This window comes from Neoarius graeffei, chromosome 13, assembly GCF_027579695.1.
Source record: "Neoarius graeffei isolate fNeoGra1 chromosome 13, fNeoGra1.pri, whole genome shotgun sequence".
NCBI classification, from domain to species: Eukaryota; Metazoa; Chordata; class Actinopteri; order Siluriformes; family Ariidae; genus Neoarius; species Neoarius graeffei.
In genome coordinates this window covers 22,857,540-23,145,897 of record NC_083581.1, presented here as the reverse complement: position 1 = coordinate 23,145,897, position 288,358 = coordinate 22,857,540, and the positions used below count along the sequence as shown (strand labels likewise).

General features: G+C 43.6%; 4 protein-coding genes and 1 long non-coding RNA gene across 6 annotated transcripts in view; 3 read left to right on the top strand and 2 right to left on the bottom strand.

The window, feature by feature from the left end:
- rapgef3 (Rap guanine nucleotide exchange factor (GEF) 3) overlaps positions 1 to 4,548 on the bottom strand; it is an 88,743-nt gene extending 84,195 nt beyond the window's left edge. The window contains exon 1 of the mRNA XM_060937356.1: positions 4,259 to 4,548. Within this exon, the coding sequence (XP_060793339.1) occupies positions 4,259 to 4,387 (129 nt within the window). The 5' untranslated portion in view covers positions 4,388 to 4,548. The remainder of the gene's footprint in view (positions 1 to 4,258) is intronic.
- A 91,882-nt stretch (positions 4,549 to 96,430) lies between these two features.
- On the top strand, positions 96,431 to 100,420 carry slc48a1a (solute carrier family 48 member 1a). Its single transcript, XM_060936746.1, has 3 exons — positions 96,431 to 96,673; positions 98,469 to 98,636; positions 98,820 to 100,420. Exons 1-3 carry the CDS (start codon positions 96,544 to 96,546, stop codon positions 98,954 to 98,956), a joined length of 435 nt encoding a protein of 144 aa, XP_060792729.1. The 5' UTR covers positions 96,431 to 96,543; the 3' UTR covers positions 98,957 to 100,420.
- A 2,496-nt stretch (positions 100,421 to 102,916) lies between these two features.
- On the top strand, positions 102,917 to 205,952 carry LOC132896493 (solute carrier family 26 member 9-like). Its single transcript, XM_060937355.1, has 20 exons — positions 102,917 to 103,041; positions 103,155 to 103,294; positions 104,303 to 104,413; positions 104,933 to 105,108; positions 115,366 to 115,530; positions 116,671 to 116,823; positions 116,968 to 117,050; positions 118,331 to 118,478; positions 118,758 to 118,871; positions 121,762 to 121,839; positions 121,962 to 122,057; positions 122,277 to 122,383; positions 122,493 to 122,562; positions 122,664 to 122,756; positions 122,949 to 123,104; positions 123,339 to 123,584; positions 124,237 to 124,291; positions 205,302 to 205,438; positions 205,657 to 205,719; positions 205,876 to 205,952. Exons 1-20 carry the CDS (start codon positions 102,917 to 102,919, stop codon positions 205,885 to 205,887), a joined length of 2,328 nt encoding a protein of 775 aa, XP_060793338.1. The 3' UTR covers positions 205,888 to 205,952.
- On the bottom strand, positions 121,270 to 142,359 carry LOC132896494 (uncharacterized). Of its 2 annotated transcripts, none has more exons than XR_009656065.1 (4): positions 142,287 to 142,359; positions 124,318 to 124,461; positions 122,892 to 122,993; positions 121,270 to 121,834 (listed from the first exon to the last, which is right to left on the bottom strand). It is a non-coding gene; the product is annotated as an uncharacterized LOC132896494 (long non-coding RNA). The 2 variants fall into 2 exon arrangements; XR_009656064.1 differs by lacking the exon at positions 142,287 to 142,359 and adding an exon at positions 124,698 to 124,928.
- Positions 205,953 to 235,003: 29,051 nt separating the features above from the next.
- Positions 235,004 to 249,487, top strand: hrct1 (histidine rich carboxyl terminus 1). Its single transcript, XM_060937354.1, has 10 exons — positions 235,004 to 235,086; positions 235,495 to 235,521; positions 238,620 to 238,815; positions 238,908 to 238,955; positions 239,041 to 239,203; positions 244,290 to 244,399; positions 244,646 to 244,703; positions 244,841 to 245,020; positions 245,129 to 245,209; positions 248,842 to 249,487. Exons 1-10 carry the CDS (start codon positions 235,071 to 235,073, stop codon positions 249,199 to 249,201), a joined length of 1,239 nt encoding a protein of 412 aa, XP_060793337.1. The 5' UTR covers positions 235,004 to 235,070; the 3' UTR covers positions 249,202 to 249,487.
- Positions 249,488 to 288,358: the final 38,871 nt, after the last annotated feature.

Genomic DNA, 288,358 nt, shown 5'->3' with positions numbered 1-288,358 from the left:
CATTGAATGGTCAAAATATTATGAATGTTTATGAAAAAAAAAAAAAAACACATTTGGTGGCCTGTTCATGACCATACATCACCAATAACAGCAGAATAGGGTATTATTGATATACCATGTAAGGTAGTATGTGCTAGAAATGGGTAAACCACTATCTGTGAGTCTTCCAGCGACCGGCGCGGCGCATTGGGGGCGGCGTCCCACATTGTCCCTCAAAAACATACCCCTTGTCCCCCCTTGGGCTTATGAGCAGGTGGTCACCCTATGTGGTGATCTTTGTTTACATGAAAGTAGTATCGTGCTAGCTTGTAGGGGGTAGAGCTTTCCTTAATGTCATGCAAATGAGCACCATTATGTGCCCGCCCTACACCCAGAGTAGCTGAGATGGAAAACTTTGAGGGCGATTTTCTCCCTTTTCTGTTTTAAGAGGTATGCACTTTCAAAAGGCCACACATTCTTCAAATATTGTCAGATCTCCACATGGAAGGCATCATTGGAAAGCTTAGAAACTGTACTTTCTGAATCTGACAATAACTCAAAATGCCCCTGGGCAGACATGTGTCCCTGGATTCTGTTTTCTGACACATATTGTCTTTGATAGCACTTGTGCTAGAAATAAGTCAGTTAGTTATACAGTGTCTTGCAAAAGTATACATCCCCCTTGGTGTTTGTCCTGTTTTGTTGCATTACAAGTTGGAATTAAAATGGATTTTTGGAGGGTTAGCACCATTTGATTTGCACAACATGCCTACCACAAAGGTGCAAGTTGTTTTTTTTTTAAATTGTGACGCAAACAATAACTAAGATGAAAAAACAGAAATCTGGTGTGCGCGTAGGTATTCACCCTCTTTCGTATGAAACCCCGAAATAAGAGCTGGTCCAAACAATTAACTTCATAAGTCACTTAATTAGTTGATTAAGATCCACCTGTGTGCAATTAAAGTGTCACATGATCTGTCACATGATGTCTGTATAAATCAACCTGTTCTGGAAGGACCCTGACTCTGCAACACCACTAAGCAAGCAACATGAAAACCAAGGAGCACTCCAAACAGGTCAGAGACAAAGTTTTTTCAAAGCTGTGGAGAAGTATAGATCAGGATTGGGTTATAAAAAAAAAAAAACCTTGAATATCCCACAGAGCACCATTAAATCCATCCATCCATCGCCGCTTATCCTGTCCTACAGGGTCACAGGCAAGCTGGAGCCTATCCCAGCTAATTATGGGTGAGAGGCAGGGTACACCCTGGACAAGTCGCGAGGTCATCGCAAGGCTGACACATAGACAACCATTCACACTCACATTCACACCTACGGTCAATTTAGAGCCACCAATTAGCCTAACCTGCATGCCTTTGGACTGTGGGGGAAACCGGAGCACCCGGAGGAAACCCACGCGGACATGGGGAGAGCATGCAAACTCCACACAGAAAGGCCCTTGTCGGCCGCTGGGCTCAAACCCACTACACCACCATGCCACCCACCATTAAATCCATTATAGCAAAATGGAAAGAATATGTCACCACTACAAATCTGAAAAGAGAAGGCTACCTACCAAAACTCACAGACCGGGCAAGGAGGGCATTAATCAGAGATGCAACAAAGACATCAAAGATAACACTGAAGGAGCTGCAAAGATCCACAGCGGAGATGGGAGTATCTGTCCATAGGACCACTTTAAGCTGTACACCCCACAGAGCAGGGCTTTAAGGAAGAGTGGCCAGAAAAAAGCCATTGTTTCAAGGAAAAAAAAAGAAAAAAGAAAGAAAACATGTTTGGAGTTTGAGCAACAGCATGTGGAAGACTCCCCAAACACATGAAAGAAGATTCTCTGGTCAGACGAAACTAAAATTGAACTTTGCCATCATGGGAAACGCCATGCGTGATGCAAACCCAACACTTCCCATCACCCTGAGAACACCATTCCTACAGTGATGCGTGGTGGTGCGGCAGCATCATGCTGTGGGGATGGTGTTCATTGACAGGGACAGGAACGCTGGTCAGGATTGAGAGAAAACTGGATGGCACTAAACACAGGGCAATTCTGGAGGAAAACCTGTTTAAGTCAGCCAGAGGTTTGAGACTGAGATGAAGGTTCCCAATTCAGCAGGGCAATGACCCTAAACATACTGCTAAAACTACACTGGTTGAAAGGGAAACATTTAAATCTCTTGGAATGGCCTAGTCAAAGCTCAGACCTCAATCCAATTGAGAATCTGTGGCATAACTTGAAGACTGCTGTACATCAACGCAACCCAACTAACTTGAAGGAGTTGGAGCAGTTTTGCCTTGAGGAATGAGCAAAAATCCCAGTGGCTACATGTGCTAAGCTAATAGAAACATACCCCAAGAGACTTACAGTTGTAATTGCAGCAAAAGGTGGCTCTACAAAAGTATTAACTTTTTTTTGGGGGGGGGTGAATACCTATGCACACTCCAGATTTCTGTTTTTTCATCTTATTGTTTGTATCACAGTAAAAAAAAAAAAAATGCACCTTTAAAGTGGTAGACATTGTGTAAATCAAATGGTGCTAACCCCCCCAACAATCCATTTTAATTCCATCTTGTAATGTGAAAAAAAAAAAACAGGAGAAACACCAAGGGGGATGAATACTTTTGTAAGACACTGTATAACGAGTGGAACTGTTGTCATTATCAACTCTATGTGATAACAATTGTCTTATGTAACTTTGGAGATGAGCTCATGTAGCAATACTGAATATTTAGGAGCTACATCCCTGCCTCTCTTTTCTCAATAATGTTCCAAAAGAGAGAGAGAGAGAGAGAGAGAGAGAGAGAGAGAGAGAGAAAAAAAGATAGAACAGAGAATGGCCCTGGGGTGGGCATGGAGACAACATGTGGGCTAAGCCCCTGATCTCAGTATACTCTATACATGCCCCTACTGTGGATGTCCCAACAGCAAAAACAAACAAACAATAATAAAGCCTTGCTCCAAGCTGGCAGGCAGAAATGTCCTCGCACCTTATCTAAGCTGTGTACATTCCCTAAAACTCCTGTAAACTGCACTTCCACTTTTGCTGGCAGGACCGGTTTATAACCCTTCTTTTACAACACTCAGTCAGGTGTTGCATGATATCAATTTTCTGACTTATGCAATGTTATAGTGACAAAGGAGGACTAAACTGGTCTGTTTATGTAGCAACCTTGTGTGCTACTGTAATTTTCTGGGTCTTGAGAAAACTTGGCCCCAAGCTCGATAAATAGATAACCCACCAATGTTCCTGAACCTCAGGTGTGCTTTTTAAATTGATGTCTGTGGTCCATTGGGTTGTATGGAGCACACTTTGTGCTGGAATTCTATCTCCAAATCTTTAAGAGCTGATGTGTGTACACTGTGACACTGGCGTCCTTTGAACCACTATTCTCTGAATGCCCTTGAGGTTTTCCAGCAACCAAATAAGCAAAAGATTTACCATCATTTAATGTGGAAATGCTGATAATATAATCTTAGCTATTTGATCAACCGTGATTCAGTGTATCCATTTTCAGTCCCTGAGCCCTAATGAATCATTTCCATTTAGGTACATAGCATTTTTTTTAGATAAGAAAATATTGTCCTACATTTAGAATGAGTTCTTTATTTAGTCACAATATAAAGTGGTGTTCAAGCACACCAACAATGCTCTAGCCACTCCGAATGGGTTGCAAAGTCAGGCAAGTCATATTCTCAGTCTGTAAATTCCTCAGAGCTAATATTGGTGTCATGTATGAACAGACAGAGCTATAGGGAGTTCAACTAAGTCATAAACAAATCTTGCTGAATTGAAATTCCTAAAATGCTAAACATCAAAAGTGTCAAAGAGCTGCAAATGTGCAGTGAACACACGAAGGTAATGAGAACTGACAGTGTTTCAGGTTAAAGTTAGTGGCATTCTGGGTGTTTGTGTGCAAAAGGTCTTGACTTTGACAATAAACAATAAGCTATAAATAGTTGGTTCTTAATACTTTTGGCCAGGCCACACACACACACACACCCTTGCAAAGACAATGGAGAACACCATGTTTCGAATCCTGTGCTGTCTGTTTGTTTTTGGGTCATATCTTGAGGATATCTGGAAGATGTGCTGTAAACTATTGGTAGAAGTCTTACAGCAAGTGCTTTAACATCAACAAACAAATAAAATAGGTCTCAAAACTAGGTCTAATTTTTTTTTCTATTTTACATTTAAGTTTAAAGTTTAAATAATTCTTTGAATGAACTAACTGCTACAGTACATGAGACACACTGAACGCTTACCCAGCTGATGCCCCTGATGGCTACTTTCTCCACTGAACAGCGATCAGGGAACACTTGGTAACTGGAGCTCCGAAACAGATGCATTTTTGTACACGAATTCGACATCAAACACTTTTTGTCAGAGAACATCTGCAGCTGGATTACATGATAAAGTGAACTATACACAGCCCGATACACTCTCAGTGTCGCTGCTCTCCAGTGGAGCTTCACACCGCGCCGATACAGGCATCCCGCTTCACAGGTCCTGCACACCGCCAACACCTGACGCTCCACGCGTGTGTGTTCCTGCATGCGCGAGTAAACCTGCGCTCTATGCAAATACCGACAGGAACAGACCACCCACTCCTCCCACCACTGGAGGAACAGACACTCCCACATAGTCGCTTGTAACATCAACAGCAACATCTGGGTGCGACGCAGGAATCCTGGATATGACAATTATAATGAAACCTGTTACAGAACAGTCAAAAATTTGATTATTGCTAATTTAAAGGGGTCTATAAGACCCTTGTGCGTGACGTCACGCATTACGTGATATTTTCTCCTGGGAGACAACCAGACTGCGTCTTTCCTGCTTAATCTGTCTTAAATATGGTTCATTTTTGTGCTGTTTTTGGTTGTTCCAATCGTTCAAATGGAGAAAAACATAAAAGGTATTACCATCTCCCTGGAACCTTGTCTTGAACTTCTGATAGTGGCTTAAGAACTTGACTTGGGCATTTCTTTAGAAATAAAATCTCTCTGATCCGGGAGTAGGAAGATTTTTTTTCTTCTTCGCAGTAGTAGGAAGAATCCAGTACGCCTTTTTTTATCTGTAACTGTCAGTGAATCCCTTTGTTTCACTCCAGCTTTGAGCTCACAACAACGATGCTATGTGAGAACAGTTCTCTCCAAGGCCTGCCATACAGTCGCAGTGTGTGGCCACGATCTTGCCATTTTCTTCACTGACAATCCATGAAGTTAAAAGTTTTTTTGGTCATTCTTTGCGAGTGGTTAACCTGGAATAGAATATAGGTTGTATTCAGGTACGTGACTTTTGCTTGTGAGTTTACTTCCGGTGAATGAAGTGGTGGTCAGGCAAAGTGATTTGGCCGCTGTTATGCAAAGAGCTAGTGAAACCATCTCTGACTATTTTCGCAATTTAGAGACACGGTCAATATCCCTTCAGAAAGCTGCTCTTTGCAATGGGATAGATCCTTATGTGCTAGTAAGAAGGATTTTTCCTTCTTCTTTCAGCTGCTCCTGTTAGGGGTCGCCACGGATCTGATCTGCATATTTGATTTGGCATTGGTTTTTACACTGGTTGCTCTTCCTGACCCAACGCTCCCCAATCTATCCGGACTTGGAACCGGCACCAAGTATGCACTGTCTTGTGGAACCCCAGTGGCTGGGTATTTTACCTAATCTGCATGTCTTTGAACTGTAGGGGAAACCGGAGCACCCAGAGGAAACCCACTCAGACACAGGGAGAGCATGCAAACTCCACACAGAAAGGCCCCCGTCAGCCGTGAGATTCAAACCCGGAACCTTCTTGCTGTGAGGCGACAGTGCGAACCACTCCACCATTGTGCCACCCCAAAGAAGGATTTTTCCTACGACTTGGAAAATGATCCATCTGTTGAGTTCTCCGACATCTCAAACTATCTGGTGCTGCAGACATCATTCTACATGGACAAACAGATAAAAACCTGGAAGAACATGGTGGCGTGCAACTTTTTATATGGGGCTGGGTTAAAGATCTGGGGATCAGGACACTACAAGATAAATCTTGTATAGTTTTTGCCCAGGTAAGTAGGCATTATTGAGCTTATGTGTGCTCTCATGTTATGCCTAGTTCTTGTTTCCCTAGTCTGTCTTCTTTGTGTTTGTTTTTGTGTCACGCTGATTAAACTGTGTCTACAATTGCATCCGTCTCTGACTTCCTTTCCTGACACCTGCATTATATTATGTAGATAAAGGATCCCCTGCACAAGCTCTATTGGGGGGGATGACATCCCCACCAAATGTCATTGTATAATTTACACTTTGGTGTGACATTGTGATCTTTGTGATAAGTCTGCATTTGTCATAGGTTAGTATGGGTTAGATAATCTTTTACAGCACTTAGTTTGAAATATAGCCATGTTGTAAACACATTGTTAGCTAGAATTTGATAAAATGCAGGATATATACAATGTATATTGTAGAAAATATTTTGGTAGCCTGTTATGTGAGTATATTTGGTTCTGCCCTTTTACTTTTTTCCATCCGATATTATGTCATGTTGTTCAGAATGTCCTGTTTTGTTTGGACTAATAATTATGTGTTATTCTTTCAAAGGTGATTGAATTAGAAGTCCAGTTTCTACCTCTGCTCTTTAATTGCATATTTCATGCCTCATTCTTATTGATTTATGCCCATTATCACTGCTCAAAGTTATATTTTTTATTTGCACTTCATCAGATTCTTGTGTGTTAATGATAAACACTGCACTACACATAAAGGAGGAAGAAAGAGGGAGGACTTATGACTAGAAATTGTTTTGGATCATGATAAGTACATGTACATAAACACAATATTTAAAAAATGGTTCTACATATGCACTGTGTTTTTTTGTTTTACTTTCAGTGCTGTAAGCCTGCATGAACCAATTCCATGGTTACTGAGTTGAATGTAAAAATAAATAGTAAAGACTCCCTGTGTGCAGAAATTGCAAATGTAGTAATCTTTTGTGCAATGTAGAGTCACATGCCTTGTTTTGCCTCTTTGAGCCTTTCCCCCCTCCTCTTTTTTTCATGTTCTCTTATCTGTACCTTGCAGCTGCCTGAACAAACCTCAGATAGGTTGGAAGAATGGGGTGTGGGCATGTACCGTAAGAGGTTTGTCTGGATCTTTGTTGTCTCACCGAAATGTTTAAGTGTGAAGGTACTTAATGGAATAAAAATGAAGTCCTTTCCATAGTAAAGACCACTGCCTACTTCTCACATCCTCACTAATCTTTTTTTCTCCATGTGAGGAATTTACCACTCAGACAAGAGACGTGCCAGTGAGAATGTCCAGCATGTAAATTGTCAACAAAAAATGTGTGTGTAATTAGCATGGTCGGTTTCATTCCTATGAGTCTGTATTGTAGGTTATGTATAATGAGCTTACCTCGTCTGCTGTTGTCCTGAATTGAAGCAGTGCATCCTCAGAAGACATAACTGCAAAGGATGCTGGAAGGAAGAGTAAAGAAAGAGTGAAGAGAAAATAGGCCAATAAGTTCCCACTAACGGTGGCTGATGTACCACATGTCAGTTTCACCTTACATGGCATTTTTAATGTATGCTTTTTCAGTAATCATTGAGGGTGATTATCACATGGTCATAGTCCAGTGATGATCAAACTGAACTTTGCTGAAATAAGGAAGGTGTTCTGATTTTGGAAGAAGTCCCATGATTGGGACTTTTTTCTTTCTTTTTCTTTTCTTTTTGTATTTTTCCCTGTTTTTCTCCCTAATTTAGTCATGGCAAATTCCCATCCATCAAACATCTCACCCCATCACATAATACCTACCAACCAGGGAGAGTGAAGGCTATCACATGCTTCCTCCGAGGCACATGAAGCCAGCCAACTACATCTTTTTGAACTGCTGCTTATGCAACATCAGTGGTAGAGGCAAAGATTACCACAGGCATAAATTTAAATCACTTTTGTTTATATATAGTGCTTTTAACATTATAACATAGCACTTTTTTAAAGACATTATCAGAAAGCAGCTTTACAGGTATCTGGATATGTTGATTTAATTCCTTAATGAGCAGACCAGAGGTGACAGTGCCCAGGAAAATGTCCCCGAGGAAGAAACCTTGAGAGGAACCAGACTCAAATGGAAACCCATCCTCGACTGGGTGACACTTAAAAGTGGGATTATAAATCATTACTTTTCTGCAACTGAATACTGTTAAGTCAAACAGTATTAAATGTTAGAGATTACTTTATTCTGACTGAAGGGAAGCTGTTTCAATAAAAGGTACAAACAACAAACACCTTTGCAGGCAACTGAGAGTATTTCTTTAACTGTGGATGGTGAAAGTCATAGTCATTGCCAGATTAAAAACTGTTTTGGGTGCAGGAATTCCTTGTTGTGACCTCCACAGGGGAAGCGTCATCACTGTGATTCAGTTTTGACAAGAACCACCACAAGGCTGTATTAGATCAGATAACACGCTTTTGTCTTTAGGGTGAACTGCTGTGCAACAGGACACATACTATGTGAGCTGTCCACTAGTAGTTTTAACACATCTCTAAGATTACCCACAAACAAATCCAGGAAGTTATCAGGAAAGGAAGTTATAAAGTAAGATGTTCTAGATGATAGTTAAACTGAAGCACTGATGGTACTGATAAAATAATGATAAAATTATACCATTAAAAATTTAAATTAAGCTAAAGGACATGGGATGGAGATTTATTCCAACTACAGTGATACCTATAGCTCATTTTTGCAAAAGAATAAGAAGCTCTTGCTGAGATTGTAACACTAAAAATAAGGGCTTCTTGTTCATCTTATTGAAGCAGTAGGTGGCAGTTGCTACTGCCATCTATTGCATAAAAGCAGATACTGCAGCAGACAAACTAACTATCAGTTCCACTTAGAACAGTGTTCATGCAAAGTATTTGAGCATGGAGAACGTAACATCAATATTTAATTCAATATTTAAAAACAATTAGCATGGCACAACACAAGAAGATAAAAAACATTACAGTGTCTTGCATACATATTCATTTTTCCACATTTTGTAGAATTAAAACCTGGAATTGAAATGATTTGAATTGGTCATAAACCTGCACAAAATAACAAATCCTAGCAATCCTAGGAGAGAAGTATGTTCTTGGATCTAAACTATTACAGTGTACCTTTATCCTGTTTGAAGGTTTACCTTGACCCCAGCCTCAAGTCTCTTGCAGAACTATAATATATTTGGTCCAATCCAAAAGTACTGGAACACGAAGGCCAATTCATTTGTCTTTGCTGTTAGTAATTGTTGGACACTTTAATATTCATTTTGATAATCCACAAGGGTGGATTATCAAGGCGCGGTGGTGTAGTGGTTAGCGTTGTCGCCTCACAGCAAGAAGGTCCAGGTTCAAGCCCCGTGGCCGGCGAGGGCCTTTCTGTGTGGAGTTTGCATGTTCTCCACGTGGGTGTGCTCCGGTTTCCCCCACAGTCTAAAGACATGCAGGTTAGGTTAACTGGTGACTCTAAATTGACCGAAGGTGTGAATGGTTGTCTGTGTCTATGTGTCAGCCCTGTGATGACCTGGCGACTTGTCCAGGGTGTACCCTGCCTTTTGCCTGTAGTCAGCTGGGATAGGCTCCAGCTTGCCTGTGACCCTGTAGAACAGGATAAAGCGGCTAGAGATAATGAGATGAGATAATCCACAAGACCCTCTGAGAACACAGTATGTGTCCATTTCAGAACGTAAGAGGGCCCATGCACAGGTATTCACACTTTTGTTTTAATACTAACATTCAGATTCAATATAAAAAATATAGTCACACTTCTGCAGTCTGAAGTTCAGATCATTACCTCAACCCATTTAATCATTTAGTCATAATAAGACACATTTTGTGAAGCAGGGAGGGTATCACTCTGCCTCATTGCTTGGCTGAGGATGTCCATCTACCCCTCTGTCCCATAGAGGATGCAATATGGCTCACAACCTCACCATAGGTGTCACTCTGTCTCCCTGCTCCACTTTGGATGGCATGACACCACACAGCTCCATATTGTACGTCACTTTGCCTCCTTGTTCTGCTTCAGATGTTGTTCCACCTCCTTGCTTGGCAAAGGACATACCTCTGCCTCCAAGCTCCACTGAGGACATCACTGCACCTACTTGCCACACTGATGACCCTTGCTTTGCAGTGTATGTCTCTCCCCCCATCTTGTTTTGCAAAGTATGTCACTCCTCACTCTGGTCTCGCATTGGAAATGCTCACCCCTCTGGCATTGCGGTGGACAATATGGTTGATGTTGCTCCCCTTTTGGCTCTGCTTTGCACTGTGCTCCTTCCTCTGACTCCACAGTGGCCCCCAATCAATTTTGCTCTCATGGATGTCATGGATCACCTTGGCTGTCGTACCACCCCTTAACTATGTGGAAGAGAATGCTCCACCTCACTGCTCAGTTGAAGACTTCATGACTCCAGCCAGCTTCACCAAGGATACCACTACTTGGTGACCCAAGGGCCTTCAGAAACAGATAAACTTCAAGCTTGGTTGCCCCTCTTGAAGACATATCGTGCTTTGGCAGCCATGCGTTAAGGGGGGGGTCGGTTCTGCTATGATTGTGCTGAATACAGCACAGGACTACGACTCCTTAGAAAATGTGGTTGGAGCTAAAGGAACTGCACTCTCCTGCCTCATGTCTTCTTTAACTTCTTTAACTTGGGGTGCAAGAAGTGTTGAAGCGCAAATTCTGGACACTCTCTGCTAGTCTTGGAAGGCAGTGTGTAAGTCCCACTAAGCCTAAATGCTTATCACACTCAAGCCAGCTCCACCTCCGTCACTAGGACAGGTGCACCCCGGGGAACCTGGTCTTGCAGCTGGGTGAGCCAACGGAGCTCTGGCACCAGGTTGTGAAGTAGCCTCTTCCAGACTGGGAAAACTTATAAAAGGTAAATAGGCTGTTTTTTGACAGTTTGATAGTTTTTTCATAGTTTGATAGTGTTTAATTGATTGCTTGAAAGTATTGTATCTTGTCTTTTTTCTGTGTGGTATAAGGAGAATAGATAATGTCAGGGGCTCAAAATCAAAGTGGAGACGTGTTTCATCTTGGAACAATTAATGTCTTAACCTGCAAATGTGAAAGCAAGTTGGCAGATTGTGTGGCACAATGTAAGAGCTAAGTACAGGATATAACATGTATGCAGGAGGTTTGTATGAGAGGCGAGGGTGAGATTTGTTTCAACAATTGTGTTCTGAAGGGGTGGCAGGTAGTGTATAATGGCATGAGTGTGGCGCGGGTGGGAGTTGCTGTTGTTTTGGCATTGCATGTCCAACTTCTAGATGTGGAACATATAATGGAAGGCAGAATGACTATGGTGAGGGTTAAGGTGAATGGAGTAAAGTTAGTAATATACTGCTGCTACTGTCCAACTGGGGAATATAGTACCTCCTCCAAAGAGAGTTTCTACCAAACTTTAAATGGGGTTATGCAGAAAATGAAGAAAGACCACCCTTCCTATAAGATCATTGCAGCAGGTGACTTTAATGCAACCACTGGACAGGATTGTAACAATGGTAGTTGGAAAGGACTGGGACAGTACAATGATGAAGACCCAACAAGCATTAATGGTGCTCATTGAAATCGCAGAATGCAACAACCTCTACATTCTAAACACTATGTATGCAACAAGATCAGATGAACACAGGTGGTCGTTCCACTCTAACCTTGGTTATAAGCATAGACTGGACTATATCATGGCTGATTGGTATGTGAGATGTGCCACCTTAAATTGTCGAGTTTATCCAATGCAGAGCCAAATATTCGAATCTGATCATTGAATAGTTGTTATGCACACTGCATTTCCAACAAGAAAACAAGTACAAAAGATATTTCAACAAAAGAAAATGCCCTCTACCGTACATACCCGGATATCAGGAAATTGGGAGAGGACACTGACATTCAAGCCAGATATAGTGCAAACTTGACTCCCTGCTGGGAGTCAAACATGAGATGAACCAAACATGAGACAGCTTGACGATGTGGAAGAATGGATGATAGAGGCCATTCAGGAGGCATCTAAGGAAACGATATCATCGAAGATCAAGAAGGAGATTGATAAACCGTGGACAAACCATGCCTACCAGGAGCTCACACAGAGATTCCGGGTGGAGAAGGACCCAATAAAGAAAAAATCATTGCACGATGAGACGAGAAAGATGTGTATGGAGCTGAAGAATGCCTACTTTAAAGCTAAGGCAGACCAACTGAATTTTACAAGCAAACAGAGGGACACCGAGGAGGAATTTTCACACAAGTCCTAAAAGTAGATAAAGAGAACCCAGTTAAACAAATGAGACAAAAGTATTATACTTGGTCATTTATATATTGAGGAAAATGATCCAATATTACATATCTGTGAGTGGCAAAAGTATGTGAACCTTTGCTTTCAGTATCTGGTGTGACCCCCTTGTGCAGCAATAACTGCAAATAAACATTTCCGGTAATTGTTGATCAGTCCTGCACACTGGCTTGGAGGAATTTTAGCCCATTCTTCCGTACAGAACAGCTTCAACACTGGGATGTTGGTGGGTTTCCTCACATGAACTGCTTGCTTCAGGTCGTTCCACAACATTTCGATTGGATTAAGGTCAGGATTTTTGACTTGGCCATTCCAAAAACATTAACTCTATTCTTCTTTAACCATTCTTTGGTAGAACAACTTGTGTGTTTAGGGTCGTTGTCTTGCTGCATGACCCACCTTCTCTTGAGATTCAGTTCATGGACAGATGTCCTGACATTTTCCTTTAGAATTCGCTGGTATAATTCAGAATTCATTGTTACATCAATGATGGCAAGCCATCCTGGCCCAGATGCAGCAAAAAAGGCCCAAACCATGATATTACCACCACCATGTTTCACATATGGGAAAAGGTTCTTATGCTGGAATGCAGTGTTTTCCTTTCTCCAAACATAATGCTTCTCATTTAAACCAAAATGTTCTATTTTGGTCTCATCCGTCCACAAAACATTTTTCCAATAGCCTTCTGGCTTGTCCACATGATCTTTAGCAAACTGCAGACAAGCAGCAATGTTCTTTTTGGAGAGCAGTGGCTTTCTCCTTGCAACCCTGCCATGCACACCATTGTTGTTCAGTGTTCTCCTGATGGTGGACTCATGAACATTAACATTAGCCAATGTGAGAGAGGCCTTCGGCTGCTTAGAAGTTACCTTGGGGTCCTTTGTGACTTCGCCAACTATTACACACCTTGCTCTTGGAGTAATCTTTGTTGGTTGACCACTCCTGGGGAGGGTAACAATGGTCTTGAATTTCCTTCATTTGTACACCATCTGTCTGACTGTGGATTGATGGAGTCCAAACTCTTTAGAGACAGTTTTGTAACCTTTTCCAGCCTGATGAGCATTAACAACGCTTTTTCTGAGGTCCTCAGAAATCTCCTTTGTTTGTGCCATGATACACTTCCACAAACATGTGTTGTGAAGATCAGACTTTGATAGATCCCTGTTCTTTATATAAAACAGAGTGCCCACGCACACCTGATTGTCATCCCATTGATTGAAAACACCTGACTCTAATTACCTCCGCCAAGGAGGTTATGTTTTCGGTAGTGTTGGTTTGGTTGTTGGTTTGTCTGTTAGCAACATTTTGGAAAAAGTTATGAACGGATTGCTCTGAAATTTTTTCCAGAGGTGTGACTGGGCACAAGTAACAATCCATTAAATTTTGGCAGTGATCCGGATCACCTTCTGGTGCCCAGATTTTTTTTAGAGGATTCTTGGTGGAGTTCTGCGCTCTCCGAGTGCTTTTGTAGTTTCATCTTCAAATTAACTGCTAATCCTAGAGCTTCACATACTTTTGCCACTCACAGATATGTAATATTGGCTCATTTTCCTCAGTAAAGAAATGGCCAAGTTATTTTTGTCTCATTTGTTTAACTGGGTTCTTTTTATCTACTTTTAGGACTTGTGTGAAAATCTGATGATGTTTTAGGTCATATTTATGCAGAAATATAGAAAATTCTAAAGGGTTCACAAACTTTTGAGCACCACTGTATCTGGGATCATCGTTAAGAGGATCAGGGAAGCCTATGAATACATCCTTCTACAATCCCAGTTTGGCTTCCGAGCAAATAGATCAACATCTGATGCGATATATATTCTACGCCAGTTGCTCGAAAACACATGAAAATCAAGATTCTCAGTTTTTATAGCCTTTGTGGATCTTAAGGCTGCCTATGATTGGATCCCAAGGGATGCTTTGTTCAAATGTCTGGAAATTCGACTCTAGTCTTCATATGTGGTATCTGTATTACATGCATTATACACTAGCATGAAGGCATTCATTTAAGGAAGTACATGTCTCTTTGAGGGTGGGGTGCTGCCAGGGAGCACTAGAATCCCATCTCCTTTTCAACGTCTATATGGATTTCGTATTGCGAGTTGCACATTATGAAGTACGAAAGGAGCACCCAGGGGCAGTCCTGAAAGTAGAGTACTGTATCCCTCATGAAGTATCACCGCCGGAGTACCGTAAGAAACCTCCAACTCGTGGTATTACCCAGGTCACCAAACTCCTGTACACAGATGATGAGGCAATCTTTGCTAACTCAGTCAAAGAACTGAAAGCTATCCTTGAAATCTATGACCGAACCTTTACACACTTTGGTTTAAAAATGTCATATAGTAAAACTGAGACATTGGCGTTTAATATGGACGATGAAATAAAAAATCAGGAGAGCCTGATCACTGTTGGCAATAATAAAATCAAGAATGTGCGATCTTTTAAATACCTTGGGTGCACCATTGCAAACGACGAAGTGAATATCTTTCGTTTCCTGTATGCAAGGATCAAGGCCGCTTTGCAGAAATGGAATGAGCTAAAACGTGTTAACAGATCATCAAATAAAGTTAACAACAAGAGTGAAATTCTTAACTATGCGTGTGCGCTCTCACCTTCAATACAGTATTCAAGCATGGTCTCTGACAGAAAGGGAACTGGATAAACTTGAGATTGTATGGCATGGTTTCCTGAGAAAATGGTGAAATGGTGAATAGTAAACGACCTACTGTGGGCGTCTGATCAGGGCTGTGTCTCGCTGCTTGTGTTGCTTGACCTTAGTGCAGCATTTGATACCATTGATCATTCCATTCTTCTGGATAGACTAGAAAATGTTGTGGGAGTTAAGGGAACGGCCCTCTCCTGGCTCAGGTCTTATTTAACTGATCACTATCAGTATGTTGATGTAAATGGTGATTTTTCTAGACATAATGAGGTAAAGTTTGGTGTTCCACGAGGTTCTGTCTTGGGTCCACTGGTTTTTTCTCTGTATACGCTACCTCTGGGTGATATTATTCATAAACATGTAATTAGCTTCCACTCTTATGCTGATGACACACAGTTGTATGTTTCAGCAAAACCAGATGAGAGACACCAGCTTGATAAAATTGAGGAATGTGTAAAGTACATTAGACACTGGATGCTTATTAACTTCCTCCTACTTAATTCTGACAAGACAGAAGTACAACCCATATTCCAAAAAAGTTGGGACAAAGTACAAATTGTAAATAAAAACGGAATGCAATAATTTACAGATCTCAAAAAGTGATATTGTATTCACAATAGAACATAGACAACATATCAAATGTCGAAAGTGAGACATTTTGAAATTTCATGCCAAATAGTGGCTCATTTAAAATTTCATGACAACAACACATGCCAAAAAAGTTGGGACAGGGGCAATAAGAGGCTGGAAAAGTTAAAGGTACAAAAAAGGAACAGCTGGAGGACCAAATTGCAACTCATTAAGTCAATTGGCAATAGGTCATTAACATGACTGGGTATAAAAAGAGCAGTGAGTGGCAGTGGCTCTCAGAAGTAAAAATGGGAAGAGGATCACCAATCCCCCTAATTCTGCGCCGACAAACAGTAGAGCAATATCAGAAAGGAGTTTGACAGTGTAAAATTGCAAAGAGTTTGAACATATCATCATCTACAGTGCATAATATCATCAAAAGATTCAGAGAATCTGGAAGAATCTCTGTGCGTAAGGGTCAAGGCCGGAAAACCATACTGGGTGCCCGTGATCTTCGGGCCCTTAGACGGCACTGCATCACATACAGGCATGCTTCTGTATTGGAAATCACAAAATGGGCTCAGGAATATTTCCAGAGAACATTATCTGTGAACACAATTTACCGTGCCATCCGCCGTTGCCAGCTAAAACTCTATAGTTCAAAGAAGAAGCCATATCTAAACATGATCCAGAAGCGCAGACGTCTTCTCTGGGCCAAGGCTCATTTAAAATGGACTGTGGCAAAGTGGAAAACTGTTCTGTGGTCAGACAAATCAAAATTTGAAGTTCTTTATGGAAATCAGGGACGCTGTGTCATTCGGACTAAAGAGGAGAAGGACGACCCAAGTTGTTATCAGCACTCAGTTCAGAAGCCTGCATCTCTGATGGTATGGGGTTGCATTAGTGCGTGTGGCATGGGCAGCTTACACATCTGGAAAGACACCATCAATGCTGAAAGGTATATCCAGGTTCTAGAGCAACATATGCTCCCATCCAGACGACGTCTCTTTCAGGGAAGACCTTGCATTTTCCAACATGACAATGCCAAACCACATACTGCATCAATTACAGCATCATGGCTGCATAGAAGAAGGGTCCGGGTACTGAACTAGCCAGCCTGCAGTCCAGATCTTTCACCCATAGAAAACATTTGGCGCATCATAAAACGCAAGATACGACAAAAAAGACCTAAGACAGTTGAGCAACTAGAATCCTACATTAGACAAGAATGGGTTAACATTCCTATCCCTAAACTTGCGCAACTTGTCTCCTCAGTCCCCAGACGTTTACAGACTGTTGTAAAGAGAAAAGGGGATGTCTCACAGTGGTAAACATGGCCTTGTCCCAACTTTTTTGAGATGTGTTGTTGTCATGAAATTTAAAATCACCTAATTTTTCTCTTTAAATGATACATTTTCTCAGTTTAAACATTTGATATTTCATCTGTGTTCTATTCTGAATAAAATATGGAATTTTGAAACTTCCACATCATTGCATTCCGTTTTTATTTACAATTTGTACTTTGTCCCAACTTTTTTGGAATTGGAGTTGTACTTGTACTAGTACCCATGCAGCTAGAAGTAAAATTTCTGAATCCATAGTAATTCTAGATAGCCTTTCTGTTTCTTTAGGTGCAGCAGTAAAAGACCTCAGGGTGATCATTTACTTTTATTTACAGTTTGTACTTTGTCCCAACTTTTTTGGAATCGGGGTTGTATACTATTGCAATGCAAACAAAAAAGGCATCATGCTATTTCTAATTTTGTGTTGTGCAGTTTTTAGCACTGACAATCGTGGTGGTATTGAAGCATTTATAACCACGGGTGTTCATTTAATGTAGGCTATTTGCTTTCACATTTGGGCTCACCTTTCTTGGGAAAGAAGTTTGTGAGCAGTTGCTTTCCCTCATTTCTTTTCTTGTCTCTTTCCTGCCTCTCTTTTCGTTTCTGAAAAGCGGATTTTGTTTTCTTGTGCATCATCTTCCATAGCACAGGTAGCCTACAATGTACAGTGCTGCTTCAGCAGAATGAACACTACGTTAAATGCGCCTAGTTAAAAAGCCCGGTGAAAGTGGACTAAACCATTTCGTGACGAGTGGGGGGGCCTGTCCCCAGACACTATATGTAGGCTAGGACACACAAATCAATCCATTAATCAAATGATTTATTTACCCAAAACATTACATTTACATTAGTTAGCAACATATATTGTGATCTTTAAATGGTATTGATATTTAAAGGAAAATAAAATTACAGACTCCTCAAGGGCCCTCCCCCCACTTGGGGCCCTGGTAACTCAGTCCCCCTTCCCCCCCACTACGATGCCCCTGGGCGTGGACCTTGTTATCATTGGCCCTCTGGGAGAGAATGGCTCCAACCCTGGACTTGGAAGCGTCAACCTCCACGATGAACTGATCGTCAGATCGGGTATGGTGAGAATGGGTGCTGTGGTGAACTTGTGCTTGAGCATGCAGAAGGCTTTCTCTGCTTCCTCCCCCCACTTGAATGAGGTCTTAATCGAGGTCAAGGCAGTGAGAGGTCCAGCCACCGTGCTGAAGTCGTGGATGAAGCGCCTGTAGAAATTGGCAAATCCCAGGAAACACTGGAGCTCTCATCGCGAGGATGGGGTGGGCCAGTCAGCGACTGCCTCCAGCTTGAGGGGGTCCATCTGGATCTTAGCCAGGGAGATGATGAACCCCAGAAACAAGACAGAGCTCTGTTGGAATTCTCTCTTTTCCACCTTGACAAAGAGCTTATTTTCTAGCAGGCGCTGGAGGACCTGCTGGATGTGGCCCCGATGTTCCTCCAGGGAGCGAGAGAAGATCAGGATGTCATCCAGGTACACAAAAATGAAGATGTTAAGAAAGTCCCTTAGGACGTCATTGACGAGTGCCTGGAAGACTGCGGGCGCGCTGGTCAGGCCGAAAGGGACCACAAGGTACGCGTAGTGGCCAGTGGTGGTGTTAAAGGCCGTCTTCCACTTGTCCCCCTCCCTGATCCTGACAAGATGGTAGGCATTGCGTAAATCCAACTTGGTAAATATCTTGGCTCCCTGGAGTAGTTCAAAGGCCGTGGTCATGAGTGGTAGTGGGTAGCGGTTCTTGACCATGATGGCCTTGAGACCTCGATAGTCAATGCAGGGGCGGAGTGACTTGTCCTTCTTCTCCATGAAGAAGAATCCCACCCCTGCTGGGGAGGAGGAAGGGCGGATGATCCCAGCTGCCAGATACTCGGAGATGTACTTCTCCATAGCTTGCCTTTCGATGGGAGATAGAGAGTAGAGTCGCCCTTTGGGCGGCGCCATCCCAGGCAGGTCGTCAATTCCACAGTCATAGGGTCTGTGAGGAGGAAGGGACACTGCTTGGGTCTTGCTGAAGACGAGTCTTAAGTCCAAGTATTCTGGAGGCACGTGAGAGAGGTCGGGAAACTCGCTGGCTGAAGGCTGCGGTGGTTTGGCGGGAGGCAGAGCGGAGTTCAGGCAGGAAGCTAGGCAGGAATAGCTCCAGCCTTGGATGGTGTTATTGGCCCAGTTTAGGTGGGGGTTGTGCTGCGTTAACCAGGGTAATCCTAGGATGATGGGTACGTGGGGGTTGTTCATGAGGTGGAGTTGGATGGTTTCAGAGTGGTTGCCGGAAATCCTCAGGGTGAGCGGGGCAGTAAGGTGGGTGATGGTGGTCAAGCCGGTGCCATTGAGTGTCAGGACTGTGAGAGGGACATCGAGGGTGAGTAGCGGGATTCCCAGATGCTTGGCGGTAGCGGAGCAGATCAGGTTCCTGTCCACCCCTGAGTCAACGAGGACCTGGAGATGGTGATGCTGGTTGTTGTGGATGACGATGACAGGAAGTAACGGTCAATCAGCGGGGGGCTGGTTCTGAGTGTTGCCCACCAGGGCCCCTTGATTCACTGGTGGTCTCGTTCCCTTTAGCGGGCAGGCTCGGCAGATGTGTCCTCGCTGACTGCAATAGAAACAGGCCCCTGTACTCCGCTGGCACTGTTGTTCCTCCGCTGACACCCGTACCCAGTCTACCTGCATGGGTTTGATGGGCAAGGTGGGAGGTGGAGAGGAGGTGAAGCTGGGGCGGGTCTTCTCTCTCCTCTGTTGCTGGAACCAGGTGTCGATATGGTTGGCGAGGTCCATGAGACTGGAAAGGTCCAACGGCAGTTCCCGCAATACCAGTTCATCCTTAATGGTGTCAGACAAGCCTTGCAGGAATGGGTCAACCTGGGCGCTCTCGTTCCAACCGCACGCCGCTGCCAACGTCTGGAACTCGATGGCGTAGTCCGAGGTAGACCGGGACCCCTGCCGCAGCTCCATGAGTTCCCTAGCAGCCTCCCGGTCGGACAGAGAGCAGTCGAAAGTTTGCCCCATCTCCTTGGAGAAATCATTGAAACTGGAGGAACAGGGAGCATTGGCGTCACAGACCGCTGTTCCCCACTCCCTGGCCTTGCCGGTGAGGAGCATGATGATATATGCCACCCGGGAGCGTTCTGTGGGGAAGGTCAGAGGTTGCAGCTCCATGATCAATGAGCATTGAGATAGGAACGATCTGCAAGTACCTGGCTCTCCATCGTAGGGCTGAGGCGCTGGGAGTCTCAGTTTGCGGAGAAAGGCAATGGCAGGAGCTGAAGTTGGAGACGGCTGGGCAGGGGTAGCCATGGCTTGATAGCGCTGCATCTGTGTGGTGAGGAGGTCAAGTGAGTTGGACAGGGTGGCGAGGTTCTGGGTGATCTGCTGGAGGTCTTGTTGATGGGTCCTGAGAAGGGTCCCTTGCTGCTGGATGGCCGTTCTCAGATGGGTGAGTTCCGCTGGATCCATGTTGGCTAGAACATACTGTTAGGGGTGGTGAAGGTCTGGTGAGATAGGATCCAAAAGCAGAACACAGACAGTTATCCAATAAATAAGGTGATTTAATCCAGGGGAAAAGGGCGTGGCAAAAAGGTAAACAAACAGGACAAAAAACAAATGGCAAAAATAGTTCAGGAAAAAAGAGACAAAAAAACTTGACAAAAACATGAGACAGGCAAGAGCAAAATTGCTAGTGCAAAAAAATGAAAAAGAAAAAAAACCTTAGTGCAAAAAACATGAACCAGAAAAATAGCTAGAGCAAAAATCCATGAGATGCAAAAAGGCACAGAAACGGCTAGAGTAGCAAATGAGACGTTCTGGCAAAGTCAGAATCTGAGAACGGCCTTTAAATATGCAGCGGTGAAAACCAGGAAGTGAGTTCAGGTGAGGTGGAATTCCCGTCCCGGATCCGGATCGGCGCTGGCATGAGAGATCCATAATCTCCGGAGTGGATGTCCGGGGCGGAGCATGACACATACTGTACGGCTTGGACTTCAACAACTCAAGCACATACCCCTTAAATTATGTCCCCTTTCAAAAATGGATATTTCAGATTCTTCTGTTTCTTATTCTATGTACAGTGGTGCTTGAAAGTTTGTGAACCCTTTAGAATTTTCTATATTTCTGCATAAATATGACCTAAAACATCGTCAGATTTTCACACAAGTCCTAAAAGTAGATAAAGAGAACCCAGTTAAACAAATGAGACAAAAATATTATACTTGGTCATTTATTTATTGAGGAAAATGATCTAATATTATATATCTGTGAGTGGCAAAAGTATGTGAACCTCTAAGATTAGCAGTTAATTTGAAGGTGAAATTAGAGTCAGGTGTTTTCAATCAATGGGATGACAATCAGGTGTGAGTGGGCACCCTGTGTTATTTAAAGAACAGGGATCTATCAAAGTCTGATCTTCACAACACATGTTTGTGGAAGTGTATCATGGCACGAACAAAGGAGATTTCTGAGGAACTCAGAAAAAGTGTTGTTGACACTCATCAGGCTGGAAAGATTACAAAACCGTCTCTAAAGAGTTTGGACTCCACCAATCCACAGTCAGACAGATTGTGTACAAATGGAGGAAATTCAAGACCATTGTTACCCTCCCCAGGAGTGGTCGACCAACAAAGATCACTCCAAGAGCAAGGCATGTAATAGTCGGGGAGGTCACAAAGGACCCCAAGGTAACTTCTAAGCAACTAAAGGCCTCTCTCACATTGGCTAATGCTAATGTTCATGAGTCCATGATCAGGAAAACAGTGAACAACAATGGTGTGCATGGCAGAGTTGCAAGGAGAAAGCCACTGCTCTCCAAAAAGAACATTGCTTTTTGTCTGCAGTTTGCTAGAGATCATGTGGACAAGCCAGAAGGCTATTGGAAAAACATTTTGTGGGCGGATGAGACCAAAACAGAACTTTTTGGTTTAAATGAGAAGCATTATGTTTGGAGAAAGGAAAACACTGCATTCCAGCATAAGAACCTTATCCCATCTGTGAAACATGGTGGTGGTAGTATCATGGTTTGGGCCTGTTTTGCTGCATCTGGGCCAGGATGGCTTGCCATCATTAATGGAACAATGAATTCTGAATTATACCAGCGAATTCTAAAGGAAAATGTCAGGACATCTATCCATGAACTGAATCTCAAGAGAAGGTAGGTCATGCAGCAAGATAGCGACCCTAAGCACACAAGTCATTCGACCAAAGAATGGCTAAAGAAGAATAAAGTTAATGTTTTGGAATGGCCAAGTCAAAGTCCTGACCTTAATCCAATCTAAGTGTTGCGAAGGACCTGAAGCAAGCAGTTCAGGTGAGGAAACCCACCAACATCCCAGAGTTGAAGCTGTTCTGTATGGAGGAATGGGCTAAAATTCCTCCAAACTGGTGTGCAGGACTGACCAACAGTTACTGGAAACGTTTAGCTGTAGTTATCGCTGCACAAGGGGGTCACACCAGATACTGAAAGCAAAGGTTCACATGCTTTTGCCACTCACAGATATGTAATATTGGATCATTTTCCTCAATAAATAAATGACCAAGTATAATACTTTTGTCTCATTTGTTTAACTGGGTTCTCTTTATCTACTTTTAGGACTTGTGGGAAAATCTGATTTCATATTTATGCAGAAATATAGAAAATTCTAAAGGGTTCACAAACTTTCAAGCACCACTGTAGCTACTTTTTGTCTTTGCTAAATTCTTCAATTTTAACTGTTCAAGCACCAATTACCAAAGTAAATTCCTTGTATGTGAGAACGTACTTACCAATGAACTTGATTCTGATTCTGAAAAGCTGCTTTGTGACAATGTCCATTGTTAAATGTGCTTTATAAATAAGTTTAATTGAATTGAATTTGCAAACACGTGTGCACACAGTTCCTATGGGAGTGGGAGTGAGATTTCCTGTACGGCAGCACCAACAAGCTGGCATGTACTTTCTTTCCTCATTGCCTCAGTACTGTCTCAGTGCTTCTGTTTGTGGCATTTAGATGGCACAAATACACATGCCACATGCGCACAGTGCACAGATGCATTCATAGATAACTACATTCGAGTTCAGGAGACCACAGACACATAAATAAGGACATATCTCTTGAGCAGCTGTACATTAAACAGCATAAAATACAAATAATCATAAATCTGTTGTTTCTCTAGTGCCACCCTTCCTTTTCACATTTCCTTCCTATTCAAAACTTGTTGGGAGCTAAGGAAAGGTGTGTTTAAATCAGCTCAGTTATAGAAGTGATACAGATAGAGAAGGAGGTTGAGGGCAATTCTGGAGAGTTCTTTACTGCTCTTTATGCAGCTTTTGATCTTTCAGAGACACACACATTCACTTCTTGTATATCAATTCTACCATCTTCAATCAATGGCTGTTTTACCAATAAAGTGCAATAGAACATTACAAAACTAATCTTTCTGTTCTAATGAAGTGTACAAATATCTTATTCTTTACAAAGATATGTCAGATTAAAAATCACTGAGGAACAAAAACACAAAACAAAACAACAATCCCCCCCCCCCACACACACACCAATAATACAATAATGTACCCAGACACAGAAACGATAACTTCTGATGAACTTTTTGAGTGTACTTACTTGCAGCTCAGTTAGGAACCTGTGTATATGTACTTCTCCCCCCTCCACTCAGTTAAACAGGATTCATATTTATCTTCTTTTTAAATTTCTGCTCTTTGTCTTTTTTTTCTAGTTGCCCTCTACTTGTAGTTCAATAGCCTGTCAGAGAATGCATCTGCTTTTTGATTTCTTGCCAGTGAGAGTAAAACACTTGCCAACTTCCTGCCACTCTCTGATTGGCCATGTGAAGAGCCTCCTGGGGTTCTGTGTATGAATATGCATATTCATCTTTGTACTCACACACTTTGTTTCCATTTCAGTTTCTCTTGCTAGTATTATACATCTTGAGCAGATTTCTCTTCGTAATCAAAGGAAGTAGGGCAAAGGCACAACCCTGAGATTTTATGCTTATTACAAGGGTCACAAATACCAGAAATGCTAAAAGCTAATTGATTATTGAGTGTAATATGGATAACTGTGTGGTCAGTAATATTTCATATAGATAGGATTCATAATAATGTTATTGACCAATACTTGTTAAATGAAAGCAGTGTTATGACTTTAGACCCAACATACAGTACATCAAGCCAATATAGTTTATACTGCACCTTCAGATGACAGATTTTCTTCATATTCTGCTTAACAAAAATTAATTTGTTTCACTGACTTCTAACTTTTTACATCATGCAAACAGGTGGGTTTAAATGAAATAACACAGACACTAGATACAGTATGTATGAATGTGGTTTCTATAGAAATAGAGTCATCAAAGCATGAAACCAACCACAAAGGAAATAAATCTTTTGCATGTCTGCATCCTGTGTATCTGTCCTACATAGAACATGTTTTCCCATGAATAATTTCAAATGCAGTTCACAATAGTATGTATAAATGCAGTAGTATGAAACTAAAATTTAAAATTCAAATAACAAACTTAAAAAAAAAGTTAAAATATTTAATTAAAAAGCAGGTTATATCCTGAATAATAAAAAAGAGATGCATTTTTAGTATAAAACTGATAACAGTATGCTTAATGAATATTAAAAAACCCACCATGTTCACTAAAATTGATCAGAAAGACAACACCTGATTATCTGAAAACTATACTGCCAAAAGTATGTGGACATCTTACTAATCACACCTGAACAGAAGTATAGGTGAGGTAAAGTATTGATGTGGAGGAGGCCTTGTCAGCATTTCAATTCATCCCAAAGGTGTTCAGTAAGGTTGAGGTCAGGGCTCTGTGCAGGACACACTCAAGTTCTTCCACTCCAGCTTTGACAAACCATGTCTTTATTAGATTAGATTAGATTAGATTAGATTAAACTTTATTGTCATTGTGCAGAGTACAAGTATAGAGCCAATAAAATGCAGTTAGCATTTCACCAGAAGTGCAAAATATATTATTTTTTACAGATGAGTGCCAGAAATAAGTACTGCAGCATCGTGATGCTATACAGTATGTTACAGTATACACAGTGATGGACAGTGGAGAGTTACAATATGTTACATAGACACAAGTGTTTTACTGGGAAATATGCCACACATATTTTTCATATGAGCTACAGCCGGGACACTGAGAATGGCAACCGTGACATAAATCTCTATATGTCACTCGTGAGGAAATCGATGAATTGTTTTGATAAATTTTGGTACTTTTTCTTTGTGAATGTGTCTATATAATAAAAAGAAAATCACACATTGGCTTGAAGATATGAAGTTTATCTTCTCATGTTGAAAAACTAACATTTTTCATACAAAATACATCGCAGGTCTGAGTGACATATTTCCCGATATCTTCACTCTGATGATGTCACTCCCAGTGTTTTCCTGCTGGCTGGATGCGCGTTGTCAAAATGGAGAACTGGTTCAACACTAAAATTGTTTTGATTAACTTGCTTTTTTGTGTGTGGATGTGTCCATATAATATAATGAACATTACATGGTGGTGCGAAGATATGAAGTTTATCTTCTTGTGTTGAAAAATATTTCACTTGTTCACGTCGCTCACTCATGATACAGTTGTGGTCAGAAGTTTACATACAGTGACATGAATGTCATCTTGGATATGAATGTCATGGCAATATTTGGGCTTTCAGTAATTTCTTTGAACTGTTCTTGTTTTGTAGCAGAATGATTGTACAGCATACATCTTTAATTAAAAAAAACACTAGAATTTGGTGCACAAGTTGTAATTTTCTTTGTGTTTTCTGAAATCAACATAGGGTCAAAATTATACATCTCATCTCATCTCATCTCATCTCATCTCATCTCATCTCATCTCATCTCATCTCATCTCATTATCTCTAGCCGCTTTATCCTTCTACAGGGTCGCAGGCAAGCTGGAGCCTATCCCAGCTGACTACGGGCGAAAGGCGGGGTACACCCTGGACAAGTCGCCAGGTCATCACAGGGCTGACACATAGACACAGATAACCATTCACACTCACACATGGTCAATTTAGAGTCACCAGTTAACCTAACCTGCATGTCTTTGGACTGTGGGTGAAACCGGAGCACCCGGAGGAAACCCACGCGGACACGGGGAGAACATGCAAACTCCGCACAGAAAGGCCCTCGTTGGCCACAGCGCTTGAATCCGGACCTTCTTGCTGTGAGACAACAGCGCTAACCACTACACCACCGTGCCGCCCCAAAATTATACAACCCCAATTCAAAAAAAGTTGGGACAAAGTACAAATTGCAAATAAAAATGGAATGCAATAATTTACAAATCTCAAAAACTGATATTGTATTCACAATAGAACATAGACAACATACCAAATGTCGAAAGTGAGACATTTTGAAATTTCATGCCAAATATTGGCTCATTTGAAATTTCATGACAGCAACACATCTCAAAAAAGTTGGGACAGGGGCAATAAGAGGCTGGAAAAGTTAAAGGTACAAAAAAGGAACAGCTGGAGGACCAAATTGTAACTCATTAGGTCAATTGGCAATAGGTCATTAACATGACTGGGTATAAAAAGAGCATCTTGGAGTGGCAGCGGCTCTCAGAAGTTAAGATGGGAAGAGGATCACCAATCCCCCTAATTCTGCACCAACAAATAGTGGAGCAATATCAGAAAGGAGTTCGACAGTGTAAAATTGCAAAGAGTTTGAACATATCATCTACAGTGCATAATATCATCAAAAGATTCAGAGAATCTGGAAGAATCTCTGTGCGTAAGGGTCAAGGCCGGAAAACCATACTGGGTGCCCGTGATCTTCGGGCCCTTAGACGGCACTGCATCACATACAGGCATGCTTCTGTATTGGAAATCACAAAATGGGCTCAGGAATATTTCCAGAGAACATTATCTGTGAACACAATTCACCGTGCCATCTGCCGTTGCCAGCTAAAACTCTATAGTTCAAAGAAGAAGCCGTATCTAAACATGATCCAGAAGCACAGACGTCTTCTGTGGGCCAAGGCTCATTTAAAATGGACTGTGGCAAAGTGGCAAACCGTTCTGTGGTCAGACGAATCAAAATTTGAAGTTGTTGACAGACAACAGACTGTCAACAGACAGTAGAAGGCGTGACCGACCTGTCAAACCAGACAGGAAGGTCACGCCTTCGGAAACATCAGCTGATAAGATGTGTCACCAACAACATCCGGTGACACTCTGAGGAAGACGACAGTTACGTACGTCGAAACATGTCAGGTAAACAAACCTAAAACTAGATGTCTGATAAAAAAAGAAAAAAACTAACCATATCTAATATGAGACATAATGACCGTAATCGAGAAATTAAGAATAAGTTACGGAGATAAAAGCATCAAGGAGTTTCGCTGCCTAGAAAGATTGACATGAAAACGGGCACGCTACAGGAACCACCTGAGGTTCAATCTGCGCTGCCGGGATGAAGAAGTCATACCGGCCAGCCTGAATATCAAGAACCCGATTCCAACCAGAAACACGGAGAAGATGATCAGGAAAGTGCGGATGATTCTGGTAAAAGAACAAATACGGTGCACAACTGACAAACTCAAAAATATCAACAGTGAACTACACAGGGAGACGGAAACTTTCAAACGCTGGTTTCCCCAGAACAAGGACATGGATATAGCAATACACGGGCATTTGGCAGACATACACGAGCAGGAATTCATCAAGACAAAAACCCGACAAATCCGCAAACTGGACAAACTCATTGCACAGAAAAAGAAGGCGGAACCGGAGCACGCACACATCAACGACAAATGGATCCACAACATATCAAGGTATAAACTCTCACAAGCAGAACACGGTATACTAGGAAAAGGACTCAACTACGCTGTCACACCAAACAATATACCTCATGATGAATTCATTCTGGCAACTGAATTAGCATGTGAAAAAATACAGGATCAGGGACAAAAAGCAGCACTAAGAAATGCAATAGCTGGCATATTGAAAACGGCCAAACCACCACCCAGCAACATCACCAAACAGGAAGCTAAAGCCATGAGAACATTTAGCAAAAAATAAAGACATCACAATCCTCCCAGCAGACAAAGGTAGAACAACAGTTATCATGGACACCGATGAATATGAAAAAAAGATGATGGAATTACTCAGTGACAACGCCTTTGAGAAATTAAGAAAAGACCCAACCGAAGACAAGAAAAAGAAACTCAAGGTACTACTCAAACCGCTACTCGATGAAAATAAAATAGATAAACAGGCATACAATCACCTAGTACCCACAGCCAACGTCATCCCCAGGATTTACGGCACACCAAAAATACACAAACCAGGAACACCATTACGCCCCATAGTAGACAGCATTGGCTCAGTGACATACAACCTATCAAAAGCACTTGCCAAAATAATCAAACCATTACTAGGACTCACAGACCAACACTGCAAAAACTCAAAACAACTGGCAGAAGAACTAAAAAACATCAAAATGCAACAAGATGAAGTGTTCATATCACACGACGTCATATCTCTTTTCACCAGAACACCCACGGAAGCCACCATACAGGTAGTACAAGACAGGTTAAAAACAGACAGAACGCTCAAGAAACGTACAAACCTCACAGTACAAGACATCACTCAACTCCTTCATTTCATCGCCACATCCACATACTTTCAATTCAGGAATACAATATACAGACAAAAGGAAGGTTTTGCCATGGGAGACCCACTATCAGCCATAATGTGCGGCTTTTTCATGGAAGACCTGGAGCAGAAAGCACTCACTACAATACTGGCAGAATACAGACCAACACTCTGGAAATGTTATGTGGATGATATATTGGAAAAAGTGAAGACGGGACACACTCAACAACTCACCGACCATCTCAACACCATAGACAATACCGGCAACATAAAATTCACATATGAAGAGGAAATGGAGCAGTCAATAGCATTTTTGGACCTTAAAATACAACACACAGAAGATGGGGACATCAAAATAAAAGTACACAGAAAACCCCCACACACCGACCAATTAAACTGGCCTTCCGAACACCCCATAATGCACAAAATATCAGTAGTTAGAACATTACATGAACGTGCAGCAATAATTACAGAGCCACAGGACAAACAACAGGAGGAACAATATATACAACACGCTCTGAAGGCATGTCAATATCCACAGTGGACAATATCCAAAGGGGCAGAACAGGTCAAAAACAACAAAACACAGAAGAAAGAGAAAAAACAAAGCAACAAACAAGAACACAGGGGAGTAGTAACATTACCATATATCAGAGGAATAACGGAACACATCCAAAGAGCTATGAGGAAACACAACATTAACACACCTGTCAAACCATACACAACACTCTGTCAGATCCTGGTTCATCCCAAAGACAGAATACATCCGGATAACAAATGCAACACCATATATGAGATTTCATGTCAATCATGCAATAAAACTTACATCGGGGAGACAGGGAGGAGCTTCACCACAAGGAAAAATGAACATAAGAAAGAGTGCGAAAAGTAGACAGCTACAAGACAAACCCGAACAATAAAAGAAAAGGCACAACAGGAAAATTACAAGTCAGCCATAACAGATCATTGTAAAAGAGAAAATCATATCATGGACTGGGGGAATGCCAGAGTCATCCGCACAGAAGATAATAAACATCAGCGCTGGATCAGGGAGGCCATGGAGATCCGAAAGCGAAGCCCGAGGACCATCAACCAGGATGAGGGAGCATATATGCTCTCCAGTAGCGGCTGGCTTTTGTAAAAGTGAGGGAGGAAGGAATGCTTGGTTGAAGGTCACGGGCCCCAGTGCGACCGCACCTGCTGGACCGGCTATAGTTACACGCACGGGTTGAGTTGATAATAGTTGAAAAACCTATCATTTTAACGGGGTGTGTACACTTTTTATAGCTGCTGTACACATTACTTTCAGGTGTTCAACACATCTTTCTCTTTCAAAATTCTCTCAAAATCTTCCGTATTTAACGAAGCAAACCTGGCGGCCATGTTTGTAGCTCAGCCCATGGAAGGGTTTTGCAAGCAAAACATTCACCACGTCCTCTGTTTCCATTACTTTATTCGTAGAATATCTATAACATAGTCAATCCACTTCCACCTCGCCGTTCTCACTCTGACTGCCGAAGTGCCCGAGTCACCGGATCTAGAAGTTAAGTTTGATAAGATAACCCCTCCCCCCAGGCAGCTAAGGCCTCTACTTATTGGTTCATTGCGCAACTAGGGCTGCAGCCTATTGGTTGATATTTTGTAGCACTTGTCAGATCTCTTAGCTAGTCCCACCCTCTTAGAGGAGGATTTTCCTCCTCTCTCTCATTGAAGTCTATGTTAACCACGAGCCGCCAGTGCCGGAGACTGTTTGAATCGGAGTGAATGGGAGCCGAAGGGAGGAAGATCCTCCGTGCAGTAATTTCTAATAGCGAGCGATAGGGGGTGCTAATGTAATTTCACCCAGAGAAACGAATATAATGTACATGTCGTATTTGGCAGTAAAATAGTAATATTCAAGGACAGCAATTCATTAAATTGGTCAAGACAATTTCAACTTTTTATTCTTAGAATTTTTAAGGAGGATCTTCCTCCCTCTCCTCACTGGAGAAGCCACCTGTGATGCTCTCCCATGCCTGGAGTGCCATTTTGCAGGGGACGAACAGACAGTAGAAGGCGTGACCGACCTGTCAAACCAGACAGGACGGTCACGCCTTCGGAAACATCAGCTGATAAGATGCGTCACCAACAACATCCGGTGACACTCTGAGGAAGACAACAGTTACGTACGTTGAAACATGTCAGGTAAACAAACCTAAAACTAGATGTCTGATAAAAAAAGAAAAAAACTAACCATATCTAATATAAGACATAATGAACGTAATCGAGAAAAAAAGAAAAAAAAATTTGTCCTTTGTGACCTCGCCGACTATTACACGCGTACACAATCTGTCTGACTGTGGATTGGTGGAGTCCAAGCTCTTTAGAGATGGTTTTGTAACCTTTTCCAGCTTGATGAGCATCAACAATGCTTTTTCTGAGGTCCTCAGAAATCTCCTTTGTTCGTGCAGTGATACACTTCCACAAACATGTGTTGTGAAGATCAGACTTTGATAGATCCCTGTTCTTTAAATAAAACAGGGTGCCCACTCACACCTGATTGTCATCCCATTGATTGAAAACACCTGACTCTAATTTCACCTTCAAATTAACTGCTAATCCTAGAGGTTCACATACTTTTGCCACTCACAGATATCTAATATTGGCTCATTTTCCTCAATAAATAAATGACCAAGTATAATATTTTTGTCTCATTTGTTTAATTGGGTTCTCTTTATCTGCTTTTAGGACTTGTGTGAAAATCTGATGATGTTTTATGCCATATTTATGCAGAAATATAGAATATTCTAATGGGTTCACAAACTTTCAAGCACCACTGTATGTACAGATGTTTATACACTGATCAGCCATAACATTATGACCACTGATAAGTGGAGTGAATAACATTGATTATGTCATTACAGTGAACCCTCATTTATCGCGGGGGTTACGTTCCAGAAAGGACCCGCGATAGGCGAAATCCGTGAAATAGTCAACTTTATTTTTTTACAACTATTATACAATACAAATGTAAAGCATTTGTTTAAGAAATTAAAAAAACATTCTTGCAAATAACTGACAGTTTTTAATACTTTTAAAATAATAATACTGTAATAATACTGTAAAATAATATTTTTAATAATGAATACGAGGTTAGACACATTGCGACTCACGCGTATTTCACAGTCCCTCTGACTGTGCCTCTTTGTCCTGACTCCACTCCGCTCCGCTGTAGCGTCATTTTCTGCTGAAGGCTGTGGTGCAGGTGTCTTTTTCCGAGAGAAGAACATAGTTATGGGTAGTTGTTGGCACTCTTTTTTCTTCTGGGCAAGAAGATTCTTGTAAACAGACATGCCACCTTCGATTATATTTGAAAACTGTAATGAGCGACACATCAACGGGTCCCATTCTTGTGCCACTCGCTGAAGTTCAGTGTTCTGAACACAATGCACTGTAAAAAAAAAAAAAAAATCCGCGAAACAGCGAAGCCGCGAAAGATGAACCGCGTTACAGCGAGGGTTCACTGTATAGTGGCACCTGTCAAGAGGTGGGATATATTAAGCAGCAAGAGAACAGTCAGTTCTTGAAGTTGATGTGCTGGAAACAGGAAAAATGGGCAAGCGTAAGGATCTGAGTGACTATGACAAGGGCTAAATTGTGATGGCTAGATGACTAGATCTGAGCATCATCAAAATGGCACATCTTGTGGGGTGTTCCCAGTATACAGTGGTTAGTACCTACAAAAAGTGATCCAAGGAAGGACAACTGGTGAACCGGCGACAGGGTCATGGGTGTCGAAGGCTCAGTGATTCGCATGAGGCACAAAGGCTAGCCCATATGGTCCAATCCCACAGAAGAGCTACTGGAGTACAAATGAGGGTGATCAGACATCCCCGTTTCCCAGGGACAGTCCCCGTTTTTGGTGGCCTGTTCCTGGCTGGAGCTGTCCCTAGAAATGTCCCCGTTTTTAACCATGACTGACAGACCCAGAAAAAAAAACAGACAAAAAAAACCCCAGACCGAAACATCTACAACCCTAATTCCAAAAAAGTTGGGACAAAGTACAAATTGTGAATAAAAATGGAATGCAATCATTTACAAATCTCAAAAACTGATATTGTATTCACAATAGAACATAGACAACATACCAAATGTCGAAAGTGAGACATTTTGAAATTTCATGCCAAATATTGGCTCATTTGAAATTTCATGACAGCAACACATCTCAAAAAAGTTGGGACAGGGGCAATAAGAGGCTGGAAAAATTAAAGATACAAAAAAGGAACAGCTAGAGGACCAAATTGCAACTCATTAGGTCAATTGGCAATAGGTCATTAACATGACTGGGTATAAAAAGAGCATCTTGGAGTGGCAGCGGCTCTCAGAAGTAAAGATGGGAAGAGGATCACCAATCCTCCTAATTCTGCGCCGACAAATAGTGGAGCAATATCAGAAAGGAGTTCAACAGTGTAAAATTGCAAAGAGTTTGAACATAACATCATCTATAGTGCATAATATTATCAAAAGATTCAGAGAATCTGGAAGAATCTCTGTGCGTAAGGGTCAAGGCCGGAAAACCATACTGGGTGCCCATGATCTTCGGGCCCTTAGACGGCACTGCATCACATACAGGCATGCTTCTCTATTGGAAATCACAAAATGGGCTCAGGAATATTTCCAGAGAACATTATCTGTGAACACAATTCAAGTCAAGTCAAGTCAAGTTTATTTGTATAGCGCTTTTAACAATAAACATTGTCGCAAAGCAGCTTTACAGAATTTGAACGACTTAAAACATGAGCTAATTTTATCCCTAATCTATCCCCAATGAGCAAGCCTGTGGCGACAGTGGCAAGGAAAAACTCCCTCAGATGACATGAGGAAGAAACCTCGAGAGGAACCAGACTCAAAAGGGAACCCATCCTCATTTGGGCAACAACAGACAGCCTGACTATAATATTAACAGTTTTAACATGAGGACAGTTTCGTTGATGTTATAACTCTTCATTGATGGAAACTTGAGTGCAAAACTGTTCATGATAACTGCAGTCCTAAAGTTAGCAAGACAACTGTAGTCCTCAGCCATAAAAGCATTACTGTAAGAGTCCAGAGCATCCTCCAGGTATAACCCTCAACTGTCCTCATGGGGCCATCCTTCACAGGAGCGGTGCGATAAAACTCCGACCAGACACAGGGCACCAGGATGGATCAAGCAGGTCCGAGGGGCAGAAGAGGCCAGCATCTCAATCCCAGGACCAACATGTAACTCAGAGGGACAGATTGGGGGGGGAAGAGAGAGAAAGAAAACACATGTTGTTAGGTATGCCCTAAAAATGACAATTCATCGTGCCATCCACCGTTGCCAGCTAAAACTCTATAGTTCAAAGAAGAAGCCGTATCTAAACATGATCCAGAAGCGTAGACGTCTTCTCTGGGCCAAGGCTCATTTAAAATGGCCTGTGGGAAAGTGGAAAACTGTTCTGTGGTCAGACGAATCAAAATTTGAAGTTCTTTATGGAAATCAGGGACGCCGTGTCATTCGGACTAAAGAGGAGAAGGATGACCCAAGTTGTTATCAGCGCTCAGTTCAGAAGCCTGCATCTCTGATGGTATGGGGTTGCATTAGTGTGTGTGGCATGGGCAACTTACACATCTGGAAAGACACCATCAATGCTGAAAGGTATATCCAGGTTCTAGAGCAACATATGCTCCCATCCAGACGACGTCTCTTTCAGGGAAGACCTTGCATTTTCCAATATGACAATGCCAAACCACATACTGCATCAATTACAGCATTATTGCTGCGTAGAAGAAGGGTCCGGATACTGAACTGGCCAGCCTGCAGTCCAGATCTTTCACCCATAGAAAACATTTGGCGCATCATAAAATGGAAGATCTCATCTCGTCTCCTTCCGCTTTATCCGGGACCAGGTTGCGGAGGCAGCAGTCTAAGCATGGAAGCCCAAACTTCCCTTTCCCCAGACACCTTGACCAGCTCCTCGGGAAGAACACCGAGGCATTCCCAGGCCAGCCAAGAGACATAGTCCCTCCAGTGTGTCCTGGGTGTTCCCCGGGGCCTCCTCCCGGGGGGACATGCCTGGAAGACCTCCCCAGGGAGGCGTCCAGGAGGCATCCGAAAAAGATGCCTGAGCCACCTCAGCTGATTCCTCTCGATGTGGAGGAGCAGTGGCTCTACTCCGAGCTCCTCCTGAGTGACTGTGCTTCTCACCCTATCTCTAAGGGAGAGCCCAGCCACCCTGCGAAGGAAACTCATTTCGGACGCTTGTATCCGCGATCTTGTTCTTTCGGTCATTACCCAAAGCTCATGACCATAGGTGAGAGTTGGAACGTAGATCGACCGGTAAATTGAGAGCTTCGTCTTTTGGCTCAGCTCCTTCTTCACCACGACGGACCGGTAAAGTGACCGCATCACTGCAGAGGCTGCACCGATCTGCCTGTCGATCTCACGCTCCATCCTTCCCTCACTCATGAACAAGATCCTGAGATACTTAAACTCCTCCACTTGAGGCAGGACTTCTCCACCAACTTGGAGAGGGCAAGCCACCCTTTTCCGGTCGAGAACCATGGCCTCGGACTTGGAGGTGCTGATTCTCATCCCAGCCACTTCACACTCGACTGCAAACCGTCTCAGTGCATGCTGAAGGTCCTGGTTTGAAGAAGCCAACAGGACAACATCATCCACAAAAAGCAGAGATGAAATCCTGTGGTTCCCAAACAGGATTCCTTCCGGCCCCTGGCTGCGCCTAGAAATTCTCATCTCATCTCATTATCTCTAGCTGCTTTATCCTTCTACAGGGTCGCAGGCAAGCTGGAGCATATCCCAGCTGACTACGGGCAAAAGGCAGGATACACCCTGGACAAGTCGCCTGGTCATCACAGGGCTGACACATAGACACAGACAACCATTCACACTCGCATTCACACCTACGGTCAATTTAGAGTCACCAGTTAACCTAACCTGCATGTCTTTGGACTGTGGGGGAAAACGGAGCACCCAGAGGAAACCCACGCGGACACGGGGAGAACATGCAAACTCCGTACAGAAAGGCCCTCGCCGGCCACGGGGCTTGAACCCGGACCTTCTTGCTGTGAGGCGACAGTGCTAACCACTACACCACCGTGCCGCCCCCTAGAAATTCTGTCCATAAAAATTATGAACAGAACTGGTGACAAAGGGCAGCCCTGCCGGAGTCCAACATGCACTGGGAACAGGTCTGACTTACTGCCGGCAATGCGAACCAGACTCCTGCTCCATTCGTACAGGGACCGGACAGCCCTTAGCAAAGAGCCCCGAACCCCATACTCCCGAAGCACCCCCCACAGAATACCATGGGGGACACGGTCGAATGCCTTCTCCAGATCCACAAAGCACATGTGGACTGGTTGGGCAAACTCCCATGAACCCTCGAGCACCCTATGAAGGGTATAGAGCTGGTCCAGTCTTCCGCGACCAGGATGAAAACCGCATTGTTCCTCCTGAATCCGAGGTTCGACTATTGGTCGAATTCTCCTCTCCAGTACCCTGGAGTAAACCTTCCCCGGGAGGCTGAGAAGTGTGATTCCCCTGTAATTGGAGCACACTCTCCGGTCCCCTTTCTTAAAAAGAGGGACCACCACCCCAGTCTGCCACTCCAGAGGCACTGTCCCCGACCGCCATGCGATGTTGCAGAGGCGTGTCAACCAAGACACCCCCACAACATCCAGAGACTTGAGATACTCAGGGCGGATCTCATCCACCCCTGGTGCCTTGCCACCGAGGAGCTTGCAAACCACCTCAGTGACTTCAGCTTGGGTAATGGATGAGTCCACCTCTGAGTCATCAGCCTCAGTCTCCGCAATGGAAGACATGATGGTGGGATTGAGGAGATCCTCAAAGTATTCCTTCCACGGCCCGACAATGTCCCCAGTCGAGGTCAACAGCTCCTCACCCACACTGTAAACTGTGTTGGCAGAGTACTGCTTCCCCCTCCTGAGGCGCCAGATGGTTTGCCAGAATTTCTTCGAGGCGAACTGATAGTCCTTCTCCATGGCCTCCCCAAACTCCTCCCAGTTCCGAGTTTTTGCCTCCGCAACTGCCCGAGCTGCAGCACGCTTGGCCTGCCGATACCCGTCAGCTGCCTCAGGAGTCCCGGAGGTCAACATGGCCTGATAGGACTCCTTCTTCAGCTTGATGGCATCCCTTACTTCTGGTGTCCACCACCTGGTTCGGGGATTGCCGCCACGACAGGCACCGGAGACCTTGCGGCCACAGCTCCGAACAGCTGCGTCCACAATGGAGGTAGAGAACATGGTCCACTCAGACTCAATGTCCCCCGCCTCCCTCAGAAGCTGGGGAAAGCTCTCCCGGAGGTGGGAGTTAAAGACCTCCCCAACAGAGTGCTCGGCCAGACGTTCCCAGCAGACCCTCACCATACGTTTGGGCCTGCAAGGTCTGTCCAGCTTCCTCCTCCGCCAGCGGATCCAACTCACCACCAGGTGGTGATCAGTTGACAGCTCAGCCCCTCTCTTCACCCGAGTGTCCAAGACATAGGGCTGGACATCAAATGAAATGACAACAAAGTCTATCATCGACCTCCGACCTAAGGTGTCCTGGTGCCACGTGCACTTATGGACACCCCTATGCTCGAACATGGTGTTTGTTATGGACAAACTGTGACTAGCACAGAAGTCCAATAACAAAACACCACTCGGGTTCAGATCGGGGAGGCCGTTCCTCCCAACCACGCCCCTCCAGGTGTCACTGTCATTGCCCACGTGAGCATTGAAGTCCCCCAGTAGCACAATGGAGTCCCCAGTCTGAGCACCCCTCAGTACCTCTCCCAGGGACTCCAAGAAGGCCGGATACTCTATACTGCTATTCGGCCTGTAGGCACAAACAACAGCAAGAGCCCTCTCCCCAATCCAAAGGCGCAGAGAGGCAACCCTCTCATTCACTGGGGTAAACTCCAACACATGGCAGCTGAGCTGGGGAGCTATAAGCAAGCCCACACCAGCCCACTGCCGCTCACCATGGGCAACTCCAGAGAAGTGGAGAGTCCAGCCCCTCTCGAGGAGCTGGGTTCCAGAGCCCAAGCTGTGCGTGGAGGTGAGCCCGACTATCTCTAGCCGGTACCTCTCAACCTCCCGCACAAGCTCAGGCTCTTTCCCCCCCAGCGAAGTGACATTCCATGTCCCAACAGCTAGCTGCTGTGTCCAGGGATCAGGTCGTCGAGGCCCCTGCCTTCGACTGCCACCCAATCCACACTGCACCAGTCCCCTACTGCTACCTCTGTGGGTGGTGAACCCACAGGAGGTTGGGCCCACGTCACCTCTTCGGGCTAAGCCCGGCTGGGCCCCATGGGCAAAGGCCCGGCCTCCAAGCGCTCGCATACGAGCCCCAACCCCAGGCCTGGCTCCAGGGTGGGGCCCTGGCTGCGCCATATCGGGCGACGTCACGGTCCTCAATGGTTTCTCCATAAGGGTTTTGGTGAACTGCTCTTGGTCTGGCCTGTCACCTAGGACCTGTCTGCCTTGGGAAACCCTGACAGGGGCATAATGCCCCCGACAACATAGCTCCTAGGATCATTCAAGCACACAAACCCCTCCACCACAATAAGGTGGCAGTTCTAGGAGGGAAAACAGAAAATACGACAAAAAAAGACCTAAGACAGTTGAGCAACTAGAATCCTGCATTAGACAAGAATGGGTTAACATTCCTATCCCTAAACTTGAGCAACTTGTCTCCTCAGTCCCCAGACATTTACAGACTGTTGTAAAGAGAAAAGGGGATGTCTCACAGTGGTAAACATGGCCTTGTCCCAACTTTTTTGAGATGTGTTGTTGTCATGAAATTTAAAATCACCTAATTTTTCTCTTTAAATGATACATTTTCTCAGTTAAAACATTTGATATGTCATCTATGTTCTATTCTGAATAAAATATGGAATTTTGAAACTTCCACATCATTGCATTCCGTTTTTATTTACAATTTGTACTTTGTCCCAACTTTTTTGGAATCGGGGTTGTACCAGATTTCAGCAGATGCCTCGCATACTGTTTTATGGATCACTTTAAGATGGGCTCAGGCCAATAGCAGAGACGATCTAGAACACCTCTGGTGATAGCCTTTCCAGTGTTTTGATTGGTAGAGCCGAGGAACAACTTTTTTGCAGAGAGCTAGAATCTTTGCCCAAACTAAAGTCATTCATTCAGCTTTGATAGTTTGCTTCATCCGCTCCTGGACAAGTCAACCATAGTCTTTTCCTGTAGGCCTAAGTGACATTGTTTGTCATCTACTGTATGTTATTTAGCCTTTAAATGTGTAAACTACATTTTGTGATGTTGTATATGACATAACATTGCTTGTCACACTGTATTGAGATGTAGCGGTTAACCTAAAAAATCGTAACCTACTGAAACAATGCTAGCAGGAGAAAGCTCAATACAGCACCAATCAGTCAGCTGAAGTTGTTGCTAGATGTAGCATTGCTGTAACAGAAATCCAGCTGAGGTAATATTGTAACAGTTCAAAGGTATAAGCTTACTTACATGCAAATTGGTGTGTTATCCTACAGCAGGGGTCACCAAACTTTTTTCTCTGGGGGCCACATTGTCGTTCCTGACTGTGATGGGGGGCCGGGGTCGGGTCAGCTATATCACATAGAATTGTATGACCCAGACAAATATGACCACCAGCAGGCCTCATTGTGTAGTAGAGATTACTAGCCTGGCACGGCCATCCCCACTACTATATCCCCACTACTATATCCCACACTACTATATCCCCACTACTATATCCCCACTACTATACCCACACTACTATATCCCCCACTACTATATCCCCCACTACTATATCCCCCACTACTATATCCACACTACTATATCCCCACTACTATACCTACACTACTATATCAACACTACTGTATCAACACTACTATATCCCCACTACTATATCCCCACTACTATATCAACACTACTATACCCACACTACTATATCCACACTACTGTATCCCCACTACTGTATCCCCACTACTATATCCCCACTACTATATCAACACTACTATATCCCCCACTACTATATCAACACTTGATTCCTGGCACATATTTGTTTATCTTTACTAGTGGTTTGCAAAAGTAGTAATTGAGTCTTCACACTTTGTTTTAATTTGAAATACCACAGATATTCCATTTATTTGTTTTCTAATAAAAATAACATCAAAGCTGTCAAGGTAAGAAACATCTGCCTATTTGAGGTGATTGACACTGGCAAAGGTGAGTGGAAAATTATAAATTGTAGGTAGGCCTGTTGATATTATTAATAATATAAATAATAATTGTATGCAGCACTTAATAAAGGTCAAATAAATAGGCCTATAAAATAAATACATTTAAAAAAACAGTGAAATTATAATAATATGAGCAATAGATCACAGCAGTTGTGCTGTGTCCTGCACGTCATTGCTCTCATCCATGGCCAAAGCAAAAAACTCGAATTCTGACGCTCTCTCATTCAGCTGGTCATACACGTTGTCCCCCAAATCTTCGGTTCGCCTGGTCATAGTAGGTGCGGAGAGACTCACCGCATTGAGCGCATCCTTCTTGTCGGGACACACCTCCTCGGCCACAGCAAGCATGCATACTTTAACAAAGTCCCCATCAGTAAACGGCTTTCCATGAGTAGCTAGTAGGTGAGCTACCTTATAGCTAGCTCGGACAGCAGCCTGGTTGATCTGGGTTTGGCGAAGGAATACATTCTGTTGTGCAGCCAGTCCGCATTTCATCCTCCGAATCCTGTCTTCTCTTGTTTGCCCTCGCAAACTAACATACTCTTTGTGGCGGGTTTCATAGTGACGACGCAGATTATATTCTTTGAAAACCGACACACTTTCTTTACATACAAGACAAACTGCACGGTCCTTACACTCATAGTTCGAATTACGTGGGAGCCAATGGGAGCTGAGCTCCCATTCCCTCAGGCTCCCATGAAAGAAGCAAACTTAATTTTCTGTGGAAGTCTCTCAAATACGTCATATATCACCATAATAAGCTTGAATAGCCTATATGACCATATAAATATAAATAAAACTCATTTCATTTCCGATCACCATGCAGCCATAACTTTGTATTGAACGTGTTATTAAACCGCAACATGTACGGCTGTACTTCACCACCACACCACTATGCGCGCAAACTGAAATTTGCAGCCTGCGAAATCGAATGTGAATTTAAGTCCGAAGAAGACTTGTCCTCTATCTCACAACGATCTTCCTTTGTTTCACAATATATATAATTATATATATATACAATATATATATATATATATATATATATATATATATATATATATATATATAATTTGTTTAACTACATATATATATATATATATATATATATATATATGCAACACCGTGTGTGTGTGGGTGCGTGCATGCGCGCGCCTGTGTGTGAAAGCTGTGCACTGCAGTGCGCAAAAGTGCGCTGGTCCAGGAGAGCGAGTATGCATTGCTTTTTTTTTTTTTTTAAATAGAGACCCCCATAGGGTCAAATTTATAATTCGAACCCTGCTTACACTGAACGATAAATCATCTTACATTGAAAAATAATCGTTGGTCCACTGTTCTTTAAAAACTCTGCACTCTCTGTCAGCTTTTCGCTTACCGCTCGCCATTTTGCTGTCCTGAACACTGACAGTTCTCTGCGCGTGCGCTGCCAGTCACTGCTTGATTGCGAGCATATGACGAAAATTCGGAAAATATGAATAGTTCATTTTATAACTAAATATCAATTTAATTGATAAAATCAACAAAATACAAGATGCAGACATGTTATTATTTGCCGAAAAGCAATTTAAAAAAATAGGCCATGACCACTTTTGGGGATTGCCTCATAGGGCCGGTTCAAGTGATGGGGGGCAGAGGGGCTGGGGGGCCGGTCAAAGGGGGGTGGCGGGCCGGATCTGGCCCGTGGGCCGTAGTTTGGTGACCCCTGTCCTACAGAGTAGCTGGCTATGTAAAGCTGTAGGTTTATGGTAATGTTCCCAAAGTATCAGTAATTTTGTGGCAGCAAGGGCGTGGTCTAGTGCCGGTCTGTGACAGGAGGGCGGAGTCAGGGAAGGTAAGTGGCAGAATCACTACACCTGAGAGCAATTAACCTGTGTTTGTGTGTCTTCTCAGTGACCGCGCCCTATATAAGGAGGGAGAGCAGAGAAGATCCCTGAACAAGACACCCGTCGTGTGTGTGTCTGTTTGAGTTATGGTTAGACTGAAAAGTGTACCAATAAACGCTCATTTGAACCTGATCTCTGTCCTGCCGTCCTCTGTGCTCCACCCACCAGTACTGAACCATTACAGTGGCGCCGAAACCCAGGAACCAGAGTGGAGAACCAACTGATCAGCCCCACGGAGTCCTCCCCGTTCGCCGACCTGGTCCACGCCCTCACCACGGCCCAGCAAAGCCAGCACCAGGCGCTCGTCACATTCCGGAAGGAACAAGAGCGGCGCTTCGAAGCCCTGGTGCTGGCCCAGCAGGAAGACCACGAAGCGTTCCGGCACCTACTCGCATCGGCGGGGTCCACCAGCGCTCCGGCCGCGGGCCCGTCTCCCCTCACCGTCACCAAGATGGGCCCGCAGGACGACCCCGAGGCGTTCATCACGCTATTTGAACAGGTCGCAGAAGCCTCGGGGTGGCCGATGGAGCAGCGTGTGGCGCGCCTCCTCCCCCTGCTAACGGGAGAGGCACAGCTGGCCGCGCTACAGCTCCCCGCCGACTGCCGGCTGGCCTACGCGGACCTCCGCTGGACTGTCCTCCAGCGCGTGGGGCGCACGCGAGAGCAGCAGCGCCAGCGCTTCCGCGCTCTGTGCTTGGAGCGGGTCGGCCGGCCATTCGCGTTCGGCCAGCAGCTCCGGGACGCCTGCTGGCGGTGGCTGAGGGCCGACGATCGCAACACCGAGGGGATCATCGACCAGGTGGTGCTGGAACAGTTCATCGCTCGCTTACCAGCAGGAACCGCAGAGTGGGTCCAGTGCCACTGCCCGGCGTCGCTGGATCAGGCAGTCGAGCTGGCGGAGGATCATCTGGTGGCTGTTCCAGTGGCAGGACAGCAGACGGCGGCTACTCTTCTCTCCTCTTCTCTCTCTTTCCCTCTCTCCCCCTCCTTCTGTGTCCCGTCCTTGCCCCATTCCCCCACCGCAGATACGGGGGCCGGCACCACCCCAGCCGGCCCGCTGCACTCGCGGTGCCCTCCCGTTTCTCCCTTCTGTGTCTGTCTCTCCTCCCCCTCAGGTGAGTGAGCCCCAGAACACCGGTGCAGAGGGAAAGCCCGGGCCGGTTTGCTGGCGCTGCGGGGAGCCGGGCCACCTTCAACAACAGTGCACGGCAATGGAAGTGGGCATGGTGGTTCGGATCCCCGACACGCCAGAGGCCGCCCTCGATCGGGCCGGAGCGTATCACATACCGGTGAGTATCCAAGGGGATACATATCAGGTGTTGGTGGATTTGGGTTGTAATCAGACCTCAATTCGCCAAAGCCTGGTGCAAAATGAGGCATTGGGGGGAGCACAGGGGGTGAAGGTGTTGTGTGTGCACGGGGATGTTCACAGCTACCCTTTGGTGTCGGTCCACATTTTTTTCAGAGGGGAAAAATCTATAGTGAAGGCGGCGGTTAATCCTCGCCTTACCCACTCTTTAATTTTGGGGACTGATTGGCCGGGATTTAGGGGGTTAATGACACGCTTAGTAAAGAGTGGGTCCTGCCATTTGATGGGGGAGGTCCCGGTGTCGCTTTGGCGGGAGCAGCTGTCACAGAGCCGTCAACATCATCTCCGCGTCAGAGTGAGGAGCCGCCGGCTCCTCCTCTCTCTATTGGGGAATCCCTCGCGGATTTCCCATTAGAACAATCGCGAGACAAGACTCTGCGACATGCGTTTGGCCAAGTGAGAGTAATCGATGGTCAAACGCTCCAGCCGAACGCCACCCCGTCCTTCCCCTACTTCGCAATTATGAAGGATAGGTTATACCGAGTGACGCAGGACACTCAAACTAAAGAGCGAGTCATGCAACTTTTAATTCCAAAGAGCCGCTGGGAATTGGTATTCCAGGCGGCTCACTTTAATCCCATGGCTGGACACTTAGGGCAGGATAAAACACTAGCCCGAATAATGGCCCGATTCTATTGGCCGGGGATTCACGGCGATATTCGTAGGTGGTGTACGGCATGCCGCGAATGCCAATTAGTAAATCCAGCGGCCATTCCAAAAGCTCCTTTGTGCCCTCTTCCATTGATCGAGACCCCGTTTGAGAGAATTGGGATGGATCTCGTCGGGCCATTAGCTCGGTCAGCACGAGGGTACCGCTTTATATTAGTTCTGGTGGACTATGCACTGCGATACCCGGAAGCAATGCCTCTGTGCAATATCTCAGCACGCAGTATTGCAGAGGCACTCTTCCGCGTTATCTCCCAAGTCGGAATCCCGAAAGAGATTCTGACTGATCAAGGCACTACATTTATGTCACGGACACTGCGCGAACTGTATGGGTTATTGGGGATTAAGCCGATCCGCACCAGTGTGTATCACCCACAAATGGGCGGTTTAGTAGAACGGTTCAATCGCACCCTCAAAAATATTAAAAAATTCGTAAGTGAGGACGCACGTAATTGGGATAAGTGGCTTGAGCCCTTGTTGTTCTCAGTGCGAGAGGTCCCCCAGGCCTCCATGGGGTTCTCCCCATTTGAATTATTATATGGGCGTAAGCCGCGCGGCATCCTAGACGTGCTGCGGGAAAATTGGGAGGAGGGACCTTTACAAAGCAAGAACGAAATTCAATACGTTATGGACTTGCGCGCAAAACTCCACACACTCACCCACCTAACCCAGGAGAATTTGCGGCAGGCCCAGGAATGGCAAGCCCGCCTGTACAACAAGGGTACGCGCCTCAGAGAGTTCACCCAGGGAGATAAAGTACTTGTACTGTTGCCCACTTCGAGCTCTAAATTGATCGCCAAGTGGCAAGGGCCCTTTGAGGTCACACGGCGAGTCGGGGACGTCGACTATGAGGTGAGGCGAATGGACAGGGGCGGGGCACTACAAATTTACCACCTCAACCTGCTCAAACTCTGGAATGAGGAGGTACCCGTGGTGTTGGTGTCGGTGGTTCCGGAGAAGGCGGAGCTGGGACCGGAGGTTCAAAAGAGGGCACTGGCATCACGCACCTCTCGGGTCCCCTGTGGAGACCACCTCTCCCCGACCCAACTCATGGAGGTCGCCCAGTTGCAGACCGAGTTTTCGGATGTGTTCTCGCCCCTGCCCGGTCGCACCAACCTTATAGAGCACCACATAGAGACGCCCCCAGGGGTAGTAGTGCGTAGCCGCCCTTACAGGTTACCCGAACACAAAAAAAAGGTGGTTCGGGAAGAACTCGAGACCATGCTCGAAATGGGCATCGTCGAGGAGTCCCACAGTGACTGGAGCAGCCCGGTGGTCTTGGTACCCAAGGCCGATGGGTCGGTCCGGTTCTGTGTGGACTACAGAAAAGTCAATGCGGTGTCTAAATTCGATGCGTACCCGATGCCTCGTATTGATGACTTGCTTGATCGACTCGGCACTGCTCGCTTTTATTCAACGCTGGATTTGACGAAGGGATATTGGCAGATCCCCTTGACTCCACTATCCCGAGAGAAAACGGCCTTTTCCACACCGTTTCGTTTACACCAATTCGTCACCATTCCGTTTGGGCTGTTTGGGGCACCCGCTACGTTTCAGCGGCTGATGGACAGAGTCCTCCGCCCTCACGCCACGTATGCGGCTGCCTATCTGGATGATATTATCATCTATAGTAATGACTGGCAGAGACACCTCGAACATCTGAGGGCCGTCCTTAGGTCGCTGAGACGGGCGGGGCTCACAGCCAACCCAAAGAAGTGTGCGATTGGGCGGGTGGAAGTACGGTATCTGGGCTTCCACTTGGGCAACGGGCAGGTGCGTCCCCAAATTAATAAGACGGCAGCGCTTGCGGCCTGCCCGAGGCCCAAGACCAAAAAGGGGGTGAGGCAGTTCCTGGGGCTGGCTGGCTATTATCGTAGGTTTATACCTAATTATTCGGACGTCACCAGCCCGCTGACTGATCTCACTAAAAAGGGGGCACCAGATCCGGTCCAGTGGACGGAGCAATGCCAGCGGGCTTTTTCGGAGGTAAAGGCTGCACTGTGTGTGGGGCCACTTCTACACTCCCCTGACTTTTCTCTCCCCTTTATGTTGCAGACCGATGTGTCGGACAGAGGGCTGGGGGCGGTTTTGTCCCAGGAGGTGGAGGGGGAGGACCGCCCTGTCCTGTATATCAGCAGGAAGCTGTCGGTGCGTGAGGGGCACTACAGCACCATCGAGAAAGAGTGTCTGGCCATCAAGTGGGTGGTCCTCGCCCTCCGGTACTACCTGCTGGGGCGCCCTTTCACCCTCTGTTTGGACCACGCGCCCCTCCAGTGGCTCCACCACATGAAAGATGCCAACGCGCGGATCACCCGTTGGTATCTGGCACTCCAACCCTTTAATTTCAAGGTGGTCCACAGGCCGGGGGCACAGATGGTCATGGCGGACTTCCTCTCCCGTCAAGGGGGGGGGGGGGGAGTCGGCTGCAGGCCGTACGGCCGCCCGGCCTGAGTCAGGCAGTGGGGGTATGTGGCAGCGGGGGTGTGGTCTAGTGCCGGTCTGTGACAGGAGGGCGGAGTCAGGGAAGGTAAGTGGCAGAATCACTACACCTGAGAGCAATTAACCTGTGTTTGTGTGTCTTCCCAGTGACCGCGCCCTATATAAGGAGGGAGAGCAGAGAAGATCCCTGAACGAGACACCCGTCGTGTGTGTGTCTGTTTGAGTTATGGTTAGACTGAAAAGTGTACCAATAAACGCTCAATTGAACCTGATCTCTGTCCTGCCGCCCTCTCTGCTCCACCCACCAGTACTGAACCGCTACAAATTTGTATAATTTGTTGTGATGTGTAGAGGACTACACATTTTGATTAAGGCTACTCATTTAGGCTTGGTTGTCAATTCAGCGATGGCTACAATTTAGGCTATGGGAAGTCAGGAATCATTTGCATCCTCAATGGATTTAAAAAGGATACCAGGGAGGTTATAAGGATCAAATAATTGTAATCTTACGTTTTTTAGAATATAGATCAATTCTGTCAGTGGGAAGTACAACCCCAATTCCAAAAAAGTTGGGATGCTGTGTAAACTGTCAATAAAAACAGAATGCGATAATTTGCAAATCATGGTAACTCTATATTTCATTGAATATAATACAAAGACAACATATCAAATGTTAAAACTGAGAAATTTTATTGCTTTTTGAAAAATATATGTTCATTTTGAATTTGATGTCAGCAACACATTTCAAAAAAAAGCTTGGACAGGGGTATGTTTATCACTGGGTTGCATCATCTTTACTTTTAACAACACTCTGTAAATGTTTGGGAACTGAGGAGACCAATTGCTGTAGTTTTGAAAGAGAAATGTCCCATTTGTGCCTGATATACAATTTCAGTTGCTCAACAGTTCGGGGTCTCCTTTGTCATATTTTGCGCTTCATAATGTGCCAAATGTTTTAAATAGGAGACAGGTCTGGACTGCAGGCAGGCCAGTTTAGCACCCAGACTCTTTTACTATGGAGTAGGGTGACCACCTGCTCATAAGCCCAAGGGGGGACAAGGGGTATGTTTTTGAGGGACAATGTGGGACGCCGCCCCCAATGCGCCGTGCCGGCCACTGGAAGACTCACAGATAGTGGTTTACCCATTTCTAGCACATACTACCATATGGCCCTGTCACACTACGACGTTCTCACCAGCGTTCGAGTAACGTGTTGCGAAACGCAGAGGAACGTCGAGAACGTTAGAAAAAAGTTACAAGAAAGTTAGACGAGCGTCGGCAAACGTTGGGGAACGTCGAGGGACGTCGGCGAACGTTGAGGGTGAAAAATAGTTTTGGGTGTGCACAAAAATTCAGGACGTTCTATCAAAACGCTACTTACACGTTAGAGGAACGTTACACGAAAGTTTGCGGGCGTTACTCGAACGTTACTCGAAAGTCAGGACGTTCCCTGGACGCTAGGCGGACGCCGGCCCATCAGGGTCGAGTGTCCAGCGCGTGCCTAGCGCTTGGGTAACGCTTGCCTAACGCCTGTGTAACGTCCATCGAACGTCTGTCCAGCGTGTCGCCAACGTTTTTCAGCGTTCGTCAGCGTTCGCCGAGCGTTCTTAACGCTCATGTAACGCTCTTTCAACATCTTTCTAACGTCTGTCAGCGTTCTGAATTTTTCCAGCGTCTGTGTAACGTCCATGTAGCATCCTTGTAACGCGCCTGTAACCTACTGGTAGCGTTCAGGAGCATTTGGCAGGCACTTGCCAGAAATATATTTAAAGGGGCTTGCAGAGGCCACCGACAGTCCTGTTGGAACTTTCACAGAGTGAAGACTTCAGAACAATGACAGACCAAGAGAAACACCAGTATGCTGTTGCTGCTCTCATGCATCACAACAACCTCCTGCAGTTGGCATTGCACCAGGTTAAGATGTCCAAGGCAGAGTCAAAGAAGAAAAGGAAGAGGAGAGGGAGAAAGAGCTGGGTGAGACCCTGGATAGGAAGGCGACCACAGTTTGGTGTTTATGACAAGCTGATGGCTGAACTCCGAGCTGAAGACCAAGCCTCCTTCCACAACTTCCTGCGCATGCCAGCAGTGATGTTTGATGAGCTGAGACAGAGAGTTGGTCCCAGGATCACCAAGAAGGACACTCGCTTTAGACCGGCCCTCGACCCTGGTATGAAGCTGGCCCTGACTTTGCGACACCTTGCCTCTGGTGACAGCTATGCTTCTCAGAAGTTTGCCTGGAGAGTACCTCACAACACACAGTCACTGGTGGTCAGAGAGGTTTGCCATGCCATACTGGACGAGTACCTGGATGAGATGCTGACCTGCCCCAGTACGCCAGAAGAGTGGAAGGAAGTTGCTGACAGATTCTATCAGAGGTGGAACTTTCCCCATGTCCTGGGAGCACTAGATGGCAAGCATGTGGCCATTAGGTGTCCTGCAGAGAGTGGCTCCTTGTATTACAACTACAAGGGGTTCTATTCCATCGTGTTGCTGGCCCTTGTGGATTCTGACTACAAGTTCCTGTGGGCAGATCTTGGAGGCCTGGGATCAGCATCCGATGCCCAGATCTACAACTCCAGTGAGCTGAAACATGGAGCTGAAGAAGACCTGCTTGGGTTTCCACAGCCTATACCTCTCCCACAAGACACTACAGATGTTCCATACTTCTTCATTGGAGATGACGCCTTTGCCCTGAGAGCCTACATGATGAAGCCCTACAGTCTCCGTGGTCTATCACAGGAGGAGCGCATTTTCAACTACAGACTGTCGAGAGCCAGGAGGGTCGTGGAGAACGCCTTTGGGATCCTTGCCAACAGGTTCCAGGTGATTCTTGGCACTATGCAGCACAAGCCAGAGACTGTGAAGCTGATAGTGAAGACCTGCTTGGTCCTTCACAACTTGATGAGGGTCAGATATCCAACGCTGCAGAACCAACAGCTGGACCAGCCAGAAGGTCCAGAAGAAGACTTTGTGCCTGGTGCCTGGAGAGATGGCTTCAATATGGAAGACACACAGGTTGTTGCAGGCCCCAACACTGCGACCAAGGAAGCCAAGAAGCAGAGGAACCTCATCAAGCACTGGGTCAACTCCTCAGCTGGGGCACTGGATTGGCAGGACAGGATGGTGTAGACCTGGACCCTAGTGTTGCAATGCAGAATGGACTTAATATAGACTATACTTTTTGGTAGACACAACTTTTAGAAACTGAAATATTGTATGTGTAACTTACAATGACTTATTTGTCGATAACAGTAATAATAAAAGTAATTGTGTGTGTCATTTCGAAGTAATTATTTTTACTGATCGCCCTACTTTTTTAGCCAATCTGTTCTAGGCATGATCTCTTTTTCAATTATTTATTTTACTGAGTTCCCGGTTGACCCCTTTTCACGTAACCAAACGTATAAAACAGTATTAATAAATGTCATAGTTTTATTTTGTATTGTTTTATTCTTTTTCATTTTTTTAACTTTATTTATTTTTTTGGGATTTTGTATCTTTTTATTATATTTTTTATTTTATTTTAGATTGTACTTTTTATTTTTTTTATTTAAAAATAAAAAGTAAAATAAAAAATAAAATAAAATAAAAAATATAATAAAATAAATTCAAACATATAAAAGAAAAATATAAAATAAAATAAAACATATCAAATAAAAGAAAAATATAAAATAAAAAATATATTTTACTTTTTATTTTATTTTTTATTTTATCTTTTATTTTATATTTTATTGTATATTTTTAATTTTACTTTTTATTTTTTATTTTATCTTTTATTTTATTTTATATTTTATCTTTTATTTTATTTTATATTTTATCTTTTATTTTATTTTATATTTTTTATTTTACTTATTTTATTTTTTATTTTGTATTTTTTATTTTACTTATTTTATTTTTATTTTTTTATTTTACTTATTTTATTTTTTATTTTGTATTTTTTTTCCATTACTTTTTGGGGGGGTACAATATTAAAAACAAGAAATTGAAAGTTTCACGCAAGAACCAGGCAAAGTTCAAACTATGTACAACATTTATTTACAGATTCCTAAACAAAAAGTTCTAAGAGTCAGTCTCTGGGTCCACTGGTGGCTGTGGAGTGTTGAGCGTGTCAGTCAGAGAGGTAGCCGTGGACGGGGTGGCAACTGGACCTGGACTGTCCAGGGTGCTGAACAAGTCGCTGACACTGGCTGCTGTAGACACTCCGGTGGGGAACACGGTAACGTCCGTGGCGGCACAAGTGACAACCAGGGCTGGAGAGCTGCTGCCTTGGTTGCTCTGGTCCATGGTGTGTCTTGCAGAGCTGATGGCCGTAGAGACGGAGGCATGGGTGGTGGCTGGTGCTGTCAGCGTGTGGAAGATGGGAGAGTTCCTACTCTGTGGCTGGAAGAACCTTTGTGGCTGGTAGTAGGAGTGAGGCTGCTGGAAGGACGAGTGAGGCTGCTGGAAGGACGAGTGAGGCTGCTGGAAGGACGAGTGAGGCTGCTGGAAGGACGAGTGAGGCTGCTGGAAGGACGAGTGAGGCTGCTGGAAGGATGAGTGAGGCTGCTGCTGGTGGTATCTGGCCATCCACTCCCTGGTCTGTGACTGCCAAGGAGTGCCAGTGGGCGGGTTGTCATGCCACTGGCTAGGGTCCGGCTGAAACATGTCGCTCTGGGCTTGCCTGGTGGTTGTGATGCCAGGAGGGGGGCCGACCGACATGTAGCTGAGAAGGTAGGCAGGTCCTCCTCTTCCTCTTCAGTGTCTTCATCCATCAGCCGCGTGAGGATCATGTTGATGCTGGCCCTGGCCTTCTTGAACTTCCGGCTCGACATTGTGAGAAGGCTGTCCCTCACGTAGTTCGCAAAGGTCGACTCAGGGGTCACTGCTGGAGGCTGGAACAAACCCTTGAGTATAGCCTCTGACTCCTTGACCTTCTCCTGCAGGGTAGCCAACACGTCATCCTCGGTGGTGGTATCCTCATCCTGTCCAGATCGTCTGGGCCTCTTGGAACTGCTGCTGCTGGAGGCTGCTGTGGCAGGTGTGGAAGATCTGGAAGGTATGGCAGTACACTCCGTGATAGAAGGTCCAGATACCGGTAAATCCTCCTGGACAGTTGCTGCAGCTGAGGCTCTGCTGGGTAGGATGGGCTTGGCTGGCTCCGGTCTGTGTCGCACTACCTCCTGCAGGAACCTGAAGTTGCTGAGCACCCACTCGTCCCTCTCTGTTCTTCTTGGGGCACTGTCACCGCTCTTGTGTTTCATGAGTCTGGTGTTCTTATCCCGCAGTGACCGGAACCAGCCCTTCAAGTGCTTCACTGTCTTCTGCATCTTCTCTGCCTGGGCCTCCCACAACTTCTCCTTGTTTGTGATCTTGTGGTAAGCCTGGAGCTTAGAGTCCCACAATGTCCGGTTCTCTTGTAACCACTCGACCATGATGGCCTCATCAGATTCAGAGAGGCTGTAATTTATCCTGTCGCTCTTCTTCCTCTTGCCTCTGTCCTGTGAGGAGGCTGCTGACAAGCTTCTGGAGGAGGAGGAGGAGGAGCAGCTAGACCCTGGAGACCCTGGAGAGGCTGGAGATGGCGACTGGGACCTGGAGGGGGTGATTGTTGCCCTCTTGTTCTTCGGCTGCTTCTGCTGCTGGCTGCCTGCTGGCTGGCTGTCAGCCTCGCTTTCAACAGGAGGGGGATGGACCTCTGCAGTGATGGAAACAACCTCCTGGCTGGGAGAGGATGCTGCTCGTTGGCCCCTGCTGCTGCCCCGACCTCTGCTGCTGGCCCTCTTGCTCTTGGGAGGCATACTTCTTTTCGGTTCATTCCGTTTGCGATGTTGACTGCGCGGTGGTTGAACTGGAAGTGATGCACTCTGGCCAAAAGCCCCCCCTTTTATACTGCGCGTCCAGCCGCAGGTTGGCGAAACGTAACAGGAACGTCACACAAACGCTCCACGCGTTACTCGAATGCTACAGGAATGCTAGGCAGACGCTGTGGAAACGTCGAGAACGTCAGCTAGACGCTGGACAAACGTCGAGAACGTTACCTGGACGCAAGGCAGACGCTACCCAAACGCTATGATAACGCTATCAAAGCGCTGTGGACGCTATGAGAATGCTAGGTTTTGCTGCTATTTTCGACCACAAACGTCGCCTGACACTGAGGGAACGTTGGCTGAGCGTTACCCAAGCGTTACAAGAACGTTACAACATCGTTGACCTAGAAACTTAATTTGAAGAACATCGACGTTCCCCGGCGTTTCTCAAATTTTTAAAAACGCAACCAAACGTCGAACAAAACGCTATAGTGTGACAGGGCCATTACATGGTATATCAATAATACCCTATTCTGCTGTTATTGGTGATGTATGGTCATGAACAGGCCACCAAATGTGTTTTTTTTCATAAACATTCATAATATTTTGACCATTCAGTGACTTGACAGACACACTTCCACTTGTGATTTACTGAAGCTACTCAATTTTATTTATTTTCCATTACAATTTATTCACTTTAAATCAATCATAATATAATATTGAGTCTGAGGCTTTGCAGTGCATCAGTACAGCAGGAATAGTGAAGTCTCCATGCATTTAGTTTTCAGTGGATTAACAGGAATTGTAGTGGCTCAGCACCACAGAAACAGTAGAAAAAGTCTCTTAACTCACAACCGCAGTCACTTTGTCAGCTAGAGAGTCGTTTTTAGGTCAGAGGAAAGCATCCATAGATTTAGACGTTTCTTTCTGTTGCACACGTTTCTTGTGAGTCTCCGCGAGCCTGTGTCGTTTCACATCGTATTCCCCGCCATGGAACTAAGATCCATGCATGCATGTCCGATTTTGAAAGATGTTTTGCAAAGGTCAAAGAAAGCCCTCTCGGTATCCCCCTCAACCCCTTTCAGCCACAAATATTCATTTTCCCACTCTTTCCTGTACATACACCTTATCTTTTTTACTGGAGGTGGCGGTGCCTCACCTGCCATCTCCCCGGTACCTTTCTCCATTTTTTAATATGAAAGCAATGCATGCGTTGCACCTGCGTCCCTCGTCACTGTCTGTGCACGTGAGTGCGGTGTCATGGCAACAACAAAAAGTTGACAACAACCAGTCAGTTGTGAGGGGTGTGTGTGTGGTTTTGTTCTACAGTCTATAGTGGCGACGGCGGTGTGCTGAAATGTCAAGTAATATTCGTTTGGCTGCCTGGGTGGCCCAGGGAGAGCGACATCCCCCTCAGCAAGCATCGATTATGCGGGACACGTTCTGAATTTGCGGGACGCATAAATTCGGCTTCAAATGCTGTACGCGCACGCGCTATGCAGGACAGGTGGTCACCCTACTATGGAGCCATGTAGTTTTAATATGTGCAGAAAGCGGTTTGGCATTGTCTTGTTGAAAGAAGGAAGGCCTTCCCTGAAAAAGATTTTGTCTGGATAGCAGCATATTGCTCTGAAACGTGTCTATATCATTCAGCATTAATGATGCCTTCCCAGATGTACACTGATAAAAATAAAGTGACAGATCTACTTAAAAAAATTGAGGCAACTTTTTGCATAATTTATGTAGATCACACCAGATTATTTTGTATTAACTACTCATTTGTTTTTGTACATGAAAAAAATAATCCAAGTAATATGAACTTAATTTTTTTGTTTAGATTCAACAAAGTTAGTCTTTGTATGAATTACGTGTGTGTGTGTGTGTGTGTGTGTTATAAATGAAATTTGCAAGTAAAACCAACTTGGTTTTATTCTGTAGATCAAACAAAACTATACTTTGTTTAAATAACTATGTTAAAAAAATTGAAGTTTATGACATTTACATGTAAGATCAACTTTATTTTATTATGTACAAACCATATTAAAAATATGAATTATTTTTATATTTAAAATAAAATTTGCAAGTTAAATGGTTTTTATTGTAGACAAAGCTTAATTAGTTATATCAAGAACTTTCCTTGCACACAAGTGGGATATAGTTATTATTCAAATATGCTAAAGTTATTTTTAACTTACTATTTACATGTGCATTCCCATGCCAATAGCAATACCAGTGGGCAAGCACAAAGCCATTACTTAGTGTTCCTGGGGCTGTGGATACTACAGAATAATAGTAAAAGTGGAAAACAAATTGTCAAAGAGTCTCACTTTATGATGCACCACATCTTGCTTTATTATTTAGAAAAAAACAAAAACAAACAAAACAACCAGAAACTGGCTTGGACACAAAATATGAGCGACCACTTAAGTTAAATTTAACTGAAAGCAAGTATACATAAATAATTTATATATATACAGTGGTGCTTGAAAGTTTGTGAACCCTTGAGAATTTTCTATATTTCTGCATAAATATGGCCTAAAACTTCATCAGATTTTCACACAAGTCCTAAAAGTAGATAAAGAGAACCCAGTTAAACAAATGAGACAAAAATATTACACTTGGTCATTTATTTATTGAGGAAAATGATCCAATATTACATATCTTTGAGTGGCAAAAGTATGTGAACCTTTGCTTTCAGTATCTGGTGTGACCCCCTTGTGCAGCAATAACTGCAACTAAACGTTTCCGGTAACTGTTGATCAGTCCTGCACACCGGCTTGGAGGAATTTTAGCCCATTTCTCTCTACAGAACAGCTTCAACTCTGGGATGTTGGTGGGTTTCTTCACATGAACTTCTCGCTTCAGGTCCTTCCACAACATTTTGATTGGATTAAGGTCAGGACATTGACTTGGCCATTCCAAAACATTAAGTTTATTCTTCTTTAACCATTCTTTGGTCGAACGACTTGTGTGCTTAGGGTCGTTGTCTTGCTGCATGACCCACCTTCTCTTGAGATTCAGTTCATGGACAGATGTCCTGACATTTTCCTTTAGAATTCGCTGGTATAATTCAGAATTCATTGTCCCATCAATGATGGCAAGCCGTCCTGGCCCAGATGCAGCAAAACAGGCCCAAACCATGATACTACCACCACCATGTTTCACAGATGAGATAAGGTTCTTATGCTTGAATGCAGTGTTTTTCTTTCTCCAAACATAACGCTTCTCATTTAAACCAAAAAGTTCTATTTTGGTCTCATCCATACACAAAACATTTTTCCAATAGCCTGGCTTGTCCACGTGATCTTTAGCAAACTGCAGATGAGCAGCAATGTTCTTTTTGGAGAGCAGTGGCTTTCTCCTTGCAACCCTGCCATGCACACCATTGTTGTTCAGTGTTCTCCTGATGGTGGACTCCAGAACATTAACATTAGCCAATGTGAGAGAAGCCTTCAGTTGCTTAGAAGTTACCCTGGGGTCCTTTGTGACCTCGCCGACTATTACACACCTTGCTCTTGGAGTGATCTTTGTTGGTTGACCACTCCTAGGGAGGGTAACAATGGTCTTGAATTTCCTCCATTTGTACACAATCTGTCTGACTGTGGATTGGTGGAGTCCAAACTCTTTAGAGATGGTTTTGTAACCTTTTCCAGCCTGATGAGAATCAACAATGCTTTTTCTGAGGTCCTCAGAAATCTCCTTTGTTCGTGCCATGATACACTTCCACAAACATGTGTTGTGAAGATCAGACTTTGATAGATCCCTGTTCTTTAAATAAAACAGGGTGCCCACTCACACCTGATTGTCATCCCATTGATTGAAAACACCTGACTCTAATTTCACCTTCAAATTAACTGCTAATCCTAGAGGTTCACATACTTTTGCCACTCACAGATATCTAATATCAGATCATTTTTCTCAATAAATAAATGACCAAGTATAATATTTTTGTCTCATTTGTTTAACTGGGTTCTCTTCATCTACTTTTAGGACTTGTGTGAAAATCTGATGATGTTCTCATCTCATCTCATCTCATTATCTCTAGCCGCTTTATCCTTCTACAGGGTTGCAGGCAAGCTGGAGCCTATCCCAGCTGACTACGGGCGAAAGGCGGGGTACACCCTGGACAAGTCGCCAGGTCATCACAGGGCTGACACGTAGACACAGACAACCATTCACACTCACATTCACACCTACGGTCAATTTAGAGTCACCAGTTAACCTAACCTGCATGTCTTTGGACTGTGGGGGAAACCGGAGCACCCGGAGGAAACCCACGCGGACACGGGGAGAACATGCAAACTCCACACAGAAAGGCCCTCGCCGGCCCCGGGGCTCGAACCCAGGACCTTCTTGCTGTGAGGCGACAGTGCTAACCACTACACCACCGTGCCGCCCTGATGTGATGTTTTAGATCATATTTATGCAGAAATGTAGAAAATTCTAAAGGTTCACAAACTTTCAAGCACCACTGTATACACACACACACACACACACACACACCTTCACGGCATAGCCCGGCCAAAAATCAAACTTTATCAGTTGTTTCCTTTCTCTGATGGATCTGATGGAACCGAATTGACAGGACCTTTTCTGAACACTTCACTTGTGCAAAGTCCAATGCCTAAATGCACTTGGAGCCTGAAACAAAAACAGGCTCACTAACAAGAACCACATAAAAATCTGTAGGTGAAAACATTTGTTTGAGCTGACCAATATAAACAGTGCAAAACACTGGTGGGAATTCACACAATACTGGTGGAGTTGACAGATAATAAAATTAATTAAAATAAAAGATAAGAAAATAAAAGTTACATTATAAAGTCTAACCTGAGAAAGTGCAGTATAAAACCAGAAACTGCCAGGCTTTACAAGGAGCTCCCTCAAAACCTCTCCCTTCAATGATGTCTGTGTGTCTTTTAGGCATGAAGACTGACCTTTAGATCATGTGCCTTTGGGGACACTTTTTTGTGCCCATCTTCCTGCTCCAGAAAGATCTTCTGAAAGACCTCAAAAGGTGTATTTCAGTTTCTTAGGGTAGCACAGGTCCAGGGCATAGATGAGACCCATGACATACGCACAAGCATGTGCCACATCAGGGATACCAGAAAGTACCTCTGCTCCCTCCATGGCTATAGAGATCTTGCAGTCACGTGACCGGAAAGTACACAGCCGCCATCTTGTTGGTAAAAAACACCGCTGAATACTGCTGCACTCGTGTACAAAATGGATCAATTTCAACCGACGGACTACACGGCTCATTTTTCTAATGAACAGATAACTAGATATATGTCTAAAATAAATGACCTACAGATTAGTGACCCTTATCGATTACCGGACATAGTTTTCATGACCGTGTCAGTGGATATTGAACTGCCAGAGGTGGAATACCCAGACGTGTATAATTACCTCATTAACTTTCCCTCGCTGTTCAGTAGTGAAGCACTGTGTGCTTATACTAAATCTCTGGACAGTTATCTTTACAGAAATTCAGGATTTGTCAGCCGCCCTCAGATGTGGCATCTTGTAAACAAGAAAATAATAATCCTCATTGGACGGGTAAGTCACTTAAGTATTACTAGTACTGATACTAGATATATCAGTAGTATCTAGTATAGCACTGACCAGCCGATTATAGAATAGAATAGAATAGAATAAGGTAATTCCAGCTGTAATTCCAAATCGTCCGTCTTGTTTACCATGGATCTGGCATTGGAGAGATAGAGGCTTGGCAGTGGAGATTTGAGTGGCTGTTTTCTGAGCTTAGTCAACAGGCCGGCTCTGCAGCCTCGCTTTTGCTTCCTCTCCCGACGCTGCCTCCTTCGCCTGCCAGACCCGATAACAATCCACGGAGACCCCGCTGGTCTCGCTATCTCGTCCGGAATGTTGTGCATGCGATGGAAATCGCTACAAACCGTCATTTTCTGCTGGAAACCAATGTCCAGTAAGTCCATACGGTTGTAGTGGATATTGAAGTCCGGTACAGACGAACAACACGCAAAAATACACACAAAAAACATAAAAAACGTGCACAGGTAGGGAGAGCTTGTAGCCACAGCCGTTGTAGTAGAATTGTATATAGTAGGGTTTTCCAGAAGAAAAGGTAGAAGTAGAAGGCGGAAATATGGCGTTTGACCGACAAGTTGGCATCTGTTACAATCTGGATCGGCTGTGACGTCACATGCAAGATCTCTATTCCAGCTTGCTTCTGGTTTTTATTCCAAGCTTTGCTGACCACAAAGATGTTCAGGACTCATGTAGTAAGGGCCTCCTGGACAGCTGCAGCATCATCATCGTCTTGAATCTGAAATACACCACAGAGAATCAAACCTACATCTTTCATACAAAATTTTTACTTGTCTAAACAGCCAGGAGATGATCATCATATTGGCACAAAAAAAGAAAGAAAAAAAAATCCTACTTAATCTACAACTTGTATTTTCCCAACAGTTATGCATGCGTAGTTGTGTTTTGTTGTTTTCTGTGCTAGCCATACAATACTGCATTGAGAAATATCTCCAACATTACCAAGCCAAGGGACAACAATTTTCTGTGATGCAAATTTAAAAGAAAACTGCAATTTTTAGGGAATTTAACCTATTCATCCACAGTCCCTTTGTAAACAAGAAAACAGATGTCTTTTCCTGAAGAATCTAAACAAAGTTTGTCCTTGACTTATTTCCAGCAGTTTTATACAAGACCCTATTGTATTGTTTATTTATGAATTTTCATAATGTGTAATTGCTTATGTGTAGTTTAGAACCTTAAGGCAGGATAGGTGACGGTAGTCACCTATCATAGAAGGCAATAATAGCAGAGATATATCCTATTTACCTTGTAGTCACTGATTAGATCCTCTATCTTTTCTCCAAGATAGAGAATTAGGCCTTTAATCACAGCTTTTCTTCTCAATTCAATGCCATTGTCCTGCAAAAATGACATAATGCTATGTATAGATATAAAAAACAAAACAAAACCCAAAAGCTACAACATAAACTGACATCTAAATAAATGTACGTGCCTCGTGTAACACGTTGAGGGTTGCATCAAGTTTCTTCCCTACAGCTCCTCCTTTCTTCCTGTACAGGGTTAGCAGTTTAGGCGAGTAGTGGTCCAAATTTCCCAGGAATGTGGACTGTAATGGCTTGAGTGTGATCCTCTGAAATTCCTCCTCGATCTAAGAAGAGAGAGACCAAGAAGGAGATAGGGGAGGAAAAAAAATTAAAAAAAGATCACCAGATACAGAAAGCATTCCAGAAAAAAAAAACAGGGCAAAACAAGTGGAAAAAGCAACTATAAAAATAGTGATGGCAACATTTAAATGGTCCAGTGATTCTAATGGGATGCTGCACCTGATGGAACATTTCATTAAGTCAAGTTCATGTTTTGCACTTAGTTTCACTTAATTTCAGCATATGCTGTGCTGAAAAGCAAGCTTCTGTTGTCAGAGGGGACACTTCCTATTTCACATCAGGTCAAGTATATTTTTTCCCCTTGCTTTATTTTCAGGGTTCCCACACATTTTCACAGACAATATTTCAAAAATTATCCATTTCATTTCAAGAAACCATAAGAACATTTCCATGACCATTCTAAACCTCTAAGTAGACAACAGAACTGTGTTACACAGGTCTGTTTGTGTATACAGAATGGTACTTTAGCTCAAATATTAGTTACTGGAAGAAAATTACATTAAAACATTTCTAATACATAATTGGGTCTTTGTTTTCCTCTTCACTTCAAATACTTCAAACTACAGAAAGTCAGTACACTGTCCTATCATCCATGCTTTGTGACACAGACATGCAAAGGAACATGAAACAACTAGGGATGTGAAAAAAAAAAACATCCAAGGGGAGACACAAAACATCTACAAAAAGACAAAAGTAGAAATGGACAAGAAAAATCTCCATAAAGAGACAAAGGTAGGTAGGTTACTGTAAGAATGTCAAAACGCATCAAATTCCATGACTTCAAAACAGACCGAGTTTTCTCATGACCGTGGAAACACTGATTTTTTTGTCCCATGGGTAATCAGGTAAGTAAGTTTAGTTTTACCTCTTTTCCACAGCATCATCAGATAAGACTATGCTCATTTGTTTTCACAGGTAATGGAGTCAGATTAGTTTTCCTAGCTGTTTAGTTTAGTTTCAGCATGTAAGATATTTGCATATATGCATCCAAGCATATATGCAAATACTATGCAGTTGCCTCCAACTAAGCCACTTGCCTACTAATGGTTTACAAAAAAAAGAAATTATTAAAATATTCATACAGTACCTGAGAGGGCTCAAAGAGGGCAGGCCATCTGGCTTTAAAGCCAATCACAGGAGGTTTATGCAGGATGACATCACTTTGATGCAGTGAGAATGTTTTTGACATCTCGCTGATGACTCTCTCATTGTCTCTCTTCTTGTACAACCCCGATTCCAAAAAAGTTGGGACAAAGTACAAATTGTAAATAAAAACGGAATGCAATAATTTACAAAATCTCAAAAACTGATATTGTATTCACAATAGAACATAGACAACATATAAAATGTCGAAAGTGAGACATTTTGAAATTTCATGCCAAATAGTGGCTCATTTGAAATTTCATGACAGCAACACATGCCAAAAAAGTTGGGACAGGGGCAATAAGAGGCTGGAAAAGTTAAAGGTACAAAAAAGGAACAGCTGGAGGACCAAATTGCAATTCATTAGGTCAATTGGCAATAGGTCATTAACATGACTGGGTATAAAAAGAGCATCTTGGAGTGGAAGCGGCTCTCAGAAGTAAAGATGGGAAGAGGATCACCAATCCCCCTAATTCTGCACCGACAAATAGGGGAGCAATATCAGAAAGGAGTTCAACAGTGTAAAATTGCAAAGAGTTTGAACATATCATCATCTACAGTGCATAATATCATCAAAAAATTCAGAGAATCTGGAAGAATCTCTGTGCATAAGGGTCAATGCCGGAAAACCATACTGAGTGCCCGTGATCTTCGGGCCCTTAGACGGCACTGCATCATATACAGGCATGCTTCTGTATTGGAGATCACAAAATGGGCTCAGGAATATTTCCAGAGAACATTATCTGTGAACACAATTCATCGTGCCATCCGCCGTTGCCAGCTAAAACTCTATAGTTCAAAGAAGAAGCCGTATCTAAACATGATCCAGAAGCGCAAACGTCTTCTCTGGGCCAAGGCTCATTTAAAATGGACTGTGGCAAAGTGGAAAACTGTTCTGTGGTCAGATCAATCAAAATTTGAAGTTCTTTATGGAAATCAGGGACGCCGTGTCATTCGGACTAAAGAGGAGAAGGACGACCCAAGTTGTTATCAGCGCTCAGTTCAGAAGCCTGCATCTCTGATGGTATGGGGTTGCATTAGTGCGTGTAGCATGGGCAGCTTACCCATCTGGAAAGACACCATCAATGCTGAAAGGTATATCCAGGTTCTAGAGCGACATATGCTCCCATCCAGACAACGTCTCTTTCAGGGAAGACCTTGCATTTTTCAACATGACAATGCCAAACCACATACTGCATCAATTACAGCATCATGGCTGCATAGAAGAAGGGTCCGGGTACTGAACTGGCCAGCCTGCAGTCCAGATCTTTCACCCATAGAAAACATTTGGTGCATCATAAAACGGAAGATATGACAAAAAAGACCTAAGACAGTTGAATGACTAGAATCCTACATTAGACAAGAATGGGTTAACATTCCTATCGCTAAACTTGAGCAACTTGTCTCCTCAGTCCCCAGAAGTTTACAGACTGTTGTAAAGAGAAAAGGGGATGTCTCACACTGGTAAAAATGGCCTTGTCCCAACTTTTTTGAGATGTGTTGTTGTCATGAAATTTAAAATCACCTAATTTTTCTCTTTAAATGATACATTTTCTCAGTTTAAACATTTGATATGCCATCTATGTTCTATTCTGAATAAAATATGGAATTTTGAAACTTCTACATCATTGCATTCCGTTTTTATTTACAATTTGTACTTTGTCCCAACTTTTTTGGAATCGGGGTTGTACTCATAGAGAAGTTCCACTCTCTTTTTCAAGGGTCTCATCAGTTTCCCCTTGAGGGTGAAGTAGGAAGTAGTTTACCTCTGATTTCTTTATGTTTTTTTGCTGGGGTTTTATCTTCACCCAATTTTCTCTTCAGACAGTTTACATTTAACTCAGGTAGCCCTATATTTTTCACCTTTGCTCTGTAATTGCCAATCTTGTACTTTAAGCTGTTGTGCCGAGCATATAAACCATTCAAGGACACCAGGTCTCTCAAACATGGGTGCTTTTTAACCAGCGCTTCTGCAACCTGCTCCCTTTGTGCTTGAGAAGGATAGGCAGTGTAGACAAAGATGGTCTCTGCTAGTTTGTCCAGAATATTGGATTGTACAGCAGGATTGCTGAGTAGGGTTCTATCCTTCTTATAAACTTCGTTGGCAGCTTGTAGAATGAGCTCAGTGTCAAGGGAGAACGTAGGTATCTCAAATTGAGCAGGCCAAGACTCAGAATGAAGGGAAGATGCGTTTCTTGAAGAACTCAGAATTGTGACATCACTGGATGCGGTGGAACAGGCACTAGGATCTTCTGATGAATCCACACAACTGCTTCCAAAGCTCTCTTGGAGTCTTGCAGCATTCACAGAATCTTCAAATGCTAAGATGATCTCTTTTTACAAAAGAACCACTTTGATAGTGTCTTTGTCCTTTATTTCGTTAGTTTCAAGGAGAGTGGAAAAACTGTCCATCAAGATCTTGGTCCTGGAACTGCAAACTAAAATCTTGGTCAATTTCAAATGTCTCTTTCACAATTTTCTTCAATTCTTCCACAGTCTGGGGAATTCCAGAAGGCAGGTTAAGTTTGCATATTTCTTCCTGCAGTATGACCCAAAGTCTGGCAGACATATTGAGTCTGTAGAAAGGAAAAAACATAAATGAGTAAATCTAATTACTGGCACATCTTATTAGCTCGAAAAAAATTAGCAATTTCAAGTTTGCAGAAAAATATAACCACTGACAACTAATCAGTCATTGCAACTTTACTCAGTGTTTCCCATCACTTTCCCGCAACCTTTACAACTGATTATTAAAAAGAGACGAACTTTCATTCAACTTTCATACAGTTTCATTAGCCAAAAAAAATCGTTAAAATAGTGTGCCCCCCCCCCGCACAACCTGAGCAGTGTTGCCAACTCCTCAGTAAGGAAAGTCGCTATTGGCTGCCCTTAAAGTCGCTAGAAGTCGCTAAATGACGTCATCGCCTAATTTGCATAATCAACAATTTGCAAGTAATTGTAATGGAGGTTGTAGGAGAGAGGAATAACATCGTGGGAGAGACAAAAAGTGAGTAACGAACACCCTAAATATGTTTAGAACTGCAAATGAACTTTCTTCTTTTTTTTTAAATTTTGCCATTGAAATAGGCCATCACTTCTCAAAATAACTTAATGACTTTAGTTAATTTTTTTTATATAGCGCCAAGTCATAATACAATTATCTCAAGGCACTTTCCATGTTACATAAATCAATTTTGTCCTGTATTGTTAAATGTTAGAATATCAAATAGAATCAAAAGACTGTTATGGGCGGCACGGTGGTGTAGTCACGCTGTCGCCTCACAGCAAGAAGGTCTGGGTTCGAGCCCCGTGGCCAGCTAGGGCCTTTCTGTGCAGAGTTTGCATGTTCTCCCCGTGTCCGCGTGGGTTTCCTCCGGGTGCTCCGGTTTCCCCCACAGTCCAAAGACATGCAGGTTAGGTTAACTGGTGACTCTAAATTGACCGTAGGTGTGAATGTGAGTGTGAATGGTTGTCTGTGTCTATGTGTCAGCCCTGTGATGACCTGGCGACTTGTCCAGGGTGTACCCTGCCTTTCGCCCGTAGTCAGCTGGGATAGGCTCCAGCTTGCCTGCGACCCTGTAGAATAGGATAAAGCGGCTAGAGATAATGAGATGAGATGAGACTGTTATGTGGGGTGGAATTGTTAGCTCTACACCCAACCCTCCTCCTTTATCCGGGCTTGGGACCGGCAAAGTGACCCAAAAGAGACACTCTGGCACAGTTACTTAGGTTTTTTAGTTGTGTTTTTTTTTTTTTTTTTGGGGGGGGGCAGGTGTCTTAAGTTTATGCTCCACTTAGGAGCCTACAACAAGTCATAACATAACATTTTAACTTTTTTTTTTCTATTTTAACATGACAACATTAACAATCTTAATGGACCAAAAAGAGACAATAGAAAAAAACTGTCAATGGCAATGTAAGTAAATGATGCTAACTAGTCTGGCCCTAATTCACATTCATTGTTCCTTTTTTTCAGACCCTCTCTCCACACACACAAGCTGTGCTGGCTCCCAGAAAGAGTAGGTCATCCTCATTATGGTCAAGGCTTCCTATGGCAGGTTCAGCAACTGAAGAAGCTGACTTAAATGAGTAAGCAGCTGATGTGCCAAAGAGCTGCAAAACATCATCAGGCAGCTTGTGCTCATAACAAGCCTCATCAGACAGGTTCAGACCAAATTGGACATACAGGATGGAGTTAAGGGTCTGCAAGGACATCCGATTTCTAAGTTTGCTTTTTACCACACTCATCTGGTTGAATAATCTCTCGACTTCAGCATTTGAGTGTGGCAAAGACAACACAGACACAGCAGCCATGGCAAGTTCCTGAAACGGGTTGATATCAGCTGCATCCCTGAACTTCCGAATCTCACTCCAGAAGCCCACTGTGTTTTTTGTTTCATTCCACTTACTAAGATGGATGACACACCATTGCTGGACAATCTTGTCTATCTGTGCAGGAGAGTAACCAAGGAGCTTGGCTATTTTTTCTATTTCTCCCAGGCTCTTATTGTGCTTCAGAGTTTCCTCTACATTGAAAACTGACATGTACTGCAATGCTTCGATGTTGTCCGGCAGTCTCACCCTCAACTCATTAGTGAGGGAGATGGTGAAGGCTACACACCGCTTTCGGACATCGTCCTCCTCCTCTGGTGCAAGATGGAGCTCAGCTGCCTTTGACTCAAAAAGGTAACCAAGGTACGGTTTGAGACTGATATATCCATCAGTTGGTACATCAATATTTGCCAGTGGATTCAGCACCCTGTTACTCACAGACTTTATCAGGCTAACCAAGCTGTCAAGAAGTTTAAGAGGATCTACCTGCTCTCCCTCAAAAGCCTTGATGGCCAACTGTACCTCATCCAGCACTGACTTAAAAAAAGTCAGATACAAGATTGTAGGTACAATCACAGTTACTATTAATATTAAGTGATCAATCTCATTAAATCAGTCTCATTAAATTTGAAGGTTAATAATTAAAATGAATCAATCCCATTGAATCGTTTAATTTGACTCATTTGAGTTGAATCATACCACAGAATCAGTCTCATTGAATCGTTTGAACTGAATCATTCAGGTGAATCATTCAAATGAATCATTCAGTGAATCATTTAGTGAATCGTTTCATTAATCCTGGATAAATTACCAAACAGCTAAATTATGGTATATTTCCAAATTATTATTGATCACTTACCATATTACATAAATCATCTGCACCTTTTTGAATTCTTTGAGAGATTGGGGACTTCGAAAGTATTGGAACACCAACAAGATGAATACACACAGCTTTTGATAATAAATGAATTTATTATAACAAAGATAAAAAAATAAAATGAATAATGTCAGCAGATATATTCAAATATGATTGTCATACATGTGTGTAAGAGCGTGTGTGTGTGTTTATGTGTATGTGTGTGTGTGTGTGAGAGAGAGAGAGAGAGACAGAGACCTTGGGTGTTGCTCTTGAGAGGGTTGGCTCTTGTGGCTAACTCCACATGTTTCTGGGGGAGGAGTTAAGGCCCAAGGACCACCTCGTGGAGTTAAACAAAGAAAGGTGTGTTAGGTCTAGCTTGTTGCTATGTGAGACACAGGAATTTTGTTATCTGATGTGTTGGTATGTGTGAGTGTGTGTGGTAGGCCCTAGACTAGGCCCGTGTGGCTAAGCTAAGACAAAGGAATTAGCCGTGTGGCTAACTAGGGTATGTTTGTGAGTGGCCACGTGGCCTGAACAAAGAGGATTTCTAGCTGAGGTGTGGTTTATCAGGCCTGATGGGCTTGTGAGGCTAATGAAACAAAGGAATTAGCTTTGGACGCTAATGAGCCAAAGAAATTAACCATAGGCTAATTTCACCAACTTATACAGTACTGAATCCACTGAAATCTTGATGAGATCAAGATGTATAATAAGAGAACTAAATATGTTAGTAGTAAAGAAAAGCATGCACAGCCTATCTATTAACACAATTGAGATTAAACAAAATAAATCAACACGCTGTGTGTTTTAACAGTGTAACAGATAAACCTGGGTTTAAATTCACACTATTTCAATAAAAGCTAAATTCCTAAGACTATCTTAATTTATGCCCAAATGTATTTTACTCAATATCTTGCCTCTAGCAAAGTTCTGAGAAGATGTTCGCCATTGCAGAGCTTCGCTGTTCATGAAGCACATGAGTCGATTCCGTGAGTCGATTCCGTGGACAGAGAACTTCTCTTGATCCGACGCGTCGTGGCTCGTGATGAGGAGGAAAGTCTCTGATCAGAATAATATGCACAGCGCTTTTGAGTTAAAAAGGATTCAATCGCTTCTTAACTTTTAACTGCCTGGGCTGCAGTCGTGACGCCACTTCTAATACAAATAAACCGGCTGTAACTCAGGTTGAGTTTAAAAATCGCGCGACTCTAGAGTTTACCTTGGCCAAGGGTAAAAAATTGCGCTGAATGATGGATCTTGCAAGAAAGAGGTGTTTTCGGGTTTGAGAGCATCTCTTTTGTGCGTCTAGATTCCTTGGAATCCGGACACGAGAGACAAAGAGCTGGGAGCTTCAGCCTGGACTTATGCGCTCATGGCGGACTGACGTAGATGATCCCACCCAGGCGTGACGTAGGTCACGCGGAAGTTGGCTGGGAGTTGTAGTTCTTAGACACAAAATGACGGACCGTACCTACGAGATGTTTTGAGAATCATTGTACATGGAGTATAAATCCTCAGCCATGTAGCAGTGTTCACTGGACTTGGTGACTGCGAAATGCAGTTTAAGCGCCTCCCACTAGTCCAAAATGTGTGAAACTGCTGGTTCAATGTAGCACACACCTTGGTTATTTGTAAGGGTTTCTCCCTACAGTTGATGGTCTCATATAGTGTTTTGTAGGCCTCCCTGCGCTTTGGAGACACTGAAAACCAGTTATAAGTCTCCCATACCAAGTACTCCACACTACGGGGGATGGTATCATTGGAAGCATGGCTCACAGCAAGCTGCAGAGAGTGACATACACAGCGAATAAGAACCAGATCTTTAAGGCCATACTTTCTCCTTCAGCACTTTATGAACCCCATTGTTAATCCCTGTCATAACAGAGGCATTGTCAGGCCTTACCCCTAGGAGTTTCTCTTTTTTAAGACAACACTTCTCCAGGAAAGCCACACCAGCTCGGGCTATAGATCTGGCATCTCCTCCTTCCAACTCAACTAGCCCCAGAAGTGTTGAGACAATTGTGTGTTTGGTGTCACTGAAGTACCTTATCACAACCCCCAAGTACTTAGAAACACTTACATCCGTGGACTCATCGAGGAGGAGGCTGAAACGCTGGTCACCCACATCTGCAACCAACTTTTTTAGAAAGTATGGTGCTAGAACACCTTTAATCATTTCCATGCACTTTGTCCTGTGCATTTTGAAGTGAGTAGCAGCAGTGGAGTCTGAGAAAACAGCTTTACATGCTTCCCCAATGTAATCACATGCCAGCAGGGAACAGTGTTCAGCAATAGCTAATGCCATTGTGGCTTCAGCCTTTTTTGCAGAGTCAATTTTTTTTACACATTAATGGCAGCTTGCTTTGGGTGGAACTGTTATAAGGCTTTGCCTTTTGAGTATGTTTTTGAGTTGCCATGTGTTTTTTTTTTGTCACAAAGTTTGGTGTAGAAATCAGCCTTACAATACAGGCAGTATGCCCATGTATCATCCCCAATAAACTGTTTCAACCAGCCTTTGAATTCAGGGTTTGAGTCCCACTCCTTTCTGTATTTCTGAGTGTACTGCACTGAAAAAAGTAACCTATAGAATTTACCCAATAAATCTGAGGTAACAATTTGCATTGACTTGTTTGGGGTAGATTTCATTCCATATACTGAGTATAAAATAACTGAAATAAAAAGCTATGAAATACTTAAATAAATTGGGTAAAATTTACCTCACATTTATGTATCTATTCAACAGCTACTTTCTCATTGAAATTGGGTAAAATTATCTCTTGTTTGCTAGTAGGTAATACCTGATAATTACTAATCAAAGGTAATTAATATGACTTAGTCAAAAGTCAAAGAGTCCCATATACGTTTTCGTACGTATGTTGGGGAGTACCTGTTAGAGAGCACACTCTGTCTAGGCCATCGCCATGGTGAGATAGGGTGGCCAATTCCTTTCCTCGCCGCCTTTAAGTTCCCCAGTGTTTCCACCAGGTCCCCATTCACTGCTGGGTGGACAGGAGGCGAGCCCCAGATCACCGTCCAAGGCGAGGCTCAAACCGGGACCGTTCGCTTAGTGGTCAAGCGCTCTAACCACTTGGCCACCTCGCCCTATATGACTTAGTAACCATTACTTATTCGGAGAAGGTAAGATGTACCCCCCAAAAAAAGACTTTCAGATGGTTCATCATCTCAATGTTTTTAATCCATAAAATCATCAAAAAAAAAAAACCAAACCACAGAATAAAGTGCAGTACAACAGCTTCACACAACATTTCAAGTAATGAACCTGTTTTATAACTCACTAACTAACAGCTTCAAATGTTGTTTCTGGACTGACCAAATCTGCAGTCCAGGTGCATCTATACAACAAATAACTGAACCGGCTTGTTTATATGCAGCAATGATGCACCAAATGATCAAAAAACACAAAATAAAGTGCATTACAACAGCTTCACACAACATTTCAAGTAATGAACCTGTTTTATAACTCACTAAACTAACAGCCGGAGAGAGGAAGATGGCAGTCCGAGAGTTCCCTGTCCCGCTCACTCAAACGCGCGGTCTGACGCATGCGCAATTTGGAGCACAGGACTCATGGCTTTGGGGTAGATTTTACCGTATTTTTCCATGTAACGGTTGTTACTGTTAACGAATAGGTAGCATATGTATAATTTACCCATTACTTTATAATTCCTTGGCTGACTGCAATAATCGAGTAAATTTTATCTGGTTTACATAGATTATATTTACCACGCTCCAAAATCACTTCTTACAGTGTGTACAGTTTAGACTGAGACATAATGAGCTAGCTAGCTAGATGTTTAGCTTATGTCAGAGGCACACACACAGTGGACGAGGTGAGTAAGTGACTGAGGCCCACTTTACACGGGGACGGTCTGAAACAAAAACGCAAAAGTCTGTTTTCGTTCTCACTTTTTTCCGCGTCTACACGACCGTTTTCAAGGAAGAAATCTGCATCTATACGGTGACACATAAATGTGTGGAATTCAATTGGATGTGCATGCCAGGCGGCTAGGTGGTGCTGTGAAAGACCTCCGCTATGTCTGCACGCATGCGCAACGTCTTCCGTCTTGTCTGATCTGCACATCTGCGCCGCGAAAACTTTGACTACTCTGGCTATGGTAAGAAAGAAAGTAAGTAAAAAAGTAAGAGCATACTATACCCGCCTCTGTTCATTAACGGTATATGTGCAGATTCGGTATAGATGTTCGAAGGACTCCTGGACGTTTACTAAAGCTGCCAGAGCAGCTTGAAGGTCCGTTGGATCGATGTAATCAGACATGCTCTTACTTTTTTACTTACTTTCTTACTTCCCGGGCTGGCATGTACAGTATATGACATATGTATGACGTAAACGCGTACCTGACGTGAGCAGATCCGAGCAGAGTTTCGCGTATTGGGTAGTTTAGACAGATATGCAACGGGGGCTGTTTTTAACTTATCCACTCTGGAATGCGTTTTCAATTTTTTCCGTTTTTCAGCCTCGGAAACGCCGTCCCCGTGTAGACGAAAGGCACTTCCGATAAAATATTTAGTCGTTTTTACCCGACAGCGTCCTCGTGTAAACGGGCCCTAAGGCTGTGTCAGTAAAATGCAGTGATTTATTTTAGTGTGACAGTGAAGAAACATTTACGTTTACATCCCACTCTCTAAGCCAGGGTGGGAATAGCGGCGGCTTTGCACATGATGCACGATTCATTAGAAGTCTGGAGCAGAGAGGAGAGGAGAGCCCCGCCCCCCCCACTCCTCTCCGCTCTGACTGCAGCTGGGACTGCTGCGCGAGGCCCCTGTGACACTAACTGCCTGTGAGTGCTGTGGGACGGCGGAGGGGCTCACGGCAGCACCCGCTGCTCATTGAGGACAGTACCTGCAGAAATATACGTGCTTTCACGTCAGAGTCTCCAAAACACCAGAAAAGTCTCCAATAACACCAGTAAAAGTCACTAGATTTGTCGCTAGTCGCTTTTGACAAAAAAAAGTCGCCAAGAGGATTTGTAAAGTCGCCAGATTTAGCGAGAAAGTCACCAAGTTGGCAACACTGAACCTGACGCTGGAAATGTTGGCAAAGGATACTACTAGCTCTTTTGCTGCTTTCCTACCCCCTTATCACATCCCTCTTAAAGGTGCAGTGTGTAAGATTTAGTGGCAACTATAGGTGATTGCAGTTTGTAACATTAATTGAATGCCATGTTGTAGCTGCCTAATTTGAGCCACTGCCCACCCTGAGGCACTGATGCACACCTTTTTTTTTTTTGTTGTATTTTTATGTGTATCATGCTACTGTATAAACATGGCAACATTTCAGGCAACATTGATTTTTATGCATCATTATTTTGTGCTGTCATATACTCGTGTTTTACGGGATATATACAAATACTTTTTTTTGCACTTAACCATATAAATGTGATTACACAAAAATAATAATGTATAAAAATCAAGGTTGCTGCAAATTATTTATATATCCTAAGGTGTAATTATAAAAATAATTATCTGCTTTGCATGTAATATATTGCAAATAATTCATTTTTTGTTTTCTTCACTTAAAAGCATAGTGACATGACAAATATCTGGCATTTAAAGGGTTAATATTCTGAAAATCAATGAGAATTTGATATTTATGATTAGGACTGATGTTGGTTAAAAGGAATAGTCATTGAAAGTAGAAAATCATTAATTTATTATATTTTTTAATAGCCTAATTTTGAAAGGTACAATTTTGGCCCTTAACCCCCCTTAATCCAACTTGTGTCTACGCCATCTTGCCAAAATGTATGCCATAATAATGGACACAGTCAAAATTAGCAAAAAATAAGTGAAGCCCCTAACTGTATCAGAGGGTTAAGCATGGACTAAACTATGTGGCTAAGAACTCAAACTTCAATTCACTTTAAAAATACAAATCACAAATGGGTCCTTTTCCAGTGAGGCAACAAGTGACATTTGGGAGCAGTCTTTTGTATTTTTTTTCTTCAAATTCAGGGAAATTTTAAAATCATCTGAAATGCAAGAAAAAGGAACACTGAAAACATCAATATTTACAGGATTTAACTACCTTATTCCTCTATGGGAATGTGACGCTTCAAAGTGACATATCACTTTCCCTCAACAACATATGCTGCAAGAGGGTAGGAGTCTATTAATTCTTGTTGCTGAAGAACTCTCACTTGTCTGTTAGAGTTAGCTTCATGATATCACCACAAGCCTGTTCACCTGTAAGGTTAATGGTAACTTTGGTTCATCAACTTTGCTGTGTCCCTCATTGATATTATTCAATTTAGAGTTTCATTAGCCAATTCCAATTTTTGTGGATTTTGATTTTCTTTCATTGGAGCTGTAATTAACAGCAAACACAAAATGTGATTTTAATTTTTTTCATCCTAAGACACTGTTAAAGAACTACTTATCTAAAAAAAAATTAATTGCACAATGTTACATGACTAATCTCTCATTCTCACTCAGAAAAATCTCCTGAAAATCTTGACTTTCAAACCCTTTATTTCCTCTGTTCTCCTGAATTCTATATAAATAATGTTGGGAATGTCTTGTAAAAAATAGGCTGTTCCTTCATCTATGAAAATAAAATAGCTGAATTTACTGCATTATGTTCACATTGTTGAAAGATTTAAACTGCATTATTTACACTTTATCTCTGGATGTTGTAATTCAGAAACATAGAAGTTTACATTGTCACACTCAATTACACAACAATAACTAGCCTACAGTTAGAGACTGTTTCATCATTTTTCTGTTGCTGGTGTCCCTTACCTTTCCTTTTCTGCTTTGAACAGTGGGTCTATTTGCAGCTGCAATGCGTTTTTAATCTTGTTCTTTATCCAATTATTATCATATGATTATGCATTTCCTGAAGAGTGACACGTCTCATGCCAGATCGAACTTTTTATTCATATATTCATATGCTTAAGTTTTATTTTAGTGTCTCACCATAGTCAAGGTTTACTTCAGAAACATCAGTTGAATAATACTATACTGTGCTGTGTTCCCCCAACCTCTGGGAGCCAAGGATGGAGAGCTGGGAGAGAGAGGTTGCGCCCAAATATGTACAGCGAAATAAAAATGGGACATTTGATTTTAATCTTGCTGTGATTCTTCATAACTCTGTGCTGTCGGTTAAGTAAAAGATCTATGTGGATGGCATTAAACTTGCGGCATGTGTGTGTTTTACATTTGCACAGAATCCGCTATAATTGTGAGGACCAGCCCAGCCGTTCACCAGTAACGGTCGAGCAGGCCACTTAAAGGATCGACTTTATTTATACCTATCGTTCAAATAACATTAAGCATTAAGGCCTTGGCAAGGTGACCGTCTCTACTTAAAATGGGGCAGGATACATTGTGAAAAAATTACCAGCAATAACGCTTACAGAGCGACACTAGCCACAGGCTGACCGAAGGTTTGGTCGGGTCTATAGCTAACGTCACAGATTTGGCGCCAGTAAGTTGTTAGTTTATAAATCGTGTAACTTAATTCCTTTACAAGGCTCTTAACACACTACGGTAACTTCAGTTAACATGAAAAGCATCCGGTTAATTCTGGTTTTCGACAACAATAAGCAAAAAAGAAAGAAAAACATTATTCTTACTTTACTGATATCTAATGGTAAATGTCGAAGGCGCTCAGCTCAGATTTGGTTCAAACTGGTTTGGACCGGACTTGTTCCTGTAAAATGTCCCCACAATGCACTTGGGGCGCATAAACCTCATAGTGTTTGGTATTGAATGGAAAAGAGTAAAGATAACAAGGTTTGTTTTGTTGAGGTTGTGAACATAAGAACATTGGCTTGCATTACTTAATTATTCTTGTTGAGGGAAAAAAATACAATTTCTTTTGTATCTCATCTCATTATCTCTAGCCGCTTTATCCTGTTCTACAGGGTCGCAGGCAAGCTGGAGCCTATCCCAGCTGACTACGGGCGAAAGGCAGGGTACACCCTGGACAAGTCACCAGGTCATCACAGGGCTGACACATAGACACAGACAACCATTCACACTCACACCTACGGTCAATTTAGAGTCACCAGTTAACCTAACCTGCATGTCTTTGGACTGTGGGGGAAACCGGAGCACCCGGAGGAAACCCATGCGGACACGGGGAGAACATGCAAACTCCGCACAGAAAGGCCCTCGCCGGCCATGGGGCTCGAACCTGGACCTTCTTGCTGTGAGGCGACAGTGCTAACCACTACACCACCGTGCCGCCCTCAAAACTAGATATATTTGTGTAAACATACAAACTTGAATTTTTATTGTTAATATCACAAATTCAAATTATGTTAAATTTACTTCTCAGATTTTTTTTTCAGTGTATAAGCTACCCATGCCATGTGCAATAATGCACCCTCATACCATCACAGATGCTGGCTTTTGAACTGTGCACTGATAAGCCGGATGGTCCCTCTCCTCTTTAGACTGGAGGATGTGGTCTCCATGATTTCTAAAAAGAATTTCTACTTTTGATTCGTCAGATCTCAGGACAATTTTCCACTTTGCCTCAGTCCATCATAAAAGAGCTCGGGCCCAGAGAAGGTGGCAGTGTTTCTGGATATTGTTTATATATGGTTTTAACTTGCATTTGTGGATGCAGTAATGAAGTGTTTTCACAGACAATAGTTTTCTGAAGTGTTCCTGAGCCCATACAGTGATTTCCACTACAGAAATGTGTCTGCTTTAAATGCAGTGTCAGCTGAGGGCCTGAAGATCACAGGCATCCAATGTTGGTTTTCAGCCTTGTCTCTTGCATACAGAGATTTCTCCAGATTCTCTGAATCTTTTAATGACATTATGTACCATCGATATGTGAGCCCCAAATTCTTTGCAGTTTTACATTGAGGAACGTTATTCTTAAACTGTTGCACTGTTTGCCCATGCAGTCTTTCACAGAGCGGTGAACCCCTCCCCATCTTTACTTCTGAGAAACTCAGCCTCTCTGGGATGCTCTTTTTATACCCAGTCATGTTACTGACCTGTTGCCAATTAACCAAATTAGGGTTTTGTTTTTTTTAGCATTACACAACTTTTTCAGTCTTTTGTTGCCCTTCCCAACTTTTCTGAAATGTATTGCTGACATTAAATTCAAAATGAACATTTTTTCCAAAAAAACAAATTTCTCAGTTTCAACATTTGATATGTTGTTTTTGTACTATTTTCAATGAAATATAGGATTTCCATGATTTGCAAATTTTCACATTCTGTTTTTATTTATGTTTTACACAGTGTCCCAACTTTTTTGGAACTGGGGTTGTATATTCAGATGGCATAGGCCAGGGGTTCTCAACCTTTTCTACTTTAAGGCCCACCTATTCATACTTGTAACAAGTCGGGGCTCATTAAAAAAAAAGATTCCCCAATTATTTTGTCCCATCTATTCTATTAGAATCTAATAATCTATTGTCAAGTGTATTAATGGGATGCAATATCACTCCCTGTCACAGATAGGAGCCCAGGAATTAAATAAATGCCATAAAAACAAACTGTTTTTAATTGTAGGTATTGTATTTAAAACTGTATGGATGTGCCAGAAGCCAACATAAAGGGCATGCAGGGCATTCTCAGTCACAAAGGATTAATGATCTAAAAGTGGAGTCTGGTCGATTAACATAAGAACTTATTGCCATGTTTGTGTACAGCAAACAAGCAAGTTATTAAAATCAAGAAGTACACTCAAAAGAAGTGGATATAGAAACCACTCAATGGTATCGATCCTTACACATTAACAAAGAAGGATTTTTTCTATGAGTTGGAAAATTATTCATCCGTTGAGTTCTCCGACATCTTAAACTACCTGGTGCTGCAGACATCATTCTACACGGACAAACAGATGAAAACCTGGAAGAGCATGGAGATGTACAACTTTTTATATGGGGCTGGGTTAAAGATCTGGGGATCAAGACACCACAAGATAAATGGCGGTAAATGGATCTAAGTGCAGGAAGAATGTTTATTAGCAGGTGTGATATTTACAAAAACTAAAGCAAAGCATTATCATAAAGCAGAGCATTTAAACAGCGTTACAAACATGGCTAGAAACAAACGTGACAGTGATAATGATGATACTTTGCAAAGCCTCTGTGAAAACAGCATCTGTATCTGTGCATGCTAATCGCGCTCAAATCAGTAACAGCTGTTTCCCATAACGACTGGGTCCCAAGAGCGTGCACAACGCACTCTGAGTGCATGTGGCTGTTCAAGCTGCACTAGACTCAAGTGCGCAAAAGCGTGACAGTCAAGTGTTCACCTGCTGTGTGACCACAACTTTTAGCTCACATGTATATTGGCATGCATCGCCACAAAAATCTCATTTTCTTCGATAACCCATCGCAAAGCATCATGAGCTGTAGTGTGACCGTAGCTTAATAAGGTGGATGTGACGTCGAATGCAACCCAGCAATTGTACCCTACTATGAGTAAAAATGAGCTTCAACTTGGAAAGAAAAATTTACGCCCCACTAATGGGCTGTGGCCCACTGGTTGAGAAACACTGGTATAGGCTATATTTGGCATTGTCCATGGTACCATTTTGGCAGTAGTTTTTCCTGCCAGTGGATTAAAATTCTATTTTTTGTGACTGTAGAAAGACCCTGATGTGGGTGGAGCACAGATGCACGGCAGGCGGTTGTTTGTGTCTTAATTATTATCTTTATTGTTGCTTTTCAGCACACAACACAAACTCTCTCTCACACTCACAGGCTACTATCAAGCCCTTGGCGCCGATCTCCCCTTCTCACTCTCCTTTTATAGGGCACAGTCACTGGAGGAGACACACAAACACACGTTAATTGACAACAGGTGTAGCGATGTGACCACTCGCCTTCCCTGACTCTGCCGTCCATTCACAGACTGACGCTCGGCCACGCCCCTGCTGCCACATACCCCCACCGCCCGACTCAGGCCGGGGAGCCGTCTGGCCTGCAGCGGACTCCCCCCCCCCCGACGGGACAGGAAGTCCGCCACCACCATCTGCGCCCCCGGCCTGTGTACCATCTTGAATTTAAATGGCTGGAGGGCAAGATACCAACGGGTAAACTTTGTAAACTTTTATTAAGGGTGACACTGAATATCTTTATAGATAATTTACACGTGGCCCTCTAAATAACTAAAATGACTAACTAAATAAATTTAAAAAAAAAAAATTAAAAACCATCAAGAAGAAAAACTTGCAATATACAATTTGAAATACATAAAAACTTTTAGCTAGGAAAGAATTATTACTATTTACAACTTAGATTTCTTAAGGGCCGCACCAAAAGAGGCTAGCGATTTACACTCTAACTCCTCTTGGTAAAGCATTCCAGAGCTTTGCACCACTGAAACTGAATGTTCTTTCACCAAAAGAGTGTTGTATTTTTGGCAACTGCAGGTTGCTTTGTGAAGATCTTGTATTTTTATTGTGAATTGCCCCAAAGTTTTTAAATTTTGCTTTTAGATAATCCTGTGCAAATCCATTTAAAGATTTAAACATGAGATGACATTTCAAGCGTCTGACTCGTACAATAAAAGGTTCTATGTTTAGGGCTTGAAACAGTTCGCTGGAGGAATGGTCCCATCTTACATCACATATAATGCGAGCTGCACGTTTTTGTCGCATTAACATTGCGTTGTCATGTTTTTGGAAGTTATCTCCCCAAACTGTCCCACAATAGTCCATGATTGGTTGAATTAGAGAGTCATAAAACATTTTCCTCGCCTTGAATGTTAAAAAATGTTTTGTTCTCCGGAGTAGTCCAATTCATTTTCGTATCTTTTTAGAGATATATTCCACGTGATTATTCCATGATAGAGTGTTGTCAATTTGAATTCCAAGTAGCTTGGAAGAGGAAACGGTTTCCAGCGTCTGTCCACCAAAATTAACTTCAAGAGAGGCGTCAGAGTTGTGAATGTCGTGCAGCTTTGGGGCACTGCAGACCACCATCACCTTAGTCTTCTCGCTGTTTAGGGCCATCTTGTTTTCTTTTGCCCATATGTCTATAGACACGAGTTCATTTTGGAGCATGGTTCCAACTTCAGCAAGTGTTTTCCCGCAGGCTAACTGAGTTGTATCGTCCGCATACATCATGGTGGAGCTGCTTTGTGTTTGCAGGGGCAGGTTATTCATGAAGATGATAAAAAGTAGTGGCCCAAGGATAGACCCTTGGGGAACACCAGACGTAACGGGGAGAGAGTCAGAGAAGTGACCTCCGATGGACACTTGTTGATTGCGTCCCTTCAGATAAGATTCAAAACAGTTAGCTGCAGAACTTGATAGACCATTGTAGCAGGTACAATGTGTGGGTGGAGCACAGAAGACGGCAGGACAGAGATCAGGATGCCAATAATCGGCTTTTATTGCCAAACTTTTCAGCTTAACATATAATTCAATAGCTCAGAGAGTGACTCTCGCGCGCACACACACAGACTGTCGTCTCCTCTGGATAATCACTCACTCCCCTCCGCTCTCACTCTCCCTCTTTAAGTAGGGCGCGGTTTACTGGGGAGAACACACACAAAACATAGGTTAATCACACTCAGGTGAAGCGATTCTGCCACTTACCTTCCCCAACTCCGCCCTCCTGTCACAGACCGGCGCTTGACCACGCCCCCGCTGCCACATACCCCCACTGCCCAACTCAGGCCGGGCGCCCGTCCGGCCTGCAGCCGACTCCCCCCCCCTTGACGGGAGAGGAAGTCCGCCACGACCATCTGCACCCCCGGCCTGTAGACCACCTTGAAGTTGAAAGGTTGGAGCGCTAGATACCAACGGGTGATCCGCGTGTTGGCATCCTTCATGCGGTGGAGCCACTGGAGGGGCGCGTGGTCCGAACAGAGGGTGAAAGAGCGCCCCAGCAGGTAGTAACGGAGGGCGAGGACCGCCCACTTGATCGCCAGGCACTCCTTCTCGATGGTGCTGTAGCGCCCCTCACGCACTGACAGCTTTCGGCTGATGTATAATACTGGGCGATCCTCTCCCCCCACCTGCTGGGACAAAACGGCCCCCAGCCCTCTGTCCGACGCATCCGTCTGTAACAAAAAGGGGAGAGAGAAGTCAGGGGAGTGCAAAAGTGGCCCCCCACACAGTGCAGCCTTTACCTCAGAGAAAGCCCGCTGGCACTGCTCCGTCCACTGGACCGGATCTGGCGCCCCCTTTTTAGTGAGGTCAGTCAGCGGGCTGGTGACGTCCGAATAATTAGGTATAAACCTACGATAATAGCCAGCCAGCCCCAGGAACTGTCTCACCCCCTTTTTGGTCTTGGGCCTCGGGCAGGCCGCAATCGCTGCTGTCTTATTAATTTGGGGACGCACCTGCCCGTTACCCAAGTGGAAGCCCAGATACCGTACTTCCACCCGCCCAATCGCACACTTCTTCGGGTTGGCAGTGAGCCCCGCCCGCCTCATCGACCTAAGGACGGCCCTCAGGTGTTGCAGGTGCCGCTGCCAGTCATTACTATAAATGATGATGTCGTCTAAGTAAGCGGCCGCATAGGTGGCGTGGGGCCGGAGGACCCGGTCCATCAGCCGCTGAAACATAGCGGGCGCCCCAAACAGCCCAAACGGAAGTGTGACAAACTGGTGTAAGCCGAACGGTGTGGAAAAGGCCATATTTTCCCGGGATAATGGAGTCAAGGGGATCTGCCAATATCCCTTCGTCAAATCCAGTGTCGAGTAAAAGCGAGCCGTGCCTAGTCGATCAAGCAGCTCATCAATATGAGGCATTGGGTACGCGTCAAATTTAGACACCGCGTTGACTTTTCTATAGTCCACACAGAACCGGACCGAGCCGTCGGCCTTGGGAACCAAGACCACCAGGCTGCTCCAGTCACTGTGGGACTCCTCAACGATGCCCATTTCGAGCATGGCCTGAAGTTCTTCCCGAACCACCTTTTTTTTGTGTTCGGGTAATCTATAAGGACGGCTACGCACTACCACCCCCGGGGGCGTCTCTATGTGGTGTTCTATGAGGTTGGTGCGACCGGGCAGGGGCGAGAACACATCCGAAAACTCGGCCTGCAACTGGGCGACCTCCGTGAGTTGGGTCGGGGAGAGGTGGTCTCCACAGGGGACCGGAGAGGTGCGAGATGCCAATGACCCTTTTTGGACCTCCGGCCCCAGCTCCGCCTTCTCCGGAACTACTGACACCAACGCCACGGGGACCTCCTCGTTCCAGAGCTTCAGCAGATTGAGGTGGTAGATCTGTAGCGCCCCCTCCCTGTCCGTTCGCCTAACCTCATAGTCAACGTCCCCAACTCGCCGTGTGACCTCAAAGGGCCCTTGCCACTTGGCGATTAATTTGGAGCTCGACGTGGGCAACAGGACGAGTACCTTATCTCCCGGAGTGAACTCTCTAAGGCACGTGCCCTTGTTGTACAGGCGGGTTTGCCGTTCCTGGGCCTGCCGCAAATTCTCCTGAGTTAAGTGGGTGAGCGTGTGGAGTTTTGCGCGCAGATCCATAACGTATTGAATTTCATTTTTGCTCTGTGAAGGTCCCTCCTCCCAATTTTCCCGCAGTACATCTAAGATGCCGTGCGGCTTACGCCTATACAATAATTCAAACGGGGAGAACCCCGTGGAGGCTTGGGGGACCTCTCGCACTGCAAACAACAAGGGTTCGAGCCACTTATCCCAGTTACGTGCGTCCTCACTTACGAATTTTTTGATAATATTCTTGAGGGTGCGATTGAACCGTTCGACTAAACCGTCCGTCTGTGGGTGATACACGCTGGTGCGGATCGGCTTAATACCCAGTAGCCCATACAGTTCGGCCAGTGTTCGTGACATAAACGAGGTGCCTTGGTCAGTCAGAATCTCTTTCGGGATTCCGACCCGGGAGATGACGTGGAAGAGGGCCTCTGCAATACTACGTGTGGAGATATTGCGAAGAGGCACTGCTTCCGGGTATCGCGTTGCATAGTCCACCAGAACCAATATAAAGCGGTACCCTCGTGTTGACCGATCTAATGGCCCGACGAGATCCATCCCAATTCTTTCAAATGGGGTCTCGATTAATGGTAGGGGGCGCAATGGCGCTTTTGGAATGGCCACTGGATTTACTAACTGGCATTCGCGGCACGCCGTACACCACTTACGGACGTCGCCGTGAATCCCCGGCCAATAGAATCGGGCCATTATCCGGGCGAGTGTTTTATCCTGCCCAAGGTGTCCCGCCATGGGATTAAAGTGAGCCGCCTGGAATACCAATTCCCGGCGGCTCTTTGGAATTAACAACTGGGTGACACGCTCCTTCGTCTGAGTGTCCTGCGTCACTCAGTATAACCTATCCTTTAAAATGGAAAAATTGGGGAAGGTCGGGGTGGCGTTCGGCTGGAGCGTTTGACCATCGATTACTCTCACATGGTCAAACGCGTGTCACAGAGTTTCGTCTCGCGATTGTTCCAGTGGGAAATCCGCGAGGGATTCCCCAATAGAAAGAGGAGGGGCTGGGGGCTCCTCACTCTGTCACGGAGATGACGTAGACGGCTCTGCGACCGCAGCTCCTGCCAAAATGACACCGGGACCCTCCCCTGCTAACCGGCAGGACCCACTCTTTACTAGGTGTGCCATCAACCCCCGAAATCCCGGCCAATCAGTCCCCAAGATCAAAGAGTGGGTAAGGTGAGGATTAACCACCGCCTTTACTATGGATTTGTCCCCTCTGAAATGTATGTGGACCGACACCAACGGGTAGCAGTGAACATCCCCGTGCACACACAACACCTTCACCCCTTGTGCTCCCCCCAATGCCTTGTCTTGCACCAGGCTTTGGCGGATTGAGGTCTGGTTGCAACCCGAATCCACCAACACCTGATATGTCGCCCCTTGTACACTTACCGGTATGCGATACGCTCCGGCCTGATCGAGGGCAGCCTCTGGCATGTCGGGGATCCGCACCACCGCCCCCACCTCCATCGCGGCACACTGTTGCTGCAGGTGGCCCGGTTCCCCGCAGCGCCAGCAAACCGGCCCGGGTCTCCCCTCTGCAGCTGTGGTTTGAGGGTCACTCACCTGAGGGGGGGGAGAGACAGACACAGAAGGGAGAAACGGGAGGGCACCATGGGTGCGGCGGGCCGGCTGAGGTGGAGCCGGCCCCCGCCTCCGTGGTGGGGGAATGGGGCGAGGACGGGACACGGGAGGAGGGGGAAGAGAGAGAGAGAGAGAGAGAGGAGGAGAGAGAAGATGATGTCATCCGTTGTCCTGCCGCCGGGTCAGCCGCCAGATGATCCTCCGCCAGTCCTACGGCCTGATCCAGCGACGCCGGGCGGTGGCACTGGACCCACTCCGCGGTTCCGGCGGGTAGGCGGGCGATGAACTGTTCCAGCGCCACCTGGTCGATGATCCCCTCGGCGTCGCGATCTTCGGCCCTCAGCCACCGCCAGCAGGCGTCCCGGAGCTGCTGGCCGAACGCGAATGGGCTGCCGACTTCCTCCATTCGCAGCGCGCGGAAGCGCTGGCGCTGCTGCTCCGGCGTGCGCCCCACGCGCTGGAGGACAGCCCGGTGAAGGTCGGCGTAGGCCAGCCGGCGGTCGGCGGGGAGCTGTAGTGCGGCTAACTGCGCCTCTCCCATCAGGAGGGGGAGGAGGCGCGCCACGCGCTGCTCCATCGGCCACCCCGAGGCTTCGGCAACCTGCTCGAACAACGCGATGAACGCCTCGGGGTCGTCCTGTGGGCCCATCTTAGTCAAGGTGATGGGAGATGGGCCCGCGGCCGGGGCGCTGGTGGACCCCGCCGACGCGAGGAGGCGCCGGAACGCCTCTCGGTCTTCCTGCTGAGCCAGCACCAGGGCTTCGAAGCGGCGCTCCTGCTCCTTCCGGAGCGTGACGAGTGCCTGGTGCTGGCTTTGCTGAGCCATGGCGAGGGCGTGGACCAAGTCCGCAAACGGGGAGGATTCCATGGGGCTGCAGGACAGGTGCTCCACCTTCCCGGGTTTCGGCACCACTGTAGCGGGTACAATGTGTGGGTGGAGCACAGAAGACGGCAGGACAGAGATCAGGATGCCAACAATCGGCTTTTATTGCCAAACTTTTCAGCTTAACATATAATTCAATAGCTCAGAGAGTGACTCGCGCGCGCACACACACAGACTGTCGTCTCCTCTGGATAATCACTCACTCCCCTCCGCTCTCACTCTCCCTCTTTAAGTAGGGCGTGGTTTACTGGGGAGAACACACACAAAACATAGGTTAATCACACTCAGGTGAAGCGATTCTGCCACTTACCTTCCCCAACTCCGCCCTCCTGTCACAGACCGGCGCTTGACCACGCCCCCGCTGCCACAACCATACATGCACAGTTTCTTAAGCAGTATATCGTGGTCTACCAAATCAAATGCCTTACGATAATCAATTAAAGTTAACCCATTGATTAGTCCATTATCCATGTTCATTAGAAGAGTATCAATCAATTCTATCATCACTGTCTCGCATGAGTGATATGGCTGAAAACCAGACTGTCAATGAGTGATGAGGTGGTTGTTGTTAAGAAAAGCATACAATGTCACGTGAACATGGCGCTCCAGGATCTTTGAAAGTACTGGCAATATACTTATTGGTCGGTAGTTGTTGACGTCCAAGTGATCCCCTGCCTTAAAAACTGGAGTAACTCATGCTTGTTTCCACAGAGTAGGAAAGATGGACTGCAAGATACTGAGATTGATTATTTTAGAAAGCGGTACAGCGATAGTTGGTCCTGCATATTTGAGAAGCCTGGCACTGATTCCGTCAAGTCCCGCTGCTTTAGTTGTCTGGATGCAAGCAAGATAACGACTCACTAAATCAGGTGTAACTTTGGGGATGGTGAAGCTCTTCTCCGGCTTGAGTCTTTGACTGACGAATTCTTTTAAACGCTCAAAGCAGGTGGATGTTTCAGGCACAGGCGATGTGGTCTTGTATTTAGATGCAACACTGCAGGAAAACTTGTTAAATGCATCCGCCACTATAGTTGGGTTTTGTGAGATAGTCTCTCCTATTTTTATCTTTGATATCAAGCTGACCTTCTGGGAACCAAAAGCATTTTTCAAAATTTTCCAATACTCTTTTGCGTTTTCACTTTTCTCTAGAGCTTCTTTAAAGAAATTTCCCTCTGCTTTTTGTATTGTTTGAAATGCTATGTTTTGTTGTTGTTTATACGCACTCCAGTCTGCTTGATCATCTGATGCATGAGGTTTTTTCAGTAGAGCATCTCGGTGGTTTATGGAAGCGTAGACCATCGGCGACATCCAGGGGGGCTGTTGCGATCTTCTTACCCGTTTGGTCAATACTGGAGCAAAAGTGTCGGCAACATCAAGAAACGTCTTATTGAAAAACTCAGCGGCATCATTGGGATTATCGTACATGCCCAGTACATTCCACGGGCATTGTTCTAGTTGATCTTGAAACGCTTCAACATCAAAGTTCTTAAACCGACGATAAGAGATGGTTTCGTGGGTACTATGCCTTTGGCGTTTACTGTACTTTCTTACAATGCCAACAGGAAGGTGATCGGAAAGTCCTATGCTGGGAACTTTGATTTGGCTGATGTGACGAGGGTGACTGGAGTAAACATAATCGATGCAGGAATTACTCTCTGGTCGAGTAACTTGTTGAACAAACTGATGCAGACCTAGTTGTGTAATATACTTGATAAAGCGATGGTCTTTGAAATTTGAGTCTAGTGCATTCATGTTAAAATCACCAAGCACCAGTATGTCTTTGTTTGTCACATAAAGCCGTTCCAAGACTGCACCTAGCTGTTTGTCTCCATCAGACAATGTGTCAGGCGGGCGGTAGATTCCCACAACAAAAACTGGGCAATTGGATTTGAAAGGGGTTATACGGATACATAATAATTCCGTGTTATCTCTTTCCATGTCATTCATTTGTTTATAAGTCAGATGTTGGAGATATACATTAAGACGCCACCGGCATTGCCATCCAGTCAGTCTTTCCTTTCAATCCTGAAACCAGGAACGTGTCTTTCCCCGCCACTATGCATAGAATTAAGCCAGGTCTCTGTGATGATAAGCACATCAATATCAGACTTGGGATTTACTAATAGACATTGTATCTGCTCGAATTTGCCATCGTTGAGGCTTCTGACATTCCAATGCCATATTCTAAGACCAGTGGGTGAGAAAGCCAAGCAAGGAGGTTCCTCAGAGTTGTTTGCAGCATAGACACTTGATTCAGGACTGATTCAGGACTTGATTCAGGACCTGGATTAAGCTGTACATTGTTTGAAAGGTGTACCAACATCAAGGATATTAAAGCATGATGAGACAGGACCAGACTTGCTCTTATGTAGCGAGATGGCGAAATGTCCTTACTTGAAATGTCCTTTCTTGCTTCGAGCCCTTCCCTGAAAATTGGGGAAAATCTCTCGCTCTGATAAATGGTAACTCACTGTCAGGTTATGAAGAGGCTCCACCTGTGAATTGATGTTACAATGCAATAGTATTCCACTCCAAACAAAACTAAACAGGATCAGCACAATCGCGCGCTTCTGGATTTGCTCGAGCAGAGAAGACATAGCATGCGCTCCCAGTTCTTTTACCGTTTTTTTTTTCACAGCGTGCGTAGAGAGATGACGATTCAATCTGTATGGTATCAAGAAACAAGCTCTGACACAGCAACAGGCAACAGCAACCGTCTTTAGGTGTGCGAGCTTGGATAACGATCTTGAGCCGCCGTTTGATCGCGCAATCCAGTTAATGTCATGGCCACGCAAAACTCCTCAGAAGTTACTGACTTTTGACCAGTGAATAGTGAAAATACTTCTGATTCTTGCTAAATTTCTGAATTGACTTTTGTTGAAACCATTAAAAAACCTTCTCCAGCCGCGACAAGTGGACACGACCATCCAGTTTGCTATCAGACCTGCGCACTGGCATCCTTCATGTAGTGGAGCCACTGGAGGGGCGTGTGGTCCGAACAAAGGGTGAAAGGGCATCCCAGTAGGTAGTACCGGAGGGCGAGGACCGCCCACTTGATGGCTAGGCACTCTTTCTCTATCGTGCTGTACCTGCCTTCCTGCATTGACAGCTTCTGGCTAAGGTATAGCACAGGACGCTCCTTCCCCTCCACCTTCTGGGACAGAACGGCCCCCAGCCCTCTGTCTGATGTGTCTGTTTGTAAAATAAAGGGGAGAGAAAAGTCATGGGAGTGTAACAGTGGCCCCCCCACACAGTGCAGCCTTTACCCTAGAGAAAGTCTGTTGACATTGCTCCGTCCACTGGACCGGATCTGGTGCTCCCTTTTTAGTGAGATCAGTCAGTGGTCTGGTGACATCTGAATAATTAGGTATGAACCTACGATAGTAGCCAGCCAGCCCCAGGAATTGTGTCAGCCCCTTTTTGGTCTTGGGCCTCGGGCAGGCCGCAATCACTGCTATCTTATTAATTTGGGGACGCACCTGCCCATGGCCTAAGTGGAAACCCAAATACCGTACTTCCACCCGCCCAATTGCACACTTCTCTGGGTTAGCTGTGAGACCCGCCCGCCTCAGCGACTTTAGGACGACCCTAAGGTGTTCGAGGTGCTGTGGCCAGTCATTGCTGTAGATGATAATATCATTGAGATACGTGGCTCCGTAGGTGGTGTGGGGGCGAAGGACCCTGTCCATAAGCCGCTGGAATGTAGTGGGTGCCCCAAACAACCCAAAAGGAAGTGTGACGAATTGGTGTAAGCCAAACGGTGTGGAAAAGGCCGTTTTCTCTCGGGACAGAGGAGTCAAGGGGATCTGCTAATATCCCTTCATTAAATCCAGTGTCGAATAAAAACGAGCAGTGCCTAATTGATTGAGCAACTCGTCAATGCGAGGCATTGGGTATGCGTCAAATTTAGACACCGCATTGACTTTCCTATAGTCCACACAGAACCGGACTGACCCATCAGTCTTGGGGACCAGGATCGCTGGGCTGTTCCAGTCACTGTGGGACTCTTCGATTATGCCCATTTTGAGCATGGCCTCGAGTTCATCCCAGACCACATTTTTTTTGTGTTCAGGCAGACGGTAAGGGCGGCTGCGCACTACCACCCCTGGGGGAGTCTCAATGTGGTGTTCTATGAGGTGGGTGCGGCCGGGCAGGGGCAAAAACACATCGGAAAATTCTTTCTGCAACTGGGCTACCTCCGTGAGTTGGGCCAGGGAGAGGTGGTCTCCACAGGGGACTGGAGTGGTGGGCGATGTCAATTTTCTTTTTTGAACCTCCGGCCCCAGCTCCGCCTTCTCCGGGATTATTGACACCAATGCCATGGGGACCTCCTCATTCCAACGTTTTAATAGATTGAGGTGGTAAATTTGCAATGCCCTACCCATCTGTTCGCCTCACCTCATAGTCGATGTCCCCGACTCGCCATGTGACCTCGAAGGGCCCTTGCCACTTGGCGATCAATTTGGAGCTCTACGTGGGCAGTAATACGAGTACTTTGTCTCCCAGTGTGAACTCCCTAAGGCACACGGCCCCTGTCGTACAGTCGGACTTGATGTTCTTGCGCCTGCCGCAAAATCTCCTGGGTTAAGTGCCTGAGTGTGTGGAGTTTGGCGCGTAGGTCGAGAACGTATTGAATTTCATTCTTACTAAGTGAAGGTCCCTCCTCCCAATTTTCACATAGCACGTCCAAAATGCCATGTGGCTTACGCCCATATAATAATTCAAATGGTGAAAAACCTGTGGAGGCTTGCGGGACCTCTCGTACTGCAAATAGCGGGGGCTCGAGCCACTTATCCCAATTACGTGCATCTTCATTTATGAACTTCCGAATTATATTTTTGAGAGTTCGATTAAAACGTTCCACTAAGCCATCAGTTTGTGGGTGATAGACGCTGGTGCGGATAGGCTTAATTCCCAGTAACCCATACAGCTTGCGCAGTGTGCATGACATGAATGTAGTGTCTTAGTCTGTCAAGATTTCTTTCGGAATCCCGACCCGGGAGATAAAGTGAAAGAGTGTTTCTGCTATACTGCATGCTGAGATATTGCGGAGAGACACTGCTTCTGGGTATCGTGTTGCATAGTCCACCAGAACTAAAATAAAGCAATATCCCCGTGCTGACCGATCTAATGGCCTGATGAGATCCATCCCAATTCTTTCAAAAGGGGTCTCGATTAAGGGGAGAGGGCGCAAAGGTGAAGGCGCAAAGGGCCATGGGATTTACTAATTGGCATTAGCGGCACGCTGCACACCACCGATGGACATCCCTGCGAATCCCTGGCCAATAGAACCGGGACATTATTTGGGCTAGTGTTTTATCCTGCCCTAAGTGTCTGGCTATGGGATTAAAGTGAGCCGCCTGGAATATGAGTTCCCGGCGGCTCTTTGGAATTAATAGCTGTGTTTATCTTTTCACCAGTTTGAGTGTCCTGCGTCACTCCGTATAACCTATCCTTAATAATAGCAAAGTAGGGGAAGGCCGGCGTCGCATTTGGCTGGAGAATTTGACCATCGATTACTCTCACTTGGTCAAATGCATGCCGCAGAGTCCCGTCTCATGACTGCTCTAACGGGAAATCCCCAAGGGAATCCCCGAGAGAGGGAGGAGGGGCAGGGCACTCCTCACTTCGCATATTGCCCTGACGTGGTGCTGACGTAGACGGCTCTGTGACAGCTTCTCCCGCCAATGCTACTCCGGGGCTTTCCCCAGATGGATTATTGCAGGACCCACTCCTTACTATGTGCGTCATTAACTCCTTAAAACTCGTCCAATCAGTCCCCAAAATCAGTGAGTGGGTGAGACGAGGGTTAACCGCTGCCTTAACACTACGCTTTTCCCCTCGAAATAGAATATGGATGGACACTAAAGGGTAGTTGTGAACATCCCTGTGCACACACAACACCTTCACCACTCGTGCTCTCTCCAATGCCTCACCTTGCACCAGGCTTTGGTGGATTGAGGTCTGGTTACAGCTGGAATCCACCAAAGCCTGGTACGTATCCCCTTGGACATTTACCGGTATACGATACGCTCCGGCCCGATCGAGGGCGGTTTCTGGTGCATTGGGGACCCAGACCACCGTGCCCACCTCCATCGCGGAGCACTGATGTTGAAGATGTCCCAGCTCCCCGCAGCACCAGCACACCGGCTCAGGCTCTCCCTCTGCACCGGTGTTATGGACATCACTCACCTAGGGGGGAGGAGACACAGACAAGGAAGGGGAAAATGGGAGGACACCACGAGTGTGCCGGGCCGGGTGGGGGGGAGCCAGCCCCTGCCTCCATGGTGGGGGAATGGGGCGAGGATGGGAAGCAGAGGAAGAGGAAGAGAGAGAAAAGAGAGGAGAAGAGAAGACATGCCTTCCTGCCATCGGAACTGCCGCCATGTGGTCCTCTGCCAGCTCGATAGCTTGGTCCAGTGACGCCGGGTGATGACACTGGACCCACTCTGCTGTTCCTTCCGGAAGTTGCACGACGAATTGCTCCAGTGTCACCAGGTCGATCACTCCCTTGGCGTTGCGGTCGTCTGCCCTCAGCCACCGCTGGCAGGGCGTCCCGGAGTTGTTACCTGAACGTGAATGGTCGGCCAACCTCCTCCAAGCGCAGCAAGCGGAAGCGCTGCTGTTGTTGCTCTGGGGAGCGGCCAACACACTGGAGGATGGCTCGTCGGAGGTCCACGTACACAAGCCGGCTGTTGGCAGGGAGCTGCAGCACGGCCAGCTGTGCCTCGCCTGTCAGCAGGGGGAGGAGGTGCGCTGTGCGCTGGTCAACCGGCCAACCCCACGCCTCCGTGGCTTGCTCAAAGAGCGTGAGGAAGGCTTCCGGATCATTGTGCGAGCCCATCTTTGTTAGGGTGAGGTGGGGAGGGTCCGCTCCAGTGGCGGTCGTGGACCCCGCTGATGTGAGCAGGTGCCGGAACGCCTGGCAGTCTTCCTGTTGGACCAGCACCAAGGCTTCTAACCGTTGTTCTTGCTCCTTTCGGAGGGCAACCAGCGCTTGGTGCTGGTTCTGCTGGGCTGTGGCGAGGGCATGGATCAGGTCCTTGAACGGAGAGGACGCCATGGGGCTGTTCCCTTCTGCACTCTTCCAGGTTTCGGCACCACTGTAGAGAGACGCTGATGTGAGTGGAGCACAGAAGCACGGCAGGCGGTTGTTTGCGTCTTAATTATTATCTTTATTGCTGCTTTTCAGCACACAACTCAAACTCTTTCTCTCTCTCTCTCTCTCTTGCACACAGGCTACTATCAAGCCCTCAGCGCTGACCACCTCTTCTCACTCTCCTTTTATAGGGCGCGGTCACTGGAGGAGACACACAAACACACATTAATTGACAACAGGTGTAACGATACGACCACTCACCTTCCCTGACTCCACCCTCCATTCACAGACTGATGCTCGGCCACGCCCCCGCTGCCACAGTGATGTAACCACTACAATTCCATCCATCCATTATCTGTAGCCACTTATCCTGTACAGGGTCACAGGCAAGCTGGAGCCCATCTCAGCTGACTATGGGCGAGAGGTGGGGTACACCCTGGACAAGTCACCAGGTCATCACAGGGCTAACACATAGAGACAAACAACCATTCACACTCACATTCACACATGTGGTCAATTTAGAGCCACCAATTAGCCTAACCTGCATGTCTTTGGACTGTGGGGGAAACCAGAGAACCCAGAGCAGACCCACGCTGACATGGGGAGAACATGCAAACTCCACACAGAAAGGCCCTCATCGGCTGCTGGGCTCAAACCCAATTAGCCATTGTGAGGCGACAGTGCTAAACTACACCACTGTGCTTCTGCCACTACAACTCAATTCACCATAATGTGAGAAATGTTTGTCAGTGATGGCTATGATCACTGGCATTACCTCCTCAAATGTTCATTAAGTTCTTACCTGAAAGCCATGTAATTAATTAAATGTATCCCTTGTCTATTAAAAAAAAATCACTATGCCTGAAAAGTTAACATTCTAATCAATGTTTTGAGATAAATTTGAATAAACAAAATTCAGGCAAGCAATAGGAATAAGTATTCTATCTCATAGTGTACTATTTATTGTTAAAGATTGGACAGGGAGGAGAAGAGAGTGAGAAATTAAGGGACTAAAAAGAGTGAAGGGACAAAAGAGAAAGAAGACAAGTGACTATATATATGTTATTTACCAGCTGGGAGGTCTGCATCGTGAAATACCGTGACCGAGGTCTTGAAAGTACTGATTGAGGCCCTCTGGGCCAAGGTAAGTAGTTAAGGCCGAGGTCATGGTATTTCACCATACGGACTGATCTTAAGCTGGTAAATAATATATTTACTTTTTTCTTTACCAAATTCTAACAGAAAACAAGAGATCCCGAAAGGGAAAACCGAGCCGAGCTGAGCCGCCATTTTGAATCCTCATTCACGGCTGTAATGCAAATTGCTTCCTCCTCGGTATACAAGTGCACTTCCATGGCAGGAAAAAAAAATATATGTTTTGCCGCTTATGTAGTCCCCTATTTATAGTGCAGCGGTTAATTGCATATTTCATAAGAATCCTTCAAATGGTGACACAAGCATGAAATTCTCCACAAATATGCTTTAATGTCCTCTCTTTTAGAAAAGGGTCCTGGCCACGCCAAAAATTCAAGATGGCCGCCATTTTCCAAGATGGCTGCCCGAATGTGACAATTTTTTGTTATTTTCCCTCTTTTCTTAATTTAATTTTCCAAGTGAACCATGTTTATGCTCTTATATGGTAATTTTACAGATTTTGTTGTCTCTGATATAAATTTAAGAAGGTTAGCCTTCAATGTGGTGCCCAAAATGGCTGCTACTCCTTGAAAATTATGATTTATCCATTGTAAATTGAGCATATTTAACACACACAATCGTTTCTGGATGTGGATCTTGGTTGGTGTGGTGCAGATCCCATTCAACCGTTTTTTATAAACTACAGTTGTGACTGTGATTGCAATAAAAAAAAAAAAGGGTGATTGTCAGCACACAACCAGGGCACACTGGTGTCAATCACTGCTGTGTAACTCGGCATGGGGTTCAGTGTCAACTGATCTAGCTTTACTAACACTGCAGTATTAGACTAGTTGTAGTAGTATATGCATAGTTTAGTGTCCCAAATGCTTTCTAACAGCCCCATATCATGTAGCGACTAAACTGTAGTTTTTTAGTTATTAGATACTAGTTAGAGAGTCGCACCTGAATTGACAGGATGTGCCAGCGCGGGAGAGTTAAGTTAGTCATAAGTGTTTAGAGTTAGAGTTAAGTGTTAGAGTTAAGTGTTAGAGTTAAGTGTTGTTAAGTGTTAGAGTTAAGTGTGTTTTAGAGTTAAGTGTTAGAGTTAAGTGTTCGAGTTAAGTTAGTCATAAGTGTTTTATAGTTATAAGATATGTATAAGATTGTGTAACAGTATTACTAATGTAGATATTAAGATAACACTAGAGGGCAGTAACAGATACGAGATAAGATAACACAGAAGTTATAGATGTCACTGTAAGTAAAACAAATCGAATCCTGTTGCTTTCTTTTCAATGCAGTTCAATGCAATAAAATTTTTTTTGTTGGATATCTTCGCTGATTGCGCATAATAGAACAACATTTTCTTCTCTTCTTTATTTTCTCTGGGGCTGGAGCCAGGTTCGCCTGGTTTGGTGGCCCCATGATAACTGGGCTGTGCCCAGTGCCACTGCTGGTCTGTGGCTGGATACGGAGCAGGCAGAGCTGGGCTCTCCTAGCTCCGATAGTTTAGGTTGGACTTGGAGGTCTTCTTTGTTTAAATCTTGAATGACATGGTAGATTGTGGGAAACAGTTCATGATCACAATCCCATGATTTAAAGTTCATTTAAATGGAAAAAGCATGCATATTTCAACAGATATATGGTCTCGGTGTGAGATTGCCAGATACTGATGGCAGCCATCTTGAAAAAAGGTCACCATCTTGAATTTTCATGTGGCCAGGATCCTAATCTGAAAGAGTATATCCAGGAGGGTATCTGTGCAAAATTTCATGCTTGTGTCACCATTTGAAGGATTTTTTTAGTTATCTGCTCCACTATTATACAAAATTGAGTCATTCAGGATTCAGCCATGTTTTTGCTCGGTGTTAGCAACAATTTGAGGTTTTTAGCTTTCTCCTGAAATGTTATTATTATTTTTTTTCATCCTCAGGGTAGTAAAACTCGCTTTCGCTGTAAAGACTGTCGTTATCGCTATCCATGATGTAAAATTAATTCTATTCTCCGGGGAAATGCGAAAATAAATGTTGACAAAAATTGCTACTCGCCAGCCAATCAGAGCGCGGGATTTGATGGAAACCGTACTGCAAAAAAAAAATTAAATGAATTACCTTTTTTTCGCGGCCCGGTTTCCATCAAATCCTGCACTCTGATTGACTGGCGAACGGGTCCGTATCCTACGATACAGACCCCAGTTATGGACCTCTGGCGACTCGCTCGTTCACAACAACAAACATAGTAGCATTTTTTGTCAACATTTATCTTTTTTTTTATAAGATTATCAAAAATCTTATAATTTTTTGCCAGCATTTCTCAGGAGAATAGTATTAATTTTACAGCATGGATAGTGATAATGACAGTGTTCACAGCGAAAGCGAGTTTTACTACCCTGAGGAAGAAGAAATAAAACATTTCAGGAGAAAGCTAAAAACCTCTAACTGTTGCTAACGCCGAGCAAAAACATGGCTGAATCCTGAATGACTCAATTTTGTATAAATAGGGGACTACATAGCGGCAAAACGTAGTTTTTTTTTCCTGCCCTGGAAGTGCACTTGCATAGCTGCCAACATTCCAAAATTGTAAATAGTAATACAAGGTTGGGTACTGAGTCTTGGAGGGGGGCTTCGCCCCCCCGCCGCCAAAGCTTTCTAGCAAAACTACCCTGAAAAATCACACCAAAACAAAATAGTTTGACAAAATTTATTCTACAAACTAAACTATCATCTTACATTAATTTGCAAAGTTCTTTTCAACAATGGAAACAAATTTACCTGGAACTAGAATACATGTATCATCAAAGCAATTTGGCACAGATCAAACATAAAAGGAACCTCTTGTAATCAACACCAAACATAAAAATGTCTCAAAACATGCTTGGCACAAAGTGAAACAGCTCAAAAAAGTGTCAATTTCAACTTGCTTCTTCACATGACTACAAATCAAACAGAACAGAATCAACAACACACCCCGGGCATCAAATCGTACCCGCCAATCACAACGCAAGGTTTTTGTTTGGATTCTTTGGACGGGCTTTTGCAGGAGTGACGACAAGGCTGCGCGACGCTGGAGAAAGCGCTATTGAACAGCGCTCGTTTGACTCCGCTTTGGAATCAGTTTTAGAAGAATTAGGAGTTTTCGTTGAAACATGAGCAGGAAGAGGCTCTCCGCTCATTCCATGATCGCTGAATCTTCACCAAAACACTCGACGCTCCAATGGTGTCCCTCTCCACATGCTGTTTGTTTACCCCATAGACATATAAACATAGACGCCGCATTGAGCTGGTGGCCCGTTGCTGGGATACGTCAGAGTGTCCGCCATATTGGATGTGGCAAATCTTCCCCGTAAACCAATGCAAGTAAATGGACTGAACTTCATAAAGCCCCTTTCTACAATAATATTTAACTTGATGCCTTTTATTCACCCATTAAGACACACGTACTGTATATATTTGGGAAACAAACAGGCATCAAAACAACACATAACTTTTAATGTGATGGTTATAAATAGTGTGCGAAATACCCTGAACACTGCAAACTAGCGACAGATACGCGATAGATAGCTCAGGTAAGCTAATCAGTCAGCATACCGTAGCAAGCTACCAAAACCTGAGGCCACAATAACCAACCTACAAGACTGAATATGATAAATGATGGAAATAGTGGAAAAGCTGGAACTAGTGAATGAAAATAAAAATTTACTGTTTTATTTATTGAGTCACCACACAGACCTACTCTCGTTGAATAAAGTGAGCTGAATGACTGCCAAACTGAGTTCGGCCAGGTTCTAACATCATACCAAAACAAAATACATCACTGATTCCTTCACATTCAGAAAGGTTAAAAACATTCATCATACGTTCAAAAACGTTCATCATAGTGTGGCACTGTATTATCTAATTCTCACTGCTTATAACTATACACCTACCCGGTGGAGATGAGCTGGGAAACGGAAGACTGAAGGAACAGTATTGAAAAGTATTTTTCCAGTCTCACCTGTGAAAGGTAATCCCATGTGATCTCGCTTGGATGGTAAACCTGTTGGTACAGTTAAACGCAGCACATGAATGAGGCATCTTTATTCTCGGCTACTGTCTAGATGCTATACCAGAGACGGTTGAAAAATCTCCACTTTGCCACATCCAATATGGCGGCGAGGATGACGTATGATTCTACGCAGAATGCGGCGTCTATGTTTATATGTCTATGGTTTACCCTCCCCCACTGCTTTCTGTCGCTCTGACTACGTCACAGTCACTGTTGCGCTGATTGGTCAGAGCGTTGGCCTATACGCACAGAGACAGTTTGAAAGACAACGGGTTCAAATACGAATCCCACCGGTGATAGACTTTGAAAATGACCCATGAAAATTGGCAAAATTGTATTTTATTGTAGTAAATTCGTATTTTCGTAATCAAAACGACAAATTGTAATAAATACGATTTATTCGTAGTAGTTGGCAGCTATGCATTCATATACTGAGGAGGAATCCTCATTCATGGCTGTAATGCAAATTGCTTCCTGTTGGGGTTCACCCAGAAAGAGACCCCGATTCCTTCGTGAGCCCCCTTTTTGACACAGCTTGTGTAGTTTAACAGTGCTATGTGTAGCAAAATCATTTTCATATACTTGCTTCACATAGCACTGTTAAACTACACAAGCTGTGTCAAAAAGGGGGCTCACGAAGGAATCGGGGTCTCTTTCTGGGTGAACCCCAACAGGAAGCAATTTGCATTACAGCCATGAATGAGGATTCAAAATGGCGGCTCGGCTCGGTTTTCCCTTTCAGGCGAGCGCCCGAAAGGGAAAACCGAGCCGAGCCGCCATTTTGAATCCTCATTCATTCAATTGTTTTCTGTTAGAATTTGGTAAAGAAAAAAATAAGTTGTAGTGGTTAGCGCTGTCGCCTCACAGCATGAAGGTCCGGGTTCGAGCCCCGTGGCCTTTCTGTGCAGAGTTTGCATGTTCTCCCCGTGTCCACGTGGGTTTCCTCCGGGTGCTCCGGTTTCCCCCACAGTCCAAAGACATGCAGGTTAGGTTAACTGGTGACTCTAAATTGATCGTAGGTGTGAATGTGAGTGTGAATGGTTGTCTGTGTCTATGTGTCAGCCCTGTGATGACCTGGCGACTTGTCCAGGGTGTACCCTGCCTTTCACCCGTAGTCAGCTGGGACAGGCTCCAGCTTGCCTGCGACCCTGTAGAATAGGATAAAGCGGCTAGAGATAACGAGATGAGATGAGGTCAGTCCGTATGGTGAAATACCGTGACCTTGGCCTTAAATACTGACCTCGGCCCAGAGGGCCTCGCTCAGTACTTTCAAGACCTCGGTCACGGTATTTCACTATACGGACCTCCCAACTGGTAAACAACACACACATTATATGGGTCTAAAACATCTATTTCAGTTAGCCTACAATTTAAGTCTATAAATCTAAACAATGTACTCATACCAGAGATTTTAACATTGTCTTTAATTAACGTTAACCTAAAGCAGTTGCAGAATAGGCTTACGGTGCACTCTGAGGAAAATCCCACTTTTAATGCAATGCATAGTCAAAATACATGAAAACCAGAAATGTCCCCCCTTTTTATTACAAAGATGAAAACATTTGATGTTTTAATGATATTTTCACCGCTGAACCGAAAATGTCCCGTTTTCTTCTCAGAAATCTGGCCACCTTAGCACAAACTGCTGAAAAGGTTAATGCTGGCTAAAACTGAAAGGTGTCAATAACATTATTATTATTATTATTGGTGGTGTGCTGGTGTTACTCGGTACATGGCCCTCGACCCATTCACTCGTCAAAAAGCTCGAGGATTAGTCGAGTTGTGTTTATCAAACGGCGCAGCGATATGACGTCATCACAGCGCTGGAATTTGCTGGCTTGTGTTTGTTCAAGTCGCTGGTTAAATGTTTAGATATAGATCTATACTTTTTAATTAAACCATAACATTTATGGCACCGAACAGGACGTACTTTAGAATAGCCTACGCTGGAGCCGGCCTGCTGTTCGGAGTGTCGGCTTTTATAGTGTGGACTGTAGTTTACACCCAGCCGTGGACTGCGGCTATGGGCGGCTTATCAGGTAAACACACGGAGCCGCGAACTAATACTCACACATCAGCCTGTAAAAGTGGTGCTGACTGGGCTCTGTGATAGCCATCATTTTAAATCATAATCTGATTAATGCGAAAGTAAACAGACTATGTGCACTAACATTTAGATAAAACCGGCTACAGCTCTGACTTCTACAGTAATAATACACATAGGAACTCCTCTCTATGGTAATGCCTTTCCTCGATTTATCTTATTCATCAGTAGGGGAGACTGGGGACAGGTTTTCAGCTTTTGTAGATTGTGTGAAATTCTTTGTAGGTTGCGTCACATTCATATTGCATTAGAGAGTATTTACTGTACCCTCTTACCACAACATTAGTTTCTCAGCTTGTCACATATTCTGGCCTTCAGTCTTCACTGTTTCTGTCATTATTTTTTTTGGGACATGGTGGGGAGACATTAAACAAAAATAAAATACCTAGCTTAATCCTACATATTTAATTATTATTTATGATCAAAACTTTTCCCATATGAGCACACAGTGCTGTTACAGCAATAGAAAAATGTCTGTTTACCCAAAACCTGACTTGACTAAATAGATCCATTCTCAAGAAAAATTGAAATAAGCTTAATCCTCATGCAGGGGCATGCCTACATTTTTAACAAACATTTTGAAACTATTTTATATTTGTAAAACCACAAGAAAAAACTTGGAACATGATGAATGTCCCAACTCTCCTCATCTGGCCATTTTGAAAAGAAAAAATACTTAAATGTTTTCCCTCCTAGAATTTAAATTTATATTTATGGTAACTTGAGGCTACAGACTAATTCCTGACAAATCGCCAGCAGCATACATTACACCACAGAGTGGAGGTGAAATAGAAAATACAAGTTTTGGTTGATAAAATATTAAACTGCACAAACCTTACTGCAGTGTCCAGCTTTATGGCTCCAAAGGAAGTCGTTTACTCTAAGGGGCAAAATGTAACTTCTGATGGAATCTAAAACCTGATTGGCTGAAATTAATTTATGGGAATACAAACTGTCCCAAGTCTCCCTGCTCTCCCCTATCCTTAGCATATACAGTATTAAGGTAATTGTGGGGTTTCAGAGCAAAACCTGTACTTTTTTTTCTTTTCCCAAATGAAGTCTTTTTCTGTTAAAAGTTGTGAAAGTACAAAATGTGCAAATGTTCAAGGGTGTGAATATTTATACAAGGCATTGTAGTCCTATATACATATCTATTGGCAAACATGAGTCAGTTTAGTGTCTGCTGTAGATGAGAAGATTTATTCTACCCACATTCACTGGATCAGTCGTGCACTCTGATTGGCTACTCTACTACTAGGCTATCAGTTCATATACTGTGAGTAGAGAAAAACAAAATGGCAGAGCGTGCTGCTGAACCAGCTGAGGACGAAATAAAAACTCTACTCGAAAACAAAACCCCCCAAAATACAAAAAAAGCAACAAAATATGGAATGAAAGTATTTGATGGTAAGAACGTATCTTTCTTTATTTTTCTGTTATTATTATAACATTTTCCATAAATTGTTACTGTCATGTCGCTGGTTTGTTTACATTCTAAGTTGAATAGATTTTGTAGGACATTTTGTATACAGTTTTTATTTATTGAATTTGTAAAAAAATAAAAATGCTCTGTTTCTCAAAATCCAGTGAATGTGGATATAATAAAACAGTTATTCCACTCAATCTCATTGTACGTATCTTATGGCATCCTTGGTGCTACGTGCCTTGTCTTCTGTCAGCTCATGTGCAACTCGATTTCATGGAATAACTGTGTGTATGTGTTGTTTCAGGAGTGCTAGCCCTTTGGGTGCTGGTCACACACATCATGTACCTTCAGGATTACTGGCGCACATGGCTGAAGGGACTCAAGCTCTTCATGATTATCAGTTCACTTTTCTCCATGTTAGCTGTTGCTGCTTTTGCGACCTTTATGACTCTGGCTGTTACACGTCATCAGGGTGAGGTTATTACATGTTTGTGCATGAGGTCACATTGGTATATTATAGTTGAAGCATCCGTGGTAGCTATTTATTTAAAAGTTAGTTTGGTCAGTGGACATGTAACCACTGGAGCATCTGATTATGATCTGAAACTGAACTGCTTTGTTTAAAGGCACTAATCTGACCTGTTCTTATCCTCAGCATTGTCAGACACTAAGAGTTTTTATCTGGCCTGCGTTTGGAGCTTCTTGACACTGAAATGGTCCTTCCTTCTTGGCTTGTATTCTTACCGCTACCACCAGGAGTTTGTTGACATCAGCATCCTCAGTGACTTTTGAACACCTACCTTTCTGGAACCACAGCCCGTTTGTTGTTGTCTGTTGATAGCTTTACCTGTTAGTCCAGATGTGGGTTTAGAAGCAAGACTTGCCAAACAGGAATAAGTGGAGCATTTTTTCATTAATAATTTACACACACACACACACACACACACACACACACACACACACACACACACACACACACACACAGTTTTTCATAAATTCTAATATTTGTGGATGCTTTTGTCTTTTTCATTAAACATTAACACTATTAATACTTAGGCTGTCCCTCAGACTCCAAAATTTAGCTTCAGAAACCAAGAAGCCAAGAGGCTTCCTGCATCTATGCATTCCATTCCTTTTACTTTTTCCTGCATATAAACATTGCCTGGTTTATATTATTCTGTTCAGGCCTCAGATAACTTGTTCTGCATAAAGATTGATCTGCCCTCATATATTTTCCTAATAGCCAAGCTAGTTACATAAATTCTAATATTTGTGGATGCTGTTGTCTTTTTATTTAATGTTTTATGTGCAAAGATGCAATTACTGTATGATAATTATCTGCACTTAATATTCATTGCTCATTAGCACAGATTGAGCAATAGCCATCTTTCGTGTAATTATGTTTTTGACACATGGCAACAAAATGCACTGCTCCCCAAATCCTGACTCCTCCTTAAATGTCATGTGATTGGTGTTTCCATTTTAGTATGTCATATAATTCTACATCAGACTATCAGTATAATAATATTTGTTACACTTAAACATTTATTGAAGACTAATCTCGGTCAGATTTTTTTTGTGTGTGTGAGAGAGAGAATTGAATTTTCATTAGTAATTCATGAAAATAAAGACATTCCTGGTACAGTAACAGATTAGCGCTTGTCTAAATACAGGAACACAGCCACCTCCAAAAGTATTGGAACAGCAAGGCCAGTTCCTTTGTTTTGGTTATATACTGAAGACATTTGGGTTGAACTGTGATTTGGTGCCATGTTCCAAGCTGTTTGGGCGGGGGAGACATATATATTTATATATCTGAAAATGAAAACTGAATTTCTGATCTATTGTCTCACATTGATCTTTTAATCTCAAACCCAAATGTCTTTAATGTATAACAAAAAAATGAAAGAATTATCCTCGCTGTTCCAGTACTTTAAGAGCAGATTGCATTTATTAAGGTTCTCCAAATATGCGTACTTTTCCAGACATTTACACTTTTGTCTTTTTGTCATCGAAAGTTCCTCATTCTCAGTGTGTTGTCTTCACTTGAGTGGCATTTTATCTTTGTTACTACAATATTATATGCATGTATCAGGTGAAAAGATGTCTGTACAGTATTTAGTTCTACAAATGTCACAATGTTTTTTTTTTTATTATTGTGTAATGGTACACTTTTAAATATGAATTTTTGGTTAACTATTTATCTCCACAATGACTTTATCTATTTCTCGTGAATTAAAAAAAAAAAATAATTTACTTTTTGCAAATCAAAAAGGTGTTAAAAATGTGAAATGTTACAGCACTTTTAACAATGGATATTGTAACAAAGCAACTTCACAGAATTATATAAATATATTTAAATAAATTATTCTTTTGATCTTAACAATTTAATTATTTATGACCAATAAATAAACTTCCTTTTATTTAGTTTATTAAAGAGTAAAGACAAGGCTTCATTTGGTGACTTTGCCAACAAAGATAACATGCAAGACCATTTTAAGCTCCACCCTTCCACTCTAGCAATAAGATAACAGAATCAGAGCTATAATGATCTCCAAACCATTCTCGGCTTACAGCACTTAAAGCATATTGTTAGAACCGGAACGTCAGTGAAACAGGTACTGACTTTATTTCTGTTTTTTTCTTCTGTGACTTGGTGTCTTTGGTTTGACTTGTTACATGCTTTGTTGACATGTTAACTGTTAATGTAAAAAAAAAATAAGTTTTACCTCTTTAGTAATTTGCTTCATTTATATTCAATTCAGACATTTCATACACAGTTGCCTGATTTTTAACATTAACCATAAACACATTTCATGATATTACATATATAATATTTTGTTATATGTATTTGGGCCTTCTGTTAAACGAATGTTGCTGGTTTGCTTAATCTTTAACCCACATTTTTCTCATGGAAAAGAATATGTACATTAACAATATTTAAATAGGTCCAGCTGTATACAGTGGATATAAAAAGTCTACATACATCTTTTTAAAATGGGAGCTTTTTCTGAAGTAAAATAACTAAGATAAATCATGCCTGAACTTTTCCCACCTTTCATGTGAAATTATTAAAGGTATCCAAGTATTAAAGTATACAAACAAGGTTAAAAAAAAGATGAACAACTTTTTATGGAAAAAAGAAAAAAAACTTAGAATAATCTAGTTGCATAAGTATGCACACCCCTAATCTAATACTTAATTGAAGCACCTTTTGATTTTATTAAACCACTCAGGCTTTTGGAGTGAGCGTCTATCAACATGGCAATATTTTTGCACTCTTTCTTCCAAAACATTCAAGAGCCATCAGATTATGAGGGCATCTCCTGTGCACAGCCTGCTTCAGGTCACCCCACAGATTTTTAATTGGATTCAAGTCTAAGGTCATTCAAAATCCACTCAAAAGTCTTCTTTTGGTGAAATCATTCCTTTGTTGATTTGGAGGTATGCTTTGAGTCATTGTCATGCTGAAAGGCGAAGTTCCTTTTCTTCTTCAGTTTACTAGCAGATGCCTGATGTTTTGCAATAAAATCAGTTTGTATTTGAAGAACAGCAGCTTTAAAGTATGATGCTGCCACCACCATGCTTCACCGTGGGTATGGTGTTCTTTTGGTGATGCCCTTTATTTTTGCCAAAGAAACCTTTTGGAAATATGTAATTTTTATACCTTTTGGAATTATTCTCATTAGACACTAATATATTTGACCATATGCTTTGGGCTAATTTAGTTGGGCTCAGATGTTTTTTGTGGGAGAGTACTTCTGTCTAGCCGCCCTACTCCATAGCCCAGATGTGAAGAATGTAGGAGCTTGTTGTCAGAGTAATCACTACTCCTCAAATGTTCCTGCAGCTCTTTTACTGGTGCTGTTGGTCTTTTGGCAGCCTCCCTGGCAAACTTTTGTCTTTTTTAATATTTTGGAGGGACATCCTGTTCTTGGTGATGCCACTGCCATGCTCCGTTTTCTCCACTTGTTGATGGCCTTCGCAGTGTTTCATGGCACAGGTAACGTTTTGGAAATTCTTTAGTACCCCTGTCCTAATCAAAAGCTTTCAACAAGTGAGGTACTATGTATGCTGTATAAGATCTTTGAGGATCATGGCTTCAGCAGTCAGATGAAACCAAGATGATGTGAAGAAAATAATACAGAAACAGCTGAACTGTATTTGGGGTTAATAAGAATAATTTAATTGATGACAGCTGTATGATGATGTGTATCGTTCTGAACACGGCCCCATTCCCAGTTAGAAAAGGGTGTGCATACTTATGCAACTAGGTTTTCGTAACTTTCCCCAAAATATTTTTGATTGTTTTTCATTATTTTGTATTTAACATTGAGGGTGTGAAAAGTTCTGGCATTATTTATCTTAGTTTTTTTTTTTAACGTCACAAAAAAAATGTAAGAGTGTGTGTAAACTTTTTGTATCCCCTGTACATGAAACCATGTGTTTCCAATCACACAGTTCTTATGTACTGGTCAAATAAATGCTCTCAAGGTCAGATAAGGACCTCAAAAAGCTGTACAAAAGAAAGTTTATCAGCAAGTGCATGTACACACAACTGTATTTACATCTAGATAATGATTCTTAAGACATCTAATGTCTTGCCATCTAAAAACTGAATATTTCTACGTCTTGTATGTACTGTGTCTGAATCAGCAAGCAAGTTCATTTGATGTGCTCAATGTCACTACATTAATATTATTATATCTCATATGTATGAATGCTTCTTGGATTTAAAGTCTAGCTAGCACAATGCATCAAGTCGGTCCTCGTTATGCAATAGACCGACCAGCCTACTCTCAACCAGATTTTGATGAAGAGTTTAACAGGAAGAGACGGAACTATCCTTTGGGGGACAAAGTGAGGAACGTGTTCAGGTATGTGACCACAGCAGAGTGATTTGTGGAGGTTAAATTTGGCTCTGTTAATATCAGTGGTTGTAATAAGCTTTGCAATTTTATATATTTTAATGTGTTCCTAAATGATGCAGATGTTCCAGTGGGCGACTGAAGGGTCTTCTCTTTAGACATCTGCCAGTGCTCAGCTGGCTTCCCAAATACAATTTCAGGCAGAATCTTCTGTGTGATGTCATCAGCGGAATCAGTGCAGGCACAATTCAGGTTCCACAGGGTGTGTGTTATTTATGTCTTAAGGACATTATTATTATTATTATTATTACTATTATTATTCCCATATAGAGCCCGTCCATTAAAATATTTACTCAAGATGAGAGTAGAAAACTGCGAAACAATATCAATTTTTTTTAAATCCCATATTATTTATACACTATGTGGCCAAAACTATGTAGACACCTGACCATCAGACCCATACGTGCTTTTTTTGAACATTCCATTACAGATTAATTCCCCCTTTGCTGTTATAATAAGCTACACTCTTCAGGGAAGTCTTTCCATTAGATTTTGGGGATGTGTTTTCATTCAGCCAGATCAGGCACTGATGATGTGTGAGGAGGCTCCAGTTCATCCCAAAGATGTTCATTGGGACTGAGTTCAGTCAGGGTTCTGTACAGGATACTCAAGTTCACACTCTCTGATCTTGGCAAATCATGTCTTCATGGAGCTTGCTTTGTGCACAGGGGCATCGTCATGCTGGAAAAGGTTTGGGCCTCTGAGTGCCAGTGAAGGGAAATTGGAATGCTACAGTGTACCAAGACATTCTGTACAATTTTCTGTTTCCAATTTTGTGGCAAAAGTTTGGGGAAGAACCACATATGGAGTTTGATGGGCATGCATCCAGAAACTTTTGGCCAAACTCCACACATTTTCTGTGTGGAGTTTGCATGTTCTCCCCGTGTCTGCGTGGGTTTCCTCCGGGTGCTCTGGTTTCCCCCACAGTCCAAAGACATGCGGTTAGGTTAATATGGGATGGCCTTGGGCTGAAGTGCCCTTGAGCGAGGCGCCTAACTCCCAACTGCTCCCTGGGCACTGTTAGTATGGCTGCCCACTGCTCTGGGTATGTGTGTGTGCTCGTTGCTCACGTGTGTGTACATGTGTGTGTTCACTGCTGCAGATGGGTTAAATGCAGAGAGGAAATTTCACAAGTGTGTGATGAATAAGGTTGTGCTTTCTTTCTTTCTATATAGTGTATAATTAAGTTTATTCTGTACCCTTTATTTAGGCATGGCTTTTGCTCTTTTGGCCAACTTACCCCCAGTCAATGGACTTTATTCTTCTTTCTTTCCACTTATTCCATACTTCTTCATGGGTACGGCCCACCAGATGGTGCCAGGTAGGTATTAGAAATTTCTGACATTTTGGTCAAAATAGTTAGACATTAGAACTGGAAAATACATTTTCATTTGATGCTATTCTTTTTGTTATATAAACTGTTTGGTATAATATCTAGAAAAACAAGACACAACTTCTGTTTTATTGGAGAGTTTCTGTATATTACAGCAAACTAATTATAACCTTGCTGGGGCTTGAGTATTGGGGAGCTTCTGCTTTATGCAAGATGTTCTCACTGAAAGTTAGACATAAGCATCACTGAAGAGTAGGGAGGAGATAGGGTCATGGTGGACAGAGATACCTGAAGGGGTTTTACATTAGACGTGCTGCAATTCTAAGCAGCATACATGTGATGTGTATTATAGCATCACACCCGAAGTATGTTGATTACAATGCATGTCAATCACAAACACCAATGCTGCAGCACCCTCAGTACCCTTACTTCCTGTGTACTTAGTATCATAGTTTATTGTGTGGCAATGACTGCAAATAAACATCTTGTTATTCCTTTTTCACACAGGTACTTTTGCTGTGCTGAGTATCATGGTGGGTATAGTGTGTCTGCAGCTGGCACCTGACTCAGAATACAGCCATTTTAACATCACTCTCAATGCTACTGTAATAAATGAGCAGGAAATGAATGAGGCCCGATTGGTCATATCAGGCACTTTGGCTTGTCTGACTGCTATCATACAGGTAATTGAGCAGAACTGTAGCTAGTGTTCATCACTATATTGAACCCTGAATTATTTAATTTACATACAGTCATGTGAAAAAACAAGTACATCCCATGGAAATTGGGAACTTTTCTCAACATATTTAAACAAGCAAAAATTTCATCCTTTTGATACAGTGCCTACAGATAAACGTGAACAAAACAACAAGGAGAAGTAGCTATTTAAATCATTTATTCAACAAAAATATCAATAGATGTAATATTCTTCTCTGGAGAAAGTAAGTACACCCTTGGCTTCAGAAGCTAGTATTGCCCCCTTTAACAGAAATAACTTCTTGTAGATGTTTTATATAATTGTCTACCAATCTCTGACATCAGCTTCCTGAACATTTTGACCACTCTTCCATGCAAAACTCCTTTAGTTGCAAAATGTTTGAGGGTTTTCTTGCCCTTCATGTACTGTGCTTTACAAATCTCCCAACAACATTTCAGTGGGGTTCAAACATGGGCTTTGATGAGGCCATTCCATAACCCTCCATTTCTTCTTTTTGAACTGTTCCTTGGTGGATTTGCTCGTGTGCTTAGGATCATTATCTTGTTGGAAGGTTCACCTCCGGTTCAATTTCAACTTTTGGACAGATGGCCTCATGTTATCTTCAAACACTCTTTGATATCATTCAGAATTCACAGTTGTATCAATTCATGCAAGCTTCCCAGTCCCTGAGGCAGCAAAGCAACCCTAAACCATAACATTTCCATCACCAAGCTTCACAAGTGGTATGAGGTTCTTCTCCTGAAAAACTGTCTTTGGTCTCTGCCACATGTGTACTCGTACTGTGGCCAAACTACTCTACCTTTGATTTGTCTGTGCAGAGCACATTATTCCAAAAGGCCTGGGGCCTCATTTATAAACGATGCGCACGCACAAAAGAATGCGTACGCCACATTCTACGCAAGCTTCGGTATTTATAAAAAGTGAACTTGACAGTAAAATGTGCGCACCTCCAACCAAGCTCTGACCCATGCGTACGCACACAAAAAAAGGGAAACGCAGAAAATGCGACCTCAGGAGGAAACGGGGAGAACGACCCAAAATTAGTTCAATAATCGAAGTTTAACACAAACATAACATCGCGCATCAAAGACGTGACTGACTTAACATTTATAATCCTTAATTTTGTGCACTTGTCTGGGTGCGGGTGATTAATGCGTAAATCCTGAAAGTATTTGTAACCATTCTTAGACCATTTCTAAATATTCAACCCTTTACTCATTTAGTTATGTTGTAGGTGACAGTGGGTATCCGCTGAAACGGTGGCTGCTCACGCCATTTATGAACCCCCAAACGCCTGAGGAGACCATTTACAACCTGCGCCACAGCCAGGCGCGCGCTGTTGTGGAGCGCACCATCGGGCTCCTGAAGGGCAGATGGCGTTGTCTGGATGCCACGGGGGGAGCACTATGTTACAGACCCGAAAAGGTCTGTAGGATTGTTAGGGCCTGTGCTGTGCTGCACAATGTGGCACAGCTACAAAACGTGCCTTTGCAAGCTGAAGAGGTCAACCTTGATCTCGACCCCGATCCCCAGACATTCCACCCAAACGCAGGAGCCGTGCGCCAGCGCGAGGAGGTGATGCGCCGCTTGTAAATAATTAGGTATGGAAACAAATGATTACTTTTTAAGAAATTCTTTAATGCTGGCATTTAATGCAGACAACTCATTTTTTATTTCTTTTAACTCCCGGGCGACCTCGCGGACGGCATCCACATGTTCCCGCTGCACCTGCAGCACTGCATCTGTTAGGACACGGGCGCTGGTGGCTGGTTTCGGCATGGATGCACATGCATCGGAGGCCGTGGACGTCCTTGGGACCTCCGCTGCCGCAGCCGACACACTGCTGGCCTCACTGGCACACCCAGCAACTGCGAGGGAATTTTTTTGTTAATAAAATACCTTTTCTGGATGAAGACTCATTTCAATTAATTTCACACCCATTTCAAACAAGGGGGCACACGTGCAATGTGAGGTGGTTCCTTGATACACAACCAAAAAAAAAAAATTACATACCCGAGTCCTCGGCTGGTTCATATGGCCCAGCATCGGTATCACCCTCCTCCTCACGCACAACTCCACTCAGGAGGGTTTCCCCTATAATGCCAGCCAGTTTTTGATCCAGTGGGGTGAGCTCCGGCTCCCCTCCCCCGCGCCCGTTGCACGGACGCTTTGGAGGTGTGCCGCGATCCTCTTCTTGGCGTCTACCTTTATGTCAGACCTTTTTTTTTTTTTTTTTACCTCTGCCATAGTACGGCCTTGTGAAGCTACAGAATTGACCGCATCGGCCACATGCTGCCATTCACACGGGGTTTTTTTTTTTTTCGCATTTGTAACTCCCGTATTATGGCCTCCAAACAAAACAGCTCGACGCTGCTCCACTTCATCTACTAGCACTTCAACTTCACAGTCGGTGAAGTTGCGCTTCTTTGTCTTTCCTTCTGTTTTGGGCATGTTGTCCACAGATATCAATATTCATTAAGGGCGTTTCGCTGAATATTTATAGGCAATTGTGGGTGTGTCTTGAGGTACGCACAGGTGCCGCAAATTTAGAGTGGATTGTGATTTATAAAGGGAAATTGGCGTGGAATGTGCGTGCGCACGGTTTTATAAATCAGATTATTTCTGTGCGCACGCACATTCTGAGTTTCGTGCGCAGGCCATCTTCTGGCGTAAATCCTGCGCAAAGTTTTATAAATGAGGCCCCTGGTCTTTGCCTATATGTTCATTGGCAAACTGTAGTCTTGTTCCTTCTGAACAGCAAAGGCTTTTTCCTATCATGCCTCCCATGCAGGTCAAATTTATCTATTCTCTTTCTGATTGTAGATGTATGCAATTTCACACCAACCTGCAAGAGTTACTTGCAGATCCAGTGATGAAATTTTGGGGTTCTTGGAAACTTCTTTTAGGTCTGCTCTTGGGCTGAATTTACTGGGGTGGTCAGTCCTGGACAAATTGGCAGTTGCTTGAAATCTATAGCACTTGCTGATGATTTTCCTTACAATGGAATGATTTATTTCTAATAATTTAGAGATCTTTTTAAATCCCTTGCCAGATTCATAGGCATCCACAACCTTTTACTGAGAACCTTAGAGAGCTCTTCAATAGCAACACACTTCAATAGCAACATGATCACCAGACCCGGAATGTTGGGTTTAAAGGGCATATCACGGGTAAATTCAGGAGCAAGATCAATGTAATTCTCTTATATTAAACTTTGGTCAAATATCTGTCACATTTTGCATTTTGTTAAATTTTTTTACCTTGCGCAATACCAGAAAAATTCAGTTGAAATCAAGCCATTTGAGGCGAATTCGTCCGCTTCTGAAAAAACTTGGCATTTGGATTTCCCGGGAAACATTGATTTTCGTGACATCATCTGTGGGACGCCGCCCTCTGAATCCTACGTCAGCGCTGGTTTGTTTATGAGAAAACGACCTGGTGATTTTCTGCAAATTTCTTCAACGTTATCACGCAATTATTAAAATGGTTAACAGATGTATCGTAGGAGGGTGTAGCAACACCAATCATGATGGGATTAGTACTCATCATTTTCCAAAAGACCGGACATTGAGAGAGAAATGGGAGCACTTGGTCTACACAGGCTGTGCACTGAAACCGTGCAAAGCTCACGCAGCCTGCTGGCGCTTCCGCAGATAACGTCACGATTCTGGCTCCAGACTCCCTTGGGATTTTTCTAGACGCATTTTGTTATTTTGTTTTTTTTCTGCTGTAGACAGATGGCCTTGTGCAAAATTACCCTTCTGGATGAGTGTGTAAAGGGACATACTTTCATATAAAAAAAGAATAAAATTGGTCCAGAATATTAGCCTGGCAAACCAGACTAAATGTGAATATTTAGTCTGGCCTCACTCGTAGACATTTCCGAAGGGTGGGGGTGGAACAACCCGCTGTCTTTCAAACTGTCTCTGTGTGTATAGGCCAACGCTCTGACCAATCAGCGCAACAGTGACTGTGATGTAGTCAGAGCGACAGAAAGCAGTGGGGGAGGCCTTGAAATAAATAATTTTTCAAAATGCGTATTAATTAATGAACAGGTTCTAGATATTAAGAAGTTTGGAGATAATGACCACAAGTTTGGAGTCTGTACCACATACTTAACATACACTTATTTTTTTCAAGTGTTTTTCAAGGGTTTGCTTAAACTGTTTTTGAGAGTTTTTATTTTTATTTAGTGGTGTTTGGTGAAATAATTTCCCTTAAAGTAGTTCTAGAATTTTAGAACCCACTATTGATGAAAATGTAGTATAAGGGTATATATTCAATGTATGCAAATTAAAAATAAAAAATTTCCCCATCAAAAGGGTGTATTTGAGCGACAAAACCGAGCTTCTGGGAAGCATTTCCTGAAAATCCCAGTCGGGAGTCACGTGACCGATGACGTAGTAAATTGACCAGGATGGCAGCATCCAGTATAAACACAAGCGAAATGAGTGAATCAGACAGCGATTATTCAGACGAAATTGCGTCTGAAGACGAAAGTGAATTGTGTTCCAGTCGAGGTGAGTCGATGCACAACATTTTTTCTACTAAATCAGAGGTCTGGGCCGAAATGTGCGTCGTGATTGGCAGTATATTTGGGGCGAACCGATGGCGTTCAAGCGGCCTTTCCAACAACACGGAAATGACTGCAGCTGTCAAAGTCTGTTTTGTGTGCGTTCGGAGCTTGGGGAGAAGAAAAATGCGGGCCTGAATGGGGACAGTCACGGCTGTATCGTAGAAGTGCAAAGCAGGAACTCGTCCAGGGATCGTCTAGTTCTTGTTTAGTTAAAGAACCCTTTAATTGTCCTAAAGGTTCGGGAAGCTCGTTCAAAGCGCGCCTCAAGATTCTCCCATGGACTATAAAAAACACTTTTCCCTTTACACTCACCAGCATAAATATGTGCACTAGCCTTCAACTAGCACCAGTCTGCCCTCGTCCGCTTTACTTGCCGGTTCCACTCACCGAGATCGTATCCATTATTCTGATCAGGATCAGGGAACTGATGCAGAGATACTCCGTCTTTGTTGGTTTTAGAACAGCTGTACGCGACACACTTTTTTACCATTCTTTAAATTCGTTTCTTAAGACAAGGATTTTTTTAAGATGTTACCTTGACACACACACGGACTGGCCAGCGGGAGTTTTCCCGGTGGGCCGGTGGTTCAGTGTGGGTCGGCGGAGAAAAAAAAAAAGCAGTTGCGCGCTGGCCTTTAATATGATAAGCAATGTTAACAGTTTCTTTAAGAAACTGTTCTTTAAGAAACTGTTAACATTGCTTATCATATTAAAGGCCAGCGCGCAACTGTGTTTGGTTTTTTTTTTTTCTCCGCCGGCCCACACTGAACCACCAGCCCACCGGGAAAACTCACGCTACTCCTGATGGCCAGTCCGTGTGTGCCTTGACAGTTTCGGCGATAAACTTCCGCCTTCTTCAAAACAGTCACCAGATGTCGAGTGGTGACGTGTCTTATCAGCTGATGTTACTCTAAGGAGGCGTGAACGTCCCGCCCAATTTGACAGGTAGTTCACGCCTCCTGCTGTCAGGTACAGCAGGAGGCGTGAACTACCTGTCAAATTGGGCGGGACGTTCACGCCTCCTTAGAGTAACATCAGCTGATAAGGCACGTCACCACTCGACATCTGGTGACTGTTTTGAAGAAGACGGAAGTTTATCGCCGAAACTGTCAAGGTAACATCTTAAAAAAATCCTTGTCTTAAGAAACGAATTTAAAGAATAGTTTCAATAGGTAGACATAATGAACTTTCACTACACACTTTTTTACCATCGTATACAGTGGAAATAATCCGTAGATCCGCGAATTGTCACTCACAGTCACAGTATGTACAGGCAGTGAGCTGTCTAGCTTGTCAATTTACTACGTCATCGGTCACGTGATCGCGGTGCGATGTTTTGCTCGTGGGCTATCGCAGAAAATCCTCTATAAAATCATAACGGATAAACATTTTTGAGTAATTTTTTTTGTAATATACTACAAATATTAGTATTCATCGTTACATGCAAAGGCGATTTTCAAATTCTAGAACTACTTTAAATTTAAAATAATGGGAAAATAAGAAACAATCAAAAAGTAATGTTTCAAAGCTGTTTATTAATTCTTCGTACTGCACAAACTAACCCCATCCTTTTGGCTACGAGCGGAGCCAGCTGGTAGATCAGACTTTTGTCATAGCCGGTCGGCAAAACAGCAAAAATGTCCTTCTTGAAAAGGAATGAGCGGAGAGCCTCTTCCTGCTCATGTTTCAACGAAAACTCCAAGTCTAATTCTTCTAAAACTGATTCCAAAGCAGAGTCAAACGTGTGCTGTTCACTAGCCGTAGCCATCTTTCCTGTTGTGCTTTCTCCAGCGTCGTGCAGCTTTGTTGTCACTCCTGCAAAAGCCCACCCAAAGAATCCAAACAAAAACTTTGCGTTGTGATTGGCGGGCACGATTTGATGCCCGGGGTGTTTTGTTGATATGGTGCGAGGCTAGACCCACTTGCAGGCAAAAAATATTTTTGGCCGCTAGGCGGGTGGGTCTAGTTTACTAGGCTACCAGAATATGCCCTTTAAATAAGATGGCTTCCACCTGCAGCTCCACCTGCAGGAGATTCTAATCAATGGCACCTAATCTGGAACACCTGAGTCTAATTTTATTGACTTGAAAGTGTGATAAATGTAAGGGTATATTTATTTTTTTGACTGATTTTATTTTTTAATTTAAATTATGAAAATGTCTACAAAATGTTAATTTTATGTCATTTGTTGGAGTATATCACCTTTATCTTTAGGCACTGTATCAAAGAGAGTGAAATGTTTGCTTGTTTAAATATGTTGAGAAAAATCACAATTTCCATGGGATGTACTTATTTTTTCACATGAATGTAAGTTACATAAGGAACAAAACCTGACAGGGTGTACTGTTATTGGAAATGAAGTAACAGTGGGGTGATTTAATGGTGTTGCCATCACAAAGTTGACAACTTTCCTATAACATGTCCCAAGGTGTTCTATTCCTATTATTTATATCACAGCAATTTTATTTATTAAAGAACATGACACTGTCAGCCCTGCGATAACCTGGCGACTTGTCCAGGGTATACCTTGCCTCTCACCCATAGTCAGCTGGGATAGGCTCCAGCTTGCCTGTGACCCTGTAGAACAGGATAAGTGGCATAATGGATGGACGGAAAGAACATGACACTTTTTTAAAGTCAATGTTGTGGAACGTCCATGAAACAAGTTAGCTCCTGTTATATAACGTACATGATAGCAGCTATAAACAGCCAATCATAACTTGTTGCCAGCCTCTGAAAAAAAGGAAAGCACTCCCATGGCTGAAAAAAATACTGACTGTTACAAAGAGTTGTAAACAAAAGATGCTCAAATCTTTGCCTCTACATTTTGATGCTCAAATTTACATCAATACTAAGCCCTCTCATACCGTACCACCCTCCATCCTGGTCGATTGTCTCGGTGCCGTCAAAAGCTGGATGACCCATAACTTTCTCAAGCTTAATCAAGATAAGACAGAAGCCATTCTCATATGCACCCCGATATCCTACATAAACTGGCACATTTATAATGATCCATCCCTAGTTATTTCACAACTACCTCTGTGGAAGTTTAAAAAAAACCCCAAAACAACTACTACTAGGAGTCATAGTTGATTCCACACACTCCTTTGACTCTCATATCAAAAATATTACCAAAACAGCTTTCTTCCACCTTAAAAACATCTCCAAACTTTGTTCCTCTCTCACCTTATTGGCTGCCGAGACACTCGTCCATACATTTATTACAGTGTATTGCAAAAATATTCATCCCCCTTCATGTTTGTCCTGTTTTGTTGCATTACAAGCTGGAATTAAAATGGATTTGGGGGGTTAGCACCATTTGATTTAGACAACATGCCTACCACTTTAAAGGTGCAAATTGTTGTTTTATTGTGACACAAACAATAATTAAGATGGAAACCCCCCCCCAGAAATCTGGAGTCTGCCTAGGTATTCACCCCCAAAGTCAATACTTTGTACACCAACAAAAGTTGGCTCTACAGCAATCTTCAAGTTATGCCACAGATTCTCAATTGGTTGGAGGTCTGGGCTTTGATTAGACCATTCCCAGGCATTTAAATGTTTCCCTTTAAATCACTCCAGTGTAGCATTAGCAGTATGTTTATGGTCATTGTACTGCTGGAACATGAACCTTCATCCCACTCTCAAACCTCTGGCCAACTCAAACAGGTTTTCCTCCAGAATTGCCCTGTATTTAGTGCCATTCATCTTTCCTTCATTCCTGACCAGCTTTCCTGTCCCTGCATATGAAAAACATTCCCACAGCATGATGCTGCCACCACCACCACACATCACTGTAGGAATGGTGTTCTCAGGGTGATGGGAAGTGTTGGGTTTATGCCATACTTGGCATTTCCCATGATGGCCAAAAAGTTCAATTTTAGTCTCATCTGACCAGAGAATCTTCTTCCGTGTGTTTGGGGAGTCTGCCACATGCTGTTGGGCAAACTCCAAACGTGTTTTCTTATTGTTTTCTTTCAGCAATGACTTTTTTTCTGGCCACTCTTCCATAAAGCCCTGCTCTGTGGAGTGTACGGCTTAAAGTGGTCCTATCAACAGATACTCCCATCTCCGCTGTGGATCTTTGCAGCTGCTTCAGTGTTATCTTTGGTGTCTTTCTTGTATCTCTGATTAATCCCCTCCTTGCCTGGTCTGTGAGTTTTGGTGGGTGGCCTTCTCTTGTCTGGGCCATATTCTTTCCATTTTGCTATAATGGATTTAATGGTGCTCTGTGGGATATTCAAAGTTGGGTGTATTTTGATAATAGCCTAATCCTTCTCCACAACTTTGTCTCTGACCTGTTTGGAGTGCTCCTTGGTTTTCATGTTGCTTGCTAAGTAGTATTGCAGAGTCAGGGTCCTTCCAGAACATGTTGATTTATACAGACATCGTGTGACAGATAATGTGAGACAGATTGCACACAGGTGGGGGGGGGGGGGAATAATTTTGCAAGATACTGTACTTCCAGTTTAGACTACTGTAATGCCCTACTCTTTGGAGTCTCAGCAAAGAGAATTAATCAGCTACAGTATGTCCAACACGCTACTGCAAGGGTGCTCACCCGTACCAGATCATGGGATCACATCACTCCCATCTTCCAGCAATTACACTGGCTCCCAGTACCACATCCAATATGAAATCATTTTCCTTGTTTACAAAGCACTCCATAACCTGCCCCCTTCCTATCTATCAAATCTCCTAACTCTGTACAGACCATCTTGCACCCTGCACTCCACTGATGCCCATCTACTAGCTATCTCCCCTCTAGGCTTTGCTCCATGGGTGATAAGGCATCCAGCGTGGCTGGCCGTAAACTTTGGAGTGCCCTTCCTCTAGCACCGTGCCAATGCACAACACTATCCACTCTGAAACTCTGCTGAAAACACGCTTCTTCAGAATCACTTTCCCCACTGCCTCTTAACTGCTCCCACTGCTTCAGAAAATTGCCTTTTCCGTATTCCATAGTTTACTCCCTTTTATCTTCAGACTGTCCACCCTTGTTGTGTTGCCTTTCCTTTGTGGTGCTCTTTGGTACCTTAAATGTTTTTGTTATTTATTTCTGCCTGTGTATCTGTGTTCATTGAGTATACAGTATTCTTAATTGTTGTGTACTGTGTCCAGGTGTTCTGACATTTTAATTGTACAGTGTCCTTGGGTATCTTGAAAGGCGCCTCTAAATAAAATTTATTATTATTATTATTGGGTGGCACGGTGGTGTAGTGGTTAGCGCTGTCGCCTCACAGCAAGAAGGTCCTGGGTTCGAGTCCCGGGGCCGGCGAGGGCCTTTCTGTGTGGAGTTTGCATGTTCTCCCCATGTCCGCGTGGGTTTCCTCCGGGTGCTCCGGTTTCCCCCACAGTCCAAAGACATGCAGGTTAGGTTAACTGGTGACTCTAAATTGACCGTAGGTGTGAATGGTTGTCTGTGTCTATGTGTCAGCCCTGTGATGACCTGGCGACTTGTCCAGGGTGTACCCTGCCTTTCGCCCGTAGTCAGCTGGGATAGGCTCCAGCTTGCCTGCGACCCTGTAGAAGGATAAAGCGGCTAGAGATAATGAGATGAGAATGAGATTATTATTATTATTAAAGACAATAATGTATTAAAACAAGTGCATTAATTTAAATTTGTGATTTGCCATGCATTAACAGATTGGTCTAGGCATGATGCAGTTTGGATTTGTGGCCATATACCTCTCGGAGTCATTTGTTCGTGGGTTTATGACAGCTGCAGGGCTGCAGATCCTCATATCTGTGCTGAAGTACATTTTTGGGATCACAGTACCACCATACAGTGGTCCTCTTGCTATAATTTATGTAAGTATCATTCAAGATTGTAATGAGAAATATTAACCCCTAATCAACTCATCAACTGTAATGTAATCTTCTATGTCTTTTTTTCAAGCTCATAAACATGAACTGCCATAACATTATGACTGCTGACTGGTGAAGTGAATAACATTGATTATCTCATTACAATGGCACCTGTCAAGGGGTGGGATATATTAGGCAGCAAGAGAACAGTCAGTTCTTGAAGTTGATGTGTTGGAAGCAGGAAAAGTGGGCAAGCATAAGGATCCGAGCAACTTTGACAAGAGCCAAATTGTGATGGCTAGATGACTGGGTCTGAGCATCTCCAAAATGGCACATCTTATGGGGTGTTCCTGGTATGCAGTGGGTAGTACCTACCAAAAGTGGTCCAAGGAAGGACAACTGGTGAACCGGTGACAGGGTTATGGGTGTCGAAGGCTCAGTGATTTGCATGGGGCACGAAGGCTAGCCTATATGGTCCAATCCCACAGAAGAGCTACTGTAGCACAAACTGCTGAAAAGGTTAGTGCTGACACAAGCCACAGCATTAGCAAGCCACAGGTGATGGATCCCCTTGTGAAATCTGTTATTGTATCTGCTGCTGTCATATAGGACTCATGGTGCACCAAAGGATTCACCAGAGAAGAGAAAGGGGACGCAGAATTCGGGCTAACAACGGGCTGTCCTAAGCAAGTAAGTAAGTAAACTCTTCTGTGGGATTGGACCATATGGACTAGCCTTTGTGCCCCATGTGAATCAATGTGCCTTCGACACCCATGACCCTGTCGCCTGTTCACTGATTGTCCTTCCTTGGACCACGTTTGGTAGGTACTAACCACTGCATACCAGGAACACCCCACGAGATGTGCCATTTCGGAGATGCTCAGATCCAGTCATCTAACCATCACAATTTGGCCCTCATCAAAGTCACTCAGATCCTTATGCTTGCCCATTTTTCCTGCTTCCAACACATCAACTTCAAGAACTGACTGTTCTCTTGCTGCCTAATATATCCCACCCCTTGACAGGTACCTTTGTAATGAGATAATGTTATTCACTTCACCTGTCAGTGGTCATAATGTTATGGCTGTATGTACTTTTCTGATTTCTTCTTTTGGTATGATGTTTTTTCTTTCTGTTTTTCAGACCCTCATAGACATATGCAAAGGCCTGCCCAAAACCAACATAGCTTCCCTGGTGTTTGCCCTTGCCAGCTCTGTGGTGCTGATCATTGTAAAAGAACTGAGCACTCACTACCGTCATAAAATCCCCTACCCTATTCCCATAGAGATAATTGTTGTAAGTAAATAGTGAAATGGCTATAGGACCATGTTGTTGTAATTATATATTTAGAGGAGAAAACAGTGGACCAATTAATATTGAATTATATTGAGTTTTTCTTTAATTAGCAATACTGATAATATATGTTTTGCTATTTCTCAGGTGGTGGTAGCCACTGCCATCTCTGGGCCATTGCACCTGCCTGAGAAGTACCACATGGACATAGTAGGAGAAATACCTTTAGGGTGAGAGATATACCATACAGTGTCTTACAAAAGTATTCATCCCCCTTGGTGTTTGTCCTGTTTTGTTGCATTACAAGCTGGAATTAAAATGGATTTGGGGGGGTTAGCACCATTTGATTTACACAACATGCTTACCACTTTACAGGTGCAAATTTATTTATTTATTTAAAACTGTGATACAAGCAATAATTAAGATTAAAAAACAACAACCCCGAAATCTAGAGTGTGCATGGGGATTCACCCCCAAAGTCAATACTTTGTAGAGCCACCTTTTGCTGCAATTACAGCTGCAAGTCTCTTGGGGTATGTCTTTATTAGCTTAGCACATCTAGCCACTGGGATTTTTTCCCATTCCTCAAGGCAAAACTGCTCCAACTCCTTCAAGTTAGATGGGTTGTGTTGGTGTACAGCAATCTTCAAGATATGCCACAGATTCTCAGTTGGTTGGAGGTCTGGGCTTTGACTAGACCATTCCAAGACATTTAAATGTTTCCCTTTAAACCGCTCCAGTGTAGCGTTAGCAGTATGTTTATGGTCATTGCCCTGCTGGAATGTGAACCTTCATCCCAGTCTCAAACCTCTGGCCAACTCAAACAGGTTTTCCTCCAGAATTGCCTTGTATTTAGTGCGATCCATCTTTCTTTCAGTCCTAACCAGCTTTCCTGTCGCTGCAGATGAAAAATATCCCCACAGCATGATGCTGCCACCACCATGCTTCACTGTAGGAATGGTGTTCTCAGGGTGTTAGGTTTGCGCCACACATGGCGTTTCCCATAATGGCCAAAAAATTCAATTTTTTTAGTCTCATTTGACCGGAGGATCTTCTTCCATATGTTAGGGGCCTCTGCCACATGCTGTTGTGCAAACTCCAAACATGTTTTCTTAAGCAAATACTTTTTTCTGGCCACTCTTCCATGAAGCCCTGCTCTGTGGAGTATACAGCTTAAAGTGGTCCTATGGACAGATACTTCCATCTCCACTGTGGATCTTTGCAGCTCCTTCAGTGTTATCTTTGGTGTCTTTGTTACATCTCTGATTAATGCCCTCCTTGCCTGCTCTGAGTTTTGGTGGGCGGCCTTCTCTTGTTAGGTTTGTAGTGGTGCCATATTCTTTCTATCCCCCCCATTTTAGTTCCAGCTTGTAATGAAATAAAAACAGGACAAACACCAAGGGGGATGGATACTTTTGGAAGACACAGTATATCAACTGGATTGCAGCTTTACTTTTCCTGTTGTAAAACCTTGCTTATGTGTGTGCTAAGTCACAGTGTCTTCTCTTAGGTTTCCTGCCCCAATTCTGCCTATAGTATTGGATTGGGAGAAAATGTTAAGTACAGCTTTTTCACTGGCCATTGTTGGATATGTCATCAATTTGGCCATGGGCCGGACACTAGCCACCAAACATGGTTATGATGTGGATCCCAATCAGGTAAACTTGTGGATAAAATTTTGGCCAATATGTGACAGCAAAGTGTTAAGGTTTCCATATATGACTGCTTTCAGTGTGTAATAGCAATGAGTCAAAACAACCAATCTCATAGAATAATCTTGAATAAATTTCACTGTTGAAGCCAAGAGGTCCAGTTACCTTCACTTACTATTACTAGATCAAATCAAATCAAAATTGTATTCATCAATGATGAATATGACATCATTTGACTTCTGTTAAATCAGTTTATGTGAGTTTGTTTTATTTCCTGCTTCGTAGGAAATGCTAGCTTTGGGCTTCAGTAATTTCCTGGGAAGTTTCTTTAAGATTCATGTGATCTGCTGTGCTCTGTCTGTCACACTAGCTGTGGACAGTGCAGGAGGTTCCTCACAGGTAAGTGACATTTAGGTGGCTCTTAGTTGACAAATCTTGAAACCAGACTGACTTCTTCTTCTTCTAAAATGCAATATGCAGCCTAAATCGTAAGTCATAAAAACACAATACTTAATCACATGGTGCAGAATTCCCACTATTATTCCGGGAAAGGACCATCATTGGCTTGATGGTGGTGCTATAGCACAAAAGCTTGTGTTGTCTTACATCTCAAGGACTTACAATCAAAATTCTTATTTCCTCTTCTTCCTTTGCTCCTGCTGAATTCTAATTTCCATCATAGTGGATTATTTGCTAATTTGCATCATCTGCAAAACCTACTTTTGTGAACTAGTCTGAGTATTTTTGACTGATCTCAACAAATCTGTTGTCAAACTATTCAGGAGTTATTCAGAGTTATTTGGGAGGTTATTCAGGAATGATCAAAAACATGATGACATTTGTAAACAATGTGCCCGCTGCATATCAATTGAGGCAGAGCTTAATTTACTCAAACAGCTGTAATTCATGAATAAATTTGTGCATTCATATGAAACTTGAATGGCATATAGAGACGATTCTGAGCTGATCTGTAAAGTTTGGGGCATGGATATGGCTAAGGGGTAGGGCAAGGTTAGAGGGCCTGTTTCTCATGAACTGTAAGGCTGATTGAGCTGAAATTTGGTATGGTGCGTTTTCGTGCTAATCTGTACATACAGTATGTGGCTTTTTGAGAATAACCTGATCACTTTAAAAAAAAAAAAGACATGGTCATCATTAGCCAGTCAGATTTCAGCAGGTATTTGATGAAGCTATAATTGAGCTATCGTCACAAAACTTGAATGGTAGGATTAAGTATGGCTCCACTACTATTTGATGTAATCTCCCTGAAATTGGCCACTGGGGCGTGTGTGTGTGTATGCATGTTTTCTTGTTTTTCCTTACAAAAGCAAGCATATCTCTTGGAAAATAAGAGCCACAGTGAGATTTCTTGTTATTGCTGATTCCTTTGCTCAACCCATATAAATTTGCTATTTGAATTATTTGTAGGCCCCCTATTCCAATTTACAATAATTTTCACAATATGCAACCCCTACCTTTGAGCACTAGTCCTAGGATTTTTGCAGGTTGTCACAAATTCAGTATCAAAATACTAATTTTCTTTTTTGATGAAATAGGATTCATCTTAAGGTGATTTTAAAAAAAGGACAGTGTGAAACTTAATAGCAATCAATTTTGTAAACAATATGGCTGCCAAATGCCAGTCATCCCAAGTGGTACTTCATAAATGCCTACATGGAATTACATAAAACTTGAAATGCATGTATGACATAGGATTCATCATGAGGTGATTAAAAAACAACAACAAAAACAAACCCACAAAGCTTGGAGCTTAACCACTGAAAAGGGGCAGAGTTGTGTTGAAATACTGATTTCTCAGAAGCCAAAAGTCTGACTGTGTTGAAATTTGGTGTGCTGCAACAATGTGCTACTCTGTAACTGGATTTTTGATCACCACTGAATTACTTCAGAAACATGGCCACCTTCAGCCAACCAGCTTTCAGCAGGAATTTCACACAACTATCATTGAGCTATTGTCAGAAAACTTCACATAAGTGTATAGATTCTTTATTGTTCTATGTACATTGTCACGGACTGGCCACTGGAGTGATGTTTGCTAAGACTGTTTGGATGCTGCAGATCGCTGCTTGTGGCTATTTTTAAAAATGTTTTTATTACACACTCATGTTAAATTAAGTGGAAAATTATCTCATCTCATTATCTCTAGCCACTTTATCCTGTTCTACAGGGTCGCAGGCAAGCTGGAGCCTATCCCAGCTGACTACGGGGCACACCCTGGACAAGTCGCCAGGTCATCACAGGGCTAACACACAAACACAGACAACCATTCACACTCACACCTACGGTCAATTTTAGAGTCACCAGTTAACCTAACCTGCATGTCTTTGGACTGTAGGGGAAACCGGAGCACCCGGAAGAAACCCACGCAGACACGGGGAGAACATGCAAACTCCACACAGAAAGGCCCTCGCCGGCCACGGGGCTCGAACCCGGACCTTCTTGCTGTGAGGCGACAGTGCTAACCACTACACCACCGTGCCGCCCTGGAAAATTATTCTTCTTAATAATAATAATAATAATAATAATAAAGCCATATTCCAGCATTTGATGTTAACTGCTGGAGTTTGATTTTGTTGGATATAAAGTCATTTCCCATGACTTTAGGTATCCAGCACCTTTCTTATGATCCTTGCTGATCCCAAAAGACAAGCTTTCTGCATAGTGCTAAAGTTCGTGCTCAACTCAGTTTTCTTCAGCCAACCTGAGAAGTTCATACTCACTCTGCCAAGTACCCCTATAATTATGGGAATAATGAGAACATTTTTGCAATCCCAAATTCTCTTTATTTCATGCTTCAGTTCATTATATTTTTTGAGTTTTTCTTTGTCTTTTATCTGTGTATCGAAAAGGCAGGTGATGTCTGTGGTAGCACAGATGTTGTTTTCTTTTTCCACCACTACAATATCTGGTCATGAGTGTTCTAAAACCTTGTCTGTCTGAATTTTGGTATCCCAAAGTAATGTCACGTTTTCATTTTCCAGGACTTGATGTTCATATCACTTGATGTTCCAGCTTGATGTTCATATCACTTTTTGTTGAATGGGAGGCATTCTACTAATATGTGTGCCACAGTCTCTTCTTTTTCCACACACATTCTGCATGTTCCATCAATAGGTTCCTTGGCAATAACTTTTCTTATATGTCTTGTTCTAACTGCTTGTTCTTGCGCTGCCATCAATATGCCTTCTGTCTCTTTCTTCATGCCACTCTTACTAAACCATTCCCAAGTTTTCTTATATATAACTACTGTCATGTTGTTGCTTCTCAGTTTGCTAGTTTGTGTGTTATGCTGGTTGTCATGATCACCATGCTGGTTCTGGGAGCTTTTCTCAAACCACTCCCTAAGGTAAGAAAGATCAAACATTAATATGTTAACATCTACTTTTCCATATATAAAAGATAATATAATTTATCCATTTATTTTTCTTCTTATATTAGCTCTAAGCAATAATTGTGTTTTTGTTTTAGTCTGTGTTAGGAGCTCTCATAGCTGTTAACCTGAAGAATACACTCCTACAGATCACAGATCCATACTATCTCTGGAAGAAGAACAAACTAGACTGTGTGGGTTATGCTATATTTAACATAGAACAAATTCAATAGGGACTGAGCATGCGACCCTGAGTAACACCAGAACACACAGTGTATGATTTTAATTATAGATTTATACAATCTTTCAGCTATTATTGTAGAGGTTTTAATATGATTGCAGTCAGAGTATAATTTTATTTTTGAGCTGCATCCAGCTGTGGGCAGTCACACACATTTTAATTTTCACTACAGTGTGTATGGGTTGTCTCTTTCCTGGCAACCTTTTTCCTGAGTCTGCCTTATGGTGTTGCTATTGGGGTGAGCTTCTCCATTCTGGTTGTCATTTTCCAGACTCAGTTGTAAGTGAACCCTGAATGGAATTACTTTACTACACTCACATGGTACGGTTTTCTTATATTTGATGTTGTCATGAATGATGATGTTTTTTGGTGACTGTGTTACTGCTAGTCGTAATGGCTCAGAAGTGGCTCAGGTCTTGGATACAGACTTGTACGAGAACCCTAAAGTCTACAATAAGGTAAAGCCTCAGAGCTTGCTATTCAGTATTTACTGGTTCTTACACTCTTTTTAGTGTTAGTGAAATAATAGTAGAAATGTATGTCTTGTATTTTTATTCAGGTGAAAGCCATTGAAGGTGTGAAAATAGTGAGTTACTGCTCACCTATTTACTTTGCCAATGCAGAGATATTTCGCCGCAAGGTTATCAAAAAAGTATGTTGATCACAGTGAATTAATCACAGTGAATTTGTGGATTGTATATGAACAAATCTTAATGATCACATCATTGGTGAAATGATGTATGTTTCAATTACTAAATGTCCATATACTATATCACCTTAGTTTTACCTAGCATGCAAAGTTGTCAAGATCTTTTCTATGTCTGCATTTCTTGGTGGTTGTCAGACAGGGCTTGACCCAGGCAAGGTGCTTCTGGCCAGGAAGAAGTTTCTGAAAAAACAGCAGGAGAAAGAAAAACAAGAACTAAAATCCAAGCAGAGTCAGGAGAAAGCAACTGCCAGGAAGAGGAAATTGAGCTCACTAGTTACCATGAAGACACAGGTGCAGAATCTTTTTTTTTTTTGCATTCACTAACACAGATGCAGGAAAATTTCACAGAGAACATTTTTAAATGTAGTTGTTCAAAATGATATATGCAAACATCAAGTTCTAGTGTAGTTTTAAATTGCTTAATGTTGCATATACTTAAACTGTTAAATTGTAAAAATCTTATTGTAATATCTTGTTTGAAATTTCAGGTAAATTGTCATTATGTACTCCTCATTCCACTTTCAGAATACTTCACAAATTGATCTGCAGAGTGATTTTTACACCATTGGCTTGGGCAGCGATAATACACCCACGAGTTACATCAATCCATACTGTGATATCATGAACCAAACTGACCAGCTTCCAGAGCCCGAGCCTGCCAGCACCCCTCCTGTTATGATAGAGATGCAGCCTGTCCCTTTTCATACACTTATCTTGGACCTGGGAGGAGTCTGTTTCATCGACCTAATGGGCATTAAAGTTCTTACCAAGGTCAATACTGTAAATAACAAATAAAACATGACAGGATGTGCTGTTGTAGGAAAATAGTTAATAGTGGATTTGACAAAGTTATTTTCCAATAATAGCACATCTTGAAGTGTTTAATTCTTCTTATAGCACATCAATTTGCCAAAGCCAGCAGTTTTAAAATTTTATTAAAGAACAGCACATATTATCAGTTTAGAAAGCAATGTTTTATAAGTTTATAATTATGTTCTGCTTTGTGGATTGCCAACAAATTAGTTATTTTTATAACATACATTGTAGAAGCTACACACAGTCATTCCTTCACCAACCTCTCTATTTCCCTCTCTCGAAGTTAATAAGACAAAAACACAGTTCCTCATGGCACAAAGAAGCCACAAAGTCTTTTGTCCTGAGGACTTTCTAATGTGAAATTAATCAGCACCTTCTGACTAATCACAATCAAAAACTCCACATTGCTGTGGTCTAACTAACATTAAGTCATGCTGCTAAGGTGATAAAATGGCATCACTATAGTGGCACATTTTATAGATGTAGTATTATATAGATAGTATTATATAAAGTCTTTTAACTTCAGATATCATACCTGTGATAACTATTTAATTACCACTGAAATATTCTATGATTTTAATGTAATTTATGATTATTTTTCTTGCAGATGAGCAACATTTACAGCGCACTGGGGATTAGCCTATACCTATCAAATGTGCAAGGTGATTTTTTTTTTTCTTTTACTCACCCAAAATACCTGCCTTGTGTAATTTAGTTAGAGGCAGCAGGGCTATGGTGTAAAGTCTTGCTTGGATTATGTACAGTCCTTGCTTCATGTCTTTGTCCTAGACTTTTCTTCTTGGCTTTGCTTTTGGTTCTTCTTGGCTTTGCTCTGTTGAAAGTATGCTGCATTCATTGAGGTTGATATAAACATTCAGCTGACCTCTTGGCAATTTTGAAAAGGGACAATTTAAAAGTATTGCAAACAATGGAGGAATGAAGGACTGGTTTTAAGTGGGAAAAATAGAAGCATAGGTTTTAAGAGGGAAAAATGGAAATTGAGATGGATTTCATGGACATGGTTAGTTTTTTCTTTTTTATCAGACATCTAGTTTTAGGTTTGTTTACCTGACATGTTTCGATGTACGTAACTGTCGTCTTCCTCAGAGTGTCACCGGATGTTGTTGGTGATGCATTTTATCAGCTGATGTTTCCGAAGGCGTGACCTTCCTGTCTGGTTTGACAGGTCGGTCACATCTTCTGCTGTCCGTTCATCCCCTGCAAGATGGCACTCCAGGTATGGGAGAGCATGTACAACCCCGATTCCAAAAAAGTTGGGACAAAGTACAAATTGTAAATAAAAACGGAATGCAATAATTTACAAATCTCAAAAACTGATATTGTCTTCACAATAGAACATAGACAACATATCAAATGTCGAAAGTGAGACATTTTGAAATTTCATGCCAAATATTGGCTCATTTGAAATTTCATGACAGCAACACATCTCAAAAAAGTTGGGACAGGGGCAATAAGAGGCTGGAAAAGTTAAAGGTACAAAAAAGGAACAGCTGGAGGACCAAATTACAACTCATTAGGTCAATTGGCAATAGGTCATTAACATGACTGGGTATAAAAAGAGCATCTTGGAGTGGCAGCGGCTCTCAGAAGTAAAGATGGGAAGAGGATCACCAATCCCCCTAATTCTGCACCGACAAATAGTAGAGCAATATCAGAAAGGAGTTTGACAGTGTAAAATTGCAAAGAGTTTGAACATATCATCTACAGTGCATAATATCATCAAAAGATTCAGAGAATCTGGAAGAATCTCTGTGCGTAAGGGTCAAGGCCGGAAAACCATACTGGGTGCCTGTGATCTTCGGGCCCTTAGACGGCACTGCATCACATACAGGCATGCTTCTGTATTGGAAATCACAAAATTGGCTCAGAAATTTTTCCAGAGAACATTATCTGTGAACACAATTCACTGTGCCATCCGCCGTTGCCAGCTAAAACTCTATAGTTCAAAGAAGAAGCCGTATCTAAACACGATCCAGAAGTGCAGACGTCTTCTGTGGGCCAAGGCTCATTTAAAATGGACTGTGGCAAAGTGGAAAACTGTTCTGTGGTCAGATGAATCAAAATTTGAAGTTTTTTATGGAAATCAGGGACACCATGTCATTTGGACTAAAGAGGAGTGTTAGGGTTTTGCTGGGATTCGAACCCAGGTCGCTGGTGTGATAATCCAGCAAACCCCCACTAGGCCACCAGGGAGATAACTCAAGTACAGAGGCATGAGGCGAAAGTAGAGTATCAAAAAACAGTTTATTTACACTATGTACAATATATAAAATCTGATGGAAAAAAACTAAAAGAAAATCCAAAAGCTCAGAAGATCACAAAAATAAAAATATCCAAAAGGGTCAAAGTCCAAAATCCAAATAAGAAAAAAGGCAAAAACTCAAACGCTCAGAAGATCAAAAAGGTCAAAAACAAAATCCACAAAGTCCAAAAGAAAGAAGCAAGAACCAAGAATACAAAGACAAAGGCAAGGTACATGGGACAGAGGGAACTAGCACTAACAGCATAACATAGGAAAAAGACTCCGTGACAAGGGAACAAACAGAGGGGTATTTATACACAAACTAATTAAGGACAGGGCGGGGCAGGAAACAGGCAATAAGACAAAAACACAGAACACAGTGGTGACCTCTAGAGGCCCAAAACAAACATGACCAGAAAAGGAAATAACAGTGGCCTCTAGAGGCCAAAACAGTCCCAGTCCTCACAAGGAGAAGGATGACCCAAGTTGTTATCAACACTCAGTTCAGAAGCCTGCATCTCTGATGGTATGGGGTTGCATTAGTGCATGTGGCATGGGCAGCTTACACATCTGGAAAGACACCATCAATGCTGAAAGGTATATCCAGGTTCTAGAGCGACATATGCTCCCATCCAGATGACATCTCTTTCAGGGAAGACCTTGCATTTTCCAACATGACAATGCCAAACCACATACTGCATCAATTACAGCATCATGGCTGTGTAGAAGAAGGGTCTGGGTACTGAACTGGCCAGCCTGCAGTCCAGATCTTTCACCCATAGAAAACATTTGGCGCATCATAAAACGGAAGATACGACGAAAAAGACCTAAGACAGTTGAGCAACTAGAATCCTACATTAGACAAGAATGGGTTAACATTCCTATCCCTAAACTTGAGCAACTTGTCTCCTCAGTCACCAGACGTTTACAGACTGTTGTAAAGAGAAAAGGGGATGTCTCACAGTGGTAAACATGGCCTTGTCCCAACTTTTTTGAGATGTGTTGTCATGAAATTTAAAATCACCTAATTTTTCTCTTTAAATGATACATTTTCTCATTTTAAACATTTGATATGTCATCTATGTTCTATTCTGAATAAAATATGGAATTTTGAAACTTCCACATCATTGCATTCCATTTTTATTTACAATTTGTACTTTGTCCCAACTTTTTTGGAATCGGGGTTGTATGCTCCCTCATCCCGGTTGATGGTCCTCGGGCTTCGCTTTTGGATCTCCATGGCCTCCCTGATCCAGCGCTGATGTTTGTTATCTTCTGTGCGGATGACTCTGGCATTCCTCCAGTACATAATGTGATTTTCTCTTTTGCAGTGGTCTGTTATGGCTGACTTGTAATTTTCCTGTTGTGCCTTTTCTTTTATTGTTCAGGTTTGTCTTGTAGCTGTCTCCTTTTCGCACTCTTTCTTATGTTCATTTTTCCTTGTGGTGAAGCTCCTCCCTGTCTCCCTGATGTAGGTTTTATTGCATGATTGGCATGGAATCTCATATATGGTGTTGCATTTGTTTTCCGGATGTATTCTGTCTTTGGGATGAACCAGGATCTGACGGAGTGTTGTGTGTGGTTTGACAGGTGTGTTGATGTTGTGTTTCCTCATTACTCTTTGGATGCGTTCTGTTATTCCTCTGATGTATGGCAATGTCACTACTCCCCTGTGTTCTTGTTTGTTGCTTTGTTTTTTCTCTTTCTTCTGTGTTTTGTTGTTTTTGACCTGTTCTGCCCCTTTGGATATTGCCCACTGTGGATATTGACATGTCTTCAGTGCATGTTGTATGTGTTGTTCCTCCTGTTCTCTGTCCTGTGGATCTGTGATTATTGTTGCGCGTTCATGTAATGTTCTGACTACTGATAATTTGTGCATTATGGGGTGTTCGGAAGTCCAGTTTAAATATTGGTCGGTATGTGTGGGTTTTCTGTGTACTTTTATTTTGATGTCCCCATTCTCTGTGTGTTGTATTTTTAGGTCCAAAAATGCTATTGACTGCTCCGTTTCCTCTTCATGTGTGAATTTTATGTTGCCAGTATTGTCTATGGTGTTGAGATGGTCGGTGAGTTGTTGAGTGTATCCCGTCTTCACTTTTTCCAGTATATCATCCACGTAACATTTCCAGTGTGTTGGTCTGTATTCTGCCGGTATTGTAGTGAGTGCTTTCTGCTCCAGGTCTTCCATGAAAAAGCCACACATGATGGCCGATAGTGGGTCTCCCATGGCAAAACCTTCCTTTTGTCTGTGTATTGTATTCCTAAACTGAAAGTATGTGGATGTGGCGATGAATTGGCAAACATACACGAGCAGGAATTCACCAAGACAAAAACCCGACAAATCCGAAAACTGGACGGACTCATCGCACAGAAAAAGAAGGCAGAACCGGAGCACACACACATCAATGACAAATGGATCCACAACATATCAAGGTACAAATTCTCACAAGCAGAACGCAGTATACTAGAAAAAGGACTTAATTACACTGTCACACCGAACAATATACCTCACGATGAATTCATTCTGGCAACTGAATTAGCATGCGAAAAAATACAGGATCAGGGACAAAAAGCAGCACTAAGAAATGCAATAGCTGGCATATTGAAAACGGCCAAACCACCACCCAGCAACATCACCAAACAGGAAGCCAAAGCCATGAGAACATTAGCAAAAAATAAAGACATCACAATCCTCCCAGCAGACAAAGGCAGAACAACAGTTATCATGGACACCGATGAATATGAACAAAAAGATGCTGGAACACCTATGAGATATTAAGAAAAGACCCAACCGAAAACAAGAAAAAGAAACTCAATGCACTACTCAAACCACTACTCAATGAAAATAAAATAGATAAACAGGCATACAATCACCTAGTACCCACAGCCAACGTCATCCCAAGGATTTACGGCACACCAAAAATACACAAACCAGGAACACCATTACGCCCTATAGTAGACAGCATTGGCTCAGTGACACACAACCTATCAAAAGCATTTGCCGAAATAATCAAACCATTACTAGGACTCACAGACCAACACTGCAAAAACTCAAAACAACTGGCAGAAGAACTAAACAACATCAAAATGCAGCAAGACGAAGTTTTCATATCACATGACGTCATATCTCTTTTCACCAGAACACCCACGGAAGCCACCATACAGGTAGTGCAAGACAGATTAAAAACAGACAGGATGCTCAGGAAATGCACAAACCTCACAGTACAAGACATCACTCAACTCCTTCAATTCATCGCCACATCCACATACTTTCAGTTTAGGAATACAATACACAGACAAAAGGAAGGTTTTGCCATGGGAGACCCACTATCGGCCATCATGTGCGGCTTTTTCATGGAAGACCTGGAGCAGAAAGCACTCACTACAATACCGGCAGAATACAGACCAACACTCTGGAAATGTTACATGGATGATATACTGGAAAAAGTGAAGACGGGATACACTCAACAACTCACCGACCATCTCAACACCATAGACAATACTGGCAACATAAAATTCACACATGAAGAGGAAATGGAGCAGTCAATAGCATTTTTGGACCTAAAAATACAACACACAGAGAATGGGGACATCAAAATAAAAGTACACAGAAAACCCACACACACCGACCAATATTTAAACTGGACTTCCAAACACCCCATAATGCACAAATTATCAGTAGTCAGAACATTACATGAACGCGCAACAATAAATCACAGATCCACAGGACAAAGAACAGGAGGAACAACACATACAACATGCACTGAAGACATGTCAATATCCACAGTGGGCAATATCCAAAGGGGCAGAACAGGTCAAGAACAACAAAACACAGAAGAAAGAGAAAAAACAAAGCAACAAACAAGAACACAGGGGAGTAGTAACATTGCCATACATCAGAGGAATAACAGAACGCATCCAAAGAGTAATGAGGAAACACAACATCAACACACCTGTCAAACCACACACAACACTCCGTCAGATCCTGGTTCATCCCAAAGACAGAATACATCCGGAAAACAAATGCAACACCATATATGAGATTCCATGCCAATTATGCAATAAAACCTACATTGGGGAGACAGGGAGGAGCTTCACCACAAGGAAAAACGAACATAAGAAAGAGTGCGAAAAGGAGACAGCTACAAGACAAACCTGAACAATAAAAGAAAAGGCACAACAGGAAAATTACAAGTCAGCCATAACAGACCACTGCAAAAGAGAAAATCACATTATGGACTGGGGGAATGCCAGAGTCATCTGCACAGAAGATAACAAACATCAGTGCTGGATCAGGGAGGCCATGGAGATCCGAAAGCAAAGCCTGAGGACCATCAACCGGGATGAGGGAGCATACATGCTCTCCCATACCTGGAGTGCCATCTTGCAGGGGACAAACGGACAGCAGAAGACGTGACCGACCTGTCAAACCAGATAGGAAGGTCATGCCTTCGGAAACATCAGCTGATAAGATGCGTCACCAACAACATCCGGTGACACTCTGAGGAAGACAACAGTTATGTACGTCGAAACATGTCAGGTAAACAAACCTAAAACTAGATGTCTGATAAAAAAGAAAAAAATAACCATATATAATATAAGACATAATGAACGTAATCGAGGGATTTCATGGATGTCGGTAGCTTTAGTTTTAAAGCAGAGGGATTAATTATGCTAAACATTTCAAACAGACCAATGTAGCAATGAGAAATCTGTTCTTAAAGTATTTCCCTTGGAAGAAAGCCAAACTTTCAGATCCGATTGGTAGTTGGGTGCAGGGGTCTTGTGGTGGACAGTAATACACCAACTGCTATAAACAGAGTTGAGCAGGGCAGAGCGAGCATCCCCCCAGACCTTGCAGCATCAGCAGAGATGCTGTTCCAATGGTATGGTAATCCTCATCTTTCTGAGCAGGAGACAAAGGTGGATGATAGCCCAAACAACATTCAAAGGGGACATACTGGTAGCAGTGCTAGTCAGGGAGTTGTGAACATATTGTGGCCAGTTGTGTGCTCCAGGATGATGGGATGGATTACTGGTGGTGATCATGGTTAATATAGTTAATAAAAACTAAGACTAAAACCAAAACTAGCAGTAAAAAATAATTTTGTTCACTGAAATAAAAACACAAGTTTAAAAAAGTTAAAACTTTAAGTGAAATAGAATTGCAGGTAAAACAAGCTTTGTTTTCATTTTCATTTTGTTTTCCTCCTCAAGACAGTAATGGAATAGTTCTGGAAGGTGGCAGTAATGCAGGCTACTGTAAAACTCCAAAGAAGAAGATGCTTTTTGTGCAATACCTGAAAAACTAAAACTAGTCAATTCCTCAAAATAAAACAAAGTATTTATGCACTTATCAAACTAACTAAACTGCAATTAAAAAACAAACAAACAAACTGAAACACTAAATAAAACTAAAAACTAAGAATGAAAATTTCAAAACTGTAATAACTCCGGTAGTGATTCAGTGGAGCATGGCTTTCAGGTTCTGACTGATAAACAAGGGGACCATAACCTGGGTCAGGTTGAGTCCAATGGGCCTCTTTAACTAGGGATTTGATCTCCCAGGTAACTGATGGTGTTAGGATTGGAGGGGGCTCCTTCTGAGACATACTGTCGGGAGAGGGCATCAGGTTCCATGTTCTTGGAGTCAAGACAGTAGGTGAGGGTGAAACTGAAACAACCAAAAAACAGTGCCCAACAGGCTTTAAAGGAGTTAAGGCATTTAGCTGTCTAGATGGTTTTTATGGTCAGTCCAAACAAAACAAGGATGTTCTGCCCCCTAAAGCCAGTATTTCTACTCTTCCAAGGCGAGCTTCACAGCAAGCAACTCATAGTTCCCAACTTTGTAGTTGTGCTCAGTGGGGTATAGGTGGCAAGAAAAGTAGGTGTAAGGATGAAGATTTTGGTCTAGGACGGAGCGTTGGGAAAGGACTGCCCCCAACCCAGTGTCAGTAGCATCCACCTCCACTATGAACTGGCATGAGGGGACAGGCTGAATCAGAATGGGAGCAGAAGTGAAGTGTTTTTTGAGATCAGTGAAGGCTTAATCTGCCCGAGGGGTCCAAGAGAAAGGGGTGGAAGAGGAGGTAAGTAGGGTAAGGGACACTGCCACCTGGCTGTTGTCTCTGATGAAGCAGTGGTAGAAATTGGCAAAGCCCAGAAATCACTGATACTGTTTGAGGGAAGTGGGTTTTGGCCTCTGCCACTGCCTGGGAATCTTCACCTGCCTGCTGTCAATGGTGTAACCCAAAAAGCATAGTGAGTTGATATGGAACTCAAATTTTAGTATTCTAGTAAGGGTGTAGCAACTGCTAACTAAACACGAAGCTAAACTCCACTCAAAGAGACAATGAGTCATTCGTAGTGGTCTGAGGGATGTTTACTGATGACTCCTTCACAATGACATGGAGTGAAAAGTGCATAACAAATACAGAAAGAGAAAAAGAGATACGCTGAATCTTACATCGTCATCTCTGTTTACAGAGTATCATGATGCTGTTGCTACTAAACACAGATGAATTATTCAATAGAAAGCCACAAATTCCCTTTTTTTAACCTTCAACTTTTAACAGCTTGTTTTTAAATCAAATATTACTTAATACATAAACTTCAACACAAACAATGAAATAGATCAACTTACGACATTAATTCATCAGTTATTTTTTCCCCAAATATTTTTTATTAAGTTTTAACATACATACATACATATACTACATACTTACATACATACATCTGAACATTTTGACAATAAATATATGTTACAAGAAAATAACATGAAAAGAAGACACTAACAGTAAAACCCAAACAAACAAAACAAACAAATGTCAGCAACTTCAAAGAAAAACAAAACTAAAACAAAAATAGCTTCTCATTAAATGGCTTCAGCTTTCACTCATCACATCTGACATCCCATTAACTCCACCATCTTCAAGAAAGGATAAGAATGGGCTCCAGACTTCTTCAAATCTCCTGCATTTACCTTTCACTATATAGGTTATTTTTTCCATGGCCACATTCATTGCCATTTCTTTTAACCAGTCTGTTACACTTGGCACTTTTGTTTTCTTCCAAAATAAAGCAATTAAATGTTTCGCTTGTAACAAGCACATATCAATGAAAATATATTCCCTTCTTCTCAATGAAGATTCAAGAGGATATAAATGTAGAATATACGTTTTAGCTGATAGCACTAGGTTGAGATTTATAATTTTATTGATCATGTCCTTTACCCCCCTCCAGAATGTACAGTATTTGTGTGTTCACGCTCCCATATGCAATGATAAAGATCGCCTTTGAGTTTGTTACATTTTATGCGGGTATCAGGAATGTTTTTATTGTATTTATGTAGAATAGTCAGAGTTACATAAGTCTGCATCAACCATTTATATTGTAACAATTTCAATCTAACACTTACTGTTTGGGTTTGAGCTTCCTTACATGCCTCCATCCAATCATTCATAGACAAGTCTTCTTTTAAGTCTTCCCTCCAAGCTTCTAATTTATGAAGTGATGATTCTTGTGATCCTGACATTATAATGCCATAAAACTGAGAAATTAAACCTCTATTATAGCAATCTTTTACCATTTCCTTCTCTAATATGTTTAGAATTGGTATATCTAAAGAATTCCTTTGAGACACAAAAATAAAATTTCTTATTTGTAAATATTTAAAGAAGTGTTTTTTAGATATATTAAATATATTAACAATTTCCTCAAAGGACAAAAGCTTGTTGGAAGAATACATATCTGCTATGGACTTTATCCCTTTCTCTGCCCAAATCATAAAGCCTGCATCCAACTGCCCTGCTATAAAATTTGTATTACCCCAAATGGGGCTATAACCAGACAGGTCATTTGGTATGCCAAAATATATCTCTTAACAACATACCAAACATTAATCATACTGAGAACTATTGGGTTAAGACAATTTTTCTAATATCTTTGAGATCAGCCGAATATAAGTATAGATTTAGGGGCAGGCCAGGTGTGATTGCATTTGATTCCATGTTGACCCAAGATGGTATACCTTGTGAAGAGAAGTAGAACATAATGGTTCTGAGCTGAGTAGCCCAATAATACCATTGCAAGTTGGGACACTGAAGCCCTCCTCTATCATATGGCAAGTACAGAAGTGAAAGGCGGAGTCTGGGATGTCTGCTGTTCCAGATAAAGTTAGTAAATAGATTAAGTCTTTTGAAAAGGTGCTTTGGAGGTGGTAAGGGGATATTCTGGAATAGGTACAACAGTTTAGGTATGATATTCATTTTCAGGACATTTATGCGACCAATTAAGGATATGGGTAGAGATGTCCATCTTTCAATAGAGTTAGAAATATTTTCGAAAAGGGGATCATAATTTGCAGAGACAATGTTCTCAAGTTTTGGTGCAATTTTTATTCCCAAATATGTAAAGTTATCAGTTAAATGAAAAATGTCTGGAACATTCTGCAGCTGATCTCTATCATGATCGTCTAATAGCATTAACATGCTTTTTGAGTTATTAATCTTATACCCAGATATCTTCCCATATCTATGAATAAGCTCTAACAGAGCAGGTATAGAAGACCTAAGATGTTTAAAAAAAAGAACATCATTAGCAAATAAAGCAATTTTGTGTTCCACCTAGCCAACAGTAATACCAACTACATCTGTATGCTTTCTAACCACAATTGCAAAGGGTTCTGTAGAAATTGCAAAGAGGAGAGAGAGGTGATCCCTGCTGACAGCCCCTGGATATGTTGAAAGGTTTGGACACCATATTGTTCATAAGCACCTCAGCTACTAAGTTATTACAGAGAATTCTAACCCATTTGCAAAATCTCTCCCCAAAACCAAACTTAACCAAAAGTTCAAACAAATAGGGCCACTCCACCCTATCAAAGGCCTTCTCTGCATCGAGTGACAAGACAGCAGTGTCATGCCCGTTTTTCTGGTAATGGAGGATATTGAGTAGTCTTCTTACATTATGAAATCCTTGTCTACGTTGAATAAAGCCATTCTGGTCCTCTCCTATTAATCTAGGCAGCACTACTTCCAATCTCCTTGCTAAAACTTTACATAATATTTTGGTGTCTGAATTAAGGAGGCTTATTGGACGCATATTTTCGCATTTTGTTTTGCTTTTTCCTGGTTTTGGTAGTAATGTGATTAAGGCTTCCCTCATTGATGCAGGAAGAAGGCCTTGTTGAAATGCCTCAAGCATCATATCCAAAAGATGACCTATCAACTTTTCTTTAAATTTTCTATAAATGTCTATAGGGAGGCCATCTGGGCCTGGCATTTTCCCTGCTGTTATACCATCAATAGCTGCTGATATTTCTTCTTTAGTTATCCCCTCTTCAAGATTCATCTGATCCTCTCCTGAAATCTGAGGCAAATCAAGATCATCTAAAAATTGTGACTGTAACTCATTATTAGGGGCGCATTCTGCACTATATAACTTCTCATAATAATCTCTGAATGCTTCATTTATCTTTACTGGGTCTATAATATTTCCTGAAGGATTTTCAATTGTGATAATGGCTCGCTCCACTTGTCTTTTTTTGATCTGCCAAGCAAGCAGTTTTCCTGCTTTATCTCCATGTTTGTAAAAGTTCTGCTTTAATTTCAGCATTTTTGCAGCCGCTCTACCTGCTGACATTTCATTATAGCGGGCCCTTAGAAGGACTAATTTATCATGTTCAGCTACTGTGTTATTCTGGTATACATTCTTTTCTAACTCACTTATCTGTCTCTCCAACTGTTTCAGTTCTTGTCTAGAATGTTTGGATTTTGAGCTACAAAATCCAATAATTTGACCCCTAATGAAAGTTTTGAAAGCTTCCCATCGTATGCAAGCTGAGGTTTCAGATGTGCATGCAAGCTAAGGTTTCATTGTTTCAACACAAACAATGAAATAGATCAACTTACGACATTGATGTATCAGTTCTTAAATGAGGGTGTAACTACATTCACGCATAGCAAGTGTGTAGCCTCTTCTGCACCACCAACATTTTCCAGTTTTTAACCAACAGGAAGTGAAAGTTTAAAATGTGCTCTACCAATGATTTTCAAAATAAAAGCACAAGTCAGTACCATGACATTCTTAAACAGTATTCAACTTCATAGAACTACGAATTACATCTCATAGATGTCACACTCCCTGCCTGACCTCTGTGAGGTCACTAAACCTAAATTTTGAGGAACTCAATCAGTTCTTATGGTTGTCTTCTGAGAGAAGCAAAACGACTTCTGCAATAGGTCTAACGAACATCTTTACAATGCTTTGCTCCATAGTCTTGACCTGAACCTTTCTGACATGTCCATCTTTCCTAGGGAATGTGGCAGTAATCCTGCCCATGGGCCAAGAGTTGCACTCGGCTTGCTTCTCTCTCAGTAAGACGATATCTCTGACTTGTAGGTTTCGATGAGGTGTTGTCCACTTCTGTCTGTGCTGTAGATGGGGTAGGTACTCTTGTCGCCAGTGTGACCAAAACCTGTTAGCAAGAGCTTGGAGTTGTCGCCACGGATTTGTGTAGAAATCCTTCTCTGTGAAGCTGCCAGGGGGTGGTGGGATGGTGGTCTTCTGAGTGAGGAGTACTGATGGAGAGAGTATTTGGGGGTTGTCTGGGTCCATGGATAGGCTACTGGTACAAGAGGGCATGCATTCATAATGGCAGTGACCTCTGCCATTAATGTTGCTAGCACTTCGTGTGTTAGGTGAGTGTCAAGTTGCAGTAGCATAGAATCCAAGATCCTTCTTGCTGTTATGATCATCCTTTCCCAGCATCCCCCCTTGTGTGAAGCATGGGGTGGGTTGAACTCCCAAACACATCCTTGTTCGCTGAGGTGCCTCTGGATATTTGGATCCAGATGGTCTTTGTTAATCCCAAGTTCTTTGCTTGCGCTGATGAAATTAGTGCCGCAGTCTGATCTGAGCTGTCTGGCTGGGCGTCTGATAGCAAAAAAGTGCCTAAGTGCATTTATGCAACTTGATGTGTCCATAGACACTAATAGTTCAATATGGACCGCTCTGGAACTCATGCAACTAAACATGATGGCCCATATTTTGCTTTCTGCTTCTCCTCCTTGAGTCCATCTCACTGCAACTAACCAAGGACCAAAAACATCAAGTCCTACATATGTAAAAGGTGGGCATGCCTGTAGGAGTTCTGGTGGTAAGTCTGCCATGTGTTGCTCCACAAACTTCCCTCTGAGCTTCTTGCATGTAACAGTTGTGGATCACTGAGTTGATGAGTCTCTTGCCACCTAAGATCCACAGCCCTGCTGCCCTTACAGCTCCTTCAGTGACATGACGACCCTGGTGCCTTGTTTGCTCATGATGGTGGCGTGTCATTAGAAGAGATACATGGCTGTCTCTAGGCAAGATTATGGGTTGCTTTTCACCAGTCTGCAGGTCAGAATGTTGTAGCCGGCCTCCTACACTGATCAAGTCAACCTTAAGGATAGGACTGAGCTTTTGGAGGCAGCTATTTTTGTGAACTGGTTTTCCTTCTTTAAGAGCAGCAAGTTCCTTCTGAAAGGCAGACCTTTGTGTAGCTTTGAGAACAACATACATGGCTTGGTCCAGTTCCTCTGGTGCACGGGGATGTTTGCATCGATGCCACCCTTTGCACTTGTTGACATTCCCTTTGAAATGATTTGGCAGTGTGAATGAGGAAGGCGATGCCTCTGAGAAGTGAACGTAGACTTGAGAAGCGTTCAAAGTGGTGTGGTGTGAGCATTGCCTCGTTTAGGTGAGTTTTACAAGTCTTTACCTTTGGCCTGATTTCGATGTCACTTTCTGGTTTTACGAGTTCAAAACCTTTGGCTGTTTGTACCTCCTTCACTGGTGGCGATCTCAGAAAGGGTGGTCCAGAAAACCAAGTGGAGGTTGCTAGGCAAGATACAAGTAAAGACCTAGATGCATGATCAGTGGGGTTGTCCTCTGAATGGACAAAGTGCCACTGCTTGGGTTTTGAGGACTGGTGTATACGCTGCACCCTGTTATGGACGTAGACATAAAATCTCTTGGTCGTATTATGGATGTAACCCAGGACTACCTTGCTGTCAGTATAAAAGTTCACAGCATCGAGTTTGATATCTAGCTCATCTTGGATGAGATCTGCCATCTGGACAGCTAAGACAGCTTCACACAGTTCTAGTTGTGGGATTGTGGGTTCAGACTGGGGAATCAACTTAGCCTTACCCATGATGAAACTGACCTCAATTTGTCCATCCTTTTGCACTGTCTTGAGGTAAGCCACGGCCCCGATTGCCTTTGTAGAAGCATCTGAAAAAATGCATAGCTCAGTGCGTTCTGCCTTGGAAAGTGACTTGTTTGAGTATGTACGTTGTACATGCAGTTTCCTGAGTTCTTGGAGGGATCTTTGCCAAGTGTCCTATTTGTCCAGCTTCTCTTCTGGAAGGGGAGTGTCCTAGTCTGAGAGCACAAAGGTGAGCTCCCGCAGCAGCATCCTTCCCTGGATGGTGATGGGTGCCAACAGACCCAAGGGATCGAAGATGCTATTTATTGTGGACAGAACCCCACGGCAAGTGAATGGCTTGGATTTGGTAGATGCGACAAAGGTGAAGGTGTCCGTAGATGTCTCCCAGAGAAGACCCAGTTTGCGCTGTGTGACTGGTGTCTCTCCAGTGATATCTAAGTCCTTAACAATCATTCCACAGTCTTCTGGGGGAAAGGCCCTCAAAACTGATTGACTGTTCGAGGCAAACTTGTGAAGGTGTAGGTTGGATTCTCCAAGGGAGGCCTGTGTCCTTTTCAACAAGTCGATGGCTTCATAATCGGTTGTTACAGAGATCAGCCCATCATCAATGTAGAAGTGCTTTCCCACGAATTTAACAGTATCTGCTCCATACTGCTCTGTTCCTTCTCTGATGGCTCTTCTCAACCCGTAGATGGAGACAGCAGGTGAAGGGCTATTGCCAAAGACATGAACCTTCATCCGATACTCGATTACCTCTTTTGTGGTATCATTGTCCTTGTACCACAAAAAGTGGAGGAAGTTGCGGTGGTCCTCCCACACTACGAAACAATGAAACATCTGTTGGATGTCTGCTAACACCGCTACCTTTTCCTTCTGGAACTGAAGAAGAACTCCGATAAGGGTATTGTTCAAATCCGGGCCGGTCAGCAACACATCATTGAGGGAGACACCATGGTACTGAGCGCTGGAGTCGAAGACAACCCTGATTTGGTTGGGCTTTTGTGGGTGATATACTCCGAAGGTGGGGAGGTACCAGCATTCTTCGTTGTCCTTCAGCGGTGGTGCCACCTCGGCGTGCTCATTTTGGAAGATTTTGTCCATGAATGCAATGTACTGTTCTTGCATTTCTGGTCTTCTTTTCAGTGTTCTTTGCAGGGATGTGAACCTATTGACCGCCTGCTCTCTGTTGTTGGGAAGAGGCTGGCGTGGTTCTTTAAATGGTAAAGGGGCGACCCAACTATTGTCATTATTTCTGTAGATGTCACCATCCATTCTGTTCATGAAGATGGTGTCTTTGATGGATGGAGAAAGTCTGTTGTCCTGCGCTGTTCTGTTAAACACTGTCTGTCCCAATGTCTTATCTGTAGTCCTGTTGAAACCGTCTTGTTTTCCCTTGATATGCACGTAGTTTGTGCATGGTTGAAATATCGAGCGATGACCATCCTCCAACACACTGGTCTTGAAGTTGCTGACAGTAGGCTTATGGACATTTCCCAGACACAACTCCCCCACTACAACCCAGCCGAGATCTAGACGTTGAGCGAATGGTGCATTGTGTGGCCCGTTAATCTGCTGTCGAACCTTATGCGCTCTCAAAACATCTCTTCCAAGAAGCAACAGGATTTCTGCATTTGGATCTAGCTCTGGGAGGTGCTCAGCAATATGCTGGAGATGTGGTTGGTGCAGTACAGCATTTGGTGTTGGGATTTCCAAACGATTGTTCAAGATCTCGCTACACTCTATGAGTGGTGGGAGGGAAATAACTGTTTTGCTATCCAGAGATTCAATTTGGAATCCTTCTGCACGTCTACCTGATGTATCTACGAAACCAGAGCAGGTTCTTAGCTGGTATGGGACTGATTCACTTTCTACCCCGAATAGGTTGAAGAACTCTGGTTTGGCTAGTGAGCGGTTGCTCTGGTTGTCCATGATCACACAGACATTGACTGCCTTGTCCCTAGCTTCCTTTGGGTAGACCTTGGCTAGACAGATCTTTGCACAAGAGCGACCCCATTGGCTTATGCTGCAAACCTCGGTGCAGCTTGAGGTAACGGCTGGTGTGTCAACATTAACTTCTCCCTCCCCGCCATCATCTTGTGGGTGCGAAGGAGCCTTTGAAGTTGAAGGTTGTGAGCCAGGATGCATAACCGAGATGTGGTTAGTGCTATCACATTCCAAGCATTTAACTGATAACTTGCAATCTTTAGCGAGGTGCGAGTTGGATGCACAACATCGGAAACATATTCCTTCATTTTTGAGGAAGGCTTTTCTTTCATGCATAGGTTTGTTTCTGAATGCTCTACAGTGACTGAGTGAGTGTGGTTTGTTGTGCACTGGGCAGGTCTTTGAAGGATCGTCCTTGATTTGCCTGTTGGTCCTGCCTGAAGAAACATCAGTTTTGTGAACTGAGATGGGTCTGTCATTGTTGAATTTCTTTGAGGTGAATCTGTCTGGTTTCATAGGGGTTGTGGTGCTCCTTTGGTGCATGAAGCTGGGATCATTACGTTTTTTCGCTTCATAGCACCCGAACCTGCAGAAATACTTGAAGGGAGGGAAACAGCCATTGTTTTCCTCCTTGTATCTCGATCCAGCTGATAGCCACTTCTCTGGAAGTCCAAAAGGCAATTTTACTGATATTACTGAGATTCCCTGTGAGGTGTCCAAATATAACAGACCTGTGAGGTAGCCGTCTTCCTTAGCACCAAGTACCTCAGTCAGCAAATCTCCAAGTTCCCAGAGCTTGATGTGATCTTTGCTTGTGAGCCTCGGGAAATTCTCGAGACACTGAAACAGTGACTTCTCCATGATCTCTGGAACTGCATAACACTCATGGAGATGTTCCTATGCCTTTTGTAGTGCTGCAGTGGGATTACTGATGTACACTGAACATATTCATTTCACGTATTCACTTGGCTGTTTGCCTAGCCATTTTGTCATGAGGTCGAGTTGTTGGGCTGCACTCAGGTTAACATCACTGATGATACTGGTGAATGATGCATGCCATGCACGGTACTTTTTGGGTTTGTCGTCAAATTGGTACAGGCCTGAGGTTGCGAGATCTCTTTTGGTGAAGTATTGTGCTAGGGGCTCAATGGCGGGGTTTGAGCTGGATGAAGGAGCTTGCACTGGGACATAGGGTTGAGCATGCACATTCATTCTGTTAGGTGTGGACAGGTGAATATTTCCTTTAGGGCTGAAGTATGGCCACTGGATTTCTGTTTTAATGTGGTTTGCTGTTATTGGAGGTAAATATACATCATCTGTTTTATGCACTGTTTTATAATCAGTCGGGGGTGGTTGTGCATAATCTGCCACTAGGGGGTGCTGCTGCACTAAACTCTCATCCAGTTCCATGCGTGATGGTCCAGCAACAGGGGAGTATGGAGAATTAATACTGTGTTTTAAAGCATTCTGTGAGCTCACATATTCACTGGTTCGTTCAATTTGACTGTATACAGATTTTGTCACTACAGCTTCATCTATTACTTGCAGCCCCTCTGCCATTTCCAGTGCTTGTGCTTCTGCGGATGTGGCCTCAGCTTCACATTGCAGTTTTAATGCTTCAAGTTCTGCATCTATTCTTGTTTTTTCAAACTGTGCTTGGGCATCTCTTGCACTTGTCCCCAAGTCTTTAGAAGCAAATTCTAGCTTTAGCTTGAGCTGCTGTGATGCATATGCTGCTCTTATCTTCGCTGCCTTAGCCTTTGCCTGTGCGCATCCTGCTGTGTTAGATGAAGAGGCTGTTGATCGTGCACTCAAGGATGACGATTTTACACTTTCAGAAGGCATTCTGGTATTTTACTGATCTCTTCTGTCTTTTCACTTTAGTGTTTTTGTAAGGGTGTAGCAACCGCTAACTAAACACGAAGCTAAACTCCACTCAAAGAGACAATGAGTCATTCGTAGTGGTCTGAGGGACGTTTACTGATGACTCCTTCACAATGACATGGAGTGAAAAGTGCATAACAAATACAGAAAGAGAAAAAGAGAGACACTGAATCTTACGTTATCTTCTCTGTTTACAAACAGAGCATCATGCTGCTGTCGCTACTACACACAGATGAATTATTCAATAGAAAGCCACAAATTCCCTTTTTTTAACCTTCAACTTTTAACACCTTGTTTTTAAATCAAATATTACTTAATACATAAACTTCAACACAAACAATGAAATAGATGAACTTACGACATTGATTTATCAGTTCTTAAATGAGGGTGGAACTACATTCACGCATAGCAAATGTGTAGCCTCTTCTGCACCACCAACATTTTCCGGTTTTTAACCAACAGGAAGTGAAAGCTTAAAATGTGCTCTATGAAGGATTTTCAAAATAAAAGCACAAATCAGTACCATGACATTCTTAAACAGTATTCAACTTCATAGAACTATGAGTTATGTCTCATAGACGTCACACAATTTTTTCTACTTTTACAAGTAATTTGTTCTCCAGGAGTCTTTGAAGTACTTGATGAACATGGATGGTGTATCCCTTGAGGTGGTAAGAGAAGATGAGGATGTCATCCATGTAAACAAAAACAAAATGGTTAAGGAAATTTGAGGACATCATTTTCCAAATCCTCGAACACAGCAGGGGTGTTGGTTAAACTGAAAGGTGTTACCAAATATTTGAAGTGATGGGGGCTGTTGAAGGTTGTCTTCCACTCATCTCCCTCTCTTATCATGACCAGAGGATATGTGTTCTTTAAATCCAGTTTAGTGAAAACTGTGGCTCTGTGAGGGTCAAATGCCAAGTTGATCAGGGGCAAATGGTAATTGTTGTTTATGGTGGTGATGTTGTAGCCTTGGTAATTAATACATGGGTGCACAGAGCCATCTTTCTTGGACACAAAGAAGCCAGCGCCAACTGGGGAAGATGATGGTTGGATGGTACAGACAGCAAGGGAGTCATTAATGTATTTCTCCATGGTTCCTCTCTCTGGGGGACGGATTATACAGCTGACTGGTAGGTAAGTATGTTCCAGGAAGATTATCAGTGGCACAACCACAAGGGTGATGTGGAGGTAAAGGTTACTGAAAACCTCTCCCACATCACGATATTCTGAGGCAACAGTGTACAAGTCAGGGGGTTCAGAGACAGATGAGGCGGCAGTGACATTTATGGGGGAAGGGCAGATTGCTGGCATGAGGAATGACAAGAAGATCTCCAACTAACTAGCCTCCCGGGGTACTAGTCAATATGACCAAGAATCAAAGGGGAATGAGGAGAAGAAATGAGGTGGAATTGGCAAGGCAAGGAAATGACAGTTCCTGTTTGTGAATTTTTTGATAGGACTTTGTGGTCAGTTTTGGCATTTAAACTATACCCCTTTTTTCTGTTTTTCATCAATAAATTTGCACTATCATTTTTATTTTGTTGTATTTTTTACTTTCCTCTTCTGCTGCATTTTCATTTACTCAAAGAAAACTTTTCCCCCCATCTAATCTAATGACGTCAAGCGGAGGCCTTCCATGTCAGATATGAAATATCACATCTTTGACAAAGTGACAATTACTCATCATTTCAAACATTCATCTTGTTCAGTGTGTCCAGTGTAAGATGTTTATTCAGTCTCCATCATTAGTAGTAACTTTATTTGTCAAGTCAGTTTATTTGTATAGTGCTTTTAACGACATTGTTGCAAAACAGCTTTACAGGAAAATAGACTTTAAAGGTGCCCTTCCACCAAAAACGTTTAATACTGGCTCTTTTTGAAATACCATAGTTCACTCTGAGTTGCATATGCATGCTGCATGTGAAAATGTAATTCTACTCCCATTCCCTGTATTAGCTTATGAAAGAAAATAGTCAGAAAAATTAGTGGATCAGAAAAAGCCATATGAAGTTACGTCACTTTGAAAATTAGTATTCATGGCCTCGCCCACCTTGGCTTGCGAAGGCCCACGGGAAGAAAGTTTGGATTTAAACGCAAGGAGAGATAGCAGAGCCCATCTCATCAGTAGCTAACGAAGAGGACCTAACAGCAAGTTGAAAACATGTCTGGACAAGTTCGTGCCTGTGTTATTTAACAAAGAGGACCTAACAGCAAGCTGAAAACATGCTTGGACAAGTTCGTGCCTGTGTTATTTGTGGCAGTAACACATCAACGTTGCATGTTTAGGGAGGCTGGGACCTCCCCTGCACAAGTTATGAGCGTTCAAAGTCGGGCTGGAGCCGCCGACAGAAACGAAACCTTAGCGGAGCGCTGCGGCTCGCCTCGGGGCAAATTACGTCCCGAGGTGCAGGGCTAGCCCACCCTGGCAGCGCTGGTTCGTTAGGGAGAGGGCAGATGTCTTTGGCTGCCAAGTTTGGGGAGGCTGGGATCTCCCCTGCGCGAGTTACGAGCATCCAAAATCGGGCTGGAGCCGCCGATAGAAATGAAACCTAAGCGGAGCAACGTTGCAAGAAAGAAGAGCTGAAGAATAAATGGTTGGAATTTATCTTTGGAACACCACCAGCAAAGTATAATGCAACGTTAGTACTGTGTTCTGATCATTTCAACCACAGTGACTTTTCAAACTTTGGTGCCTTCAGTAGTGGTTTTGCTTCGAGGTTGTTTTTAATACCTGGATCTGTAGTCAAGACGATCGACCACCAGCTCACAAGATGTAAGTAAAACATGAACTTTTTGTTCGAAGGTTTTTGTTACAAAATAGCATGTTCATATTCTCCACGTTAGCATGCATGACATGGTCACAAGCTAGGCAGGGATGAGAGTTTTCCACTTTTCAGCGGATTTCCGATTTTTCTGAGTAAAAAAACGACCTTTTTATATTATGCCAAATCCATTGACAATTTTTTTTTTTATTAATTTCGGGGGGTTGGGGTATGTTCCTTCATGCTGTTCAAACTTTATTAACTCCAACGATGTTTACACATTATTTGTAAGTCGCCATCTTTAGTCTCGTTTAAATCTCGTTGAATGTGATGTAAAATTCGTGTTATCTACATTGTTATTGGTCAAAACATCGATGTCAAGACCATAATAGCTAATCAAAACAGTTTTTACAACGACACCCAAATCCACTTGTTCTGACCCACTGGAGGTAGCGTCACAGTGCTGTTAGCCAATCAGAGGTAACACGTTTACTGATTGCTGTTAGCCAATCAGAGGTAACACATTCACATGTCATGAATATTAATGAGTAAGTGCTGAAATCCTGTCATTCTCCTGCCACCCACTCCTCCAGAAAACTAGAACAACCTGAAACAGGAGAACCATAGCATTTTTTTCACCAAAACCGGCTCACAGGGCATTCATTCATACTAGAGACCACCGCTAGGGTTGGATGATACTGGGAATTTGGGTATCGATCCGATACCAAGTAAATACAGGGCTAGTATCGCCAATACCGATACTTTTTACTTGAAATGTTATGATCATTGAATAATTTTGTGATTTTGCCTTTTTTAGTTGATTATGAGTATGATAAAACACAGGACAAAGATTTTAGGCAAATAAAAATGTTTTTTATTAACAAACTACAACAATATAAAACAATGTAACAGTATATTAATAATAAAATAATTCCCTTATCACCTTCTGCTACACAAAATTGTTTAAGAAAAAAGTTACTAGTGCAAAATAACAAAAAAGCAACAATGTAACAAAAATATAACAATGTTAACAACACCACAAAAAATACCTTCCATTGCACGCAAATATTTGTGAAAAATAAAGTCAGTAATAAAGTAACAAAGTCAGTAGTGCAAAATAAGTAAACAAAAGCAATAATGTAATAAATATAACAATATAAACAACACAAAAAATACTTTCCATTGCATGCAAATATGTGTGAAAAATAAAGTCAGTAGTACAAATCAGGTGTAAACTACAAGTGCCTTGTAACCTTTGGCTCTTTGCTCACAAAGCCCTCTAAGGAAGTATCCCTTGAGGTGCCCTTTTGGCTCTGTTCCCATGTTGATAACAGATTCAAAGGTTTTTGTTCAGGAACAGTAACATGTTTACATTCTTCCCTTTTATTGTACTTCTTCTCTGAGTTATTAACTGTCACGCCTTAGAGAAAATCCTTTCTGCAGGTACGGATGTTGAAATTACTCCCAGATGTTTTTTTGCAATCTTGCTCAGAGAGGGAAATGTAGGTTCATTCATTTTCCACCAAAGAAGTGGGTCTCCATCCCGTGCAATTGGCTTCTCTTCCGTGTACCGGCGCATTTCAATAGTCACATCAGTGCCAGCTGTGCGATGCTGCTGCGATTCCAGGATTTGAGTGTCAAACTCTGTCCATATCCCGCCTTTTGCTGCAGCTGGGGATGGAGAAGCTCCTGCAGGGTAGTGTGAGGTAGTTGCAGGAGCCATTGCTGAGGCAGTGCTGGTGGCAGAGCTTGTGCTAGGTTGAGGATCTGATTCTGAATAGACTGAGGACTGGCTCAGTGACTGCATTTCAGCAACAAGTTTTTTTTTTCCACTGTGTTAACATTTGCCATGTCCCGGAACCCAAAGTTTTTAAATCTTGTGTCCAGGTAGGTGCTGAGACCATAGTGGGTTTCAATATTCCTGAAACGGTGCTGGCACTGTGCTGACAGCACAGCAGCTAGCTTGCTGCCTTGGGCCTCATGAGATGCAGCTGATCTAAGAAGTAATGTTACCAGGGGGATCACCTTTGAAACTGACACGTGTTTTTTAGGGCTGTTGAAGTTAACGCGATAATAACATGTTAACGCGATCTCAATTTATCGTGATTAAAAAATAGTGCCGTTAACGCAAATTCTAATTTGGCCCTGCGAGTCACCCATAGTTCCTGTTGAGGCTTGTCATGCACTGCTTCAATAAGAGTAAGTGTGAGTGATGGAGAAAGGTCTGTTAAACGGGAAGTTTCATTTTAAAAGTAGAGTGTGATTGAGCATAGACATATAAACATAGACACCGCCTTCTGCATAGAATCATACATCATCCTCGCCACCATATTGGATGTGGCAAAGTGGAGATTCTTCAGCCGTCTCTGTTATAGCGTCTAGACAGTAGCCGAGAATAAAGATGCCTCATTCATATGCTGCGTTTAACTGTACCAACAGGTTTACCGTCCAAACGAGATCACATGGGATTACCTTTCACAGGTGAGACTGGAAAAATACTTTTCATTGTATTTGGTCATTATAACGTAATTTTATGAACAGATTTTCCTTATTTTGTGGCTAATATGAAGTCTCGCGCATAATAGCTGCTCGGTGAAACCTGTCTCCGAACAACGAAGTATTTCCTTCGTAACTACGCTGATAACACTTTGTGTTTTTGTCAAACATTGGAGCTTTGTATTCATTCTGAAGGTTTATTGTTATTAATATTGAATAAAAAGTAACTTGGATATATCATTGTTAATTATCATTCAAATTTTAGGTAAATTATTTTAATTTGTATCTTATACGGATTTTATAAGGGAAATACGGATTTTGGAGGTTGGTTATACAGGTTTGATTGACCAAAGGTTGACATGTATGTTTATAACCATCACATTAAAAGTTATATGTGTTGTTTTGATGCCTGTTTGTTTCACAAATATATACGTGTGTGTCTTAATGGGTGAATAAAAGGCATCGAGTTAAATATTGTAGAAAGGGGCTTTATGAAGTTCAGTCCATTTACTTGCATTGGTTTACGGGGAAGATTTGCCACATCCAATATGGCGGACACTCTGACGTATCCCAGCAACGGGGCCACCAGCTCAATGCGGCGTCTATGTTTATATGTCTATGGTGATTGAGTTGGTTTTGGCATGCACTTATACTTTTGCAAAGTGAGATTTCAGTATGCTGTAGCACTGTGATATGACACTAAATGTCTTTATTGAAGTCCAACTGCAATTTATTTTTGTTTGCACAGTACTGTGAAGTCCTATAGGCTGTGACTGAATACAACTCCAGCACAATTGAAGTTTTATTTCATTTTTATTTTCTTTTGTCACACATGTCTGAACTGAGACACAGTAGTATGTGACTACATGTTTTATATTTGAGACTACAGCTCCCTAATCCATCACAAAATCCAATTTTGTGTTTTGTATGTTCAGTACTGCCTAGTATGTGAGTGAATAAACTCCCTTACCATTTTCTCTTGTCCCAGCAGTTTTTAACAAGTACTTTTAGCATAAAATGTGTTCACCATTTTAATTGTAACATTTCACTTTAAAAGCCTTATTCATTTACATAGATTTAAAAAAATGCGATTAATCGCGATTAACTATATGAAATTCTGAGATTAATCGTGATTAATTTTTTTAATCGTTTGACAGCCCTAGTGTTTTTCAGATGATATCTCCCTCGTGACTTCTTCAAATGGTCTCAAGGCATCAAGGGAGAGACGAACCATGGACCAATCCTCTTCACTCAAGCACAGTGAGCTCTTGCCAAGAAGGCGAAGTACAGTGGTCACTGCTTCCTTTTGCTCACAAAGTCTCTCAAACTTGTAAAATACAGAGTTCCAGCGTGTTTCAACTGATTGGATCAGTTTGTGCTCTGGAAACTTCAATTGTTTCTGTATTTCTTTGAGCTTCTCTGTTGCTTTTGTGCTGTGATGGAAAAAAGCTACAATAGCACTGCATCTGTGTTGGATGTCGAGAAGCTCAGGGAGGGTCTTAATGGAGTCTTTCACTACCAGATTAAGGGTGTGTGCAAAACATGGATAATGTGCCCAACCTGCTCTGTGTACAGCAGCAACCACATTGGCAGCATTATCCGTGACCACAGCCTGAATTTTGGCAGTTATGCCCCATTCATCTGTGATTCTTTTTAATTCCGAGCAAATATTATCAGCACTGTGCTTTCCTGAGAAACTACTGGTTTCTAGCACATGTGCTTGCATTTGCCAGTTTTCATCAATAATATGGCAAGTGACAGTTAAATAAGCCTCTATGGCTCTTGATGTCCACATATCAGTGGTCAATACAGCACTGTCAGCAGCATCCAGACATTTTCTTATTTTTGAGTGACACTCTTCATACATTGAAGGTATTTTCTCTCCCGTGAAAAATTTCCTACTTGGAATTCTGTAGCGGGGATCAAGTGTCTTGATTAAACTCTTAAAACCCTCCTGTTCAACCACAGAGAGGGGTTGTAGGTCCTTCACGATAATCTCGGCAATGCTCTTCATGATATGCATGGCTCCTTGTGAATTATCTAGGTGACATAACAAAATGATTAAGATAATTAATTCTGTAACTGTAATATGCATGTAGCCTAAATAGGAATACTATTTTTCCTTCAACAGTTAACACAAAAGGGTTTTTATATTCAGCCATTGTGGCAGTTCGTGTAAATGGGTGGAGCACAGAAGGACGGCAGGACAGAACTGAGAATACAAAAAACTCTTAATTCAGCTTTTCAGCTGTCAATACACACACGCACACTCGTCAGCTATCTGCTGTGGAGAGACTCCCTCTGCTCTCACTCTCTCTCCTTAAGAAGGGCGTGGTCACTGGGAAGACACACAAACACATCAATTAACAACAGGTGTAATGATTCTGCCACTTAACTTCCCCGACTCCGCCCTCCTGTCACAGACCGATGCTAGGCCACGCCCCCGCTGCCACATACCCCCACCACCCGACTCAGGCCGGGCAGCCGTCCGGCCCGCAGCCGACTCCCCCCCCCCCCTTGACAGGAGAGGAAGTCCGCCATGACCATCTGTGCCCCCGGCCTGTGGATCACCTTGAAGTTAAAGGGTTGGAGTGCCAGATACCAACGGGTGATCCGCGCATTGGCATCCTTCATGTGGTGGAGCCACTGGAGGGGCGCGTGGTCCGAACAGAGGGTGAAAGGGCGTCCCAGCAGGTAGTACCGGAGGGCGAGGACCGCCCACTTGATTGCCAGGCACTCCTTTTCGATGGTACTGTAGCGCCCCTCACGCACTGACAGCTTGCGGCTAATGTACAAGACAGGGCGATCCTCCCCCTCCACCTCCTGGGACAAAACGGCCCCCAGCCCTCTGTCCGACGCATCCGTCTGCAACATAAAAGGGAGAGAAAAGTCAGGGGAGTGTAAAAGTGGCCCCCCACACAGTGCAGCCTTAACCTTAGAAAAAGCCCGCTGGCATTGCTCCGTCCACTGGACCGGATCTGGTGCCCCCTTTTTAGTCAGATCAGTCAGCGGGCTGGTGACGTCCGAATAATTAGGTATAAACCTCCGATAATAGCCAGCCAGCCCCAGGAACTGTCTCACCCCCTTTTTGGTCTTGGGCCTCGGGCAGGCCGCAATCGCTGCAGTCTTGTTAATTTGGGGACGCACCTGCCCGTTGCCCAAGTGGAAGCCCAGATACCGTACTTCCACCCGCCCAATCGCACACTTCTTCGGGTTGGCCGTGAGACCCGCCTGCCTCAGCGACCTAAGGACGGCCCTCAGGTGTTGTAGGTGCCGCGGCCAGTCATTACTATAAATAATAATATCATCCAAGTACGCGGCTGCATAGGTGGCATGGGGGCGGAGGACCCTGTCCATCAGCCGCTGAAACGTAGCAGGCGCCCCAAACAGCCCAAAAGGAAGTGTGACAAATTGGTGTAAGCCGAACGGTGTGGAAAAGGCCGTTTTTTCACGGGATAATGGAGTCAAGGGGATCTGCCAATAACCCTTTGTTAAATCCAGTGTCGAGTAAAAACGAGCCGTGCCTAGCCGATCGAGCAACTCATCAATACGAGGCATTGGGTACGCATCGAATTTAGACACCGCGTTGACTTTTCTATAGTCCACACAGAACCGGACCGACCCGTCGGCCTTGGGTACCAAGACCACCGGGCTGCTCCAGTCACTGTGAGACTCCTCGACGATGCCCATTTCGAGCATGGCCTCGAGTTCTTCCCGAACCACCTTTTTCTTGTGTTCGGGTAACCTGTAAGGGCGGCTACGCACTACCACCCCCGGGGGCGTCTCAGTGTGGTGCTCTATGAGGTTAGTGCGGCCGGGCAGGGGTGAGAACACGTCCGAAAACTCGGTCTGCAACTGGGCAACCTCCGCGAGTTGGGTCGGGGAGAGGTGGTCTCCACAGGGGACCGGAGAGGGACGTGATGCCAATGTTCCTTTTTGAACCTCCGGCCCCAGCTCCGCCTTCTCTGGAACCACCGACACCAACGCCACGGGGACCTCCTCGTTCCAGAGTTTGAGTAGGTTGAGGTGGTAAATCTGTAGCGCCCCACCCCCGTCCGTTCGTTTCACCTCATAGTCGATGTCCCCGACTCGCCGTGTGACCTCAAAGGGTCCTTGCCACTTGGCGACTAATTTAGAGCTCGATGTGGGCAAGAGTACGAGTACTTTCTCTCCCGGTGCAAACTCTCTAAGGCGCGTACCCTTGTCGTACAGGCGGGTTTGCCGTTCTTGGGCCTGCCGCAAATTCTCCTGGGTTAGTTGTGTGAGTGTGTGGAGTTTTGCGTGCAGGTCAATAACATATTGAATTTCATTTTTGCTTGGTGAAAGTCCCTCCTCCCAATTTTCTCGCAGCACATCTAAAATGCCGCGCGGCTTACGCCCATATAGTAATTCAAATGGGGAGAACCCCGTGGAGGCTTGGGGGACTTCTCGCACTGCAAAGAGCAAGGGTTCGAGCCATTTATCCCAGTTACGCGCGTCCTCACTTACAAATTTCTTAATTATGTTTTTAAGGGTGCGATTAAACCGTTCCACTAAGCCGTCCGTTTGTGGGTGATAAACGCTGGTGCGGATCGGCTTAATACCTAATAACCCATACAGTTCCTTCAGTGTTCGTGACATAAACGAGGTGCCTTGGTCAGTCAGAATCTCTTTCGGGATTCCAACTCGGGAGATGACGCGGAAGAGTGCCTCCGCAATACTGCATGCTGAGATATTGCAAAGAGGCACCGCTTCCGGGTATCGCGTTGCATAGTCCACCAGAACTAATATAAAGCGGTACCCTCGTGTTGACCGATCTAATGGCCCGACGAGATCCATGCCAATTCTTTCGAACGGGGTCTCGATTAACGGTAGAGGGCGCAAAGGCGCTTTTGGAATGGCCGCTGGGTTTACTAACTGGCATTCGCGGCATGCCGTACACCACCTACGGACATCGCCGCGAATCCCCGGCCAATAGAATCGGGCCATTATTCGGGCTAGTGTTTTATCCTGCCCTAAGTGTCCAGCCATGGGATTAAAGTGAGCCGCCTGGAATACCAATTCCCGGCGGCTCTTCGGAATTAAAAGCTGCGTGACTCGCTCTTTCGTTTGAGTGTCCTGCGTCACTCGGTATAATCTATCCTTCATAATCGCGAAGTAGGGGAAGGATGGGATGGCATTCGGCTGGAGCGTTTGACCATCGATTACTCTCACTTGGTCAAAAGCATGCCGCAGAGTCTCGTCTCGCGATTGCTCTAACGGGAAATCCGCGAGGGATTCCCCAATAGAGAGAGGAGGAGCCGGCGGCTCCTCACTCTGGCGCGGAGATGACGTAGACGGCTCTGTGACAGCTGCTCCCGCCAAAGCGACACTGGGACCTCCCCCTGTCAAATGGCAGGACCCACTCTTGACTAAGTGTGTCATTAAACCCCGAAATCCCGGCCAATCCGTCCCCAAAATTAAAGAGTGGGTAAGGCGAGGATTAACCGCTGCCTTTACTATAAATTTTTCCCCTCTGAAAATAATGTGGACCAACACTAAAGGGTAGTTCTGAACATCCCCGTGCACACATAACACCTTCACCAATTGTGCTCCCCCCAATGCCTCGTCTTGCACCAGGTTTTGGTGGATTGAGGTCTGATTACAGCCCGAATCCACCAATGCCTGATATGTATCCCCTTGGATACTCACCGGTATGCGATACGCTCCGGCCCGATCGAGGGCGGCTCCTGGCGCGTTGGGGATCCGAACCACCGCACCCACCTCCATTATCGAGCACTGCTGTTGGAGGTGGCCCGGTTCCCCGCAGCGCCAGCAAACCGGCCCGGGCTTCCTCTCTGCACTAGTGCTCTGGGGCTCACTCACCTGAGGGGGGGGGAGAGACAGACACAGAAGGGAGACACGGAAGGGCACCGCGGGTGCAGCGGGCCGGCTGAGGTGGCGCCGGCCCCCGTCTCCGCGGTGGGGGAATGGGGCGAGGAGAAGACACAGGAGGAGGGGAGAGAGAGAGAGAGGAGAGAAGAGAAGAGGTCGTCTGCTGTCCTGCCGTCGGGACAGCCGCCAGATGATCCTCCGCCTGCTCAATTGCCTGATCCAGCGACGCCAGGCGGTGGCACTGGACCCACTCTGCGGTTCCTGCTGGTAGACGCGCGACGAACTCTTCCAGTACCACCTGGTCGATGAGTCCCTCGGCGTCGCAGCTGTCGGCCCTCAACCACTGCCAGCAGGCATCCCGGAGTTGCTGGCCAAACGCGAACGGCCGGCCGACTTCCTCCAAGCACAGAGCGCGGAAACGCTGATGATGTTGCTCCGGGGTGCGTCCCACCCGCTGGAGGACGGCCCGGCAAAGGTCTGCGTAGGCCAGCCGGCGGTCGGCGGGGAGCTGTAGCGCGGCCAGCTGCACCTCTCCCGTTAGCAGGGGGAGGAGGCGCGCCGCGCGCTGTTCCACCGGCCACCCCGAGGTCTCTGCTACCTGCTCAAAGAGCGTGAAGAATGCCTCGGGGTCGTCCTGCGGGCCCATCTTCGTGAGGGTGAGGGGGGAAGGGCCCGCGGCGGTGGAGTTGGTGGACCCCGCCGACGCGAGGAGGTGCCGGAACGCCCGACGATCTTCCTGTTGCGCCAGCACCAGGGCCTCGAACCGTTGTTCTTGCTCCTTTCGGAGGGCGAGCAGCCCCTGGTGCTGGCTCTGTTGGGCCGTGGCGAGGGCGTGGATCAGGTCGGCGAAGGTGGAGGACTCCATGGGGCTGTTGTCTTCTGTGCTCATGTCCCGGGTTTCGGCACCACTGTGGCAGTTCGTGTAAATGGGTGGAGCACAGAAGGACGGCAGGACAGAACTGAGAATACAAAAAACTCTTTATTCAGCTTTTCAGCTGTCAATACACACACGCACACTCGTCAGCTATCTGCTGTGGAGAGACTCCCTCTGCTCTCACTCTCTCTCCTTAAGAAGGGTGCGGTCACTGGGAAGACACACAAACACATCAATTAACAACAGGTGTAATGATTCTGCCACTTAACTTCCCCGACTCCGCCCTCCTGTCACAGACCGATGCTAGGCCATGCCCCCGCTGCCACAGCCATATTCATATTTCAGTTTTGAGACATATATAAGTGTATATATTTTAGTTTCAGTAAAACAACTAATTTTTTTTCAACTGGCTGAATATATGATAATAGTTTAATTAGTCTGCTGAAATTGCATCTCTGATCACCAATTACGCTGTGAAAATATTACTTTATGCTAGAGATTACCTGGATATTCCTGAGTTTTGGGTTGAAGAGTCTCTTCCAGAGACCTCTGTCTCTGTGTCGGAGGTCTGGCCTGGGTTTGGGGATCTCCTCCCTCCCCGTTCCTCAACTTTTTTTGCAGTTCAGTGTTCTCTCTGGGGTGAACTGCTTTAATATGTTTAAATAAATTGGTGGTGTTACCACAGTAGCGAATAACTTTTCTGCACACATCACATGTGGCATTGTCTTTGTCAACTGCAGTGAATAATGTCCACACAGCACTTCTCTTTCTCTCCGCCATCATGGCCTGCTCTCAGTCAGTGCTCTGACTCTCCGCTCTCCGACAAAGCAGGGAGGGGGAGGGGCAAGGTGTGAGCAGTAGAGAGAGAGAGAGATGCGCTGGTTACACAGACAGATTTAGAGAGAAACTATGCTCGCATGAACTCTGTGAGTAAATTCGAGTAATTTACTGGATGTATTGAAGAGAAACTATGACGAAAGTGTCGATCTCATCACGCTAGTATCAATTCGATCCGATACTCACCTTGGTATCGATACTATCGATACTCAGATTGATACGCCCACCCCTAACCACTGCACAATTAATGAAAAAATGATGCAAGGAGACCTTTAAACATATGAACTAATTTTATCCCTAATAAATTTATTTATCCCTAATGAGCAAGCCTGAGGTGACAGTGGCAAGGAAAAACTCCCTCAGATGACACGAGGAAGAAACCTTGAAGGGAACCAGACTCAAAAGGGAACCCATCCTCATTTGGGTGATAACAGATAGCATGATTATAAATAGCATGTGTGACAGTTCGTGTAGGTGGGTGGAGCACAGAAGGACGGCAGGCCAGAACTGAGTTCACAAAACTCTCTTTTATTCAGCTTTTCAGCTTTTGTAAACACTCTCACACACTCAGACACATGCACACACATCAGCCGTCTGGTTCGGGAGAGAGCTCCCTCTTCTCTCGCTCTCTCTCCTTAAATAGGGCGCGGTCACTGGGAAGACACACAAATACATTAATTAATGACAGGTGTAGTGATTCTGCCACTTACCTTCCCTGACTCCACCCTCCTGTCACAGACCGATGCTTGACCATGCCCCCGCTGCCACATACCCCCACCGCCCGACTCAGGCCGGGCGGCCGTCCGGCCTGCAGCCGACTCCCCCCCCCCCTTGATGGGAGAGGAAGTCCACCACGACCATCTGCGCCCCTGGCCTGTGGATCACCTTGAAATTAAAGGGTTGGAGTGCCAGATACCAACGGGTGATCCACGCGTTGGCATCCTTCATGTGGTGGAGCCACTGGAGGGGTGCGTGGTCTGAACAGAGGGTGAAAGGGCATCCCAGCAGGTAGTAACGGAGGGCGAGGACCACCCACTTGATCTCCAGGCACTCTTTTTCGATGGTGCTGTAGCGCCCCTCACGCACTGACAGCTTGCGACTGATGTATAGGACTGGGCGATCCTCCCCCTCCACCTCCTGGGACAAAACGGCCCCCAGCCCTCTGTCCGACGCATCCGTCTGCAACATAAAGGGGAAAGAAAAGTCAGGGGAGTGTAAAAGTGGCCCCCCACACAGTGCAGCCTTTACCTTAGAAAAAGCCCGCTGGCATTGCTCCGTCCACTGGACCGGATCTGGTGCCCCCTTTTTAGTCAGATCAGTCAGCGGGCTGGTGACGTCCGAATAATTAGGTATAAACCTCCGATAATAGCCAGCCAGCCCCAGGAACTGTCTCACCCCCTTTTTGGTCTTGGGCCTCGGGCAGGCCGCAATTGCTGCTGTCTTGTTAATTTGGGGACGCACCTGCCCATTGCCCAAGTGGAAGCCCAGATACTGTACTTCCACCTGCCCAATCGCACACTTCTTCAGGTTGGCTGTGAGACCTGCTTGCCTCAGCGACCTAAGGACAGCCCTCAGATGTTTGAGGTGCCTCAGCCAGTCGTTACTATAGATGATGATGTCGTCGAGGTAGGCGGCCGTATAGGTGGCGTGGGGGTGGAGGACCCTGTCCATCAGCTGCTGAAATGTAGCGGGCGCCCCAAACAGCCCAAAAGGAAGTGTGACAAATTGGTGTAAGCCAAACGGTGTGGAAAAGGCCGTTTTTTCCCGGGATAATGGAGTCAAGGGGATCTGCCAATAACCCTTTGTTAAATCCAGTGTCGAGTAAAAACGAGCTGTGCCTAGCCGATCGAGCAACTCATCAATACGAGGCATTGGGTACGCATCAAATTTAGACACCGCGTTGACTTTTCTATAGTCTACACAGAACCGGACCAACCCATCGGCCTTGGGTACCAAGACCACTGGGCTGCTCCAGTCACTGTGGGACTCCTCGACGATGCCCATTTCGAGCATGGCCTCGAGTTCTTCCCGAACCACCTTTTTCTTGTGCTCGGGTAACCTGTAAGGGCGGCTACGCACTACCACCCCCGGGGGTGTCTCAGTGTGGTGCTATATGAGGTTAGTGTGGCCGGGCAGGGGTGAGAACATGTCCAAAAACTCGGTCTGCAACTGGGCAACCTCCGCGAGTTGGGTCGGGGAGAGGTGGTCTCCACAGGGGACTGGAGAGGTACGTGATGCTAATGTTCCTTTTTGAATCTCCAACCCCAGCTCCACCTTCTCCGGAACCACCGACACCAACACTATGGGGACCTCCTCGTTCCAGAGTTTGAGTAGGTTGAGGTGGTAAATCTGTAGCGCCCCACCCATGTCTGTTTGCCTCACCTCATAGTCGACATCCCCGACTCATACGTGTGACCTCAAAGGGTCCTTGCCACTTGGCGACTAATTTAGAGCTCGATGTGGGCAACAGTACGAGTACTTTATCTCCCGGTGCGAACTCTCTAAAGGCCTCTGCATGCTCTTGCAACAAGGCTTTCGCAGACAGCTTTTCATAGACAGTTGTAATTTATCATTGAGCGGGGAGTAATAGACGTGCGCGATGTTATTCACCGCTACAATGCAAGGGGGCGCGAAATCGCTAGGAGTAGTTGGTGGGTGTGGTTAGTGGAGTGTTTATCCTCCGGTTACTTATAATGACTAGAACTGGAGTTGTATAGATGTACGTACTTCCTCACTTCCTCGATCAACCGCTCTTCGTGCTGCTCCATCTTTGCTCGTGTTTTTAAAAATGGCGGTCGTGAAAACAAACCAAACCGGGAAAGTAGGGAAGAGGAAGTGCGTGTACAGCGGATGTAGACTGGACCAATCAGAGCCCTCTTGTCTGCGACGCTGTCTGGGAGGCTTCTGCGGTGGTCACAATTTTTGGGAGGTGCGCGCAGAGCATCTGCGAAGGTGGGGAGGCTACGCAGACACTATCTGCGACACTGTCTGCGAGGACTGGGTTGTCAGCATAAATTGGCCTTAAGGCACGTACCCTTGTCGTACAGGCGGGCTTGCCGTTCTTGGGCCTGCTGCAAATTCTCCTGGGTTAGGTGTGTGAGTGTGTGGAGTTTTGCGCGCAGGTCAATAACGTATTGAATTTCATTTTTGCTTGGTGAAGGTCCCTCCTCCCAATTTTCTTGCAGCACATCTAAAATGCTGCGCGGCTTACGCCCATATACTAATTCAAACGGGGAGAACCCTGTGGAGGCTTGGGGGACCTCTCGCACTGCAAACAACAAGGGTTCGAGCCATTTATCCCAGTTACATGTGTCCTCACTTACAAATTTTTTAATTATGCTTTTGAGGGTGCGATTAAACCGTTCTACTAAACCAGAGGTGGGCAAACTACGGCCCGCGGGCCATATCCGACCTGTTGGCGTTTTTAATCCGGCCCTCGGAAGACAATCATATAAACACGATTGAGCAGATCTATAAACTATAAGCGTCAGTGTTATCACGTAGACAGGTGTTCTAGAGATCCGTCTTTCCAGTCAGTCATATTCACACGAGATTACATTTGCAGAGTGGTGCAGCGCGTGCCATGGAAGTCATTCTGGCGCCTGTGCCACTGGTGATCTCGAGAACACAGGATAAAACTTTACAATGAGTGGTCCTAAAAAAAGAAAAGTGGACAGTGAGTGCAGGGTGTTCAATAAAGAATGGACAAATAAATATTTTTTGCTGCAGTCCGGTCAAAGGCTGTATGCCTTATTTGCAAAGAAACCGTTGCAGTTTTAAAGGAATATAACATCAAATGGCACTTTTCCTCCAAGCATGCTAATTATGCTAACAACCAGTCAGCGCAAGCATGGACGAATACAGCTCAGCGGTTGCTGAGTGAATGTGAGTATTAGCACTTTCTCTTTTTAAAACTATGTTGGAGCTGTAATAAGATGGTAGTCACATGTTTACAGACATAATAATATAAAAAGTATAACTCAGTAATTTTGGTTGTCGTGGGTGGCTGCTGTAGTGCTGGTGTTTGTTTTTAAGTACCATGTGCTTTTGGGTGTCTGCTCCGCCCCTCATTTATGTCCCTGTCTGCTATTATAGGTGTATTATGAGCAGCTGACCTTGCTTCTGCTTATATCTGTTCCTGGACTTTTGCCTGTGGAGGTTATTCTGATCTATGAGTGGCCTTTTGGAATATGAAAACCTGTTTGGAACCTGTGTTTTGATTTTTTGAGGACTGGAAATATTTCAGTGAGTGACTTTGAACCTGAAAACCAGTTTGGAGTTTTTTGCTTTCTTGAGCTGTTTTGTCTGATTTTGTGGGCTGGATGGATCCAGTGCCAAACCATTGAACTGCAAATATGTTGGCATGGTGTGGTACCCAAACTGTTGAACTGCAAACATTTTGGAATGGTGTGGTACCTCTCCTACTAATGGTGGTTGGTTGTACTGGCAGGCTGGAAGTGGATGGTTAAAAAAAAAACACTCAGGTGTAAATCTACGAGTTCAGTGAAATGTACAAAAATGATATGTACTGATATGTAATTTAGTTCAATTTAATGATATGCAATTTAGTTGTATGTATAAAATGATACAAATGTACAAATACACTGGCATCCTACTCATCCTGGCAGCTCAAAGATGTAATTTAAGAATTAAGTGTGCTACTTTTCTTACTGTCACGTGTGTGTGTGTGTGTGTGTGTGTATTACTTTTCTGGATGGATCCAGTGCCAATCTATTGAACTGCAAGCATTTTTCTGCTCTGCCTTTGTTGACTGAGAACTAAAATAAATGTCAATCTGATCTGCATTTGGGTCTCTGTCAGTGAAGGCCTTACAATAACACTAAAGCTTTTCCGGTTTATGTTCAATATGTATGAATTTGGTGTTGGCCCGGCCCGCCTGGCAAATTTCAAAAGTCAATGTGGCCCCTGAGCCAAAAAGTTTGCCCACCCCTGTACTAAACCGTCCGTTTGTGGGTGATACACGCTGATGCGGATCGGCTTAATACCCAAGAACCCATACAGTTCATTCAGTGTTCGTGACATAAACGAGGTGCCTTGATCAGTCAGAATCTCTTTTGGGATTCCAACTCGGGAGATAATGCGGAAGAGCGCCTCCGCAATACTGCATGCTGAGATATTGCGAAGAGGCACTGCTTCCGGGTATCGCGTTGCATAGTCCACTAGAACTAATATAAAGCGGTACCCTCGTTTTGGCCGATCTAATGGCCCGACAAGATCCATCCCAATTCTTTCGAACGGGGTCTCGATTAACAGTAGAGGGCGCAAAGGCGCTTTTGGAATAGCTGCTGGATTTACTAACTGGCATTTGCGGCATGCCGTACACCACCTACGGACATCACCGCGAATCCCCAGCCAATAGAATCGGGCCATTATTCGGGCTAGTGTTTTATCCTGCCCTAAGTGTCCAGCCATGGGATTAAAGTGAGCCGCCTGGAATACCAATTCCCGGTGGCTCTTCGGAATCAAAAGCTGCATGACTCACTCTTTAGTCTGAGTGTCCTGCGTCACTCAGTATAATCTATCCTTCATAATCGCGAAGTAGGGGAAGGACGGGGTGGCGTTCGGCTGGAGCGTTTGACCATCGATTACTCTCACTTGGTCAAACGCATGCCGCAGAGTCTCGTCTCGCGATTGCTCTAATGGGAAATCCGTGAGGGATTCCCCAACAGAGAGAGGAGGGGCCGGCGGCTCCTCACTCTGACGTGGAGATGACATAGACGGCTCTGTGACAGCTGCTCCCACCAAAGCGACACCGGGACCTCCCCCTGTTAAATGGCAGGACCCACTCTTCACCAAGTGTGTCATTAAATCCCGAAATCCCGGCCAATCAGTCCCCAAAATTATAGAGTGGGTAAGGTGAGGATTAACCGCCGCCTTCACTATAAATTTTTCCCCTTGGAAAAGAATGTGGACTGACACTAAAGGGTAGTTGTGAACATCCCCGTGCACACACAACACCTTCACCAATTGTGCACCCCCCAATGCCTCGTCTTGCACCAGGCTTTGGTGGATTGAGGTCTGAGTACAGCCAGAATCCACCAACGCCTGATATGTATCCCCTTGGATAGTCACCGGTATGCGATATGCTCAGGCCCGATCGGGGGTGGCTCCTGGCGCGTCAGGGATCCGAACCACTGCACCCACCTCCATTACCGAGCACTGCTGTTGGAGGTGGCCCAGCTCCCCGCAGCGCCAGCAAACCAGCCCGGGCTTCCTCTCTGCACTAGTGCTCTGGGGCTCACTCACCTGAGGGGGGGGAGAGACATACACAGAAGGGAGAAACGGAAGGGCACCACGGGTGCGGCGGGCCGGCTGGGGTGGCGCCGGCCCCCGCCTCCGCGGTGGGGGAATGGGGTGAGGAGGAGACACAGGAGGAGGGGAGAGAGAAAGAGAGGAGAGAAGAGAAGAGGTTGTCTGTTGTCCTGCCATTGCGACAGCCACCAAATGGTCCTCCGCCAGCTCGATTGCCTGATCCAGTGACGTCGGGCGGTGGCACTGGACCCACTCTGCGGTTCCTGCTGGTAAACGAGCGATGAACTGTTCCAGTACCACCTGGCCGATGAGTCCCTCGGTGTCACAGCTGTCGGCCCTCAACCACTGCCAGCAGGCGTCCCGGAGTTGCTGGCCAAACGCAAACGGCCTGCCGACTTCCTCCAAGCGCAAAGCACGGAAGCGCTGCTGCTGCTGCTCGGGGGTGCGCCCCACCCGCTGGAGGACGGCCCGGCAAAGGTCCGCGTAGGCCAGCCGGTGGTCGGTGGGGAGCTGTAGCGTGGCCAGCTGCACCTCTCCCGTTAGCAGGGGGAGGAGGCGCGCTGCACGCTGATCCATTGTCCACCCCGAGGTCTCCGCAACTTGCTCAAAGAGCGTGATGAATGCCTCGGGGTCATCCTGTGGGCCCATCTTTGTTAGGGTGGGGGGGGACAGGCCCGCGGTGGAAGCGTTGATAGACCCTGCCGATGCGAGGAGGTGCCGGAACGCCCGACGATCTTCCTGTTGCGCCAGCACCAGGGCCTCGAATCGTTGTTCTTGCTCCTTTCAGAGGGCGAGCAGCACCTGGTGCTGGCTCTGTTGGGCCGTGGTGAGGGCGTGGATCAGGTCCGTGAAGGGGGAGGACTCCATGGGGCTGTTCTCTTCTGTGCTCATGTCCCGGGTTTCAGCAGCACTGTGACAGTTTGTGTAGGTGGGTGGAGCACAGAAGGACGGCAGGCCAGAACTGAGTTCACAAAACTCTCTTTTATTCAGCTTTTCAGCTTTTGTAAACACTCTCACACACTCAGACACACGCACACACATCAGCCGTCTGGTTCAGGAGAGAGCTCCCTCTTCTCTCGCTCTCTCTCCTTAAATAGGGTGCGGTCACTGGGAAGACACACAAACACATTAATTAATGACAGGTGTAGTGATTCTGCCACTTACCTTCCCTGACTCCGCCCTCCTGTCACAGACCGATGCTTGACCACACCCCCACTGCCACAGCATGCTTCTATAACTGTGTCCTATATAGTCACAATATATAATTGTGTAACTATAAATCATTATAGTTTTAGCATTATCAATTGTTCGTTGATAGAGACTTGAGTGCAAAACTGTTCATGAGAACTGCAGTCCTAAAGGTATGATGTAAATTTTAGTCCTAAACCATTGTAGCAAAACTGTAAGTGTCCAGAGCCATCTTCTAAGTGTATTTTTCAACTGTCCATATAGGGCCATCCTCCACAGGAACAATGTGATGAGATTCCAGCCAGAAGTAGGGCATCAGGATGGATCAGGCAGGTCTGAAGAGCAGGAGCAGCTAGCATCACTGGTATTTTAGGATTGACATGTCATGAGAGAGAGAGAGAGAGAGAGAGAGAGAGAGAGAGAGAGAGATAGGGAGAGAAAACACAGGTTGTTGGGTATGCCCATTGTCACCTAATGGTTAAGAACAGTATATATCGTGTACCATCTTCAAGCGGGGACTCTGGCAAGACTAACTGTGACAGCATAACAAAAAAGGAGAGTCAGAAGGTCACACAGACATGAGGGAGCCCTGGGATATAAAGCAGTCAGCCACTCCACCATCAACAAACCTTTGTGATAAATGCATAATTGTTAGCTCTCTGACAGAGAAGATTGCAACATTGGAGGTCTGCATCCAGACTCTAGAGAGGGTTAGTTTGAGTAAGTGCATCATAGCTTCTGTTGGGGAAAGTCTGGATGCCTTACGCAAAGATAGCAATCCCCCAACTCTAGCATTAGAGCCCTCACAGCAGGACAAATGGGTGATGACTTGGCTGCATAATCACAGAGCCAAAGCTCATGCTGAAGCTTGCCCACAGTAGTACCACTTCTTTCCACTTCACCTTCACAAACAGGTTTGCTCTCCTCAGTGAAGCATCCACTGAGAAACATGAAAGAGCTCTGGTTATAGGAGACTATCTCAAAGCCTGTGAAATCAGCTCAGCCTTTAGGGGCATCAGCAGCTTTGTGTATACCAGGAGCCAGGGTGCTGGACATAGCAGGTAATCTTAGGGTCTTAGGCAAGCATAAGTTTTCAAAGATAGCTATTAATGTAGGAGGTAATGATACATGCCTTTGTCAGTCAGAGGTTACTAAGAGCAACAAAAAGCTAAACCGACTGGCTGTGAACTCTCTTGGTTCATCATTCAGGTTCAATTATATTGAGACTGTGTCTGTTCCCTGAACTATACAAAAAAGTAGAAATACTCAGTTTGTTTTAGTAACCTAACTAACATACATTTTGATCATACTGAATGCACAGCTAGCACCTTTGATCTAAAGCTAAGACTGTTAAGTATTAGATCTCATTACATTACATTACAGGCATTTAGCAGATGCTGTTATCCATGACATACAACAAGTGCAAAAGTCAAGTACAAAGAAATGCTGAACTTCTAGACAAGAAAGTTCTAGTGCCAAATGTACAAGTTACAGAATCACGCCTAAAAGTAACAATAATCATCAAACAACCAAGTTTTCACAGGACAAGTCAACCATACAAATGAGCTGACAAAATACAACTAAATAGAGAAAAATAAAAACCCCAATGGCGAACATGAAGTCATCATGACCAGGCTAGACAGTACGCAGCCTGAGTTCATCAAGGCAGCTAAGACAGCTATGTGATTACACAGTGGGTAGGGAAGCAGGGGAGAGGTGCAGCCTGAAGAGGTGGGTCTTCAGTCTGTGCTTGAAGGGGGTCAGGGAGTCAGCAGTTCTGACCACAATGGGAAGGTCATTCCACCAATGGGGAGCCAGGACAGACAGCAGTCTTGAGCGGGCTGGGCAGGAGCAGAGAGGAAGAGGGCCCAGGTGCCCAGTACCAGTGGAACATAGGGATCTGACTGGCATGTAGGGTCAGATCAGTTTCTGGAGGTATGCTGGACATGATCCCTTGACTGCCTGGTAGGCTAGCATCAACATCTTAAATTTGATGTGAGCTGCAACAGGGAGCCAGTGAAGGGCAGTGTGCAGAGGGGTAGCATGGAAGGAAAAAGGAGGTTGTAGATGAGGTGGGCTGTAGTGTTCTTGATGAGCTGCAGGGGTCTCGTTGCAGAAGTTGGGAGGCCGGTGAGGAGATAGTTGCAGTAGTCCAAGCAGGAGAGGATCAGTGCTTGGACCAGGAACTGAGTAGAGTAGGTGGTGAGGAAGGGGCAGATCCTTTGAATGTCATAAAGGAAGAATGTGCACATCCGGGTCACTGCAGTGAGAAGAGGAGAGTCTGTCGTCAAACACCACCCCTGGGTTCTTCACGCTGAGGGAATGTGACATAGAGATGTCCCCCAGGGAGATAAGTCTAGGGGTGGAGAGGATGAAGCAGGAATGTAGATCACTCACTGCCATTTTGCCTGGATTGAGCTTCAGGTGATGGTTGTCCATCCAGCTCTGGCTGTTATGCAGGCAAGCAGAGATGCGAGTGGAGACCTGTGTGTCAGAAGGAGGAAAAGAGAGAAACAGTTGAATGTCAACAATTGGGCCAAGAGACTGGCTGTAGCAGGAGAAGAAAAGGGGACCAAGGACTGAACCTTGGGGGACACCAGTGGTAAGTGGGCATGGTGCCAATACTGTACCAGTCCAGTCCAGATAACCTGGAAGGAGCAACTGTTAGGGTTTTGCTGGGATTCAAACCTGGGTCGTTGGTGTGATAATCCAGCAACCCCCCACTAGGCCACCAGGGGGATGACTCAAATGCAGAGGCGTGAGGCGGAAGTAGAAAAAGTATCAAAAGGTTTATTTACAATATGTACAAAAAATATCCAAAAAGTAAAAATACAAAAACGCTCAGAAGATATAAGGGAAAAAATAAAAAAAAAATCCAAAAGTACAAAACAAAAGCCAAAAAAACAGAAAAGAAAAGGCAAAAATACCAAAGCTCAGAAGATCCAAAAACACAGTAACTACTAGGTCCAAAAGAAAAGCAAAATGCAAAATAAAGAACACGGTACAGAGGAAACTGGAGATAAACATAACAGCACAAAGACTCCGTGACAAGAGGACTGAACTCAGGGGGTATAAATACACAAACTAAATTGAACACAGGTGAAGATAATCAGGACTAAACAGGCAATTAACACAAACACAAAACACAGGAACAGTGGCGGCCTCTAGAGGCCAAAATAAACATGACATGAAAAGGAAATAACAGCGGCCTCTAGAGGCCAAAACAGTCCTAGTCCTAACAGGACCCCCCCCCTCTAGGAGTGTCTCCTGACGTTCCCAGGGCGATCCGGATAGGCTGAATGGAAGTCCCGACACAGTTCTTTATCTAGGACATCCCGAGCAGGAACCCAGCAGCGCTCCTCAGGACCATAGCCCTCCCAGTTCACCAGATATTGCAACCCGCCGCGGACCCGGCGGGAGTCAAGCAGGCGATGCACAGTGAACACAGTCTGCCCCTGGAAGATGCGGGGGGGTGGGGGGTTCCTAGGGGCAGGGGCATACGTAGACGTCAGTACGGGCCGCAACAGGGAAACATGGAAAGTGGGGTTGATCCTCAGAGTCCGGGGCAACTGGAGCCGGTAGGAGACAGGGTTCACCCTGCGCACCACCTTGAAGGGGCCAATGTAGCAAGGAGCAAGCTTGCGGTTCTCCACCCACAGCGGAAGGTCCTTAGTGGACAGCCAAACCCGCTGCCCAGGGCGGAAATCGTGTGCAGGTCTTCTATGGCGGTTGGCCTGAGTCTGGTTGGTTCTGGAGGTCTGTATGAGGGTCTTCCTGACCTTGCTCCAGGTCTTGCGACACCGTCTCACATATTGGTTGACCGAGGGCACCCCCGCGTCCTCCTCCTGGTCCGGGAACAGAGGTGGCTGGAACCCGAATTGGCACTGGAATGGTGACAGCTTGGTGGCCGATGACTGCAGGGTGTTGTGGGCGTACTCTGCCCATGGCAGCCAGGTGCTCCACGATGTCGGGTTATCCATAGCCAGGCCTCGCAGGGTGGTTTCCAGGTCCTGGTTGAGCCTCTCCGTCTGACCATTGGACTGTGGGTGAAACCCAGAGGAGAGGCTGGCAGTGGCTCCGATGACCTTGCAGAACCCGTGCCACACTCGGGAGGAGAACTGGGGCCCTTGGTCTGAGACGATGTCCTGTGGAAGACCAAAGACTCGGAAGACATGATTAAACATAAGTTTCGCTGTTTCAAGAGCAGAGGGGAGTTTGCACAGTGGTATGAAGCGGCAGGCCTTGGAGAATCTGTCAACTATGACCAAAATGACCGTGTTACCTTGTGACTCAGGGAGACCCGTGATGAAGTCGACTGCCACGTGGGACCAGGGACGCCGGGGAATGGTCAGAGGATGCAGGAGACCCTGGGGATGCTGTCATGGGTTCTTGGTTCTGGTGCAAACCTCACAGGACAGGACAAATGACCTTACTTCCTTCTCCATGTTAGGCCACCAGAAGCGTCTTTTCAGGAAGTCCAGGGTCCTCCGAGCTCCCGGGTGGGCGGTGAGAGGGGAAGAGTGACCCCACTGGAGAACCTTGGCCCGGGCTTGATGTGGGACGTACAAGAGGCCCGGTGGCCCCGTCCCAGGACCGGGGTCCTGGCGTTGGGCTCGTCGAACAGCCTCCTCAATACCCCAGCGGACAGGGGCCACAATCCGGGACACAGGGATAATAGGCCTGACTTCATTCTCTCTGTTAGTGGCAGAGAACAGCCTGGACAGTGCGTCAGGTTTGGTGTTCTTGGAGCCGGGGCGGTACGAGAGGGTGAAGTCAAACCGACTGAAAAACAGGGCCCACCTAGCCTGTCGTGGGTTCAGTCTCTTGGCTTGCTGGAGGTACTCCAGGTTCTTGTGGTCCGTCCAAACCAGGAATGGATGTTGCGCTCCCTCCAGCCAGTGCCTCCACTCCTCAAGGGCCAGTTTGACTGCTAGCAGTTCTCGATCCCCCACATCGTACTGGGACTCCGCAGGATTCAGGCGGTGGGAGAAGTAAGTGCAGGGGTGCAGCTTTCCTTCCGAACGTTAAGAGAGCACCGTGCCGACACCACTGTCTGAGGCGTCCACCTCCACGATGAATGGTTGGGAGGTGTCCGGGAGGACCAGAATGGGTGCCGTGCAGAAGCGGTCCTTGAGGTCTTTGAACGCCTTTTCCGCCTGAGGAGACCAGACATAAGATCCACCTGTCCCTTTGGTGAGGTCCAACATGGGTGCTGCTACAGAACTGAAGTTCCTGATGAACTTGCGGTAGAAGTTAGCGAATCCTAAGAACCGCTGAACCTCCTTAACGGACTTGGGAGTAGGCCAGTCCCGGACGGCCAGGGTCTTAGCAGGGTCCATTTAGAGTTGGCCTGTCCGTACAATAAATCCCAGAAAGGAGACCTCGGGAACATGAAATTCGCATTTCTGGGCCTTGGCGAACAGATTGTTCTGTAGCAGCCTCTGGAGAACCTGGCGGACATGGTGGCGGTGCTCCTGCATAGTCTTGGAAAAGATAAGGATGTCGTCGAGGTAGACAAAAACGTACAGGTTAATCATGTCCCTTAAGACGTCGTTGATTAGGGCCTGAAAAACAGCTGGTGCGTTGGTGAGTCTGAAGGGCATCACCTGGTATTCGTAGTGCCCAGACGGGGTGTTAAAGGCAGTCTTCCACTCATCTCCCTGTCGGATACGGATGAGGTGGTATGCGTTCCGTGGGTCCAACTTGGTGAAGACGGTGGCGCCTTGGAGTAGGTCAAAAGCAGTGGACATCAGCGGAAGGGGATATCGGTTGCGCACAGTGATCTTGTTCAGGCCCCTGTAGTCAATACATGGTCGGAGCCCCCCATCCTTCTTGCCAACAAAGAAGAAGCCGGCACCAGCAGGTGAGGTGGAGGGTCGAATGAACCCAGAGACCAGGGTGTCTTTGAGGTATTCCTCCATGGCCTTGCGTTCTGGCTGAGAGAGGGAAAACAGTCTGCCACGAGGAGGGGTAGTCCCAGGGAGTAAGTCGATGGCACAGTCGTAGGCCCGGTGCGGAGGAAGAACGGCGGCCCTGCTCTTGCTGAATACCTCCTTGAGATCCCAGTACTCTGTGGGAACTTGAGATAACTCGGTGAGATCAGGGGGCTCGGCAGGAGACACAGGAGAGCTAGAGAGCAGACAAGAGGCATGGCATGCAGGGCCCCAATCCACAACCTGGCTTGTTACCCAGTCTATGTGAGGGTTGTGGCGAGTAAGCCAAGGAAGGCCTAGAATAACTGGGAACTCAGGTGAAGGAATCAGGTGCAGGGATATTTCTTCCTTGTGACCTTGAGACTGGAGGAAGACTGGAGAAGTAACTTGGGTGACTCTTCCGTCACCTAACACTTGGCCATCTAGGGCAGACACAGACAGTGGGACTTCAAGAGGTGCAGTTGGAATATTGATGCTTTGGGCGAAGTGAATATCCATAAAGTTCCCAGCCGCCCCTGAGTCTAACAAAGCTTGACAAGAGTGGACAGACTCACCCCAGGAGATGGAGACCGGGATGTAGATTCCTTGGCCAGGGAGTCCGGGAGAGAGGGTAGGCCCCGTCACAACCCTCCCTCGGCTGGACGGGGTGGTCCTTTTCCCAAGAGTTCGGGACATGATGCTCGGAAGTGACCAGGCTTGCCACAGTAGATGCAGCACTTGTCCCTCCTTCTGCGCTCCCTCTCAGATGCGGAGAGGCGAGTACGACCCACTTGCATGGGTTCTGGACAGTCACTGAAGGAGGTAGACAGTCTCCAGGTAGAGGTAGGGAGGCTGGGGGGGCTCAAGGCTTGGTGGCGTTCTCTCATCCTGTTGTCCAGACGAATAGCATGTGAGATGAGGGTTTCGAGGTCACTTGGGCATCCAATAGAGGCCAGACCATCCTTGATGGGGTCAGACAGACCATGGTGGAAGGCTGACACCAGGGCAGTCTCGTTCCATCCACTTACTGCTGCGAGTGTCCGGAATGAGATGGCGTAATCTGCAACGCTTCCTCCTTGCCAGATGGACATGAGCTTTCGGGCTGCGTCGGTACTGATGTCCGCCTGATCGAAGACCCGAAGCATCTCTTCAGAAAACAGCTGGAAATCAAGGCACTTAGGTCCCTGTCTTTGCCAGATAGCAGTAGCCCAGGCTCGCGCCTTACCAGCTAATAAGGTGATCACAAAGGCAATCTTGCGGCGATCTGTAGTGTAGGTGGTAGGCTGAAGCTCAAAGGTGAGTTGACACTGGGTAAGGAACTCTCAGCACTCACTGTGCTTGCCGTCGTACCTCTGTGGTGCAGGAAGGCTGGGTTCGCGAGGTGAAGAAGGCAGCATGGCAGGAGGCACAGGAGCAGGAGCGGGAGCTGGATCAGGAGATGCAGGCAGAGATGTCAGCTGTGCCAGGGTTTTCCCAATTTGCTGAAGCAGTTCCTCGTGGCGAGCAAGGGCCTCACGTTGGCTGGTGAGCGTACGTCCATGAGCGTCCATGGTCGCTCCGAAGCGTGTCAAAGCTGCCATAATTCCCTGAAGGTTGGCCGGGTAGACAGTTGAAGCAGCCGCTGCTGAGTCGGTCATGACGGAGTCTTTCTGTTAGGGTTTTGCTGGGATTCGAACCTAGTACGTTGGTGTGATAATCCAGCAAACCCCCACTAGGCCACCAGGGGGATGACTCAAATGTAGAGGCATGAGGTGGAAGTAGAAAAAGTATCAAAAGGTTTATTTACAATATGTACAAAAAATATCCAAAAAGTAAAAATACAAAAACGCTCAGAAGATATAAGGGAAAAAATAAAAAAATCCAAAAGTACAAAACAAAAGCCAAAAAAACAGAAAAGAAAAGGCAAAAATACCAAAGCTCAGAAGATCCAAAAACACAGTAACTACTAGGTCCAAAAGAAAAGCAAAATGCAAAATAAAGAACACGGTACAGAGGAAACTGGAGATAAACATAACAGCACAAAGACTCCGTGACAAGAGGACTGAACTCAGGGGGTATAAATACACAAACTAAATTGAACACAGGTGAAGATAATCAGGACTAAACAGGCAATTAACACAAACACAAAACACAGGAACAGTGGTGGCCTCTAGAGGCCAAAATAAACATGACACGAAAAGGAAATAACAGCGGCCTCTAGAGGCCAAAACAGTCCTAGTCCTAACAGCAACCAGAGAGATAGGACTTTGAAACAATCCAGGGCTGTCCCACAGATCCCCAGTGCCAAGAGGGATGACAGGAGGATGGGGTGATCAATAATGTTAAATGTAGCAGAAAGGTCTAAGAGAATCAGGACAGAGGAGAAGGAGGCAACATATGCTGCATGAAGTGGTTCACTGAATGAAAGAAGTGCAGTCTCAGTTGAGTGTCTGGCTCGGAAGCCAGACTGGTGAGGATCCAGGAGGTTGCTTTGAGAGAGAAAAGAGGCGAGTTGGTTAGCAAAAGCATGTTCAAACGTCTTTGATAGGAAGGGGAGAAGAGAAACCGGGCGGTAGTTCTGGATGACAGAGGGGTTTCAGCTGGGGTTTTTTCAGCAGCAGCAGGGTGATGTGGGCCTGTTTAAAGTTGGAGGGAAAGTATCTGGAGGACAAGGAGGAATTCACAAGGGAGGTGATAAATGGGAGGATGTCAGGAGTGATAATCTGGATGGGGTCAAGGGCACAGGTGGTAGGACAGTGGAGAAAGCAGGAGCTGGCAGATATTAGATGTGGAAAGAGGGGGAAAAGCAGAGCACAGTGGGGAATGGACAGGGAGGGTGGGGAGGAGATGTGAGTGCGAGGCAGGGCCAGTAAAGGAGTTAAAAATGGTCATGCTCTTTTCTTTAAAGAAGACCACAAAGTTCTCTGCAGTGATGGAGGACTGAGGTGCAGCAGGTGGAGAGCTGAGGAGAGAAGAGAAAACAGAGAACAGTTGATGAGGTTTAGAGATGGAGTTGTAAGTTTTGGAATGATAAAATTTGATCCTAGCTGATGTGAGTAAAGTTGTGAATTCTGCTGAGAGGGACTGGTAGTGAGACAAGCTGGCTGGGGCCCTGGATTTTCTCCACTGCTTGCAGGCTGCTTCTGCTGGAGCAAAGGGTTTTGGACATCCTAGGACTAGGAGGAGAAGATCTTGCTGACCTAAAAACAAGAGGAGACAATGTGTTCAGTGATGAGGTGAGAGAGGAGAGCAGAGAAGATGCAACAGATTCAATGGGAAGGTTGGAGAAGGATTCAAAGTGGAGGAGGGAAGCAGTGACAGAGGAGGTGAGGGAGAGAGGGAGCAGAAGTTATGATGGACTGTAACAGTAGGGGGAGGAGGGGAGGAGAGAAAGAGGGAGGGGAAATGAAGTGGTGGTTAGACACATGGAAAGAGATAACTGTGGGAGCTGAGGTGGAGCAGTTTCTGAGGATGACCAAGTCTAGAAGATTGCCTGCTTTATAGGTTGGAAGTGAGTGCAGCAGTGTGATCTAAAGCATCTACTGTTAGCTCTAAAGAATTTATTTATTATTAGAGCTAAAGAATTCATTGTTAATTATTACAGATCAGGAGTTTAATATATTATGTTTAACATGGATCAAACCAAATGAGTATATAGCATTAAATGAAACTAATCTTCCTGAATACAGTTATATACATCAGCCTTGTCTAAATTGCAGAGGAGGAGACATCACAGTTATTTTTTAAAATACTAATTCAGATGTCACACAAAAACCTGGACAGAAGTTCAATGTGTTTGAAGTTCTTTATGCTATCATAGCACATGTAGCCACAGAAAAGTCTACCTAGTCGATTCCAGTTATTATTTACAGACTCCTAAATTCTGAATTCCTTTGTCAATTTGGAGATGTCATCTCAATCCTGGTTGTTTATTTAGACAAAGCATTAATTGTAGGAGACTGTAATATTCATTTTTGTTAACCCAGAAGACCCTCTGAGAATAGCATTCATGTCCATTCTAGATTCAGTAGGGGTCACGCTCTTGATTGACTATTAAATTTTGGATTAAATATGGAAAATATAGTTGCACTTCCATAGTCTGAAGCTATCTAAGATCATTATCTTATCTCATTTTAAATATCTCATCTCATTATCTCTAGCCGCTTTATCCTGTTCTACAGGGTCGCAGGCAAGCTGGAGCCTATCCCAGCTGACTATGGGCGAAAGGCGGGGTACACCCTGGACAAGTTGCCAGGTCATCACAGGGCTGACACATAGACACAGACAACCATTCACACTCACATTCACACCTACGGTCAATTTAGAGTCACCAGTTAACCTAACCTGCATGTCTTTGGACTGTGGGGAAAACCGGAGCACCCGGAGGAAACCCACGCAGACATGGGGAGAACATGCAAACTCCACACAGAAAGGCCCTCGCCGGCCACGGGGCTCGAACCCGGACCTTCTTGCTGTGAGGCGACAGCGCTAACCACTACACCACCGTGCCGCCCCATTTTAAATATGTTTTAGTAATAATCTTGCCATGCTATTATGTCAAATGTACATTCATGTCAACTGCTGCACAAAGTTTTATCAATAGTCTCCCAGAGTTATCAGCTTTGATCGGATCACCTACAGAACTTGATCAGACAGCTGAATACTTTGAGATAATGTTCTGCTACACCCTAGATAATGTAGTGTGACGTAAAAGAAAAATAATTTGAGAGAAAAAATAGCTCCCTGGTATAATGATCACACATGCACCTTAAAACAGACCAGTCAAAAATTAGAACATAAATGAAATCAAACAAATTGGTAGTATTCCAATTAGCATGGAAGGAGAGCCTCCTGATCTATAGAAAAGCTCTTAGTGCTGCTAGATCTACATATCTTTCAACCTTAAAAGAAGAAGATAAAAATAATACGAGATTCTTATTTAACACTGCAGTAAAATTAACAAGGAAAAAGACTACCACAGAAACATGCACATCAATATTTAGTAGCAATGATATCTCATCTCATCTCATTATCTCTAGCCGCTTTATCCTGTTCTACAGGGTTGCAGGCAAGCTGGAGCTTATCCCAGCTGACTATGGGCGAAAGGCGGGGTACACCCTGGACAAGTCGTCAGGTCATCACAGGGCAGAGACACAGACAACCATTCACACCTACGGTCAATTTAGAGTCACCAGTTAACCTAACCTGCATGTCTTTGGACTGTAGGGGAAACCGGAGCACCCGGAGGAAACCCACGCGGACATGGGGAGAACATGCAAACTCCACACAGAAAGGTCCTCGCCGGCCACGGAGCTCGAACCCGGGCCTTCTTGCTGTGAGGCGACAGCACTAACCACTACACCACTGTGCCGCCTAAAACAAAACTTGTTACAGAAATTGACACAAGATACTAAATCCTAACAGATGACCTTGGAGATATCAAGCCATTTATTGGCCATATGACTGTACAAGGTTAAAGCGTGACAAAAGAAGCCTTGAACATGACATGGAATCCTAAAATAACAATCAAAACCAGAGCTTGGAATGTAAGAACAATGTATCAAGCCTCCAAAACACACCAAGTCATCAAAGAGATGAAGAAATACAGGCTTGTAATTCTAGGCATTAGTGAGTGTAGATGGACAGGATCAGGAATGTTAACAATGGAAGATAGATATAGCATTATCTACTCTGAAAGAAATTATGATCTTCACGTAGGACTGCCAATTGTCATGAACAAGACCTGTGCTAAGTCTTTAATAGAATGGGAACCAGTCAACCATTGCTTAATGAGAGCACACTTCAACTCCACCTACTGCAAAACCACCATTATCCAATGCTATGCTCCAACTAATGATGTGGAAGATGATGAAAAGGATGCCTACTATGAAGCCCTCTAAACCCAGATCAGCAAAACACCACAGCATGATCTACTTCTCATCACTGGGGATCAGAATGCCAAAGTCAGCAGTGACAACACAGGACACAAGAGAAGCATGGGTAAAGAGGGACATGGTACCATGAATAAAAATGGGAAGAGACTTGCAAACTTGTGCTCAACCAATGGATTAGTAATTGGTGGAACAATCTTCAAGCACAGAAACATCCATAAAACAACATGGCAGTCACCTAATGGTAGAGATGAAAACCAAATCGACCACATCATCATCAATGGCAAGTTGCGATGCTCATTATTGGACATGAGCATACAGAGGAGCAGATGTAGGCAGCGACCACTGTCTCATAGTGGCAAAGCTATGTCTGAAGCTAAAGGAAGTGAAGAAAGAAAATAAAACAAGAAAAATCTTAAATGTCAACCATCTTAAAGAACAGCAAGTCAAGCAGAAGTTCACATTGGAATTGAGAAACAGGTTCAAAGTACTGGAAGAAGACCCTGAGAGAGAAAATCTTATAGAACAGAAATGGCAAAACATCACAAAGATGTATTGTGAGACAGGTAAAAAGGTCATTGGATATCATAACAGAAGTCATAAGGAGTGGATAACAGAGAGCACATGGAAAGCAATTGACGAAAGAGCCAAGATCAAAGAAAAGTTCCTCAGCATGAAATCTTCAAGACTAAAAGAAGTTTTAAGAGACAGTATAACAGCAAGGACAAAGAGATCAAAAGGAGTGCCAGAAGAGACAAAAGATCCTTCCTAGAAGAGAAGGCACAAGAAGCTGAAACAGCAGCTGCTCATGGTAATCTTAGCACAGTGTACAAGATCAGTGGAGGCCTCCGTCAGTCGTAGTCGACTATGGGCACATCTCATCAATTGCTGTTGGAGCATCTTCGGCAGTGGCTGAAGAGCCCGATCCTGGACTGGCAGGCATGGTTGCAGATGTCACAGACAAAGGTGGCATCAGTGCGTGGGGTCATACGTCTTTCTTTCCGTTGGGTCCGCTTGTCCTCAGCAGCATTAGTGAGCTTTTCTTCACCAAGCATGGTTTGCTGTTTCACTGCACCCCTCCAATTGCTGCAGTCAGCTGCCAGCTTTTCCCCGGAGTTTGTCAATGTCCAAAGCCTTCAGGTCCCTCTTGCAGACATCCTTGTATCACAGTTGGGGGCGGCCAGTGTTCCTTTTGCCAACCGCGAGTTCACCGTAGAGGATGTCCTTTGGTATGCAACCATCCTCCATGCACCGTATGTGACCCAGCCAACGCAGGCAGCATTGCCTGAGGAGGGTAACCATGCTTGGGAGACCAGCTTGAGACAGGACCTCAGTGTTTGGCACCTTATCTTGCCAGCTGATGTTCAGAATGCGGCAAAGGCAGCATAGGTGAAAGGAGTTCAGTTTCTTCTCCTGCTTGGCATATGTGGTCCATGTCTCACTGCCATATAGTAGTGTACTAAGGACACAGGCATTGTATACCACCATCTTGGTCTTTGTGGACAGCTTAGGGTTCTCCCAGACATGATTGGTGAGGCGGGCAAGAGTTGTTGCTGCCTTTCCAATGTGCTTGTTGATGTCTTTGTCCAAAGACAAATTGTCTGTGATGGTGGAGCCCAGGTAAGTGAACTGATGGATGACTTCTAGTTCGTAGTCATCAATGGAGATGGAAGGTGGGGCTGCAACATCTTGATCCATCACATTTGTCTTCTTAAGGCTGATGGTGAGGCCAAAGTCCTTGCATGCCTGGGAGAACCGAGACATGAGTGCCTGAAGCTGCTCCTGTGTGTGGGTTGCCACTGCGGCATCATCAGCAAACAGCATGTCTCTGATGAGGGTTTCTCTCACTTTGGTCTTGGCTCTCAACCTGGCCAGGTTAAAGAGTTTTCCATTGGACCTGGTGCAAAGGAAGATGCCTTCTGTCGCTGTGCCAAAGGCATGACATAAGAGCATGGCAAAGAAGATTCCAAAAAGTGTCAGAGGTAGAATGCAGCCTTGCTTAACTCTGCTGGGTATGTCAAAGCTCTTGGCGCAGTTGCCATTGAACTGCACAGTCCCCTTCATATTGTTATGGAATAAGACAGTCATGCTCAGCAGCTTTGGTGGGCAGCCTATCTTGGGCAGTATCTGAAAGAGGCCCTCTCTGCTGACTAGGTCAAAGGCTTTGGTGAGGTCTATGAAGGCGACATAGAGCGGCAGCTTCTGTTCATGACACTTTTCCTGGAGCTGACGCAGGGAGAAGATCATGTCAACTGTTGACCTCTGGGCACGGAAGCCACACTGTGACTTGGGGTAGACACGATCTGCGAGCTTTTGGAGCTGGATCAGCAGTACGTGAGCAAAGGCTTTGCCTACTATGCTCAATAGGGAGATGCCCCCTGTAGTTGTTGCAGTTGCTCCTGTCGCCTTTGTTTTTGTAGAAGGTGATGATTTTGGCATCACGCATGTCCTGAGGTACGGTGCCTTCCTGCCAACACTGACAGAGAAGCTCATGCAAGGGTTGGAGAAGGGCTGTCTTGCAATGCTTGAGGAGGTCTGGTGGTATGCCATCGCTGCCTGGGGCCTTTCCTGTGGCCATGCTGTCAATGTCTTTGCTCAGTTCACCCAGGGTGGGTTCCTCATCCAACTCATGCATAGTTGGAAGGTCTTTGATGGCTTCCAGGGCTGATGTAGAGACAGTATTTGTTATTGAGTGGAGGTCTGAGTAATGCTCTACCCTCCTGTCCGTAATAGTGATGTCATGTGCAAAAGCATCGGCTCTAAGAGCCAATGCTTCGTACTGAATCAGAAGAGCCAACTCCCATTGAGTGAGAGCCAGCTTCCCACTTTTTTGTTCCTTTCGCTGCTCAGCTGTCACTCTCAGTGGCTCAGCTCTGCTCACAGCAGAACTTTGTTTTGATTGGCAGCATGGTGGCCTTGTGGCCAATCACGTGAGGATATAGGATCATACCATTATGTGAAAACAGAGAGGGGGACAGATGCAACAGTCAGGTGGAGCATCTGTCCGTCCCCGTCAGTGAGTGAGACAATAGACAGTGGTGTGGAGGAGAGTGCGAGTGCGTCGCAAAAACACGTAAATATGACTGACACCTGTAAACAAAGCAGCATCTGGTTCTGTTCTGTGGATTTGTTTGCAGTGTTTTGTTCATTTTTTTGTGTTAAATTAAAAGTTTGATTAAAATATTAAACAAAAGTAAGAATGCCTGCTTTTGTAACAGAACAAATGCACAAAATTAGGCAATTATAAGGCTTCTCATAAAAATACTAAATGCAAAAGGGTTTATCAACACACAAAGCATTCATATTTGCCAAGTTAGGCTAAAATATGAGGCTACAGATGATAATAAATTAAGAGCCATTTGGGAGCCGAAAGAGCCGGCTCTTCTTTGGGAGTTGTGCCACAAGAGCCGGCGCTCTGAAAAGAGCCATACTAGTCCATCACTAGCCATCACTAGTCCGTAATGACCTCCCCATTGGTGAACTTTAATGGTGCCATCTTGCTCTGGGCGGGTCCTAAGCCTTTCTTTATGCCATCATACATCCCCCTCATGTTGCCTGACAGAGCTGCGGTCCGGACACTCTCGCTGAGCTCTATCCAGTACTCGTTTGCACAGTGTCTGACTGTCTGCTGAACCTTGCTTCTTGCAGCCCTCAGGAGCTGTAGATTGCACTGGTTTGGCTGATGTTTATACTGGGCTGTAGTGGCCCACTTGGCATCAATGACTGGTGTCAGCTCACTTGACCTGGCTTCATACCAGTCATTGGTTTTGGAAGATTTCTTCCCGAAGGTGGCCATGAATGTGTGGTGTATGATGGTCCTCAACTGCTCCCATTTCTCTGTAGCTGTGCCTTTGAGTTCATTAGAGTTGAGCTCACTCTCAAAGGACTCCGCGAACTGCACCTGAAGATCCTGGTGCTGCATTTTGCTCACATTGATGCATGGAGCTCCGTTCTGCTTGGTATGGTGGAACTTTGTGGGCTGCACGTGGATCTGACAGCACACTAGAGAGTGGTCTGTATCACAGTCTGCACTGTGATAGGAGCAGGTGTGTTGGATGCATTTGAACAGGGAGCATCTTACCAAGACCAAGTCAAGCTGGTGCCAGTGTTTGGACCGAGGGTGTCTCCAGGAGACTTTGTGCTGTGGTTTGGAGTCGAAGTATGTATTTGTGACTCAGAGAGTGAAAGGTGCAGAGCTCAAGTAATCACTGGCCATTGTCGTTGATCTTGCCAAGTCCAAAGTGCTCGATGCGACTAAGCCAGGATGTGTTGTCAGAGCCCACTCGTGCATTGAAATCACCCAGAATGATGAGAGATTCCTTGCTGGGAATCCTGCTGATAGTGGCTGACAGGTTCTCGTAGAACGCGTCCTTAGCCTCTGAGATAGAGCAAAGAGTGGGTGTGTAGGCACTGACCAGAGTGAGAAGGCCATCAGATGTGTTCAGTTGGAGTGTGAGGAGATGCTCTGAGCCGTTGCTGCCTGGTTCTATCATCTTCAGCAGTGTGTTGTTCACTGCGAAGCCAACACCATGCTCCCTTGGCTCATTTGGAGGTTTTCCTTGCCAGAAAAAAGTGTAGCCTTTTTCTCTGATGGTACCAGAATCTGATAGCTGTGTTTCCTGAAGACCAGCAGTGTCCACTTTTAGCCTGCATAGCTCATCATTGATAATGGCTGTCTTCCTAGGACTACTGATATCCTGAAGTTTGTCGTTGAGGCCGGTAAGCATTGTCCGGACATTCCATGTTCCCAGTTTAAGAGCTGGTCTCTTTTTCTTACTTTTGTTGCCTGGTGCACAAAAGTCTGCCTGCTGTTCAGGTAGCTCCTATCCCTGTGCACCCAATGAGGAAGGCAGGCATGGTGGGATGACACCTTATTGGCTGGGGGCTGCTCAGCTTGAGGCAGGTGGTAGCTGTCTAGTGGGAGCCTAGAATCCCTCCCACCGTCGAAAACGGCCCCTGACGCCCTGCTCTATGCCAATCGAGCAGTGAGGCTTATAACCGGTAGACTGCCATTTTCTGTATTGTGTCTATGCCGAGGTGAGGCTGGAGTGTCCTCTCCAGTTGAAGGTGCCCACTAAGAGCAAAAGACAAGATGAGACCCTGGGCGAAAGAGCTATGGAGCTATGCTGTTGCCTGTGCAGTAGACCCCACCTCTCCACACAGCTGGTGGACCCAAAGGAACGACAAGAACCAATATGATTTGGTACCAGCAGTGTTGCAGGAATTGCCAGAGTGACTCTGCATGCAGCGACAAAACTGCCTTAGGGACTTTGACTCCCGATTTTCTGTCAGGGTTTACTCCCTTAGCCTTAGCCGATCTCAAGGCACCCACAAGGCAGTGGGACTATTTGCCCATAGCTGGGGGTCTGTTCATAGGCATCAGGGCATGTCCACTCACCAGTGGGCCTGGCATGCCATATGTCTGGGGGCAGACCTCCTCTGAGTCTCCTGCAGTTCAGCCTGAGGATGTAAGGTGCTCAGTTGACATGTATCGCCGTGTGGAGGCACTGCATAGGGCTTGTTCACTGAGAGGCTACTGTATGTACTGGCAGGAGAGACTTACACACTTGGCTCTCTTTACGCATGGCTAGCCAGCGGTGGAGGCTGAAAGCGGGAGGTGACAAGCACACAACACACCCACACACTACACTTGATGCATCAATGAGCTATTTGACACACGTACAAGATCACCAAATAGCTAAGTGGAAAGAAAACACAATCACCCCCAGTAAAAGACAAGACAGGGAAAATAATTTCTACAGAGAGGGAACAAGCATCCCACTGGGTACAGCACTTCAGATCAGTTCTCAACACACCAGACCCTTCAGTCCAGTTTGAAGAGACACCCACAGAAACAGGGCTAAATGTCAACATCAACTCTCCAACAAGGACAAAAGTGATCAAGGCAATCAAGTCCATGAAGACAAGAAAAGCTCCTGGCATTGATAGCATCCAAGCAGAACTACTCTTGGCTGATATTCAAACAACAGCAGATGTCCTTGTCAACCTTTCTGACAATATCTGGAAAGAAGAAAGAATCCCTAAAGATTGGTGCAAAGGTCTTATTTTCAAAATCCCAAAGAAAGGAGACCTTGGGGATTGTGACAACTGGAGAGGCATGACCTTACTATCACTACCAAGCAAGGTTTTCTGCAAGATCCTTATAAATAGGATTGACGGTGCTCTGGACCTCATACTCATTCTTGAACAGGCAGGATTCAGGAAAGGAAGAGGATGCATTGATCATATTTTTACACTGAGAAACATCATTGAGCAAAGCTTTGAATGGAAGTCATCATTATAGATCAACTTTATTGACGTCAAGAAAACTTTTGACAGTGTGCATAGAGGCACCTTGTGGAAGATCCTCAATTCCTATGGAATACCACCAAAGATGGTGACTCTTCTCAGTAGCTTCTACAAGGACTTTGAATATGCTGTCACCCTCAATAACAACCTGACAGATTGGTTTGCAGTGGAGTCTGGAGTAAGACAAGGGTGCATCTTATCACCAATGCTGTTCCTTGTTGTCATTGACTGGGTGATGAAAAACACCATGAAAAACCAGACCAGAGATATCAAGTGAACTCTGTTCTCATCACTTGAAGATCTGGACTTTGCTGATGACATTGCCTTCCTTTCCTCGAAATATGACCATATGCAAGACAAGACAAACAGACTGAACCACTATGCAAGGCAAATTGGGCTACAGATAAATACAGCTAAGACCCAAGAGATGTGTTGCAATACCACCAATGCCAGTAACCTCAGCATAGAAGGGAGTACCATCAAACAAGTCTGTGATTTTGCATACTTGGGGTCAGCAATCAGCACAGAAGATGCAACAAAGAAAGATATCAAGTCTCATCCAATAGACCTCTTGCAGTCACGTGACCGGAATGTAAACAGCCGCCACCTTGTCGGTAAAAAACACAGCTGAATATTGCTGCACTCGTGTACAAAATGGATCAATTTCAACCGACGGACTACACGGCTCATTTTTCTAATGAACAGATAACTACAGTAGATTTATGTCTAAAATAAACGACCTACAGATTAGTGACCCTTATCGATTACTGGACGTAGTTTTCACGACCATGTCAGTGGATATTGAACTGCCAGAAGTGGAATACCCAGATGTGTATAATTACCTCATTAACTTTCCCTCGCTGTTCAGTGGTGAAGCACTGCGTGCTTATAAATCTCTGGACAGTTATCTTTACAGAAATTCAGGATTTGTCAGCCCCCCTCAGATGTGGCATCTTGTAAACAAGAAAATAACAATCCTCATTGGACGGGTAAGTCACTTAAGTATTGAGACCCCGCTGGTCTCGCTATCTCGTCCGGAATATTGTGCATGCGATGGAAATCGCTACAAACCGTCATTTTCTGCTGGAAACCAATGTCCAGTAAGTCCATACGGTTGTAGTGGATATTGAAGTCCAGTACAGACGAACAACATGCAAAAATACACACAAAAAACATAAAAAACGTGCACAGGTAGGGAGAGCTTGTAGTCGCAGCATCCCCATCATGAGCCGCCATATCCACTATTATGGTTGAATATTTTATATTATCAGTTAGATCAAGTATCAGTAGTCTATCACTATTACTGTATATATGGTATACCTGATAGCAGCAATCTATTTTGCATGCCTGTCAGGGTCCTGTGGCAGCCTACTGTCAAGTGTATGTGAGCATCATGGGTTTCCCACATTTGAAAGGGAAGGACTCGGACACAGGATTCCACTTGTCTTATGTTTTATTGATTTTCAGTGGAGGTGACGTTGTAGTAGAATTGTATATAGTAGGGTTTTCCAGAAGAAAAGGTAGAAGAAGCAGAAGTAGAAGTAGAAGGCGGAAATATGGCGTTTGACCGACAAGGTAGCGTCTGTTTACAATCTGGATCAGATGTGACGTCACATGCAAGTGCTCCATACCTTGTTAGCAGTCCAACTGTAGGCCAAACTCAAATCTCCCCTTTATCTCCAAGATCCTAGAAAAGGCTGTTGCACAGCAGTTATGCTCATACCTACATAAGAATAACATTCATGAAATGTATGAGTCACAGGGCTCATCATAGGGCAGAGACAGTGCTGGTTAAAATAGTAAATGATGTACTACTGGTCTCTGATCATGGCTGTGTCTTCTTTCTTGTGTTGGTTGACCTTAGTCCACCTTTTGACACCACTGATTCTATTCTTCTTGATAGAGTAGTAAATGTTGGAGTTAAAAGAATGGCTCTGTCCTGGCTCAGGTCTTATTTAACTGATCAGTATCAGTTTGTAGATGTAAATGATGATGTCTTAATGCATACTAAGGTAAAGTTTTCGTGTCCCACTAGGTTCTATTTTATGCCTGCTATATAAAATGTTATTCCAGGGGCGGCACGGTGGTGTAGTGGTTAGCGCTGTCGCCTCACAGCAAGAAGGTCCTGGGTTCGAGCCCCGTGGCCGGCGAGGGCCTTTCTGTGTGGAGTTTGCATGTTCTCCCCGTGTCCGCGTGGGTTTCCTCCGGGTGCTCCGGTTTCCTCCACAGTCCAAAGACATGCAGGTTAGGTTAACTGGTGACTCTAAATTGACCGTAGGTGTGAATGTGAGTGTGAATGGTTGTCTGTGTCTATGTGTCAGCCCTGTGATGACCTGGCGACTTGTCCAGGGTGTACCCCGCCTTTCGCCCGTAGTCAGCTGGGATAGGCTCCAGCTTGCCTGCGACCCTGTAGAACAGGATAAAGCGGCTACAGATAATGAGATGAGATATAAAATGTTATTCCAGGGTCGGCACGGTGGTGTAGTGGTTAGCGCTGTCGCCTCACAGCAAGAAGGTCCTGGGTTCGAGCCCCGTGGCCGGCGAGGGCCTTTCTGTGTGGAGTTTGCATGTTCTCCCCGTGTCCGCATGGGTTTCCTCCGGGTGCTCCGGTTTCCCCCACAGTCCAAAGACATGCAGGTTAGGTTAACTGGTGACTCTAAATTGACCATAGGTGTGAATGGTTGTCTGTGTCTATGTGTCAGCCCTGTGATGACCTGGCGACTTGTCCAGGGTGTACCCCGCCTTTCGCCCGTAGTCAGCTGGGATAGGCTCCAGCTTGCCTGCGACCCTGTAGAAGGATAAAGCGGCTAGAGATAATGAGATGAGATGAGATGTTATTCCATGAAATTGAAATCGAGTTGTACTTGAGCTGATGAGTTTGCAATAAGCCATGTACAATGAGATTGAGTGGAATAACTGTTTTATTCTGTCAACATTCACTGGATTTTGAGAAACATAGCATTTTTATTTTTTTGCAAATTCGTTAAATAAAAATGCTATACAAAACGTCTGACAAAATAATTTCCAATTAGAATGTAAACAACCTGGTGAAATTATAGTAGCAGTTTGTGAAAAGTGTAATAATAATAATCCTTGAAAAATAAAAAAAAGATATGGTCTTACCATCAAATACTTTTATTCCATATTTTGTTGCTTTTTTGTATATTTTGGGGTTTTGTTTTCAAGTAGAGTTTTTATTTCATCCTCAATTGGTTCAGCAACACACTCTGGCATTTTGTTTTTCTCTACTCACTATCAGAGTAGAGTAGCCAATCAGAGCGTGTGATCGCTCATATCCAGTGAATGTGGATAGAATATACAGGGTATTTCAAAAAATTTGATATTATTTGAGATGTAAATATCCCAGAAACTACATAGTCTTGGCAAATGAAACTGAACAGGCTTAATGATAAGCAATATAAGATTTATTCCTCAAAATTTGAATGAGAAATTCAAAGATATGTGGATTCCTTGAATGATTTCACAAATTTTCAATATTCGTGAACCCGCTCGACCATCGCTTCCGATGCTGGTGGTCGTCCAGATTCTTTTGCCCTGCACAGACAGCCTTCCTCTTTGAACTTTTTGTGCCATGTCCAAATCTGCATTACAGTTGGTGCATTTTTAGAGAATTCTCTCATAAATGCATGCTGCACAGTCTTGTTCAACTGTGTTTGAGTGTACTCTAACCCAAAAAACACATTTTCTTTTCCAGTGAATGGCATTTCTGTACCTAAAAAGATATAAAAAGATAAAAACATTAAACATAAAATTTTGACCTGTTTCCACACATGCTGTTAAAATTTGAGATCAATTGAACGAGAATTGGCAAAGTTATTAGACTGTGAAATTATATCAAATTTTGTGAAACACTGTGTGTGTGTGTGTGTTGTGTGTGTGTGTATATATATATATATATATATATATATATATATATATATAAGCTTTCACTGTTATGCTGATGACATACAGTTGTATGTTTTAACAAAGTCAGATGAGAGACATCAGCTTAATAAAACTGAGGAATGTGTAAAGGACATTAGACACTGGATGCTTATTAACTTCTGTCTTGTCAGAATTAAGTCGGAAGAAGTACACTGCAACCCCGCTATAACGAACTCTTTTACTACAAACTTTTGCAGAGTGAGTAGACATTTGCCATACTACAGAGTGAGTAAACTCTTGCCATAGAGTGCATGCGCATTCTGTGTGACGTAGTTCTTGTTTTCCAAGTTGTTTGCGATGAATTGTTTTTCCGTGAATGTTGGCGTTAATCACTAATCTTTTTATTTTCTCTGCAAATAATTTTTCCAGTATCTTTTTCATTTTTGATTGTACTTTCACTCTCCCTTTTTCGCATTAAATTTTTTTTTTTGGAAGAATGCCAAGACTGGAAGTTTTTTCCTCCCGTGCAAAGACTGCAAGCAGAGGCCATCCCCATCGGATCTGCTTTAATATCAACAGATCTTCAATTAAGGTACGTAAATCCATTCATCATGGCACACTTTCAGCTTGTTCAGTGTGCTGAGTGCAGGCTGTTTAGTCATTCTTCCTCCATCACGACTGATACCTTTATTTGTGATAAGTGCAGATTAGTTAGTTCTCTGACATAGAAGGTTGCAGCTTTAGACCTGCGTATCCAGACTTTAGAGAGGGTTAGCGAGAATGAGAACAGTGTAGTTTCTGCAGGGGAAAGTCTGGATGCCTTAGGTGGAGTTAGCAATTCCCCAACTCCGGCATGAGAGCCCTCACAGCGGGATGAATGGGTGATGACTCGGCGGCATAATTGTAGAGCCAAAGCTACTGCTGAGGCTCGCCCATGGGAGTACCACTCCTCTCCACTTCATGTATCAAATAGGTTTGCTCTCCTTTCTCAGCACCTGCTGAGAAACCTGAAAGAGCTCTGGTTATAGGAGACTCTATCATACAGCACGTGAAATTAGCTAGGCCTTTAGGGGCACCAGCAGCGTTAGTCAGGTGTATACTGGAAGCCAGGGTGCCAAACACAGCAGGTAATCTTAGGGTCCTAGGCAAGCATAAGTTCTCAAAGATAGTTATCCATGTAGGAGCTAAGGATATATGCCTTTGTCAGTCTAAGGTTAATAAGAATAATTTTGTAGAGGTGTTTAAATTAGTGAAGGCAATGTCCGATGCTGTAGCATGCTCTGGTCCCATCCCAATGTGGCATGGCGATGTAGCTTACAGCAGGTTATGGTCGCTGAACTGCTGGTTGTCCAGGTGGTGCTCTGAAAACAATGTTGGCTTTATAGATAATTGGACTAATTTTGAGGGCACTGCTGGCCTGTTTGGATGGGACAGTATCCCTTCCACTCAGGAAGATGCTGCTCTCATTTCTTGCAGCATAGCTCACAGTCTCAGAACAGGCCTAGTTAACTTCTGACAATCCAGAGCCAAGGCCAGGGAACAGACAAACAGGCTAAACCAACTGTCTGCTAGCTGTATAGAGTTATCACTCAAGATCCACTATATCAAGACCGTATCTGTTCCCCGAGCTAAACAAAAAAGTAGAAATACTCAGAGAGTTTGTTCTATTAACCTAATTAATATAAAATTGGATCATTCTGACTGTATAGCCACTGCCAGCACCTTTGATCTAAAGGTAGGACTATTAAATATTAGATCTCCTACATCTAAAACATTGTTAATGAACTTATTATTGATCAGGAGTTTAATCTACTGTATTTAAGAGAAATATGGATTAAGCAAAATGAATATAGAGCATTAAATGAAGCTAGTCCTCCTGGATACATTTATATACACCAGCCTCATCTAAGTGGCAGAGGAGGAGGCGTCACGGTTATTTATAATGATTATCTTGGCGTAACACAAAAACCTGGTTATAAATTTAATACTTTTGAAGTTCTTCATGCTAATATAATGTATGTGGCCTCGAAAAATAAATCTATCCAGTCAATTCTGTTACTGATTATTTACAGGCCCCTGGGGCCCTATTCTGAATTTCTTTCTGAATTTGCACATTTCATCTCAGACCTGGTTATTTCCTTAGACAAAGCTTTAGTTTAATATTTACTTTGATAACCCTGAAGATCCTCTAAAAACAGCATTTGTGTCCATTTTAGATTCAGTAGGAGTTAATCAGAATGTCACAGGACCTACCCACAATGGTGGTCACACTCTCGATCTAATACTAACATTCAGGTTAAATATAGAAAGTATAGTCACAATTCTGCAGTCTGAAGTCACCTTAGGTCATTATCTTTTTCAAAATATGTCTGAGCCATAATATATGCACCTCACCACACTACTGTATTAAACATTCATGTCAACTACTGCACAGAGTTTTATAAATAATCTCCCAGAGTTATCAACTTTGATTGGATCACTGTCAGCCCCTGCAGAACTTGATCAGGCTACTGAATGCTTAGAGTCAACGTTCTAACGTTCTACTATACTTTAAACAATGTAGCTCCACTTAAAAGAAAAATTATTAGAGGGGAAAAAAAGCACCCTGGTATAATGATTACACTCACATTTTAAAACAGACCGCTCAAAAATTAGAATGTAAATCGCGTCAAACAAAATTGGTAGCATTCAAATTAGCATAGAAGGAAAGCTTCCTGAAGTTTCGAAAAGCTCTTAGTGCTGCCAGATCAATGTATCTCTCCACCCTAATAGAGGATAACAAAAATAATCCTACAGTAGATTCCTATTTAATACTGTAGCAAAATTAACTAGGAAAAAGACCACTATAGACACATGCACACCTGCAATATGTAGTAGTAACGACTTCATTAATTTTTTTCAATGACAAAATTGAAAATATCTGACATAAAAATTCAAACTACTAATTTAAGGCCAGACAATTTCAGTAACCCTGAAGATAACAATATACACAGCAAAATCCCCAGTGTTGAATTAACATCCAGAGTGTTTATATAGGTCCAACTGGACACAAATTAACTCTGAAAGTGTTAATTCAACACTGAGGAATTTGCTGTGTACCTGTATCAGATCAGCAATTCGAATGTTTTACTCCCCTTAGAGAAATAAAACTAATTTCACTAATTTCCTCATCAAAATCTTCAACTTGTGTACTAGATCCCTTACCTACATGACTTTTCAAACAGATAATAACAAAAACAATTGAACCACTTCGAAAAATAATACATTCTTCCCTTAGAATTGGCTATGTACCCAAACCCTTTAAACTAGCAGTTATCAAACCCCTGATTAAAAAAACCTGACCTCAACCCCTGTCAGCTGTCCAATTATTGACCAATATCAAACCTCCCCTTTATCTCCAAGATCATAGAAAAAGTTGTAGCACAGCAGTTATGCTCATATCTACATAAGAATAACATCCATGAAATGTATCAGTTAGGATTTAGACCTCATCATAGCACAGAGACAGCACTGGTTAAAGTAATAAATGACCTACTGTTGGCTTCTGATCAGGGCTGTCTTGCTGCTTGTATTGCTTGACTTTAGTGTAGCTTTTGAGACCTTTGATCATTCCATTCTCCTGGATAGACTAGAAAATATTGTGGGAGTTGAGGGAATGTTGGGGGAATGGCCCTCTCCTGGCTCAGGTCTTATTTAACTGATCGCTATCAGTTTGTTGATGTAAATGGTGATTTCTCTAGACATACTGAGGTAAAGTTTGGTGTTCCACAAGGTTCTGTCATAGGCCCACTGCTTTTTCCTTTATATATGTGACCTCTGGGTGATATTATTCATAAGAATGGTATTAGTTTCCACTGTTATGCTGATAACACACAGTTGTATGTTTCTGCAAAGCCAGATGAGAGACACCAGCTTAATAGAACTGAGGAATGTGTAAAGGACATTAGACACTGGATGCTTATTAACTTCCATCTGCTTAACTCTGACAAGACAGAAGTAATTGTACTAGGACCACATGCAGCTAGAAGTAGGTTTTCTAATTACATAATAACTCTGGATGGCCTTTCTGTTTCTTCATGTGCAGCAGTAAAAGACCTCGGGTGATCATTGACTCCAGTCTTGCATTTGTAACTCATATCGATAACATTACCTGAATAGCTTTCTTTCATCTTAGAAATATTGCTAAGATAAGAAATATAATGTCGCTACATGATGCAGAAAAACTAATTCATGCTTTTGTTACCTCTAGGTTGGATTATTGTAATGCCTTACTGTCTGGATGTTCCAATAAGTTCGCTCACTCGGGTTTGGTGACGGTGTAGTGGCTGTCTGCTTTATGTCCCAGAGCACCCTTATGTCTGTGTTACCTTCTGGTTCTTTGCTTTTAGTTATGCTGTCATAGTTAGTTTTGCTGGAGTCCCTACTTGCACTTGGTGCAAAATGTACCCTGTTCTTACTAATTAGGTGACATTGGGCATACCTAACAACCTGCCCCCCCATCTGTCCCTCTGAGTTACATGTCGATCCTGAGACAGAGATGCTGACCTCTTCTGCTCCTCAGACCTGCCTGATCCATCCTGATGCCCTATGTCTGGCTGGAGTCTCATCACATTGCTCCTGTGGAGGATGGTCCCAAATGGACAGTCAAATGTCGTACTTGGAAGATGGCTCTGGACACTTACAGTAATATATTTATGTCTGAGGACTACAGTTGACTTGCTAACTTTATGACTGCATTTGTCATGAACAGTTTTGCACTCAAGTTTCCATCAATGATCAGTTTATAACTTCAACCAAAAAGACTTCATGTTAAAACTATAATGAAGTTCCTGGTTTCACAGTTATACTTTGTGACTACAGTGTCTTGAAAAAGTATTCATACCCCTTGAACTTTTTCACATTATACCACCTTACAACCACGAACTTAAAAGTTTTTTATTGAGATTTTATGTGATAGACCAACACAGAGTAGCACATAATTGTGAAGTGAAATGAAAATGATAAATGGTCTTCAAAATTTTAAACAAATAAAAATCTGAAAAATGTGATGTGCATTAGTATTCAGCCTCCCTGCATCAATACTTTGTAGAGCCACCTTTTGCTGCAATTACAGCTGCAAGTCTTTTGTTGTATGTCTCTACCAGCTTTGCACATCTAGACACTGAAATTTTTGCCCATTCTTCTTTGCAAAATAGCTCAAGCTCAGCCAGATTGGATGGAGAGCATCTGTGAACAGAAATTTTGAAGTCTTGCCACAGATGCTCAATGGGTTTTAGGTCTGGACTTTGACTGGGCCATTCTAACACATGAATATTCTTTGATCTAAACCATTCCATTGTAGCTCTGGCTGTATGTTTAGGGTCATTGTCTTGGTGGAAGGTGAATCTCCTTCTCAGTCTCAAGTCTTTTGCAGCCTCCAACAGGTTTTCTTCCAGGATTGCCCTGTATTTAGCTCCATCCATCTTCCCATCAACTCTGACCAGCTTCCCTGTCCCTGCTGAAGAAAAGCATCCCCATAGCATGATCATGCCACCACCATGTTTCATAGTGGGGATGGTGTGTGCAGGGTGATGAGCAGTGTTAGTTTTCCACCACACATAGTGCTTTGCATTTAGGCCAAAAAGTTCAACTTTGGTCTCATCTGACCAAAGTACCTTCTTCCACATGTTTACTGAGTCCCCTACATGGCTTCTGGCAAACTGCAAACAGGACTTCTTATGCCTGTCTTTCAACAATGGCTTTCTTCTTGCCACTCTTCCAAAAAGGCCAGATTTGTGGAGTGTACGACTTATATATAGTTAGTTTTTTCTTTTTTTTATCAGACATCTAGTTTTTAGGTTTTTTTACCTGACATGTTTCGACGTATGACTGTCGTCTTCCTCAGAGTGTCACCGGATGTTGTTGGTGACGCATCTTTTATCAGCTGATTTTTCCGAAGGCATGGCCTTCCTGTCTGGTTTGACAGGTCGGTCATGCCTTCTACTGTCTGTCCGTCCCCTGCAAAATGGCACTCCAGGTATGGGAGAGCATGTATGCTCCCTCATCCCAGTTGATGGTCCTCGGGCTTCGCTTACGGATCTCCATGGCCTCCCTGATCCAGCGCTGATGTTTATTATCTTCTGTGCGGATGACTCTGGCATTCCCCCAGTCCATAATATGATTTTCCCTTTTGCAGTGATCTGTTATAGCTGACTTATAATTTTCCTGTTGTGCCTTTTCTTTTATTGTTCGGGTTTGTCTTGTAGCTGTCTCCTTTTTGCACTCTTTCTTATGTTCATTTTTCCTTGTGCTGAAACTCCTTCCTGTCTCCCCGATGTAAGTTTTATTGCATATTTGGCATGGAATCTCATATATGGTGTTGCATCTGTTGTCCGGATGTATTCTGTCTTTGGGATGAACCAGAATCTGACGGAGTGTTGTGTATGGTTTGACAGGTGTGTTGATGTTGTTTCCTCATTGCTCTTTGAATGTGTTCCGTTATTCCCCTGATGTATGGTAATGTCACTACTCCCCTGTGTTCTTGTTTGTTGGTTTGTTTTTTCTCTTTCTTCTGTGTTTTATTGTTCTTGACCTGTTCTGCCCCTTTGGATATTGCCCATTGTGGATATTGACATGCTTTCAGTGCGTGTTGTATATGTTGTTCCTCCTGTTCTTTGTTCTGTGGATCTGTGATTATTGTTGCGCATTCATGTAATGTTCTGACTACTGATATTTTGTGCATTATGGGGTATTCGGAAGTCCAGTTTAAATATTGGTCGGTGTGTGTGGGTTTTCTGTGTACTTTTATTTTGATGTCCCCATCTTCTGTGTGATGTATTTTTAAGTCCAAAAATGCTATTGACTGCTCCGTTTCCTCTTCATGTGTGAATTTTATATTACCGGTATTGTCTATGGTGTTGAGATGGTCGGTAAGTTGTTGAGTGTGTCCCCTCTTCACTTTTTCCAGTATGTCATCCACGTAACGTTTCCAGAGTGTTGGCCTGTATTCTGCTGGTATTGTAGTGAGTGCTTTCTGCTCCAGATCTTCCATGAAAAAGCCACACATGATGGCTAATAGTGGGTCTCCCATGGCAAAACCTTCCTTTTGTCTGTAAATTGTATTGCTGAACTGAAAGTATGTGGATGTGGCGATGAATTGAAGGAGCTGAGTGATGTCTTGTACAGTGAGGTTTGTGCGTTTCTTGAGCGTCCTATCTGTTTTTAATTTTTCTTGTACTACCTGTATGGTGGCTTCCGTGGGTGTTCTGGTGAAAAGAGATATGATATCGTGTGATATGAAAACTTTGTCTTGCTGCATTTTGATGTTTTTTAGTTCTTCTGCCAGTTGTTTTGAGTTTTTGCAGTGTTGGTCTGTGAGTCCTAGTAATGGTTTAATTATTTTGGTGAGTGCTTTTGATAGGTTGTATGTCACTGAACCAATGCTATCTACTATGGGGCGTAATGGTGTTCCTGGTTTGTGTATCTTTGGTGTGTCGTAAATCCTGGGCTGTGGGTACTAAATGATTGTATGCCTGATTATCTATTTTATTTTCATCGAGTAGCGGTTTGAGTAGTGCTTTAAGTTTCTTTTTCTTGTCTTCGGTTGGGTCTTTTCTTAATATCTCAAATGCGTTGTCACTGAGTAATTCCATCATTTTCTGTTCATATTCATCGGTGTCCATAATAACTGTTGTCCTGCCTTTATCTGCTGGGAGGATTGTGATGTCTTTATTTTTTGCTAATGTTCTCATAGCGTTGGCTTCCTGTTTTGTGATGTTACTGGGTGGTGGTTTGGCCGTTTTCAATATACCAGCTATTGCGTTTCTTAGTGCTGGTTTTTGTCCCTGATCCTGTATTTTCTCACATGCTAATTCAGTTGCCAGAATGAATTCATCGTGTGGTATGTTGTTCAGTGTGACAGCGTAGTTGAGTCCTTTTGCTAATATACTGCGTTCTGCTTGTGAGAGTTTGTATCTTGATATGTTATGAATCCAATTTTCGTTGATGTGTGCGTGCTCCAGTTCTGCCTTCTTTTTCTGTGCGATGAGTCTGTCCAGTTTTCGGATTTGTTGGGTTTTTGTCTTGGTGAATTCCTGCTCGTGTATGTCTGCCAAGTATCCGTGTTTTGCTATTTCCATGTCCTTGTTTTGGGGAAACCGGCGTTTGAAAGTTTCCGTCTCCCTATGTAATTCGCTATTGATATTATTGAGTTTGTCAGTTGTGCACCGTATCCGTTCTTTTACCAGAGTCATCCGCACTTTCCTGATCATCTTCTCCACGTTTCTGGTTGGAATCTGGGTTCTTGATATTCAGGCTGGCCGGTACGACTTCTTCATCCCAGCAGCGCAGACTGAATCTCAGGTGGTTTCTGTAGCGTGCCCGTTTTCGCGTCAATCTTTCTAGGCGGCAAAACTCCTTGATGCTTTTATCTCTGTAACTTATTCTTAATCTTTCGATTACATTCATTATGTCATATATTAAATATAGTTAGTTTTTTCTTTTTTTTATCAGACATCTAGTTTTCAGGTTTGTTTACCTGACGTTTCGACGTACGACTGTCGTCTTCCTCAGAGTGTCACCGGATGTTGTTGGTGACGCATCTTTTATCAGCTGATGTTTCCGAAGGTGTGGCCTTCCTGTCTGGTTTGACAGGTCGGTCATGCCTTCTACTGTCTGTTCCGCACAGAAGATAATAAACATCAGCGCTGGATCAGGGAGGCCATGGAGATCTGTAAGCGAAGCCTGAGGACCATCAACCAGGATGAGGGAGCATACATGCTCTCCCATACCTGGAGTGCCATCTTGCAGGGGACGAACAGACAGTAGAAGGCGTGACCGACCTGTCAAACCAGACAGGAAGGCCACGCCTTCGGAAACATCAGCTGATAAAAGATGCGTCACCAACAACATCCGGTGACACTCTGAGGAAGACGACAGTCGTACGTCGAAACATGTCAGGTAAACAAACCTAAAAACTAGATGTCTGATAAAAAAAGATAAAACTAACTATATTTAATATATGACATAATGAACATCATCGAAAGGTGTACGACTTATAGTTGTCCTGTGCACAGATTCTCCCACCTGAGCTGTGGATTTCTGCAGCTCCTCCAGAGTGATCATGGGCCTCTTGACTGCTTCTCTGACCAGTGCTCTCCTTGCTCGCTCTGTCAGTTTAGGTGGACGGCCATGTCTTGGTAGGTTTGCAGTTGTGCCATACTTTTTCCATTTTTGAATGATGGATTAAACAGTGCTTCTTGAGATGTTCAGAGCTTGGGATATTTTTTTATAACCTAACCCTGCTTTAAACTTCTCCAGAACTTTATCCCTGACCTGTCTGGTGAGTTCTTTGGTCTTCATAATGCTGTTTGTTCTTCAGTGTTCTCTAACAAACCACTGAGGCCTTCACAGAACAAGTGTATTTATGCTGAGAGTAAATTACACACAGTAGGACTCTATTAACTAATTAGATGACTTCTGAAGACAATTGATTGCACTGGATTGTATTTAGAGGTATCAGAGTACAGGGGGCTGAATACTAATGCACACCACATTTTTCAGATTTTTATTTGTTTAAAATTTTGAAGACCATTTATCATTTTCATTTCACTTCACAATTATGTGCTACTCTGTGTTGGTCTATCACATAAAATCTCAATAAAAAACTTTTAAGTTCGTGGTTGTAAGGTGGTAAAATGTGAAAAAGTTCAAGGCGTATGAATACTTTTTCAAGGCACTGTATATAGGACACAGTTATAGAAGCAAGTTATTTATAATCATGTTATCTGTTATCATCCAAATGAGGATAGGTTCCCCTTTGAGTCTGGTTCCTCTCAAGGTCTCTTCCTCATGTTGTCTGAGGGAGTTTTCCTTGCCACCGTCACCACAGGCTTGCTCATTGGGGATAAATTAGGGATAAAATTAGCTGATGTTTAAAGTCTTTAATTTTCTGTAAAGCTGCTTTGTGGCAATGTCTATTGTTAAAAGCACTATACAAATAAACTTGACTTGACGTTTGGCTGTGTCTTTTCCCTGGACTGGATGATCAAACACTTTTCTCATCTCTGCATTGAAGCTTGTGAAGGAGGAACAAATGGCTGATTGGTTCTCCCATACAGCTATAGCCTAAGCTAAAGCCTGCCCTCTAAACAATCCATAATGTAAGCCTTATGGGAAAGCCCTGCACTTCCCTAGATCTCCAATGTAATGCTCCGACTCTGAGATGTGAGGCTTTCTGGACAGTGGTGCTGGCGGACTTGGCGGAGTAAGAGGGGCTATGGGTAAAGGCTGGCTTGACTGGGGCTACATCCACACGACAACGGCAACGAGATTTTTTTTTAGCGGGTAAAAAAAATATTGCGTCCACATGGGCAACGGATTAGTAAAATATCAGGTACATATGGCAACGCAACGCTTGCTGAAAACGATGCAATACACATGCCACACCTCTACGTGCGCTGTAAGATAGTCCCATCGGAGACACCAGAACAATAGAAGAAGTAGGACGCATGCGCATAAACCCCTTCTTCTACCCAGCGTGAAGCACTCACAGGAACAAACACACAAGAAGAAGAAGAAGATGGCTGTGACTACGCAAGGAAATCGTGCCTTCTGTGTGTACAAATTAGTTTTATTAGTGTGCATAGTTTTATATAACTTAATTTTCTTATTGTGTGTGAACATTTTGAAAAGCATTTTTATATAATTTATATAACTTTTTATATTGTGTGTGAACATTTTGAAAAGCAGTCTTATCCAATAAAAAAAAGAAATTCAAGAAATGGTTCAGTTACTTGTTTATTTAAAAGAAAAGCTGTATACAAAAGTGAATGCAATGCAGTGGTTGTTAGGAATGATGCGCGCGAGAGTGCTGCTTGTTCTAGTCATGTGGTTGTGATGTCATCATAAACAAATTTTTTGAGAACGGGTTCCAGAGTGGAAAAATCTGGCAACGGCGCTGTTGCGAAGTCATCTGGATGAGTAGAACGGATTTGTTCTACTCATCCAGATGACTTCGCAACAGCGCCGTTGCCAGATTTTTCCACTCTGGAACCCATTCTCAAAAAATATCGTTTTGGGGCACCCAAAACGCCGGTGCCGTGTGGACGCCAGGCCGAAACGATAAAAAATTTTATCAGATTCACCTGAATCCGTTGCTGTGTGGACAGGGCCTGGGTTCCAGGTGCACTGTATGGAGACATGGTCCACGTGGTTACCAATCATATTACATAGGAGGCGAGAGGCCGGAGGTTCTCTGTAATTTCCTGGTGAAGTTGGTTTTGCTGTCCCAGTAGAGATCATTGACTGGCAATGACTTGGTACGTGGAGTCTGTATCTGCTGGGTCCATGTTGCCCAGATCATTCTCTTGTGAACAATGGGGAAACCCTAGGGGCAGGGCACAGATTCAGGTATAGAAAGAATGAGAGAGGTTATTATTGTGAGGATTTCAGCTGCTGAGAGCAGAGGGAAGCTGACTGCGATTTGAACCCAGGCCATTGCAGTAAGAGTGCAGAATCCTAGTCACTAAACTACCAGGGAGGTGGGTGGTGAAGCAGAGCACAGTAGAGATGACAGCAGGTATGTGAGCCAGGAGAGAGAGAGGAGTGCCATGTCCACAACACAGACACACACACAAGCAGAGGGAGAGGGACAGTTAGGGAAGCACAGGAGAAAGGGAAATACAAAAATACGCCACCAGTCATCCAAACATATTAAAATACCATTCAATCTATGGTGTTAGATAAAATGGATAAACATATGGTATGCCTATTTAGTTGTAATGGAGTAAAAGTCTCTAAAAGTGGTAGTAAATTGTAAAGTTTAAAATGCCTACAAAAGAATTTGGCAATATTTACAATGGGATCTGTAGTCTGCGACTACATTGAAAATCTGGGATTTTTTCATTTAAAATTGGAAATAAAGAAGAAGAAGAAATTTATTTATCCCATGTACACTTAAACACAGTGAAATAATTCCTCTTTGTATTTAACCCATCTGAAGCAGTGAATTTACATGAGCAATGAGCACACAACACATACCCAGAGCAGTGGGCAGCTATGCTACAGTGCCTGGGGAGCAGTTGGGGGTTAGGTGCCTTGCTTAAGGGCACTTCAGCCCAAAGCCACCCCATGTTAACCTAACCGCATGTCTTTGAACTGTGGGGGGAAAACAAAACAGCCAGAGGAAACCCATGCAGACACAGGGGGAACATGCAATAAACAGAAGGTTTTAGAATTTTGATATATTTGAAGCAAAGAGAGTAAATGTCTTGAATATTTATTAGTCAAGACTCTGCACCATTTCTAGGTCAATATTTAAATGTAAACATATTTGTCATTTTGATTGTGTTAATTGCTTTGCACACCACAAACTTGCCTAGTGGTTAGCGTGTCTGCCTCTCAACCAGGAGATTGTGAGTTGTACTTGTGGACGGGTCATACCAAAGACCATTATCAAAATGGTACCTACTGCCATCTGGCAAGGCATGGCGTAATACGGATATGAGTAGACAGTCAAACTCTTGCAGTTACCAAAGGACCAGCCCCCCCAAACAGTAACCCCAGCTGTGTAATAGACGAGAGGCTGAGGGCTATGGAAATGGGCATCAGTGTTGCCCAGTGCACTAATCAGAATCAAGTTTATTGCCAAGTATGTTCTCACATACAAGGACTTTGCTTTGGTGATTGCTGCTTGAAGAGTTAAGATAAAATAATTTAGCAAAGACAAAAAGTAGCTATATACATAGAATAAGAAATAGAAGAATCTGAAATAAACAAATTTGAGAAGATCTCACACTTCAACTATGAGAGACAGAATGGGGGAAAGAATCCAGGAAATCACATTGTAGGATTTTTAATGAATTAATTGGTAAATTCCTCGGTAAAATAAATATTTGGTCACCTACTGTACAAACAAGCAAGATTTCTGGCTCTCACAGACCTATAACTTGTTCTTTAAGAGGCTCCTCTGTCCTCCACTCGTTACCTGTATTAATGGCACCTGTTTGAACTCGTTATCAGTATAAAAGACACCTGTCCACAACCTCAAACAGTCACACTCCAAACTCCACTATGGCCAAGACCAAAGAGCTGTCAAAGGACACCAGAAACAAAATTGTAGACCTGCACCAGGCTGGGAAGACTGAATCTGCAATAGGTAAGCAGCTCGGTGTGAAGAAATCAACTGTGGGAGCAATTATTAGAAAATGGAAGACATACAAGACCACTGATAATCTCCCTCGATCTGAGGCTCCACGCAAGATCTCACCCCTTGGGGTCAAAATGATCACAAGAACAGTGAGCAAAAATCCCAGAACCACACAGGGGGACCTAGTGAATGACCTGCAGAGAGCTGGGACCAAAGTAACAAAGGCTACCATCAGTAACACATTATGCCACCAGGGACTCAAATCCTGCAGTGCCAGACGTGTCCCCCTGCTTAAGCCAGTACATGTCCAGGCCCGTCTGAAGTTTGCTAGAAAGCATTTGGATGATCCAGAAGAGGATTGGGAGAATGTCATATGAAACCAAAATAGAACTTTTTGGTAAAAACTCAACTTGTCGTGTTTGGAGGAGAAAGAATGCTAAGTTGCATCCAAAGAACACCATACCTACTGTGAAGCATGGGGGTAGAAACATCATGCTTTGGGGCTGTTTTTTCTGCAAAGGGACCAGGACAACTGATCCGTGTAAAGGAAATAATGAATGGGGCCATGTATCGTGAGATTTTGAGTGAAAACCTCCTTCCATCAGCAAGGGCACTGAAGATGAAACATGGCTGGGTCTTTCAGCATGACAATGATCCCAAACACACCGCCTGGGCAACGAAGGAGTGGCTTTGTAAGAAGCATTTCAAGGTCCTGGAGTGGCCTAGCCAGTCTCCAGATCTCAACCCCATAGAAAATCTTTGGAGGGAGTTGAAAGTCCGTGTTGCCCAGCGACAACCCCAAAACATCACTGCTCTAGAGGAGATCTGCATGGAGGAATGGGCCAAAATACCAGCAACAGTGTGTGAAAACCTTGTGAAGACTTACAGAAAACGTTTGACCTCTGTCATTGCCAACAAAGGGTATATAACAAAGTATTGAGATGAACTTTTGTTATTGACCAAATACTTATTTTCCACCATAATTTGCAAATAAATTCTTTAAAAATCAGACAATGTGATTTTCTGGATTTTTTTTTTTTTTACTCATTTTGTCTCTCATTGTTGAGGTATACCTATGATGAAAATTACAGGCCTCTCTTATCTTTTTAAGTGGGAGAACTTGCACAACTGGTGACTGACTAAATACTTTTTTGCCCCACTGTATGTGTAGTGGACTAAGTCAATAACCAAACTGTACAATGTGAGCTGGGATGTGCAATAAAGGTTCACAGAATGGAAATGTATGACATGGCCTTGAAATGTGCAAAATTGCAGTTCAGAGACAAAGTGCATTAATGTCAGCTTGGAAGTGTGAGGTTGGAGTCAGTGGGGGTCTCTGACCTTATTGATGAGGCCAGCTTCAGTGGAGAAAAAGCTGGCTTTGTGGCGGGAGGTTTTGGTTCTAATGGACCACAACCTTTTACCAGAGGGGAGTGGTTTGAAAAGTTTGTGTTTGGGGTGAGAGGGGTTGGCCACAATCCTTTCTGCTCTCCTCAGGGTCCTGGACTCGTACAGGTCCTGAAGAGACAGAAAGTTGCAGCCAATCGTCCTCTCAGCAGAGTGGATGATGTGCTGCAGTGTGCCCTCATCCCTGGTTAGTGCCTGATTCATACTGGGACAGGAGACTGCCTGGGAAGATCTGGTCCTGGCACAGGAGGGACTTTGAACTGCTTTGCACAAAAAATAAAGTCTTCCTTGAGTTACAGCTTTGGTCAGAAGTTTACATACAGTGACATGAATGTCATCTTGGATATGAAGGGTTTCAATGATTTCTCTGAACTGTTTGCTTTCTGTGGCGAAATGATTGTACAACGTATTTCTTTAATAGAAAAAACCCATGAATTTGGTGCAGATGTTTTAATTTATTTTGGGTTTTCTGAAATCAACACAGGGTCAAAATTATACATACAGGGTCAAAAATGTACATACACTCACTTAGATTATTAACTCAGAGGTGCTGAGACTTCCAAAATGCCTCTTATCTCTCCAAGGCCAAGGCATCTTAACTTCCTGTTAGTGATTGATTGACTACAGCTGGTAGCTTGTCTGTGCCTTCATGAAAAGGGTTTGTTTGGGGTGTCGTGGCTCAGGTGGCTAAGGCGCCATACCATAAATCTGGGGACCCGGGTTCGATTCCGACCCAAGGTCGTTTCCTGATCCCTCCCTGTCTCTCTCTCCCACTCATTTCCTGTCCTGTCTCTACACTGTCCTATCCAATAAAGGTGAAAAATTCCCAAAAAAATATTTAAAAGAAAAGGGTTTGTTTACAGCACTCATTGGATTGACCAACACAGTAAAATGGGAAAGTCCAAGGAGCTCAGTGCAGATCTGAGAAAGAGGATCGCAGATGTACACAACTCAGGAATGTCTCTTAGAGCCATTTCTAAACAACTGCAGATCCCAAGATCAGTTAGTCCAAGGAGCTCAGTGCAGATCTGAGAAAGAGGATCGCAGATGTACACAACTCAGGAATGTCTCTTAGAGCCATTTCTAAACAACTGCAGATCCCAAGATCAGTTCAAACAATTGTATGTAAGTTACTGGGAGGTGTAGTCACTTTGCCAAGCCACTTTGCTTCAAGAAAACCCAAACTGTCACCCTCAGCTGAAAGGAAATTGGTTTGGATGGTCAGGATCAACCTGGGACCCACCATGGCACAGCCCTGCCATGAACTGGAAGCTGATGGATCACTGTCTACAGTTCAGTGAGTTTTATATCATCCATGGACTAATAGGTTCCTATCCAAGAAATACCCCCTTCTCCAAAATTGACACCTTCAAGCTTAACCAAACTTTGCAACTGACCACACAGACAAAGAAAAAGCCTTCTGGATGAAAGCTGTATGGTCACATGAGACAAAGATTGAGTTGTTTGGCCACAATGTACAGAGGAACACTGTACCAGCTGGTGGTGGTGAAAGCAGCATTATGCTCTGGGGCTGTTTTACTGCCAGTGGAACTGGTTCATTGCACAAAGTGGATGGAATTATAAAGAAGGAGGACTACCTCAGAATTCTTCAGCATAACCTCAAACCATTGGAAACTTGAACACGATTGGGAGTCACAACAGGACAATAAATCCAAACACGCATCAGAGCTGGTTGTGGAGGATAAAGCAGGCCAACATTAAGCTTAAAACAAGTCCTGACTTCAACCCTATTGAAAATATATGGACTGTGCTTATAAGTCGAGTCCATGCCAAGGGAAAAAAATTAACTCTACCAGTTCTACCATGAAGAGTCATGAAATATCTGACCAGAATTCTGCCAGAAGCTTGTTCATGGTAAACAAAAAATGTTAGGTCAAGGTGAATCTTGCAAAGAGACATTTTACCCAAATATTAAGCTGTACGGGGTGGACTGGCAATCTGTGCATTCTGGAAAAGTCCAGAACGGCTGTCCAGTCTACGGCCGTCGGCCCTGTTCAATAACCAAAATTTTCAGTCTATCAACTAACAACAGGTGGCGCTAAGGCGATAATTTATCCGTCAATCATTATTCCATAGGCCTAAAAGCCAACAAAGAAGAGTAACGTTAGTGCCTGTCAACAGAAAGATGGCAAGCAGAAAACGTAAGGAGAAAGGTGGATGGGAAAAGTTAAAACAAAAGAAAGTGAAGTCACTTGAAGAAGATGCTTCAAAATGTAGAAAGCTCACAGAGCTTTTTGGCAGCAGTGCAACTGCAAGCAGCAGCAGTAACGTTCATGTCACGTTATCACTGAGCGAGACTAAGAACCAGGTGAACATCCAACCTGACCAACCACATGCTGATGATGATAGTCATGATGAGGGGCAGGCAGCTGAGGGAATTTCACCCGAGGAGGAGGTACTGGTAAGTGACAACGACATAAAACCATAGCATAAAACAGATTATGTAAAAGCCACTCATAGACCCCTCTCATAGTAGGCCAATCTTCTATTGACTGGATTTGCAGTGTGATGATGAGAAATATGTGGTTTCTTGCTGTCAAAACAAACACGTAACTACCAAGCAAGCCAATTATAAATAGATAGGCAAGCACAAATGGCCGCGATTTCATATATTCACCTCTGCATAATTCATGCAGATTAGGCTCTTTACATTCAAGAGAACCAAAGCTCTAGCCTATCATTAACCAAAGGTTTGAGGGGTAGAAGTGTTTTCCATTTTGGCACTATTTATCTTTGTCTTCTCTTTCGTGGTGCGTGGTGGAATGTCTGTGGAATAGGCTACAAATGTTGTTTGAAGGATGATTGGTTGAATGGTATCATAACTAATCACAGCAGCATTGCATTGTGCAATTTGTTAATAGCCTAATTTTAGATCTGTTTGTCATGCTTACCTACCAAAAAATCAGCATAATATTAAAACTATAAAATGTGTCAAGCAGGCTAATTCTTACACAGAATAGACCTAAAAGGCTAAAAATGTAATTGGGATTTAGGAAAAAACTCCAAATCTGTTTTATTCTTCTTGTCTGTAACCTAGGTATCAAATGCTATGTTTGTCCAAAGTTTTGGCTGGTTTTTAAAAATAGAATTTTGAGGTATAAGTACAGGTTTAAAGGCTGTCATTCCAAATAATACTATTAAACAAATGTTAATCAAGCATATGTCAGTGCACAGTGTGAAGGGTTTTCCTAGATGCCATTGCATAGTTTAGATATAATCAACAATAGCATTAGCATCCAACTTCATCTTTTCAATTGTTTGTTTATTCAGGTTGAAGATAGTGGCAGCTCAAAAGATGACAGGGAGAGTCCAGGAAAGTGCCAGAATGAGGGATCAGTGCCCCAATATTTGTGTGGGTTTTGTTATGACAGACAATATACCACTATAGCACTTTACTATAGCACTACAGTATAGCATACTATAGTATAGTGGGCCTACTCGGGGGGAAAGTCCAGGGCCGTTTTTTGGTCCCAGTCCGTCCCTGAAGCTGTATGTAAATTTTTGACCCTGTATGTATACTTTTGACCCTGTGTTGATTTCAGAAAACCCAAAGAAAATTATGCACCATATTCTTTTTTTAAAGATGTATGCTGTACAATCATTCTGCCACAGAAACAGAACAGTTCAGAGAAATCACTGAAAGCCCAAATATTGCCATGACATTCATATCCAAGATTAAGTTCATGTCACTGCATGTAAACTTCTGACCACAACTGTATCTATTCCATTAAAGCATATGTTCAGGTGACACTCCAGTGGACTTGACATCACATGAATCATTAGATTTTTACAAACTAATCGAGTCCATGCCAGCACGAGTGCACACTATCATTAAAGCAAAAAAGGGGGACATAGTGAATACTAAGAAACTCTGAAATTCATCCAAATATTTCTAAGATTCTACTTTTCACTTGAGTTGTTGCTGATAATTGTTAGGCTTTGGGACTATCTTGGCCTCTAGAGGCCGCTATTATATCTTGGTCTTGTCATGTTTGTTTTGACAGCTAGGGGGTTTGTGTTTTTGTTTTGACAGCCATGTGCTTCTTTGTTTTTCATGTGTCTTGTGCCCCACCTAGTCTTAATTGCCAATTATGTCCTGGTCATGTGTTCAATTACTTTGGGTATTTATACTACCCCATTTTGTCTTTCTGGTCACTGAGTCTTTGTGCTGTTTTATGTTGAGTCACTGTTGTACTGCCTGCTGATCTTTGTTTTTGGTATTTTGCTCTTTTGGGACATTTTAACTTTTTTTTTTGTTAACTTGGGACTTTGCTATTTTTGTATCTTCTGAGTGTTTGGATTTTTGCTTTCTTTCCCTTGGTTTTGGATTTTTGTACTCTTGGAACTTTTGGATGTTTTTTTTTTTTTTCTTGCATCTCCTGTTTGCTTGGATTTACCTTTGTGGATTTGTTTTCTCAAGCTGTGGATTTTTCTGGACTTCTGAGCTTGGGCAAATAAACTCTATTGAACTTTAGCTTTGATCTCACTCCTCTGCATTTGAGTCATTCCTCTGCTTAGTCTAGTGGGTGTTTGCTGGGTTTCCACACCAGTGACCCAGGTTCAATTCCCAGCACAACCTAACAATATTTGTAATGAGAAGTTTTATGAAACTAGAAAATAACTTAAAACAGGCATTTGTGGTCTCAGACTTTTGGACCCTGCTGTATGTTGCAGCTGTATATGGCGAGCATAAAGATTGGCTTTCCTTCGTTTGAAACGTTTTTCATTTACATCCAGTAAGACACTGTGGTTTCTTTTTTTTAGATAACATAATTGCATAAAACATCTTTCTAATCTTTTTACCTTTCAGTCTTTCTTGTAATGGTGGTGAGCTGTAGTATGTTTGTTATATTTAGAGGCAAATCCACTCAGTGAATGCTTATTATACAACCCCGATTCCAAAAAAGTTGGGACAATTTACAAATTGTAAATAAAAATGGAATGCAATGATGTGGAAGTTTCAAAATTCCATATTTTATTCAGAATAAAACATAGATGACATATCAAGTGTTTAAACTGAGAAAATGTATCATTTAAAGAGAAATTAGGTGATTTTTAAATTTCATGAAAACACATCTCAAAGTTGAGACAAGGCCTTGTTTACCACTGTGACACATCCCCTTTTCTCTTTACAACAGTCTGTAAACATCTGGGGACTGAGGAGACAAGTTGCTCAAGTTTAGGGATAGGAATGTTAACCCGTTCTTGTCTAATGTAGGATTCTAGTTGCTCAACCGTCTTGGGTCTTTTTTTGTTGTATCTTCCGTTTTATGATGTGCCAAATGTTTTCTATGGGTGAAAGATCTGGACTGCAGGCTGGCCAGTTCAGTATGGGGTTCCTTTTTCTACGCAGCCATGATGTTGTAATTGATGCAGTATGTGGTTTGGCATTGTCATGTTGGAAAATGCAAGGTCTTCCCTGAAAGAGACGTCATCTGGATGGAAGCATATGTTGCTCTAGAACCTGGATATACCTTTCAGCATTGATGGTGTCTTTCCAGATGTATAAGCTGCCCATGCCACATGCACTAATGCAACCCCATACCATCAGAGATGCAGGCTTCTGAACTGAGCGCTGATAACAACTTGGGTCGTCCTTCTCTTTAGTCCGAATGACATGGTGTCCCTGATTTCCATAAAGAACTTCAAATTTTGATTTGTCTGACCACAACAGTTTTCCACTTTGCCACAGTCCAATTTAAATGAGCCTTGGCCCAGAGAAGACGTCTGCGCTTCTGGATCATGTTTAGATACGGCTGCTTCTTTGAACTATAGGGTTTTAGCTGGCAACGGTGGATGGCACGGTGAATTGTGTTCACAGATAATGTTCTCTGGAAATAGTCCTGAGCCCATTTTGTGATTTCCAATACAGAAGCATGCCTGTCTGTGATGCAGTGCCGTCTAAGGGCCCGAAGATCACGGGCACCCAGTATGGTTTTCCGGCCTTGACCCTTACACACAGAGATTCTTCCAGATTCTCTGAATCTTTTGATGATATGCACTGTAGATATGTTCAAACTCTTTGCAATTTTACACTGTCGAACTCCTTTCTGATATTGCTCCACTATTTGTCGGTGCAGAATTAGGGGGATTGGTGATCCTCTTCCCATCTTTACTTCTGAGAGCCGCTGCCACTCCAAGATGCTCTTTTTATACCCAGTCATGTTAATGACCTATTGCCAATTGACCTAATGAGTTGTAATTTGGTCCTCCAGCTGTTGCTTTTTTGTACCTTTTAACTTTTCCAGCCTCTTATTGCCCCTGTCCCAACTTTTTTGAGATGTGTTGCTGTCATGAAATTTCAAATGAGCCAATATTTGGCATGAAATTTCAAAATGTCTCACTTTCGACATTTGATACGTTGTCTGTTCTATTGTGAATACAATATCAGTTTTTGAGATTTGTAAATTATTGCATTCTGTTTTTATTTACAATTTGTACTTTGTCCCAACTTTTTTGGAATTGGGGTTGTATTAGGCAATTAGGTAAAAGTTCTTGGGTATTGTATAATTAACATTGACCTGTGTGTGTGTGTGTGTGTGTGTGTTTTTTAGCTCAGGTATTTGAGGAGCTGGAGGCAGGAGGAGTGTTTAAGGAGAGCAGTATTACTCCTCGTCACATGTTTTTGTCAGTCCATGATGCAGTCCTGTTTGCTCAGCACAAATCACTGACTCCTGGAACTATGCAAGAGGTAAATCACAAGGACAAGGAGGTTTGCTTTTTGCTATGGTGATATTTAGTACATCTTATCACAGTGAGTGACGCATGCACTCCGTAGACTTCTTTGGTAAAATACAAATGAAAAAACTTCATTCACATGGCAACCTTATTTAAGTAGTATTGTGTATTATGAATTTCCAGTGGTTTGAAAGTGCCTTTACTGTGCATACATTTGTGTTTTATTACCAGGAAGACAGGGAAAGGGTAAAACTGGCATTTGATATAGAAGAGGAGGAACAGGATCTGGAGCAGGTAAAAGAAAGACCTAATGCTAAAATGTTGGAAAGATATTTACTGACCATAATATTATAACATTTGTATCTCATGATCTGTGAGTGAATGATGTTATTGCAATCAATGTTTGTTGCTGATGATTAATAAGATGTTGTTCTTATGTTTTTCGCACAGGAACTTTTCTGAGAGCTCAGAATATTTTGAAAGTAGCTGATTTTCCTTGACAGCATTATCACTGCTGTATAACAAAGCACAACTGATTAGTTTTACAAGATCTGTTGTAGTACCTGCAGTTAAAAAAATTTCATAATGTACATGTTGTTCATCTCTTCACCAGTAGAGGGAAGAAATCTATAAACTAAAGTGTCTACAATAAACTATATATGACTGTGTGCTTTCTGAAGATATTGTAATTTGGTAAAAAAAAAAAATGCAAAAAGCATTTGGTATAATGTACTTTTATTACATACACACAGCCTAATTATTTACACTTTTAAAACTAATCATTCAACATTTTAGAATATGAGCTATTTATAAGTGTCAGGGTTGTTGGTTTTACCTAAGTGATGTTCATATTAACATCTGAAATTGAAAGTTTTGCTTAGTTTTGCTTTTGAAGGGATGGTAGTGTGCACTTTGTGTTGGTTCACGCTTGGAAATAATCCATCAAGAAGTAAAAGAGAAACTGGGGAAAGCTTGTAAGCTGCTTAGTTCTCACACTGCACACTGGCTAAGACGCGCAAATCTGTCAGTGCAGTGTGTTGTGTCTACATTTGGATGTAATGAAACAGTAAACTGCTGTTCTACAATGTTTAGATGTAAGTAATTATGTCGTTAGCCACATTTTTCTTTACTATATACTGCTGTGTAGCATTCCATTGACATTTCTTGCAATAATAATAATGGTTCTGTTATGCTGTGAAAGGCATTTTGCTGTCATGAGTTGTATCCACTTGTGCCCTTAGAGTGCACAGGTTCCTAATCCTGGACTAACCCGCTGTACAGTTTCATGTTTTCTCTGCTCCCAACACACCCACTTTAACACAGGAAAGTGAAGTTCCTTTGTGAAGTGAAGAACCACCTTAATCTTTTTATAAGGGGACACTGAAATATCAGCATGGCTGATTTTTTTTTTTTAATGAATGGATTATTTCAGAATTTTAGGAAACATTTATAATCACATACTTATTCTGACATTAAGGAGAGCTTCTAGTGTGATTATCAAGATACTATATATAAGTGTAGACTAACCATTAATGAATTAACCAGAGTAGTAACCATTAAACTCATCTGTAAAACATGAAGTGTTGCCTTAAAGCTATAAAAGGTAACCTGTATAAAAATACCTTTTTGTCATATTTGCTGAAACTGTCACTGTGTCCTGACAGTAGTATATGAGAGAGATAATCTGTGAAAAAATCAGGCCCCACTGGTTCCATCTAGTGCTCCTAATGCCAGTGTTGTAGTCGAGTCACTAAATCTTGAGTCCAGTCTCGAGTCCCCAGTGTTCAAGTCTGAGTCAAGTCCAAGTCATTAAAGAAAATTTCGAGTTAAGTCCGAGTCGAGTCCACTGCTGATCAGAAAGGAGTTTGACAGTGTAAAATTGCAAAGAGTTTGAACATATCATCATCTACAGTGCATAATATCATCAAAAGATTCAGAGAATCTGGAAGAATCTCTGTGTGTAAGGGTCAAGGCCGGAAAACCATACTGGGTGCCCATGATCTTCGGGCCCTTAGACGGCACTGCATCACAGACAGGCATGCTTCTGTATTGGAAATCACAAAATGGGCTCAGGAATATTTCCAGAGAACATTATCTGTGAACACAATTCACTGTGTCATCCGCTGTTGCCAGCTAAAACTCTATAGTTCAAAGAAGAAGCCGTATCTAAACATGATCCAGAAGCGTAGACGTCTTCTCTGGGCCAAGGCTTATTTAAAATGGACTGCGGCAAAGTGGAAAACTGTTCTGTGGTCAGACGAATCAAAATTTGAAGTTCTTTATGGAAATCAGGGACGCCGTGTCATAATTCGGACTAAAGAGGAGAAGGACAACCCAAGTTGTTATCAGCACTCAGTTCAGAAGCCTGCATCTCTGATGGTATGGGGTTGCATTAGTGTGTGGCATGGGCAGCTTACACATCTGGAAAGACACCATCAATGCTGAAAGGTATATCCAGGTTCTAGAGCAACATATGCTCCCATCCAGACGACGTCTCTTTCAGGGAAGACCTTGCATTTTCCAACATGACAATGCCAAACCACATACTGCATCAATTACAGCATCATGGCTGCGTAGAAGAAGGGTCCGGGTACTGAACTGGCCAGCCTGCAGTCCAGATCTTTCACCCATAGAAAACATTTGGCGCATCATAAAAACGGAAGATACGACAAAAAAGACCTAAGACAGTTGAGCAACTAGAATCCTACATTAGACAAGAATGGGTTAACATTCCTATCCCTAAACTTGACCAACTTGTCTCCTCAGTCCTCAGACATTTACAGACTGTTGTAAAGAGAAAAGGAGATGTCTCACAGTGGTAAACATGGCCTTGTCCCAACTTTTTTGAGATGTGTTGTTGTCATGAAATTTAAAATCACCTAATTTTTCTCTTTAAATGATACATTTTCTCAGTTTAAACATTTGATATGTCATCTATGTTCTATTCTGAATAAAATATGGAATTTTGAAACTTCCACATCATTGCATTCCATTTTTATTTACAATTTGTACTTTGTCCCAACTTTTTTGGAATCGGGATTGTAAATAAAAACGGAATGCAATGATGTGGAAGTTTCAGAATTCCATATTTAAAAAAAAAAGTTTTGAACCCTTTAGAATTTTCAATATTTCTGCATAAATAAGACCTAAAACATCAGATTTTCACACAAGTCTTAAAAGTAGATAAAGAGAACCCAGTTAAACAACTGAGACAAAAAATATTATACTTGTTAATTTATTGAGGAAAATGATCCAATATTACATATCTGTGAGTGGCAAAAGTATGTGAACCTCTAGGATTAGCAGTTAATTTGAAGGTGAAATCGGAGTCAGGTGCTTGTCATCCCATTGATTGAAATCAGGTGTGAGTAGGCACCCTGTTTTATTTAAAGAACAGGGATCTATCAAAGTCTGATCTTCACTCATTGTTCCATCAATGATGGCAAGCCATCCTGGCCCAGATGCAGCAAAACAGGCCCAAACCATGATACTACCACCACCATGTTTCACAGATGGGATAAGGTTCTTATGCTGGAATGCAGTGTTTTCCTTTCTCCAAATATAACGCTTCTCATTTAAACCAAAAAGTTTTATTTTGGTCTCATCCATCCACAAAACATTTTTCCAATAGCCTTTTGGCTTGTCCACGTTATCTTTAGCAAACTGCAGACGAACAGTAATGTTCTTTTTGGAGAGCAGTAGCTTTCTCCTTGCAACCCTGCCGTGCACACCATTGTTGTTCAGTAATCTCCTGATGGTGGACTCATGAACATTAGCCAATGTGAGAGAGGATTTCAGTTGCTTAGAAATTACCCTGGGGTCCTTTGTGACTTCACCGACTATTACACGCCTGGCTCTTGGAGTGATCTTTGTTGGTCGACCACTCCTGGGGAGGGTAACAATGGTCTTGAATTTCCTCCATTTGTACACAATCTGTCTGACTGTGGATTGGTGGATTCCAAATTATTTAAGGATAGTTTTGTAACCTTTTCCAGCCTGATGAGCATCAACAATGCTTTTTCTGAGGTCCTCAGAAATCTTTCTTTGTGCCAGGATACACTTCCACAAACATGTGTTGTGAAGATCAGACTTTAATAGATCCCTGTTCTTTAAATAAAACTCACTCACACCTGATTGTCATCCCATTGATTGAAAACACCTGACTCTAATTTCACCTTCAAATTAACTGCTCATCCTAGAGGTTCGCATACTTTTACCACTCACAGATATGTAATATTGGATCATTTTCCTCAATAAATAAATGACCAAGTATCATATTTGTCTCATTTGTTTAACTGGGTTCTCTTTATCTACTTTTAGGACTTGTGTGAAAATCTGATGTTTTAGGTCATATTTATGCAGAAATATTGAAAATTCCAAAGGGTTCATAAACTTCCAAGCACCACTGTAACTAGGGTTACAGTGGGGTTCTAGTCCTCTGGTAACCATGAGAGTTTGACTCCCCACTCGCATCTGTATTGCAGCATGCCTTGCCAGATAGCAGTCAGTACCATTTTTATGGTAATCTTTGGTATGACCCGACCGCAAGTAGAACTCACGATCTTCTGATCAAAAGGTGGACATACTAACCACTCAGCCAACTTGCAGTTCAGTTCAAAGATATGGTTACGTTAACATGGGGCAGCCATGGGCTGAAGTGCCCTTGAGCAAGGCACCTAACCCCCAACTGCTCCCCAGGTGCTGTAGCATAGCTGCCCACTGCTCTAGGTATGTGTGTTTTTTCATTGCTCACTTGTATGCATGCGCATTTGTAGGTCCCTTCAAGTTGAAACAGGAAGAATGGATACAGATAGTCAACTACGCCAACCCTGAAGGGGCAATGTAAACTACTGAAATTACAGGCACACTAAGTCCGTTTAAGCAACACTCAAAAAAAATGGAATAAAGTTGAACATTTATTTACATTCAAAAAGGTAAAACAAGAGGTTTAAGTTCACAACAAAAGGCAGTAGGCACTCCACTAGCCTATAAATACATAAATCAAACCACCAATTTAAAACAAACACACATATCCACATGGGGAAGGAATAGGTCAATCTTACAATACCTACTCACACTGCACTGAATAATTGCTTTGGTACACCAACTAGACATTCCACATACATACACACACAGATCACCTCCGGAGGTCAGGAAGCCTTAAAACAGGGGTGTCCAAACTGATCCATAAAGGGCCATGTGGCTGCAGGTTTTCATTCCAGCCATGCAGCAGCATACCTGACTTGGCTCATTCAATCAACTGAACTGTCTTCACACAGTCAAATACTTGCAGCCACACCCCCCCCTTGATTAAAGGGTGGGTGTGTCAGTTGATTGAATAAGCCAAATGAGGTGTGCTGCTGCATGGCTGGAATGAAAACCTGCAGCCACACGGCCCTTTATGGATCAGTTTGGACACCCCTGCCTTAAAATAAGGCAAGGAAGCACAGAAATCCACATATCTGGTGGAATAATTCCCCGAGTGAAAAAGGACCCATAGCCAGGAGACATGGTAAAACCAAAACAGCAGGAACAAGAGGCAAACCCAAGCAGACAAAAAAAAAAAAATTGCCACTTCACTGCTACCAGACCGCTTGGGACTCCGGTGCTCCCTGTACAGAGTCTCTAGTTGTTCCTGTTATGTGGCTTTTATGCAGCATCCAATCAAGCATGAGGTTCACGGATTGGCTGGGCTGAAATGAGGGAAAGGGAGAACAATCAGCGGTAATAAACCATGAAACGAGGGCAAGCCAGGTAATTGGAAAGCCAACCTACAAGCCAGTACACACAAGTAAAAAACTAAAATTGTGCTTCAACAGCAACACCACTACAAGTTTGTCACAAAGTTTATGAAACACCACTCAGGGTTTTTTTTTTTGCAATTGCTGCACACATTCATTAAACTACAATGTTTACATTTTATGCCACACACGTGATGCACACCACTACACACAAAAAGATGACAGGCCCCCTGTTACACCTGTTCACTGCTTCAGATGGCTTAAATGCAGAGGACAAATTTCATTGTGCTTGAGTGTGTATGTGACAAATAAAGGCTTCTTCTTCTTCCTACAGAAAAATATATTTAAAGGTTTTATAATTTCTCTCTCTCACTGCAAATGTCTCATCTCATTATCTCTAGCCACTTTATCCTTCTACAGGGTCACAGGCAAGCTGGAGCCTATCCCAGCTGACTACGGGCGAAAGGCGGGGTACACCCTGGACAAGTCGCCAGGTCATCACAGGGCTGACACATAGACAACCATTCACACTCACGGTCAATTTAGAGTCACCAGTTAACCTAACCTGCATGTCTTTGGGGGAAACCGGAGCACCCGGAGGAAACCCACACGGACAACATGCAAACTCCACACAGAAAGGCCCTCGCCGGCCCCGGGGCTCGAACCCAGGACCTTCTTGCTGTGGGGCGACAGCGCTAACCACTACACCACCGTGCCGCCCCTCACTGCAAATGTATTTTCTCTTAACTGAGTGTTCTCTAGTACCTGTCAGCTTGTTACCATTTAAATCGTTATTTTCAGGACAAAGTGACAGATACATCGTTCTTGTGATGACTCCTTATTATGCATCTAAATGGATGCAGTGGAGCAAATAATGTTAATTATACTGGTGCAAGGTGCCATAAGCTAGTTGACTTATAATAGTTTCTGTCTCTAAATCCAGCCACAAATCAATTTTAATTAAATACTTCAGGAATAAAGGGGACTTGGGTTGAAAAAAAAAGCCATTTATACAAATTTTACCTCCCCTCAAATGTAGCTGCTTTGCCAAGACATTTGTAATCTGATGCTTGACCAAAGAAAACAACACAAAGTATTACTAAATTATTTACAAATAAAATTGATTTGGGATTAAAAAGGGATGGTGATAATAACAGAAAACAGATAATGTTTTAACTACTGTTTAAAACATTTCCCCATTTTTACAATTAAAACTTCCCTGACTTATGAAGGTCAACAGATTTCTCCCTCATTTGGTTTGTGGATCTGTTTTGACCTCGGTCTGACTGTCACTACAGTATAAAAAAGGAATGATCACCTTCGTTCTGCCTGTCACCGAGACCATATGTCAACAAAGTCATGTCATGACCTCTGGAAGCAGAACGACTCGCATTATAAATAACAGAGATTGCTCCCGGTTCAGTCTCTCACCTTGATTGCCTCGTACTAAACCGTAAGTAAGAGACCTGTAAGGTAAGAAATCCTGATTTCTTTGCTTCACATTCCACTAATTCATTACCTGCGTGGTACGGGTGCCTTGTGTCCCCAAGGATTGTTGTGGTTTGTGTATTTCTGAGCTACGTGCTTAGCTTAATTTGCTGGTAGGCTGTAAGCTTGTTTTTTCAGATATCCTTTTTGTTTGACGTTATATGCACTAGATTTCTGGGTAATCTGAGTTTGTTACCACTGTGTGCCTATACCGCTGTTCGCAGCCATGGGCTTAGTGCGAGCACACTAAGTGCATTCACGCACTGGTGTGGGCCGCCGTAATACCTATGTTCTATGTTTTTTACTGCTGTTTTCACAGCCGGAAATTGTGTGCGCCTGTCAGACTGCTGTTACAGGCCACCTAGCACTATACTTGTTTGAAGTGTTTGGATTTGTAATGTACTCTTGCTATTGTGTTGTGCCTTTTTTTTTTGTTCACTGGTGTAGCCTGCTAGGTGCGTTTGCATGCTGTGCAGGCCTCGGCAGTGTTCCCGTGCCATACCCTATATCCCTGTCTGCAGCTGGTGGGGCTAGTGTGCGCCCGCTAAGTGCATTCGTGCGCTGGTGCGGGCTATCATAATACTGTGTGCTGGGTTTTTCCTGTTTCCATCAGGTGCATTCAGGTGCAGGCCGTGACAGTGCTCCTCTGTGACGCCTCCTCTGCCACGCCCTATACCCCTGTTCGCAGCTGGTGGGGCTAGTGTGCGCCCGCTAAGTGCATTTGTGCAGTGGTGCGGGCCACCATCGTGATCTTGTGGCATGCCCTATACCACTGTTTGCAGCCGGTGGGGCTAGTGTGCACCCGCTAAGTGCATTTGTGCAGTGGTGCGGGCCACCATCGTGATCTTGTGGCATGCCCTATACCACTGTTTGCAGCCGGTGGGGCTAGTGTGCGCCCGCTAAGTGCATTTGTGCAGTGGTGCGGGCCACCATCGTGATCTTGTGGCATGCCCTATACCACTGTTTGCAGCCGGTGGGGCTAGTGTGCACCCGCTAAGTGCATTCGCGTGCTGGTGAGGGCCACCATAATACCTTGGTGGACTACTCGAGGAGGACTCCAGACTTCAGACCGCCAAGGCCTCTGTGTGGCTACGATGGCTTCCCACTACTGCAGGATTTGCAGGGCCTCAATGAGTTCCAGAGATGGGCACAGGGAGTGTCCAATGTGCCTTGGAGCTGCCCACATACTGGAGGACATGGACAACCCCTGCAGCATGGCCTGCGATCTCTCCAGGGGGGAAAGACAGCGCTGGGCCAGCCAGGTGGGTGGCCATGTGCGCGAGAGCCGGAGAGAGAGGCGACACTCCCCCAACCAGCCGTCCCTCTCCAGTAAGCATGGGCATAAGCACAAACGCAAGCATTCACGTGACCGGCAGCGGGAGTCCCCCCACAGGCCTGCCCAAAGAGAGGCGCCCAGACCTGCTAAGTGCCCTGCCTCAGCTACGGTGACAGAGAGTGGTAACGCGGAGTCGATCCAGATCCTCTCGGTTCTCCAGGCTCTGTCACAGAGGATGGACAGGCTGGAAGGTCACCAGGGCTCGTCAGCTACTTCCCTGCTCCTGGGCCGGGGGGTACCCTCTCATCCAGGCCTGAGAGCTATGGTGAGAAAGATGGGCGGGGCGATGTGGATGTGCTATCCCTCTACGCTCCCCACACAGTGACGGACAGCACAACAGGTGGGGACGGCCATGGGTGAGACCTGCATTCTGGCTCTGCAGAGCTGGCTGACTGCTCCATGGGGATGGAAGAGGCCCCTGTCAGCTCCCTGGTATCACAGGTGCTGAGCGCTGCCAAGGTCCTGGGCCTTCAGGCGCCTGCACCGGCCCCGGCTCCTTTGGGAGGAGTTTGGGAGGGCGTCTCTCGCACTACCCCACCACCTCCTATACCTGTGGCAGATGATTATGCAGCAATGCGCAAGTCAACATGGGGTAAGTCGTCGCAACGCCCCCGGTTTCATGCAGGCTGCCGCCAGCTGGCAACAGCTGGTTACCCGGTTGAGACTGGACTGGGGGACATGCCACTAGTTGAGCCATCAATGGCCACATTGACGTCCCTGGGCCTTGCCCGCGTATCCCTCAATCCATGTTGCTCTCATAAGGAGTATGCCAAGACGGACTGCCTGGCCACTTGCTCTTTTAATGCATCAGCATGAGCGGCCCAAATGGGTAATGCTCTAGCCATCACCCTGGCGGCTCTACGGAAGACACTGAGCTCAGACGATCAGGACGCCAGGGCCCTGGTGGACGCAGCTCTTTCTTCCCACTCCCAGCTGACACAAGATGTGGGGGATGCTATGGCCTCTGCGGTGCTGTGCCACAGACAGGTTTGGCTGGTGCAAACCTCCCTGCCGGAAGCCATCAAGCAGGAGCTGCTGAGCTTCCCCATGGTGCCTGGGCACGTCTTTCACCCAGGATCCCAGGAGGTGCTTGATCGCGCTGAGCACACTGCGGCATCTAGGAAAGCTGTCCAGCGTGTGTGCTGTAAGTCAGCTTCAACTGCCAGCCGGGCACCTATGGGTAGGTATAGGCTGCGGCAGCCCACCCAGCCTCCGCCGGCAGGCAACGACCCAGTGGCCCCACGAGACTGGTGATTTCATGCACCCGACCGAAGTACGGCCCCAAATCGCTGACCCAGGGGAAGAAGAGGACTGCAGCGGGGCACAGGCAGGGGTGCAGGCCGTGGCAGCAGTCCTGCATAGGAGTCTTGGGTCACCCATCGATTGTCCTTCCCAGCTGTCACGGACCTCCTGGGAGGGGATTGCACCAGACCCTTGGGTCGTGGCTACGGTGGCTCGCGGCTACCGATTGCAATTTCGACTGCGACCCTCTACGTTTTCAGGAGTCAGGGTAACATCCGTAAAAGACCCAGCTTTGATGTCCGTACTCATCAAGGAGGTTCAAGAGTTACTTCTAAAAGGGGCCATCTCAGAAGTACCGCCCAGCGCACAGCTCACTGGGTTCTACTCCAAGTATTTTATTGTCCCCAAAAAAGACGGCAGTCATCGGCCTGTTCTCGACCTCAGGCCCTTGAACCGATATCTCAAGGTGCTGCCTTTCAAGATGGTCCACACAAGAGTGGTGATGCAGTCCATCCGGCAAGGGGAGTGGTTCACATCTCTGGACCTAAATGACGTGTATTTCCACGTCCCATCTGCCCAGAACACAGGCCCTTCCTGCGCTTTACCTTCCAGAGCAAGGTGTTCCAGTTCCAGGTCCTTCCTTTTGGCCTTTCCCTGGCCCCAAGGGTTTTTACTCGCATGGTGTCAGCCGCACTGTACCCCCTCCAGGCTCGAGGTCTGAAAATCCTACCCTACCTGGACAATTGGCTCATCTGCGCCCCCTCCCAAGAGCAGGTAGTGCGTGACACAGACACAGTTCTGGCCCACATCCAATCCTTGGGCTTCATTGTCAACCACAAGAAAAGCAACCTGCAACCCCGCCAAAAGGTGGAATTCCTTGGCATCTTCCTCGACTCAGTCAGCATGATGGCATCTCTCACTCCACAGAGAGTGGACAGCTTGATCGAAATGCTGAAGTATTTCTGTTTGGGCAGTCTTGTTACGGCTCACAGAGTCCAGAAGCTGCTGGGTTTGATGGCTGTGGCAGCAGCAGTAATTCCTCTTGGCTTGTTGAGGGCACGCCCCCTGCAGTGATGGTTCAACACTTTCCATCTCCATCTGAAAGATGACAGGCAGGTGAGGCTGCGTGTGTCTCCGGCTTGCATCCAAGCTCTACGTCCTTGGAGGGACCAGGAGTTCCTGCTCCAAGGTGTCCCACTGGGGGACCTTCCCCACAGGAGATAGGTCATCTCTTCGGACGCATCCCTGACAGGCTGAGGAGCTGTCTGGGAAGGACGGTTAGTGAGGGGCATGTGGCAACCCCCGTGGATGTTGGAGCACATAAATGTCCTCAAACTCAAGGCCATTCATCTCGCTCTTCGAAGATTCCTACTGGTGTTGCAATACCAACATGTTCTTGTGAGAACAGACAGCACCTCAGTGGTGTATCATATGAATCACCATGGGGGCACGAGGTCCCGGCGGTGCCTCCAGGTGGTGGAGGAGTTGCTGACACGGGCATGGCCATGACTCTTTTCACTGAGGGCAGTGCACATCCCAAGTGTGGAGAACATAGCGGCCGACATTCTTTCCAGGATGAGGCCACTCCCGGGAGAATGGAGACTGAACACGGACATCATCAGCCAGATCTGGATGTAGTATGGTGTTGCACAAGTGGATCTCTTTGCATCAGCAGAGACAACACACTGCCTGGAGTGGTACTCCCTCACAAGACAGGGGGGCAGTCTGAGCCTGGATGCTCTGTCACAAGAATGGCCAACAAGCTTGTTGTATGCTTTTCCTCCACTCCCTCTCATAGCTCAGGTCCTCTGGAGGATCAGAGAGGGCCAACACTCAGTCCTGTTGGTTGCCCCACGGTGGCCATTGAGGCATTGGTTCCCAGACCTGCTCTAGCTGCTGCAGGGTCAGCCATGGCAATTACCATGTAGAGCAGATCTTCTGTCACAGGTGGACTGGTGGATCTGGTATCAGAACCCAGGTGCCCTACATCTATGGGTTTGGCCCCTGCAGAGTCCATCACTGAGCGGCTAGACGAGTCTGTTCAAGAGACACTCGATAACGCCAGGGCTCCATCTACTAGAGCTTGCTATGCACTCAGATGGAGGATCTTTTCAGATTGGTGTGCCGGCATGGGTCTTGAGCCAGCAGTGTGCCCTGTGCCACATGTTTTATGCTTCTTGCAGTCCCATTTGGATCAAGGCATGGCAGTCAGTACAATAAAGGTCTATGCTTTGGCCATTTCAGCCTTTCCCCAGGGCGCAGACAACAGACCCCTGGGTAGGCATCCTTTGATTGGCCAGTTCTTGAAGGGAGCCCGCTGGTTGCGTCCAGGTCGCATCTTGCGGGCGCTGAGCTGGGATCTGCCCACCGTCTTAACATCGCTCACTGAAGGTCCGTATGAGCCTATTTCAGACACAGATTTGTGATCTTTGTCCCTTAAGACTGCTTTTCTCTTGGCACTCTGTTCAGCAAAGCGGGTCGAAGAGCTGTGCGCTCTCTCTATTAGCGACAACTGTTTAAGGTGGCAGGCAGGAGGCACTGGCGTGTTGCTTTGGCCAAATCCAGCTTTTCTGCCAAAGGTTCTTAATCAGCAGTCAATCAACCAGGTTCTGGAGGTGTCCCAATTCCAGCCTTCCTCTGCCTCGCAGGCAGAGCAGGACAAGTTGCTCACTTTGTGCCCAGTCAGGGCCTTGAGGACTTATCTGGCCCGTACACAGTCCTTGAGGAGAAGGCACTCTCAACTTTTTGTCTGTTATGGGGCAGCAAAGCGCGGGCTGCCACTTTCCAAACAGAGGCTGTCTCATTGGCTGGTGGAGGTTATTTCCCATGCTTACAGGGCTCAGGGGATACCGGTCCCTTCGGGTACAAGGGCTCACTCTACCAGAAGTGTAGCTATGTCTTGGGCTGCCCTTAGGGGTGTGGCAGCAGGCGATATCTGTGCAGCAGCTTCATGGGCTACGGCATGCACTTTTACCAGATTTTCCAGTCGGCGCCGCCGCCCTCATGTCCGTGACTGAGCGAGGTTCTAATGATTGATTCTGGGTTCCTCACGACTCTTTTGGTATGTGTCATCCCTTTTTTAGACCGTAGTGATGGTCAGAGCGAGGTCAAAACAGATCGTAAGTTACGAAGGTAACTATGGATCTGTGAGACCGAGGGATGACCATCACTATCCTTGTCGCTCAGACCATCCTGTGGCGTTCAAGGTAGGAGACTGAACCAGGAGCAATCTCTGCTATTTATAACGCGAGTCGTTCTGCTTCCGGAGGTCATGGACATGACTTTGTTGACATATGGTCTCGGTGATAGGCAGAATGAAGGTGATCGTTCCTTTTTCAGACAGTAGTGACAGTCATCCCTCGGTCTCACAGATCCATAGTTACCTTCGTAACTTATGTTCTGTTATCTTTCCCATGTTGATAGATGACTCAGGGAATTTGGCCTCTGTGTCACCTCATATTTGTTCCCCAGTTAATCAGGAAGTTATGGATTACAGCTTGAAAGTTCCTACACACTCCAGTCAACTCAAAAAATTACGATAAAAATGGGAAAGATTTACAGTTTCCCATTTATATTTTTCACTTTCACTATGTTATGCCAGTTATATTATGTTCCAGGGGTGTCAATAATAGTGGCGCAAGTATTTTTGTTGAAAAGAATTATTTCTTGATGAGGGATTTGTTTATCTCTGAATAAATTAATTTCAAGTAATGGTTGGAATTTTCTCTTTTTTTTTCACTGTGAAAAGTAGTGACTTCACCAAAAGGTGGATTTTTCTTCTAACCTTTGTAATTAACCTTTAATTGTGAAGGGCACACACACACACACACACTTCAACATATATGTGGACACGAGTATTTTTCATATGAGCTACGTCCAGGACATGGAGAACCAAAACCATGATATAAATCTCTATACCGGTATGTCACTCATGAGGAAATTGATGAATTGTTTTGATAAATTTGGGTACTTTTTGTTTGTGAATGTCTCATCTCATCTCATTATCTCTAGCCGCTTTATCCTGTTCTACAGGGTCGCAGGCAAGCTGGAGCCTATCCCAGCTGACTATGGGCGAAAGGCGGGGTACACCCTGGACAAGTCGCCAGGTCATCACAGGGCTGACACATAGACACAGACAACCATTCACACTCACATTCACACCTACGGTCAATTTAGAGTCACCAGTTAACCTAACCTGCATGTCTTTGGACTGTGGGGGAAACCGGAGCACCCGGAGGAAACCCACGTGGACACGGGGAGAACACACAAACTCCGCACAGAAAGGCCCTCGCCAGCCCCGGGGCTCGAACCCAGGACCTTCTTGCTGTGAGGCGACAGCGCTAACCACTACACCACCGTGCCGCCCTGTTTGTGAATGTGTCTATATAATAAAAAAGAAAATCGCATGTTGGCTTGAAGATAGGACGTCGTGGTGGTGTAGTGGCTATCACTGTCACCTCACACCAAGAAGGTTCTGGGTTTGAAGGTCCGGGCTTTTCTGTGTGGAGTTTGCAGGTTCTCCCCATGCCTACGTGGGTGTGCTCTGGTTTCCCATACAGTCCAAAGACATGCAGGTTAGGTTAATTGGTGGCTCTAAATTGACTGTAGGTGTGAATGTGAATGGTTGTTTGTCTCTATGTGTCAGTTCTGCGATGATCTGGCAACTTGTCCAGGGTGTACCCTGCCTCTCGCCCATAGCTGGGATAGGCTCCAGCTTGCCTGTGACCCTACACACACACACACACACACATATTATTTATATATATATATATATATATATATATATATATATATATATATATATATATATATATACACACACACACACACACACACACACACACACACTGTATATATATATATATATATATATATATATATATATATATATATACTGTGTGTATGGGTGTGAGACACTGTGGCTTGTAGGGCTCTCCAGGTCTCCGTCTAACCATTAAGATGACCAGGTGATGGGAAAAGCTTCAGTCCTCTACGGTCTAATCCTTATGGTCTTTAGCAAACCTCAGCCTGTCTCTACTTCTCATTTATGAAGGGCTATATTTTTCTATCTTTGCATGACTTCAACCCCACCAGGAGGAGCCTGTTTTGAACCTTCCTTACCATGCACTTAACCCCAGCTGTCATTTGCCATTCTTTTTGTAGATCACTTGATGTCATCCTATGGTTGTTGAATGATATTCGAAGAAGTTTACAATCATCCCAGTCAGTGGAGAGTCGTTTTCACACTCTGCCAATCTGTAACTTTGTTGTCCCCAGTGTCTGCTGCTTGACCTTGGTCTTATGAAATGCTGTCTTTGACATTTTGAGGATGGAAGCAACATGACACTCACCATATCCCTCTGCCAGTAAATCCAGAACTGAACCCTTCTTTTTCTCATCTAGAACTTTTCTTTTTAACTCTTTTGGCATGATAAATAAATATTTTTGTATTCCAATTAAATTTAAGGTACACTGTTTTTTCATCTAAACTGCTCATATTGCAAGAAGATAGTGATGACCACAGCAGTGGTTTTTAATACTCTTCCTCATTAAATAAAATTTGGTTCAGGCAATCACCTAATCATTACCTCATTAAGTAAAATGAGGTGAGCTTGTGTTGGAATTCAGGCACAGACACTGGAGTGAAATGACTGCCATACACAAAGATGCTGATTTTAGGAAAAATCTGAAGTGGTCTCTATTTTTTTCTAGAGCTGGAAATATACTGTACACCTCTTTCTAGGTGATCGTGGTCACCAGGCACATCACACAGAGAACCTGCTCTGATTAACTGCATTTTTTCCCTTTTTTTTAAATTCAAAGCAAAGCGTCTTGGTGTCTATATCCATTTGTATCCAGCTTAATAAATGAGGCCTGATAAACTTTTTAGCTGCATTCACCTTTAAGCTCCAGTCCAACACTGAAGAAGACACCAATCATACCTTGTCTAAGTATACATTTGGGCAAAGTGAAAATAAGGAAATTAGAATTTATGTCAAACTCCATGGTATGACGTCTTTTTACACCTCACAGCACTGACTGCTTTACATATAAGAAGTGGATTGAGCATGTGTTGAGGCCTTATTTTTCTGCATGTAATGGGCATGCATGCATTGTTTTTTTCCCCTTTTACTATTACCTGTCAGCTTATTCTTTTCAGTTGTCCTCATTTGTGTCAGGAAAAAAAAAATTCTGTAGTACAGAGCATTCACCAAACCAGTCTCTGTGACCTAGTGACTACTATTGAGAGCTGTTAATAAATCCAGCCATTACTGTACCTGTAGCCGCTTATCCTGTACAGAATTGCAGACAAGCTGGAGCCTATCCCAGCTGACTATGGGCGAGAGGTGGGATACACCCTGGACAAGTCACCAGGTCATCGCAGGGCTAACACATAGAGACAAACAACCACTCACACTCACATTCACACCTACAGTCAATTTACAGCCACCAATTAGCCTAACCTGCATGCCTCTGGACTGTGGGGGAAACCGGAGCACCCGGAGGAAACCCATGCAGACATGGAGAAAACATGCAAACTCCACACAGAAAGGCCCTTGTTGGCCAGTGGGCTCAGACCTAGGACCTTCTTGCTGTGAGGTGACAGTGCTAACCACTACACCACCATGCTGCTCTATTAATAAATATTAGAGTTAACTCACTGATATAAAACTGTGATTTTTCTTAGATCCAACATGCCAGACTGCGACCCTGTAGAACAAGATAAAGTGGCTAGAGATAATGAGATGAGAACATGCCAGAGTTATGAAAAAAATCAACACCTTCTGACCAGTTAAAATGGAGAATTCAGTAATGCCGTGGTTAAAAAGGTTTTAAAGCACTTTTAAGGGGGGGGGGGGGGGGATCATTTTATTTTACTACAACCCCAATTCCAAAAAAGTTGGGACAAAGTACAAATTGTAAATAAAAATGGAATGCAATGATGTGGAAGTTTCAAAATTCCATATTTTATTCAGAATAGAACATGGATGACATATCAAATGTTTAAACTGAGAAAATGTATCATTTAAAGAGAAAAATTAGGTGATTTTAAATTTCATGACAACAACACATCTCGGGTGGCACAGTGGCAGGGTAGAATAGCCAAAAATTGTACTCAAGTAAGAGTATTGTTACTCTAGAATAATATTACTCAAGTAAAAGTAAAAAGTAGTCATCCAATTAATTACTTGAGTAAGAGTAAAAAGTACTAAGTGAAAAAACTACTCAAGTACTGAGTAACTGTTGAGTAACTTTTGTTTATTGATCAGGATGTCATAACAGGCAGAGATTTCATATATATTTCACACATATAAACTGTGTGTGTGTAGTTCTGTGTATTAACAATAACAACAAGAAGCTCAAGGCAGTCTGCACATAAACCATAACACTGTGTGTGTGTGCGCACGCATGTTCACTCCATGAAGTGACTGTTCAGCTTTAACAGCAGCTGGCTCTCGATTTTGCACTGTGAAGCTGTGACCTTTTAGCTGTGAACAGGTGAAAACAATAATAAATTAAATATTCATTAATTAAATCTTTACAAAGTAACATAATAACAAAACAATGGGTAGAGGTTACAAAGAAAAAGAAGAAAAAGGCAGTCTGCACATAAACCATAACACTGTGTGCGCGTGCACGTTCACTACATGAAGTGACTGTTCAGCTTTAACAGCAGCTGAACATCACACGTAATATCTCCTCGTACGAAAAAGACTGGAAATAATCCTGTAAGATGCGATCAACAATGTTAATCCTTTCATCTCCCAAAAAGTTGTTTACTGGATCCATCTCGCAGAGGAGTTACGGTAGCAAGTGGAAGTAACAAGCAAAAAGGTTGCTAACTAGCTGCCAGTGCCCAGCTTGGCTGGGTGGTGGTGGGGATTGCTAGCAAGCGGTCAAGCTAACAAGCTAATGCCCTTCCTTTTGTGAACAAGCACTTGTAGACAAATAATAAAACAAATCTCACAGAAAAAAAACACCTAAAGTCTTCACAAATCCCTCTAATCCACAACAAATACAGCAGCTTGAAAAATGGAGATTTCACACACGATATGTTACGCGTTTTGTTATTTAGTAAGTTTTCACCAGTCTTCCATTCCCAGTTTTTGACCAGAACCGTGGACAACTGTAATGTTATTGAGGAGCTGACATCAGGTGAGCAACCTTGTTTTCATGAGCATTTTTTTGGTTTCACATCAATAAAAAGTGATTGTTAGGAAGATTTTTATAGTTGTATTTCTTGGTTCTCTGGTGTGTGTGTGTGTGTGTGTGTGTGTGTGTTATCTTGCCGTCTGAGACCGCAGTGTGTCAATACACTTCCACAAAACAATGTATTTTACAGTTATTTATGATGTTACAACAGGGCTAACGTCTGCCTACGAAGACAGCCAAAAGCACATAGCCTACTTACCGCAATGTGTTTCCTCAAATTTGACGTTGAGTTTTTATAAGCTGAAACGTCCACTGGTTTGGGGAGACACATGTGACACCGCATAACATAACTATTATTTTTTGTTGTTTGGAGAGTGAACATGGTTTGTCTGTGTGCCCAGGGGTGTGCCTCTTCAGCTTGATGAGAAATGCTGGCCGCTGTCTCTGCCATTTTTCTTCTACTTCCGTGCTCTTTTCCACCTGGACTGCTCTTGCCGCGGGAATTTTGTTTGCAGGCACGCGTGGCGGCTTGGCTCTGTTTGATTGGTGAAACGGAGTTAAACCATAGTCCCCCCAGGATCTCACAGGCCTTTTTTGTGATTGTTGCGGGCTAAAATGTCTGATGTTGCAGGGGGTTTTTCCAAAAAATTGCGATGAAAGTTGCGGTGTTTTTTAGGTTTTTGTTGCGATTACATTGCAGGAGGAAGTGAAAGGTGCGAGGAATTGTTGTGATTTTCTCTTTTTGTGATTAAAATTGAGTGATATGTTAAATATTAAGTTATTACTGAAAAACTATTGATTAAAAAAAACAAAGACACTGAGAAATGGTCCTATAAACAACTTTACCAATATAAAAGATTACCAGGACTACAAAAATGCAGAAAACTAGGGTTTACTTATCCAAATGCACCTGTTGGTTCAAAAGTTAAAGTGCATAGAACCTCACAGCACAACATGAAGTTACCTTAAAATATAATATAAATGCCTCAGCTTTCATGTAAGAAAAAAAAACTATTAATACTAGTACTGTGTGCAGGCAGTCTCTCCTGAAGACTAAATTAAACAATAATTATAAACTAATAAAATAAGTGGCTCAGGCTTCATAGAAGCAAAAAAACAATTTGAACAGAATCTCACAGTATGATGCTGAAGCTGTCTAAACAATGGAAAATAAAATACCATTTTGGCAGAAATGTTGGCATCCATTAATTTCTTGTATTAAGTAAAAAAAAATAATGTAAAGTACACACAGTCCTTCACTGTAAACATAACACACTTTCAGTAACAGAATTTAAGCCTACATAAACACTGACTCGCACATGCTGCTTCTCTTGAACGGAAACACGGAAGTAAGCAGTGTTGCCAGATACTGCTGATGTTTTCCAGCCCAAAATATGTTCAAAACCCGCCAAAATGCACTTGAAACCGCCCAACTAGGAGGGAAACCGCCCAATCTGGCAACACTGGAAGTAAGGCGGAAGGTAGCTTGTTGACGTCACCTCAAGACGATGCCAACGATTGGTCAAATTTGCGGAAAAGTTGCGGTGATTGGATATAATTGCAACACCGCCCTGAATTCGCGGGGATTGGTTGAATTTGCATTGAAGTTGCAAATTGCAACATCACGAAATCTTGGAGGGTCTGATAGCTCCTCCCACTATGGCTCTGGCTGCTACATTTGATCGGTGAGATGCGGTCATGTGACAGAGCCTCTGCTGGAAGTCTCAACAAAACATAAACAAACAGACCACGCATCAATAAAAGTAAAGTAGCGAGTAATGAGCAGAATATAGCCCAATGTAATGGAGTAAAAGTACCGCTTCTTCTTCACAAATATACCCAAGTAAAAATACCGTATGCTGCATTAAAACTACTCTTACAAGTACAATTCTTCCAAAAAGTTACTTAAGTAAATGTAACGGAGTAAATGTAGCGCGTTACTACCCACCTCTGCACGGTGGTGTAGTGGTTAGTGCTGTCACCTCACAGCAAGAAGGTCTGGGTTTGAGCCCCATGGCAGGTGAGGGCCTTTCTGTGCGGAGTTTGCATCTTCTCCACGTGTCCGCGTGGGTTTCCTCTGGGTGCTCCGGTTTCCCCCAAAGACATGCAGGTGAGGTTAACTGGTGACTCTAAATTGACCATAGGTGTGAATGTGAGTGTGAATGGTTGTCTGTGTCTATGTGTCAGCCCTGTGATGACCTGGTGACTTGTCCAGGGTGTACCTTGCCTTTCGCCCGTAGTCAGCTGGGATAGGCTCCAGCTTGCCTGCGACCCTGTAGAACAGGATAAAGCGGCTAGAGATAATGAGATGACAACACATCTCAAAAAAGTTGGGACAAGGCCTTGTTTACCACTGTGAGACATCCCCTTTTCTCTTTACAACAGGCTGTAAACGTCTGGGGACTGAGGAGACAAGTTGCTCAAGTTTAGGGATGGGAATGTTAACCCATTCTTGTCTAATGTAGGATTCTAGTTGCTCAACTGTCTTAGGTCTTTTTTGTCGTATCTTCCGTTTTATGATGCGCCAAATGTTTTCTATGGGTGAAAGATCTGGACTGCAGGCTGGCCAGTTCAGTACCCGGACCCTTCTTCTATGCAGCCATGATGCTGTAATTGATGCAGTATGCAGGGATGAGAATTTTCCGCCGATTGGAGGATTTCCGACTTTTTCAGACCAAAATGATTGTTTTTGAGATCGATGTAAATCCGTTGAGAAATTTTTTTTTTTGGGGGGGGGGTATGATTAACGATCTGTGGTCACCTTATAACGCAGACATCCCAAGTCTCCTGGAAGTTCCGGGAGTCTCCTGCATATTGATAGAAGCGAGCAAGAGCGTGCGCACGCAACATTAAGGTCTGCATCACGCATCTTAGAATGTGCGCGCGCGAGGGGGTGCGCGAGGGAGACTGTGTGCAGTGTTGCCAGATACTGCTGATGTTTTCCAGCCCAAAATATGTTCAAAACCCACCAAAATGCACTTAAAACCACCCAATCTGGCAACACTGCCTGTGTGCCTGTTCATGTAGCGCATGCCAGACAAAGAGCATCTTGATTGGGTTACTCAGCAAAATAAGCCAATCAGCTTTCAGTGTGGGCGGGCTTTTATCTCTTTTCTCGAGGACCAGAGTTTTCACTTGTATTGAGTCAGTGCAGCCTACAGGATCGGCATGGCAGAGAGAGAGCGCACGCCCCAAAAAATATATAACAATTACATGTCATATATGTGTGTATCTTTTATAAATGGGGTTAGCTTATCTAATGTAGCATGTTGGGGAGAATCATAGTATCATATCCATATTTCTGATGAAATTTTAAGTATGATAGCATGTATAACTCTCCTACTTATTGCTCATTTCATAGGGGGACGGGGGGGGGGGGGGGAATTGTTGGCATGTGCCGCGCGGGAGCGTCTGCCCAAATTTTTAGTCCAAGATGAACTTATAGTTTTTGATTTAAAAAAAATTTCCAATATGTAATGCCCATTGTACATGCCTGTTCTTTAATTCAAAATCACCATCTCGATCTTCAAATTGACCATATGGTATCTGTATTACATTACACAACATCCTGTCCAGATAAAACCTAGTTAGTACACACAACAGTTGAAAGGGAAGTGATAAGTGATGTTGAATGCTGCCTGCTTAATATGCAGGACCTTCTGCTACCATGATAACGTCAATAGAAAGCTGAAGAGAATTATATGATAGAACTTTTTTCTGGTTTGCACTTCATTTTAAAGGATTAGAGTATTCAAAGACATCTCATCTCATCTCATTATCTCTAGCCGCTTTATCCTTCTACAGGGTCGCAGGCAAGCTGGAGCCTATCCCAGCTGACTATGGGCGAAAGGCGGGGTACACCCTGGACAAGTCGCCAGGTCATCACAGGGCTGACACATAGACACAGACAACCATTCACACTCACATTCACACCTACGGTCAATTTAGAGTCACCAGTTAACCTAACCTGCATGTCTTTGGACTGTGGGGGAAACCGGAGTACCCGGAGGAAACCCACGCGGACACGGGGAGAACATGCAAACTCCACACAGAAAGGCCCTCGCCGGCCCCGGGGCTCGAACCCAGGACCTTCTTGCTGTGAGGCGACAGCGCTAACCACTACACCACCGTGCCGCCCTATTCAAAGACATGAATAGCTAAAATACAGAAATATAATACTGTAGAGCTCGTTTATATTAAAAGGTGCATTGATTTTTTGAAATCATCAAATGTGAATTGATTAAAAACAAGTCTCTTGTACCATATTAATCATTTTCACCTGGTAGTCCACCAAGAAGAGGAATTTATTTCCAAATAAATTGCAAATTTTTGCTGATAAAATTAATGGTTTTGGGGTAAAAAAAAAAATAGCCAAAAATCATTAGCCCCATGGGCCCCCCCCCCTGTTTTTTCAGACTTTTAAAATATTTTTCATTTTCATCCCTGATTTGTGGGTCTATTGTTCCAAAACCTAAAAGGTTGCACTGAACATGCTGAAAAAGTCAAACAAGGTGGAATATGATATTTAAGAAAGAACACTTGTCATGATACAAAAGTTTCAGTTGATGGCATGTTGAATTGGGATATCAACTTCGAGAAAAATACATATATTTCATTGCTAAAATTAATGGGTTTTGGGTGTTTAAATCGCCAAAATCCATCAGCTTCGCCCCCTGGTCCCTCACCGAGACGTTGCCCCTGGACCCCACTGGGGACCTGCGGGCCAGCCCCCCCCGCTACTTTTCAGATTTTTTTCTCAACATGCACTCTCATCCCTGAGTATGTGGTTTGGCATTGTCATGTTGGAAAATGCAAGGTCTTTCCTGAAAGAGACGTTGTCTGGATGGGAGCATATGTTGCTCTAGAACCTGGACATACCTTTCAGCATTGATGGTGTCTTTCCAGATGTGTAAGCTGCCCATGCCACACGCACTAATGCAACCCCATACCATCAGAGATGCAGGCTTCTGAACTGAGCGCTGATAACAACTTGGGTCATCCTTCTCCTCTTTATTCTGAATGACACGGCGTCCCTGATTTCCATAAAGAACTTCAAATTTTGATTCATCTGACCACAGAACAGTTTTCCACTTTGCCACAGTCCATTTTAAATGAGCCTTGGCCCAGAGAAGACGTCTGCACTTCTGGATCATGCTTAGATACGGCTTCTTCTTTGAACTATAGAGTTGTAGCTGGCAACGGCGGATGGCACGGTAAATTGTGTTCACAGATAATGTTCTCTGGAAATATTCCTGAGCCCATTTTGTGATTTCCAATACAGAAGCATGCCTGTATGTGATGCAGTGCCGTCTAAGGGCCCGAAGATCACGGGCACCCAGTATGGTTTTCCAGCCTTGACCCTTACGCACAGAGATTCTTCCAGATTCTCTGAAGCTTTTGATGATATTATGCACTGTAGATGATGATATGTTCAAACTCTGCAATTTTACACTGTCGAACTCCTTTCTGATATTGCTCCACTATTTGTCGGTGCAGAATTAGGGGGATTGGTGATCCTCTTCCCATCTTTACTTCTGAGAGCCGCTGCCACTCCAAGATGCTCTTTTTATACCCAGTCATGTTAATGACCTATTGCCAATTGACCTAATGAGTTGTAATTTGGTCCTCTAGCTGTTCCTTTTTTGTACCTTTAACTTTTCCAGCCTCTTATTGCCCCTGTCCCAACTTTTTTGAGATGTGTTGCTGTCATGAAATTTAAAATGAGCCACTATTTGGCATGAAATTTCAAAATGTCTCACTTTCGACATTTGATATGTTGTCTATGTTCTGTTGTGAATACAATATCAGTTTTTGAGATTTGTAAATTATTGCATTCCGTTTTTATTTACAATTTGTACTTTGTCCCAACTTTTTTGGAATCGGGGTTGTATTATTATTATTATTATTATTATTATTATTATTATTATTATTATACATTGATCATCCAATTAGTTTGTGTTGCTCTATTGATATTCAATTTTAGCCCTCCCATCTAATATCACCACCAACCACTACTGCATCTGTTTCAACACTAAAATCTGTGTGTTGGCTCTCTATCATCTTTGAAGTTGTTAAGTTGCCACAGTATTTGCAATGAATATGGATGCCATTGATATGTTTTTCCCCTAGATCAAATATAATTACATGTTATACATGTTTTTGGTACCTGCTAATACTGAACCTGAAATGAAATGAGTAACCTACTTAAGTGGCCATTACACTCATTACTCACCCTGTTGTGTGTGAGGCTCTGCCAACTGTAATTACAAAAGTATAAAATTATGAAACTTCACCTAAAACTTAACATGAACTAGTGTGGCTTTACAGTATTTTATATGTATTTATTGTATTGCACACTTAGATATGCAGCAACATGTGCACAGTGTACAGAAAGTGTGGGTTTATGATTTCAGTGGGTTTTTATGAGGTTTACACTCCAGTCATACACATGAGAGAAAAAATAAACATGACACATAAAACAAGGGTTGTGTTTCAGCTGGGGTGAATTGAAAGACTTTTTAAAATTGAACAGAATGATATCTTAAGGTCACTTTAATGGAATTGGGCTAATATGAGCACATCCATAGTAATGATTGTAGCCTTTTGGAAAATGAGGAATAAAATCATGTATGTACAGTGTCTTGCAAAAATATTCATCCCCCTTAGTGTTTATACTGTTTTGTTGCATTACAAGATGGGATTAAAATGTTTTTGGGGGGGGTTAGCACCATTTGATTTACACAACATGCCTACCACTTTAAAAGTGAAAATTATTGTTTTATTGTGACACAAACAATAATTAAGAAGAAAAAAACAGAAATTTGGAGTGTGCATAGGTATTCAAACCCCCCCAAGTCAATACTTTGTAGAGCCACCTTATGGTGCAATTGCAGCTGCAAGTCTCTTGGGTATGTCTCTATTAGCTTAGCGCATCTAGCCCCTGGGGTTTTTGCCCATTCCTCAAAACAAAACTGCTCCAACTCATTTGAGTTAGATGGGTTGCGTTGGTGTATAGAAATCTTCAAGTTATCCCACAGATTCTCAGTTGGATTGAGGTCTACACGTTGATTAGGCCATTCCAAGACATTTAAATGTTTCCCTTTAAACCACTTCAGTGTAGCTTTAGCAGTATGCTTAGGGGTCATTGTCCTGTTGGAACCTGAACCTTCATCCCAGTCTCAAACCTTTGGCCAACTCAAACAGGTTTTCCTCTAGAATTGCCCTGTATTTAATGCCATCCATCTTTCCTTCAGCCCTGATCAACTTTCCTGAACCTGCAGATGAAAAATATCCCCACAGCATGATGCTGCCACCACCATGCTTCACTGTAGGAATGGTGTTCTCAGGGTGTTAGGTTTGCACCACACATGGCATTTCTCATGATGGCCCAAAAGATCAATTTTTGTCTCATTTGACCAGAGACTCTTCTTCCATGTGTTTGGAGAATCTGCCACATGCTGTTGGGCAAACTCCAAATGTGTTTGTAGCGCGGACAATGCGTGGGTGGAGCACAGAGGACGGCAGGACAACGTTTGGAGGGAGTAACAGCGTATTTTATTAATAAACTTTTCAGTCTAAAAAGAACTCGCAGCACACAGACACACTCTCAGCCTCCACTCCCGGGTCGCGCTCCCTCTGCTCTCTCTCAGCCTCTTAAAATAGGGAGCGGTTTACTGGGAAAACACACACAAAACACAGGTTAATTACCGTCAGGTGTAGCGAATCTGCCACTCACCTTCCCCGGCTCCACCCTCCTGTCACAGACCGATGCTTGACCACGCCCCCGCTGCCACAGTGTTATCTTAGCAACTACTTTTTTCTGGCCACTCTTCCATAAAGCCCTGCTCTGTGGAGTGTTTGGTGTCTTTGTTGCATTTCTGATTAATGCCCTCCTTGCCCAGTCTGTGAGTTTTGGTGAGTGGCCTTCTCTTGTCAGGTTTGTAATGGTGCCATATTCTTTCCATTTTGCTATCATGTTGCTCAGTGGGATATTCAAAGTTTGGGATATTTTTTTGTATCCCAACCCTGAGCCATGCTTCTTCACAACTTTGTCTCTGACCTGTTTGGAGTGCTCCTTGGTTCTCATGTTGCTTGCTTAGTAGTGTTGCAGAGTCAGGGTACTTCCAGAACAGGTTGATTTATATAGACATTATGTGACAGATCACATGACACTATGATTGCACACAGGTGGATCTTAATCAACTAATTATGTGACTTATGAAGTGAATTGGTTGGACCAGCTCTGATTTAGGGGTTTCATATGAAAGGGGGTATGCATACTCCAGATTCCATACAGAGACACCTATGCACACTCCAGATTTCTGTTTTTTCATCTTAATAATTGTTTGTGCCACAATAAAACAACAGTTTTCACCTTTAAAGTTGTAGGCATGTTGTATAAATCAAATGGTGCTAACCCTCCAAAATCCATTTTAATTCCACCTTGTAATGCAACAAAACAGGACAAACACCAAGGGGGATGAATACTTTTGCAAGACTGTGGGTGGTAAAAGAGAGCAACTGAACTTGCTTGAAGATTCTTGAAGACGTTTCACCTCTCATCCGAAAGGCTTCTTCAGTTCTGTCTGACTAATAGGGAGTATCAGGTCCAGAAGTACGATGCCACTTCTCTATTCACCTGCATTCCCACCACAGAAGCAGTCAAATCTGTTAGAAAACAACTCCTTCAAGACAGCACCTTACTAGATAGAACGAACCTCACCACGGACCAAATTTGCACCCTGCTTGACCTCTGCCTGACCACCATCTATTTCCAGTTTAATTAAAGTTTCTACAGACAGAAGCATGGATGCACCATGGGCTCACCGGTGTCTCCTATTGTGGCCAATCTATACATGGAGGAAGTGGAACATAAAGCTTTGACCACTTTTTCAGGAGTTGCTCCCAGCCACTGGTTCAGATATGTGGATGACACCTGGGTTAAAATCAAAACCCATGAGGTGGAAGCCTTCTCTAAGCACATCAATGCAGTGGATATCAACATCAATTTCACTTGGGAGGATGCCATTGGGAATAATCTAGCCTTCTTGGATTGTGATGTACACATTAGACAAGACAGAAGCCTTAGCATTGAAGTCTACTGGAAACCCACACACACAGACCAGTACGGTACCTACTCTTCCACTCACACCACCCACTGGAACACAAATTAGGGGTCATTAGGACTTTGCAACACAGGGCTCAGAACATTCCTACAATGGTAGAGGGAAAAGAGAAGGAGCAAAATCACATCAAGAAAGCACTCAGAACTGCGGGTATCCCAACTGGGCTTTCTTCAAGAGCAGAAAAAGGAACATAATGGATAAAGAAGATAACAGGAACAAATGCAAGAACATTGCCATTCTTTACATTTCTGGTCTATCTGAGAAACTCAGGAGGATCTTCTACAACCACAACATTCCGGTACATTTCAGACCCAGTAACATCCTGAAGCAGAAACTGGTCCACCCTAAGGACAGAATACCCAGACACAAACAGGACAACATAGTGTATGCAATTCATTGCAGTGAGGAATGCACAGACTCATATATTGGGGAAACAAAATAATCACTTCACAGGCACATGGCTCAATACAGGAGAGCCAGTTCCTCAGGCCAGGACTCTGCTGTCCATCTTCATCTTAACAACACAGGACACTTATTTCAGGATTGCAACATACGCATTTTAGCCAGAGAGAATTGTTGGTATGAGCGAGGAGTTAAAGAAGCCATTTTTGTCAACCTGGAATGACCATCACTGAACAGAGGTGGTGCTCTAAGACACCATTTATCAGCCACCTACGATGCAATCCTTGGCACACTTCCCAGACAACTGAATGCACACCAAAACCCAGCTGTTTTCAGTGACTCACAGGAGGACAGAGAGAACCAACAACCCATTGATCACCCCAATGACTCTCTAGGCCGTTCACACCCAGCCCCCAGTAACCCACTCCAACAGGATGACTCAACGACACCTTAGGATTGCTTTTCATCCATGAGAGGATAAATACCTGATACTCCCTATTAGTCAGACAGAACTGAAGAAGCCTTTCGGATGAGAGGTGAACCGTCTTCAAGAATCTTCAAGCAAGTCCAATTGCTCTCTTTTACCACCCACAGTTTACTATGACCTGGATGACTGAGGCTACATCCACATGACAACGGCAACGAGATGTTATTTAAAAAAAATCGCGTCCAAATGGGCAACGATCAGTAAAATATCAGGTCCATGTGGCAATGCAACGCTTGCTGAAAACGATGCAATACACATGCCACACCTCTAGGGGCGCTGTAAGATGGTCCCTTCGGAGACACCAGAACAATAGAAGAAGTAAGGACGCATGTGCATAAACTATTATGCGCGAGACTTCATATTAGCCACAAAGTCAGGAAAATCTGTTCGTAAAATTACGTTATAATGCCCAAATACAATGAAAAGTATTTTTTCCAGTCTCACCTGTGAAAGGTAATCCCATGTGATCTCGTTTGGACGGTAAACCTGTTGGTACAGTTAAATGCAGCACATGAATGAGGCATCTTTATTCTCCGCTTTGACCTATCCAATATGGCGGCGAGGATGACGTATGATTCTACGCGGAAGGCGGCGTCTTTAATGGTCCGGAATAAATTGAATGCTACACGTTGATGGATTAATTTGTTGTTCTACGCCCTTTTTGAGGAATGTATTGTAGGACTTAAACCAACATCTGAAGAGGTGAGATCGCTCCTTTTTTTCCCTATTTTTGCTGGCGGGATTGACTCTGCCCTAAGGGCTATTTTCTCTCTCTCTCTCTCTCTCTCTCTCTCTCTCTCTCTCTCTCTCTCACTTTGCACTATTACACAATAAATATTCACAGTGAAAATATTTTGTAAGCGCGTTTCATGAACCAAGTTATAGGATTTGTTGACAACTCGCATCGAGTTCATTACACTTCTACCCGGCGTGAAGCACTGACAGTCATGTGGTTGTGATGTCATCGTAAACAAATCCGTTCTACTCATCCAGACGACTTCACAACAGCAACGTTGCCAGATCTTTCCACTCTGGAACCCGTTCTCAAAAGATTGCGTTTTGGGGCACCCAAAACGCCGGTGCCGTGTGGACGCCAGGCCTAAATGATAAACAATTGTATCAGATTCACCTGAATCCGTTGCCGTGTGGACAGGGCCTGAGAATCTTCACAGACTTTTGCAAGACACTGTATATTTCACTGAGTAATTGCTAAGTTGCAAACAACATGGATGGCATAAATCTTTTGCTCAGTACTCTACCACATTATAAGTGGAACAAACACCTTTATAATGCACATGCTTTGTTACTTATTTATTTATAAATGTTTATAACAAAAAAAGTTATTTACACAATACCCTGGTTATCAGGCAAATACCTTACTACAGTTCATTACTATGTCGGCTAAACTTTAATTCACAAATTAATTTGTAAATTTGTCATTAATGCACATTACTTGATAAATTCAATAATAGGGCAGTGGTTGGTGTGGAAAAAATATGCTCAAAACAGGAAGCATGTTGAGGTGTGTCATATGTACATAAGATAGACTTGTACAGGATGTGGTGTGTGTGTATATATGTGTGTATGTGTGTGGTGTGACTTTATCAGCAGACTTGCTCTGCAACTTTGGCCAGTTGTATTGAGTATCCAATCCAAAGCACAGCCAAGTAATGCAGCTCATAGTAGGTAAGTATACTTCTCTCTGTCTCTCTCTCTCTGTAAATTGTGTTTTGGCTTACTGTATAGCTTTATTTTAATTTGATTTACCAGAGTTAATAAAACATGTGTGCAATTACTTTGTGGTAGATTAGATGCTGATATGTTAGACTGATATGCAGTATATTGACTTTGATGCATTATATATTCAGTTGTGTTCCATCACAGCCAATGCATCTGAAATAAAATAGCTACAGACTGCAAACACAGATTTTCAGAGTGCTACAGATGTACACACAGTATGGCAACTTGTACTGCTGATGCATGTATTTCCTCATCAATGTAGTTTATTCTTAACTTACTGTTGTTTTTTTATTAATAAAGAACCTGAGGTTTCTACAGTCAATGAAATTATTTCCTTTCATTCTTCCACTTTAGTGTTTACCTGTCTGGCGATATCAGCAGGTGAGTCTTACCACCAATTGTCACCATTTGTGTTGCTTTCTGAAAGTATTTTTTAAATCATACTGATAGTGTAGAATTTCATGTTCTTCCTGTGATCAAGCATGTTCTCTGACCTTCTAAACATGCCAGTAGGTGGACTGGTGATGCTAAATTGCCCCTAGGTGTGAATGAGTTTGTTAATGTGTGCATACCCAGTGATCTTCCTGTCTCATGCTCAGTGTTTCTGACCAGGATAAAGCAATTAATGAAGATCAATCAATCAATCAATCAATCAATCAATCAATCAATCAATCAATCAATCAATCAATCAATCAATCAATATTGGGTGCAGAGGAAGTGTGATAGAAACGCTACACACATTTACTTGAATAACAAAAGACTAAGACCTTATCTAAGATATACTGACACAAGATCTGACACACAAGTGAAATTCACACAGTCATGAAGGACATGCAGTAAATATTCCCATGAATTCAAATGTCATGAAGTTCATACTTTTTACATACTAATTTTTAAAAAAATAATGTTTTAATGGAGCATTTTTTTCTGATGAAATGAATTTAAACATGGACAATCTTAACTCTTTTAAATCTACGATGTTGAATTATTATTTTTCTGCTTTAAATGATTGATTGCAATGATCCTCACACTTTTAAATCAATATATTTGAAATGTAAATTAGTATGTAGTCTTGCACATCCTGTCTTATGTTGTCAGTAGACTACTTTGTTTATAATATATAGGGTTTTTTTAAATATATACGTTACAGGTCAGAATTGTATGTCAGGTGCAATTTTTCAACCTAAGTTAGAATTTTTAACCCAGTTCATAATTTGCTACTTGTATTAGGGAGACTTACTATATTTAGGGTTAGGTTTAAGGTTAGGAGTTGGGAATATTTTGTATTTTATAAAAAAAACATAAAGTACCTTGGGATTAGGTTTAGGGTTAGGATTTGGGAAGACTTTCTATTTTAAACTACTTCATCATGTAATAAGACTGGATTCATTAATAAATTTTATATATATATATATATCTCACTCCTTCCATCACAATTGTCCCTGAGAGTGATTAAGGTGTTGGGTTAAGAATCAGAAGGTTCTGAGTCTGAATCCTGGTTAAGTATGAAAAAAAAGATATTTAAAAAAAATGCTCATTAGGTAGATAGCAATAGGTAGACAGATAAGAGGAAATATTAGGTAGGTGTAGACAGAGAGGAAGTGGATGGAAGAAAGAGAGACAAAAGAAGTGATGGAAAATCCCTTTTAAGAATCTTAGATGATCCAAAATTTTACCTATGTTGGAAATTATGAACTAGGTTAGAAATTTTAACCCAGGTTAAAAAAAATCATCTAGGTTGAAATTTTTTTTGATCTGTAACATACACTGCTCAAAAAAAATTAAAGGAACACTTTTTAATCAGAGTATAGCATCAAGTCAATTCAACTTCTGGGATATTGATCTGGTCAGTTAAGTAGCGGGGGGGGTGTTAATCAGTTTCAGCTGCTTTGGTGTTTATGAAATTAACAACAGGGGTATTAGAGGGGCAACAATGAGATGACCCCCAAAACAGGAATGGTTTTACAGGTGGAGGCCACTGACATTTTTTCTCCTCATCTTTTCTGACTGATTTTTCACTAGTTTTGCATTTGGCTAGGGTCAATGTCACCTGGACCCTACTGAGGTTGCACAGGTAGTCCAAATCCTCCAGGATGGCACATCAAGACGTGCCATTGCCAGAAGGTTTGCTGTGTCTCCCAGCACAGTCTCATGAGCATGGAGGAGATTTCAGGAGACAGGCAGTTACTGTAGGAGAGCTGGACAGGGCCGTAGAAGGTCCTTAATCCATCAGCAGGACCAGTATCTTCTCCTTTGTGCAAGGAGGAACAGGATGAGCATTGCCAGAGCCTTACAAAGTGACCTTCAGCAGGCCACTGGTGTGAATGTCTCTGACCAAACAATTAGAAACAGACTTCATAAGGGTGGCCTGAGGGCCTGACATCCTGTAGTGGGCCCTGTGCTCACTGCCCGGCACCGTGGAGCTTGATTGGCATTTGCCATAGAACACCAGAATTGACCAGTCCACCACCAGCGCACTGTGCTTTTCACAGATGAGAGCAGGTTCAACCTGAGCACATATGACAGATGTGAAAGGGTCTGGAGACACCATGGAGAATGTTATGCTGCCTGTAACATCATTCAGCATGAACAGTTTGGTGGTGGGTCAGTGATGGTCTGGGGAGGCATATCCCTGGAAGGACGCACAGACCTGTATAAGGCTAGGCAATGGCACCCTGACTGCTATTAGGTATGGGGATGAAATCCTTGGACCCACTGTCAGACCCTACACTGGTGCAGTGGGTCCTGGGTTCCTTCTGGTGTATGACAATGCCCGGCCTCATGTGGCGAGAGTATGCAGGCAGTTCCTGGAGGATGAAGGAATTGATGCCATTGACTGTCCCCCACACTCACCTGACCTAAATCCAATAGAACACCTCTGGGACATTATGTTTCGGTCCATCTGACACTGCCAGGTTATACTTCAGACTATCCAGGAGCTCAGTGATGCCCTGGTCCAGATCTGGGAGGAGATCCCCCAGAACACCATCCGTCATCTGATTAGGAGCATGCCCTGATGTTGTCAGGCATGCATACAAGCACATGGGAGCCATACAAACTACTGAGTACCATTTTGAGTTGCTGCAATGAAATTTCAGCAAAACGGACTAGCCTGCCGCATCATTTTTTCGCTTTGATTTTTGGGGTGCCTTTGAATTTAGCCCTCTGTAGGTTGGTAATTTTCATTTCCATCAAACAATGTGGCATCCTTTCATTCCTAACACATTACCCAGTCCATATCAGAAAAGATATCCAGCATGATGTTTTTCTCATTGAGATCTGATGCGTTTTCAAAGTATTCCTTTAATTTTTTTTGAGCAGTGTATATACTGTGGGCCCACAGTAATTGGCTAACGCTGTTGTGTTGTGGTACTTGTAAAGATTTATTATTTATTTTTATTAATTTTAGTATTGATGGCTAAGCTAATTAAAAAAAAAACTTATATGGTATGTTTTGCATTGTTTTTCCCCCCCTTAAGCCTCTGTTGCTCAGAGTGACGCCACAGTGGCCTGTTATATGGATGCATCCATACAGCACATGGTTTTCCCTGTTGATTCTTTCTCATGCACTCATATTATTTACTCCACTGCTTATATTAGTGATGACTTCAGTTTTAAAACCTTGTCCTTGGATGTGGACCTTTTTAGTTCCATGCTGAAAAGTCTGAAAGAAAGGTTAGTACTGTGAAATAGGCACACTATTTTTAATTGTTTGTTTTGTTTCAAACCAGAATATAATAAAATAAATTTGACAAATCTTTACTCAGGAATCCAGGTCTGAAGATTTTGCTTGGTATTGGGTTGGAGCAGTCAAGGTATTCAGAGTAGTGCAGTTAACAAAATTGCTTTCTTGTTGTTTTCTGAATGATTTTTTACATAACAGTATTTGCGTGTGTGCAGGTTGGAGGTGTTGTTGCAGCAGCAGATAATTCTGGATAATTTTCTTAACTCATTGCTGAAATATGTGATGAAGAACAGTTATGATGGTGTGGAGTTGACATGGTTGGAGAATGACTCTGATGAAACTCTCAGGAACACTGAAACTCTCACACGTTTCATCAAGGTAATAAATAAACAATATCTTTTAAATGCTGTTATATCATACGAGTTCGAAAGCTTACAAAGTTCTCACCTGAAGCTGAAACAATGATATTTCTTAACATTATACTTCTTTAAATACAGGGTGTCCCAGAAGTTAGGGGGTGTATTGATCTACATTTATTATTCCAGAGTGCCCCCTAACTTCTGGGACACCCTGTATATGGGCAAAAGTTTGTGAATGCCTGATCACACCCATATGTGCTTTTTGTACATCTAGTTCTAGATTTATTTCCCTTTTGCTATTATAATAAGCTTCACTCTTCTGGGAAGGCTTTCCACTAGATTTTGGGGTGTGGCTGTGGAGATTTGTAGTCATTTAGCCACAAGACCATGAGTGAAGTCAGACACTGATGTTGGGTGAGGAGGTCTGTGCCTTTTTCATACCAAAGACCAGGGTTGGATCTGGGGTATTTGACCAATGTTCAACACTTCTTTGGTCATTTGAAAGTGAGTCAACATGAGTTAATTCCTGGCCATGACAATTCAGATAGGACCTGCATCACAATCTGGGAGAGAGGCATACCAATTAACTCACAGGCTGAAAATGGGTGGATATCCCCCCCAACACACACACACACCACCACCACACACACAATTTGGCTCTTGTGTGCTTGTTTCCTCTTGGCTACATTGTCTCTGTGTCGGTCATATGCCAGGCTTTCTCTGCCCTGGCTTTAGTTGGCACCCCATTTGATGAGAATGTGAATACAGTTATTTTAATTTGTTTGTGCAGTGTTCACGCACACACACACACACACACACACACACACACACACACACACACAAAAAAAAACCTTAGAGAAATTAATTAACCGGTAAATGTTTTAATGACATGACATCATTAGTCCTGCCCCGGTTGTTAGTGACCTGCATGGTGCAATTCACATTGAAATAGCAAAACCACAGGCGCTTTCGGAATGGAGTAACTGTTTCATAGTTCTTAGAACTGTTGGAAGAAGTTCCCCCTTTTTTGTGTGCGTGCACTTCAGGAACTGAGGAAGATTGTAGTGAGAGGGACTTTTTTTTAAAATTCCTACTTCCCGGTAGGTTCTCTCCTAGCAAACAACGAACCACAGGTGACGTAATTGTATGGTAATTGGTTGAACATATGAGCCAATGTAGCACCAGCAACCACCATTTTTAAAAATCCATGTAAAACATTAGCTCGGTAAAGATCATCTCTTAAAGTTAGTGTTAAAAAGGTGAAAAAAACAACCAGACAAATGTCCAGGCTTTATTGCGCCTATATGCGATGGAAGAAATACGATGAGATTTTGACACATCTAAGCGAAATATAAAAATCTTTACTTAAACTGCATGTGCTCATCCAAGGGTATTTTTAAGATATCATGCAAGAAAACCCATTATAAAATAATAATCCACACTAACATGTTTGGTAAACATAATTTAAGCATACATCAACCATTTTCCACCATGAATTTGCTATTTATAATGCAAAATAAAGAATTTACTGTCAGCATGTAACACTTCCTTGTCTCCTCCACTTTACAGTGCAGTTTCCATTTCTATAGAAACATGTGACTGAAACATGACATGAAAGTTGACATCCTAATGTTGCTAGTTTGCTGTTTTCACAGCAACACAAGAACACGGGTGGACAAGACACACATTCATATGAAAACAAACAATAAACTAGCCATCTCACTATAGCACCTTTTGGCTGGCCCTGGTGAAAAATAAATGTGCTAAGTGTACTAAAATTTAGCATACTTTTGTGTACTTGAAGCCACACTAATCATCAATATACTTCGAGTGTGTTTATGATTAGTTAACTTGAGGCGTGCTATTTTGGAACAACTAATTTTGTACTAAATATATTTTAATTGTAATTAAATTGTAGAAAAGTGCAACTTGAAGTGTATTTAGTGTACTTTTATGTGCTAAAATGGAACAACTTAAAGTATATTTTGTATACTGTAAGTATATGACTTTATATGTACTAATATATGCTTAATTAGTACTAATATATGCTTAAAAACAAATTTCAAATAAGTACACTTTAGAAATTACACATACGGTAACTTTCACTTAAAGTATATTTTAGTATAATATATTTCTATAAAGTGTAATATAGTATAATTATTTTAAAGTGTGTTAAAAGTGTTAGCGAGAAAGCGTGATGTTAGTATACTTTTTATATATTTACAAAAAGTACAATTTGTGTAAGTACATTTTCAATATACAATTGAAAATATGAATATATACTAACTTTAAAAACGCACAATGGAATTCAACACGATATCACTTTAGATCCATGCATATATTTGAAATTTATGATATTGTATGTAATGCACACACATCTTGAAACATCGATAAAGGACGTTTATTGTCAAACTCAAGAATTAATTCACAATAAAAAAATTCAAAGTGACAGTTGGTCCATGTTCGGACCGTCATGCTGGAGATTCTGGGTCTGTGTTGTCCAGGGGTCTCAGCAGCAGTGACTGAGGGTGTCAGGAATCTGTCACGGAGGTGAGCTAGCCTGATGCGCTGATCCTGAACTGGCGTCGTGACTCGAGGCTGACCAGGGCGTGGACGATCCCTGGTGCTCCCTGTCTGTCTGTAACGCTGACTCAAATGGGAAATGGTCGAATGATGAACACCGAAGTGTCGGGCGACCTCTGTCTGTGTACTTCCGGCACGCAACATCCCGATGGCCTGTTCACGTTGATTTTGGCTTAGGCGTGGCATCTTCAATAATGACAATTTTCCCATCATTTCCCCCGGGTATTTATAGGCAAGATTGTGTGTGTACAGTGTATGCAAAATTTGTTTGAAAATTAAAGCCTGTCCATGTCATTGACTACCCGAGTCATATTGTACGTTATTGAGTACAACTCCCTTAAATTCTGATTTGAGCACAGATTTGGAACTTATTCGGGCTGAACGAAGTTATTTTTCCATTGTGATATATTTCTTTTCTTCTTGAGATAAACTCAGCATGAATTCAGCAAGTTTTATCAATGTGCGTTTTTAAAGTTACTTAGTGTACTTTAAATACAATAAAGTACTTTTTTTTTTTCACCAGGGGGTACACGTCATTCCAGCAAGGGTACTGGCAGTATGGATACAAACAGGGAAAAAAAAGCCCTTGTAGGCATGTAGTTCTTGGGGGCACTCCCCAGTAGGTGGTTCGTCTCAATAAGTCCCTAGAATTGTTTGGTCAGAAAGTGCCTCATGCGATTTCATGAGACTTGCTTTGGGCACAGAAGCACTGTCATACTAGAACAGGTTTGGGCATCTTAGTTCCAGCTGAGGGAAGTGTAATGTGACAGTATACAAAGAAATTTGATACAATTGTGTGCTTCCAACGCTGTAGTAACAATTTGGGGAAGAAGAACATTTGGGTGTGATGATCAGGTGTCCATAAACTTTTGGACAGACAGTGGTGCTTGAAAGTGTGTGGACTCTTTAGAATTTTCTACATTTCTGCATAAATATGACCTAAAACAACATCAGACTTTCACACAAGTCCTAAAAATAGATAAAGAGAACCTTGTTAAACAAATTAGACAAAAATGTTATACTTGGTCATTTATTTATTGAGGAAAATGAGCCAATATCACATATCTGTGAATGGCAAAAGTATGTGAAGCTCTAGGATTAGCAGTTAATTTGAAGGTGAAATTAGAGTCAGGTGTTTTCAATCAATGGGATGACAATCAGGTGTGAGTGGGCACCCTGTTTTATTTAAAGAACAGGGATCTATCAAAGTCTGATCTTCAGAACACATGTTTGTGGAAGTGTATCACGGCATGAACAAAGGAGATTTCTGAGGACCTCAGCAAAAGCGTTGTTAATGCTCATCAGGCTGGAAAAGGTTACAAAACCATCTCTAAAGAGTTTTGACTCCACCAATCCACAGTCAGACAGATTGTGTACAAATGGAGGAAATTCAAGACCATTGTTACCCTCCCCAGGAGTGGTTGACCAACAAAGATCACACCAAGAGCAAGGTGTGTAATAGTTGGTGAGGTCACAAAGGATCCCAGGGTAACTTCTAAGCAACTGAAGGCCTCTCTCACATTGGCTAATGTTAATGTCCATGAGTCCACCATCAGGAGAACACTGAACAACAATGGTGTGCATGGCAGGGTCGCAAGGAGAAAACCACTGCTCTCCAAAAAGAACATTGCTGCTCATCTTCAGTTTGCTAAAGATCACATGGACAAGCCAGAAGGCTATTGGAAAAATGTTTTGTGGATGGATGAGACCAAAATAGACCTTTTTGGTTTAAATGAGAAGCATTATGTTTGGAGAAAGGAAAACACTGCATTCCAGCATAAGAACCTTATCCCATCTGTGAAACATGGTGGTGGTAGTATCATGGTTTGGGCCTGTTTTGCTGCATCTGGGCCAGGACGGCTTGCCGTCATTGATGGAACAATGAATTCTGAATTATACCAGCAAATTCTAAAGGAAAATGTCAGGACATCTGTCCATGAACTGAATCTCAAGAGAAGTAAGGTGGGTCATGCAGCAAGACAATGACCCTAAGCACACAAGTCGTTCTACCAAAGAATGGTTAAAGAAGAATAAAAGTTAAATGTTTTGGAATAGTCAAGTCAAAGTCCTGACCTTAATCCAATCGAAATGTTGTGGAAGGACCTGAAGCGAGCAGTTCATGTGAGGAAACCCACCAACATCCCAGACTCGAAGCTGTTCTGTACGGAGGAATGGGCTAAAATTCCTCCAAGCTGGTGTGTAGGACTGATCAACAGTTACTGGAAACGTTTAATTGCAGTTATTGCTGCACAAGGGGGTCACACCAGATACTGAAAGCAAAGGTTCACATACTTTTGCCACTCACAGATATGTAATAATTGGATCATTTTCCTTAATAATTAAATGACCAAGTATAATATTTTTGTCTCATTTGTTTAACTGGGTTCTCTTTATCTTCTTTTAGAACTTGAGTGAAAATCTGATGATGTTTTAGGTCATATTTATGTAGAAATATAGAAAATTCTAAAGGGTTCACAAACTTTCAAGCACCACTATATGATATATTTAATTGTTTTATACAGGAGCTGAACTGGACCAACCAAGCTGCTGATAAGTCATTGCTTGTTTTGGTGTCTCTTCTGGACCATAATGACCACATCAGTACTCTTACTGACAAGAAAACTTTATCACAGTGAGTGCAATACATTCTGAAAAGATGCCACAGTACATTTTAAACTTTTATTCTTTTAAGTCCTTATACAACTGCTTCGATGTTGGTTTCAACTGTGGACTGTTTACTGGCTTTACAAGTAAATTAAATGTTTTCTAGTCACATGTACATGATATGCATAATACATCATCTTTCTTTCTTTCTTTCTTTCTTTCTTTCTTTCTTTCTTTCTTTCTTTCTTTCTTTCTTTCATGTTTTATGGTAAAGGTATGCTGATTTCATCTGCATACTGCCACTGAGCTCTAATAACAAAGAGCCACAAATAGTAAGTCCTTCAGATGATTTCATTTGAAATTTCTTTCAATTAAAAAATAAATAAATAAATCATTTATTTTATGTCAGAATACAACATAACATTATATATGTGATCAGTTGTTTATGCCCCACTGCCATGCCTCATAGGACAACACAGTCAACTATTGGCAGACCCAAGTTGACCCCAAGAAGCTTATCATTGCCTTGCCTGCAATTGTACAACAACCTCAAAAAAGGCAGAGCACTAATCAGTCCAGGATTGTGGGCATAAACCCAGAGAGGAAAGTGGAGCAAATGAATGGCCCTGGGCTGATTATAGGCAAAAAGGTAATGTTGACCGATTGATTCTTTTCTTAGGAATGATTTAGACAAGGTGATTAAAAATATGAATTTTGGTCTAATTAATAATTTTGAATTTTCAATCCTTATCATCAGGTTTGCCAGGCCATCAAGAGTGGACAAAAGGAATTAAAGACTTTAACAAACCGTGAGAGTGCTCAAAGCCATGGGGAAGATGTGAGGAGCTTTGAGTGTTCAATATGATTAATCCTGTCTCGATTAACAATGGCTGTGAAAAGTTTAGAGAACCAAAATATGTTTCAGATATACTGTTGTAGTCAAAAGTTTACATACAGTGGTGCTTAAAAGTTTGTGAACCCTTTGGAATTTTCAATATTTCTGCATAAATATGACCTAAAACATCATCAGATTTTCACACAAGTCCTAAAAGTAGATAAAGAGAACCCAGTTAAACAAACGAGACAAAAATATTATACTTGGTCATTTATTTATTGAGGAAAGTGATGCAATATTACATATCTGTGAGTGGCAAAAGTATGTGAACCTTTGCTTTCAGTATCTGGTGTGACCCCCTTGTGCAGCAATAACTGCAATTAAACGTTTCCAGTAACTGTTGATCAGTCCTGCACACCAGCTTGGAGGAATTTTAGCCCATTCCTCCATACAGAACAGCTTCGAGTCTGGGATGTTGGTGGGTTTCCTCACATGAACTGCTCGCTTCAGGTCCTTCCACAACATTTCGATTGGATTAAGGTCAGGACTTCTCATCTCATCTCATTATCTCTAGCCGCTTTATCCTTCTACAGGGTCGCAGGCAATCTGGAGCCTATCCCAGCTGACTATGGGCGAAAGGCAGGGTACACCCTGGACAAGTCGCCAGGTCATCACAGGGCTGACACATAGACACAGACAACCATTCACACCGACGGTCAATTTAGAGTCACCAGTTAACCTAACCTGCATGTCTTTGGACTGTGGGGGAAACCGGAGCACCCGGAGGAAACCCACGCAGACACGGGGAGAACATGCAAACTCCACACAAAAAGGCCCTCACCGGCCACGGGGCTCGAACCCAGACCTTCTTGCTGTGAGGCGACAGCGCTAACCACTACACCACCGTGCCACCCCTGGTCAAGACTTTGACTTGGCCATTCCAAAACATTAATTTTATTCTTCTTTAACCATTCTTTGGTAGAACAACTTGTGTGTTTAGGGTTGTCATCTTGCTGCATGACCCACCTTCTATTGAGATTCAGTTCATGGATAGATGTCCTGATATTTTCCTTTAGAATTCGCTGGTATAATTCAGAATTCATTGTTCCATCAATGACGGCAAGCCGTCCTGGCCCAGATGCAGCAAAACAGGCCCTAACCATGATACTACCACCACCATGTTTCACAGATGGGATAAGGTTCTTATGCTGGAATGCAGTGTTTTCCTTTCTCCAAACATAATGCTTATCATTTAAACCAAAAAGTTCTATTTTGGTCTCATCCATCCACAAAACATTTTTCCAATAGCCTTCTGGCTTGTCCACATGATCTTTAGCAAACTGCAGATGAGCAGCAATGTTCTTTTTGGAGAGCAGTGGCTTTCTCCTTGCAACCCTGCCATGTACACCATTGTTGTTCACTGTTCTCCTGATGGTGGGCTCATGAACATTAACATTAGCCAATGTGAGAGAGGCCTTCAGTTGCTTAGAAGTTACCCTGGGGTCCTTTGTGACCTCACCGACTATTACACACCTTGCTCTTGGAGTGATCTTTGTTGGTTGACCACTCCTGGGGAGGGTAACAATGGTCTTGAATTTCTTCCATTTGTACACAGTCTGTCTGACTGTGGATTGGTGGAGTCCAAACTCTTCAGAGATGGTTTTGTAACCTTTTCCAGCCTGATGAGCATTAACAACGCTTTTTCTGAGGTCCTCAGAAATCTCCTTTGTTCGTGCCATGATACACTTCCACAAACATGTGGTGTGAAGATCAGACTTTGATAGATCCATGTTCTTTAAATAAAACAGGGTGCCCATTCACACCTGATTGTCATCCCATTGATTGAAAACACCTGACTCTAATTTCACTTTCAAATTAACTGCTCATCCTAGATTTTCACATACTTTTGCCACTCACAGATATGTAATATTGGCTCATTTTACTCAGTAAATAAATGATCAAGTATAATATTTTGTCTCATTTGTTTAACAAGGTTCTCTTTATCTACTTTTAGGACTTGTGTGAAAATCTGATGTTGTTTCAGGTCATATTTATACAGAAATATAGAAACCTCTAAAGGGTTCACACACTTTCAAGCACCACTGTACACTGACATAAATGCCATGGCAATATTGTGCTTTCAATGATTTATTTGAACTCTTCTTTTTCTGTGGCAGAATGGCTGTATAACATACATCTTTAACAGAAAAAAAGATTTTGGTGCACAAGTTTTAAATTATTTTGTTTTTTTTGAAATCATCACAGGATTAAAAATATACATACAGCATACCTAATATTTGGTTAAATGTCTCTTAGCAGGTTTTACCTTGACCAAGTGCTTTTGGTAGCCATCAACATGCTTCTGGCAGAATTATGCTTGGACCACTCTTCTTCGCAGAATTGGTAGCGTTCAATTAAATGTATGTGTTTCCTGTCACAGACCTGAAATTTATATACAGTCCACATATTTTTGATAGGGTTGAGTTCAGGACTTGTCTTTAGCTTAATATTAGTCTGCTTTATCCTCCACAACCATCTCTGATGTGTTTGAGGTCATTGTCCTGTTGGAACACCCAACTGTGTCCATGTTTCAACAGTCTAGCTGATGGTTTGAGGTTATGTTAAAGAATTCTCAGGTTCTTCATTATTCCATCCAATTGTACAATGCACAAGCTCCACCTGCAGCAAAACAGCACAAGCATTATGCTACCACCACCATGCTTAAGTTAGTACAGTGTTCACTGTGACCAGACAACTCAAACTTTGTCTTGTGTGACCATAACTCTCTTCTTCAGATGGCTTTTCCTTGTTCATGTGGTCAGCTGCAAACTTTATTTGAACTTGAAGGTGTCAGTTTTGGAGCAGGGGTTTCTTTCTTGGACAGCAGCCTCTCAGTCTATGGTGATGTAAAGCTCTCTTGATTGTATGTAGTGTTCCAGCAGCTTCCAGTTCATGGCAGGCCTGTGCCTTGGTGGTTCCTGGGTTGTTCCTGACCATCCAAAGCAATTTTCTCTCAGCTGAGGGTGCCAGTTTTGGTCCTCTTCCCGCAAAGTGGCTTGGCAAAGTAGCTCCATCTCCAAATAACTTGTATTTCCATAAAATTGTTTGAACCAATGATCTTGGAATCTGCAGTTATTTAGAAATGACTCCAAGAGACATTCCTGATTGTGTAAATCTATGATCCTCTTTCTCAGAGCTGCACTAAGCTCCTTGGACTTTCCCATTGTACTGTGTGTTGGTCAATCCAATGAGTGTCAAACAAACCTTTTTTATGTTGTGCACAGAGACGCTACTAGCTGTCGTCAATCTTCATCACTAACAGGAAGTTAAGAGGATAAGTAGGTGTATGTCTATTTTTGACCCTGTATATATAATCTTAACCCTGTTCTGATTTCAGAAAATCCAAAATAAATGAAAACTTGTGCACCAAATTATTATTATTTTGTCTATTAAAGATGTATGTTGTACAATCATTCTGTTACAGAAAAATAACTGTTCAAAGACATCAATGAAAATACAATATTACCAAGACATTCATGCCAGTGTTTGTAAACTTCTAAAATTATGAACTTTTTGTTGTCAATTACAATGCAATGAATGTTCACCTGACTAATGCCATAACTATACATTCATAGGTGTCATGGTTCCTACAGAAAGGGCTCGGTGGTGTTGGGGTTATCACGTTGGACATTGACAACTTTCTCAACTCTGTTTGTCTCAACTGCACCACAAATGAAAAGGCGATTCTTGGATTAAATGTGATTACTGGGCATCAACATGGGCATGGTCACCATGGGCATCGTCATCATGGGCATCGTCATCATGGGCATCGTCATCGTAGGCATCATCATCATGGGCATCGTCATCATGGGCATCGTCATCATGGGCATGGACACCATGGGCATCATCATCATGGGCATGGACACCATGGGCACGGACACCATAGGCACAGTCCCCATAGTAACAGTCACAATATTAACAGTCATCACAATTAGAAAGGGCGTTTGCATCATGGTCATCATTATTCAGTCAAATTGAAGTTTAAAAGCAAGAGAGCCTAATAATCGCATATATTCAAATAGTGTTTTGTCACATGAGTTAATCAAATATTGCATGAGTGTGTTGAATGTTGCTTAAAATAGCATTAAAGCATTGTGCCAGTGATATATACTGTAGTTTGCTTACACAATAGTTCTGATATCTACTCATGCTTTTGCTAAATAAATGTTCCAGACTTGTGTGGAAAATGTTATTAGTTGGAATATTAGTTAACTAGTGTAATGAAATAAATATTCTAACTCATTGCTTTCAGTTTGCTTGTACTGTACTATATTTATGTTTTTTTAAAGGTTAGTCATAATTTTAATTAGAGCAAAACAATGTCTCTATGGACATTGTGTGTGTGTGTCTTGGCAGTATGTGGATGCAGCACCTGAGCCCATGTTCCCCTGACAAATCAAAAGGAAACTAATTATGGTACACCAATTATGATTGATTAAAAAAAATTATATACTTGGCAGAGTACTTCACAGACTACTCCCTTAGAGTAGGATGTGTGCAGAGGAGCAGGAGGTGCAATTTGCTTTTTACCTGTGATATTTCTCATGCATGAAAAGATTTATTAGGACTATTATGTAGTCATTTTAGGATCTCTCTCTCTCTCACACACACACACACACACACACACACACACACACACACACACACACACCATGGTCTTTTGGCTGCCTGTGGCTGTTGAACAAAATGGCATAGTGAGTGATTAGAGAGATAGCACAGTTTTTGGCTCTAATTGGGAGCAGTGGGGAATGCAGTAAAATTACACACACTTTCCCTCCTCTGTGTGACACAGAAGTCATTTTGGCAGCTGTATCAGCTGCTTACATTTTAATGTGCTTGGAGGATGTTTATGTGCATGCAGCATTAAAACAGGGTTTTCCACTAGCTTTACAAACATCACTATTTTCATTATGATTATGAATAAAGTGATGTGCATATATAGTCACTTTGCATTTTGTGGAAAAAAAAATGGTGCTCTGTAACACTGTTATAAATCAATCTCTCTGGCATGTCCATGGCTTTGTTAGGTTATTAGAGCAACTTAACACCAATACAAAGTTGAATTTTGATCAAGAGTTATTTTGCTGCTTTTGTTGAGTTTTGAGACATACCTTTTCATTAAAAATAAATAAATTGCAATTATCAGCAGTGACGCATCCAACCAGAGAAAACTGTTTGACAGTGATCAACTAGTATAATTAATCTTAAAGTTTTGCTGCTTACACAGTCTATTGTGTTTCACTTAACGAACAATGTTACATGAAAAAGTGCCCATAAATCTCATCGTCTTGCTGCCTCAGCAGAGTATATTGCATTGTTCACAGACTGAGGGCACAGCCGGTCACTCCTGGCTAATATTAATTAATGTTGTCCATTGTCTCAGTCTGCTGGTCCTATGGCAATTAAATGTTCCAAGATAACAATTAATTTAAGCATAAAATTGCAAAGGAAGCTTCTGGTGCAGATGGTTAATTAGGTTATTTCTAATTAAAGTGTTGGCCCATGTTTCATGTATTGAACAATTAAAATTGATTTCCATTTTCTGCCAAATAAAGAAATGAGGTAGGTAGTTGGGCCAAGGAGTTCTTTGCAAAATGAAGATTTTTAGGGAATGATCATCTCTGTGGCTCCTCCTCATATATATATATATATATATATATATATATATATATATATATATATATATATATATATATATATATATATAAAACATGAAAAACAGCCAGCCAATATTATTATTATACATACACACTCTCTTCATATCAGCATTCTCAAAGACCAACACAAGCTTACCCGTGACTTGGTGCTGTTAGCGCGGCAGTCCAGTTACTTTCCAGCTGGCGTAGCAGTAGCGTTAGCGAAGGCCAATGCTAGCTTACCCGCGACTCGGTGCTGTTAGCGGGGCAGTGCAGTTACCTTCCAGCCAGTGTAGTACTAGTGAAGGCCAATGCTAGTGCAGTAAAGCCAAATATTATTATTATTTTCCCTGTGTAATTTACTTAGTTACTTTTAAAATCAACATTGACAACTGCATACAACGGAGCGACCTGGCAGCCAAAATTCTCTCAAAATCTTCCACTTTTGATGAAGCAAACCTTGTGGCCATGTTTGTTTATAAATTGTCACAGTCACTTGCTAGCGCGGAAGTTTTATGTCTCTGATGTGTCTCTTTTCCAGTTTTTCGATGTCCGTTGGTATGTTTTTCTTTTGTAAATTGTTTTTCTTTTAGACTAGTAAAAAGTGAGTCTAACAGTCAGTGTAGGCTACTAGAGGAGTGTACTACACATGATCCCACATGAGCTATTAATCTACGAGTGCATCTCAAAAAATTAGAATACCATGAAAAAGTTCCTTTTTTTCATAATTTAATTTAAAAAGGTAAACTTTCATATATTCTATATTCATTACATGTAAAGTGAAATATTTAAAGCCTTTTTTGTTTTAATTTTGATGATTATGGCTTATAGCTCATGAAAATCAGAAATCCAGTATCTCAAATTATTAGAATATTCCCTAAGATCAATCAAAAAAAGGATTTACAATACAGAAATGTCCAACTTCTGAAAAGTATATTCATTTATACACTCAATACTTGGTTGGGGCTCCTTTACCATGAATTACTGTATCAATGCGGTGTGGCATGGAGGTGATCAGTCTGTGGCACTGCTGAGGTGTTATTGGAGCCCAGGTTGCTTTGATAGTGGCCTTCAGCGTATCTGTATTTTTGGGTCGGGTGTTTCTCATCTTCCTCTTGACAATACCCCATAGATTCTCTATGGAGTTCAAGTTGGTTGGCCAATCAAACACAGTAATATCATGGTCAGCAAACCATTTGGTAGTAGTTTTGGCACTGTGGGTAGGTGCTAAGTCCTGCTGGAAAAGGAAATCAGCATCTCCAAAAAGCTTGTCAGCAGATGAAAGCATGAAGCGCTCTAAAATCTCCTGGTAGATGGCTGTGTTGACTTTGGACTTGATAAAATACAGTGGACCAACACCAGCAGATGACATGGCACCCCAAATCATCACAGACTGTGGAAACTTCACATTGGGCTTCAAACACCTTGGATTTTGTGCCTCTCCACTCTTCCTCCAGACTCTAGAACTGTGATTTCCAAATTAAATGCAAAATGTACTTTCATCTGAAAAGAGGACTTTGGACCACTGAACAACAGTCCATTTCTTTCTCTCCTTAGCCCAGATAAGACACTTCTGACATTGTCTCTGGCTCAGGAGTAGCTTGATATTAGGAATGCGAAAGTTGTATCCCCTTTCTTGAAGATGTCTGTTCGTGATGGGTCTTGATACACAGACACCAGCCTCAGCCCACTCCTTGTGAAGCTCTCCCAAGTTCTTGAATCAACTTTTCTTGACAATCCTCTCAAGACTGCGGCCATCCCTGTTGCTTGTGCACCTTTTCCAGCCATCCTTTTCAGCAATGACCTTTTGTGACTTATCCTCCTTGTGGAGGGCATCAGTGATCATCTTCTGGACAACAGTCAAGTCAGCATTCTTCCCCATGATTATGGTTGTGTGTACTGAACTAGACCGAGAGATACACTGTGTTCATACTGTTTTACTCAAACTCAAAATGAAATATTCTAATATTTTGAGATTTTTTTTATGTTTTTGTACTGTATGCCATACTGATTAAAATTAAAACAGAAAAATGCTTGAAACATTTTAGTTTATGTGTAATGAGTCTATAATATATAACATTTTCACTTTCTTAAATAACTGATGGAAAATATTGAAATTTTTTACAATATTCTAATTTTTTGAGATGCACTAGTATACTGTAAATGATGACTTAAGGAAAATGTGTAGAACAGTTGCATGTGAGAACTTAAGACCTGGTCCCAGAAAAAAAAGCTATTTGTTTGTGTTTTTACAAGACCACATTTTTGCTGAAGCTTGACTGAAATAGGGCACATACTGTACAAGTTCCATCACTGCTAACAAGTCAGCAAGTTTATGTTTGTTCCTGTTTTTATTATGTTCATGTTTGGTGTTTCAGTTTTGGTCAGATGAAGAAATAGAAATGGGTATTAGCCTAAGGCTGTATTTGTAATGTCAAATGCTTCCAAACTGCAAAGTGCGAGAGAATTAAACTGCATTCATGTCCCACCAAACCCTCAACAACTAGTCAGAAAAACAAACAAAACTTGTTTTAGATGTTCATCAAGGTTGATTTGTATTTTGCACAGGTCGATCCTGCCTCATTTCTGATCAGACCATGAACTTTGTGTTGTTTCTCTCCTTAACAGTTTTACACAATCTCCTCAACACATGCAATGCAAAGTGTGGCCTGCATTTGTAATTATTATTCCCCACACAACTATTATTGCGAAAATAATATAATAACACATATAATATAATAATATGTGTTATTATATAATAACACATATTCAGAATTTAAATTGACATAAATTGACTTGCATATAATAGGATAATGATAACAATAAGATAGACCGGTAAGAAAAAACTCATTTTAACATTTTGCAGTTGACCTGCTTGGCTTTTTAACCCACTTAAAATGATTGGCAGGGTTTATTTCAGTGAGTCAGGTCCAGTAGATCAGATTCCATAATTGTTGCATGTAAAATTAGGTAAGTAGGAATCAGTGTGGACAGTGCAAAACTGCACAATGGCTCCCATGGGATCTCATTATGACCTATATGCAGAGGTCAGTGCTATTGTGCCACTTCAAAACATAAATGGAATACACTTATATGTACAATATGCACTCCAAGGCTGATTGCATGTGTAGCTGGGTGATTTTTTTTTTAAATACATTGATATGAAACAAAATGTTTCCCACCTTGGATGTGATTTAAAATTAGTGTGTGAGCAGTAATATACAGTACTAGTCAAAAGTTTGGACACACCTTCTACTTCAATGGTTTGCTTTATTTTTATTAATTAAAAGACACTTCATGTCTTCAAGTAATGACGGATGTCATTTCTCTTTACTTAATTGAGTGGATCTTGATATTATATGGATTACTGCAGTTGTAAAATAGGGCTATTTACTGTATTTTATACTACACTCACTGGCCACTTTATTAGGAACATCCATCCACCTGCTGTTTTATGCAGTTCTCTAATCAGCCAATCCCTTGACAGCAGCACAGTGCATAACACCATTCAGATACAAATCAAGAGCTTCAGTTATTCACTTTATCAGAATGGGAAAAGTTGTGATCTCTGTGACTTCCACTGTGGCATGGGTGTTGGTGCCAGATGGACTGGTGTGAGTATTTCAGAAACTGCTGATCACCTGGGGGTTTTACACCCAAAAATCTCTAGAGTTTACACAGAATGGTGTGAAAAACAAAACAAAACATTGAGTGGAGTGACAGTTCTGTGGGTAGAAACACCTTGTTGATAAGAGAGGTCTGAGGAAAATGGCCAGATTGGTTCAAGCTGCCAGGAAGGATATAGCAACTCATATAATCACTCTTTACAACCATGGTGAGCAGAAAAGCATCTCAGCATGCAACAGCAGAATACCACATTGGGTTTCATGCCTGCAGCCAAGAACATTGATCTTAGAATCAAGAACAAGTTCCTGTTAAAGCAACCAGTATTTGCGGTTTGATCTCAAATGCATTAAGAAGGCAGGAACCTCGTCCACTAATTAACTTTTGACAAGGCGCACCTGTTAATTAAAAAGCATTCCAGGTGACTACCTCATAAAGCTGGTTAGCGGGGCAGTGCAATTACCTTCCAGCCGGTGTAGTATTACTGATGGCCAATGCTAGTGCAGTAAAGGAGAATATTATTATTATTTTCCCTGTGTAATTTACTTAGTTCATTTTAAAATCAACATCAACAACTACATACAACGGAGCTACCTGGCAGCCAAAATTTTCTCAAAATCTTCCACTTTTGATGAAGCAAACCTCGTGGCCATGTTTGTTTACAAATTTTCACAGTCACTTGCTAGCACAGAAATTTTACATCTCCGACTTGTCTCTTTTCTAGTTTTTCGATGTCCGTTGGTATGTTTTTCTTTTGTAAATATGTGTGAAGAATATATAATGAAGTTTTGGTAGCCTTTCAGGCGTTCAGTGTGTCTTTAGTTTCAGTTTTCAGTTTATTTATTTAGTGCTTAAACCTAGCACTAGATTAGCCTCTTCTCTCTTTCCTGGCCGACCAAAAAGTGATTCTGTACACGCACAAGAGCCATGTTTTGTCATGGGATCTTCACATGAGCTCCGATGTGTGATGTTATGTTGTCTTGACAACGTGCAATATTATAACAATATTGCACATTCATTCTCTATTGGGGAGAGTGGCGTAATACATGGAGGATAAGCAATATGATAAAAATATTGCATGTCATCAATAAACCCACTAGATGGGAATAGAATACATGTTTTTATTCCATGGAAAAATAGACCTGCATGTCTTTGAAGTGGGAGGAAACCCACACAGACAGAACATGCAAACTCCACACAAAAAGACCCCTGTCAGCCATGGGATTCAAACCCAGAACCTTCTTACTGTGAGTTGATGGTGCTAACCACTGCACCACAAGCTAAGTGCTATTAGATGAATAAAAAGTGAGTCTAATAGTCAGTGTAGGCTATTAGAGGCGCGTACTACACATGATCCCACACGAACTATTAATCTATACTGTAAATGATGACTTAAGGAAAATGTCAGTGTTGTGTGCAAAGGACTTAAACAAGTCTCAGGTCCTAGCACCAAGTTACAATGGCAAGGCAATAATATGACAAAAACAGTATTGATCAGTTTTTTTTGTTACTTTTAGCACAAATCTTTACATAGCAGCAATCATGTCTGTGTACAGCGTCCCAGTGTCAGTCTGCTCAGCATACCTTTATTAACTCTGCACTGAAATATGTATGTATACAATAACAGACTGGCTTAAACATGAATCATTACTGCAGTCTATGATAGTCCAAACCTTTTTCCTGACATCGTACTTTTTTATCCTTTCAACACAAACACATATGTTTATCCTACAATTCTTTCATGTGTGTGTAGGTTAACAGTATACCACACATAAAGATAAATGAATGATAAAGGACACATTTAGGTGTAATTATTGTGACAATTATATGTTAGCTTATTTTAATCGATTAACAAACATTTGTTTTAACTAGTCATGGTAGAAAACACATCACATTTAAAAAAATGCAAATTGTTCCCATGTGTCAGTTGAGTGTAGAACAGTTGCGTGTGAGAACTTAACACCTGGTCCCAGAAAAAAAAGAAAAAAGCTATTTGTAGCTATTTGTTCATGTGTTTTTACAAGACCACATTTTTGCTGAAGCTTGACTGAAATAGGGCACATACTGTACAAGTTCCATCACTGCTAACAAGTCAGCAAGTTTATGTTTGTTCCTGTTTTTATTATGTTCATGTTTGGTGTTTCAGTTTTGGTCAGATGAAGAAATAGAAATGGGTATTAGCCTAAGGCTGTATTTGTAATGTGGAATGCTTCCAAACTGCAAAGTGCGAGAGAATTAAACTGCATTCATATCCCACCAAACCCTCAAGAATTAGTCAGAAAAACAAACAAAACTTGTTTTAGATGTTCATCAAGGTTGATTTGTATTTTGCACAAGGTCGATCCTGCCTCATTTCTGATCAGACCATGAACTTTGTGTTGTTTCTCTCCTTAACAGTTTTACACAATCTCCTCAACACATGCAATGCAAAGTGTGGCCTGCATTTGTAATTATTATTCCCCACACAACTATTATTGCAACAATTACATATTATTTTCAGTGTATAATTGAAAATCCACAGTTATTAAATCCTTAATTGAACTCTAAAACATATTCAGAATTTAAATTGACATAAATTGACTTGTGTATAATAGGATAATGATAACAATAAGATAGACCGGTAAGAAAAAACTCATTTTAACATTTTGCAGTTGACCTGCTTGGCTTTTTAACCCACTTAAAATGATTGGCAGGGTTTATTTCAGTGAATCAGGTCCAGTAGGTCAGATTCCGTAATTGTTGCATGCAAAATTAGGTAAGTAGGAATCAGTGTGGACAGTGCAAAACTGCACAATGGCTCCCATGGGATCTCATTATGAACTATATGCAGAGGTCAGTGCTATTGTGCCACTTCAAAACATAAATGGAATACACTTATATGTACAATATGCACTCCAAGGCTGATTGCATGTGTAGCTGGGTGATTTTTTTTTTTTTAAATACATTGATATGAAACAAAATGTTTCCCACCTTGGATGTGATTTAAAATTAGTGTGTGAGCAGTAATATACAGTACTAGTCAAAAGTTTGGACACACCTTCTACTTCAATGGTTTGCTTTATTTTTATTAATTAAAAGACACTTCATGTCTTCAAGTAATGACGGATGTCATTTCTCTTTACTTAATTGAGTGGATCTTGATATTATATGGATTACTGCAGTTGTAAAATAGGGCTATTTACTGTATTTTATACTACACTCACTGGCCACTTTATTAGGGACATCCATCCACCTGCTGTTTTATGCAGTTCTCTAATCAGCCAATCCCTTGACAGCAGCACAGTGCATAACACCATTCAGATACAAATCAAGAGCTTCAGTTATTCACTTCATCAGAATGGGAAAAGTTGTGATCTCTGTGACTTCCACTGTGGCATGGGTGTTGGTGCCAGATGGACTGGTGTGAGTATTTCAGAAACTGCTGATCTCCTAGGGGTTTTACACACAACAGTCTCTAGAGTTTACACAGAATGGTGTGAAAAACAAAACAAAACATTGAGTGGAGTGACAGTTCTGTGGGTAGAAACACCTTGTTGATAAGAGAGGTCAGAGGAAAATGGCCAGATTCAATCTGCCAGGAAAGATATAGCAACTCATATAACTGCTTGTGGTGAGCAGAAAAGCATCTCAGCATGCAACAGCAGAAGACCACACTGGGTTCCATGCCTGCAGCCAAGAACAGTGATCTTAGAATTAAGAACAAGTTCCTATTAAAGTAACCAGTAAGTGTGTATACTGTTTGATCTCAAATACATTAAGAAGCCAAGAACCTCGTCCACTAATTAACTTTTGACAAGGCATACCTGTTAATTAAAAAGCATTCCAGGTGACTACCTCATAAAGCTGGTTAAGATAATGCCAATAGTGTGCAAAGCATCATTAAGGTAAATGCTGGCTACTTTGAAGAATCTAAAATATGATATATATTTTTAGTATTTTTTGTTTACCACATAATTCCATATATCCTCCACATTATTTCATAGTTTTGATGTCTTCAGTATTGTTCTACAATGTAGAAAATAGTCACAATACAGAAAAATCTATGAATGAGTAGGGGTGTACAAACTTTTGCTGGTACTGTATATTTAAGCAATATCATACTCAAGGCTGTGCTATTGTACTGAATATTAGTATGAATGATTCAGTTGTAGGCATGAGGCCATAGCTGGTATTCATTACAATATGACCTCAAGCGTGATATTCCTTTTGTACAACAGTTCTGTAAACAAGAAATTAATATCAAGTAAGTGACATTTTGGACACAATAGGCACTTTTGGACTGGATGAACCTTTTCTTAGAACTCTTCTCCCTTTTTTGTGTATCTGCACTGCAAGAAATGAGAACAACTATAGTTCTTAGAACGCCAATTTGAGCTACTTTTTTAGCTCCTTCTTCATGGTAGGTACTCTCACAGCACAAGAGAAACCATGAGTAAGTATACAGTGATTGGTCCAGACATAAGTGTATGTTGAATGGTCGAACACGAGCCAATGAAGCACAGCAACCACCATTTAAAAAAAAAAAATCAGTTTAAAAACAGCTCTTAACATTTGCGTTAAAAGATGGAAACAAGAAAAAGAAAACAAAAGGAAAATGGGCCGAGAATGAAGTCCAGGCTTTTTTTTCTACAAATAACTTTCCAGTATCCTCTTCATTTTTATTATACTGTCAATTTCCTTTTTGTACTTTCCACTTTCGCTTTCCTTTTTCCGTTTTTCTCTATCTCTTTTTTCAGAAGAACGCTGAGACCGGAAGCTTTCTTTTTTTTCTCCTCCTACCACCAGCGGAGGCCATCCACGTCAGATCTGCTTTAATATCAACAGATCTTCGATTAAGGTACATGAATCCTTTCATCATGGCACACCTTCAGCCTGTTCAGTGTGCTGAGTTTGATTGATTGATTTTATTTGACATTCTCAGTTCTTGTATAAAAAAATAAATACATGATTTAGTTTCAAATAAACCACACCACATACTTAAATTAAAAACAGAGAGTCAGGATAACACAATAAAGCTCGAAAGCTTATTTCCATTGTGGTCCTTTGATGTTGGATGGCAGCAGATGTAAAAATGACAAGAGTGGCGCTGTGACATTACTAAAATTGTAAAACAAAATTACATAGACAGTATACACATCAGATTAACATTGTATACATACTATATAACTGCAAGCCCTACACTATCTGATCTCTAAGCCATGTTTTCACAGCACGTTTAAACCCATCCAAACTAATGATTACCTTAATATTACCTGGTAACTTATTCCACAGACTAGTTGCAACATATAAAAAGGAGTCCTTCCCTATTTTAGTTTGCACTCTTGGAGGAACAAAATCTGTGGAACACCCCCTAGTGAAGTAACTATGAACATCCCTCACTCTACTAAAAAAAATATTTAGGGACATCTCCATTTACAATCTTATATACCATGCTCAATTCAAATTGAGAGACTCTATCCTCTACCCTCAACCATCCCAGCCTCTTAAAATGATGAGGATCAAGGTGAGTTCTTGGGGGCAGATCCAAAATGGTCCTTACTAATTTATTTTGTGAGGTCTGGAGCTTGTTCTTAAAAATACCTAATAAGGCCATTATACCAAGAGCAACAGGCATAATCATAGTAGGGCTGAATTATAGCGCCTGCTAAGGTCAACATAGCCTTTTTATCCAGATACATGGAAATTCTGGCCAGAAAACGTACTCGTTGATTTACTTTAGTAATTACTTTCTGGGCTTGACCAGCTCCAGACAACTGACTATCCAGTACACACCCAAGATAGCTGACTGAGTCTGTAAGGTTTCAGAGACAGAGACCCAAATGCAGATCAGTTTGGCAGGTTTATTCTTTTAACACAGTCACAAAGGTCAGGGCAGGTGAAAAGATTAGGTTTCAATGCAGTCCTCAACACATCCAAAAACAAAAAGGCACAGAAGATCACTGTGGGCTTCGTGTTCAAAGTTACTCAGTCAGTTCACAAAAATCCAACAAAAAGTCCAGCAAAGCACAGAGGTTAGTAGTAGTACTTTCAGATTCAAAAAGTCATTGAGGCAGTCCACAAAAATCCATAAGAACAAAAACTCAAAGGTTCCAAGCAGAATTCCAGATTCCACTGGTTACTCATGGACAAACAGGATAATCTTCACAGGCAAAAACAGGTTCACAAACATCAGAGTCAAGGTCAGGCAATCAGAGACAGAGCAGAGAAATGACAGAGCTTAAGTAGCAGTCCAGCACACAGAATTAAACAGGAAACAGCTGACACTGATTACAATGGTGATTGAGTCAGGTGACAAAGGTGAGGCACAAGGGGGTCGTGGCAGGAGACCAAAACAAAGGGCACATGGGACATCAAAAACAAACACACTGTCAACCAGAGGTGGAAAAACTGGATTGACAAAGTCCTGCTTAGGTTTTCCTTCTGCCTGTGCTCTCAACACAGGTGATTTCACCAATTAGCTCATCAACCTGGCTTAGGGGATGTGGTAATTAGGATCAGCTGGTTCATTGAATTGGCTGGAGCAAAAATGTGGCAGGGTTTTTACTTTCTGCACCTGGGTTTTTCCACCTCTGCTGTCAACACACCTGCAGTACTACAACTGTCCAGTGGGTGGCCAGAGTTCAAGATATTCAGACTCTAACAGAGTCCCTAGCATTAAGTGCAGTGTCACCAACTAATACTTCAAAACCTGGGGTTTTGTTCAACTTAACTCTAGACCCAAACAAGATGGATTCAGTTTTTCCTATATGAAGAGATAATCTATTAAATGATAGCCAATGGCTGACTTTTAAAAGCTCAACACTTAAGGTTGATTCAACAGTGAGCTTGTCCTTGTGTGAAAACACTAGTGCAGAATCATCAGCAAATAAAAACAGTTCACATGAACAAACTGATTTAAGATCATTAATATATAAAAGAAAAAGAAGAGGACCTAAAACACTCCCCTGAGGGACCCCACATTGCACAGTTTGTGGCTGGGATAAAGTTCCCCCAACATCCACCACTTGTTTCCTATTCCTCAAATATGAGTCATACCATCTAACTGCTGTGTTGTTAAAGCCAATAGCCCTCAATTTGGACAGTAAGATACTATGATCTACCGTATCAAAAGCCTTTTGCAAATCCAACATGACCATACCACAGAAATTTCCCTTGTCAACCCCCTTTCTGATATAGTCACTTAGGTACAATAAACATGTGTCAGTGGAGTGTAATTTACGAAATCCTGATTGGAGTTCATATAATAAATTGTGAGATAAAAGATATTTATTCACCTGCTCAAAAACAAGTGTTTCAATTATTTTTGATAGAGTACACAAAATGGAGACGGGTCTATAATTACCCTGCTCCAGTTTGCTCCCCTTCTTATAAAGTGGAATCACTTTTGCCAGCTTAAGATCTTCAGGAAAGTATCCATACTCAATAGACATGTTTATAATGTGAGTAATACTTGGAGTAATGTTCTCCGCAGCATCTTTCAAGAATTGTGATGGAATATTATCAAGACCTGTTGCTTTAGAGCTATCTAATTTATTAAGTTTCATAAGTACATCTGCCTCTGACACCTTCTCTAACAAAAATGTATTTGCCTGAACCCCTTGCTGGGAATAAAACTCAGAAACTTTACTTTCTTCATATTGTTTCGACATGGGAGGAAGCTTTTCAACCAGCTTACTAGCAATTGTTGAGAAGTATGTGTTAAAACTGTTTGCTACTTTATCCTTGTCTGATATAATCTTATTTCCAAGGTCTAGATTAATATTACATGTTTTAGTTTTCAGCCTTTTATTATAGGCCAACTCTTTCAATGACTGCCATAACTTTTTTGAGTCATGTTTATACTCCATAATGTTCTCATTAAAATAGGTCTTTTTAGAACAAACCACTAATCTACTCACTTCATTTCTCAATTTTTTTATACTCTGTCCAACTTTGATCATCCTTATTTTTCCTAACTTGTTCATATAGTCCGTTTCTCCTCCATATGGCCTCAAGTATACCATCATTTATTCAAGGTTCTGTTCTCTGTTTTACTCTTACATCTCTAAAAGGTGCAATTTTGTCTATAGATTGCAAAAATAATAATTTAAAATAATGCCAAGCCTGATCAACATCTTTACATTGCAACACAGATGACCAGTTTACTTCCATCCATCCATCCATTATCTGTAGCCGCTTATCCTGTTCTACAGGGTCGCAGGCAAGCTGGAGCCTATCACAGCTGACTATGGGCGAAAGGCGGGGTACACCCTGGACAAGTCGCCAGGTCATCACAGGGCTGACACAAAGACAAACAACCATTCACATTCACACCTATGGTCAATTTAGAGTCACCAGTTAACCTAACCTGCATGTCTTTGGACTGTGGGGGAAACCGGAGCACCCGGAGGAAACCCACGCGGACACGGGGAGAACATGCAAACACCGCACAGAAAGGCCCTCGCCGGCCACGGGGCTCGAACCCGGACCTTCTTGCTGTGAGGCGACAGCGCTAACCACTACACCACCGTGCCGCCACCAGTTTACTTCATTTAAGCAATTTATAAATGCCTCTTTGCTATACCCTTTCATAGATCTAATTTTTATGGTATTGTGAGCACTAAATACTGTTTTCTTTACTTTTCTGGTGCAAAAAATCATAGAGTGATCATTTAACCCATAGTGTATTACCCCACTGTTTATAATTCTTGATTTGTTAGAAACTAGAACAAGATCAATCGTGGTTTGAGTAGAAATGCAAACACGCGTCGGTTCTTTAATCAGCTGATGTAGGCTAAGGCTACTACAAAAGTTCATCAGAGCTTTAGACATTGAAAGTTCATCTCTGGAGACATCCGTATTAAAGTCCCCCAACATGATAACTTCCGAATTTATGAAGTCCAAACATTTCAAACATACAACATCCAACAGGTCATAAAAGTTGGTCTGATCGGGAGGCTGGTAACAAACTCCCACTAGTATTGGTTTACTTTTAGGCAAAAGAACATTTACCTATATAGCCTCAATCTGGTCCTCATGCATATCCTCTCTTTCATTAAAACAAATATCCGATCTTAAGTAAATACAGACGCCTCCACCTTTTCGGTTTTGATCATTCCTAATTAAACAGTAATTCTCTATTTCAATTTCAGCGTCTGTAGAGCTCTCTTAGGTGTGGGTGGAGCACAGAGGACAGCAGGACAAAGCTTCAGGGAACAACAGGCTTTTATTGCCAGACTTTTCAGTATAACAATCGTTCGTATTTGGTAAATACACACACACACACGCTGTGTTCTTGTCCCGGGAAGAGCTCTCCTCTGCTCTCCCTCTGCCTCCTTAAATAGGGCGCGGTACTGGGAAGACACACAAACACAGGTTAATTACCATCAGGTGTAGTGATTCTGCCACTCACCTTCCCTGGCTCCACCCTCCTGTCACAGACCGGCACTTGACCATGCCCCCGTTGCCACATACCCCCACTGCCCGACTCGGGCCGGGCGCCCGTCCGGCCCGCAGCCGACTCCCCCCCCCCTTGACGGGAGAGTAAGTCCGCCACGACCATCTGCGCCCCCGGCCTGTGGACCACCTTGAAATTGAAGGGTTGGAGTGCCAGATACCAACGGGTGATCCGTGCGTTGGCATCTTTCATGCGGTGGAGCCACTGGAGGGGCGCGTGGTCCGAACAGAGGGTGAAAGGGCGCCCCAGCAGGTAGTAACGGAGGGTGAGGACCGCCCACTTGATCGCCAGGCATTCCTTCTCAATAGTGTTGTAGTGCCCCTCACGCACCGACAGCTTCCTGCTAATGTACAGGACGGGGCGGTCCTCCCCCTCCACCTCCTGGGACAACACCGCCCCCAGCCCTCTGTCCGACATGTCGGTCTGCAACACAAAAGGGAGAGAAAAGTCAGGGGAGTGTAATAGTGGCCCCCCACACAGTGCAGCCTTTACCTCAGAGAAAGCCCGCTGGCACTGCTCCGTCCACTGGACCGGATCTGGCACCCCCTTTTTAGTGAGGTCAGTCAGCGGGCTGGTGACGTCCGAATAATTAGGTATAAACCTACGATAGTAGCCAGACAGCCCCAGGAACTGTCTCACCCCCTTTTTGGTCTTGGGCCTCGGGCAGGCCGCAATTGCTGCTGTCTTATTAATTTGGGGACACACCTGCCTGTTGCCCAAGCGGAAGCCCAGATACCATACTTCCACCCGCCCAATTGCACACTTCTTCGGGTTGGCAGTGACACCCGCCCGCCTCAGCGACCTAAGGACGGCCCTCAGGTGTTGCAGGTGCCGCTGCCAGTCGTTAATATCATCAAGATATGCGGCCGCATAGGTGGCGTGGGGCCGGAGGACCCTGTCCATCAGCCACTGAAACGTAGCGGGCACCCCAAACAGCCCAAAAAGAAGTGTGACAAATTGGTGTAAGCCGAACGGTGTGGAAAAGGCCATTTTCTCCCGGGATAATGGAGTCAAGGAGATCTGCCAATATCCCTTCGTTAAATCCAGTGTCGAGTAAAAGCGAGCCGTGCCTAGTCGATCGAGCAGCTCGTCAATACGAGGCATTGGGTACGCGTCAAATTTAGACACCGCGTTGACTTTTCTATAGTCCACACAGAACCGGACCGACCCGTCGGCCTTGGGTACCAAGACCACCAGGCTGCTCCAGTCACTGTGGGACTCCTCGACGATGCCCATTTCGAGCATGGTCTGAAGTTCTTCCCGAACCACTTTTTTTTGTGTTCGGGTAGCCTGTAAGGGCGGCTACGCACTACCACCCCCGGGGGCGTCTCTATGTGGTGTTCTATGAGGTTAGTGCGACCGGGCAGGGGCGAGAACACATCCAAAAACTCAGCCTGCAACTGGGCGACCTCCGTGAGTTGGGTCGGGGAGAGGTGGTCTCCACAGGGGACCGGAGAGGTACGTGATGCCAATGTCCCTTTTTGAACCTCCGGCCCCAGCTCCGCCTTCTCCAGAACTACCGACACCAACGCCACGGGGACCTCCTCATTCCAGAGTTTAAGCAGATTGAGGTGGTAGATCTGTAGCGCCCCCCCCCGTTCGCCTCACCTCATAGTCGACGTCCCCGACTCACCGTGTGACCTCAAAGGGTCCTTGCCACTTGGCGATTAATTTGGAGCTCGACGTGGGCAACAGTACGAGTACCTTATCTCCCGGAGTGAACTCTCTAAGGCGCGTGCCCTTGTTGTACAGGTGGGCTTGCCGTTCCTGGCCCTGCCGCAAATTCTCCTGAGTTAGGTGGGTGAGCGTGTGGAGTTTTGCACGCAGGTCCATAACGTACTGAATTTCGTTTTTACTCTGTGAAGGTCCCTCCTCCCAATTTTCTTGCAGCACATCTAAAATGCCACGCGGCTTACGCCCGTATAACAATTCAAATGGGGAGAACCCCGTGGAGGCTTGGGGGACCTCTCACACTGCAAATAACAAGGGTTCAAGCCATTTATCCCAGTTACGTGCGTCCTCACTTACGAATTTTTTAATTATATTCTTGAGGGTGCGATTGAACCGTTCAACTAAACCGTCCGTTTGTGGGTGATAAACGCTGGTGCGGATCGGCTTAATACCTAATAGCCCATACAGGTCACTCAGTGTTCGTGACATAAACGAGGTGCCTTGGTCAGTCAGAATCTCTTTCGGGATTCCAACTCGGGAGATGACGTGGAAGAGGGCCTACGCAATACTGCGTGCTGAGATATTGCGAAGAGGCACCGCTTCCGGGTATCGCGTTGCATAGTCCACCAGAACTAATATAAAATGGTACCCTCGTGTTGACCGATCTAATGGCCCGACGAGATCCATCCCAATTCTTTTGAATGGGGTCTCGATTAATGGTAGGGGGCGCAAAGGCGCTTTTGGAATGGCCGCTGGATTTACTAACTGGCATTCGCGGCACGCCGTACACCACCTAAGGATATCGCCGCGAATCCCCGGCCAATAGAATCGGGCCATTATTCGGGCTAGTGTCTTATCCTGCCCTAGGTGTCCAGCCATGGGATTAAAGTGAGCCGCCTGAAATACCAATTCCCGGCGGCTCTTCGGAATTAACAGCTGTGTGACTCGCTCTTTCGTCTGAGTGTCCTGCATCACTCGATATAATCTATCCTTCATAATAGAAAAATAGGGGAAGGACGGGGTGGCATTTGGCTGGAGCGTTTGACCATCGATTACTCTCACTTAGTCAAATGCATGTCGCAGAGTCTCGTCTCGCGATTGTTCTAATGGGAAATCTGCGAGGGATTCCCCAACAGAAAGAGGAGGAGCCGGCAGCTCCTCCTCTGTCGCAGAGATGACGTAGACGGCTCTGCGACAGCAGCTCCAGCCAAAGCGACACCGGGACCTCCCCCTGTCAAATGGCAGGACCCATTCTTTACTAGGCGCGTCATTAAACCCCGAAATCCCGGCCAATCAGTCCCCAAAATTAAAGAGTGGGTAAGGCGAGGGTTAACCGCCGCCTTCACTATAGATTTTTCCCCTCTGAAAAATATGTGGACCGACACCAAAGGGTAGCTGTGAACATCCCCGTGCACACACAACACCTTCACCCCCTGTGCTCCCCCCAATGCCTCGTCTTGCACCAGGCTTTGGCGGATCGAGGTCTGATTGCAACCAGAATCCACCAACGCCTGATATGTAGCCCCTTGGACACTCACCGGTATGCGATATGCTCCGGCCTGATCGAGGGCAGCCTCTGGTGCGTCGGGGATCCGTACCACCGTGCCCACCTCCATTGCTGCGCACTGTTGTTGCAGGTGGCCCGGCTCCCCGCAGCGCCAGCAAACCGGCCCGGGCTTTCCCTCTGCACCGGTGCTCTGGGGCTCACTCACCTGACGGGGGGGAGAGACAGACACAGAAGGGAGAAATGAGAGGGCACCACGGGTGCAGCGGGCCGGCTGGGGTGGAGCCGGCCCCCGTCTCCGTGGTGGGGGAATGGGGCGAGGACGGGACACAGAAGGGAGGGGAGAAAGAGAGAGAGAAGAGGAGAGAAGAGAAGACGTCGTCAGCTGTCCTGCTGCCGGAACAGCCGCCAAATGATCCTCCGCCAGTCCTACTGCCTGATCCAGCGACGCCGGGCAGTGGCACTGGACCCACTCCGCGGTTCTGGCTGGTAAGCGGGCGATGAACTGTTCCAGCACCACCTGATCAATGATTCCCTCGGCGTTGTGATCGTCGGCCCTCAGCCACCGCCAGCAGGCGTCCTGGAGCTGCTGGCCAAACGCGAACGGCCGGCCGACTTCCTCCAACCGCAGCACGCGGAAGCGCTGGCGCTGTTGTTCTGGTGTGCGCCCCACGCGCTGGAGGACGGCCCGGCGAAGGTCCACGTAGGCCAGCCGGCGGTCGGCGGGGAGCTGTAGCTTGGCCAGCTGCGCCTCTCCCATCAGGAGGGGGAGGAGGCGCGCCACGCACTGCTCCATCGGCCACCCCGAGGCTTCGGCGACCTGTTCGAACAATGCGAGCAATGCCTCGGGGTCGTCCTGCGGGCCCATCTTGGTCATGGTGAGGGGAGACAGGCCTGCGGCCGGGGTGTTGGTGGACCCCGCCGACGCAAGGAGATGCCGGAATGCCTCGCGATCTTCCTGCTGGGCCAGCACCAGGGCTTCAAAGCGCCGCTCTTGTTCCTTTCGGAGCGTGATGAGCGCCTGGTGCTGGCTTTGCTGAGCCGTGGCGAGGGCGTGGACCAGGTCCGTGAATGGGGAGGATTCCATGGGGCTGCTGGGTTGGTGCTCCACCTTTTACTCCCGGGTTTCGGCACCACTGTAGAGCTGTCTTAGGTGTGGGTGGAGCACAGAGGATGGCAGGACAAAGCTTCAGGGAACAACAGGCTTTTATTGCCAGACTTTTCAGTATAACAATCGTTCGTATTTGGTAAATACAAACACACACGCTGTGTTCTTGTCCCGGGAAGAGCTCTCCTCTGCTCTTCCTCTGCCTCCTTAAATAGGGCGTGGTACTGGGAAGACACACAAACACAGGTTAATTACCGTAAAGTGTAGTGATTCTGCCACTCACCTTCCCTGGCTCCACCCTCCTGTCACAGACCGGCGCTTGACCATGCCCCCGCTGCCACAGCATCCTTTATCGATTCATCCAGCCACGTCTCAGTAAAACATAAAAGTCCCACCTTATTACTGGATGCCCTAGGTGGAGTTAGCAATCCCCCAACTCTGGCATTAGAGCCCTTACAGCGGGGCGAATGGGTGACGACTCAGCAGCATAAGTATAGAGCCAAAGCTACCGCTGAGGCTTGCCCACGGGAGCACCACCCCTCTCTGTGTCACGTGTTGAACAGGTTTGCTTAGTGATGCACTTGCTGAGAAACCTGAAAGAGCTCTAGTTATAGGGGACTCTATCATATGGCATTTGAAATTAGCTCAGCCTTTAGGGGCACCAGCAGCTTTAGTCAAGTGTATACCGGGAGCCAGGGCGCCGGACATAGCAGGTAATCTTAGGGTCCTAGGCAAGCCCAGGTTCTCAAAGATAGTTATCCATGCAGGAGCTAATGATATATGCCTACGTCAGTCTGAGGTTACTAAGAGTAACTTTGTAGAGGTGTTTAAATTAGCGAAGGCGATATCTGATGCTGTAATATGCTTTGGTCCCATCCCAATGTGGCGTGGCGATATAGCTTACAGCAGGTTATCGTCGCTGAACTGCTGGTTGTCCAGGTGGTGCTCTGAAAACAGTGTGGGCTTTATAGATAATTGGGCTAATTTTGAGGGCACTGCTGGCCTGTTAGGGCGGGATGGTATCCATCCCACTTGGGAAGGTGCTGCTCTCATTTCCTGCAGCATAGGTCATAGTCTCAGAATAGAGATCTTGCAGTCATGTGACCGGAAAGTACACAGCCGCCATCTTGTCGGTAAAAAAACACCGCTGAATACTGCTGCACTCGTGTACAAAATGGATAAATTTCAACCGACGGACTACACGGCTCATTTTTCTAATGAACAGATAACTAGATATATGTCTAAAATAAATGACCTACAGATTAGTGACCCTTATGGCTTACCGGACGTAGTTTTCACGACCGTGTCAGTGGATATGGAACTGCCAGCGGAATACCCAGACGTGTATAATTACCTCATTAACTTTCCCTCACTGTTCAGTGGTGAAGCACTGCGTGCTTATAAATCTCTGGACAGTTATCTTTACAGAAATTCAGGATTTGTCAGCCGCCCTCAGATGTGGCATCTTGTAAACAAGAAAATAACAATCCTCATTGGATGGGTAAGTCACTTAAGTATTACTAGTACTGATACTAAATATATCAGTAGTACCTAGTATAGCACTGACCAGCCGATTATAGAATAGAATAGAATAAGGTAATTCCAGCTGTAATTCCAAATTGTCTGTCTTGTTTACCATGGATCTGGCGTTGGAGAGATAGAGGCTTGGCAGTGGAGATTTGAGTGGCTGTTTTCTGAGCTTAGTCAACAGGCCGGCTCTGCAGCCTTGCATTTGCTTCCTCTTCCGCCGCCGCCTCCTTCACCTGCCAGACCCGATAACAATCCACGGAGACCCCGCTGGTCTCGCTATCTCGTCTGGAATGTTGTGCATGCGATGGAAATCGCTATAAACCATCATTTTCTGCTGGAAACCAATGTCCAGTAAGTCCATACGGTTGTAGTGGATATTGAAGTCCAGTACAGATGAACAACACGCAAAAATACACACAACAAACATAAAAAACGTGCACAGGTAGGGAGAGCTTGTAGCCGCAGCCGTTGTAGTAGGATTGTATATAATAGGGTTTTCCAGAAGAAAAGGTAGAAGTAGAAGTAGAACCAGAATTAGAAGGTGGAAATATGGCGTTTGACCGACAAGATGACGTCTGTTACAATCTGGATCGGCTGTGATGTCACATGCAAGATCTCTATAGGCCTAGTTAATTTCTGACAATCCAGAGCCAAGGCCAGGGAGCAGATGGACAGGCTAAGGTGGTGTTTACATTAGACCGTATCAGTGGATCATCAGATTAACGTTTTTAAAACAATTCGCGTGCACACAGCAACGCCAATACACGATTTGCGTGCACACAGCAACGCCAATACATGAATACGCTAATCACAAGATGGCACGTAAGTTGAAATGTGTCAGTGCGGCTCAGTGCTTCCTCCTCAGCGGCTGCGCTCCAAATCACTCCGCCCTGAACAGTGAGTGCCCTCTGGAGGGTGCGCACTCCGGCCCTGCGCAGCTCACAGAGCACGCGAGTGAAGCACATGAGCAGTGATTCGGGACTGAGCCGCTGTGTGTGTGATCCCAGTGCATATCGAGCATGCGCAAGTCACTCACCACTTGCAAGTGGAAGGATGGCAAGCCTAAAGACAATCATAACTACACAATGGGCAGTATTTGCATCTTACCATGAACAACATTAAGAATGACAAAGCAAAGCATTATATTCATACTTTTATACTCTTTAATGAAAAACAAAAAGGTGATACAAGGCGGAAATAATAGCAGGAAGTGAAGTCCGCACCGTTTTTCAGCAGTCGTGTCACATGACCAACGTGGCATGAACAACGCCAGCGAATCAGGAAGGTGGATGTCACAGTGACGTTGTCCAATGACGACATCAGCTAGAGCTCAGCACTGCGTTTCCTCGTATCTCAATGTTTACACAGCACCAGATCAGATACGAACTGGGTTGAATACATGGGCCCTGGTGGATTCAAGTTGTTCCGCCTGTGGAGTCGTTTCCCGGCGTTTTAATGTGAACAGACAGTGCATCCGCAACGAAAACGAGACGGATACGGTCTAATGTAAACACCACCTAAACCGACTGTCTGCTAGCTGCACAGAGTCATCACTCAGGGTCCACTATGTCGAGACTGTGTCTGTTCCCCGAGCTAAACAAAAAGATAGAAATATTCAGAGAGTTTGTTCCAGAAACCTAATCAATATAAAATTAGATCATACTGACTGTACAGCCGCTGCCAGCACCTTTGATCTAAAGGTGGAACTATTAAATATTAGATCTCTTACATCTAAAGCGCTAATGGTTAATGAACTTATTACTGATCAGGAGTTTAATGTACTTTGTTTAAATGAAACATGGATTAAGCCAAATGAATATATAGCATTAAATGAAGCGAGTCCTCCTGGATACAGTTATATACACCAGCCTCATCTAACTGGCAGAGGAGGAGGAGTCATGGTTATTTATAATGATTATCTAGGTGTAACACAAAAACCTGGTTATAAATTTAATACATTTGAAGTTCTTCATACTAATATAATGTGTGTAGCCTCGAAAAATAGGTCTACCCAGTTAATTCCGTTACTTATTATTTACAGGGCCCTGGGGCCATATTATGAGTTTCTTTCTGAATTTGTAGATTAATCTCAGATCTGGTTATTTCCTTAGACAAAGCTTTAGTTGTCGGAGATTTTAAAATTCACTTCGATAACCCAGAAGACCCTTTGAAAACAGCATTTGTGTCCATTTTAGATTCAGTAGGGATTAATCAGAATGTCATAGGACCGACCCATAATGGTGGTCACACCCTCGATCTAATACTAACATTCGGGTTAAACGTAGAAAATATAGTCATACTTCCACAGTCTGAAGTTCTCTCAGATCAATGTCTCATCTCATTCAAAATATGTCTGAGTAATAATATATGCACCTCACCACACTACTGTATTAAACGTACATTCACATCAACTACTGCACAGACCTTTATAAACGATCTCCCAGAGTTATCAACTTTGATTGGGTCACTGTCAGCCCCCGCAGAACTTGATCAGGTAACTGAATGCTTAGAGTCAACGTTCCGCCATACTTTAAATAATGTAGCTCCTCTTAAAAGGAAAATGGTCAGAGACAAAAAATTAGCACCCTGGTATAATGATGACACTCGCACATTAAAACACACCACTCGACAATTGGAACATAAATGGCCTCAAACAAAATAGGTAGTGTTCAAATTAGCGTGGAAGGAGAGCTTCCTGAAGTATAGAAAAGCTCTTAGTGGTGCTAGATCAACATATCTCTCCTCCCTAATAGAAGATAACAAAAAATAATCCTAGATTCCTCTTTAATACTGTAGCAAAATTAACCAGGAATAAGTCTACTATAGACACATGCACACCTGTAGTATGTAGTAGCAATGATTTCATGAATGTTTTTAATGACAAAATTGAGAATATCTGACAAAAAATTCAAACTACTAATTTAAGGTTAGACAATGTAAGTGACCCTGTACTTAACAATATAACTGTATCAGATCAGCAATTAGAATGTTTTACTCCCCTAAGAGAAACTGAATTACTTTCATTAATCTCGGCATCAAAAGCCTCAACTTGTGTACTAGATCCCTTACCTACACGTCTATTCAAACAGATAATACCTGAAATAACTGAACTGCTTCTAAAAATAATAAATTATTCACTTACGATTGGCTATGTACCCAAATCCTTTAAACTAGAATTTATCAAACCCCTGATTAAAAAACGTAACCTCAACCCTTGTCAGATGTTCAATTACTGGCCAATATCAAACCTCCCCTTTATCTCCAAGATCCTAGAAAAAGCTGTGGCACAGCAATTATGCTCATATTTATAGAGGAATAACATCCATGAACTGTATCAGTCAGGATTTAGACCTCATCATAGCACAGAGACAGCTCTGGTTAAAGTAGTAAGCGACCTACTGTTGGCGTCTGATCAGGGCTGTGTCTCGCTGCTTGTGTTGCTTGACCGTGGTGCAGCATTTGATACCATTGATCATTCCATTCTTCTGGATAGACTAGAAAATGTTGTGGGAGTTAAGGGAACGGCCCTCTCCTGGCTCAGGTCTTATTTAACTGATCGCTATCAGTATGTTGATGTAAATGGTGATATTTCTAGACATACTGAGGTAAAGTTTGGTGTTCCACAAGGTTCTGTCTTGGGTCCACTGCTTTTTTCTTTATATATGTTGGGTGATATTATTCGTAAACATTGTATTAGTTTCCACTGTTATGCTGATGACACACAGTTGTATGTTTCTGCAAAACCAGATGAGAGACACCAGCTTAATAGAATTGAGGAATGTGTAAAGGACATTAGATACTGGATGCTTATTAATTTCCTTCTGCTTAACTCTGACAAGACTGAAGTACTTGTACTTGGACCACATGCAGCTAGAAATAAGTTTTCTGATTACACAGTAACTCTGGATATTCTGTTTCTTCACGTGCAGCAGTAAAAGACCTCGGAGTGATTATTGATCCCAGTCTTTCATTCAAAACTCATATTGATAACTGTGGCAGCGGGGGCGTGCACCAGGTCCACGAATGGGGAGGATTCCATGGGGCTGCGAGGTTGGTGCTCCACCTTGTCCCGGGTTTCGGCACCACTGTAAAGCTCTCTGAAGTGTGGGTGGAGCACAGAGGACGGCAGGACAAAGCTTCAGGTACTACAGTAATAGGCTTTTTATTGCCAGACTTTTCAGTATAACAGCCTAGTTTTATTCTGTAGAGAAACACACACACACACGCTGTGTTCTTGTCCCAGGATGAGCTCCCCTCTGCTCTCCCTCTGCCTCCTTAAATAGGGCGCGGTTACTGGGAAGACACACAAAACACAGGTTAATTACCGTCAGGTGTAGTGATTCTGCCACTCACCTTCCCTGGCTCTGCCCTCCTGTCACAGACCGGCGCTTGACCACGCCCCCGCTGCCACAATAACATCACCCGGATAGCTTTTTTTCATCTCAGAAATATTGCTAAGATAAGAAATTTAATGTCACTACATGACGCAGAAAAACTAGTTCATCCTTTTGTTACCTCCAGCTTGGATTATTGTAATGCCTTACTGTCTGGATGTTCCAATAAGTGCATAAACAAGCTCCAGTTAGTTCAAAATGCAGCAGCAAGAGTCCTTACTAGAACTAGAAAATATGACCACATCACCCCTGTCTGATCCACACTGTATTGGCTCACAATCAAATTTCATATTGATTATAAAATACTACTATTGGCCTTTAAAGCACTGAATGGTCTCACACCACAGTACCTGAGTGAACTTCTGGTCCTCTATGACCCGCCACACCTACTTAGATCAAAAGGTGTAGGCTATCTGCTGGTACCTCGTATAGTGAAGGCTACATCAGGGGGCAGAGCCTTTTCTTACAAAGGCCCACAGTTATGGAACAGCCTTCCAAGTAGTGTTCAGGAATCAGACACAGTCTCGACATTTAAGTCTAGGCTGGAAACATATTTGTTTAGTCACGCCTTTTGTTAATGGTGTTTATGAAGTAAAGGTGTAGATCTGGAGGTGTTTTGGTAAACTGGGATGTATGGATGCTGTCAGTCCCCCACTCGCTTGCTCACTCAAGTTTGTTGACGGTGTAGTGGCTGGCTGCTTTATTTCCCGGGGCTCCCTCATGCCTGTGTTACCTTCTGGCTCTCCCCTTTTAGTTATTCTGTCATAGTTAGTTGCCGGAGTCCCTGCTTGTACTCAGTGCAATATGTATACTGTTCCTACTTATTCAGGTGACATTGGGCATACCTAACAACCTGTGTTTTTTTTTTTCTCTCTCTCTCCTTCCCTCCCCCCAAATCTGTCCCTCTGAGTTACATGTTGGTCCTGGGATCGAGATGCTGACCTCTTCTGCTCCTCTGACTTGCCTGATCCATCCTGGTGCCCTGTGTCTGGTTGGAGTCTCATCGCATTGCTCCTGTGGAGGGCGGCCCCATGTGGACAGTTGGGGGTCGCGCCTGGAGCATGCTCTGGACTCTTGCAGTGGTGCTTTTGTGGCTGGAGACTGCAGTTGACTTGCTGACTTTGGGACTGCAGTTGACTTGCTGACTTTGGGACTGCAGTTGACTTGCTGACTTTAGGGCTGCAGTTGACTTGCTGACTTTGAATAGAATAGAATAGAATAAATCTTTATTGTCCACCAAGGTGGAAAATTATCTTTGGCTCACCATCACATATAGCATGCAAACAACACACATTTCAACAACACAACTTGACAAACAGCAACACAGACAACAAACACAGAGGGTTGTGCAAAATAGAATAAAATAAAATAAAGTAAAAAAACAAATAGCAGTTATCAGTGTCTGTGGATCACTCACTTTGTTAAGAATGCTAATGGCATTTGGAATAAAATATTTTTTAAATACACCTTTAGCCAGAGGGGCCCTATAGTGCCTCCCAGACTTCAGAAGCTCAAATTGGCCAAAAAAAGGATGGAAACAGTCTGCCACAATTCTTGTAGATTTCCTCCTCAGCCTTTCAGTGTAGAGGTTAGCTAGATGTTTTTGGGGTTTTCCCACTATTTTGCTTGCCATTGGCACAATCCTATTTAATTTATTTTTGCACTTACAACTTAAGTGTCCGAACCAAGCAGGGAGATGGAATGTTAAGATACTCTATGTGTTGTGTACACAAGCTCTAGAATCTGAGGGATAACCCCAAGACAGCTCAATCTTCCGAGAAGGTTGAGTCTCTGAGAACACTTCTTAAAAATATAATCTGTGTTCTCAGTGAAACACAATCTTCAATCAAAGTTGAAAACCCACTTTTTTTAGATTGGCATTCAATCCTGACTAGGGGAGTCTTGTTTTTGAGGGGTACTTTGTTTCGTCTGTTCTATTTCATGTACTTCTGAAAGGCTTTTAATAACCTGCAGCTCTGTGGCACCTTCCGCAGTCAAAACCTGTGTTTTTATGTACTGTGTTTTTATGTGTTTTGTGTTTTAGTGTTATGTTTTATGGCTTCGATGTAAAGCACTTTGGGTACCTTTTGGTTATTGTAAAGGGCTATATAAATAAAATTTGATTGATTGATTGATTGATTGATTGATTGATTGATTGATTGATTGATTGATTGATTGAAACACAGCTGACAGTCAAGAAATGTGCCAATATATTTAAAAGTTTGCACAGTTTCAACACATTGACCATTGAGTGAGACTGGCTCTGTTGTCAGGCCTTGCTTCATACAGAAGAGTAGCTCCTTTGTTTTTGTCACATTTATTTCTAACTGGCTGTTATTACACCATGCTTCCAGGGCCTTCACATGGGGGGAGTAGGTGGCCTCACCAGAGGGATCATTTTTCTGAAACAGGCTGTGGCAGCGGGAGTGTGGCCAAGCATCGGTCTGTGAATGGAGGGCGGAGTCAGGGAAGGTAAGTGGTGGAATCATTGCACCTGATGGGGATTAACCTGTGTTTGTGTGTCTTCCCCAGTGACCGCGCACTTTAAAAGGAGAGGAGAGCAGAGAAAGGGAGCTCTCCCCAACCAGAACACTTGTGTGTGTGTGTGTGTGTGTGTGCGCGCATAGCTGGGAAGTGATAAAAGGCTGAAAAGCTAGCAATAAATAGTTCATTGAAAACTCAGTTCTAGCCTGCCGTGCTTCTGTGCTCCACCCACCTGGTCCAATACTACAGTGGTGCCGAAACGCCTGGCGATCTTCCTGTTGCGCCAGCACCAGGGCTTCGAAGTGTTGTTCCTGCTCCTTCCGGAGGGCGATCAGCACCTGGTGCTGGCTCTGTTGGGCCGTGGCGAGGGCATGGACCAGGTCCTGGAAGGGGGAGGACTCTATGTGGCCATTCCCTTCTACACTTTCCCGGGTTTCAGCACCACTGACCAGGTGGGTGGAGTACAGAAGCACGGCAGGCCAGAACTGAGTTCTCAATGAACTATTTATTGCTAGCTTTTCAGCCTTTTATCACTTCCCAGCCACACACACACACAAGTGTTCTGGTTGGGGAGAGCTCCCTTTCTCTGCTCTCCTCTCCTTTTAAAGGGTGTGGTCACTGGGGAAGACACACAAACACAGGTTAATCCCCATCAGGTGCAATGATTCCACCACTTACCTTCCCTGACTCCGCCCTCCATTCACAGACAGACACTTGGCCATGCCCCCGCTGCCACACAGGCCAACTAAGGCCATGTCATCCACATATTTAATCAATTTAACAGTGTCATTATTAAGAACAAAATCATTTGTAAATAAAGAAAATAACAAGGGTGATAAAACACTGCCTTGTGGACAGCCTGTGCTTATAGTAAGCACTCCTGATTGAGTGTCCCCAACTGATACCCTCTGAGGGTGGCAGGAAAGGAAATCTCTGATCCAGAGAATCAGGCCCCTGTCGACATTAAGATTGGCCAACCTTCTCAGGAGAATGTGTAACTTTATAGAATTGAAAGCTGCACTAAAATCTACAAATAGGACCCTGGCATAGCCCTTAGTAAGTGTGAGGTGCTTTGAGACAGAGTCTAACAGAACCAGCACAGCATCATCAGTACCTCTGTTACTCTTGTAGGCAAACTGAAGCAGATCTAACACACTGGCAACTGTAGTTGTCAAAAGGTCTACCAGAACTCTTTCCATAGTTTTACACAGTATAGAGGTAATAGCAATAGGTCTAAAATCTTCAGGCTTGCTAGCACCTGGCTTTTTTGGTATAGGCCTTATTGTAGACAATTTCCACACCCTAGGCACTCCAGTAACAATTAAGGAATTAAACAACATTGAAAAGACTCCTTTTACTTGTAAAGCACAGTCTTTGAGTAGATGGGCTTTAAGGCCATCTGGACCAGTAGCTTTGTTTGGCTTCAATTTGGTAAGACATTTTACAACAGCATCCTCTGTGATAACTACTGGTGGTCTTGCAGGGAAATTTTTACAAATCTCATCACACTCAGCACTGTCATCCACAGTATCAAATCTACAAAAAAACTGGTTTCATTCATCCACAGAACTTTGACTGAAGTTCACAGGACTGTCACTCTTTTTTTTTTTTACCAGTTTTACCCAATAAGGTGTTTAAACCCTCCCAAGCCTGTTTTATGTTGCCACTGAAGAAATTACTCTCTATTTTATTTTTATACTCTATTTTTGCCTTAAGGATACTACCTCTCAATTGTCTCCTTTTTTCCTGCGTTAGATCTACGGTATATTACCAGAACAAAAAGCAACCTTCCTTTCATTGAGGAGTATTTTAGTTGTTTAGAAACCCAGGGTTTATTATTTGGGAATATTTTCGCAGACTTTGTTTCAGAGACACAGTCTTCACAGAATTTAATATATGATGTAATAGTATCTGTGAGTTCATCCCCACCCAGACAGGATTCAAAGAAAATGTCCCAATTTCTGTTATCAAAGCAGTCTCTAAGTAATTATTTGCTTGTGTCAGACCACATCTGTATTTGCTTAACAGCTGGTTTCGTTCTTTTAACCACAGCCTTATATTTAGGCAAGAGATGAACAACATTATGGTCAGATTTTCTGAGGGGCGGGCTGCATACTGCTTTGTATGCCTCAGAAATATTACCATAACAGTGATTAAGCATCCAATTTAAACGTGTGGGACAGTCTACATATTGCTGAACAGTAGGCAGGTGTTCAGACAAGTTACAGGAGTTAAAGTCCCCAAGAACGATGATGGGCTGGTCTGCAGAATGAGCAAGCACATTATTGTAGCTCTCTGCTATTCTCTCCCCAGCTACATGATCATTAGACCCGGGCACATAAACAAGAATGACTATGATCTGCCCAAACTCCCGTGGAAGGTAGAATGGTCTGAAAGATACAGTCAATATCTCATAGTCCGGTGTGCACACTTGCTCATGTATACAATACTGAGTGGCCCAGCTGTTATCCACGAATAAACACAGCCCACCACCAATGGATTTACGTGAAGTGCGCACATTCCTGTCAGCTCTTAAAGTGGTATACCCTGGCAATCTTGGAGTTTCGTGATAGTCTTTAAGCCATGTTTCCATCAGACACACAAGATTGCTTAGTCTGAATGCGTTGTAATGCTAGGCTCTTAACATAAGTGTAGGAATCGTTGAAGGTGGGTGGAGCACAGAAGCACGGCAGGCCAGAACTGTGTTACAAAAACTTTTATTTGCGCTTTTCAGGGGCTTACTTTACTCCCCCCCCCCACACACACACACATGCACACAAGTGTCCAGGTTGGGGAGAGCTCTCTTTCTCTGCTCTTGCTCTCCTTTTATCGGGCGCGGTCACTGGGGGAGACACACAAACACAGGTTAATTTATGTCAGGTGCAGTGATTCTGCCACTTACCTTCCCTGACTCTGCCCTCCATTCACAGACCAACGCTTGACCATGCCCCCACTGCCACATACCCCCACCGCCCGACTCAGGCTGGGGAGCTGTCTGGCCTGCAGCTGATCCCCCCCCTTGACGGGAGAGGAAATCCGCCATGACAATCTGTGCCCCTGGCCTGTGGACCACCTCGAACTTAAATGGCTGGAGTGTCAGATACCAATGGGTGATCCGCGCATTGGCATCCTTCATGCGGTGGAGCCACTGCAGGGGCGCGTGGTCCGAACAGAGGGGGAAAGGGCGCCCCAGCAGGTAGTAGCGGAGGGCGAGGACCATCCACTTGATGGCAAGGCATTCCTTTTCTATTGTGCTACACCTGCCCTCATGCACCGACAGCTTCTGGCTGATGTACAGCACTGGACGGTCCTCCCCCTCTACCTCCTGGGACAGAACAGCCCCCAGTCCTCTGTCCGACATGTCCGTCTGCAACACAAAAGGGAGAGAAAAGTCAGGGGAGTGTAACAGTGCCCCCCCCACACACAGTGCAGCCTTTACCTCAGAGAAAGCCCGCTGGCATTGCTCTGTCCACTGGACTGGATCTGGTGCCCCCTTTTTAGTGAGATCAGTCAGCAGGCTGGTGACATCCGAATAATTAGGTATAAACCTATGATAGTAGCCAGCCAGTCCCAGGAACTGTCTCACCCCCTTTTTGGTCTTGGGCCTTGGGCAGGCCGCAATAGCTGCACTCTTATTGATTTGGGGATGCACTTGCCCATTGTCCAAGTGGAAGCCCAGATACCGTACTTCCACCCATCCAATCACATACTTCCTTGGGCTGGCTGTGAGACTCGCTTGCCTCAGCAACCTAAGGATGGCCCTTAGGTGTTCTAAGTGCTACGGCCAGTCATTACTATAAATAATAATATCATCCAAGTATGCAGCCGCGTAGGTGGCGTGGGGGAGGAGGACACTATCCATAAGCTGCTGGAATGTAGCAGGCACCCCAAACAGCCCAAAAGGAAGTGTGACGAACTGGTGTAAGCCAAACGGTGTGGAAAAGGCTGTTTTCTCTTGGGATAGCGGAGTCAAGGGGATCTGCCAATATCCCTTTATCAAATCCAGTGTCGAATAAAAATGAGCTGTGCCTAGTTGATCAAGCAACTCGTCAATACGAGGCATTGGGTACACATAGAATTTAGACACCGCATTGACTTTTCTATAGTCCACACAGAACCGGACCGACCCGTTGGCCTTGGGAACCAAGACCACCGGGCTGCTCCAGTCACTGTGGGACTCCTTGACAATGCCCATTTTGAGCATAGCCTCGAGTTCTTCCCAACCCATGTTTTTTTTGTGTTCGGGCAGTCTGTAAGGGCGGCTGCGCACTACTACCCCTGGGGGCATCTCAATGTGGTGTTCTATGAGGTGGGTGCAGCCGGGCAGGGGCGTGAACACATAAGAAAATTCTGTCTGCAACTGGGCAACCTCCGTGAGTTGGGTCGGGGAGAGGTGGTTTCCACAGGGGACCGGAGCAGTGGGTGATGTCAATTTTCTTTTTTGAACCTCCGGCCCCAGTTCCTCCTTCTCTGGAACCACTGACACCAACTCCACGGGGACCTCCTCATTCCAAAGTTTTAACAGATTGAGGTGGTAAATCTGTAATGCTCCACCCCTGTCCATTTGCCTGACCTCATAGTCAATGTCCCCTCAAAGGGTCCTTGCCACCTGGCGATCAATTTGGAGCTTGATGTGGGCAACAGCACGAGTACTTTATCTCCCGGTGTGAACTCCCTAAGGCACGTGCCCCTGTCATACAGACAGACTTGACGTTCTTGGGCCTGCCGCAAATTCTCCTGGGTTAGGTGCGTGAGTGTATGGAGTTTGGCGCGCAGGTCGATAATGTATTGAATTTCATTTTTACTTGTTGAAGGTCCCTCCTCCCAATTTTCATGCAGCACATCTAGAATGCCACGCAGCTTATGCCCATATAATAATTCAAATGGGGAGAACCCCGTGGAGGCTTGTGGGACCTCTCGCACTGTGAATAACAGGGGCTCGAGCCATTTATCCCAGTTGCGTGCATCCTCGCTTACAAATTTCTGAATTATGTTCTTGAGGGTGCGGTTGAACCGTTCAACTAAGCCATCCATTTGTGGGTGATAAACGCTGGTGCGGATAGGCTTAATTCCCAGTAACCCATACAGTTTGCGCAGTGTGAGTGACATAAATGTAGTGCCTTGATCAGTCAGAATCTCTTTGGGGATTCCGACTTGGGAGATGACAAGGAAGAGCACTTCTGCAATACTATGTGCTGAGATATTGTGAAGAGGCACTGCTTCCGGATATCGCGTTGCATAGTCCACCAGAACTAAAATAAAGCGATATCCTTGTGTTGACTGATCTAATGGCCCAGTGAGATCCATCCCAATTCTTTCAAATGGGGTCTCAATTAATGGCAGAGGGCGCAAAGGTGCTTTTGGAATGGCCACGGGATTTACTAATTGGCATTCGCGGCACACTGTACACCACCTACGGACATCGCCGCGAATCCCTGGCCAATAGAACCGGGCCATTATTCAGGCTAGTGTCTTATCCTGCCCCAAGTGTCCGGCCATGGGATTAAAGTGAGCCGTCTGGAATATAAATTCCCAGCGGCTCTTTGGGATTAAAAGCTGTGTTATCGGTTCCTTAGTCTGAATGTCCTGCATCACTCGGTATAGCCTATCCTTAATAATGGAGAAATAGGGGAAGGATGGGGTGGCATTTGGCTGGAGCGTTTGACCATCAATTACTCTCACTTGGTCAAATGCATGCCGCAGAGTTTCGTCTCATGACTGCTCCAACGGGAAATCTGCGAGGGAATCCCCGAGAGAGGGAGGAGGAGCCTGCTGCTCCTCACTCTGATGCGGTGATGACTTAGACGGCTCTGTGACAGCTGCTCCCACCAATGCCACACCGGGACCTCCCCCCGCTAAATTATGGCAGGCCCCACTCTTCACTAAATGTGACATTAATTCCCGAAATCCCGGCCAATCAGTCCCCAAAATTATCGAGTGGGTAAGGTGAGGATTAACCGCCGCCTTTACTCTAAATTTCTCCCCTCAAAATAGAATGTGGACTGACACTAAAGGGTAGTTGTGAACATCCCTGTGCACACACAACACCTTTACCAATTGTGCTCTCCCCAATGCCTCCTCTTGCACCAGGCTTTGGTGGATTGAGGTCTGATTACAGCCGGAGTCCACCAAAGCCTGATATGCATCCCCTTGGATACTCACCAGTATGCGATACACTCTGGCCCGATCAAAAGCGGTCCCTGGCGCGTCAGGGATCCAGACCACCACACCCACCTCCATCGCCGAGTACTGATGCTGGAGTTGCCCCAGCTCCCCGCAGTGCCAGCATACCGGCCCAGGCTCTCTCTCTGCACTGGTGTTTCGGAGCTCACTCACCTGAGTGGGGGAAGACATAGACATGGAAGTAGGAAACGGTAGGGCACCGCGGGTGCGGCAGGCCGGCTAGGGTGGAGCTGGCCCCCGCCTCCACGGTAGGGGAATGGGGTGAGGATGAGGAACAGAAGGAGAGAGAGAGAGAGAGAAAGAGAAAAGAGGGGAGAAGAGGAGACACACTGTCCTGCCATCGGAACAGCCGCCATATGGTCCTCCGCCAGCACGATGGCCTGATCCAGCGATGCTGGGTGATGGCACTGGACCCACTCCACTGTTCCTTCTGGAAGTCAGGCAATGAATTGCTCCAGCACCACCAGGTCGATGATTCCCTCGGAGTCGCAGTTGTCGGCCCTCAGTCACTGCCGGCAGGCGTCCCGGAGTTGCCGGCCAAACGCGAACGGCCAGCTGACCTCCTCCAGGTGCAGTGCCCTGCAGAGGTCGGCGTAGACCAGCCGGCTGTCGGTGGGGATCTGTAGTGCGGCCAGCTGCGCCTTGCCCATTAGCAGGGGGAAGAGGCGTGCCGCGCACTGTTCCACTGGCCAACCCCACGCCTCTGCTGCCTGCTCAAAAAGAGCGAGGAACGCTTTGGGGTCGTCCTGCCAACCCATCTTCATTAGGGTGAGGTGGGGAAGGTCGTCGGTGGTGGTGATGGTGGACCCCGCCGACGTGAGCAGGTGGCGGAACGCCTGGCGATCTTCCTGCTGTGCCAGCACCAGGGCTTCGAACCATTGTTCCTGCTCCTTCTGGAGGGCAACCAGCACCTGGTGCTGGCTCTGTTGGGCCGTGGTGAGGGCATGGACCAGGTCCTTGAACGGAGAGGACTCCATGAGGCTGTTCTCTTCTGTATTCCGTTCTGAGTTTCGGCACCACTGTAGGAATCATTGAAGGTGGGTGGAGCACAGAAGCACAGCAGGCCAGAACTGAGTGTTACAAAAACTTTTATTTGTGCTTTTCAGCAGCTTACTTTACTCGCCCACACACACACACATGCACGCACGTACACACACACGCATGCACACAAGTGTCCAGGTTGGGGAGAGCTCTCTTTCTCTGCTCTCTCTCTCCTTTTATCAGGCACGGTCACTGGGGGAGACACACAAACACAGGTTAATTTATGTCAGGTGCAGTGATTCTGCCACTTACCTTCCCTGACTCTGCCCTCCATTCACAGACCGACACTTGACCATGCCCCCGCTGCCACAGTAAGTTCATCAAGTTTGTTGCTTACCGAGCAAATGTTGGACAAAGTGATGGCAGGCAGTGGAAATCTGCTGCAGTGTCTCCAGAGACGGTGCCTTAGGCCTCCCCTTGAGCCGTGCTTTTTCCCAACTTTCCTCCTCCTCTCTGGCCATTTACCAGACTGTTGTTCTACCTGCACAGTCCGCAGGTAGAATCGCGGTTGGGACTCCAACTGAGCGTAGGGAAAGCAGTTGCTCTTGGGTGTAGGTCAGATAGTCTTGTCGGCCTTTTAGGTAGCACCCCCCGGACACAACAGCCAAAATAATATCCATAGAAAGGCGATTTTCATCGTGATAGTAAAGTGCTGAGTGCAATAGTATTTCCAACAAGTGATAATCATCCCAGACAAATAAACTCAGATAAATACATTAAAACAAGTCTCAAAACACAAACAACCAAACAACCAACCAAACAAACAAACAAACAAACAAACAAATGGTGAGCGCAGGGTCAGCGGCTGGCCGCGCCCTGGAAGTGTATTATATTTTAGGGCTGCAGTTGACTTGCTGACTTTAGGGCCCTGTCACACTATAGCGTTTTGTTCGACGTTTGGTTGCGTTTTTAAAAATTTGCGAAACGCCGGGGAACGTCGACGTTCTTCAAATTAAGTTTCTAGGTCAACGATGTTGTAACGTTCTTGTAACGCTTGGGTAACGCTCAGCCAACGTTCCCTCAGTGTCAGGCGACGTTTGTGGTCCAAAATAGCAGCAAAACCTAGCGTTCTCATAGCGTCCACAGCGCTTTGATAGCGTTATCATAGCGTTTGGGTAGCGTCTGCCTTGCGTCCAGGTAACGTCCTGACTTTCGAGTAACGTTCGAGTAACGCCCGCAAACTTTCGTGTAACGTTCCTCTAACGTGTAAGTAGCGTTTTGATAGAACGTCCTGAATTTTTGTGCACACCCAAAACTATTTTTCACCCTCAGCGTTCGCCGACGTCCCTCGACATTCCCCAACGTTTGCCGACGCTCGTCTAACTTTCTTGTAACTTTTTTCTAACGTTCTCGACGTTCCTCTGCGTTTCGCAACACGTTACTCGAACGCTGGTGAGAACGTCGTAGTGTGACAGGGCACTTAGGGCTGCAGTCGACTTGCTGACTTTGGGGACTGCAGCTGTCGTGAATGGTTTTGCGCTCGGGTTTCCGTCGGTGGAGGATTTATAGCATCAACGAAGCTGACTTTATGTTAGGACTGTTAATGTTATAGTCATGTTGTCTGTTGTTGCCCAAATGAGGATGGGTTCCCTTTTGAGTCTGGTTCCTCTCGAGGTTTCTTCCTCATGTCTTCTGAGGGAGTTTTTCCTTGCCACCATCGCCACAGGCTTGCTCATTGGAGATAGATTAGGGATAAAATTAGCTCATATTTTAAGTTGTTCAAATTCTGTAAAGCTGCTTTGCGGCAATGTTTATTGTTAAAAGCGCTATACAAATAAACTTGACTCGGCCTGACTTATCTTGGCTTTATTGAGTGTATATGTGACAGAGGAAATACAGCACGATTTTGACATGTCTAAATGCAATACAAAAATACTGTGTCTTCTTTCAGCTGCTTGGGGTTGCCACAGCGGATCTGTTCCACACATTTGATTTGACATAGTTTTTACACCGGATGCCGTTCCTGATACAACCCTCCTCAATCTATCCGGACTTGGGACCAGCACTAAGTATGCACTGGCTTGTGCAACCCCAGCTCAATATTTGATCTGTGGGGTAAATCAGAGCACCTGGAGGAAACCCACACAGAAATGAGGAGAACATGCACACTCCACACAGCAAGGTCCCCATCAGCCATGATGTTGGAACCTGAAACCTTCTTGCTGTGAGGTGACAGTGCTGACCACTGCACCACAAAAATATTTTATATTTCCAAATATTGTTTATTCTTGCTTCATTAGTGGAAATAGATCCTGAAGAAGACTCATTCAGTTTATACTAGCTGGCCAGTTTGCTCACACTGATTTACACTACATTCCTGTTAAAGCTGCTGCTGGTAAAATTGGCATGCCTTCTTCCTTTTAATCTTCATCTCATGAGCTTTCATATTTTAAGTAAAAAGTCATATTCCTGAAAAGTATCATTTGCCATGTCCACTGATGATATCACTAACCCTATTGTAGTCACCATTTCGAACTAGGAAGTAGAATTTTAAGTGGAGGCCATAAAAGAGTGGAGTGATACACACAATGAAACATATGAAATATCAACACTCTTAGATCACTGTTGTGCAATCAAATTAGTGGACCGGAACAAACTGTTGTATAAAATAAAATATTTCATTGAGTGAGTATCAGGCTGGTCAGATGTTTTTTTTTCCAATCTCTTTGTCACTCATCTAACTCATCTGTTACTCATTCAGACACATTTTCTCCACAAAGATCCATATGGTGCTTGTTGTCTGTTTCACTAAGCAGCACAGATTATTATCCATGCATAAGAGCCTCCCTCATGCCTTACACATTCAACACACAGCTTGTGTGAATATATAAGAGTATTTGTTTTCAGCATCCTCCCCCCTTTATTTTTTGAGAAGATTTATTTCCTCACTGATATGAGAAGTCTGTGTAGGCTATGTATGCTATTATCTTTACACCTTTACATGGGTGCATTTTCTCCAGCACTTACATCAGGATATACCTTAATTTGGCCAAAATCAATAATACAATATCAATAACCTGATTCATATAATCAAATTTCATATTTGATTATATTCTTAGCCATGTGCAGTATTACTGTATATTTACCGAAATTCAATTTTCCGTCCGTTCTGGCAACATATTACATGTGATTCTTATCCATTTGCAGTATTCAACTGTCACCACAGGATGGCACTGTGGCTTTTTCAGTGGATCTTAAGTTTCTTTATTGGATATACATCTTTATCAAAAACACTAGAGAGAAAGAAAATGAAAGAGAAAGCGTTAAAGTTGATTTAGATGCAATTAAAACAGAAGGGCCTTAAAAAACCTCCAGTGTGGTTTGTCCAATCCGTAATCCAAATAGATTAAGTAAACAAGGGTTATTTTGGCACTCTCCATGACTGCTTTTTGAAATATGCTCCATTGTTCCTCCAGATCTTTTGCCTGCTGCAGTGATTGGAACCTGTTGGTGACTTCCAGTTGAAAACTCCTCAACATTGGGGCCTCCTTCAGTCTTTCCACTGGAAATGGTCTATCTACTTTTTTCTTTGTCAGCTTTTTTAACTTCAGTTGCAGCACTGCCCAAAGAAGATAAGAAGAAGCAGAAACCTTTATTTGTCACATGCACACTTCAAGCACAGTGAAATTCATCCTCTGCATTTAACCCATCTGAAGCAGTGAACACACGCACAGAGCAGTGGGCAGCCACACCAGAGCTCCCGGGGAGCAGCCAGGGGTTAGGTACCTTGCTCAAGGGCACCTCAGCCCAAGGCCACCCCACATCAACCAAACTGCATGTCTTTGGATTGTGGTGGAAACCGGAGCACCCAGAGGAAACCCACACAGACACTCCACACAGAAAGGCCCTTGCCGGCCACTGGGTTCGAACCTGGAACCTTCTTGCTGTGAGGCGACCACGCTAACCACTACACCACCATGCCTCCTGAAGATCCTATGTCTGTGCCTCTGCACACTTTGACATCTCTCAATGCTGAGCACCATCTTGTGCTGATGAAGATGTAGTCGATTTCATTCTCAGTACTTCCATCTGGTGAATGCCAGGTCTTCTTATGGATGCTATGATGAGCAAAGAAGGTGTTACCAATGCTCAAGTCAAGTCAAGTTTGTTTGTATAGCGCTTTTAACAATAGACATTGTCCCAAAGCAGCTTTATAGAATCTGAATGACCCAAGACATGAGCCAATTTTATCCCTAATCTATCCCCAATGAGCAAGCCTATGGCGACGGTGGCAAGGAAAAACTCCCCCAGACGACACGAGGAAGAAACCTCGAGAGGAACCAGACCCAAAAGGGAACCCATCCTCACCTGGGCAACAACAGATGACATGACTATAACATTAACAGTTTTAACATGAAATCAGTTTTGTTGATGTTATAACCCAGATAGCAGAGGGTCGTTGATTCGACGTGGAATCATCGGCATGTTCTTCGACCTATACGCCGTCGAATCACCATCGATCACCGACGTTGATTCAACAC

What these genes read in the sequence shown, in the direction of transcription:
- slc48a1a (XM_060936746.1), top strand. Translation starts at nt 96,544, where the DNA reads ATGGCACCGAACAGGACGTACTTTAGAATAGCCTACGCTGGAGCCGGC. An exon ending in GGCTATGGGCGGCTTATCAG is followed by an intron (nt 96,674 to 98,468) that starts GTAAACACACGG and finishes GTGTTGTTTCAG; the next exon opens with GAGTGCTAGCCCTTTGGGTG. An exon ending in GGCTGTTACACGTCATCAGG is followed by an intron (nt 98,637 to 98,819) that starts GTGAGGTTATTA and finishes TCTTATCCTCAG; the next exon opens with CATTGTCAGACACTAAGAGT.
- hrct1 (XM_060937354.1), top strand. An exon ending in GACAAGAAAACTTTATCACA is followed by an intron (nt 244,400 to 244,645) that starts GTGAGTGCAATA and finishes TTTATGGTAAAG; the next exon opens with GTATGCTGATTTCATCTGCA. An exon ending in GGCTGATTATAGGCAAAAAG is followed by an intron (nt 245,021 to 245,128) that starts GTAATGTTGACC and finishes CCTTATCATCAG; the next exon opens with GTTTGCCAGGCCATCAAGAG.
- LOC132896493 (XM_060937355.1), top strand. Translation starts at nt 102,917, where the DNA reads ATGCATCAAGTCGGTCCTCGTTATGCAATAGACCGACCAGCCTACTCT. An exon ending in CACAATTCAGGTTCCACAGG is followed by an intron (nt 103,295 to 104,302) that starts GTGTGTGTTATT and finishes CCCTTTATTTAG; the next exon opens with GCATGGCTTTTGCTCTTTTG. An exon ending in GCATTAAAGTTCTTACCAAG is followed by an intron (nt 123,585 to 124,236) that starts GTCAATACTGTA and finishes TTTTTCTTGCAG; the next exon opens with ATGAGCAACATTTACAGCGC.